The sequence below is a fragment of the Schistocerca nitens genome, chromosome 3 (assembly GCF_023898315.1).
Source record: "Schistocerca nitens isolate TAMUIC-IGC-003100 chromosome 3, iqSchNite1.1, whole genome shotgun sequence".
NCBI lineage: Eukaryota > Metazoa > Arthropoda > Insecta > Orthoptera > Acrididae > Schistocerca > Schistocerca nitens.
The window spans coordinates 851315547-851538131 of NC_064616.1; the positions used below are offsets into that span (position 1 = coordinate 851315547).

Genomic DNA, 222585 nt, shown 5'->3' on the forward strand with positions numbered 1-222585 from the left:
TGCACAATGTCGGCACTAGTACAGTGTATATCCACCTTTCGCAGCAATGCAGGCTGCTATTCTCCCATGGAGACGATCGTAGAGATGCTGGATGTAGTCCTGTGGAACGGCTTGCCATGCCATTTCCACCTGGCGCCTCAGTTGGACCAGCGTTCGTGCTGGACGTGCAGACCGCGTGAGACGACGCTTCATCCAGTCCCAAACATGCTCAATGGGGGACAGATCCGGAGATCTTGCTGGCCAGGGTAGTTGACTTACACCTTCTAGAGCACGTTGGGTGGCACGGGATACATGCGGACGTGCATTGTCCTGTTGGAACAGCAAGTTCCCTTGCCGGTCTAGGAATGGTAGAACGATGGGTTCGATGACGGTTTGGATGTACCGTGCACTATTCAGTGTCCCCTCGACGATCACCAGTGGTGTACGGCCAGGTTAGGAGATCGCTCCCCACACCATGATGCCGGGTGTTGGCCCTGTGTGCCTCGGTCGTATGCAGTCCTGATTGTGGCGCTCACCTGCACGGCGCCAAACACGCATACGACCATCATTGGCACCAAGGCAGAAGCGACTCTCATCGCTGAAGACGACACGTCTCCATTCGTCCCTCCATTCACGCCTGTCGCGACACCACTGGAGGCGGGCTGCACGATGTTGGGGCGTGAGCGGAAGACGGCCTAACGGTGTGCGGGACCGTAGCCCAGCTTCATGGAGACGGTTGCGAATGGTCCTCGCCGATACCCCAGGAGCAACAGTGTCCCTAATTTGCTGGGAAGTGGCGGTGCGGTCCCCTACGGCACTGCGTAGGATCCTACGGTCTTGGCGTGCATCCGTGCGTCGCTGCGGTCCGGTCCCAGGTCGACGGACACGTGCACCTTCCGCCGACCACTGGCGACAACATCGAAGTACTGTGGAGACCTCACGCCCCACGTGTTGAGCAATTCGGCGGTACGTCCACCCGGCCTCCCGCATACCCACTATACGCCCTCGCTCAAAGTCCGTCAACTGCACATACGGTTCACGTCCACGCTGTCGCGGCATGCTACCAGTGTTAAAGACTGCGATGGAGCTCCGTATGCCACGGCAAACTGGCTGACACTGACGGCGGCGGTGCACAAATGCTGCGCAGCTAGCGCCATTCGACGGCCAACACCGCGGGTCCTGGTGTGTCCGCTGTGCCGTGCGTGTGATCATTGCTTGTACAGCCCTCTCGCAGTGTCCGGAGCAAGTATGGTGGGTCTGACACACCGGTGTCAATGTGTTCTTTTTTCCATTTCCAGGAGTGTATTTAAAAAAAGAACATGATATAATGTGATAAATTAATAGCATCATAACATTCTCTGAATGGCCTATACAGGGTGAAAAGTATTTAAACCGACAAACTCTGTGTAGTTGTAGGGGACATCAAAACAAATATTTTTTCCTAATGTCATTTTTTCCTTTGAGGGTTATTTTAACCAGTAGAGACCATATTACGGTCTTCAGTTGTTAGAGGGCGTATTACGCTCTTCAGTTGTAGGCAATTGCTGTCCACCAGCGTAGTAGTGCATTGTCTCTGTTTACTAATGGAGCGATACACCTGAAGTGAGTACACTGATATGGTTGGTGCGTACTACGTAGCACACCACAATGGACGAGCTGCACTGTGGGTTTATCAACAACAATATCCTAATCTCCGTATCCCGCATCATACGACCTTTGCTTTTGTGTACCAACGTCTGCATGAGACCAGGTCATTTATCAGATTACCTGGACAGGGACGCCATCGCACGATAAGAACGCTGCAATTTGAGGAAGCTGTCTTGCGGCATGTGGAGCGGGATCCTTCAATCAGCACTTGTACAATTGGACGTAACATGGGGACGAATCAGACGAATGTAAGAACAGTCCTTCAAGAGCAATTGTTACGTCCATTTTACTTACAGCGTGTCCACAACCTGGAAGCAGTTGATTATCCACCCAGAGCACAGTTTTCACAGTGGTACCTGAACAGTGTGAAATGCATCCTACATTTCCATCATCTGTGTTGTTTACCGATGAAGCAACGTTCGGGCGTGATGGAGTGTTCAACATGCACGATTCGCATGTTGGGAGTGAGGATCACCCACATGCCACAGTTACTAGCGCTCATCAAGTGATGTTCTTCGTTAATGTGTGGATCAGTGTTATTGGGGACTGTTTAATTGGGCTGTATCTGCTACCTATGCCATTAAATGGCAGGCACTATTACAATTTTCTCGCCAGAGCATTGCCAGAATTGCTGTAAGATGTCCCCTGCCTACAAGACAACGCATGTGGTTCCAACATGATAGGGCGCCGGCACATTTCAGTCTTCATGTGCGTCGATTCCTGGACCGACGGTTCCCAGAAACGTGGGTAGGTAGAGGTGGTCCTGTACCATGGCCTACTCAATCCTTGGTCATAAAAATGGAAAAGTGTTTGTTGGTTTAATTAATTTGACACCAGATAAATCTTCCTCTACCGGTTTAAATAATCCACATAGGAAAAAATGACATTAGGGAAAAATATTTGTTGTCCACTACAACCCCCCCCCTCCCCAGAATTTGTCGGTTTAAATACTTTTCACCCTGTATATTTAATATGTTTATATTTAGGTTTTGTTGTTATTTCTGATGTCCCTGATCCAGTGCTGGCAGAGCCACAAAAGACTCCAGTAGTCCACACTGAATTTAGAGGTAATACAAGGGAGGTGAATAGTGGTCTGTACGCCATAAGATATATGCAATGGAATCTGATCGGCCACCATGCCATGGAGTACAACTAATATATGCTGGATGCGATTTGTGCAATATGTAGAAGATATAGGCACCTGGCAAGCAATTGCCTTGAATGCGCATGACCGGCTCATGGATGAAAGATGTAGGGAGCTGTAGGGAGCTTGCGATGTGTTTCTAATTTAGATGATGTTTGTGTATATGTATATAAATAAATCTATCACATAAAAATTGTTTTATTTTCAACGCTGTCAACAATAAGAGCACATACACTTGCAGTTTAAAAAGTACCAGCAGTAGTAGCTAGTTGAACTTGCAACAGAGTCTTGTAACTGTCATCTGTATCGCATTAACAGTGGATTTGTCCAGTCACATACATATCAAGTACGCACACTCTGGCCAGGTTCAAGCACAGAGTGTCTCTCCAATGACAGCACAGATGGTGTCATCAATTACATCATTGATGACTCATGGGATTTCTGCTCCCCCTCCCCATCTTATAAAGGCCAGTTATCCTATGTATAAAACGGTGGGAGAGTCAAATTTTGGTGTGGAAGTCAAAAAATAGCCCAATTGCTCTAGTGTGTTTCCTATGGAAGCACAGCTGTTGTCCTAAGCATAAACTGTCAGGAAATGCAAGATGTCATATTGTCATGCTGGCTGACTTGGAATACTGGGACAGGCTCTATGGTGTCACTATCCAGTTGAGACCTGTTAGGCTATTTACATCAGTGTAGAATTCTGGTATACTGCTCCAGAGCTGGAATACAGGCACTTGCTCTATATCGTCACAAGCCAGCTCAGAGTTGTCATGCTATTTATAACAGGGTGGAATTCTAGCCCAGACATGAGATACTGGGACAGGCTCTGTGACATCAGAGACAAAAGATGTTTGTGCAGGTCCAGGCCTGACTGCTAACCTACTTGTCATGTTACTATCCATTTTAGGTCATTGCATACTGCTTCTCCTAACCCTAAGTTTAGATGAATCTTTATTTAAACACACACTGGTGAAAGCAGGGGAAGGGCTCCATGTCTCCCTGCCACCCTCCCTGCACTAACACTGTGCCACCACCCCTGAGCATCCATGCCACCCCACCGTCTGCTCTGCTCTGTAACGTGCAGGGAGCACGACAGCCACACCACCTGGCCTGTTGCCATTATTGGGTAACAGCCCTGACTTAGTCCCCCAAGTTAAAGTCCAAACTGTATGCTGTATAGCAGGAACACTTGCACTTTATTTAAACAACCACCCTCCCAGGGAGAGCTCCCTATTCTGTGATAGCAAATTGCTGGTCACCAGACCAGTCGAGAGGTCTGCCACCAGCTCATCTGTGATACACTGCTAAGAGCCAAATCACCCTGGAGTTGCAACACTGTGCACTGGTGACAGATACATTCATAGACACCACACACATACTACCAATTTGATAAACTAATGCAGAATCGAGTATAGAAGTTCTGATTTCCAAAGCTTGTATGCTGTTGTGACAGCACTGCAGCCACAGCCTGCATGATTGGAGTCAAAATGGTGGAGAAAGTGAAAAATGTGGGAACCACACATGTACTTTAACCTGAATGACAGGCAGGCAAAATTAAAAATCCATTAACCCCAAGTTTAAAGTAGTGGCCGTCAAACAACAAAGCACTCATCCTAACTTTAAAACTGAATGGCACACTGATACAGCCTGGATGGTTGTCAGACACTCGTTGGGGAAGTGTGAGGGAGGGGGGGGGGGAATAGAAGAGGTATTCACCAGCAACTTTATTTGACCCTGCTGCCCCCCATGTCGCACCGTAACAAACATCAGTCAACTCACAGACGCTGGCTCGAATCAACCTCGCCGCACCTTGCTGTGCTGTGCTGTGCCAGGCTGGGATGCATGCCATGCTGGAGACATCCTCATAGGACGACAGACTGTCTAGGTACTTATATGAAACATCCAGCACTGGGCATATACCCTGCTAAGGTAGTACGTTTACACTGCAGTCCACATACTACCTGACTTATTCCTATCACTACAAAATTTTACACTTAAACACAGTCTAATTGTAAAACAGGACTGCATCCTGTTGTGATAAAGGAATGCAATGGAATGGTTCTGACATTTCTGGAGCAATCTACATGCTCTCTGCACACTGCTGCATCATATAGACACTACACATTTCCACAGGAGTCTCAAATAATTTCTGCTGAATGCCTCTGTGGTCCCTTCAACAAGGTCACTATTGATTTATACCATCATCTGTGTGAGCTAGCATTATGTCTATAACGATCTTGATGTGAACAGTCCACAGAGAATTTAAGGTAGCCAAGTTGACTGAATAAATTATTTCTCTCTACTGACATTTTTAAGCTTTACTATCAAGCAGAGTCACCACAAGTTAATAGCTGACTGAAATACAAGTCTTGTGTGTGCAATTTCCTGATATCAGTTCATGTCATTGTCAAGGTTTTTTCAGACCTTAGATATCACCATTTTGGGTTATTGTGTAAGGATGGGGCATTTGATTAAATTTTATATCAGGGGAATATTTTGAAAATGTGATTCTTGGCTCTCTTGGTTGACTAAGCTTGAGCTTCTAAGTGATTACTCTCACAACAGAGATGGGGCCACTTACAGGGAGCACATAACTTTAGCGAATACAAAATCTAGGACACTTTTGAATGAGATCTGTGTGAACTATTGATACAATGACATTAAAAATCTGCATGACACTTACAATCAAACCTTACTTTGTATCATAGGCAGTATAGGCCTCCTGAGGAATCTGAAGGTGTGGCTAATTAACATGCAGTCAAGATCAAAGTTCATACTTCGAGAGTATCAATTCTGCTGAACACTGATAAACCAAAAAGTTATAACCACCTACTTCATAGCATGTTGCTGCAACTTTTGTACCCAATACAGTGACAATTCTGTGTGACATGGAGTAGACAAGTCCTTGGTGGGTTTTTGGAGGTATGTTTACACAATTGCCATAAATTGCAGGCTCAGAGCCGACGTCCACTACCATTCCAAAGGGGTTCAGATCATGTGAATTTAACAGCCAAGACATCAGCATGGTTCCTGAATAGACCATTGTAGCATGATTTGGGCCTGACACAGTAGACAGTTATCCTGCCAGACATCAAGCTTAAAAGGGTGTGAACATCATGATGGAACAAAGGCATCGCCTATAGCGGTGACTCCAACTACTCAAAATGACACAAGACCAAGTGTCCGTACACAGTATAGTGCATACATACAGTGAATTTACTACAAATTTATGAAATTTTATTTTTTTCCCTATGTAATTGCAGTGGTATTGTACAGTCTTGCATAGAGAGCTCTCAAAACTGACTATTATGGATCTGTGTATGTATGGTCATGAAACGAAAGGTCTAAGAGATACATTTTCTAGTACAGCTTCTCCCAGTTTTATACAACAGTTGGCCATTGTTGAGCATCTTCACTTCTCCTCCCCACCTTATTCGTGATGTGACAATTGTGCAATATGAAGCATCATCAAATGGAGCAAAATTCCTATCTCGTATACTTTGTGACAAGACAGATTTGGAATTTAATCACTGAATCACCAAGTCAGGCACTGCAGAATTTATTCTTCAGATTGTCATGCATGTATGACCACCACCACCACCACCACCACCACCACCACCACCACCTCCGAACGCGATCCACTTCATCAGTATCCATTTTGTGTCCTTTTACAATTGAATAAATGTTCTGCGGTAACGACCTCACTATAGGCACATATAGAAAAAAAATCATTAATGAAATTAGTGGCTAGTTTCTCACAAGATATAATTCATTGTGTTCAGACAAAAGGAATGCACTTAAAAATTAATGCTACACTGCATCTGCCACACACTGTGTGAAAAACAAAGTACCATACTATTAATGTGGATGTAGAAATGATACCGCCTCAACCTCCGACCTGTTACAAAAGAGTGGATCAGAAATCAGTGGCGTTTGTGGTCTGAACTTAGAAATCTGTTGCAGATGTTGTACTAATGTTGCAGACAAGAGAAGGACACTTTCCCCTTCTGATCTCTCACAGCAAATGGCACACAAGCGGCTAGAGATATGTGCATAGAGCGCAGGCAAATCTCGTAATTTTTTTTCCACAGACTCTAAATCACTGCAGCTAGGAAACTGGAAATTCCACACACAGTTATATTGGTTGGATAAAGTAATAAGTGATATGAAAAATATCTCTTCTCTGGAGCATAATTTCTGATTACTTGTTAAGCACAGACAGCCCTGTGGCTCTCTGTAACTGTCAGTTTTCTGCTACCATTATGAAGATGTTAATAAGCCATAATATTGGACCTAACAGACTTTAATATAGGAAGTATAAGTAAATTCAATTATAGATATAGGCTGACATTAAAGAAAGATTGTGGACAATCTACGTCACGAAGGTGAGGGCTAGGCTTAAGATGTGTCTAGAGAACGATGTCAATGAAAACAGTGCGACAGGAACCGCAGGAGGCATCGGATACAAAGAAAATGATTCAGCAGTGCTAGAAGCATGAATTTTAGAGTGCCAACCAGTGAAAACATTTAATGTTGTCCAGCAACTGTTCCCTAACACAGGACAGGTTTAGATGCTGGTTTGGGCTATGGGTCAGTCATTGCCTCCAGTTTTCCCCCCTAAAGGAGATTCAATATTTTGCCTCACACGATTGAAAATATCTGAGACTGGTTTGACGATCCTGAGGTTGAAACAATATGTCTTCTCTGGCATGAAAAATGATCACGTTTGAAATAATAACAAATTATTAAGATGCGTAGTGTAACAGTAATAACTTGCCTAATACTCATCCCAACCATATCTTAAGTAACTGGGAGAGTTCTTCTGTGAGCAGTGATGAAGAAAAATCACATTTACATATGTCTAAGATGTGTATCAATCAATCTGCAGGACAATGTGGACCATTCTGCATGCCAAAGGAGGTTCTAGCGAATATTGCATAGGTGTTAATATTATCTTCTCCAATCACTGTATATGCACTTTGCCGTCGTTAAAATGCAAGCTTGCTATGTGTAATACACACATATTATAAAAATTGATGTGTGTGTGTAATGGTACGTACGTATGTATGTATGTATGTACATACATTTTTCCGCATCTCCCAAACCACTGGACTAATTTCAACCAAAGTTAGTACAAAATATCACTTACTGTCTGGAAAGAATGGCTGTGTGGAGCAGGGGGGTGGGGGGTGGGGTGGGGGGGATGTGGGAGGGAACAACTACTTATTAAAGAGGGGAGGGGGATGGGGTGAAAAAGAAGTGTAGCCAATGACACGCAAATGCCTGTATTTTATTCACCCAGCAACTGAGAATGAGGATATTTTATCATTTACTACATTTTTGCTGTTCATAACCTTGGTGCCGTTAGTGACAAACCTGGAGAATGGTTCCACCAGGATATTTCCAAAATGGAGAAGTGTTATCAGGGCAGCTGGAGTACTGCAATATTGTCCGACTACTGTTGCACCTTAATAAAGAAACATTACTGATGCAAAATATAGCAGGAAATTAGGAATAAATTATTATTAGGTATATTTATTCACTTTTGGTGCCGAAGGGGTGACCTATCAACAGGCATTTTCCCCTGGAACTTTGGTGTTCTGTAGCATCATTAGATAACATTTATGGACATGAGTTACTATCCTCAATTTTGTTTCTCCAATAGGCGTGTTTGAAAATGAAAACATGAATTCTAGCTTCTGAAACTATTTGTTTCTTCCTACAGTAAAAATATGGTACGTTGATTCAGTTCAGAAAGGAACAGCTGTTCATTCATAACTATTTCACTTATATACAAATGCTGATTTCATACACATTACATGAAAATCTCTAAGCTCTTATCATTTAAAAGCATTTTCAGGGGAACGGACTAGACAAGTGTTCAGAACAGCAATGGGATTACAAGTGGATGGTTGCCCATGAGAAACATAGGCTGAACCCATAGCCCTGACACACGTTAAAATCTCCACATAATAAAATTGGGTAAGAGTATGTAATTTGATGCACTATGAACAGAACTCCTTAAGTGCAGCTGGTAGAAATTCTTCTCTGAGCTATTTCCATATTACTGTATTCCATTGTAGGTCATGATTTCTCTGAATAGGTTTATCTAGAAAGCACTTTTTCTTTAATGTTTGCAATGCAAAAAGAAATCAGATCAGGTGTGGAACATCATAACACAAATAGATCTATTTTCTCCACTGACTTTGAATGAACCTAAATCTTTGCATAGTACACTGAGAATTCACTTATTTGGGGGATCCCAAAGTATGAAGCTGGACAAGCACTAAGCTCCCTTCATGTCCTTACTCAGATCAATCATTGAAATTAATAGTGTACATATATTATTAATGTAAAATATTTGTTAACAATATTAGAATAAACATTCCTGGCAATTTAAAACTGTGTGCCGGGCCGAGACTCGAACTCGGTCCAGTACACAGTTTTAAACTGTCAGGAAAGTTTAATACCAGCGCACACTCTGCTGCAGAGTGAAAATTTCATTCTGGGAATATTAGAAGAGTTTATAGCTTGCTCAACTCAGCCGTGTATAAAATTAGCCTGGGCCTAAAATGCGTCTAACAAGGGTACTGGCGTCTATCTTGTTTCAGGATATTAATATCTAAGGTATATGATGCATCAAGCTCTTTAACAATTTTGCTTACCACATATTGCAAATGGCTTGTTGGCAGCAGTGAAACACTCATTCAGAAATGTATGTCAATAAATAACCACATAATGAAAACGAGTCACTGAATATAAATGAGAACTTCTTTAGTTGCCTGTATGCATTATGTAGTGCACATCATTCCTTGGAAAGGAACCATTAGGTAACACTTTCAACAATTAACATAATGAAACTCAAATCATGCTGCACTTAACACAAGGAAACTTTATTCCAGCTTTAATTCCTTTGATACAGTTTGTATAACAACTTCTGAGACATACAACAATGATAATTAAAGTTTGAAAACTGCTAAACCAGATTCTTTGAAATAAAATGAAAAATATTATTCTTTATTATTTTTCAGACATGATAATCTAAGGGGTGTACTGATTTAAACACACTGTACTACATTTCTTTCAAAATTTTACATCAAATCTCAAATGACTGAAGTCTTTCATCTTTGATATTACACACATCGGTTACATGTATTGCACTATACTATTCTCTCTCTCTCTCTCTCTCTCTCTCTCTCTCTCTCTCTCTCTCACACACACACACACACACACACACACACACACACACACACAGGCACACAGGCACACAGTAGTCAACATAAGTAATTCTTTGGTCAAACACATGCAACAGCAATGCTTTAACAACCTTAAAAATTAATTCAGCAACAAGCATTGAGGAAACAGGACACATTTAAGTATCACAGTCTTATCACACATAGTTTCAGTTCATAATTGAACTGCCCCATTCTTGAGGCATCCTCCACACCAAACTTGTGTGGATATCTGTACACAAAGCTTTGATTTTTAACTAATTCATTAATGCACAATGATCATTCTACATACTAGATACAAAGTATTTATTTGGCTTTGCATTAAAAAATTCAGGTCTTCAGTAATACTGTATAGTAACAAAGGTTCAAATGGCTTTAAGGACTATGGGACTTAACATCTGAGGTCATCAGTCCCCAATATAGTAATACCATTCATTATTTCAATATAATTGGAAAGATCACACTAGCAGTACAGTGTATGGGTTTCTAGGCCCTTTTATGCACTGATGTATAAATAGCTGAACAAATAACTCTCAGTGGCATCATACAGAAACAAAATTGACACTCTAACATAAAGAGTATAAAATTATGTATATACGACAGCAGCTTTTGAGCTCAAATCAATGAGATTCATACTGTTGATGCTACTACAGGAACTTGATCCAAAGAGCAGCAGCAGCACTAGCACCTTGAAATTCTTTTTTGTGACTGACAGTTCTGAAAGTCGAACATGATTATGTCTCTGTTACAACTGCTGTTTTTCTGCACTGAGAAGCCAAGTATGTTTTTCTAAAAGCATGGTCACCTTGAATGCATTTGCTCTCTAAGAATGAGGAAAACTTGATTTTGTGATACACTAAGTCATCTCAGGTGAATGCCAAAATGACTCCTTTAATAAGGTAACAAGTGACTTCTTCCCTCATTCTTGCCCTCTCCAAACTAGTGTTCCATCTCTAATGTCATAGACATCAAAAGGGCACTAGGTTTGGAAAAGGACAACTTAAAAACATTATTCTAAAAAAAAGTACAAATCTGTATTCTTATTTTTCAAGCAACAGACATAATCATACCCATGTATACCAATGATATAGTGAATGATGTAATAAATAATGTATGTAAATCACACATAGCATCAAAATACTGCATTCTGCCATTATTCCCTATCAAACATGAAAAACAATCATTTGTGACAAAAATAAATTCTATAACAATAACCAATATTATTCTGAGTAGATCATATGTCTCCCTAAATAATATGCCTACTTTTGTCTTTACCAGTTACACCATCACATACATTGCATACACTCATGTCCATAAGTTGAGGCATCTTTGGGTTTTCTAAAAATTATAATTTAAAAAAAAAAAAGAAGAAGAAAAAAGCTTCATAGCAACACTGTGAGGACTAACCTGTTGGAGGACAACACTGAAAAACGTGGCATGTATGACATGTTGGTACAAGACTGTACAGTGTGCCTGCATTGCTCCATATTGATATTAGATTGTGCGTGGCCAGATCACTGGCGTTTTACCTGATGAGCATAATCAGCAAGAGGTGGGATGGGAATTGAATGCCACCTTAGCATCTTTTCACGTGTGTGGAGACGATTCTGGGAGAAAGGAAACATTCTGCAGCAGTACAGGCAGGGTCATAAATTTGCTACATGCTAGCACCAGGATAATCATCTTGCCTTCCATGCCCAAAGACAGCAGATCAAAATAGCAGCTACTCTGACTAGAGATCTCACATCAGTCTCTAGGGGTCACACATTTCCCTAAAATTATTTACCATCAACTTTGAGAAGATTCTGTGTATGCTTGGCAGTCTGCTCAGTACATTCCACCCACTGATACACATACACCACGTGGCTTGAAAATGTGGGGGCTATCTGTCAGTGAACTCTTGTACAATTCTTTGATTCCAGTTTCTGTGATTTGCTAAAAAAAATTATGTAATTTATACAAATTATTAATCTATTCTTTACACATGAGAGTACCTCGATGGCAATCCTTTCTTGTTTAATGAGTGCACATGGTAAAGCCTGAAGTTTAGCACAGTATTTCATTAAGATTTATCTTCATGTATAAAGGAACAAAAACTGATGCTTGTATTTCTGAAAATATTTCAACAGAAGTTTTGAAAACAGACCTCCACAAACATCAACACAATCACAACATTATTATTTGTGTCATCAATACATGTGCCCTTAGTTCAATGCCAGAACTATTGTCATTAAATCAATTTCTATTACATCTACTAAAATGATAATTTATAAACATAAACATCTCCAATTAACATTTCAGATCACAGTACTTGCAATCAACACTATTTCAAATACAGAGACATCAGAGGTTTGTGAATATTGACTCAGGGAACATACTTCCTCAACAGTATCAGACTACAAAACCCTAATCAATAAGAGAATATGTCAAAGTCGAATTCTTAACATAAAGATCTTCACAACTTCAGGCTATAAACTACATAAATCAAAGTTATATAACAAACAAAACAGTAACTTTAAACACAGTCTTCACATCCAGTTTTATCAGGTAAATGTTTATAGAAACTACGCATTTATGTTAATGTTCCACAACAAAAGTCATACCAACAGTTGTTATCAATATTTCTTCTCCAAATTGTATGTGACTGCATCTGAATTTCCCTGATTTAAGTAGAAGATATGTTGGTGATGTGCTGAACTCCTGGTTGTGGCACCTGCACAAACCAGGTGGCCAACACACACCACGAGAAAATGACTCAGAACAACTTACGACAATAGCACCTTGCAGTAATTGAATTCCTTTTGTGGGAACAAGCTTTATAGTATATCTTTACAGCAAATTTAAGACAGAATATAGTGATTAATAGCACAGCTGCAATGCTGTAGCTGTAGGAGAGTGTTAGAAGTAGATATAGAGACCAAGCTCAGCACAGCATGTAACAGCTGGACAGACAAAAGTTACAAGATATTTGTGCATCTACAGGGCCTGTCCCAAAAGTTCCCAAAACAATTTCTGCTAGTTGATAACACTGGCTGGTGGGGTGGAGCCTTCGACAGAGAAGTTGGTGGGGGATCTAAGCTTTGAAATGAGACCAGTGACAGTTGCCTGCAGGCAGTTGATGAGGCAGGGTCATGCTCCACGCAGAGGTATCAACTGCACCCTCATTGAGCAAAAAGTGGACCAATTTTTGGAGTAATGTTTGCAATCAAGTTCTTTGTGAAACAGAGGAAAAACAGCAGAGATGCTTGAAAAGCTTCAGAAAGCCTATGGTGTCAGGCGATGAAACAAAGCCAGACTTTCATGTGGCACAAGAGGTTCCAGGAAGGTCGGGAGGCCCTCAACAACAACGACCGCTCTGGATGCCCATCGGCATCACAAACGGACAACTCAGTGCAAAAAGTGCATCAAGTTGTTGACAAGGACCCATGATTTAGTGTTCAGATGACCGCAGAGGAGTGTGGAACACCCAAAACAATCATTCACTGCATTTTAACTGAGACTCTTCAAATGTGATTTTAACTGAGAATCTTCAAATGCGGAAAGTCTGTGCGAAAATGGTGCAAGTGAGATGAAGAAGCAGCGTTTGTTGAACCACCAGGAACTGCACGAGCACTACGAAACGGACCCAGAATTTTTGGACAGAGTAATTACAGGGGACAAGAAAAGTAATTTTCAGTATGATCCCAAAACAAAGCATAAGAGCAGCAACTGACACACCAAGGAGTCTCCTCGCCTGAAAAAAGAAAGGATGAACAAATCACAAACCAAGGAAATGTGCATTGTGGTTTTTGAAAGAAAAGGTGTGGTTCAAAGTGAATTCTTGCCAGAAGGGCAAACAGTCAACAAGGGGTTCTACTGTGAAGTGCCCAAATGGTTGCATAACAGGGTTCGATGCATCTGAAAAGAAATTTGCAATAACTGGATCATGCACCATGACAACGCATCAAGCCACACTGCACTCACTGTCTCTGAGTTGCTGGCCAAAGTGGGTATGGCAACACTTCCCCAGCCGCCGTACAGCCACAATCTGGCAACAGCAGACTTCTTTTTGTTCCCAAGAATCAAAAGAACCCTAAAAGGAAATCAGCATGGGATGCTGGAAGAGGTGAAAGCAGCTTCGATGGCCACACTGAAGGAGATTCCTGTTGACAACTTCCATGGCACCTTCAATGACTGGGTGAAGCTTTGGCAACAGTGGATTGAAGCAGGGGGAGAATACTTTGAAAAGTTCTGAGAAGACTGTAAACTGATACTGAATAAATGATTTTTTTTAATCATTCTGCGAACGTTTAGGACAGACCTTGTATAAGAAACTCCACTCTCATATATCTGTGAAAGACAGTATCGAAGTACAACTGTCTGCCAACTGCAAACACACTCAAAATAGATGATAGAAGTAAGGATCGCTGATGCAGAAAGCAACTGAGCCAACTGAAAATAAATAAGGCACTTGGCTCTGATGGAATTCTAATTAAGCTTTATGGAGAGTCTGCTCCAGAAATACCTCTTTCCTTAACTCATATTTATTGTCAATCACCCACATAAAACAGTCCCAAGTGACTGGCACAAATAGCAGGTGACTGTTCTATATAAGAAAGTATAAAGAACAGATGCATAAAATCATAGACCAATATCCTTTATGTTAGTCTGCAGGAATATGCATATGTAGATGTAAACTGTTTGTGATATGAGCACAAAGGTTTCTAAGAAGTGCACCTCAGTAGTATAAACTGTCCAGAAGCAGCTGGTGGTGGCGACAAGAGCAAAATTAATCGGGTTCCCCTTTAAGATTCAGGAAAAGACAACAGGAGCATGTACCATGAATGCAGTGACAGTGGTACATTTCCAACAAGTCACTGCGAAAATCAATAACAGATTCCATCAGATCATTAGAAAGCATTTCCAGCTGTGTGGACTCTACACTGATGTTGTTGCTGGCTTCATCTAGAGTGGCATGCACTGTTTATGTAAAAGCAGTGGGACAAGAACAAAGTATTTGCCTTTTTGAGCAGGCTGTTGTATGATACCACCCCCAAATAGTGCCCCTCACTGTAATCAGTTCTTTATTGATGAAGCAGGTGCTTCATAAACGTTAGTCTGCCACTATAAGAAATGCTCATATATTGATACCTCTTTCACTGTGCGCCCCTCCCCCCCCCACTCTCTCTCTCTCTCTCTCTCTCCCCCCTCCCTCACACAGGGGCACGGAGAGGGGGAGGCGGAGAGGGAGGGGGGAGAGGGAGGTGGGAGGGGGAGGGGGAGGGAGGGAGGGAGTGAGGGGAGGGGGAGAGGGAGGGGGTAGAGGGAGGGGGAGGGAGGGGAGGGGGAGAGGGTGGGAGAGAGGGGGAGAGGGAGGGGGAGGGGAGGGGAGAGAGGGGGAGAGAGGGAAGGAGGGGGAGAGAGGGAAGGAGAGGGAGGGAGAGAGAGAGGGAGGGAGAGAGAGGGAGGGAGGGAGGGAGGGGGGGGGGAGAGAGAGAGAGAGAGAGAGAGAGAGAGAGAGAGAGAGAGAGAGAGAGAGAGAATACTATCTGAAAGTTCAGCAAAGAGTCTTGTTTATGTGCCTGTCTACCACTCAATGCCTTCTTCCACTGTCTGTATGATAAATTGCTCATTCATTTAAATCCCACGTGCTGCAAAGCTGTTCAGCAAATGGGCACAGAGTTGGAATTTCATTTATTGTTATTTCTCAAGCATTGTTTCACTTGTTAGTATAAAATGTGGTATTGGCAAGTACCACTACGTCAACCATAGACAAATCTGCAAGTATGAATACAAAATCCCCATGCCTCTGCCCTTCCGATTACCACTTGTTTCAACTTTTCTGAGCTCCAAATTCAATAGGAACAGGAACTTAAGGTTTGTCAGTTTATGCAGTTTCAATGGAAAGGCATTAAGTATTTTCAAATTCCCAAATCCATAGATTAAGTTCATCAAATTGAATCAAATTTGTATCAAAGGCCAATAAATGTATGTACTTTTAGTAACATGACTTTTTATTCCAAGATTTTTTCCTGTCTTGTAAAGAGTGTTAATTTATAACTACATATATCCTCTGCAAGCCATTGTACAGTTCATAATGGATAGTACCTGGCACCAATATTATTAATGTTTGGTCCTATTCCATTCAGTTACTGAGTGTCCATGATTTTCTATATGCCTCCACGTGCACCCGAAGCTCTCTTATCTTATGCTCATCATTCCTGCATGAGATATGCAATGGTGACAAAAGAAATGTTGTGCAGTGCTCCTTGAATGGCAGTTCATTAAATTACCCACAATGATTTTGCAAGAATTATGTCAGAAATTCCCTATTTTATTTAAGTTTGAAAACAACTCTGTTACACCTTCATACAAAATATACTGACCTGTTACAATCTTCATAGTGCATCCCTGAATTTGTTTGATATCTGTTAAATATATCTGTATTTGATAAGGGCTCGACATGCTGGAGAACTAATCCACAGTTGACCACACTAGTGTCTTGCATGTGATTTAGTTTACAGATGCACAGTACTTTCTCAGAACTTTTCCAAAACATTTAACAAGGGGAGGCCATGACACTGGGATCTTATATTTACTTCAAACTTTGTACTCCTTTAGTAGCCAATTAAAACAAGATAACATGCAAGTAGTAAGGTCCAATACTCTAGCAATTCCAAGAAAATCGTAAGAGAAGTTTTACCCATCCATTATGTGGCATACATATCTATGCGTAGGGGCTAGAGGCTACAGTTCGTGATAGTCAAGTGGTTAGCATTCAAGCTTCGTACGACAAACATGTATGAGGCGATGGTTCTACTCCCGCTGAAACATAATTTTTAATCTATACTTTTTTCATCACTGGTCATATTATGTAATTTATATGACATTTTAGAGGTAATATGATTAAAAAATCAGGTGGAATTGTAATAAGTTTTAGTGGGGGGTTGGGTTGTTTGGGGAAGAAGACCAGACAGCGAGGTCATCGGCCTCATCGGATTAGGGAAGAACGGGGAAGGAAGTCGGCCGTGCCCTTTGAAAGGAACCATCCCGGCATTTGCCTGAAGTGATTTAGGGAAATCATGGAAAACCTAAGTCAGGATGGACGAACGTGGAATTGAACCGTCGTGCTCCCGAATGTAAGTCCAGTGTCTATAAGTTTTAGTGAATTTCATGTTATTTGACTATTTACTATTTTTAATCAAATTAGAACAACCATATTTATAACTATTGGCAGGCAAACAGAGAAATGCATAGAGTTTTGCTGAAAATGTATGCCTGTTGTGATTTGCGAAATGCCTTATGCAGTCTGCTAAGGTACTCAGAACTACTTTGCACCTTTATGCTCCGAGCTGCAGGAACAGAGGCAGGCCCCAATTGGCAGTTAACCTGCATAGCAGAGACATTGCTAATGTAACAAGAACAAATAATGTAGGTGTTAATTTTTATTGAATACCACAGAGTTTGCACTTGTGCTACAAAAATGAATGTAACTTCCTGTTCTTCGAAATCCGCAGATAATGAATATCATAATGATTCAAACTGTTGTCTCATCCTCAACACTCTTGCAAAGCGCGAATGCTAACCACTTGACCACACTGACTTCTTATGACCAGCAACTTCGCACAGATGCATCAGTTACATAATAGATGCTTAAAACTTCTCTTAAGATTTTCTCAGAACTGTCAGAGCAGTGCATCTTACTACTTGCACATTATGTTGTTTTAATGGCCTACTAAAGGTGCACAAAGTTTGAAGTAAGTTTGCGATCCCACCATCATGGCCTTCCCTTGTAAGTGTTCCATTCACCTTCCCTAATGCTTATTCTACATTATCATCTCATTTTGTATCGCTTCTTACTGCTAACTGCAAATACTTACATGATGTTCATTGCTACCTGTAATTGGATACTACTGGGCTCTTCCTCTTTGATATTATTTTACATTTATCTACATTTAAACAGAGTTGCCATTCATTACACCAAATGGAAATCTTTCCGAGACTTTCTGCATTTCCTTATGATCATCTGACAACAATACTGTCCTGCTGACAACAGCATCCTCAGTGAATAATCTACTGAGAACATTACAAGTCCTATCACACTCCCTTGGGGCACACCCAACATTAATTTTGTTTCTGTAGGAACCATCCAGTATAATATAGTGGGATAATGTGGTGGGTTCTATTAATGTAAGTTACATCAAGCCAATCACATATTTTCGGATATAATCTGTATGATTGTGTCTTGATTATTCACTGAAGATGTGCTACAATGTACCTGCTCACTAGCATCTGTTGCTTGCAAGCTTCCATGCACGAACAGAGTAAAATTTTTAAGGTAAGCTGTGTTTCACGAGTGGTTTCTGTCGACTCTATGCTGGTGCTCTGGCAGAAGCTTATTTGCCTCTGGGAATGTCATAATCTTTGAGTGTATAATATGCTCTAGGATCCTGCAAAAGATGGATGTCTGTGATATTGGCCTGTAATTCTGTGCATCTAATATTTTACCCTTTTTGAAAACAAGAGTGGCCTGCACTTTTTTCCAGTCATGCACAAGATTCTTCATAAATGCAAGCTACGTAAGGAGTCAATTCCACAGCATATTCAACACAAAATCAAACTGGTATTCTGTCAGGTGCCTTGTCTGTTTTCAGTAGTTAATTGTTTCCATATATAGAGGTGCCAACGTCAATATCTCTCATTTGTGAGTCTATGCAGCAAACAGACATTGTTACAGTAGTATCCTAAATAAAGTCTTAAATGTCCAAATCCATGAGAGACTGAATGATAGGTTTCGACCCCTCATTGACTTTACACATGACTAAAACTTCATAGGATTTTTCTAATAGATCTTTCACCAGGCTCTGGCTGAAAATTATTGGTGCAGAAGTTGATATTTAGTTTTCTCTATCAGTTTCCTTGCAATCTCTCTTGTAGCAAGAGTATATTAGATTCTGTTTTTGCAAAAAGTTCTAGATGGTACCATTAAACCATGACTTTTGGTATGGCCTTTGTATGTGAATAAATCATTATGCTTGTCACAACTAAACTTAGTAATAGGAAAATGCACTCCAAAAATAAATAAAACAAACTGGCTCACACTAGTTAAAACAATAACAACAACAAAACAATAACAAACAATAGCAACAATATCCTCTTCTGATGACTGAGTGTTTCAACTTAAATAGATATCGGTCAGAGGGAAAAATAATATACTGAAAGATATCTAACGTTGTGCTACACAAAATGTATACAGAAGGGATTGATCATGAAAATGATGAAGGTCATTTATATGCCTAATGACCCTACCCTGCAATAAATCAGTGGCATACTGCACAGCTTCCTGTCGGTCTCGTGCCAGACCAGCTTCTATCAACCACGTCACAAGTGCAGATCCCTTGAACACTTCTCGATATGTGCGGAAGTGCCATCTAGAATTAAAAGTAGAGGTATATCAATTTCTGCAATTAAATTTACAGGATGCTAAAACATAAATGAAAACAACAATTAAATAAATTGAAATATAACAACAACAGCTGTCCTTCACAAGATATTAGCTTCTTACTACAACTGTACTAAAAAGAAACAGGGAATGGAGACTATGTTGACTATGGTCTTCATCTCTGACAATCCATGTATCCACCTGAAATGACCTACAAGACCTGTGACAACACAAATGTCAATGAATGGACCCTGCATTAAGTCCAAATATTCATTGGGTGAACAAATGTTCCTGCAGCAACCAAAGCTGCAGACTGATATGTAGTAAATGAGTTGCTGATAAACTGCAGTGCAGCTACCAAAAGCAGAAGTACACTCATCAGTACCATGTTTGAATGTATGACACAAAGTATTGGACACTATTGTGAACAATAGTTAAGGATATGTGCTCTCGCATACACATTGTTTCCCTGTCGAAACACGACTGTATAGTTGTAACTGTCCCTTTTTAACAAGTGCATATTTTCAGTGGAAAACTGCAGATGTACTGGAATACTAGTCTAAAAATACCCAGCTTATTAAACACAGATGTGTATGGAGTTTTATGAATGAAGAACACACATGATCCTCACAACTCATTTTTTAACTAAAAATATATTTTGTGCCTCAAATGAGTTACCCAAAATATTATAATGTATAACTTCAAGAAATGAAAATATGGAAAGTACGAGGTGCATTCAAGTTCTAAGGCCTCCGATTTTTTTTCTCCGGACTGGAAAGAGATAGAAACATGCGCATTGTTTTAAAATGAGGCCGCGTTCATTGTCAATACGTCCCAGAGATGGCAACACCGTATGGCAGATGGAATTTTACCGCCAGCGGCGAGAATGAGAACTGTTTGAAATACTTAAAATGGCGATGTTTTCCTTACTTCAACAGCGTGCAATCATTCGTTTTCTGAATTTGCGTGGTGTGAAACCAATTGAAATTCATCGACAGTTGAAGGAGACATGTGGTGATGGAGTTATGGATGTGTCGAAATTGCGTTCGTGGGTGCGACAGTTTAATGAAGGCAGAACATTGTGTGACAACAAACCGAAACAACCTCCGGCTCGCACAAGCCGGTCTGACGACATGATCGAGAAAGTGGAGAGAATTGTTTTGGGGGATTGCCGAATGACTGTTGAACAGATCGCCTCCAGAGTTGGCATTTCTGTGGGTTCTGTGCACACAATCCTGCATGACGACCTGAAAATGCGAAAAGTGTCATCCAGGTGGGTGCCACGAATGCTGATGGACGACCACATGGCTGCCCGTGTGGCATGTTGCCAAGCAATGTTGACGCGCAACGACAGCATGAATGGGACTTTCTTTTCGTCGGTTGTGACAATGGATGAGACTTGGATGCCATTTTTCAATCCAGAAACAAAGCGCCAGTCAGCTCAATGGAAGCACACAGATTCACTGCCAGCAAAAAAATTTCGGGTAACCGTAAGTGCTGAAAAAATGATGGTGTCCATGTTCTGGGACAGCGAGGGCGTAATCCTTACCCATTGAGTTCCAAAGGGCACTATGGTAACAGGTGCATTCTACGAAAATGTTTTGAAGAACAAATTCCTTCCTGCACTGCAACAAAAACGTCCGGGAAGGGCTGTGCGTGTGCTGTTTCACCAAGACCACCCGCACATTGAGCTAACGTTACGCAACAGTTTCTTCGTGATAATAACTTTGAAGTGATTCCTCATGCTCCCTACTCACGTGACCTGGCTCCTAGTGACTTTTGGCTTTCTCCAACAATGAAAGACACTCTCCGTGGCCGCACATTCACCAGCCGTGCTGCTATTGCCTCAGTGATTTTCCAGTGGTCAAAACAGACTCCTAAAGAAGCCTTCACCGCTGCCATGGAATCATGGCGTCAGCGTTGTGAAAAATGTGTACGTCTGCAGGGCGATTATGTCGAGAAGTAACACCAGTTTCATCGATTTCGGGTGAGTAGTTAATTAGAAAAAAAAAATCGGAGGCCTTAGAACTTGAATGCACCTCGTACAACAACTCAAAAGTAAAACAGGAGCTGTTGATGGACACTGTTCTGATCATTAGAGTTGCTACATCCAATTGCTGCATATCATCATGAATATTTGCTTTCCACTAGGGCTTCCCATCTGCACACAATCATACTATCTAACATAGCAGAATGCAGTTCCAAGAGAACTGTGTATAAGGTACTCAATGTGTTAGGTTTTATTGTAAATGAAGTGTGCTTATTTTCTGTAAAATAAGGTAATGATGTAGATTAGATTATTTTAGAAAAGTCTTTTGACGATGTAGACTGCCTAAAATGTTATGCTCATAAAGCTGGATCATCAAGACACGAAAATAATCATGCAGCTTTACAGGAATCAGACAGCAATTGTCAAAATAAAAGATGGTCATTCAAAATTTGCAAGAGGAAATTAAGCTGTCCACATGGGATGCAGCCGTCTCTTCAAGATGTACAAAGAGGATATAATAAATGAATATAAAGATACTTATTATGAAAGGAGAACTACACTTGGAGAAAACATAAGGATGCTTAGATTTGCAGATGATATAGAACTGTTAGCTGTATTTGAAAACAGCCCTCAAAAGGCCATAGAAGGCATAAGCAAGGAATTTTTCAAAGATAGAATATGAAAATAAATAAGAAGAAACCTGAAATCCTTGTATGTAGTCAAGTTCCAATAGCAGCAAATCTACCTTTGGATAAAGAGATGGTGAAGTAACTCACCAGCTTTAAGTACATGGGTAGTACACTAACAGATGATGGTAGATCATGCCATAAGATTAAATACAGACCTGCATACTCAAACACCATTGAGGAGAGGGAGAGGGAGAGTGGGGGAGGGGTAGGGGGAGGGGGAGTGGGAGTGGGAGAGGGGGAGTGGGAGAGGGGGAGGGGGAGAGGGGGAGGGGGAGAGTGGGAGGGGGAGAGTGGGAGGGGGAGAGTGGGAGGGGGAGAGTGGGAGGGGGAGAGTGGGAGGGGGAGAGGGGGAGGTGGAGGGGGAGGAGAAGCTACTAATATCAAAAGTATTGATTTCAGCTCCAGGAAACAAAACATAAAAACTTTTGTTACGAGCTTTGCCCTATATAGCTTTGAGACGTTGACAATAGGGTAGCCAGAATGGAAAAGATTACAGGCTTTTGAGGCTTAGTGTTGGAGAAGAGTCCTAAAGAGAGAGAATGACCAATGAAGAAGTCTTCAACAACTTAGGAGACGAAAGACTGTTAAGGAGGACAATCACAGAACAGATGGACCGATGGATTGGACAACTATACTGAACATTGCACCTTCATTGTGAAATTAATAAAAGGAAGAATCCCTGCTAGGAATGCACAAGGAAGACCAAGACTACAGTAAATCAGGCAGATAAAATAAGATTTGAAATTGACAATGTACTCTGAACAGAAGAGAGTTTCTGAAGATAGGGAAAAATAAGGAACAAAAATTGTCACTAACCAAACTATGGACTGAGAACAAAAGAAAGATGTGATGTACTGCAATACATAGTTTGCTTTATTTTTCAGTCTGTGAGTTGAATCTGTAACAGTTGTAGTTTATCATCTGCAAATGAAAAAGCTTTGGAGCTTTATACTACACATATTGTTAAGTCATAGATGAATATAAAAAATATATGTGAGTAACTATTGAACTTTGAGTGAATACTTCAAGTTATAGTGCCAATGTCAGATTAAGTTCCTTTCCTGTAATGTAACAGTGTGTAATAATTTCCTGCTTCATACTATGTAAGTAAGAGCAAAACCAACTGCATGACTTTTCCCCAATTAAACAGTGCTCTTGATTTATTTAGCAATACACCACAATATAGAGATTTAAAATTTCATCTGCTGTCCCCTTCTTGTGCTGAGGCCCCACCAATAAGTATTTAAATATATGTTAAAAGACTTGCATGAAAAGAAATGTTACACATGTACGCTGCTAATTTAGGTTTCTCAAAAATTTACAAACCTACCTGTTACCTGACAATAACCACCCACTGTAGGCTTTCATGTGCAGCACTTACGTTTTTGATTATTTTAGTTTTATGGACATTAGGCCATGGTACAAGGCATACATTTGAGCTTAACTTTTGGTTTTCCAATGCTGGAGACATCATCACAGGCTACAAAAACTCATGACGCAGTTGCAATTTTTGAACAAGTTCAGTAAGCTTCCTGCGCTGGTTTGAGATTGTAATGCTTCCCGATAGCATCTGATGACGTATCCAGCATTGGAAGACAAAAAGTTAGACAGAGAAATATATGCCTCATACGATGGCCTAATGCCCAAAAACCAAACTCACTAAAATAACCACACAAGCCCTTACCCTTCAGTACCTTAGTAACAGTTTCAAATTTCTTAATATTTGTCTTCAATAGACCTATCTACTGCTGTTCCCTACTAATCCATTTTGTGAAAACTCTCCTAGTTTGTCTAGTGAAAGAAACTGCGGCTATCTGTGATTTACTTGCAATGGATGAGAAATGTCCATGGAAAATTCTGAAAATATCTGTAATAATATCATAAACATCTTCATTTTCACATGTTAATGATTTGATGACTGAACATTTCTATTGCTACAGCATTATAGTCCTCACATTATCCTACAATGTTTCAGTTTTATCCGATTTGTGCATCCTTTTGACATAGCTCAAATCTTTAATCCAATAACGTATCCTAAAACACTAAAATATTGCCCTTACTGAGATGCTACATCCGGATGTCGGACATACAGGCAGCTTCTATACAATTTTCACATTCTCCAGCTTTATATTCTGATGCACATTATTATCCAAATTGGTTGCCTATGTTTGTTTTCCTTAGTGTAAAATGGCTTTCACACAGAAATTTTAACTAACAGAAGGTACTATTTCAAAAATCCCTGATGACAAGACACATGCACCCCTTTGTCATTTGAAAAAGCAAACCAAGGTGGTAAAAGACACAACTAATTAACACAAGCTTTTTGTAACAAATCCATATCATCACCATAACCAAAACTGAAGCAAATACAAATTTATTAACTGGATTTAAAAAAATTAAATCACGTTCTTCTACTCCTTCTATGCACCACACAAATGTGTAAAAACAAAATATAAAAATAAACGTCACTGACTTCTGTATGGAGTGTGATGTAATATACAGCAAATTTCTCTTGACACCCCAGTGCAGCTTTTTATTTCAATTACACTCACCTTCTATCTTCAGAAATATCATTTCTACATTTCTCCAAATGATGCATAACAAACTGATCACACACATGTCGTGTCTCAAAATTCAGTTCTTCCCATTGTGGCAAACTTAAGGTAGATGTTCCATATCGCACCCTCCGCCATCTGAAATAAATTTCCTCATTAAGCTTTTACATTCAGGCATCATTTTAAGACATCAGCTAACTACAAAACTTTTTTTGTGTCTAAAACTTACAGTTTTATGAATGGTAAAATCGCTGCCTTAGGACTGAGACCAAAAATAGCAAATACAAATATGCTCTGGCCGAAGTTGAGACTGGCATCAAGAAATGACAGTTCGACATATATTCCTGACATAGCCTCCATAATTAAAGTCCACACTGAAAGAGCAATGCCCTAAAAAATAAATATACATAATTATTCCATATAAAGTCACACTTAATCACAATAAGATTTACTTCTAAGTCTAATTTCCTCTTTTACCTGGTGTTATAAATCAATAGCAATTATTATACACAAATCATTAAACACCTTATTAACCACAACAAAACCAACCACCACTTGCAGGAGTTCTGGACATCCTCTGAGTGTCAATATGCCAAGCTATTCTGCTTCAGTACATCTGTTTGTTGAGGATGTTTAATTTTCCATTTGTCTACTAAATTTTAAGGCCATAGTCAGAGGTTGCTGACTTTCTTCAAAGTAGCTGAGGACCACATGTTCGTTTCCATATTGCTAAAGAGGCAATGTAATAGTCAATAACAGACAGTTGAACTCTCAAAATTTCATGAATCAATCTATTTCCCATTAAAAAAAAATCTCTTCCACATTTGCATGAAACTGTTTTCTCTGTTCTACATTTCGCTAAACAACCACAAAATGAAACAAAATATTGGTACAAACAAACAACAAGAACACTTTACAACACACACATAAATCCAACTTATATGAATGTTTTAACCCCTCAAGTTGGAAATTCGATTATGTACTTGTGTGAAGTGAGCATCTGTGCTGAGAGTACCTTAATCATGCACTTAGCACCAGCAGTCTCTCGGGTAAAACTTCATTTCTCTGTGATCCATCAATGATGAGTGACACTATGTCAGCAGTTAAATCTATGGATATTTGTTGAACCCATTCAAATCTTTGTTGGGAAGTGAGCAAGTCAGAAGAAATCGGGAACAAAAACATTTTCACATGGAAAGGAAAGCAAAAGTGTGAAGTGATATGTGAAAATCTACACAAGAATAATAAATATTTCAGTACACTATGCATTTATTATTTGTCAAACCAGTGAGAAGACACGAAAAACAGCACTTGTAAATTTCAGACTGCTGCCAACAATAGAATTACTGAGAATTTGTGGGAAGAGAGTGTGGGGTCAGACTCAGTTTCAAAGACTGATTCAAAGTTTATTAGACCAAAAGTTCACTTTGAGTGGTCAAATATGTTTTAAATGCAATAAAGGCCTATTGTTTACAATTACTAAAAATTATTGATTTTGGAAAAAGGATTTCTGTGATAGAGCTATTTAAATAATATGCTGCAGTTCTTTACAAGCCAGCAAGCACAGAAATTACCGGCCTGAAGGTAGGTAGGTAGGTAGGTAGGTTGGTTGGTTGAAGGAGGGAACCAAATAGCGAGGTCATTGGTCCCATCACTTTAGTGAAGGATGGGGAAGGAAGTTGGCCATGCCCTTTCGAAGGAACCATCCCGGAATTTGCCTGAAGTGATCTAGGGAAATCATGGGAAACCTTAAATCAGGATGGCTGGACGTGGGTTGAACCATCGTCCTCCCGAATGCAAGTTGTCTGCTAACCACTGCGCCACATTGGGCTGAAGGATTAACTGGGTTACCATGTACAAGTATTAAATTGGAATTTCTCACACTCAAATTATTCTTGAGACAGTGCTGGCTGAAGCCTGAAGCAGGAAGCTCTCAGATATTTAGTGATTCATGAACCATACATCAAAAAGACAGATTAGTCACCATAGGAGGAGGAGGAGTGTTCATTGCAGTTGCAAAAATATTGTCCTATTGAGATAGAATTTGAGTGTGACAGTGAAGTTAGTACGTCGCATATAACAGGTCTAGGACCACCTGATTCCACTGTGACAGTTTTAGAGTTATTCAAAGATAGTCCGCAGTCAGTAGTGTGCAAAGACCCAGATCACGCAATGTTAGTTGGAGGTAACTTTAACTCACTGAGCACAGACTGGGGCATCTACGGATTCACTGTAGGGAGTACAGACAGGCAGTCTTGTGATGTACTTTTCAACATGTTTGCTGAAACATCCTACACGTAATGGAAATATTTTAGACTTTCTAGCTACAATAAAGCTTGATCTTATTTAAAAAATCATTATAGAGACAGGGATTAGTGGACATGATATTGTAGTGACTAGTTATTAAAATTAATAAATCAAACAAGAAGACTTGGAGAGTATTTCTGCTAGAAAGCAGTTGTTAGCATCCCACTTAGAAAATGAATTGACACCATTTAGTTCCAGTATCATGGACACCGAGGAATTATGTGCAAGCTTTACACAGATTGTAAATCTGTGCTCTGGAGACGTATGTGCTGAGTAAGTGTATTAAGGATGGAAAAGATGCACCATGGTTTGATAACAAAATTCAGAAAATTCTGAGGTAGTAAAGGCTGTTGCAGTCTTGGTTCAAAAGAGAATGCACACATGATGACAGACTATAGTTTTTAGAGATTTGTTTGTCTGTAAAAAGATCAATGCACAAACCATATAACTTCGGCCATCATACCTTAGCAAAAGATCTAGCCACAAACCCGAGAAAATTCTGGTCCTACATAAAATCAATACATGGGTCTAAGGCTTCTATCCAATTACTCGTTGACCAGTATGGTGTGGCAGCAGAAGATAGTAGAAGGAAAGCTTAAGTTTTAAAATTCACATTTGAGAAATCATTCACACAGGAAAATCGCACAAACATACCATCATTACAATATTGCACAGACTCCCCTATCGAGGACATAGTAAGAGGCATCCCTGGCATAGAGAAACAATTGAATGAGTTGAAAACAAATCAGTTACATGTTCCATATGGAATCCCAATTCAGTTTTACAGAGCACTCTATGGTATTGGCCCCTTAATTACCTTTTATTTATAATGAGGGTAGAAGAATGGACCCACAAAATTACAGACAAATATCCTTAATATCAGTCTGCTGCAGAATTCTTGAACATATTCTCAGTTTGAATATAATAAATTTCCTTGAGATGGAAATGATTCTGTCAGTGAATAAGCATGACTTTAGAAAGCATCACTTGTGAAACTCAGCTTGCTCTTTTCTCATATGATACCCTGCAAACTATGGATGAAAGGCATCAAGCAAATTCCATATTCCTAGGTTTCTGAAAAGCATTCAACACTGTACCCCACTGCAGACTTTAAACCAAGGTATGGACATATAGAATAGGTTCCCAGATATGTGACTGGCTCGAAGACTTTTTAAGTAACAGAACCCATTAAGTTATGCTCAATGGTGAGTGTTCATTAGAGACAAGGGTATCATCGGGAGTGCCCCAGGGAAGTGTGATAGGACCACTGTTATTTTCTGTATGCACAAATGATCTGGTGGACAGGGTGAGCAGCATGATGCTGTGGTGTACAGGAAGATGTCATCACGGTGTGACTGTAGGAGAATACAAGATGACTTAGACAATATTTCTAGTTGCTCTGATGAAGGGTAGCTAGCTCTAAATGTAAACAAAATAAAAAAAAGTAAGTAAATGAGTAAGTAAATGTGGATGAGTAGGGAAAAATAATCCTATTAAGTTCTAACACAACATTAGTAGTGTGCTGCTTGACAGAGTCACATCAATTAAATATCTAGGGGTTACATTGCAAAGTGATATTAATTAGAATGAGCATGTACAGATTGTAGTAGGAAAGACGAATGCTAGACACCAGTTTACTGGGAGTATTTTGGGAAAGTGTGGTTTATCTGTATAAGAGACTGCACACAGGGCACTAGTACGACCCTTTCTTGAGTACTGCTCAACTGTTTGGAATACACAGCAGTCGAACTAAAGGAAGACACTGAAGCAAGCTGCTATATTTGTTACTGGTAGGATCGAACAGCATGCCAGTATTGTGGAGATGCTTCAGAAACTCAAATGGGAATCCCTGGAGGGGAGGCGACATGCTTTTTGAGGAATACTATTGAAAAAAATTATGGAACCAGCATTTGAAGATGACCGCAGAATGATTCTACTGCCACCAACATACATTTTGCGTAAGGACTACGTTGTGACTCGCCGATCATTCAAAGCGCCGCCGCGCAATTACACGCGTCCTCTACGTGCGGCGCTGTCTGCCAGCCATGCAGCAGCTCCGCCACCTAAGCGGTCAGCCAAGCAGCGGCCGCTAGACTGGGACTCAGTGCTCACTCGAATGCTAATGTGCACACATGTCTTGCTTGTCAACTTACTCTGTGACTTCCAGAATGAGATTTTCACTCTGCAGCGGAGCACTTGCCCGCGAAAGGCAAAGGTCCCGAGTTCGAGTCTCGGTCGGGCACACAGTTTTAATCTGCCAGGAAGTTTTAATCTGCCAGGAAGTTACTCTGTGACTTATATGTGTTGTGTAGTTCTGAAATATATGTGTTAAACTTGACGTTATAACAGACTACAAAGATAAGATAAGAGAAATTAGGGCTCGAACAGAGGCATATAGACAGTCATATTTCCCTCGCTCTACCTGCGAGTGGAACAGGAAAGGAAATGACTAGTAACGATAGATCATACCATCAGCCATGCACTGTATGGTGGCTTGCAAAACATATATGTAGATGTAGACATGGACTATGTGATTAGGTACTGTTCAGAATAAAATAGGTGGTAAAAATAGACCTCTCATGGTATCTGGAACATTATGTTTTTATTACATTTAAGAAGTTTCTGTAAAAAAGTAGTAGTGTGTGTCACCTAGAAAATCAAAAGTATTCTCAGGAAATTATGTCAAATAGCCTTTGCACTATCTTTTTTCACATTACTATGATATGTAGCTTACATTTCCTATGCACATATAACTAACCAAATGGCTATCTGGTTGAATCAGTGCCAGGAAACAGTTAAAATAAGCATGCTTGTTTAAGTTTAATCTTTCTGCTATTACATGATGTTTGAATTCCTGTGTAATGTTACCGAGAAATATAATTGATAGTCTTCCATATAAAGAAGTTTGGAGGCCCATCAGTAATATCAAAGTAATTCCAAGTGAAAATTTTGATGAAAAAAATCATAGGCTGTTAATTGTAAATATGGCAATGACAAGACCTCAGAAGAAAGACAGAAAGAAAACGTGGGGGAAAAGAGAAGATAACTTTGTGAAAAGTGTGACAGAATAATTCAGAGATCAGTTTTGCATCTTGTTACAAAAGAAAAATTGAATTCTGCACATGATGAATGGAATACTTTAAAACTGGCCGTGACAGCAACACAAGAGATATTATTTGGGTGGCAAAATAATATCAGAAAACTAAAAGAAATAATATGGCTGAATGAAGATGTAAAAGCTGCCATTAGAAATCAAAATTGTGCAAGAAGAACTATGTATCAGTTGAAATAGAAGAAAAGCTTTCAATCTATGGAAATATCCACACAATAGTCACAGATGCAAATACAAATGCAAACAGAGCAGGTGTAGATAAAAATAAGAAAATAAAAAAAATTACAGATAGAGAAAGAGGAATTGTAGGAGGCTCATCAAATCAGTAGAACTTTCATATAGAGAGATTGCAAGAAATATCAAAAAAAGTATTACAGAAATTCAGATCATACTTTGACGAACAGTTGAACAGCAGAGAAAGCAAAGATCCACAGGACAGTGACCCTCAAATTTCTGGATGTAACACCATTAGTAATCTAACCAGGTTGGAAATGGAAATAGTAGTAAACAATTGCCAAGTAATATCTACTAGAGTAAATCAGCTCATTGTGGATGTGACTGAAGCTGTTGGTGGACCTCGAAAACAATGGACACACAGGGTAATGAATAAGATCTGGTAAGATAATGTAATATCAAATAAGAGGAGAGTGGGAATCATAATTACACTGTTTCAGAAAGGTGAGTGGCAAATTTGTGCAAAACAAATACTTCTATCCCATGGGTTTAGACTAAACAGGTCAACCAAAGAGTGGTTTTGCTATGAGAATACAGTTTGAAAATCCCTGGGAGAAAAACAAACCAGTCACTGTCATATTCTTAGATACTGATAAGGCATATCCCTATGTACCACAGAAGGCACATATACATAGGAATACTTCAGGCGCAAGCTTACATTCTGTACATGGAGAGCTGTCTGTAGTTCCACAGAAAAAGACCAAAATGGCTTAACATTAGAAAACACTTGTTTTGGCAATTTTGACTTATGGTATGTATTCAGGATGACGGTGGCTCCAATCTTCATTATCCATCCATCCCAATTTAGGTTTTTCTGTGATTTCCCTAAATTAATTCAGGCAAACGCCTGGATGGCTCCAACTATAAGGTCATGACCGACTACCCATCCCAGCCTTGTCAAACTTGACTTGTACATGTCTAAATGCCTGTATACATAATTTTTTGTTCTTAAACTGTAACACTATGACAAGCTCAATATCATAGTAAAAGTGCTTCACAGATGAATAAAAGTACTACAGAAAATATGTATGTCGAAAGCTACACGAAACAGTGGGAGAGAGGCTACAGTGGCAAGCATTATGAAATTTTATCCTTTGCCAGGCCACAGAAAATATCAAGCCGTGGCCTAGGCATCTGAATCCAGAAGATGAGGCAACAGCCTGAATAAAAATTTGAGTTATAATATTGGAAGTGGCCTGGACACACTGTGCATAGAAGCATGAGTAACTGTTGAGACTCTGCACTAACTGTTGTTAACACTGTACAGACACAATATCATAAGTAACATCAACCAAGTTTTATTTTGCTCCCACATGAAGAGATTCACAATAACACCAAATGAAGTATAGATCAGTACAAAGTCTAACTATATAACACATCAGCATACAGTCTCGAAGGTGAGCATAGAGTAAGCAAGTAAACAGGAAGTAAGGCCGAGGACCTGGCATATCAGGCTTATATTGGGCTGTTGTGCACACAGCACACCACTTGCTGTGCCACCTGTCCACACTGTGAGGTGACCTCACTAGGCCGTCTGTGGAGGCACTTATATCATGCACTGTTTGATTACGTGCACTCACACTATTGGGTTACAACATTATCATCATCATCAATCTTGGCTTAATAATGCTGGAAAGTGAGTTAATGGGAAATGAAAAAGTTACTGCTGACAACAAATATTTCACATTGGTACTATGCTAGTTGGTGCTAGTGGAACAGCTGAATATGAAAAAAGGTGGCATACACTCAAACAAAAAGGATAAAACACTTTAGCAGTTTTGTCAGTTGATATTGAGAAAATAAAGAGAGGGGGGGGGGGGGGAGAGTGTTTCTACAATCATATATGAAGAGTCCAGGAGGAAAACCAAAATTACTAAATTTCTGATTTTTTTTTTCATAATTTAGTAACTAAGCCAGTGTAGTTTTAGATGGTTTGATGCTTTTGCAGAACTGGACAACAATATGACATGTTGAGAGATTTAAAAAATCTTGAAAATGTGTGCAGGGGAAAAATCTTACAAGTCCATGCAAAAAAGGGAATTTCCTGACAAGCTAAGGGAATGTAATGGGAAAACTGTATGATGTAATGACTCCCGGCCAGAGCAGGTCTGTTACAGCTAACATTATCATCATCGTTACAGTCACTGTCACATTAAATTTGGTCATTTTAGTTTGTTTTATGGAGTTTATAAAGGAAGTTTGATCTAGCATTGTGTTGTGTCAAAGTAATATTAATAAAGAAGATTGCGACTCATCTATTCATAATGAAAAATAATGTATGTCTGCAGAGAAGCTGACTAAGAAAAGGAGGAAGTGTGGTAGCATTAGTGATGCTTCAACAAATTTAAGACTGCAATCACCTTAAACAGGAAAACCATGTAAGGGTAAAAATGATTGCTTTGGTATTGTCAGTTATGAAAACAAAAGGAATCTTATTAATAAAATAATTCAATTTGAAAATCATGCTGAAATAACCATCTGTTTAAGTGGTTTAATCCCAGTGGTCTCTGTACAGCACAGGTGTCCCAGAAGAGCAGAGTAGGAGGCACAGTTTCGAGATACCTCTTATAAATCCAGTGTTTGTATTACCTTTAAGGGAACTGTCCAAGAAATACATTTTTGTACTCTGGCATGTTTCTAAAATCTGTTTTGATAATACTGAAGCCCAAAATTTTCTGAATACAATGATGTTCTTAGATTATCCATATTTTGTATTTCAAGGGAAATATTTAAAATTTTAACATTTTTTAAATAAATTTTATATACAAGTTTTAAATGGTGGTTTTATGGGAAGCCAGGGAAGTTTTCTTGCACATGAAGATACAATACAAAATAGGTAGTGCCATGTGTTTCTGTAGAACAGAAGGATACAAATGATTTGGTACATGAAATAATTAGTTCTAAGAATCAGTCTGGTTAGTTTTATACTATTTTCTCTTTTGTATTATTAATTAATGTATCATTTCCTTGTAACTGATAGAAAATCACAAAGTTACAAGTTGTCACCAAAGTTTAAGGCTATGAATAGTTGGAATCAAGAGCAGAGGAGGCATTCAGGCAGTGTATTCATGAGAGCAGGAGCTATGTCAATTGTAAGCATGAAATCATAAGTAAATATTGTAAAGTGTATCAGATAGGTATACCAAAGAAGTTAAGGACTGTGTTAATGTACAGACAATGCTGTATAAGCAATTAAGCACTGAACCATTAGCACTGCTCTTGTATGTAACTGAGCAGTGAACAGCTATCATTGTGTGTGCATTCTGCGGCTTTATTTGTGAATCGTGTATGTCATCATCCATATTACATATGTTGTGGGAATAAAAACACACGAACACCATATGAACAGGCCTTGAAGGCCCAACAGTACCGACTGGCTGCTGTGTCACCTTCAGCCCTTAGGCGCCACCGGAAGCGAATACAGAGGGGCATGTGGCAGCACACTGTTCTCCAGGCCGTTGTCAGTTTTCATGACTTGTGTCACTATTTCTCAATCAAGTAGCTCCTCAGTTGGCCTCACAAGAACTGAGTGGACCCTGCATGACAACTGCACTCAGAAGACCCAGACAGTAACCCATACAAGTGCTAGCCAAGCCCAACAATGCTTAACATCGATGACCTGACGGGAACTGGTGTTACCACTGCGGAAAGGCAGTTGGCATGTTGTGGGAATAAACTGTCCATAAATAGTAATGCAGTGTGTCAGTGTTTTCAATTAATGCAATATAATTCCATATTCCTATGTACCACCACTGTTAAGATTTTAGATTTTCAGTTTGGAGTGGTAAATGGACAACATCCTTTGACATGGTAAGAAATGAAATATTTCACATTATACGGGACATCAGCAACTTAATAGTTAAAATTTTTGTATGTCAGCACATAGGTCAACATATTTTAGTGTTATTCAGTTTTACATGGGGTCTTAGACCATGACGGTCAATACCCACAACAGACAACTTACAAAGAGCTTGTTAAGAAAACTTGGAAAAGTTAATAATTTTGCAGCTTTAGAAGTAAGCTGTAGAATATTAGATGGAGTGAGGTATATTAGGTACAGGACACAAACTCTACATTTAATTCATGTATACATTGATTTCTTTCCACCTTTCATGGAACATTCCCCAATAAAATCTGTGCAATATGGCACCCATGATATATCAAAGAAACATTGGCTAACAAAATACATATAAGTATTGAGTAATAGAAACATAGAAGTATACAAAATTGCCACAATAAATACAGATGTGAAATTGCTTTCACACAGGATGGCCACAATAAAACTGAACTGAGAAGTATTTTCAGCATTTACGGCAATTTAATCTAAATAGCACATTATAAAACTATCGTGAGAGTTGATACCATAAAACATTTTTCAAGTTAAAATGGCCAGCAAAAAAGTTAGAAAAAATAAAAATGCTGGTTAGCTGTGCTACTGGGAGTCAAAAAGACTGCCAGAGAGAACAAAAACTTGCTTCTTTATCTGCACAGATCTTATGTTGACCATGAGGTAAAGCTCACAGACGAATCTGTGAGATTTTCAACTTTTCCATTTCTTCAGAGGAGACCTGATTCAGTCAGTCAAGGTACATGAACTCGCAGAAAATCTTTATCAATATTTTGAACAGTCTTTGATTAATGTTAGAATTGATGTTTAGTGCACAACTGACAGGTCAGTTTTACTTCCGACACAATGAATTACACACATAAAATTCACACCTTTAGATGTCAGTACGTATATCAGTTGATTAATCCTGAAACCTTTCACAGAATGTACTGTACTCACTACAAGCAAACAAAGGGCTTCCCTCCCTACTGCCATAATGCCTCACTGTGCATGTGGTTCCTCAGAACCAGTGCAAGTTTCTGACGTGCATTATTCTTATCCTGTTGATTCAATGGAGTAGAAGAATGGCAGTGACATTCTGGAAATGTCATATAATGAACTGGGATCTGAAGGTAACCTAATTACTCCGATTTGGGCCTTGAAAGAAATCAAAGCAGAATAGGAGGAGCAGGAGATTAGTCCCATCAACAATGAGGTCATTAGAGAGGAAGTACAAGCTCGGAGTAGGGAAGGATGGAGAAGGAAATTGGCCATGCTCTTTCAAAGGAACCATCCTGGCATTTGCCTGAAGTGATTTAGGCAAATCATGGGAAACCTAAATCAGGATGGCTGGACATGCGTTTGAACCATCATCCTCCCAAATGCGAGTCCAGTGTGCTAACCACTGTGCCACCTCACACGGTCCAAAGCAGAATAATGCAGCCCATTGATAAAGTGTATGTGGATTGCACCATTTTGTTTTGGTTCCTGTATTGGTGTGCAGTGATACTGCAGCACTAGGATTTCAGTGTGTACCAGGTCAATAGAGACATACCCGCAAATAAAAAAAATATTAATTCTGAGGTGATAATTAAAGCTTTATAGCTACCCCTCCTACAACCCACTCATTTAACATTTATGTGAACTAGGTCTTTTATAAATGGTACAAGGAATTATCTACACTGTTTAAAATTAATGACATTAAGCTGGGTAGCATGGCTTTCTCTTCAGATGGCCAGGTATATTAACTGAATAAGAGGACAATCTTTGACAAAAGCTGTACACCATGATATAAACACAGCACTGTAGTTTCTTTCATTGGGGCGAATGTAGTGGCGTGGGAAATGGGGACATAAATGAGGCTCACCAGTGGTATTGTAGGATCTGCAGTAGAGATAGGAAAATATTGGAACAGGAAGGGAAAATTGCAGCTCTTCAAGCTGACCTAGACAAGGCATGGGAGGATCTGGACAGGTTAAAGAGGGGGAAGGGTGAACAGAGGTGGGAAGTGGCAACAGGTAATAGGGGGAACAGGCAAAGGAGAGCATCAGACAGCTTTGTCATAAATCTTGAAAATAGATTTGACCTGTTGCCTCAGTCAAAATCGGATGAGCCTCATGTAGCTGAAGCTGTAGAAAGGGCACAACAAGCTTTCAAGGACTTGAAAAAGGTAGGGAAATTTGTAAAGAGAAAGAAAGTTCTGTTGTTAGGTAGTTCCCATGGTAGAGGTGTTGGCCAACTACTGCAGGAAAATCTAGGTCCAGAGTACCAGGTCACAAACTTTTTCAAGCCTAGTGCAGATCTTGGTCAGGTAACAGAGGATGTAGGTGCTTTATGCATGGATTTCACAAAGGAGGATGCCGTGGTTATAGTGGGTGGTCCGGGAAATAGGATTGGCAGAGACTCTGAATATTCCATAGAGAGTGACCTGGTGAAGATAGCGTCAGCAACGAAGCATACGAGTGTGGGATTTGTGTCTGTGTTGAGACGCCATGATCGGCCTCATTTGAACTCTTCCGTAGGGAGGGTGAACTTGGAGTTGGAGTGGCTGCTTAGGACAGATATAGGGGTCCCATATTGGTTTGATTCCTGTGGATGCTATTGATAGGTGGGACTACACTAGGCATGGCCTTCACCTCAATAGGAAAGGGAAGGGAAAACTGTCTGGGTTGATTGCAGAAAACTTAAGGGGGGACACTGGCACAAGTGGTAAAATACCAGTGGTCACAGGTGTCAGAGGGATGCCTTTTTTAGGACAGGGAAGGGGGAAAGAAAACGAGTTTTAAGAGAGATTGGCAGACACACACAGTTTGAGAAAACAGATGAACAGGAGTCAGATTTTATCATACAGCCTCCATTTAAACAGTGTTTAACAGGAAGTAATCAGAAACTGCCAGTTCATCTTCGTCAAAGCAGTTACAATCCCATTAGTATGCAGTATCAGTTATCTTTATTACACCAGAACATTCCGGGACTTAGAAACAAAGTTGATGAACTACTCATTTGTATCGATGAAATGAATTCATCTAACCAAATTGACATAATATGCCTCTCTGAACATCAAGTGACCACTGATATAGATATGTTAGACATTTCAGGATTTAAGCTAGCTTCCTACTTCTGCAGAGTAGATATGGATGGAGGAGGAGTTGCCACATTTATCAAAAACTGCCATAAATTCAAGAACATTGACATTAATAAATTCTGTTTAGAGCAGCATCTAGAAGCATGTGCAACAGAAGTAGAGTTCCATAACAGATCCTATATAATAATAACTATTTACCGAGCACCTGCAGGAAATTATAATCTATTCTTAGATCATCTAGAAGCTCTTTTGGGTTATTTAACAGGAAGAAACAAAGAAATTTTGATTGCTGGTGACTTTAATACAGATTTTCTAATGCAATCTTCCAGTAAACATTCACTGCAGTTAGTAATGTTGTCTTTCAATCTAACTCACACTGTAAACTTTCCAACTAGGATCACTAAATCCTCAAGGACAGCCACTGATAACATTTTATAGACAAATCAAAGCAACAAAATCATATCATAAAACCTGTTATAAATGGACTATCAGATCATGACATGCAGCTCCTTGTTTTAGATGTAAATTCTAAGCAGATTATCAATACTGCTAAATCTGAGTACAGGAGAGTAGTCAATCAACCAAAAATTGAGTGTTTTAGAAAACTGCTCAAAGATACGAACTGGAAAGATGTTTATAGTGCTCACGACATGAATGAAAAATATAACACATTCATGAACAATGTCAGTACCATGTTTGAAAACTGTTTTCCTCTAAAAGTTACTCAAATTAAACAGAAGTCTATAATAAAACCATGGATTACACAAGGAATAAAGATTTCCTGCAAGACAAAAAGGAAAATGTATCTGTCAACCAAGAATAGCTCCAATGCTGATGATTTAGCTAAATACAAGGAATACTGTAAAACATTAAAAAAAGGAATTCAGATGTCTAAACAAATGCACTACGAGAAGAAGATAGCAATGTCAGGGAACAAAATAAAAACAATATGGGATATAGTGAAAGAGCAGACTGGTAGAACCAGAAAGGAACATGAGCATATAGCACTAAGGGTAGATGACACATTAGTAACTGATGGGCATAGTGTGGCAAATCTATTTAACAAGTACTTTATATCCATTACTGATAGAATGGGACTTTCAGGATCAGTAAATAATGCCCTTGAATATCTGAAACTAGCCTTCAAAAATAGCTTCAAGTACATGAATATATCACTCACTTCACCAAAAGAAATAACGCCCATAATAAAATCTTTAAAAACAAAGCATTCTAGTGGGTACGATGAAATATCAACAAAGTTAATTAAGGCATGTTCTTGTGAGTTTAGTACAATTCTAAGTTACTTGTGTAACCAGTCAATTATAACTGGGACATTTCCTGACTGGCTAAAATATGCAGATGTTAAGCCTCTATTCAAGAAAGGGGATAAAGAGATACCATCAAACTACAGACCGATTTCACTTTTGCCAGCATTCTCAAAAAGTAATGTACAGGCAGCTGCTCAACCATCTGACCACAAATAACATATTATCAAGAACACAGTTTGGATTTCTGAAGGGTTCTGATATCGAGAAGGCTATTTACACCTACAGTGAAAATGTACTTAATTCATTAAATAACAAATTACAAGCAGCAGGTATTCTGTGATTTGTCAAAGGCATTTGATTGTGTGAACCACAACATCCTTTTAAGTAAATTAGAATTCTATGGTGTCACGGGCAGTGCTGCAAAATGGTTCAAGTCATACCTCACTAACAGGAAACAAAGGGTGTCAGTGCAAGGGACTAGTGAATTAAGTCATCAGTCATCATCAGAATGGGAAGAAATTACATGTGGTGTCCCACAAGGATCCATCTTAGGGCCATTGCTTTTTCTTGTATACATTAATGATCTCTCATCAGTTACACTGCCAGAAGCAGAGTTCGTTTTGTTTGCAGATGACACAAGTATTGCAATAAATAGTATGTCAAGTGTAGTTCTAGAAAGATCTGCTAATGATATTTTCATGGATATTAATAAATGGTTTAAAGCCAACTCAGTGACATTAAACTTCGAAAAGACTCCCTATATGCAATTTAGAACCTGTAAGAGGTTTCCACCCAGCATATGCATAAAATACGAAGAAGAGCAGATAGAAGAGGTTGACAGTCTTAAATTCCTGGGTAATACGTATTATTTGTGGAGTAAATTCACGGACGTCCTGTAGAAACCTCTTCAAAGAACTGGGTATACTAACTACTGCCTCTCAGTATATTTACTCATTAATGAAATTTGTCCTAAATAATATATCTCTTTTTCCAACAAACAGCTCAGTTCATACATACAATACCAGGAACAAAAATGATCTGCACAAGGACTTAAAAGCACTTACTTTAGTTCAAAAAGGGGTCCACTACTCAGGAACACTCATCTTCAATAATTTGCCAGTAAACATAAAAAATTTAGTTACAAATAAAGATCAGTTTAAAAGGAGCCTGAAAGACTTACTAGTGGCCAAATCCTTCTACTCCATTGACGAATTTTTTAATAGAAACAAATGATGTATTGTATATATTCATACTATTAGTATTGTTATTTCAGCTTAAAAAAAAAAAAAAAAAAAATTGACATGTTCCACATCCACGAGGATCTCCTCAGCACGGATCTATGGAACGTAAACTAATCTAATCTGAGTGACACAATCAGCAGAGTGTTCTGGAAACAGCAGACAGAAGACAATCCTCACTTTAGTAGTCCTGCTGGACATTGACATGGAAAATACATCACTGAGCTGTGTAACTGCTATGAAGTCTGTGGAAATGCTGCTTGCTGCTAGCTGTCTGTGTTAAGATCTGTGACAATCTACTACATAAGTCGGCCACTGAGGCTGATAAAATGCCAGTCACAGCTTGCCCTAAGCCACTTCAGTGTTTATTTATTTCAGTTTTTCTCAGTAATTTCAATGTGCTCTTTATAACAAAGAGAGTGATTTTGTTGCCTGTGTCTGGTTTGCTATTCTCACTTTGATTGTATCCACTGCTGTTTGACTCATGGTTGTACCTGAATTATTACAGCTTTTCTTCTCATGACCGGCCTGTCTTAATGGCTGATGAAATTACCTGTTTCTCAGTTTAAGGTGTCACATTTATTTCATATGCCGGTATTGAGTTTATTGTGAAATTAAATGTTGAGTGCTGTCTACAAAAATAATGATGAGTGACTTGTAATATCAGTTTTTCCAGCTTCAAATGTGTTAGGACACAGTCATGACATAAAAGCCTGGAAGTCATTCAGAAGTTACTGGACCACCACCACCACCAACAACAACAACAACAACAAATAATAATAATTGCACTTCCTGAAATCCAACTACTATTGTGACAAGTACATTGTGAATTAAGACAATGGTGAAAAAGTAAACAATTTAAATTTTACATACTCTTTTCTTTCTCATATCATATTTCTCACAATAAATGCTTGAAACTCCAACTCCAACAATTGCTTTTAAGTGTTTGCACACCCACAATGGCATCAAATTCCTAATGACAGCCCAACTCCACCCAGTCAGTATCCAATGGGACTATCAGGAGTTGTTTCAGGACTTTTAAAACTCAAATGCTTAAAGAAGATTGTTCAAATGGCTCTGAGCACTATGGGACTTACCATCTGAGGTCATCAGTCCCCTAGACTTAATACTACTTAAACCTAACTAACCTAAGGACATCACACACATCCATGCCATGACTGCAGCAGCAGCAGCACGGTTCCAAACTGAAGCGCCTAGAACTGCTCAGTCAGAGCAGCTGGCGCTTAAAGAAGAGCTTTTAATAGTTTTATAGCAACAAGCAGCTCATTACCCACCAACAGCTGCAGTCTGGCAAAGCTGCTTCACAGCTGCCCTTGTCAGACACTCCTCTGTTTGCTGTTCCCATTGGCTAAGTAAGTGAAAGGACAATGCCATACCACTCCAGGATAGCATTACAGTGTGAGCACACACTTTTGGGCTACACCACGATTGCTCTGAGGATCCGTCCTTATCACAGCTGACAGTTGGTGATGGTGACAGTGTCCCGATGACAATTGCATCCATACACATATCAGCTGCACTCGTGTCATTTGGGTCCCAGAGTTCATTCAAAGGACCACCACAACTGACATTTCAATTATGCCCCCAAGACAACCAGCAACCACTCATCAAAGACTTCTGGCTGGCTCTCCCAACATTCCAATTCGAGACAAAGTCCATACCAATAAAAATAGATCAGCTAGCACCACCAGCATCTTCACCGCCTTTCCCCTTCAAAGAATGATTCAAAGCACTAAGACAGTCAACCAGCTCCTACCAGCACTGTATATGCGCCACACAGCAATACCAGCAGTGTGTCATCACAAAGGAGACATCTCCCCTGCAACAGCTGTAACATTTTTGGTGTTGTGGACTGATTCAAGGGGGGGATTAATAGCTTTGCCAAATGTCAGTATGGAAAATGGAAAATACATTATTGGTCTGTTTAGCTACTATGACTTCCAGCAAGGATGCTGCTAACCATCAAGCATAAGATCTGTAGCAACAGAATAACACGACCCGATCGCTGGAGTTGATGAAAGGCCGGCTGCAACCTGCTGTAAGTCACTACAGTTAATGATGATGATGATGATATGATGATGATGATAATGATGATTATTGGTTTGTGGGATGCTCAACTGCACGGTCATCTGTACCCAGCCACTACAGTCTTCACCTACACTAGTGTTCCATTGTTATCTCTCTGTGTACTCTTTATAACAAACCATACAAATCTTTGTACTGTTTGGCTTACTGTTCAGGCTATTCCTGTATCTGCTGCCACTGGGCTTATGCTCAAACCTGGACAACGTTAGGTTTTCTTCTCATTATTTGCTTGCCTTAACTCCTGGTGAATTTATTCATTTCCCAGTTTATGATGCTACATTTATTTTAAGTGCAGATATCGAGTTTATTGTGAAAATAAATCTTGAGTGCAGTATATGCAGTATGTTAAGAACTTTGCTTTATTGATGCCAATGTTGAGAGCTAACTAAACAAAAGGAAATGGAACAAACCAAAACTCGTTTAATCATTGCTGCTGCTGCTGCTGCTGCTGCTGCTGCTGCTGATGATGATGATGAAATGTATAATGTGAGTTTTAGCTCTTCCAAGTGCAGGCACAAAGTGAGAGCGATGCAGCATGCACTCGCATTTTTAGTAGCTCAGTTTCTAAAAACAAGACACTGGCCAAGTCTGCACACTACCAGTCTGCTAGTGCTGAAGTAACCATGTTCAAAAGAGGAATGGCTGAGTCTCATTAACTGCCATCTTCTTGATTTTAATTAATTAATGATTAATGTCATCAAACTGAAACTTTATGTAAAGTGACTCCTGTACCTGGGGATGTTACCGACAGTTCTCCTTGTTGCTCAATACAATGAGATTAAACCTGTAAAATCTGGGCAAAGTTTCACTGAATCTAAACAAATACATATCAAAACTTAAACTACTGCATAATAGAAAAGGCAATCAGGACTAGAAGGAACAAGATACATATAAACTAAGAGTCTCAGCAATATCATCATTTAAACTCAGTGAAATTTTTCAGATTAAAATATAAAAGTACCCCCAATTCTCTTAGCTATATCAAAGTCCTAGGCAACAATCCTCTAACGTTATCTGCATATGAATGACAAACATCTGTGACAATAATAGTTTCCATATAGTGTGATTATTCAGTAGCACTAAGCTGCTGATAACTATACCAGAACACATGTTTAAGGCAAAACCCTATATAGTAACTGTGAAATTTGCTTTCACATTACATTATACTGTACTTACAGTGAACATTGAGGAGACAAGCAGAATGATAAGCACAACGTGTCTGAGGACCTGGTAGTCGCTATCCTCAATGTCATCTTGCTCTAAATAATAATCTTCCAGACGTTGCTGACACCGAGCTCGAGTATCTGAAGGGCAGCTGAATTGTGATGGGCATGTACGAACACCATTCTCATCCAAATTTTCTATGTCCATAATCTGTGAGCTTGTAGTGGCTAAGATACCCAGAGAGAGAAACAGGCTATTAAAATATATTCTATACAACAATAGAAAATATTAAAAATGTGACAGGCAGGTATGAAATTGTTCTACCACACAGTAATGGAAGACTCCATTAAAATCACACCATATACTTCCTCCAAAACATCTAATTACTTAAAAATCATGAAAACATGATGTGGCAGATGACTGCTATATTCATATATCTTCAGTCTCACTTATTTTCTCAGTACGTCTTAAATGAAATACATAACTACCTTCTTCTAAGTACAAGAACTAACTCTGAAATAACTGTTTCCATTGCTCCAGTTATGCAATTTCTGCATTTGGTAACTATGAACCTTATCTTGTAACTCATAGTTTTAATCACTAAATTTTACAGAAAGCACAACACACTGGATATTTGTTGTAACTACTTACCTCTCGGGCTGCTACTACATGGTCCTTCGGGTTCTGTTGTGTCTTTCATACAATTATTTATTCCTGGGAGTACACTGCAAGACATACTTCCTGAATGTCTGGGCTCTGATGTATTAATATCTTGGACCAAGGACAAGTAACGTGCATAGCGTCGCCAGTACCTCTGATGCAGGATCAAACAGCCTACTGTCACTATAAACAAAAGTATAATTACACAGTTTCCAACGCACACTCCCTCATAGACATACGGCGGAGAAAAATACTCTGAGAATAAGTTCAAAGCAGGATATGGGAGGTTGAATTGGGCAACAATTTCTGGATAACCATAGATCAGAAAAGCATCAATGTGGAGCCATGTTCATACAACGGCACGCAATCAGTGACAAGCACCCTGAAGCATGTGCATTTATTTAATTGACCCAGCTAACACTTGTTATGCTATAAATGTGATTACTAATTAAATTAGATGAAGATATGGTTTCAGCTGAACAGACAGTGCTAGGCAAACTGTAAATCCTTATCTATCATTAGCTACATAGACACAAATTTTCTGTGATGTTTACTGGGTAAAGCTTAACTACTAAATCAACTATGTTAAAAGGCACCTTAATGTAATTAATTTGTTCAGATAATAAGCTGTACTGTAGAAAGAGTATTGCATCAAGACAGTAGTACTATATGCTGTAATGTTATTTATAATAGAATCTAAAGGCCACATGTTTTAATTTTTGGAAATCTGCAAACAGCATGAATAAACTATTAGTTTGACAAGGACAGCATATCAGTAAGTGTGAACTAAGACAGTGGTGAAAAAGTAAACAATTTAAATTTTAAATACTCTTTTCTTTCTCATATCACATTTCTCGCAATAAATGCTTGGAACTCCTACCTCCAAGACTGCTACAAATTTGACACCATCAGAAAAATGACTCCCACATCCCATTCGATAACTCCTGCCATGTTGCAAATGGTTGTCATGAACTTAAACATTCTAGCAGCCAGCTTCGCATGGGTGTTGGTTGGTGCCTGGTAGATGCGGTCTTGCATAACCCAACACAAAGATGTCCAAAGGTGTTACACTGGGTGACCTAGAAGGCCAGTCTCAAGGACCACTGCACTCAACTCATCTGCACTTGAACACATTATTCAAATATCAACTGAATCCCAGAGTGGAATGCGGCAGAGCACCATCCTCTTCGAACAACATGTTTTGGCATATGTGGAGACAAATGCCTTCTAACAGTATGATCAATTCCACTTGCAAAAATTTAATTGAGGCGGTAGACTGGAAGGTCTAATTAAGTTGTGATTGACAATTCCTGACCAGACATATACCATAAATCTTTCCTTGTGATCTTGTTGTTGAATGTAATGGGGATTTTCATGCGCCCACTTGTGAGTTGTGGACATTAAATACTGCTTCCCTAGTACGAATAGCCTAAACAGTACACAGGATGAAGTAGGGAAAATTCTCATTATTTGGACACTAATGCTGCCTTAACACCAAGGTATAATCTTTGACTGTCAAAGCTTGAATCTTTTGCACATGGTAAGGATGTAAACTGTTTGCCTTTGCAACATTTCAAACAAGCCAATAAGTGACACTGAGTTGATGAGCTGTCACTCTGATGCTTATTGAAGGCATTGTTCCTAAATGTTGGAGTACCTATTCATCAATTTTTGGCATCCTCACTGTGCTTTGTCACCCTATATTGGTCTTTCTGGGTCCAAATATGGCTGTTTTACTCAAGCAATAATCCACGACCCTACAGGAGCTAAAAAAAAAAAAAAATTTTCTTCAGGCAGTTATCAACAGCAGTAATATATTCTGAAAATGCATGACACAGCGCTGCCTCTTTATGTCTCAATTTGTGTGACATGTGAATAGTAGTGTTCATTGTTTCATTAAGTATCACTGTATGTTTTATTATTTATATGACAATCTTTGTCTTTTGTTGTTTCTCTAGTTGGTCTCTTTCATTTCATTGCTACAAATACCAAGATGATGGTTTATGACCAAAACCAGTAGTAATAACAAATGAATACAATACAGCCCTGTGTCATGCATTTTTCAAAAGCTATAGATAGTGGCTGCTGGTAGCCTTCTGTCTGATGAATGTTCTGTATGCCATCATCTTGCAGCACTGCATCCCACTACTCATAAGCAATGTGAATGTCAGCTTGCTTGTTGTTCGTGTACCTGTTCATGGTGACTCCAGTGTGGTCTAGCACATGGTAACAAGTAAAGTGGTTTACAGCAACTACAGCATAACACAGCAGCAACTTAGTTGGACAAGACTGCACTGCTAAGCACATCCAAACATGTTCTCTTACTGGACAAACTTCCAAGCACTCATTGCTGAATGGCTGTCACTTCATCCCGATTTGTTTCACCTCAAGGGAGGGAAATGTGGATAGTCTATGGAACGTACTCAAAAGTATTAGAGGAAACATTCAAGATAAATTTATGTCATCAATATAGCACGCAACTTAGAGGTTCAACAACAATTCAATGACAATTTTAGGATGTTTCCACAAATCAGCAAAAGCTTCAACACAGATAAAAAGAAGATGAAGCAACATTGACAAACATAGTTGAAGTGAAAGTAAAGAAAGCTATGCAAGAAATGTTCAATGAATATGAAAGCAAAATGTTATCTTTAGAATTTTTAAAACCATAAACAATTTTGGATCTATATAAAAATCAGTCAACAGATTACAATCATCTGTTCAGTCACTCAGTCATACTGGTACTGAAATGCAATAACATAAAAGTGAAAGCTAAAATATTACAATCTCTCATCCAAAACTGTCTCCTGAAGATCGTGGTACTAGCCCTGCTATCATATGTTGTATGGACACATGTACAACAGTTCAGAAATAAGGAATTACAGAATCAAGAAGTAACTGAAGTCAGTCAGTTTTGAAAAGACTACTAGACCAAATATTAAATTATTATTATTTTTATTATTATTATTATTATTGTTGTTGTTGTTGTTGTGGTCTTCAGTACAAAGACTGGTTTGATGAAGCTCTCCATGCCATTCTATCCTGCGCAGGACTCTTCATCTGCACATATGTACTGCAACATACTTCCTCTTAAACATGCATACCTTATTCATCTCTTGGCTACCCTCTACAAGTTTTACTCCCCATACTTCCCTCCAATACTAGACTGGTGATCCCTTGGTGTCTCAGACAGTGTCCTATCAACCAATCCCTTCTTTTAGTCAAGTTATGCCTTAAATTTCTTTTCTTCTTAATTCTACTCAGCACTTCCTCACTGGTCACATGGTACAAGGTGCTACACAAAATATCCAAGAATTTCATTGTACCGGTCAAACCAATGGCATTACGGTATTCTGCCAGTAGACGTCTCGAGGTACACGTCTTAGCTACTGTGGCACAAAGTTGCATCAACTTTGACAAATGCAGTTGTGAGTTGTAGTGGTGTGCATCAGGACATGTTTCAGTGCTTCTGCAAATTGTGAAATGGATAACATGAAGGAGCAATGGATTTGCATCAAATTCAGTTTCAAATTGAAGAAAACTGCAAGCGAAACCCATCGCGTGCTGGCAGAGGCATTTGGTCAGAGTGCACTGAGTCAAGCATGAACATTTGATTGGTTCAAGCCCTTCAAGGAAGGCCAAGAAATGGCGGAAGATGAAAAAAGTCCTGGTTGATCATCAACATGCACACCACTGGAAGTAATCATGAAAGTGCTAGACATGATCCATGAAGATTGAAAGCAGACAATTCACTATGTTTGTAACAGACTTGGGCTTGTCATATGGTACATGTCAACAAATTATAGTCGATGAACTGAACACAAGACAAATTGCAGCGAAGTCTGTCCCTCACTTTCTCAGCTTGAACCAATGAAACCCCAGGATTCAGGCATGCACTGAGCTGCGACAAAGAGTTCGACAGTGTCTGCAGTTCTTATACAGAGTCATAACAGGTGATGAATCTTGGGTCTATGGTTTTGGCCCTGAAACAAATCAGCTAAAATCAAAACAGAAAATGCCATCTTCTCCAAGGCAGAAGAAAGCTCGACAAGTTCACAGCAACATAAAGTCAATGCTGATCATTTTATTCGGCATTGGGGAATAATGCATAAGGAGCATGTTCCATCTGGTCAGATTGTCAATGGGCAGTTTTATTGTGAGGTTTCAAGGTAAATGAGGGAAAATGTTCAGTGCAAATGGCCAGAGTTGCAGGAAAAGAATAAATTGTTGGTGCACCATGACAATGCACTCGCGCACACTTCGCTCGTTGGCCAAAAACCACATGGCAACAGTCCCCCACCATCCATACTCACCAGACCTAGCCCCATGTGATTTTTATCTGTTCCCAAAGATGAAAATTACATTGAAAGGGTGACATTTTGATTCGACTAAAGACATGCAAGTGGAATCGCAATGGGTCCTGAATACCTTTCAACCTGCGAATTTCCAGCAGTGTTTCCAAAACTGGGAACAACACTGGAATTGTTGTCTACATGCCCAAGCTGACTACTTTGAAGATGACAGAGGACATTGCGACATAAGTATAATTTTCTGATTTTTACAATGAACTTTTCAAATATTTTGAGTAGCACCTCGTGTACCCATGGAATCTTCAGCATTCTTCTGTAGCACCACATTTCACTTCCATACAAGCTACATTCAGGACACATCCTTCAGAAAACACTTTCTAACACTTAAATGTATATTCGATGTTAACAAATTTCTCTTCTTCAGAAATGCTTTTCTTGTGATTGCGAGTCTGCATTTTATATCCTCTCTACTTCTGCCATCTTCAGTTACTTTACTGTCCAAATAGCAAAACTTACCTACTATTGTTGGTGTCTTGTTTCCTAATCTAATTGCCTCAGCATCTTCTGATTTAATCAAACTACATTCCATTACCCTTGTTTTGCTTTCGTTGATGTTAATCTTACATCTTCCTTTGAAGACGATGTCTACTCCATTCAAATGTTTTTCCAAGTCCTTTGCTCTCTCTTACAGAATTACAATGTCATTGGCAAACCTCAAAGTTTTTATTTCTTCTCTCTGAACTTTTCATTCCTTCTAAAAAATTTTCTTTTGTTTCCTTTACTGCTTGTTCAATGTAATGACTGAAAAACATTAGGGATAGGCTACAATCTTTTCTCATTCCTTTTTCAATCACTGCTTTCTTTTCATGCCCCCTCCACTCTTATACACTCTTATAATAGCCATCTCGTTTCTGTACAAGTTGTATATAGCCTTTTGCTCCCTGTATTCTACCCATGCTCCCTTTAGAATTTCACAGAGTGTATTTCAGTTGACATTGTCAACAGCTTTCTCCTAATCTACAAAAGCTATAAATATAATTTTCTATGCTTCCATATCCTCACATTTGTCATCCAGCCTTTCCTGATTAGCCATTTTGCGTTGTGTGCCAATCTCATTTTTTAGACATTTGTATTCTCTTTCGCCTGCTTCGTTCGCTGAATTTTTATATTTTCTTCTTCATCAATTAAATTCAATATCTTCTGTGATATCCAAGGATTTCTACTAGGCTTTGCCTATTTACCTATCTTTATCTTCTGCTTTCTTCACTATTTCATCTATCAAAGCTACCCATTCATCTTCTATTGTATTCCTTTCTCCTGTTTCAGTCCTAATGCTCCCTCTGAAACTCTCAACAACCTCTGGGTCTTTCAACTTATCCACATCCCATCTCCTTAACTTCCAACCTCTTTGCAATTTCTTCAGTTTTAATCTACCGTTCATAACCAATAAACTGTGATCAGAATCCAAATCTGCCCTTGGAAACATCTTACATTTTAAAATCTGGCTCCAAAATCTCTGTCTTACCATTATATAACCAATCTGAATCCTTCCATTGTCTCCGGGTCTCTTCCACATACACAATCTTCTTTCATGATCTTTAAACTAAGAGTTAGTGATGATTGAATTATGCTCTGTGCAAAATTCTACCAGGCAGCTTCTCTGTGATTTCTTTCCTCTGGGGCACATTCAACTACATTTTTACTTCACTTCCTTTTCCTACTATCAAATTCCAGTCCTCCTTCACAATTAAATTTTCTTTTCCCTTAATTATATGATTTATCTTATCTCATCATACATTTTTTCAATCTCTTCATCATCTGAGGAGCTAGTTGGCATACAAACTTTTACTACTGTGGTGGGTGTGGTCTTCATGTCTATTTTAGGTACAATAATGCATTCACTTTGCTGTTTGTAATAGCTTACTCACATTCATATTTTCTTGTTCATTATCAGACCTACTCTTGAATTACGCCTGTTTGACTCTGCATTTATAACCCTGCACTCACATAACTAGAAGTCCTGCTCATTTCACTAATCCCCCACTATATCAAACTTAAATCTGTCTATTTCCCTTTTTAAATTTTCTAACCTACCTGTCTGATTAAGAGATCTAACACTCCACATTCCAATCCATTGACTACCAGTTTTGTTTTTCCTGATGATGAAATCTTTCTGGGTAGTCTCCACCTGGAGACCCAACTGGAGGACTATTTTAGATTATTTTACCTCTGTAATATTTTATCCAAGTGGATGCCATCATTATTTAACAATATAGTAGAACTGCAGGGCCTTGGGAAAAATAACAGCTGTAGTTTCCTCTTGCTTTCAGCTGTCTGATATACCAGCACAGCAAGGTCTTGTCGGTTGACATTAAAAGGCTAGATCAGTCTATCATCCAGACTGATGCCCCTACAACTACTGAAAAGGTTGCTGCCCCTCTTGAGGAACCTCGTGTTTGTCTGGGTTCTCTACAGATACCCCTCCATAGTGGTTGCACCTATGGTTACCTGTATCATTGAGGCATTCAAGCCTTTCCACCATGGGGCAAGGTCCATGGTTCATGGGGGGGGGGGGGGGGGAGGATATTATTATGTATCAATTATGGGAAAGAATTGTCCTCTCTTCTAACAAAAGTTTATCTTGGATGTTTGGAGCAATAGAGCATCACATATAGCTGTTAACAGTACAGGCCAATCAAGTTTTTAAGTCGGACTGGAGTACAAATGTGCTAAATACAGATCTATATCGGTCATGCCAATTTTGTCTTATTATTAATGAATATTTTTCATGATAACATATGATCATTTTTGGAGCACAAAATCAATGCTTATACATCCATTTATGTATTTATCAAATCAGTATGTGTAAGTTCGATTTATTAGAACAACTGAAATAAGTCTATTAACCTGTGTAACAGAAAGCAACTGGTATCAATTCATACCACTAAATACAAAGTTCATCAAACACAATAAAAAATTTTGCTCCGAAATAAAAATATGATTAGTCTAGATTACACACATACAAGTCACCTTTTACTTGTGCATGGGAGAAACAGCCCTAAAATATGAATTAAGTAATGTGATTGTCCTTTGTATCATCAAAAGTAAGATTTACCATGTACCACACTGACTTTACTATAAAACTAAAACAGGATTCACATTCATCCCTGATAAACTTCTTGAGAAGAAGTCTTACCTGTCAAACAAAGAACAAGCAAAATGACAGTTATTATAGCTTGTACCCCTCCAAACTGAAAGTTTGGGTTGCACTTTTCCACAGACATGTCCTCTTGCTTAACGAAGAGCACCAAAAATATTACAATCACCAGGGGAATTCTGCAACAAATAATGATACAACTATAAAATCCAGTCACAGACATTCACTTTACACAAATCAGAAAGTTTCAGTATACACTACTAATTACTAAAAGGCAAAACCTCAATGTTAATTATCAGAAACATCAGAATTTCTATAACCAACAACAACGAATCAAAGAAGTAAAGCTAACCATGTAGCTGATGTGTTAAGTGGCCAAAAGTTCACTATTTTTTTATGTACTTGATTGTTGCTCAACACCTCTCAACTACACTACTGGCCATTAAACTTGCTACACCACGAAGATAACGTGCTACAGATGCGAAATTTAACCAACAGGAAGAAGATGCTGTGATATGCAAATGATTAGCTTTTCAGAGCATTCACACAAGGTTGGCGCCAGTAGAGACACCTACAACTTGCTCACATGAGGAAAGTTTCCAACCAATTTCTCATACAAAAACAGCAGTTGACCGGCATTGCCTGGTGAAACGTTGTTGTGATGCCTCGTGTAAGGAGGAGAAATGCGTACCATCACGTTTACAACTTTGATAAAGGTCGGACTGTAGCCTCTCGCGATTGTGGTTTATCATATTGCGACATTGCTGCTCGCGTTGGTCGAGATCCAATGACTGTTAGCAGAATATGCAATTGGTGGGTTCAGGAGGGTAATACGGAACGCCGTGCTGGATCCCAATGGCCTCGTATCACTAGCAGTCGAGGTTACAGGCATCTTATCCGCATGGCTGTAACAGATCGTGCAGCCACGTCTCAATCCGAGTCAACACATGCAAGACAACAACCGTCAGCAGCATGGACTATCAGTCGGAGACCATGGCTGCGGTTTCCCTTGACGCTACATCACGAACAGGAGCACCTGCAATAGTGTACTCAACGGCGAACCTGGGTGCACGAATGGCAAAACGTCATTTTTTCGGATGAATCCAGGTTCTGTTTACAGCATCATGATGGTCGCATCCGTGTTTGGCGACATAGCGGTGAACGCACATTGGAAGCGTGTATTCGTCATCGCCATACAGGCGTATCACCCAGCGTGATGGTATGGGGTGCCATTGGTTACACGTCTCAGTCACCTCTTGTTCGCATTGATGGCACTTTGAACAGTGGACGTTACATTTCAGATGTGTTACGACCCGTGGCTCTACCCTTCATCATGCGAAACCCTACATTTCAGCAGGATAATTCACGACCGCATGTTGCAGGTCCTGTACGGGCCTTTCTGGGTACAGAAAATGTTCGACTGCTGCCCTGGCCAGGACATTCTCCAGATCTCTCACCAATTGAAAACGTCTGGTCAATGGTGGCCGAGCAACTGGCTCGTCAGAATACGCGTCACTACTCTTGATGAACTGTGGTATTGTGTTGAAGCTGCATGGGCAGCTGTACCTGTACACGCCATCCAAGCTCTTTTTGACTCAATGCCCAGGCATATCAAAGCCGTTATTACGGCCAGAGGTGGTTGTTCTGGGTACTGCTTTCTCAAGATCTATGCACCCAAATTGCGTGAAAATGTAATCGCATGTCAGTTCTAGTATAATATATTTGTCCAATGAATACCCGTTTACCATCTGCATTTCTTCTTGGTGTAGCAATTTTAATGGCCAGTAGTGTACACAGTAGTAGCTACTTTTGCTTCTTCTATTATATGTATTCCTCCATGATTTCCCCTTATTACAGTAGGCAACAGTAAATCATGACATGACAAAAAAACCTGATTAGAGTAAAAGTTGTGAAGCTCTGACTGCGACAATGAACAATCTTAATATTGCACAATGAACAATCTTAATATTCTAAAACTTTTTTTTTATTTTTGAGAAGTTTTTCCAAGGAAAAGATATTTTTCATATGCAGGAATTGTATTTTCCATCAATACAGCACAAACAAAAAGGATACACCTATAATAAATGGACTGCAGCATGTACACATGTGTGAACATATAAATGTCAGAATGTGTGTTGTTCTGCATTTTATTTCAATCATTAGACATATCCATATTGTAATTGTACCAATTAAAGCAATATTATTTATGCACTTAATACTAATTTCTCTTCACAAATATACTTACATGCTAACAATGCATCAGTTCCATCCACTATGACATAAACACTGCAAAGGGGTTATATATATATATATATATGAATACATAATAAATGATGTTTCAGAACAGAGCCTGTGCGTACCAGTGGTGTATGTTTGTCATTGCCTGTAAAAACTTTCCTTTCTTACACTAATGACTGGTAAGCATTAAAACTTGCAACTTACAATTTCAAAATTATGGTATGGAAAGTTCTGGCAGAATGTACAAAAATTGTTACCTTTAGACCTAAATTAATTCAGTTTCAAAATCAGCTTGTTTAAAAGTGAGTGTTGGTGAAGAAAAAGCTTTCAGTTAATTTCAAATTGAAAGATGGTGTATCTAGAATTTTTTCCAGTTTGTTGATGGATTGGTAAGTTTTTGTGACTCCAGCCAGATGTAGTCAGCTCTGTTCACTGACTTTGGATGAGTATGATATAGACATATTCTGAATGAATCAGAGTTAAAACTATTTTTCATACTTACAAATGGCAAGGCTCTGCAGACATCATTACATTACTATTATCTATCGAATATGTTGGAATGCACACTATAGTTGTTATGCAACACACTAAAGCCTACAGGTTTGGGGTGTTGCAGCTACAATACAAAGTTTTGTTTGGGAATACATTACACAAAATACAAGTTTTACCCAGATGAAAACTGCTCTCACAATTACTCAAACTGTCTGTTATTCCAATTTCTTCTTATCAGTCACATTTCCACAGATTTCTTTAAGCACTGAGCTGCACAGGAATATCATTTATACCAAGATTTTGTCGAATTATGTCCATTGTTTTCAACCACAGCAGATTTGTTGTGTTGTAAAATGCAGTTTATGTTTAATGCATTATTCCTCCTGTATTGTACATGTTATGTAGGCCATACCACATTGTCATAATAGTGTAAAAATGCCAACCTTATATATAAGCAGATCATCAATGACTGACTCAGAGCCTTCATTGCTGGACAGAGGATCACAACTATATTTTTTCTTCTTTTTTTATTTTTTCTTTATCTTCAGCTTAATTTAAAGACATATCTTCAAAATACAGAAAAAAGGCACATTTCTGTCTTGTGCTTCATCTATTAACTGGTCACGAGGGATCATTAACAAAGTGCTCTCAATCTGATGTGTGGATACCTATTTTTATTAGCACCCATCTCTAGATGTGCCAATTCAGCCAGAAAGCGTTGCCTCTGCTGCTACAATTGTGTCATGAAAGAAAACAGTACAAACACTTTTGAAAATAAAAACTGTCTAGGCTGAAGAATCCTAAAGTCTGGCTAAGTAATTTGGTAATCAAAACAGTTCTTGAGTCTAAATGCTAGCAAGTGTCTGATATAAAGAGAACATTTAAAAGCAGTGATGAAAATGAGCCTAAAAAATGAAACATATGATCTCCTGCAGTTTTCCTGAATTCAGATGAATGCTTGGATGGTCCCTTTGAACAGGACATGGGCACTCATCATCTCCATCACTGTCCTAGCTGAGCTCATATTCCATACCTAGTAACCCCATCATCAAATGACATTAAATTCTCACATTCCTCCCTTAACACTGACAAATGTTCCTTCTAGCAATCTTGTAAATATGCCACACACCTCCACAAATGAGAAGTAGTAGTGCATAAGGGCTCTGAAGAACAGAGACATAGCATTGCTACTGAATGTCAGCACATGGGACACATTAAATTGCAAATATGTTTGTCAGTTGTTACAAAGCACAGAAAGATAAAATATGTAGTTCCCATGAGGAGTCACTCCAATTTATCTCCAGGCATGGACCATATGCTCCATATCCACATGAATTTCAGAAAAAAAGGATCAAAGAGCTACATATGTGGACACATTTTATGATGCAGTGCACAGAACAATCTGAATACTATAGAAGCTATTTTAAATCAATGTCTACCTACAAAGCACTAGACATCAAGGCTTCTTGTGGAGAAAACATGCTCCGATGGAACCATAACCTATATCACTGCAGTAGTTCCAACATGATACTCTGCATCAGAGAAATGCCACGCCTTCATAAAATGTGTTTTGAATGGTTTATTGTCAATTGAAATACCTTCAAAGTTGGTAAAAGGTAAAGGAGTCTTGTGCTACATTTTCAACAGTTAAGAAGTAGGTAGCTAAATTCGAACAGGACCATACAGCTTTAGGAACCATTTATGTTAATAATATCAGAAAACCGCAAACACAAATTAAAATAATAATAAAGTGCACAATATGGCATTAGATGGTCTGCAGTTAACAGTATGTGAAGTAGTTGACACCATAGGCATACCAGAAGTGAGGGCATGGTACATTTTACATGAAGAATTAACCATGGTAAAGCCACATACCAGATGATCATAACTAGAGACTGGATGATATGCATCATAAAAATCTTAAAATACACATGGAAATAAGCATTAAAATGCTTAAAAAATGCATCAAAAGTTTTGAAATATGCAAGATGAAATGATGAAAAAACATGACACTTACCGCATGCATTATATCTCAAAGTCGAACCTGTGCATATCAATTACGAGGAAAAGCACTGTATATCAATTACAAGGAAAAGTGTCAGTCATGCAAAAAATCAGTACATTTAAAACACTGATATCATTTTCTGAATACTTTCTGGTAGTGGTTAGGAGAAGATTCTGGAAATATTTTTCTAATACCCTCATTCACAAATCTGGCGATTATAGAATGATTTACTTTTACAAGTTCTTTGCAGGCCGCTAAGTAGGAAGAGGTACGCTCTTCTTTTAAAGCACCAACAATTAAATTGGCAATGTAACTGCCACAAATGTCTATAATTTCATCACCTGAAATCCAGGTAATGCTGTCCTCGAGTTCATTGCGTATTTCTTCCAGAACATTTATGAAAATTGTCGGTATGTAATTTTTATGCAATGTTGATTCATGTGATATATTTTGATTTAAGCAATATTTGTGCAGGAAGCCTTTGAGAAGTGTTAGTAAGTTTGTGAAGAGGAAGATCGCTTGCAGTGAATGTTTCACATAGATCCATGTTAAACCAACTTTTTTGGTTACCTTTGGACAAATCCCTGCTACTGCAACTTGCTGTTGTCAGAAGTTGCTGTTGTGGTCCCTTCTTCTGCATTCCTACGATATGAAGACTCATCTTGACATGCTGGTCTATTTGACTTTTTTTTTGCACAAAAAGTTTCTCTCACAAACTTGACAATAGAAAACAATTCTGTCATATTTAAATGTTCCAGGATGGTCAGCTATCCACGAAATGATGTTTCTTTTTTTGGGCAGCATGACACACAACATGTTACACACTACACATTGTAAACACATTCAACTGTGTACAAGTAAATAGAAACAATGGACATGTGACTAAAAGCCTGTGTAGTTTAATTTAATTGTTGCTGATGCGTATGCTATGACAGTGGAGGGGGTTAACTGGGGGCACGGGTGCAGGAGTACTGACTCTGCCTGCCTGTTCCTGTTCTTCTTGTGTAATGATTTCACTAGGCAGTAGCCACTCGGTTAGTGATTGTATGCAGTTCTAGGTCGTGGTCAATCTGTGAGACATCAAAACTAAATCGAGCTAGAGACCGCCCGTCTAAATTTTAAAAATATTGTAAACAGAGCAAAAATATGCATTGTCACTAGTTTTTAGTTAAAATATGCAATAGCCAGTGAAAATGAGCCAAATATGCAAATGCATACGCAACATGGAAATGCATATAATCCAGTCTCTAGTCACAACCTTTCTGGAATATAAAATCACCTTCACCTGCTTTAGTGCATGACCATCAACTTTAGACTCTGCTTTGATTGTTGTTTCATTTCTGGAATGAACTGGTTGAGCCATATCTCAGCCACAGTAACAGGTACACAATAGATTTGAAAGGGAGGGGAGTGAGGGGAAAGAGGAGATTTGCACCCCTTCCTCCAATCCCCCTCCAATGCATTATGCACTACATGCAGTTTTCCTTTGCCTGTTGCAGGGCAAACTTGCCAGTTCCACATTCATATCCCATTCCCTTGCTGCCTATCCCTCTCCTACCCATCATTCCCCCTTTTATCCTGACACTCCATACGGCTACAGCTCCACACTCCATTTGAATAGTGCATGTACGTGTGTGTGTGTGTGTTTGTGTGTGTGTGTTGGGGTTGATTTTGGGGAAGAGACCAAACTGCGAGGTCAACGTCGGTCGCGCGTGTGTGTGTGTGTGTGTGTGTGTGTGTGTGTGTGTGTGTGTGTGTAGGGCAGTCTTCCCTCTACTGGCGCGATTGTAATACACTGGTCTCCAACAACCAGGGACTTTATTTATCTTCTGATTCCCAGTTTGTCAGAGAGATGGTCTGCCATTTTGTTCTTTGTCATTCAGACTTTTGTGATCACACCACATGCATCTGTGGCATACAATTCTGCATTGTTGCCATACACTTCCTTCAACTCAGCATGGATTGGTTCAATGCTGTCCCCCTAAAATGCAAAAACTGAACTGATTCTCCACTTTATCAATGGACTGCGCAATTTTGTTTTACTCCTCTAGTGGAGTGTTATGGTGCTACAGTACAGGGACTTAAATGTGTACCAGGACTGCAGAGACATACCTGCTAACAAAAAAATTCATGTAATAATTAAAATTTTAAACTAATCCTCACAAGTAGTCTCTGCTACACAACGTACAAACACTGGTATTATTAGCAGCCACCTTAGCAAAACAAAAGTATAAAATATAAATGATTATCTCACTTACCCCCAGCCTGTAAGCATAAAATATGGCTGCAATTTCAATGCGAAACACAGACTTCGACACTGGAAAAACAGCAGTGTGATAGCCAGGAATGCAGTCCACAATCGAGAGCTGTATACACCGACTGTGTAAAATGCAAACTGAAGGTATAAGGCCCAGGTTTTGGAGCGATCCAGCACTGACCACAATATAACACCAATACAGGCAATGAGCTGTGGAAAGATGCATGTTAAACTTGTATAAGAAGACAAATTATGTTATGAAACTTCATATGTTACAATTCATTTGACATTTAAGCTGCAATTCAGATTAATAATGAATCATTCAAATATGAAAAGATATTCAGTTCAAAGATTTTCATTTTGATGTGTGGTTATTTGATTGTGAATATTGCTAAATATTTCTCATTATTAACAATTGTAAGAGCAAAGATAATCACTAACTCATACTAGAGGCACCGAGTGGTAGACAGGCACATAAAAAAGCTTCGGAATTTTTGGCCACAGGCCCAACACTGCAGTCTCAATGCATTGATATGTTACAGCAGGTGAGAGAAAGCATCGGAAAGTTTCTCCCTCACAGACCAACAACCAGTCACAAAGGATTTACAGTGGTGAGCAATCTCTTGTCCAAGACTTTAAAGGTCTTGCTAAGTTTTCATCCATAATTAGACCTCTCATGTACTGCTGACATATGCACTTGAAACTGCAACCACTACCACTATCACCTGCAAAGTTGAATGCCTTTTACCTAATACCACTTGCTGAAATTGTAACAATTTAATCAAACCCTCAAGCAGAGCTTCAAATATCTTTCATCATGCACTGAAATGAGGAATATCTCCCTCCCTGCCCCCTCCCCCAAAAAAGAAGAAAGTTCCATTTATACCGAAGTAGTACACCTCTATTCATCATATCTGAAAAGTATTTTAGTCCTTCCCTATCCCATGCCTATACCCATTCCCTTGTCATACAGGTCATATTGGTGTAGAAGACCAGGAGCAAGACATATTCTGTGCACCCACCACAGCCCTGCCACATGCATATCCTGCTCCATCACAGGTGTTGGTCACCTGTGAAGGCAACCATGTTACACTCAACTCTTCTGTGCCATCTTCACAACATTTTGTACTGGCATGGTCACCAACCAGCTGTCCACTCAAATGAATAGCCACCAACAAACTATGACCAAGAACATCATCCAGTGGCAGAATTTGTCACTGAAAGCAACAGGCTTAATTTCAGTGGCTACTTAACAAACCTATGCTATCTGGATCCTCTCCTCTCCCGTCCCCCAACGCTAACTTCACCCAACTGTGGGTATGAAGTGTGCACAAAAAGTAATGGGCATTTTGTAATTTTGTGTTGCATTAGCCTGATTTATGTGATTTTTTCACATTTGTGTTGGTAAACTGTATTTAAAAATTATCTGTGTGGTGATATCCATATTGGCTATTTAGTCTTTTGTCAACTGTCAAAATGATTGTGCGTGTTTTGGTAGTATTGGTGATCAGTCATTTTGTATACAAATGGACCAGACAATTTGTATTAATGTAAGACCAGATTAAAGCGCAGTTAAATTTAAGAAGTGTTAAGTATTGCTTTTGGTGAGTCTGCTGTTAGTAAAACAATGATTTACCACCAACTGATGAAATCAGAGAAAAAGTAAAAGCAATGCATACAAACTAATGCTGAATCACAATCAGAGAAGTTGGTAACAATGTGGGCATATCAACTGTGTCATGTCGAGGGTGGTTTTTTATGCTTTGGGCATGAAATGTGTGACAGTAAAATGTAGTGAATTTCATACAAAAACAGTGACAAATGCAAGCTGCTCGGGAGTCAGTAGATGAAGTCAACAACAATGCAGAACTACTGAAACATGTCATAACAGATGATGAAACATGGATTTGCAGGTATGACAACAAAACTAAGCATCAATTGTCCCCATGGAAGTACTCTGGATCACCAAGGCCACAAGGAAGTTCAACAAGTGTGGTCTAATGTGAAGTTTATGTTCACTGTGTCTTCACCTTTAATAGCATCACAGGCTCCCACCACAAGGTCAAACAACCAACAAAGAGTACTAGTTACAAGTTCAACACTGTTTGCATGATGCAATTAAAAAAAAAAAAAAAATCTGTTTGTGGTGAAATAATTCACGGCTTTTAGACCCTGATAATGCAACTGTTACTACTTTGTTACTCGTTTGTAAATTTTTGGCTGAAAAACAATACTGTAATGATGCACCAGCTTCCATATTCATCAGATATGGTCCAATTTTACTTTTTTGTTCCCAAAAACAAAGAAAATCTTAAAGGATCATCGTTTCACAAGCGTATATGAGATTAAAACAAATTTCTATGAGAGCTAAAAGCTATCACAAAGATAAGAGTTCCAGAAGTGTTTTGGGGATTGGAAAAGATGCTGGCATACATCCATAATATCTAATGGAGAATATTTTGAAGGAGATAATGTTAATGTAGATAAATGTAATTCCCACTTTTTTTTATACTCTTTGTGTAAACATTGTCTCCAGAACATAACCTTCAATCCTGTAATTCCTATGGCTTCAATCTCTGTTCCACACTCACCACTTATTTCGTCACATGTTATGAGCACATGCTGGTGCCACAATCCTACCCCTTCCTTTGCTGCACCTCCACACTGTGTGTGTGTGTGTGTGTGTGTGTGTGTGTCAAATGCCTCAACTGTATGACAACAGGTCATCTTTACTCTTTCCCTTGCCTCCTCATTAATCATACACAGCCCCAAAATAAATGCAAATGGTATATTTTTCTACCCAAACCAGTAACCTGTATGTGGCACATCCCAAAACACCATCTACACTGCAGTATTGGTAGGATTTATCAGCAGAAGTTACTTTATGCATAAACTATCACAGGAAAGTACAAAAATTACAAAGAATTCTGACCTGTGAAATAATTAAGCAAAATGTTACTCTGTGGAGAATTTTCTTGTACTTCTTGTTACAGATATAAATAACCAGCAACCATACCTGTAAACAGAGAATTGTTTTGCTACAGATATCATTGGTGACCAACACATTTCAGCTTGACTAGTGTAAATATAAAACACCAAGAATTAAACTATACTTACACAAGCAACAATTCCAGCTACACTTATGTCAAATGCAAATGAATCTAGCTCTTGAAGATAACTTGAAGGTGCCATTTTGTCAACAGTAATCATTTTTGCTGACACAAACATGAGTGGAGCTGAGACAAAGGTACACGCAACCATTGAACTGGCAATCTGTACAAAAAGAAAGACATTACAGCTTACATAATGTGAAGCTTTGTGTCAATAAAGAGAAGGAGCAAATTTAGTCAACATACCAAGTCAATATCAACTGAGTACTGTGTTGCAAACACAAACACTCCTGGAGCTGATGGGAATGTCCCGTATAAAAATCCATACGTGCTAAGGTCTAAAGTGTCTGTTGAATTTTCACCAGCATGGAACAGGCTAACAACTTCACGAGTTATTAAGGGTAACACCAACCTATGATAAAAGACACAATTAAAAGTTGTATCACAAGGAAATTTTTGCATGTAAGAGACAGTGCTGAAAAGTTCTCAACCTCTCCTTGACAGAACTTAAGAATTATGTACTTACTGGTAGTATCTTGAGCAGACCATCATTCGGTAATTGGCAGAGACTGAACTTGTCCGCATGTAAGGAATTAGGTGATTTATGCATTGAAATGGAGGAGGAGGAGGAGGAGGAGGAGGAGGAGGAAGGCGGGCAAGCAAGAAGAGAGTGGGGGAGGGGGGAGGGAGGAATGGAGAAGGGAGAGGGAGTGGGGTGGGGAGAGGGAGAGGGAGTGGGGTGGGGAGGGGAGAGGGAGAGGGGGTGGGGTGGGGAGAGGGAGAGGGAGAGGGAGAGGGAGAGGGAGAGGGAGAGGGAGAGAGGGCTCCTGGTGTGTGGCAGAGGTTATATCTGTTGAATTATGCAGGAGGAAGTAATATGTTGCCTGACTCTTCCAAGAATGTACACACTAGCAATTTCAACAATAAACCCCTCTGTGATGCACAATGCCATCCTTGTAGTGTCTTCAACTGAAGATTGTTGAGCATCTCCATACCACTCTTGTGCCAACTAAATGATCCAGTGATGAAACATGGTACTGTTCATTGCATCTTCTCTCTCTCTTCTATTAATCCAACCTGGTAAGGTTCCCCAACTGATATGTAACACTTAAAAGACTGGTCAAACAGGTCTTCTGAAAGTCACTTCTTTTGTCAATGAATTACGTTATCTTAAGATTATCACAGTGAATCTCTGCCAGGCATGTGCTTTTCCTTTAATTTGTTTTACAACATCATTCCACATTATTCTACAATAATGTACAAAAGAATTGGATACAGCCTTCTTTTACAAAGCTGCACTCTGATATTTGCCTGAACTGATTTACAATAGCTACCGACAAACAAAATTATCAAGACAAGGGTTTAAATCCTGCTCCTATTTAAACCCATGTCCATTATCTTCACCATCCTAGCATTCATAAAGAATACCAGAAATGAAATTCATTGACACAATAAAATGCAGAGATTAAAAGGGTCCATTTACATTCCACTGTGAAGAGCTAATGTGTCAGCTTTGTACAGAGAGACTTTTGGAATGAAGGTGCACAACACTTTTGAGGCCATGAATTATGACAACCACTGAAACCACTGATTGTTTGCATGAACCAAAAAAAAAATAGCTTTTCTTTAAACGGATCGTAAATCACCCAGATGACACTCATCCATTGTTTGATCATGAGAGCCTTTAGCAACTTACAGCAAACTATAATACAATTTGAAACTTTTCGTATGTGAGAGTTCGATTCCTTAAAGTATCGGGGAGGAAGGGGGGGGGGGGGGGGGGTTAACTGGCTATTTAATGGTGTGGGAGATTTATGGGTTTTTGAAGGCGTGAAACTTTGTTCTGCCGTGACATTCAGCTCTGGGGATAAATGCTAGCAACGAACTTATATACTAATACCTGCAAAACTCTGCTGAAGAAATAGCTGAAATACTGTAGATACCATGAGAATGAATAAAATGCATGTTTGGTCAGAAATGCCAAAGTAAGTGTAAAGTTAACTGAAGGCTGCTGCAAAGCATATCAATTTATTTTGCAGAAGAAGATTACATAAAATACTGGTCATTTAGTGATGCCTATTGTTACCGGTGAAACATGGTTATATTAACAGAACTGTCAAAGGATGTAAGACTCAAGACTGAAATAACAGGCTAGGTCCCAGGAACAATATTTTGGGATAATGAAAACATTCTATATTTAAGCTGACAGGTTACCAGAAGAAAGTACTACAAACCAACAAAAACTGCCAATGAAGTACTGTTCAAGAAGCGAAAATGAAAAGATAAGCTTGAAAACTCATCAAATTTTGTACTATCATACTTTTTCCTCTTTCCAAATATCAACATATATTTGAAGGAAAAGGGTTTTCAGGTGTGGAGATAATGGAAGCAACAGACTAACATTTCAGTGATCAACAACAACAGGCAACTGCACAGTGTGAGGTACTAGCACCATTATTTTCCCGTCTGTTACACTCGAGAGTGATCAGCAGGAGAATAGCTGCTTATACATCTACACTTCTTGTGAATCTCTATGATCTGAGATGATGGTTTATTTGTGTACATCTGCACAAGCCTAATTTTTCTTATTTTACCTTATTAGAAATTTATGAAACTTTCCCACAAGTACATCGACTTGATTGAGATGAGAACTTTTCAGCATCTTCTTGTACCAATGAATAAAGTTAATAATTATCATGGATATTCAGTTGATTGCTCAGCAGCAGCTACTACACTCCTGGAAATGGAAAAAAGGACACATTGACACCGGTGTGTCAGACCCACCATACTTGCTCCGGACACTGCGAGAGGGCTGTACAAGCAATGATCACACCCACGGCACAGCGGACACACCAGGAACCGCAGTGTTGGCCGTCGAATGGCGCTAGCTGCGCAGCATTTGTGCACCGCCGCCGTCATTGTCAGCCAGTTTGCCGTGGCATACGGAGCTCCATCGCAGTCTTTAACACTGGTAGCATGCCGCAACAGCGTGGACGTGAACCGTATGTGCAGTTGACGGACTTTGAGCGAGGGCGTATAGTGGGCATGCGGGAGGCCGGGTGGACGTACCGCCGAATTGCTCAACACATGGGGCGTGAGGTCTCCACAGTACATCGATGTTGTCGCCAGTGGTCGGCGGAAGGTGCACGTGCCCGTCGACCTGGGACCGGACCGCAGCGACGCACGGATGCACGCCAAGACCATAGGATCCTACACAGTGCCGTAGGGGACCGCACCGCCACTTCCCAGCAAATTAGGGACACTGTTGCTCCTGGGGTATCGGCGAGGACCATTCGCAACCGTCTCCATGAAGCTGGGCTACGGTCCCGCACACCGTTAGGCCGTCTTCCGCTCACGCCCCAACATCGTGCAGCGCGCCTCCAGTGGTGTCGCGACAGGCGTGAATGGAGGGACGAATGGAGACGTGTCGTCTTCAGCCATGAGAGTCGCTTCTGCCTTGGTGCCAATGATGGTCGTATGCGTGTTTGGCGCCGTGCAGGTGAGCGCCACAATCCGGACTGCATATGACCGAGGCACACAGGGCCAACACCCGGCATCATGGTGTGGGGAGCGATCTCCTACACTGGCCGTACACCACTGGTGATCGTCGAGGGGACACTGAATAGTGCACGGTACATCCAAACCGTCATCGAACCCATCGTTCTACCATTCCTAGACCGGCAAGGGAACTTGCTGTTCCAACAGGACAATGCACGTCCGCATGTATCCCGTGCCACCCAACGTGCTCTAGAAGGTGTAAGTCAACTACCCTGGCCAGCAAGATCTCCGGATCTGTCCCCCATTGAGCATGTTTGGGACTGGATGAAGCGTCGTCTCACGCGGTCTGCACGTCCAGCACGAACGCTGGTCCAACTGAGGCGCCAGGTGGAAATGGCATGGCAAGCCGTTCCACAGGACTACATCCAGCATCTCTACGATCGTCTCCATGGGAGAACAGCAGCCTGCATTGCTGCGAAAGGTGGATATACACTGTACTAGTGCTGACATTGTGCATGCTCTGTTGCCTGTGTCTATGTGCCTGTGGTTCTGTCAGTGTGATCATGTGATGTATCTGACCCCAGGAGTGTGTCAATAAAGTTTCCCCTTCCTGGGACAATGAATTCACGGTGTTCTTATTTCAATTTCCAGGAGTGTATTTAAGCATATCAGATACACTATTCATGTTGAACTAAGATTAACTGCCACTACAAGTGCAGATTTTAAAATTCGTCAGGACTCTATAACATATAATTCACAAGAAAAGAATACCCCCCCCCCCCCACACACACACACACACACAAATCATGGCATTGTTAACTTTTTGTTACACTTTCCCCATACTGTGTGCACACTTAGCTGAAATAATCCTTGTTGGCAATAAATTCAGTATTCTTTATCAATGAATTAATATTAAGATAAAAGTTCACTTATCCTGAGTGTCATACCAAACACATGTTCTGATATCTGACTAGAATATCACACCAGGCAACACACTGTGTCTGGAGCCTACCTCACCATTTGGTGGTAATCGTGAGCCTTTGTAAATTCATGTGTCCTGCCCCACATTACTTGCTTAGTTTCAGCTAACAAAGGGGCATGCCACTGGCTCTGGATGCGAGAAAAGGGGTCACTAAGGGCTACAAACATCACTCTTGCTTTGTGATTAATCTGTTCTTTGAATGCTTAACACACTGTGCACATCACTGGATCTTTGCTTTGGACTTTTTGGTACAGTTTGTTTAATAGTTATCACTACTGCTTTTACAAGAGTACAGTCAAGACTGGGAAGACTGGCTGGTGTAACTTTAGCAGCTCTGACAGCATGTCTCCACCTTCCACCTAATTGATCCAGAGCAGCTGTGTGAATGTTTTCTTTGTGTCAGAATCTGGACTGTTACAGTTCCTCTATAAGATGTCACATCTGGTAAATGCCATAACTCTATCACTTGTGAAGAGTAATGGTTGGTTGGTTTGTGGGATTGAAGGGACCAGACTGCTATGGCTATCGGTCCCTTGAAGAGTAATGGGAGAACGTAGGTCTCCACTGTCATTTTGTTCCAGAGAGGCTTCAAATTCCATCACTGTCACAAGAAACAATCTCAAATGCGTGTCACTTGAATAGCTGATGTGCATGGATTAAGGAGAAAATGCACCTTTACACATGCCAATACCAAAAGCAGAGTCAGTTATATGCTGATTTTCTTATTAGAGACATTCTGATTCATCACACTCCAGTTTCATAAGAGGCATTAAAACTAGCCAATCCAAAACTCAACTAAATACTGTCAGTCACACACACTTCTGAAGTAGTCAAGCCTGCTGCTCTGTGTAGCTAAACTACCTAGCTTGGGTTATAACCTTGACATCAAATAAAAGGGCTTGAACCAAAACATCATATTAAAGATGTGAAACCACTTCTTCCACTTCAGTGTGACACACACAGTGTTTTTCCATTATGTAAAAACTGCTCTAGACTCTATGACCAAAGATACTGCTGATATCAGTAACGTGTGCAACAAGTGTGATATTAGTGGCTATATTGCAAATATTTGTTTCCTCACACTCCAGCTGACCTCACCTGTCCAGCAAATCCTAAGATATGGAAGTAAACAGCATTTCTGTTGGTTGCATGGATCTCAGCTTACGTCACAGTCTCTACACATGAATGTGGTAATGTACAAACAATGTGTATGCTTTGAGACAGATACAGGAGCCACGTCACCTAATTAATCATGATAGTTATGCATTATTAGACTAGCCATAAGTCAGTGAGACACTGTTGCCTACAAGAACATTCAGATTCCCATCTTACACAAACACTTTACAAATCCTTCTTGTTGAACTTATGGATACAGCATATATTTTCAGCCTTGAGGCATCTGTGTTTTCCATTCAAGGGGGCTGGTAATAACTCTATGTCAATACCTTTTTCATCACTGGAGACATTATATGGTGAATGTTCTGATATTTTCAGTTTTGGCCTGGGCTGAGTGGTGGATTGCCAGGCCAACGTCACATTAAAATAAGGAGCAATGTCACAATTATTGTGATCCTGAGTTATTCATATTTCACCAAAACTGAATGTATAAGCTCAATAAGACTAGTTATTATAACAAAGTGTGCTAGTATCCATATTACAGAGTGATTTTGCATCACCATTTGTTGTAATCTGAAAGCTAAATTCTAAACTGTTACTTTGCAGACACTATAAATCCACAATACTGTGTAGCTGTCTACCCAATTCCACAACCAGAATTGCTGGTGATTGATTTCTCAAAATTGACCTAGCTTAGTTGCAAATACTGTTGGATGTAGCATAATATATATGGCATTGACAGAGAAACTCTGTGGCACCCAGTTCCACCTTATTATGGATCATAAGTCCCTGGTAGCTATTCTTTGGCTAAAACACAAGCTTTCAGAGAGAACAGCAAAATGGCTTCAGACTTGGGTGTCACTTTTGAGTGCCTACAATTAGCTGATTCGTTACCGCATGATACATCAGTATAGTAATGCAGACCCAATGTCACAGTTACTCATGAGGCCCAACCCAGATTTTCAAAGGACAGCCAATGCATGTTTCTACATTGATACAGATGTCTGACAAGTGGTTATGATGTTTCCTGTCACAGCATCCCAAGCTGTGGAAGCTACTGATAGGGATCCTACCCAATAGTAGCTCAACTCCTACTACATCGGGATTTGCCTGCTTGCCCAAACATGTTGGCTCTCACACAACATTTTCACTGTGGCCTACGTCCATGAAACACTGTTAGTATATCAGTGTTGACTTTGCAGGGCTTTTCCTTTGCCCCATGTGGCTTATTACACTTGTTGCACTGTCTAATTATCCATATATCATATGTCTCTACTCCACAACAGCAGAAGCCACTGTTGAGGGTGCTCTCAAAGATCTTTGTCACTGAGGATTACAGTACAGTTTCTGGTAATGGTCCACAATTTGCATGCAAGTTACTCTAGGATTTCTGCCAGCAAAATGGGATTCAGCATCTGAGCCCTTGTCTTTCCATCTAGCCTAATGGAGAGGCAGAGAGGACACTACACACATTAAGATTTAGAAGCCTTAAGCCATGGGAGAAAAATTCACAAATATGGGATTAACCACATTTTTAGGCCTTTACACAATGATTTCTATGATGTATGGAATCCCGCTGAGAGTACTCACAGCCACCAGCCTCACACCATCCTCAACCCCACTGCCCCACAAAGCAGAAGCAGCATGAAGACCCAGCTGTCTTTATACATCATCAGCAGTATCCTGTTGGCATCCCCATCTGGACCTGATCGTATGAGTTCTGCCCTAGTTGGACTATGGCAGAAATTCACCAGCTTAAAGGTCACATTATGTATATAGAAGCTGAGGTGTCATTCACTGCTGTAACCAACTCCGCCCTCAGCAGGTGCCTTCTCTGCATGGACAGCCTCAACACATTTTTCCACTTCCATCAACAATTGCAACTGACACCACAAAATTACACCGTTCTGAGACCATTTGAGGGTGGTTGTTTGGCTTCTTCCTCTGCTAGAAATCATCTCCTGCTGACACTACTCATCCAGAGGCTGGTTCTCAGGACACGATTTTGCTGTCCACTTGGCAGCCACCATCATAAACAGAGGTCTTCCCGCACGGCACCTAATTGCAACTGGGTAAATTGTATGACACTGCAGTGGAATCATTCTCTTGAGACATGATGCTTGGGACACTGCCTGTCAGCAGAGAATCTCAGGTAATATTGAGATTCAACATTTACCAGTGGGCTGGACACCTATTGTGGTCTCTCTTCTCCCTCTTTGCAGCACATGGAACCCCTCAGGCGGTTTCACAGAATACTCTCTAGATACAACTGAAGAAATTGTGAAATTTTGATTCGTAAGGGACCTGTATATTTTCAAAACAAAGATTCCGACTTTTCTGAAGCATCCAGAACCTACAAAGATGGTAGTAAATCAGTAACTAGGTATTTCAACAAATCATTATTTACTCACAAATTAAAGAACAATGCCAGCATTGAAAGAAAGTGGTTGTTGTACTCGCCTTCCAAAAACTCTGTATGTTGCTTTTCATGCTGTTTATTTAACCCTTATGGCATAAATCTATGCTCTCCAACTGGATGTAATGATTGGAAGCACATTAATCACATAATTTTAACACATGAAACTAGCCCAGCACACAGGCAATCTATGATGACTTATCCGGCACAAAGTAAAGCGGTTGGTAGAACAGGTATACACTTATCTCAACATAAAAAAGAAGTGGATTACTGAAGAAATGTACTTAAATGGATTGGCATCGAGAGGGCTTCCATTTCATGGTGATAATGAAATCCTAGGATGGAAATTATTTGGGATGTGTGGAATTATTGAGTGAATTCGATCCATTTCTTGCAGATCATTTACAAAAATTTGATGAGGGTATTTTCTGCAAACATTGGTACAGGTGTGGACAGAAGGGAGGTTTACAGAGGAAGTGTTGCCAGCCACAAGAAACTAGAGGAAATGGAAGGTATCAGCAGCAGAATTTTGGTAATGGACATACGGTTGGACGAGGAGCTGGTAAGCAGTTGCTAAATGCAAGAGAGAACTCAAAGTCCATCTAAAGGCATTCCTGTTCAAATCAGATGCAACAAACATGTACGCAGAGCTGGAGTGTGCAATAATAGATGCTGTAAGAGGTAAGGAGTACAAATTCTTGTTAGACACAGGGGCATGTGTATAGATTTCCAGTGCAGATTTAGTAGACTGAAGGCAATGGAACCCACAATGCTATAGGTTACATGGCATCAGGAATACTGAAGTGAGACTGTTGGGGTTGACGGACATAGATTTTTGTATAAGGGCTGTTCGATTTAAGCAGTGTGTAGAGCCAATACTGCATGTAATTGAGGGCTACAGCATGATTTTGCGAGACTTTTTGTATCAACATTGCGCTAAAATTGACCTCTGACAAATTACTGTAAAACAGTGTAATAATATTCCAGGTAGGGGAACCTGTTGCCAGTGTAGAAAGGTCACAAGGAGAGTCTAACATACTGGACAAACCAGTTGTGCATACAACTGCACTAACATTTGATTTGCATGATTGTGTGCCAGGTGGCACTGGGAAGACACTTTGGGTGCATGTGGAGCTAGCTCTAACTGTGGGTATGTTATATAGTGCAGAGCCTCTGGAGGATAATGATCTACTGTAGCCTGAAAGTTGTTTTATTAAGACAAGTGTTGTACGCATACAAGTGAGATACAGCAGGAAAGTGGTTCCCATAAATATACATAATTTTTCTGCCAAGGAACTGAAGTTAAGGAAGGGGATGTTAATAGCAAGTTTAGACATTCCGGATGAGGATGAGTGTGCACGAGGAATGTGGACAAAAAGCAACTGCTAGACGCCAATAAGACTGCAATATGTAGGAAAGTGGAGCATCTGAAGGGAGTGGAGAGAGAGCAGATGGAAGAATTGCTGTTCGAATTTGATGATTTATTTTTTTCCATGGCACCTGTTGCCAGCAATGCCCATGACTCAACACCAAATACCAATAGGAAACGAAGCACCACTGTAGTGGAAAGCATATCACATTCCTAGGTATTTGCAGCCAATTATAGAAGATTTTATTAACCAGCAGTTAGTTGATGGGATAAAAGAAGAGTGTAGAGGTCCATGGGGCGCAGGAAGCAGAGTCATACTAAAAACAGTCTACAGGTAGTTCTAGACAATATAGATTCTGCGGTGATTACCGTCACTTGAATAGTAAGACCGTAACAGATGCATACCTCATCCTAACTAAGACTGCCGATATCTTGGGAACATGTTGACACTTTTTACCATGGGTCGGAGGAGTGGTTACCATCAATTGGAGGTTGTTCCCAAAGACTAGACTAAGACATTTTTGGTACCATGGGCACACCATCAGTTCAAGAAACGTTTCAAACTGTGTCAGTGTCTAGTTTACCTAGGTGATATTTTATTCTCAAAATACACAGAGCAGCATAGACAATGCATGCAGGAAGCGTTAAAGAGATTGAGGGTTGCACTTCTGACATGGAGCACAGAGAAGAGGCATACTGCATTAGAAGAGGTAGGGTATTTAGGGCACGTAATTATTTAAGACAGAGTAAGAACAGACCTGAGCCCAGTACAAGCTGTATGAGAGTTCCCAGTTCCTAAGTCAATTAAGGAACTGCAAAATATTTCAAGAACCCAAAACATTACAGAAATTAGTGAAAGGATTTGCTGACATAGTATGACCACTCATGCAATTCCTAAGGAAAGATGTGAATTTATATGAACAGAAGAGTGTCACAGTGTGTTTGAAGAACTGAAGAGAATTTTGACATTCATTGACGGTTCTAGTATTTCCAGCCTTTCAGAAGCAGTTTATCCTTTTGGGTGTGTTTTAAGCCAGGAGATTAACGGTGAAGGGCATCCCGTAGCCTATGCATTGAGACAGCTGAATACGTCGGACAACGATATAGAAGATATTGAGCCTAATTTATTGTGTCAAGTACTTTAGAGGTTATCTTTGCAGGAAAAATTTCAGGTAGTGGCTGACCACACTGCTTTGAAGTGATTATTGGGATTGAAGAACCTGTCTAGCAACCTGATAAAATGGGTCCAGAGACTTAACAAATTCAACTATGAAGTAATGCACAATCCAAGGAAGAAGCAGGGGAATGTAGACACATTAAGCAGGAAGGTTGCAATGTTGAAAGTTCTGGGTCATGGTCTTGCGAAGTGGCAGGCAGTGCAGAGTGCTCACAGTGACTGTAAACAGTACAGTACACAATTGCAGTTTTGTGTTTAGCACATGTGACAGTCTGTTGTCCACGGAAACTAGGCTAGGGCCATGGGTAGTGGTGCCAGCCAAGTTTAAAAGTGAGATTTTGAAGGACTCACATGACTACATGTCATCTTGTCATGGAGGGTGCAGAGCAACAAACTAGAGAGTGATTGAGAGTTAATGGTGCAGATAAAGGAAAGTGATTGTGGATCAATACACAAGGAAATTAATGCAGTGTGCACAGAAAGCTGACTTGAATCATGACTGAGTACCTTTGCACAAGTTACCAGAAGCATCAAAATCTTTTTTATATGTTTGCAATTGGTGTATTAGGATCACTGAATCATACACCAACAGGAAACCAATTCACATTAACAATAATATATCACTTTTCTTGGTACATAAAGATGGTTGTTATGTCAGAACAGGCAGTGACAGTCACACAAGCAATTGTTAATAACTGGATGGTGAACTTTGGAGTACTAGATATGATAATTACAGACCAGAGTACGAATATCATGTCAGACTTACTGAAGGAGATGCGTCGGTTATGTAATGTGAAGAAGTTGAGAAACTAGTGCTCTTTATCCACAGGCCGATGGTAGAATGGCACAAGTACAGAGAACAATCAGGAAAATGTTAAGTTACTATGCAAACTCGGTTACATATCTAAGGTATGTCATATCAGCATATAATTCAAAAGTACATGCAATACAGAGTTGTCCCCAAATGAGGTGGTGTATGGTTAGACAATGCCATCACTATTTGATTTGATAATAACAAAGAAAGGTAAAGCTGGAGAGTCAGTGTGTGAGTTTGCGAAAATAATACGAGAAGTACTGAAACGAGTACAGAAGGCAAACAAGAATGCATTACATAAACAGGAGGAATTAGTGAGACATATACAAGTTTACAACAGTATAAAATAGGACAGCGGGTGATGTTATCCAGTCCATACACGCTGAAAGGGAAGACAAAGAGGTTCATCACAAGGTATTAAGGACCCTATCAGGTGGTGGAGACTACCACGCAATGTGAAGCTTCGGTTACCAACAAGATCAACAATAGTACATGTTGGGCATCTACAACCTTTTTGGGGTGTCCAGAGTCGATTCCAGGAGTGTCAAAAGTGATGCCGGGGAAAATGCGAGGAGAAAGATATGGAGGAAGAGACATGAAGATGTGGTTGAGCCTGTACATGATGTGCCATATGCATTTAAGATCAAGAAGGTGAGGGATGTCTGTCACTAATTTTTTTGTTTATATGTTTGTGTATGTATAGGACTCAAGTGAATAAGTTATGTTAGTGTAGAGATTTTTCCTGTTATTTTTGTTGTTTGTGAATGGGATTGCTAGTGGCAACAGTCTTCTGAGGAGTGAGGAAGGGTGATATTTGTCCCTGTCCTCGTGTTGTGATACATCAAGGACAAGAATGGAAAGAATGTGAGTCATAGGAGTATCGCATTTTGCTGCCTGAACAGTAATTGAGGTTATAGAAAGCACAGAGTGACCTACCACCTGAGTTGAGCCTAAGTATGGAACCCAATAGACAAGACCTACCCTTCTACTACCGCATAGCATCAGTAGAAATGAAAACTGACCAACCCAATTTGCATATTTCAATTCAATTCCTGGTAACAGGAAGACATGCACAGTTTAAGTATTACACCATTCACGCATACAGACTGAAGTCAGAAGTTTTTGGAAAATCCATGCAGGTGAGGCTCCACAAGGTATTACTAATTTCGGAAAATGGTAGTAGGCATGCAGAAATGACAGAAGAGGAGATACAACACTGACAAAGGGAGAAGGTCTCAGAGTGTCCAAACAGAGTAACACAGATCAGCCAGTGCAGATGCACAGTACAACTGTTCTTAGCTACATAGAAGAGACTAGATTGTCTGAGGGATATTGTGGAACCCAGACTACATTTCCAGCAAGCAGGTTTTCATTAGATTCTCCATTTATCATGACGTAGTGGTAAGTTGTTACAAGCAGGGGATGCTCATGGACGCCAGATGGATTGAACTTAAGAGAAGTGGGTTATTAATCAATGGGACTACATCCGACATAATAGGGCCAACCTTCCGTCTACCAGCCACGATTAGTGGAATTAGGCAGCTGAAAATCTCACAACCACTAGTGTACTGGCCTGCTGTACCCTTGGAATTATTGCTAGCACCAAATATAACATTCCTAAATCAAACTTTAGAACCTGACCTAATTCAATCCCTGGACCGATTCATTTCCATGTTGGAAGGGCACACTTCAGCCGAACAGTTAATTTAGCATGTAGAGCAGTCTAGAGGAGGACACCAGTGCGTGAGAGTGATTTGGAGTGCAGTAATACCAAGTGCCACACTGTCTCTGCTACGCACAGCTTTTACTCTTTCGAGGCAGAGTGCTGACTATCAGCATAAACCAGTAAAAGTCCACTTTCCAGTAGACTGGATCACTAGAGCATAAGATAAGAGTGTAATCTTTTTGTAGATAAGAGGTTTAATCTCATGTTTTTGTAAGTGTAAATTCATTCAGTCTGTAGTGCAATAGTTGCTCACTGAAAAGCCAGCTATGGAGCTCATTAACAAATCAATGTCCATTGGTGACACATTAGGAAGGTAGCAACTTGCATATATAGGAGTGTCTGCTTTTATAGTTCACTTCTTCAGTTAGTCTTCATAAGATGTGTGGCTGCTGTGTCCGGATGCAGGGGGAGCTGGCCACAGTTCACGAACAGCTGAATGTGCTTCTGGCTTTGGACAGTCACCTTCAGGCTGCTGCCTAGGAGTGTAACAGTGGTGGAGAATCTGGCGCATCGCATGGGACATCTCAAGTGTCACCTGTTTTGCTCAAGGGCTCTGCTTCCGAGGCACCTCCCAGTGTACCTGACGTGGTGGATCTGCCCTTACAGCAGGGTGAGTGGCGGGTGGTAATGAATTCACATCACTTGAAGTGGAAGGCCAATGTGGAGACTGGCCTTGCCCATTCACCCTGTGAATGGACAGGGTCCACGCAGGTACACGGAGGGAGTACCAAAGTGCAGTGCCACACCTCTTCACACAGTATTCTTCTATTGCACATTGCTGTATTTCGGTCTGTGGAATTGAAATGTGTATATTTTGTAATGGATACCATCAAACTATATTCAGGACAGTGGAAATTAAAAATGTCTTATAGTGCCTCTCCTGCTTCCAGTCGGCCTGTTTGACATCCTGCCCCTCCTTTTCTTAAAAAAAAAAAACTCTTCAGAAAATTTTCACTCTTTATTCCCTATTAGCTAACAACTTGCTGCTTTGTGTGACATAAAATTAAGTATAGGATACATAAAACCAGTAAAGACAAGAGACAAGCAAGACAGTCCACATTTCTTCAATCCTTAGCTCCTATAATTTTTTTTCTCTCTAATTTTGGTACAGCTTTACATGGCATGCTTTTCTTTCTGTGAAAGAATCTGTTACCTCATCAAAGTTCACCAAACATTTTGCTACATGAAAAATCGAAATGTCACTGTCTAATACTGAAAAAGCCCTTAATACAAATAGGACCAAAGACTAGTGTGGTTTCTCGACCTGATTATGTGTATTTTGTCACTGTCTGCTAGATAAAACAAAATAGGTCTTTCTAATACTGCAGCAACTTTAACACACGCCAAATAAACGAGACTGTTTTCGAACGAATGGTCATTTTTATAACACGGCAGAATATAATTCACAAAGTACCAATATCAGTGATGTTCCCGTTTCTTCTCCTTCCTTGTTCTAACAAACAATCTTGTCATCACTAATTCTGTGTCCATCCCTGCCAATGTCAAAGCTTATTCGCCGGTTAACTTCACAAACTCTGCCAGAATCACCAGTTTAGTTATCACATGATTATTCTCTTGTTAGGCATTGTTACATGTTCGTACGACGCGTTTTCCGTGCTACTTCCAGGATAGACCTTAAAGCGGCTGCTAGCCGGAGACTGTACAACTGGCCCTTACTAGTATAGCGATCTGGCCAAAAATTTTCTGTCAAAATTTCAATTTCTTGGATAAACCGAGAAGATAATACTTAATCTTTCTTACCTGTTATTCCTGTTTGTCATTTATTCGCACTCTGGTAGTCTGAATCTATGGATTTTGCTGGTAATCATAACAACACTCATCATTCGCAAACCCAATCAACCACATAATCAGACAGTGGTTGGCTTTCTTTCGTTCGGCTATACTCTGCTCAGCTCGTATAGCCCCTTTTGTCTGCAGGAAAGTTTATTTCTAGATGTGATGTACACTATGCAAGCATTCACAAATCAACTTATAATGCATTCAGAAACCAACTTAGAATGTGTTCAACAATGTTCGAAAACCAACAGGGACACATTTCAAAGTCATACGAATAATCAATAGACCAACATGCGCTGGATGCTAGGCGCTTTGGGAAACAAGGTTTTTCCTCAAGAATATGAGTCCCCCCCCCCCCCACCACCCCACCCCCACTCCTAGGTCCAGGGTTGCTGTGCATGCATGAGTCTAGCATGCTTGTGTGCGCCAGTAAAATTTTTCCTGGTAGCACCTAGCTGCCCCCCCCCCTTCTTTTTTTTTGCTGCAACTGCTTACACAGTCAACAGCCACGTTTCTGTAGCGAGAAGCAGAAGAAATACTACTCAACTGCACATGCGCGTGATCCCACTCGTAACTGCTAAAACAAATCCAATGTTAACAGTTGTGACGTCATGCTCATCGGAGGCACTTTGTTGTTACAAAGCATTGCATAGTCTTCCTAAAGCCTTTGACACATTTTGCTGTTGGCAGACGCTTGTATGAGCACTGTGTTTTGTTGTTGTATATGGCGCATTTCCTTTGCAATTTAAGTTTTATTTTTGTTTTTTCTCTCTTACATGTTTTATTGCTGCAATATTATTCTGCAGTAGCAGGATACAGTAATATCCTTTGTTAGAGTATTGGTTCTTACCAGTCAAAATTACAAAAATTTAACTGAGAACAAAAACAATGAAAAATTCCTGGATTTCAAAAAAATTTCCGGGTTTTTCCTGATATTCTCCCGGATGAAAAAAATCCTGGGTTTTTCCTGGATCTCCTGGTTGTCCTGGGTCGTAGACACACTGTGTTATGGAGATACTTTGGGAACTCTAATGGAATTCCTGGAGGAAAGGCAACATTCTTTTCAAACACTATTGAGAAAATTTAGAGAATCGGCATCTGAAGGTGACTGCCAAATGATTCTACTGCCACCAACACACATTGGGCATAAGGAACATGAAGATAAGGTATGAGAAATTAGGCCTCATACGGAGGCATATAGTCAGTTATTTTTCTCTTGCTCTATTTGTGAGTGGAACAGGAAAAGAAATGACAAGTAATGGTACAGGGTACCCTCCATCAGGCACAGTACAGTGGTTTGCAGAGTATCTATGTAGAAGTGGATGTAGATGCAGATATAATAGAATTCCTCTTATAACCAGGATGACGGTGCTGTTCCAAAGGTTCGACACAGACCTGCCAACAGAAGTCATCAGTTTGGAGCCAAGGCAAAGCATCATCTCTATGCACTATTTCCCCTCTGTACTTAGGCTGTGGTCACAGTGGCTCCGATGTCGGTGGATTCAGCTGAAGACCGACATCAACCGGAGATGGCTGATCTTTTCAAATCAGTAAGCCACTACATGCGCGGTCATAATGTAGCCGATCTTATCACCCGAACATACAGATTTCGGATGACAATCGGTGAAAATCAAGTCAGTTTGTTTTCTTTGGTCAAATCGACTGACGTTCTCGCACACAAAATATGGAGCGTGAGAAACTGATAAGTTTAGTACAAGAAACAGTGAGTAGTGAGTTTGTGGCATGCTAATGATGAAAATATTATAATCGGGATATAGTTCGGGATCTATGGACTGAAATCTCAGGTTTATTCGAAACCTCAACTAAAAATCTTTATTGCAGATTTCAAGCATAGATTATAACCTCAAAAAATAATTTGTTCAACTGGAAAGGTGGCATATGTTATGCTTATAGCTACTGTATTGGATCTTTTTTTGTGGTAGGTTGTCATTAGTTGTCTACAAACTATTATTATTATTTCTTTCTTTTCTCAGACGTTATGTCTGGTCAAAAATGGAAAGTGACGCGGACCTTGATCAATCGTGACTTCCTTTTAACTGTACTGTATATGTTATATTGCATTTAGGAACTTTCAGGTAATTGAACATGTTTATGTTTATTATTATTATTATTATTATTATTATTATTATTATTATTATTATTATTATTGCTTACTGGCATTTTATGCCAGTAGGGTAGTGATTCTGTTAACATGAAATGGTTTGCATATGTGCCGTATGGTATGTATTTCCACTTTTAAGTGCTTTAGGTTTTCAGAGCATCTTATGATCCTCTTTATGCTTGTCTTTCACTTATGTGTTATATGACAGTCATTCAAGGTTAATTGACGTACATCTGCACAACTTTAAATAAATACAGTAAGACAGAGTGTTTATAACTTGCTTTTCAAAGTCACAATGAATTATCTCAGGCATGTAACAGAATGTCATCTCATACATTTGTAAAACTTGCCTTGTTATTCCGATAACTGAGGATAAGGTGTGTAGTACTCTTCATGTTCTTTACAATCCAGGAAAGCTCATTCACATGCATTTGGCATCTTTAATAGCATAAGCCGCTATGCAGCACTCATATCTGAGCACAGAAGCATCATGGTATCCACCCCACCCTAAGAGGTTAAAATCTAACCTACTTCATACATAGAATAGATTCCAACCTAACTTCCTTGACCCTGCCAAACCTAATGAAGGAGACCGGATGCACTATGACCACACTGTCGATCAATGTTATCAGGCGACCTCTGGCGACGGTGTCTGACAACCGCTGTGATGCCACTGTGAATGCAGTCTTAGTGCCACGGTGCAGCTGGCCATCCCAGGTCATCTCATGTAGCACAGATGACTCCTGCCCAGGTGGCAGCGGGTCACACACTGTGCACACCATCCGTCATCCGCTATCGTCAGAAGGGTGTGTCTACACAGTGGGCATCCACAGCTGTGATGCACCCGGGCATCGTCTGGGGCTGTAGCAGATATGCTACCATCAAGAACACACCACTGGTGCAGAAACCACAAGGCCAGCTTACGTAATGAGACTGCCAACAAAGTGAAGTACTGCGTCAGCACCGCAGAGTGTGCAGGCAAGGCAGCCAGCCAGTCAGCCATTGACCCAGCACTGCAGTTGTGTCAATAAAAGAAGTTGTTATATTTGCAATCGCCTTTCTCTGGAGCCTCTTGGGCTCCCATCTTGTATCCACCACCCATTCGCACCATCCTAGCTCACAGCTGCTCCACCCTGCACGGGGGAGGGGAGGGGGGGGGGCACTATAATTCCATTACCTTTGTTTTACTTTTGTCAATATTCAACTTACAACCTCTTTGCGAGACACTATCCATTCCATTCAACTGCTCTTTCGAGTCCTTTGCCATCTCTGACAGAATTACAATGGCACTGACAAAACTCAGTTTTAATTTCTTCTTCCTGTATTTTAATTTTTTCTCAAAATTTCTCCTTGGTTTCCTTACTGCTTGTTTAATGTACAGACTGAATAACATCAAGATTAGACTGTAGCCCTGTCTCAGTCCCTTTTCAATAACTGCCTCCCTTCCATGTCCTTCAGCTCTTATAACTGTATTCATGTTTCTGTACAAATTGTAGATAACATTTGTCTTGCTGTATTTTACCTCTGATACCTTAAGAATTTTGAAGACTGTATTCCAATCAACACGAACACCCTCTTCTAATTTATCTTTGATAAGGACAGAAGCTGAAGCAATGAATTAAAATTTGTGCTAAGGTCGCAACTTTAACCCAGATCTCCTGCTTATTAGGCAGATATGCTGTCCAATACACCACCCTGGTACTGTGGCTGACACAGCTGCAAGGACTACCCTAGACCAATGTTCTCCTTAAAACAAACTTCAACTCACACCTTAGCCACTCTTGATTTTCCGCTTCCTATACCGTCAGTATTGCCACAATGCCAGGGTGGTGTAGTGGATAGCACATCTGCCTAGTAAGCAGACCCAGGTTCAAGTCCCAGCCTTGGCACAAATTTCAATTCATTGCTTCATCTTCTATCCTTCCCAAAGATGGAGCTGAAACTCAGTATGTCTACAGAAAAATGTAATTTCATCAGATCAATACTCTTCTCTAAATCTGCAAATGCTATAAATGTCAGTTTGCCTTTCTTTGTGATATTAACTAAGATAAGATATAGGGTTAGTAAGTACCGACGTGTTCCTGCATTGTCTCTGGACCCAAGCTGATCTCCCCAAGGTCAGCTTCTACCAGTTTTTCCATTCTTTTGCAGATAATTCATGTCAGCATTTTTCAACCATGACTTATTACACTGATGACTCGATGATATCCACACCTGTCTGCACCTGTCTTATTTGGAATTGGAGTTATTACATTCTTCTTGAAGTCTTAGGGTATTTCACCTGCCAGACATATCTTGCATACTACGTGGAATAGTTCTGTCATCACTGACTCCCCCCAGTATCTCGATTATTCTGAGGGGATGTAATCATCTGCAGTGGCCTTGTTTCAACTGAGGTCTTTCAGTGCTCTGTCAACTTATTCATGCAATATCGTATCTGCCATCTCATCGTCATCTACTTCCTCTCCCCTTTCCGTAATATTGTCTTCAAGCTTCTTTTTTTTAATAGCCCTCCTAACTATTCCTTCTATCTTTCAGCCTTCCCTTCTTTGCTCAGTACGAGCTGCCATCTGACCTCTCGATATACACACAGCTACTTCTCTTTTCTCTTTCCCCCAGATATGCATGCTCCTCCATCCTTGCATTTCTCATCCTGCCATTCCTGCTTTGCCATTTTGCAATTCCTGTCAATCTCAGTTTTTAGATGTATGTATTCCCAGTTGCCTGTTTCATTTACTGTATTTTTATGTTATCTCCTTTCATCTATCTGATTCAGTACTGTGTGTATTATCCCAGGATTTCTACCAAGCTTTGTCTTTTTTCCCTATATGATCCTCTTGTGCCTTTATTATTTCATCTCTCATGTCTAATAGTTTGTTTCCTATTGTTTTCCTTACTCTCATTTCAGTCAATTGTTACCTAATGCTCTCTTTCAAACTCTCAACAACTCCTGGTTCTTCCAACCTATCCAGGTCATATTCCCTTAGTTTCCTGCCTTTTTCCAATTTCATAAGTTTTAACTTGCAGTTCATAGCCAATACATTATGGGCAGAGTCAATATCTGCCCCAGATATGTCTTACAGTTTAACATCTGGTTTTGAAATCTCTGCCTTGCCATTATATAATAATCTTAAATTTTTAGTATCTCTATATGTCTCTTCCACATAGACATTCTTCTTATATGATTCTTAAAACAAGTATTAGCAACAATTAAATTATGCTCTGCACAAAACTGTACCAAGCGGCTGCCTCTTTCATTGAATTCCCTCAGTCCATAATCTCCTACTATTATTCGTTCTCTTCCTTTTCCTACTTTTTTTTTCTTCTCTCCCTCCTATTATCAAATTCCAATCCCTCATTGCAATTAAATGAAACAATTGGATTTTGCATGAGAATAGCACTTTGAATGGCAGTTATTACTGGCTAAAAATTTTCTCACTAAGGCTTGTTACCACTCAGCTCATCTGATTTTACACCTCCAAATTTTTATTTATTAGTATAGCTAAAAAATGAAATGGAAGGGACATCAATTTACAAATTCTGAGGAATGGAGAACACGGTGTGTTTGCTGAAAGCAGCTAATGATAAGGGGTTTCAGGGGTGTTTTGAACAATCCGAACACTTGAGTAAGCCTGCAAATACAGGAAAGTAGTAGTTAGAAAAAATATAGATTTAACCATAAAAGTATATTGCTATGAGCTGTGGTGCATGCAGTGTGGTGTAGTGATCAGCATCACTGGCTGATGTGCTGCATGTGACAAGTTCAAACCCAACCACCAGCAATTATTTGTTACTTACCATTCATCATTTTTGGCAATCTTTTGAATTGTCTTATGTTTTTATATTCTGGAATATTCAATGTTTGTATAAATAACAGCAATCTAGAATATTTCATGTTTGTATAAATAGCTCCACTCTCCATGTAGGGGTAAATTCTGTTCCAACTGTATGTTTGTGTAAGTAATCAATATGTTTTCTGTACTAAGTGCAGGACTCCATTGATAATGCTGCCTTTTGATTTGGACTCGATGTGTTTTAGGCTACATTTACAGTGGAACCAACAACAGACATCAGATGCCCTCACCATAAGTCACCCGATAACATCCGCCAACAATGCATCCGATCTCCTTTGGCAGCTTTTGGTGAGGGGTGAGGTGGTGTGAGAGGAGAGGAGACGAGAGGGGTAAGGGGTGAGGGGAGGTTAGGTTAAATTAGACTCTATTCTACATATGAAGTAGATTAGATTTTAATCTCCTAGGGTGGGATGGATGTGACGATGACATTGTGCTTGAAGGTGAGTGTTGTATTGTGACTTTCACCATGAAAAAGATGCCAACTGCATGTGAGTGAGCTACACCTACCTAAAAAAAAAATGCTATGAGTACTGTACACTCTTTCCTCAGTCACTGGAATAACCAGAACATATGAGACAAAGAGAAACATTCTATTATACATGCAGTCTCGAGATGACTCACGAGGACAACTGAAAAGCACGATTACACACACTCTGCACAACTTCAAATAAATTCAGCAAGACAGACATACGCTAAGTCAATTACTCTTCAATGACTGTCATTCAGCATAATTTTGAAGGACAAACATAAATTTTAGAACAAGATACTCTGAACATCTAAAGTACTGAAAAGTGGAAAAACAAACTCCACATTTGCAAACCACCTCATATAACAGAATCACCACCCTGCTAACATAACAATGCCAGTAAGTAGTAGTAGTAGTAGTAGTAGTAGTAGTAGTAGTAGCAGTAGCAGTAGCAGTAGCAATAATAATAATAATAATAATAATAATTATTATTATTATTATTATTTCTTTCTTGTCTCAGACGTTATGTCTGGTTAAAAATGGAAGGTGACATGGACCTTGATCAAGCGTGACTTCCTTTTAACTGTACGGTATATGTTATATTGCATTTAGGAACTTTCGGGTAATTGAACAAGTGTCAATAATTACAGATTTCTGTAGTTGTATATATAAGTTTGGATGTAGCTGTATTGCATTGATGTACTGGTGGATATTGTGTGGTATGACTCCTGTAGTTGATAGTATAATTGGTATAATGTCAACTTTATCCTGATGCCACATGTCCTTGACTTCCTCAGCCAGTTGGATGTATTTTTCAATTTTTTCTCCTGTTTTCTTTTCTATATTTGTTGTATTGGGTATGGATATTTCGATTAGTTGTGTTAATTTCTTCTTTTTATTGGTGAGTATGATGTCAGGTTTGTTATGTGGTGTTGTTTTATCTGTTATAATGGTTCTGTTCCAGTATAATTTGTATTCCTCGTTCTCCAGTACATTTTGTGGTGCATACTTGTATGTGGGAACATGTTGTTTTATAAGTTTATGTTGTAAGGCAAGCTGTTGATGTATTATTTTTGCGACATTGTCATGTCTTCTGGGGTATTCTGTATTTGCTAGTATTGTACATCCACTTGTGATGTGATCTACTGTTTCTATTTGTTGTTTACAAAGTCTGCATTTATCTGTTGTGGTATTGGGATCTTTAATAATATGCTTGCTGTAATACCTGGTGTTTATTGTTTGATCCTGTATTGCAATCATGAATCCTTCTGTCTCACTGTATATATTGCCTTTTCTTAGCCATGTGTTGGATGCGTCTTGATCGATGTGTGGCTGTGTTAGATGATACGGATGCTTGCCATGAAGTGTTTACTTTCTTCGTATCTGTTGATGTTATGTGATCTAAAGGGTTGTAGAAGTGGTTATGAAATTTCAGTGGTGTAGCCGATGTATTTATATGAGTGATTGCTTTGTGTATTTTGCTAGTTTCTGCTCATTCTGGAAAGAATTTTCTTAAATTGTCTACCTGTCCATAATGTAGGTTTTTTATGTCGATAAATCCCCTTCCTCCTTCCTTTCTGCTTAATGTGAATCTTTCTGTTGCTGAATGTATGTGATGTATTCTATATTTGTGGCATTGTGATCGTGTAAGTGTATTGAGTGCTTCTAGGTCTGTGTTACTCCATTTCACTACTCCAAATGAGTAGGTCAATATTGGTATAGCGTAAGTATTTATAGCTTTTGTCTTGTTTCTTGCTGTCAATTCTGCTTTCAGTATTTTTGTTAGTCTTTGTCTATATTTTTCTTTTAGTTCTTCTTTAATATTTGTATTATCAATTCCTATTTTTTGTCTGTATCCTAGATATTTATAGGCATCCGTTTTTTCCATCGCTTCTGTGCAGTCGCTGTGGTTATCCAATATGTAATCGTCTTGTTTAGTGTGTTTTCCCTTGACTATGCTATTTTTCTTACATTTGTCTGTTCCAAAAGCCATACTTATATCATTGCTGAATACTTCTGTTATCTTTAGTAATTGGTTGAGTTGTTGATTTGTTGCTGCCAGTAGTTTTAGATCATCCATGTATAGCAAATGTGTGATTTTGTGTGGGTATGTTCCAGTAATATTGTATCCATAATTTGTATTATTTAGCATGTTGGATAGTGGGTTCAGAGCAAGGCAGAACCAGAAAGGACTTAATGAGTCTCCTTGGTATATTCCACGCTTAATCTGTATTGGCTGTGATGTGATATTATTTGAATTTGTTTGGATATTAAGTGTGGTTTTCCAATTTTTCATTACTATGTTTAGGAACTGTATCAATTTAGGATCTACTTTGTATATTTCCAATATTTGTAGTAACCATGAGTGGGGTACACTATCAAAAGCTTTTTGGTAATCAATTTATGCGTAGTGTAGCGACCTTTGTTTAGTTTTAGCTTGATATGTCACCTCTGCATCTATTATCAGTTGCTTTTTACATCCTCGTGCTCCTTTGCAACAGCCTTTTTGTTCTTCATTTATAATTTTGTTCTGTGTTGTATGTGTCATTAATTTCTGTTTAATGACTGAAGTTAATATTTTGTATATTGTTGGTAGGCATGTTATGGGGCGATATTTAGCTGGGTTCGCTGTGTCTGCTTGATCTTTAGGTTTCAGATAAGTTATTCCATGTGTAAGTGTATCAGGGAATGTGTATGGGTCTGCAATGTGACTGTTAAATAATTTAGTTAGATGTGAATGTGTTGAGGTGAACTTCTTTAACCAGAAATTTGCTATTTTATCATTTCCAGGGGCTTTCCAATTGTGAGTACAATTAATTGCTTGGGTGACTTCATGTTGCAAAATTATCCCTTCAGGCATTTGTGGTATCATCTTGTATGTGTCTGTTTCTGCTTGTATCCACCGTGCATGCCTGTTATGTTGTACCGGGTTTGACCATATGTTGCTCCAGAAGTGTTCCATGTCTGTTTATTATTATTATTATTATTATTATTATTATTCATAGGCAGGTAATGCCCACTTACTACAATCCAAAAATATCCACAACAGTAACTTTAAGCATAAGATACACCACCTTTCTCATGTCAAATTATTCTTTTTGAGGCTGTAAGTTACATCTAAAATTTCTGATAAAAGATTTTGGCTACTTGTGATTTCCAATAAATCTGTGATTTCAATTCATAGATTCCAAGCTCTATCCCGATTATGATATTTTTCATTTTCAAGAGTCCACAAACTCCTCCTTTCTTTAACTTAACTTACCGGCTTCTCACAGTCCATATTTTGTTTGTGAGAACGTTGGCCAATTCTACTGAAGAAAACAAACTGATTTGAATTTTACCAATTGTCTTCCAAAGTCTGCGCATTTCAAGAATAAGATTGGCTGCATTGTGACCACACATGCACTGGCATAGTGATTTGAAATGCTCGGCCATCTTCACTCGATCTTGGTTATCACTGGAATCAATCACAGCTGGTGCCACTGCAATCACAGCCTTTGACGTGACAGTATTAAACACTTTGCTCTGAAACAATTCTGGAAACTTATTGATTGCATCTCATATGTTACATGTCTTTTTCTCTACCCCCTGACAAGGACTTAAGATTTCCAAAATACTACACCTTTTCGTGGTCACTATTACAAAGCTCTGATTACCAGAAGGTTACATGTTTTGTTGTGTAATTTCTACTAGATGATACAATGCATTAGGTGATTATGAAATAACCTTTCAAGTTGGTAGTTTCTGACACTGTGCCTAGCCTACTGGTAATAGTTTACGTGGTAAACCGATACAGGGATGCAGCATAAATTTCTCTAGTGCAGGAATTATTTGTCAAAAATAAATGAAATTTTAGTTATTGTTAACAATAGATGTCTACCATGTTTAAAACAAACGTGAGCATTTTAAATGAACTTTCAGTGTGGTTTAGACTGTTCCTGTGTGTTTTCAGCACTTCTGTTAAGAGTCAAACCCGAAATTTACATCTATATCATCCTTTGCTTTTTCAGTGGCTTCACAAACTACAAACACACTGTCTACTGAAATATTCAGTAGCCTTCTAAATACCTTCATATATCACTTTATATATTTTTTCTTTCCACATGGACAGTACATAGTTCATGATTTCTGCAGGCTCACTCACTTCCCAACAAACAGATCTGAACAGAGGATCAATACATACGTCTCTACACTGGATGAAGTGGTGCTGCCCATCATCAATGGAAGGTAGAGAAATACAGTTTTACCTGCAAAACTGTAATGGGTAACTACCTTGGTCAGATTACCATCAGTGCAGACTCTCACAGCCCGAAATTACGTACTCACATTCTCAGCATGTGCATGTCACTGACACAAGACAATAAGACATAGGACGTTGGAAACTGTCCATCTCTCATGTCTTCTGCTCCTATTTATAACCAAATTTTTTCCTGATTTTTCATTCTATTTTTAATAGAGTTACACACAAAATATATAACAAATACATAAATATTTCAAATTACTATTTAGGCAAAGTTCCATTTAAATTTACTATTCATATGATTAATTTGGATTTACTGATTTCAGTAAGATATACAGTTTTCATTGGAACATAATTAATTAAAATTTATGGCTAACTGAAAGTTTTACTACAGTACATAATGGAAAAAAAATTGCGAGCTAATAAGCATATTTGGATAAAATGACATATACCATTATAAAGATTTCCATTCCAACTTTAAAGTAACACATTTTATTTTGCATGGAAATAATTAACCTCCAAGATAATTAACAATTAAGTTGCTAAGGAGCTACATCTTTCATGTCATATCTTGCTTACATGTCTGCTAGATTCTGAACTTTGACACTGCACTTTTGTTGCTCTCCCCCCCCCCACAAAATCAGATGACACCAATCACTAATTACGTAGGCTATCCATTAAGATTTTGGATAATTTAGCATAATGTAAAATTATTTTCAAGATGGATGTCATACTCTAATTAGGGTACTCCCAACATGCAAGCATAAGATGGCTCTATATACTTTTATAATTTATTACTCTTCAACATTTTTCATAAACCAGGAAACACCTAAGTCTTATAATCCATTCAAAGTAGCAAGGTCTAACCGAGCAGGTTTTAAAATGTTATGTAATTTCTGAGATTAAGAAAAATTTATATGGCACTCTTTAAACAGCCCACCCCACCCAAAATCGCCAGTCTGCTACTGGCAAGCAATCATGAAGCATCTTTATATCAGATTGAGTAAAGAATCTGTGTGAGATTAGCAACCACTTAACCCACTTAACATCTTTGTTTTACTCACTTGTAAAGATCTGTGATCATCAAATAACCATATAACATCTGTGTATCTTAAAATCTCAGGTGCAGTAGTAAACACACAATATCTAAATGTGACTGTTTCAGAAACATACATACTGGATATTTTAATTGTGTGTCAACTTTCTACATGACAATGTGTGCACTGCATCTGTTGTGTGGTATACTTTGTCAAGTTATCACTATGATGTTCACTGAATACTTTGTTACTGCATTAAAACGGAATTATTAAATAGTAGACAAGATTACAAAAAAAAATATTTGTGATTCTCTTTACCAGCAAAAAAAGTGTACTGTACAACTGGAACTGGCCATCAAAATCTTCAAAATGCGAATAAAGCAGAAAAGAACCCCTTAACTTCAAGTTTTGTGAGTTGTGAATCATTTGGCAGTAAAGTCAGTTTTCAGGATATTATTTCAAAGACTTCAAGATAACGAGACTTCAAGACATGTTGAACCAAGAGCAGAACAGGTGGGGGGAATGTCACAACTAACAGAGTAAACCACACACACACACACACACACACACACACACACACACACACACACACACAGTAGATACGACAATGAAAAAGGGGCACCACATTGTAGAGCATCTCAAAGAATTGATTTATTTATCATCAATACACCACTACATGTGAACCATTAGTAGTACGAAGAATATTGAGTCTATATTCAATTTCTTGCAAAGTTCATTGAAACATTTCCTCTGTCATTGTTGCAATCGCATTATGAGTTGATGTCACAATGTAGGAATATCGTCCACTTTGGTCACATACACGCACTCCTTCACGAATCCCCACATGAAGAAATCAAGCGGCGTAATGTTAGGTGAACATGTGACCAGGCAATGGGTCCTCCACGCGATTGGGAAATTTCCTATCCAGGAACTTGTGAACAACCATTGACCAATGTGGCAGAGCTCCATCTTGTTGAAAAATGATGTTGGGTTGCAAGACTTGTATCTGAGGGTAAACAAACTGCTCCAACATTCACTGCTTTTTCCACAAAGTAAGTCCAGCAATCCTGCCATGCATTAGCCCACACCAAATATTTAGTTTAGGACTATCACAAACATGTTCAATGACAAGGTGCGGATTTTGCGAACCCTAAATCCAACCATTATGCCTGTTAACCCTTCCTGATCTCATCTGAGAATAAACACCTTTCCAGGAAGCTGGCATCCATATCAATATGCTGCAACATATCCGCAGCAAATTGTTGCCAGCGTTGTTTGTCGTTTGGCATCAGATGTTGCCAAATTTGCACATCATAAGCACACGTACAAAGACGCTGGTGAACTACAAGATGCAATGTTGATCAAGGTAAATCAAGTTGCCTAGATGATTGACGAATTGACTTACGTGAGCTTCTGATAAACGTTTGTCTGATGTCCTCCACTGTCTCTGGAAAACTCTGTAGCATGCACCACCAGAATGTTTCAGAACACTTCCTGTTGCCAGAAACTTCCTATACCATTCCTTAAATGTTTTCACATCAGGTGGATCACATTCATACACATGACAATAATTTCTTTGCACAGTAATTGGCGATTTTGTTACTGCAAACTGCACTACTGCTTGCGCGCGTTGCTGTGGAGTCGCCATTTACACTTCATGCGACCATGCTGCAGTCTGGTGACGATACTTGGCACTTCTGACGTGGAAATATAAATTCTTTGAGATGCTCTACAATGTGTTGCATTTTTCATTGTCATATTTACTGTGGTTTTTCTCTCCTGGGTCCTTGAAATCAAGGAGGTTTGAGTGGAACCCCTGTATAATGTTAGGCTAGTCTACAACAGCTTACTTCCCTCGCTGAGGAAATGGACACATTCCGAGCACTGCATTATGCTTCCTTACAGAGACCTATGACAGTGTGTCCATTATAAATGGGTAATATAGTCTAACAAATAATGGTTGCACTGTTGAGCGAAATAGAAACAGGAAAATGGTGCAAAAGGTGTGGTCAGCATTTCATCTACATCTACATGACTACTCTGCAATTCACATTTAAGTGCTTGGCAGAGGGTTCGTCGAACCACAATCATACTATCTCTCTACCATTCCACTCCCGAACAGCGCGCGGGAAAAACGAACACCTAAACCTTTCTGTTCAAGCTCTGATTTCTCTTATTTTATTTTGATGATCATTCCTACCTATGTAGGTTGGGCTCAACAAAATATTTTCGCATTCGGAAGAGAAAGAGAACTATTTATTGAGTTATCAGTTATGGAGGAGATACATTACAAATTGCATCCAGTAAATTGTAATTTTTGGACAAAGTCTGGCATTATGAACAAAAAAACAAGACTTTTATTTCAATAACTGATGTTGGCAGCTTTCACTGTCTGGTAGTGCTGTGGGACCACATGAACCAAGTCTCCTCATCATAGAATGATTCACTACATACTTCACAGACTGATAAAACGCTATAAACTACTGTGAAAGGCATGTCAGACATCTCATGCATTACACAAGGGCTGTATCAAACTAAAACTTTTGCTCAGAAAGACCTTAATATACTGATAAAACAATGGAACTTCAGGACAGAATATCAACAGCATGAGGTAAAGGATCGATTGTTACTCACCACAAAGATGACACAGTGAGTTGCAGACAGGCACAACGAAAGAACTGTTACACATTTAGTTTTCAGCCAAAGTCTTCTTCAGAAAAGGAATCACATACACACATTCATTCAAATCAGCAAGCACACCTCACGCACACATGACTGCCATCTCCAGCAGTTCAGACATAGAGTAATAATATTCAACAATCCAAGCTATCCAAGTAGCCTATGGATGGATACAGTAATTATTCTATACCTTAAAAATATGTTAAATAAATATCCAAATAGCGGCCACAATATACTGATCATGGTTAAATGAAAAAATAACATTTGCATTTCAGAACTTCCTATATGAAGCTTCTACAATCTTCAAAATACACCACATTACACAGCAATAATCTGACTACTATGGTAATCAATGAGGTGGTTTTTTTTTTCCTTGAAATGAAAATTTAAAAAATAGTTTCATACTCAGTTGCTACCTACAATTTCACAGCAATAAGAACTCCAGGCACAAGAAGTGATGAACCATTTAAAGTATGCATTTTTCCAACCATCCGCAATCCAAGTGAAAACAATGCCACAGCAGTAAATGCAGAACCCAATACCTGTCAAACAATAACAGAAATCAGTATGAAAGCATAGCAAAAAAGGTAAATTATAGCTTTCAACTAGAAAATATGAAAACACTGACTTTGTGTCACAGGCTTTCTCCCATTGAAGATCCCAAAAGTACACAGCAGTAGCTACTAACTAGATACTTCATCAGGAGACTTAATGCCTTATAATTAAGTACTTCGTTTACCCAGCATTTCAGTGAACAAGCAATACCTATGTGGACTACTAGCCTTCAACCCTTCTCTTGTGCAAAATGCCTGATAGTTTGGCATGGATGGGTTTCATTTATGCACGTGTATGTACATGAGTGTGTGTGTACACATATCTCTCTGCTGCTCAGTGCGTCTTCTACAGAAGTTATCTAGTCACACATACATACTTATATTTTATCCCAGGCTTTTCACCACCACCATCAACAATATTTGACATGCCTCCCCAGACATTTCCAGGCATTATGATCTTCAGTTATACCCATCTATGTTGCTTCTGAATCTTTTCTAATGTCATCTGTCTTCTATTACACTGTCATCTTATAATTTTCTTATGTCTTGGAATCAAGAAGAGCACTTTGTTAGTCATGTACCATCATTTTGCGTAACTGTATGTCCCACTCATGCCCTTTTCATTGAAATTACAGTCATAATTATGAATTCCACTCACATATTTGGGATATGACACATTTGAGTCCTTGAATGTCTCCTGCCATTGTCCCCTACATGAATATCTAGACTTCTCACAACTCTCAGTTGTTGAATTGTTTTCACATTACAGTTCCATACCTCACTGCCATAAGTCAAAATCGGTAATTCATACCGATTGTGAGCTTTCCTTTTCAGACACATCAGAAGCTTCATTTTGAGTACCAATAATTTACCAAAAGCATACAAAGTCATTGTTATTCTTCTGTTCATTTCTTTTGATGTCCATCCACACATCTCGAACTACCATAAGTAAAGAAATTTGTCAACTGGTTCTATGACTTCACTGTTTACTTGCATAACTTTCTTTTCATTGTGTTCAGATTATATTACTATAATGCTCCTATAGTTGACTATCAGGCTTACTTTCAAACTGGCTGCATTAAGTCCTTCCATTTATTGTTGAAGTTTATCCGAACTTGGGGCAAATAGTACAATGTCATCACTAAAATGAAAGTGGTTCAGATACGTTCCATTAACATGTATTTTTCTTCACTCTCCCATTTCAAGGATCAGGAAACTACTTCTAGGATCACAGAGATTAGTTTTGGTATACAAAGTCTCCCCGACTGGGTCCTCTTCCAATTCCGAATTTCTTACACTCCTGATAAAGTCTAATGGATGCGCTATCATGGCCGCACAAATGAAGTATACTAACGTAAGTTGAATAAATATCCTGATCCTGGAGGGCTGTTAGTGCAGATTTAATTGAAACTGAAGCTAAAGCTTTCTCAAATTCTTCGAAACCACAACAAAGCAGTAATTCATATTCTTGACTCCAAAGCCAGCGTGTTCCTTGCCTCTTGTGATCAAAAATTTATGTAGGCAGTAGAACAATAGTAACTGTGGCTTTCATCACAGACCTCTTTCTTTAGAAGTTACTAGTACACACTTTAGAATGACTGTTTACAGAATGAATACAACACAGTATTTGAGTTGTACTGGTCATGTCAAAGATAAAGTGAAAATGCCACCTTAATTAATATTTTGAGTGGTTAAGCCATTCCAAAAGCTACTAGAAAAAAAGACAGATTCTACACGCTAAATTTTCACACATTTTAATACAATCTGGTCCAAAATACCACATGAACAGTTGGAATGTAAAAGAATGAATTTGCCATAGCTACCAATTATTATTCCATGATTTTGGAAGATTATAATGTTTATTATTTGTTATGCTGTTGTACTTGTTAACATTTAACAGTCTTTCTCAATGTTCACCTAATTTCATGAACAACAAGCATTAGAGTTTCACAAAATTTTCGTACAGAATCTAACTGCCGAAATTACAAATCTCATGACAAACTTAAGTAAATTCTAGATAATGGAAAACCAGACAAAAAGCAGGGAATAAATGCATTGGGAGGAGGGGGGATGGACACAAGCAACAATGGATTAACAAGAGATTACACTTGTGATAATGAAGTGAAGGCAATCAAGAGCTTGAAGAATGGGAACTAAACTTGAAATAAAACAGAGGATGGGGAGAAAAAGCATGTAACCCCCCTCCCCCCCCCCCCCCCACACACACACAATTTTTATTAAAGATGCAATTATTACAGCAATTAATAATAATGTAGTATCTGATACCTTTAATAAGCCAGATATAATTGATGGCAAATGGTGATCAAATATCAAGTTGCCAATGATTCCAAAGATGGTCATAAACACAATGGGGTTGCACATAATGCTCCTTGCAACAGACAGAATCAAATATATTTTACTATGCTGCTGAAATAGTTCAGACGATGTTGTGCTATTGTGTCTTCCAATTTCCATTAAGATAAATCCTATAGGATTTAAAATTGCTAAGGATATGGGTGCCATCAAATACAGGTAACTGGCATATTCAGGGTGTACATTCGAATACAGGGCTGCCACTGAAAAGATTAGAAATTAAAAATCAGCTAATGTACTTTTATAAGATGAAGTTAAACTGGTGAATGGGCTATTCAAACAACAGTATCACAATTACTTTTACGAGGGTCACTCCAAAAGAAATGCACACTATTTTTTTTTAAATCCATCTTTTATTCTACATGTTTGAAAGTTTTACAATGTGTAGATACATCCCTTAGGAATAACATTTTCATTTCTCCACAAAATTTCCATCCCTCTCAACTGCCTTACGCCACTTGGAACCAGCGCCTGTATACCCGCACGGTAAAATTCTGGACCAACCTGTTGGAGCCACTGTTTGGCAGTGAGCACAAGGGAGTCATCATCTTCAAACCTTGTTCACGAATAGAGTATTTCAGTTTCCCAAAGAGATGATAGTCACATGGAGCCAGGTCAGGACTGTAAGGCAGGTGTTTCAGTGTTGTCCATCCGAGTTTTGTGATCGCTTCCATGGTTTTTTAACTGACATGTGGCCATGCATTGTCATGCAACAGAAAAACATCCTGCTTTTGCCGATATGGTCGAACACAACTCAGTCGAGCTTGAAGTTTCTTCGTGTCGTCACATATGCATCAGAACTTATGGTGGTTCCACTTGGCATGATGTCCACAAGCAATAGGCCTTTGGAATCGAAAAACACCGTAGCCATTACTTTTCCAGCAGAAGGTGTGGTTTTGAATTTTTTTTTTTTTCTTGGGTGAATTTGCATGATGCCACTCCATTGGTTGCCTCTTCGACTGGTGAAAAATGATGGAGCCATGTTTCATCACCTGTCACAATTCTTCCAAGAAATTCATCCCCACCATTCTCATACTGCTCCAAAAGTTCGCATCATACCGTTTTCCTTGTTTCTTTGTGAGCCACTGTCAACATTCTGGGAACCCACCTGGCACAGACCTTTTTTGACGCCAACACTTTCAGTGTTCTGCAAACACTTCCTTCCCCTATCCCAGCGTAGTGTGACAATTCGTTCATTGTGATGCGTCTGTCAGCAGTCACCAATTCGTCAATTCTCTGCACATTGTCTGTAGTGTGTGCAGTATGAGGCCTGCCGCTGCGAGGACAATCACGTAACCTGCTTGCCCACCGACTAACTGTACTGTGATTGACAGCAGCATCTCCATACATGTTTTTCAATCTCTTGTGGATGTTGCCCACTGTCTCGTTTTCACAGCACAGGAATTCCATGAGAGCACATTGCTTCTGACGAACGTCAAGTGTAGCAGCCATTTGAAGACATGCTGTGACGGCACCACTCACAGGAACAGGTTGAACTAAGTTTGAAAACAAGTGGGAAGGATGTATCTACACACTGTAAAACTTTCACACATGCAGAATAAAAACTTTATTTTTACAAAAATAGTGTGCATTTCTTTTGGAGTGACCCTCGTACATATTTGACAATCATTACATTACTTAGGTGCATAATTACATTAGCTAACATATGTTCTGTAATTATGTCTGACATAATACGAAAAAAATTCTATCATTAGTCTTAATTGATTAGATATGCAAAATATAGAACTAAAATACACACTAAAATTCCCCTTATCTGAGTACTATTCTTAACATATTTTTGTTCAAACAAATAAATCTATCATCATAGATTTCAAACTGCAACATATAAATAAAAATGGCATGTGTAATTTTTTCTAAATAGTGCGGTGCATCCATAAAAGCATAAAATCATGAAAAAGTGATAATATAATGACTAATGTATTTCTAGTGATTAAGAAAGAGTATGTCCTTGGAAAACTTATCCATAATTACATGTTCACAATTTAGACATTCACAACATGAAAGGCAGAATCTGGTATTTGATGAAATATAAGAATGCAAATGAGACCCAATTTGGATTGGAAATTCTGAAAGATGAATGCAACTATTATCATAGTAATTATGAAATGCTGCAAGGTTGCTCAGAATTATTCACTGTTTTTGTGAATTTCTTTATCGTTTCTTGTCATGACGTGTTTCGGGATTATTCCATCATCCAATGACCTGATAAGCAAGCAAAATTTCTTTTTACATATGGTAGATGTTACAAGAGTCATTACAATAAAACACTTGACTGAAACTTGCTGGCAGATTAAAACTGTGTGCCGGACCGAGACTCGAACTCGGGACCTTTGCCTTTGCCTGGTAGAGCACTTGGCCGCGAGGAACTGGCGGAAGTAAAGCTGTGAGGGTGGGGCGTGAATCGTGCTTGGGGAGCTCAGTTGGTAGAGCACTTGCCCGCGAAAGGCAAAGGTCCCGAGTACGAGTCTCGGTGCGGCACACCGGTTTAATCTGCAAGGAAGTTTCATATCAGCGCACACTCCGCTGCAGAGTGAAAATCTCATTCTGGAAACACTTGACTGTTGTCTTATTGTAATTACCATTAGAGACACTCGTAACATCTACCATCTGTAAGAAAGAGATTTTGCTTACTTATCAGGTCATGAGATGATGGGATAATCCCAAAATGTGCCTTGACAAGAAACACTAAAGAAATTCACAAAAAAACCAATGAATAATTCTGAGTAATGTCACAGCATTTTTAAAGTCTATTTCATAGTTACAATTGAGATCCTGATTCAATAAAGTTATGAAGAATGATATAGATACATTTCATATTCAACATAATATGAGAGATGTCAGATATGAAGATTATCATTCAGCACCAAATCACGCATGAGGATCCTCCTTGTACTGTGAATCACACTTCAAAAAAAATCTTTCTTGATGCTAAACCTATAGTTGAGCAGTTACCACCCTGTACAATTATAAAATCTTTGATACCTTTATAGAATGAGTCACATGCTGCTAATTATTCATGACAACACTACCTTTTCCATAATATTCTGTGAGGGCCACTATGCTTTTCTGGAAGAATTTTCATTTGTTATTCTCAGATGACCCCATTCTCTGAATTGTGTAAGATCTCTACTTGTTCAACATGTATAGAGATACAAAGCAGTAGACAGTGTGACTTTTACTAAACCAATAGACTTTCATACCAATCTTCATACAGATATGAGGCTCACTGGCTATAGGCAGCGGAAGTTGGAGGGGTTTGTGTCTTGTTTTAGAAGACACCATTTCACACACAATACCCTCGCAAGAGCAATGGCTCGACAAGCTGAAATTTCTCTGGTTAAGAGTTGCTATCAATATTACTCCATGCACCAAAGAAATTTCATCAGCTTCCACTAAATTAGGATTCACCAAGTGGCACAGATCCAAATATCTACATGACATTGTATTCTCCTCCTCAACTCTACTTCAGTTGTTCTACTGCCTAGTAAACTCGTTGCTGACTCCTGCAAAAGCCTTTCTCAATTTCCACCTGAAATTTCTCCTAGCTACTGAACTTCTCTTTGCTTTTCTTGATCTCTTGCTGCACTGGATCACCAAACAAATGCAGACACTGTCCAAACATACAGCGTCAACCGATTTATTATATTTTGTAACTTGGTTAAATCCTTTCCAGCTATTTCATCAGCTAATGGATATCACACTCTGAAAACACTGGATGCCTGATATTCAATCAGCTCACAGAGGTTTTCATATCCCTGCCTAATGATTAAACAGACCAAAGTTCAAATGGTTCTCCCTTTTAACTCTCCACAAACTAAATGTAACACAGGGCTGACAACAGCATGCCAGATTTCATGTGTGCAGCGTGTGGAGGCCGTAGGCATGCTAAGGCCCAGTCTATCACTCACGTTTGCTTGGTCCTTCTCAGAAGTACCCAGAACAACACAACATTTCATTTAACATTGCGATGCGGCATTTTTTGGTTGGCACAACTCTACTAGTTCAGCAGAACTATGGTGGCAGTGCTGTTTAATTTTTGCTATTTGTTCATGGTATGAAGGACATTCACAGGTCTAGTGACTGTTTGCACAAAAAGAGGCAGTCTAGTGCTCTATTCTCATATTCTTTTAAAATGAATGGGAACTACACCGTAGGCAACGGCTACTGCTTATTTGCTATGAAATGACATTATAGTACCATGCAGAGAGAATTTAAACATTTAGATGACAATGAAAGAGCACAAATTTACAATGATCGACAGATGGGGTTCATTGTTCTGTACCACAAGAAGTACTTTGTGCTAAATTTGCAGGCATGGAGCATTTGGAGAAATTGGTGGTATGAATGGTAAAATTCCTTAAGTTTCGCCCATTATTCCATCATCAGTTGCAACAGCTTTTAATAGAAATACAAGAAGAGTATGGAAACTTCATATATTACTACAAAGTACATTTATTAAGTCAACAGGCATGCCTGTAATGATTTTTTGATTTCAAACTCACTATTGTTGAATTTATGAAGGAAAAAGGAGTGCAGGAACAAAAATTAAAATATCGGGAATGGATTGCAGACTTCGCATTTTAAGTACACTTGACCACATATTGCCCACAGTAAAACACTGCAAGTTTTCTTCTTTCTGACTGGATAGGGATGCATTTAAAAAGAAAGTCATATTGTAGAATACAGTCAAGTTCCCTAAACTCACTGGCATTACAGAAAGCGCGAGGTTTGAAAATTCACTGTGACCTTGCAAGATTTAAAAGGACACTTCTATGAAGGTTTTGAGGACACTGTCAGTCTTACACTTGTTTTTGAGACCATTTGTCATTTCAGGTGAAAGCACCCTGTGCACATGCAGATGTAACTGACTGACCTGTGAGGTAATTTCAGTTGCAATGACAAATCGTTTCACGTTAAAACTCTCCAGGACGTCTACACTGCTTTCCTCAAGTAGATTTTCCAAGTCTCCAAAATGAGGTGGCAAGAGTGCTATAATATTTTGACCAACATATTTGTGTGAAAGGCTGTTTTTCAATTATGAATCTAATAAATCACAATTATGTGGCAACTTGAGTGCAAAACTCTATGAAATTGTCTGTGTTTGTGTATGCTGATAGTTGGTACCAGGTAAAAATTATAATATGTCTTCAGTGTGCCAAAAGTAATTCATTAATACTGAAAACTTGTTTTGTTTGTGATCTATGTTGTTGAGAAATGTGAAATATAAAATCGACGGCACTGCCATTTAAATGTGGCACATTCGCTGTTTTCCCCTCTTCCCCCTCCTCACGCTCAGATGGCATGGTGTGGCAGCGGGGGGAAATGATAAGCATGGCTGTGAGCTCTGGCCTGTGCTCCAAAATCTTGGCCACCCCTGATGTAACATCCCAGAAAAATATGGAAGAAGACAGTGACATGGGTGGTTTGGAGGATGAGGTCTTAGAAATTTAGATGATGAGAACAGCTGAAAAGCGTGCATAAGAAATTTGAATTACAGACTGAGACAATCAGAATCACTAAAAGTGTCAGGTTTCCTCCCACACAATCTCTCTCTTCAGAGACTCAAAAATACATTTACAATAAGTTCACAAAAACTACTCATCACCTAATTCTGGTAGTACATTCTCAGTGACATATTGTCACCCTCACAACTCATTGTTGCAGACGATTCATACAGTGAACAACAGTCAAAAATCTACATTTATAATTAAAATATTAGCTTTCACTAAAAATAAAACTTACCTATCGGATAGCCAATTGCAAAGTCATTACTCTGTGTACAAAAGATGGCGAAGAGCCCTGCCCGAGCAGGGTTCACAGGACGACTAATAAGTAATGTGATGATAACTACTAATAAAAATACAATGCTCTTTGCCACCAGTATTGACAATAAAAACGTCCAGTTCACCGTACGGAGGTCAAGCTCTGCTAAAGACAGAAATATAAGAGCTGGCAAAGAGAAAACTCTTACAAACGCATCCAACCCTTTAGTTTCTGCCTGGGATAGCAAATTCTGCCGTCCTGCAATATACCTGGAACAACAAGATATGAAACAGATACAGAACAAGACCAAACTAATGAAACACAGGAAGCATTCAATGGAACATATACAACAATCAATTATCCACAGGTAGCAAAACATTAGGTATAAGGAGATTAACTGTCTTTGATTTGATGACTCTTCTTGAAGACTTGAAGGAGATGCACTTTTTTCTACTCACTAGGAACTCTTTGTCCCTCAAGCAACCTACAGTAGATTGCTAATAGAAGAGGATCAAGTACTTTCACATACTGTACGTAGAACTGCATAGGTATCCCATGTGGTCCAGATTTGCTGTTCTGTGGTCACTTACTTCAATATCTGTCATTCTGAAAGTCATACTATGATTGAAAGAAGGAATTTCAACATGATCTTTCTCAGTGTAACAGTTTCAGAAAAAGGAATTCAGTATTTTGGTCTTTCTCTGTCATCCTGTGCTTCGGTGCCACTATGGTCACTGAGACTCTTGACATACGGCTTTAATCCATTTACTGATTTAACGTACAACTAAAACTTTTCAGGAATTTGATAGATAGAATTTTACTTTTGAATTCATTAAACACTTCATGCGCAGTTCAACTTATGTTAATTTTTGCTTCATTAATTTTTCGTTTGTTTACAGGGTCTTGGCTACACAGGGTATACATAAAGTGTGGGAACACTTTCAATTATTTATTGCACAAGAACCAAAAATTGTACCGATATCATACATATGTCATTTTGAAGAGAAACCCTGAAAGTTTTTTTGCATGTATAGCACCACAGTGTAGTTTGGTAATTTGCCGATAGTCAGCGGTAGTCGCAAACATGCCGAGTACAGGTGCGGAGCGAGCTTTCCGTGTGTTGGAGTTTGACAAAAACACCGCATCTCACTCTGTGTGACTTTTTTCTGTGGGAACACGTTAAAGATCTCGTGTATGTACTGCCCCTACCACATGATGTAGCAGAGCTCTGAGAGAGGATACAGGAAGTGACTGCCACAGTCGACGATGCCATGTTGGGGCGGGTACGGCTAGAATTCGATTACTGTATTGACGTCTGCCGGGTTCGCATATCGTATGTTTGTAAAAAAAAAAAAAAAAAAAAAAAAAAAACTTTCAAAGTTTCTCTTCAAAATGCTATACGTATGACATCTGTACAATGTTTAGTTCTAGTGTAATAAATAATTGAAAGTGTTCCCGTACTTTATGTACACTCTGTACAGCCAAGACCAAAACTGGGACGAAGCTCTCATTGCATCTGAAACAGCTTTTTAACAAAGCTGTCAGAACACAGTGGGCATTTCCCAGGCCTCACAATTTTTGCTCAATACATACCTGCCTGAGATACTGTACAATAATCTTGATTCTGTACATTTATCTCAACAAAAAGATAAATGTTTGATGTTACTGATCAGGTAACCTGAAATCTGTTATACACTTACTGAGCCTCCTACATGTCTTTAAATTTCTATTTACAATGCAGCCAGTGATGCTATAATGGCATTACGATCATTGATTCCCTGTTCTGCATGAAATGAGTTGAAAAGTTTGAGCCTGTTTGTAACCAGCAGATCTAAGATGATACCCTCATGAGTCAGTTCTCTGACTAACTGCTTATGGTAATTTTCAGATAAGACATTAAAAAAGGAGGAGGAGGAGGAGGAGGAGGAGGAGGAGGTCACGCAATTCTCTGTCCCAAAGTGACTTGGTAATAGCAATGTCTTCATACGAAAATGGATTTAAATAATCTTCTTATGTTGAGTCACAGAAACTCATTGGGACATCTCTCATGCCTACATCATGGAGGTGACTGAGGAAGTTCCTATGAAGGCATCACATTCTTGTGACTGATATTAGGTGCAATTTAAAACATATCCAATCCATAAAACATGATCTGGAGAAAATTCGTTGCTGATTAAAGTACCAGCACACACTACACTGTAGTGTTTCCATCCACTCCTCTCTACACATGCCACATGCCCTTGATTTAAGTTTAGGGATGTGATCTGTTGAACTGCAGTAGGGCTTAAGCATGTGGCTTTCATGCAACAATATTAATGTACTCATTTTCTTAACTGCCTTGATGTTCTGGTACCCAGAGGAAATTCATCAAAGTTCCATACCACTGTAGTCCACTGCCTTCTGCATCATGTTGATCAAATGAAGAGTGTCATCTAACCTTTTTGCTGGAGTGCTGAAAGTCAATAGCACACTTAATGAGTCAGATATGATAAGCATATCATTTAGTTCCAGCAGCCCTGTAAATTGGAGAACTTGCAACGAAAGCCACTGCTTTTAGTGTAACCATTGACATATTCTAAGACAGAGAATAAAGCTGCATGCCCTTGGGAAAAATTACGGCTGTAGTTTCCCCTTGCTTTCAGCCATTTGCAGTACCAGCACAGCAAGGCCGTTTTGGTTAATGTTTCAAGGCAAGATCAGTCAATCATCCAGACTGTTGCCCTACAACTACTGAAAAGGCTGCTGCCCCTCTTCAGGAACCACACATTTGTCTGGCCTCTCAATCGATACCCCTCCGTTGTGGTTGCTCCTATGATACAGCTATCTGTATCGCTAAGGTACGCAAGCCTCCCCACCAACCGAAAGGTTCATGGTTCAGAAGAAAAATTTGGAGTAGGAATTAAAATCCATGGAGAAATAAAAACATTGATGTTTGCCGATTACATTGTAATTCTGTCAGAGACAGCAAAGGACCTGGAAGAGCAGTTGAACAGAATGGACAGTGTCTTGAAAGGATGATATAAGATGAACCTCAACAAAAGCACAATGAAGATAATGGAATGTAGTCAAATTAAATCAGGTGATGCTGAGGGAATTAGATTAGAAAATGATACACTTAAAGCAGTAGATTAGTTTTGCTGTTTGGAGAGCAAAATAACTGATGATGATGACGAAGTAGAGAGAATATAAAATGTAGACTGGCAATGGCAAGGAAAGTGTTTCTGAAGAAGAGAAATTTGTTAACATTGAGTACAGATTTAAGTGTCAGGAAGTCTTTTCTGAAAGTATTTGTATGGAGTGTAGCCATGTATGGAAGTGAAACATGGATAATAAATAGTTTAGACAAGAAGAGAGTAGAAGCTTTTGAAATGTGGTGCTACAGAAGAATGCTGAAGATTAGATGGGTAGATCACATGACTAATGAGGTGGTACTGAATAGAATAATGGGAGAAGAGGAATTTATGGCACAACTTGACTAGAACAGGGGATCGGTTGTTAGGACACGTTCTGAGGCATCAAGGGATCATCAATTTAGCATTGGAGGGAAGTCCAGAGGGTAAAAATCGCAGAGGGAGACAAAGGCATGAATACACTAAACAGATTCAAAAGGATGTAGGTTGCAGTAGTTACTCAGAGATGAAGCAGCTTGCACAGGATAGAGTAGCATGGAGATCTACATCAAACCAGTCTCTGGACAGAAGACCACAACAAAAACTAGGCAGATAGTATGAGGATTCTGCTTGGAGATCAGGGGAATATAAGGTGCTTCCAACATAATGTACATCATTTAATTTTCATCCATCAGTGAATGCTTTAGCCACATCTGGTCTAAGTATCCTCACAATTCTCATGATTATGTTGTTAATGTTTCATATTTCACATTTCGGGAGCAGATGGTTGCTGCAGGAAGCAAGTAGCTGAGAAAAAGGAATTTCAAAGCATTAGTTCATCAGGTGTACTGCGTAGTAGGGAACCATTCATGTTAAACAGCAATTACTATTCTACAGTATACTTTTTGTTTCAATATAGAAAGGATCTTTTTCTGAAGAAGCTCCTGTAGTCCTGTAGGTCCACTAATTTAGAATTGTTGGGGAATACTCTGCAATATAAATTTATCTGCCTGGTACTAGCACCAAATATGCAGAGAGGGTTTTGTTATTTTCAAGAACAGAGCATTGGTCAGTGTTGAATGGATTGCTCTTACGCAGATGCTATTGTAGTGGTACTGTACTTTGGCTAATTTAGAGAGTGGTAGCTTGATGCTACTGTGTTTGAACAGACTTTGTATATCTAGAAGAGCGGAAGGAGTCGATTGATCCCTTATGTAACTCCTTTTTATAATATATTTATATAAGTACTTGTTTTTGATATTGCTTTGGTTAACAGTCACTGTCTTGAATGATGATATACACGGTCACAATGGTTTCCACACTGGACAATTTGACATAACTTTTCAATCATATTTCATGTGCTGCTGTTGTTACTGAGCTCACCAGTTACTGTTTACTGTTTACTGTTCCTTTTCCTTTTTATTCCCTGTAACATGTATTTTCAATTATGTTGTGTCAGTGCAGTTTTGTTAATGAAGAGATTTTTGGTATTCTCAAGAAATCAGATAGTGAATCAGAAAGTGACTTAACGGGTTCACATGATGATTTCCCACCACAGACAACTGCAATGAAGAGAGAGAGAGAGAGAGAGAGAGAGAGAGAGAGAGAGAGAGAGACTAATAAAGAGTTACCATACGGAATGTCTATCCATTTCATTTCTTTCCACAACAGTCTCATGAGTCAACTGATATAACAGTGAAGATGGTAGCTAGGGATTGAACAGAATGAGGGTGGTCATTAACATTTCATCACCTGGAAGAAGGACTGCTTTGCATGTCCTACAGGAAAGAGGAGGGCCTACTGCATTTGTCTGCCACTGAGTGGATGATCGCATCATCACTGACTTCTGACTTCTTTTTGATGAATCAATGCTGCATATCATTAAAAAAAACACACAGAACCATATGCTCAAAATGAAATAAAAACACCATTTGGACTGTAATGTTGGAGAAATTGGAGACAATGATTGGTATCACTAATGCCAAGAGGTCCTTTTTATATTTAAGGCGTTTTCATGGATGACATTTGTCCACGTTCTTATAGGCCTAATTTTATCAGGGATAAAAATGATGAAAGACCATTTTCTATGAACTTATCATATTCCTTTGCCTCAATGAGAAGACATCCAGAGCTCAGTGCTTCCTGCTGACAAGTTCATGCTTATTTCTGAAATAGGGAACAGGTTCATGCAAAACTACTACTGTCCTGATGAAAAGATTGCAACTGATGAGCAATTACTTCCAAGCAAAGAAAGGAGTGGGGTTACTTAGTTCATGCCAAACATGGACTCATGTTCTGAATACCTGCAGAAGTGACATGTTTTGCCTTTTCACAGATTGGTGAGGAAGTAGGCTGACCAGACAACCAGCTATTGGGACAGTATGTCATTTTCCATCGAATGGAGCCATTTCTAAACCAAGGAGAGAACATGATAACAGACTGCTTCTTCGCATCCTTTCCCTTTGCTAAGTAACTTCACAATAAAGTCATTAAAGGAAACAATGAACAAGATTCATCCACAAATCCCCAACTGCAACAATTGTGACTTATGTTTTGCCATTGCTATAGAAAAATCTGATAAGCCAGAGTGCACCCTGACAGTGCACATACAGATTCATTAACAGAAACCTTACGTCTACTTCTAGTGTACAGGGATAGTGAGGAAGGTGAGGTATATACAGATTTTCCAAAGTCTTTATTAGCCACTTCTCCAATATGGTAGGTGCGGAAGGCGATGACATCACGATCGACGAAACTCTCCAGGCCACCAACTGCAGGGACACCAGATCCACCTCTTACGATGGCTACTGTTAGCCATCCATTGCCATGTGAAAACGTATCATTCAAGTCAATACTGAAATTGAGTCTGCAACCACGAAACACACAGGGTCCTTCGACGAGTTCACTGGCAGAAATGTTCTTCAACTTGTTACTCTTCTTGTCAGCAGCAGAAGTTGTCATTTCAATGTTCTCGATAGTTTTGTAGACAGTTTGACGGGAACGTCGACGGTATCTTCTGTAAGCGCGTGACCTTGATTCGGACTTAGCCGATTTCACAGTGCCAGCCGCGCGTTATCCCGGACGCGAGCACTAGTCACACTAGAGTGCTCGCGTCTCCTTAGAGCGTCGAGTCTGCGGCTGGCGCGCTGCCACGATTGCGTAAGCCAGCCTAGCGCGATAGGGTCAAAGGTCAAACTGATAAGAACTTTAACATGGAACATGCTGTTACATACTCTATGGCCGACAGGTTCTAGATGTACGTTTACAGGTTCTCAGCTACGCTACAGAATACAGGGCTACGCTAGCAATCAGTTTATTTATGGAAATATACAGTACAGTCTCCCACAAACTTTATATATTCACAACATCCTTTACCTTTAATCCAAATATATACAGATTCATTAACAGAAACCTTACGTCTACTTCTAGTGTACAGGGATAGTGAGGAAGGTGAGGTATATACAGATTTTCCAAAGTCTTTATTAGCCACTTCTCCAATATGGTAGGTGCGGAAGGCGATGACATCACGATCGACGAAACTCTCCAGGCCACCAACTGCAGGGACACCAGATCCACCTCTTACGATGGCTACTGTTAGCCATCCATTGCCATGTGAAAACGTATCATTCAAGTCAATACTGAAATTGAGTCTGCAACCACGAAACACACAGGGTCCTTCGACGAGTGTTTCGTGGTTGCAGACTCAATTTCAGTATTGACTTGAATGATACGTTTTCACATGGCAATGGATGGCTAACAGTAGCCATCGTAAGAGGTGGATCTGGTGTCCCTGCAGTTGGTGGCCTGGAGAGTTTCGTCGATCGTGATGTCATCGCCTTCCGCACCTACCATATTGGAGAAGTGGCTAATAAAGACTTTGGAAAATCTGTATATACCTCACCTTCCTCACTATCCCTGTACACTAGAAGTAGACGTAAGGTTTCTGTTAATGAATCTGTATATATTTGGATTAAAGGTAAAGGATGTTGTGAATATATAAAGTTTGTGGGAGACTGTACTGTATATTTCCATAAATAAACTGATTGCTAGCGTAGCTATCGAGAACATTGATATGACAACTTCTGCTGCTGACAAGAAGAGTAACAAGTTGAAGAACATTTCTGCCAGTGAACTCGTTGAAGGACCCTGTGTGTTTCGTGGTTGCAGACTCAATTTCAGTATTGACTTGAATGATACGTTTTCACATGGCAATGGATGGCTAACAGTAGCCATCGTAAGAGGTGGATCTGGTGTCCCTGCAGTTGGTGGCCTGGAGAGTTTCGTCGATCGTGATGTCATCGCCTTCCGCACCTACCATATTGGAGAAGTGGCTAATAAAGACTTTGGAAAATCTGTATATACCTGAAGTAATGTTGAATGGACAAGGAGAGAAGAAACCAGAAACTGTTACCTTATACAACATCACAGAGTATACTGTGGACACTGTTGATCAACAGATCCATCAATATTCAACTAGTGTTACTTGCAAGAGAGGCTAATGTGTATCTTTTACAACATCCTAGACATGGCAGCTCATGCAGCATTTATTGTGGGACCACTAGCAGAGATATCAAAGTCATCATCTGAGAGTAGTGTATTTCCAAATAGTCTAAAAATTCCAGAAGTAACACCTATGAATAAGAAGGGTGCAAAATGTCAAATTGCTAATTATAGGCCAGTTTCGGTTTTGTCAGGCTTCAGCAAAATTATGAAAAAATGTTCCTTTTAAGGTTAACAACCTTCCTAAATAAAGGACTCGCACTATGGATTCAGAGCTGAAAAGCCAACCCAGTCAGCAATTTTCACCATTTTAAATGACATGCTAATAGCAGTGGGTGATAAGCAATATATTTCTTGCTCTTGGTCAAGCCTTTGATGTTGCTGATTATGACATTCTCTTGTATAAGTTACGTAATTACAGAATTAGATGCCAGTCTGGAAGATGGATTCAGTTATATCTCAACCATTGTCAACAGATTACAAAAATAAAACACAAGTACAGTGAAATACAAAAAAATATAGTTGTTGCAGTAATGAGCAAAAACATCAAGTGTGGAATCCCACAAGGATTGGTTCTGGGACCTCTACTATTTCTGCTGTACTCTGGCCGATAAAATATATGATGGAACCACAGTACTCTTTGCAGGTGACACTAATATTCTAATTAAATCAAATAACAAAGTGCAACCAGTTGCATTAAATAAAATAAATCACATCAGGTGATGTCACATTTAAATGTTGTAGTCATCCAAGAAGATTTTAACTGAAATGATTGGTTTATCCATTCAGCAGCTCTCTGAAATAATTAGTGGTGGTGGTCCTATATAAATTATTTAAACAATTAACAAAAAATAAATCACACAGTGAAGCTTGCAATAGTACATTAATGTGAAAATGTATCACATTCCCCATGACTAATTGTTGATAAGAGCTAAACTCAACATTGCATCTCAACTGCTGAATTTTGGCTAAGTCCCACATCACACGAATATGTTCAGAGTCCCAACAATTTTTAAAGTACTGCATGCCACTCAGGTTAGACCATCACTTGAAAATTGTTCTTACGGCACCCTGAACATTACTGCTCCTTCACTTGCGTAACATGAACTAACTCTTCACGTCGTCTGGTGGCTACCAGTTGGCCTTCGGCATGTAGGTCCGCATCCAATGGGCTACAGTCTGCCTGCCTTCCAACTTAGTCTTTCTTAAAATGGAATGCTTAGTAAAATGAACCACCATGGTTTGCTTCATACTATTACAACAAGAGTAGTTACATTATATAAAAGTTCTGTTCTTTCTGGTTCGAACAGACAACATACAGTCTGTTAAGTAAGATCATGATTAGGTTAATTAGTAAAAAAAATGTATTCGACAACAAATTAAAACATATACATACATCATACATGAACAAAAAAAATGATTTTAATTAATAATGCATCCAGTCATCTGCAGCATCAATAATTTCTTGTCATTTCCGAGGCATGCTGGAAAACCAAGTTTTGTGTGTATTCACATGGAGCAGACCCCCAAATGCATCGAATTTGCATTGATATGTGTTTCAAACTGAAATTTGCTCGCGCTTGACGAAATGTTAAGAATAGGTTTCCCAAAAAGAAAAAAAAAAAAGGTCAATAATTATTTTTTCCACTTTTGGAGTCACTTTACCAACTGACACATGTTCTTCAAAGTCCTTTACATTTTTAACCAATTTACAGTGTGTTACCTACTTTTGTACAAATGACTCTGATTTCCCCATATATTTAGATGCCGTGGAATGACTCATTTTAGGATCTTTGTGGTAACTACAGAGAAAAACAACCACAAAACTTGATGCATAAGCTGCATTCATCTCTCTTGTGTATCTCAGTAAAGAATTCAAAGTAAACTAATGTATTATGGACACTGCATGAAGGACAAAGGTTCCCCCTATTGGGCTGTGAAAGAACTAATGCAATATCTTTTACCATCTGTGTGTAACGCCAACCATGCTCTTACTTAACAGATTGCATATTACATTCAATAATCTCATATGAGAAATTAATAATGTACTTCCACACAGTGCAGTATTAAAGAAATAATCAACAAGTAGGATGCATGGATGATTGATGATGGAAGTATCATACTGGATTGATAATCTGATCCTGGTATGCACTAAATCTATGTTATAACTTAATACTAGATTGAGTATGGCTATGTAGCATTCATGACAAACAGCTAGAGTGCAATGCTGTAGCCTGATACAACGTCTGCTGAGATCATGCACAGTGCTTACTCATTATTAAGCTTCAAATAATTCTCAACTGATTTGCTTGCATTCAAGATCTAACTTCAAAGTTATTAGAGATATCGCAGATATCAGTATTTCAATAGAAGCATCATGACTGCTTGATGATTCTGGCGTGCTCAGATTAGTTCGAGTCTGTAATACTTGAATATTCTTTCACTTTTAAAAGTAGTAGTAGTTTCAGTTCTTAGCACAGGTCAAGAATACTGACCACCAGTGTTCCCTAATGAACATGAAATTGCCTGCCTTGTACTTGTGCAAACCAGTCCTTTGCATCAACTAACTAACACCACTGGATTAGGAATTCTCTGGAGCTGCTCAAGCTGGTGGCCAGACCCTTGCCACCATGACCGAACAACAGTTTCGTGCTCTCAAGATTCTAAGATCTTAGCTGGCTGGGCTTTCTTCAACAAGTGTGTTATGTTACAGCCTTCTCCAGCATATGTGTTATGTTACAGTGCCAGCTGTTGGTTTTCATGACGAGTGCTGAATTCAGTATTGATTCAGAAGTTTTGATTTCGATGGTGGAGAAATGACCAATCCTGTGGGATACAACAACCAAAGAATATAAGTACAGATGACTAACTTTGCAAGTGTGGACGAATGTATGTGGACACCTACAAGGGTGCTAACATCTGTGTTGTCCATCCTACTGCTCTCTTGCTCAGAGCTCGACTACAGTACTTCCAGTGCATCTGCCGTTTGCATGGACAAGGCTACTACTTTTTTTACCTGCTGGCAGAAACGCCTGCCCTACAAAAATTCTTGTCATGGACAAGGGCCCTTAGGTGTTGTTGCGAGGATAAAAAAAAAAAAAGTATACATTGTTTTTGATAATACGGGAAAGTGAGGACAGGACCACAGCTTACTAGGTCCTTTAATAGCACAAGGTCTCCTCACAATTCAGGGGCCATAGAAACTCTATTCCCTTCTTTAACAGATGGGTAAGTGGTCTTGCTTTTTCCACAAACTTCAGCACAACTTTCTATATAGTTAGCCAAACCTGAAAAGGACTGAAGCACTTTTTCTGTAGAAGGAGTAGGGAATTTCCGCATGGCTTGTACAAGACGGGGTCCTGTTTATACACCATCCTGTCTGATATTAGGGCCCAAGTAATGAACTTACTTCAATACACAATGACACTTTTCCAAAGGCTTGCAATCAACTAAAGACACCTAAAATGCACCATGTGATCTATGAGGTCCTTATCAAATTCTATTGTCTAAGTACATCATACACTATTCTGGTTTGAGATCTCATAATACCCCATCCAACAGGTGTTGAAATGTTGCCAGTACATTTTTCAACCCAAATGGTATTTGGCTGTACTGGTAATGATTGGATAGAATCGTATATGCTGCCTCATGTTAGTTTTCCGGCACTACCTCCAACTGATTGCACCTGCTTCACAAACCTATGGTCATAAAATAATGGAATTGCCACATGTTATCCAAAGTTTCGTGACATTTGCAAGGGGTATGCAAATGTGACTGTACATTGACTCAAAACCAACAGTCACAACAGAATATATAGGCCCTACTGCCATATGCGTTCTTCTTTGGTACAATAATTACCAGTGTCACTCACAGGCTGGTATTCTCTTCAATTATTCCCTCATGGAGTTGTTTGTTTGTAAATTCCTCTATTGCTGATTGGAGGTGAAGTGAAAATAAGTACAGTTCCCTGTACACTGGCCATTAGTTACCACTGAGAATCTTATGCTGTGTTATTGGTGTAGCTGGCAATAGCCTGGAAGGGTTGAATAATCCTTTGTATTCCACTAACAACTTTTCCATTACCTGCCTATCACTTCCTTGCAAAGGTAGCACTTTTCCCCACAGTGAGGCTAAATTAGAATACTGTCCTGGCTTAGAACACTCTTTGCTGAAACCTTTATCCAACTCTTTTTCTTCCAAAACTTTCAGGGTGCCAATCAGTGCACCTCACCTGATGGCTATATTACCATTGGCCTAAAATTATCTACACTAAAGGGCACTACTAAACTTCCCTCAGCCTCGTGGATGTATGACAAACTGCACAGTATAAAGCACCACACCTTGTCCGGTTCCTCGTTTTCTGTCAAGGGTTCAACTATACACAACATATTAAATGGAAATTCTGCTCCTACATCTCCCCAGACTAGCTTCCCTGCATATTTTTGTCTTTTTCCCTGCATCTTTTGGTATTTTATCCCACAAGGCATGTCTAAGGGACCACGCACACAGTTCAGATAGCATCCCCGACATCTGGAGTGTGCCTTACAGCATTGCTGTTTTTCCAGCAGTAAAATCTAAACAGAATGATGGCCCACCAGCTCTACTAAAGGCCATTCCAGATCAACTTTGGCACAATGTTTACTCAGAACATTCAGTCCAAGTGTAACATCTTAGCTTATGCCAACTTAAGAAAGTACTTCCGTGCAAGCCCAGAGGTCTTTCTCTCTCACTCAGGAATTCACCTGTGACAAACGGACCAAATAAATACTACTTCCACCTGTGCCATTTAGTCTACAATGAGGCAAGTTTTTTACATTACATGAAATGTATCATATCAACAAGTACCTGCAAGCCCATATCCCAGTAAAGATTTACACACCCTTCCTCCTATGTAGCCAGTTAAACAAGACTCTGCTACTGATTCAGCACACAGGTATCCAGTGTTCACATTTACTGGGAATGTGTGACGAAGCAAGCTGGGGTATTTTTTACCCCCTCTCTTGTTTTGCCATTGCCTCCTTAACATTCTTTTTTTTCACTTTTAACTAATTACCATTAATCTACATGAGTATAATCTACATTATCATAAAAGATAAAGGTTGGCCCTCAGTTTTAAAGAGTATAGCACCAGGTCTAATTTTGGGCTTAGTTTTATGTATGTAATTGATTTTCTAATTTATTTTGACTATTCCTAGTTAGTATTTTTCATTATAGCATGAAATCAGTAATTGTTTCGTAACTTAAATTCTATTTTTGACTTATAAACAAACATAAATTCTGTACTAATTATAAACATTTGGGAGAAGAAACAATAGCATTCTTTAAGTGTTTATTTGACTCTATTCAAAAACATGTTAGCAAAGCCAGCCCTTAATTAATTCCCAAGTAATTTCCAGTTTCGTCAAAAGTATCACTATATCTGTTAATTTCATGATTTAAACAAATAATACGGCTTAACCCTTGAAGTAGAAGAAACTGTTTGAAAAACGCAATCTTTCGGTGTATGTAGTTAATTCAATGAGTTAGGTTTTAATTGTAATTTCTGTAAATTAAACATCAAACAATGTATAGTTTTAGTGCCTGTTATTGTGAGGATATACAGGGTGAAGCAAAATTCGTGCACTCGGGCTTCGCAGTGCGATTCCTCACATGCCAGCGATAAAAAAAAAAAAAAAAAAAAAAAAAAAATCTCTCAAAAAATTTCATCCAGCGAGCACATCCGGCAGAAAAACTATGTTAAAGAAGTTCAATCCGGCAACACTGTAACCACATGTATGGTAACTACCTCTGTCAACACACGTAAGCTGCGCTGTGTAGTTGGTGCAGTGGACTGATTCTTGGGTTAGCATGCAGGGGGTCAGTGGTTCGATCCTGGGTTGAGGTATATGTTTTTTATTTGGTAAATGGAGTCCAGGTAGTGTGGTATCTGGCATCTTAATCATCAAAAGCAATTGCAGTGGATCCTCTAGAAAACTTTTGCACTTACATACAATAATTGTAGAAATGGAAGAACGGTCAGAAAGAAGCCCTTTCCATGTCGTGGGTGTGAATTTACTCACGCCACTTCATCTACTATATGCGAAACCTGTTTTCTTTATACCCTCCTCCAATGGTCCCATAGATTAGTATCAACTATTATTCTTGCCTCGTTCGGGTCCATTACATTTCGTTAGGGCTTTGCTTTACCAGTAGGACTAGCAATGAGCTTTGCAAATAATGACCAAACTTAGTTACTGTTTGTATGTGTTATGACCGTGGTCCCACTAATTATGCTCCCAACATCGAGTCTGGTAACTGCATGCTGTTAAGTACATATCTCAATGAATTATTATTATTATTATTATTATTATTATTATTATTATTATCATCATCATCATCATTCTATCGATGGGATTGTGGAAAACATCACATCTATTACCGTTAGGGAAACAGTGTAATTCTAAACCGAACATTTCACTATTACCGTTATCAGGATGAATCATGCAGAACAGTATCTGTCAGAGGGGTAATGCGAGTTGTTTGGAACAGCGCTCAGGACTGGCGGCATGTTTATACTGTATGCGCTGTCCATCAGACAGGGACTAATTGCAAGAGGAGTAATGCGTCCATGACAGACTCCAACCTACAAGCGTACATGTATCGTATTTTATAACTGTAAACTCTAAACCAGTGTGGCAGACGTATGGCATACACAACCGATGAATATGTGGATATGCTTTTGGTCCTTGGTGCATCTGATAACTGGGCTGGTGTTGCCGCTCGTAAATATGCTGCTAGATATCCTCTTCGACACCATCCAGATAAAACTGTGTGTTTCGTCATCTGGAGCTGTGCCTTTGGAAGTCAGATTCTCTCCTTCCACCATCACGTGACAGAGGTCGTCCATGGACTTGCCGCACTCCAGCTACTAAGGAAGCTATTCTGGAGGTCATACACCAAGAACCTTGGCGAAGTACACGTAGCGTAGCAAGGCATCTGCATGTCTCGCTACACATGGTTGTTAATGTGCTGCACAAGGGTGGACTGCACCCCTGTCATTATGCAATTCTGTGAATGTTTCCAACAACAACAGGAAGGCAATGATGACTTCGTGAACACCACAATATGGTCAGATGAAGCAGCATTCACTCATGGGGTGTCTTCAATATGCACAATGCCCACCATTGGTGTGAGGTTAACACACCCATTATTCGAAACCATGGATATCAAGTTCACTTTGGCATCAACATCTCTGCCGGAATATTGGGTGACAGGTGTTATGGCCTCTACATGTTGCCCGACTGGTTGACTGCACGAAGGTATCATGCAATCCTCTCAAACTATCTCCATGATGCGCTGGAAGATGTTCCACTACATGCTCGGCAGAGTATATGGTTTCAACATGATGGTGTACCTCCACACTCTGGAATTAATGTGTGACAGTATTTGGACAGAACGTTTCCAGGTAAATGGCTTGGACATGGGGGTCCAGTTGTATGGCCACTGCGTTCACCTGACCTAAATCCCCTGGATTTCTTCCTTTGGGGACAATTGAAGGAGCATGTGTACTCTACTCCGCTGACGAACTGGTAGTGCGTGTTCATGCTGCTCTTGTTATTGTGGACACAGCTTTGCTGTGAAGGGTCCTGAGCTGTATGATCTGGCAGGTTGTGCAATGTTTGGACATGCAGGGAGGTCACTTTGAACATCTGTTATTCTGAGGACAACATATTCTGTTGTGAAGGTCATGTGTTTATTAATATGGACATTATTATTGTCACTGGTTGCTATTGTTTGACATCTGAGTGCTCATAATACATGTAGTATAAATGACTAGTAGATGTTGTGTTATTGTACTGTGCTGTCATCTTTAGCATCTCGAACTTGATATTGTTTTTGTAGTCATTCTGTCCTATGACATGTCATTTGTTTCAACTGTCTATTTCTTGTTTGTCTAACCATGTATTTGTTATGTTCAGCGTTAAAAAATGTTGTAAATTTAGGAGACATTTGACACAAGAAATGGTGTATATTACAGTATGAAACGTCTGAATGAAATTAGCTGGTAAAAAAATGCGCCTGAACCCAGGATCGAACCCTTGAATTCCTACATGCTAACCCAAATTTCTAGCCACTGCATCAACTGTACAGCACAACTAATACATGCTGACAGAGGCAGTTACCACACATGTTGTTACAGAGTTGCCAGATTGCCACTCTTTAACGTCCTTTTTCTGGCGGATGTACCCGCCGTACGAAATTTTGTGACAGACATTTTTTTACCGCTGGCACATGAGGAATTGTGTTGCGAAGCCCAAGTGCGCGAATTTCGCTTCACCCTGTATAAGGGCCTGATTTTTGATCCTGAGACAGTCAGTCCATGGCCAAGTTTCAGACAAGAAGCCTGTATTGATTAGAATAACAACAATGCATCAACTTAACCGTGAAATAAGTGTAACAAAAACAGGCTGTGTGTTAAAACAATGACAGTGTCTGTTAAATTTATTTGAAAGATTGTGAACTGTGTGGTTAGGTTATTACTGCTCGTAGATGTTCAACAGTAAACTATCGTAGCAGTATGTTGATGTTTGGCAGTATGTGGATGTTTGCCTGCAAACTATTAATGATGCTTATTGAAAGTTAAACAATAGAGCACTGGTCATATAACTGTGTATTATTGGGGGGGGGGGGGGGTGTTGTGAACAGTAAAAGTAAAGAACTGTGAAATGCAACAGTGCACCTGTCAGCTACATCATTCAAAGTAGTCAGTGTTGAACTTCACCCCCATTTTTCAGCCAGTATCACAACACAGTATGTCGACACAGAGAACAATCAACGATTAAATAAAGCAGGCAAGCTTCACATATGGTGCCCTTGCAGGTGAGGACTATTTTATGCGGGCACAATAAACTATGACTCGTGAACTTCGACAGTGAACTTGAGCGGTTTACATTGTTTTAAACAAAGGGAGTGCAACAGCCAATCAGCGTTTGGGTTTCCTAGACAGAGTAGGACAGCAGCCAATCAGCGAGCGGGTTGTATGGAAGCAGCCATTGAGTAACGGAGCAGCCAATCAGCACACAGGTGGACACAGCTGACAGGGGTAAACAAGATGCTTCACCAAGAGAATTACAACTTGCAGCAACTGTGCAGACGACAAAACAAGATGACAACCTCAGAAGAGCAGCAAGAGACGAGTGAATAAGAATAAGGTAATTTCATGACAAAATATTAAGTGATATATAATGAGTAGCCTTAATGAACATGACAGTGAGATGGAGGAGAATGGACGTCAGGGAAGTGATGTGAAAATTGATAATGAAGCTGTGGAGGTTAGTTTTTTAAGTGAACAGAAAGACTTAATGGGGACTGGTTCTGTAGACGATAGCAGTTATAAATCAGACATGAATGTAACTTTGAAGGATGGGGATGAAAGTCCTATTGTAAAGAGTGAAATGGCCAAAAACAGTACTGAAGTGGATGAGGTCATTAAGGTTGAGGAGGAGGAATCCAGTAGCAAGATCAAAAGTTTATGGCAGACGGAAAAGTGGAAGCGATGTCAAGGCAAATTATGAATAAATGAATAGTGTGTGTTCGAAAGAAGACATTAGTAGGGTGGAAAATAGTATGAAAGAAGACATTAATAGGGTGGAGGAGAAAACTGATAGCATTAGAACTGGCATTGTTAGCTCAAAGGAAGAACTGAAGAAAGAAATTAAAAAGGAGATTCAGGTAGTCAGCTCTAATCTTCCAGAATTCAATAACAAGGTTGAAGCAGTAGCTAAAGATTGTCATGAAAAGATAAAGAAAGTAGTACATAACATTAATGAGAAATTAACATTAATGAGCAGTAAATGTGCACAAAAGAAAAAGAAGCTTTGTGATGACTATAGGAGCAGGATGGAGGCTTCCGAGAAACAGTGTGCTGAAATTAGGGTTAAACTTGAGAACCAAATTGATCAGATTAAAAATGATTTAGAAACTGAGGTAGAAACCAAGTGAGCAGTAGTGGTAGAGGAAAAACCAGTAAAAGTGAATGAAAATGTAGATTCAAAATTGACTGAAATGGAGAAAAAGGTGGAAAAGGAACAAAATCTAAAGCATAGAGAAAGTGAACGTGGGTCTGATTCTGACAGCAGTTGTTATGATGATAGCAATGATGAATCCAGTAGTGATGGGGATGAGATATTTGAATTTATTATTGATAATGTTGGCAATGTGTTAAGCAAAGAAAGAATAAAGGAGGATAATATTAGGACTAATGAAGAGTTAGAGTTTGTAAGTGATAATGAGGAAGAGAACCATGGTATCAGTCATTTGACTGTGTCTGATAATCATTTTGGTAAGCATGATGATAGTTTTTCCAGGGAAAGGATTAATGAGGATTTGTTGTATGAAGAAGATCACATGGTAAGTAAAGAGGAAGTGTGGCACCCTATAATAACAGCAAGTGTACAAGGTATAAATGTTAAGTGTTTACTGGACAGTGGTAGTGATCTGAATGGCATTTCACAGGCATTTTTTTAATCTATTAAGAACACAGAGGGTATAGTAAAGATACATGTTTTCGGAATAAAAATTATTGGTGCTACTGGTAAGCTATCAAAGAGTGTCAAACAAGAGATACTATTAACTGTGGAATTGGCAGGACAGCTGTTGGGGTGCAATTTGTTGGTAATTCAAAGTCTCAGCAGTGATGTAATATTTGGGACTAATTTCTTGTGCAATTAGTAAGTAGGGGATTCAACATTCTGTGTTGGATTCATTATGTGGCGATAATCTTACCCCAGCTGTCTGTCTCATTTTTCGTGTTTCCTGAGGCAGTCAGACTCTTCTCCTATCCTATCTATAGTTTATAAGTGAATCAGAATTATTCTACCTTCTACTTTCATGTGATTTTGTGTTCAGTGCAATCAGTATATGGAGATAAATATCTACCCATAGAAGTTTGTCTACAGCCTTTTCTAACATTAAGGAATTACAACTTTAAACATAGTTGCCTGGAGTAATGTGTGTGGAAAGAGTAAGCAAGATTTGTATGTAAATCGCCCTTCAGGCTAGAATCTTAAGCAATTTGATGGAATACAGTAAAATAATTGTTTTTCCTAAGTGATAATTTTGTCTGATCAGTAGTGAGAGTTAAGTTTGCCTTGGAATAATGATCCATTACTGTGGAGTGTTTTTCAGTAGAATCAATTTTGCATTGGAGAAGCAGAACAGGTGTTTATTTATCAGTGAATGAAGCAATAAGGAAATAATAAAATAATGAATGATGTTGGGTTCTTAATGGTTAGGGAACCTGTCTCTGCAGTAGAGATATTTTTTGAGAATGCTCTCCACTAGCTAACAAGGTAAGAAAGATAAGTAAAATAATGGAGCCGAGAGGCATGGTGAGTAATGAAAAAGATGCACTGTATACAAACAAATGTGGTGTAACTGTATATTGATAATCTATTTTTGAACTAGACAACATTGGGTACTGTGTATATTGTGCAATTCATGACACTGCAGCTGGGAATGAGAGTTTAACAGAAAGAGCAATATTTTAGTGAGGTACAAGTCATATAATGCTGCTTTATCGGATCTATAGGTTTATCTGAAAACTTCTATTTGTGTTCTAAGGAATTATGAGCTTAAGGTGGTCATACTGAGATGAAGAACAAAAATTTTATTGATTAACCGATAACTGTGGTGCTAGACTGATGTGAATATATTGACAGGTCAACTATTTGGTAACATTTTGTGATTTTGAGAGGATTTAATTTTCTGGTTGAATGAGAGTAGTGCTCCGAGTTGAGTAGAGAAGTGGGGCAAGGATTGGGTACAATTTCCGTCCCCTTAATTTTGAGTTGAAGAGTAAGTAAGTTATGTGATGGTGACACTCTTCTTTTTTCACAATGTAACGATTAGTAAAGCTATGCTGCACTTCTTGAGTTTTTGTTATTTTGAAAATGGGAAAGAGATCCAAATCTTTCCAGTTTAACCAGTTTCAGACAGTTATGACTTAGAGTAATGTTTTGTAGTGTAATGTGCACTTGATTTTAAATTTTTACTATTCCACACCCTTTGTACTATATTCAATCTCAGTGCTAGTTATTCTGATGTTATGAGGACTGAGTAATGTATCTATCTATGAAGTAACAACTATTGTTTTTAATGTGAGTCATTTTTTCTTTATACTTAGTTTGATGTAAAAGAGAGTATACTAAAGTAGGGTATATTGTCTAATTTTTTCATGTACTGTGGCAGAGGAGAATCACCTCCAAGGGAACTGACAGCCGTGCATTTCCTTACTAACTGCCACTTGGACCTGTTGAAGGTGTGGACAATTTGGTGAGAAAATGTTTAAATGCTCATTAAAAGTGTGAAAGTGCTTGTGAAAAATACAAAACATTGAACAAGTGAAATTTTCTGTCTAAAAAGTGAACTGCAATGCACAGTGTAATTTAACTTTTTGCAACCCATGAGGATTTATTTTTTAAGCAAGATAGAACTTACATAAAATGATATGTAATTTTGAATGTATCCTTGTTTACCCAAAAAGGACATCACTTATGATGAAGATGCATAATTTTTGTTAAAAGTATAACTTGCAGATATTTTGTGACATTGTACAATACACTGTATGAAAATATTTGGTATAGAGATTTTCATATGGCCAGTTCATATAAGTATAAATTTGAAAAAAACATATGTACTGTATTTTTGATAAGATTTCGTATGTAACATTTTTTTTGTGTGTAGATTTTTAACCCACTGTCTGGAGTCACTTGTGGCCACTGAATTGCCCAGTTAGCTATTTGCAATATCTATCTGGTCAATCCAATGAGGGGGTATTGTGGTGAAGCAAGCTGGGATTTTTTTACTTCCCTTCTTGTTTTGCCATCTGTCTCCTTAAAATTCATTTTTTCACTTTTAACTAATTACCATTAACATACGTGAGTATAATCTGCATTTTCATAAAAGAGAAAGGTTGGCCATCAGCTTTAAAGAATGTAACACCAGGTCTAATTTTGTGCTTAGTTTTATGTATGTAATTGATTTTCTAATTTATTTTGTCTATTCCTAGTTAGTATCTTTCATTATAGGGTGAAATCTGTAATTGTTTTGTAACTTAGATTCTATTGTTGACTCACAAACAAATACAAATTCTGTACTGATTATAAAAATTTGGGAGATGAAACAATAGCATTCTTTAAGTGTTTATTTGGCTCTATTCAAAAACATGTTAGCCTAGCCAGCCCTTAATAAATTCTTCCAGTTTTGTCAAAAGTATCACTATATTTGTTAATTTCATGATTTAAACAAATAATATGGCTTAACCCTTGTAGTAGAAGAAACTATTACAAAGACGCAATTTTTTGATGTATGCAGTTAACTGAATGAGTTAAGTTTTAATTGTAATTTCTGTAAATTAAACATCAAACAATGTATAGCTTCAGTGCCCATTATTGTGAGAATATATAAGGGCCTGATTTTTGGTCCTGAGACAGTCAGTCGATGGCCGAGCTTCAGACAAGAAACCTGTGATGGTTAGAACAACAGCAATGCATCAACTTAACCATGAAATAAATGTAACAAAAATAGGTCAGTGTCTGTTAAATTTATTTGAAAGACTGTGAACAGTGTGGTTAGGTTGTTACTGCTTGTAGATGTTCAACAGTAAACCATCTTAGCAATATGTGGATGTTTGCCGGCAAACCATTAATGAGACTTATCGAATGTTAAACAATAGTGCACTGGCCATATAACTGTGTATTACTGGGGGGTTGTGAACTGTGAAACGCAACTGTGCACCTGTCATCTACATCATTCAAAGTAGTCAGTGTTGAACTTCACCCCCCATTTCTCAGCCTGTATCACAACACAGTACGTCGACACAGAGGACAATCAATGATGAAATAAAGCAGGTGAACGTCACAAATGCTGCACTGTGGCTGCATTGTTCCCTTTCCCTCTTAATGATGGTGTGTAGCAATAACCTGCAACGAACCTCCCTGTGTCTGTGGAAGCCTGGGCAGATGCTCCCATTCTGAGCTGTGGAGCAATGGGTAAACAGTCGAAATATGGTTGATGCTTTGTTATGTCCTTATGAAAAGACATTTAAATTGTCTGTGAGTGCTTTACATCTAACTTTGCCATTTACAAGAGCCTGAAAATTATTTTTGCAGTCAGCCAGAAAGTGACGGAGAACATGCTGCCCATAATTTCAATTCTGGAAATCCACATTACTCTATGTGCTCTCTGAAAAGAAAATGTTCCTGCTTGCTATTTACTCAGCGGTATCAGGGACTATAAATAACAGTTTTGAGTTTTAACTGATTGATATAGCCAATAAAAGTTCACAAGCACAAAATATAATACTATCCCTAATGACAATAATAATATCACTATCACAAACAGTACTATTAACAGTTCAAAGGCAACCTCTATGGGAAGTTCCAAGTAAAATGGTCTATCGCATTGACTTCTAAGCACCAGAAGTTAATTGCTGCACACAAACAGTTACTTCTGTGAAATCCAACTGATTCACAACAGTGTACAGTCCTCACAATTTAACTTCCTGCTTTTATGGTAAACACAGTCATGTCTGCCCAGCTGTGATATCACCTGATGTCCAATGCATGCAGACGTTTGACTGACGTGAACAGATTGATATCTTGGTGTGGAGCATATCTCTCCACTGGTTCTCTGTCCATATTTATATACTAGTGCAGAGGACCCCACATGGAACATCTGCTATCAACTGCCCTAGACACAAGTAGCGGTAACTAAATGGCTCCTTTCTCGGACACATATTACTTAATATGTCTATCGTTTAACAATTTACAATCTTCTTAATCTTTATATAAATAGAGTTAAGTTTGTTTTAGCTATTGAAAAGTTTTAGCTCAACTGCATTTAAACTTTGCCGGCTAGAATTTTTAGAACATGACCTCTGAACTGCCTCTTTAAGATTCCTTGTAAACACAGTTATTTACAATAAAGTCTTGTCCTGAGACTTGGTACAGCTGCATTATTGCATAATTATAACTGAGTGCTGCAATTAGAACTTCCTATTACAAATACAAATGATATCTACCATCAACAAGGATATTTTCATTTCAAATTTAGTTTTTAGTAAATAACTTGAAAACTAATAGAGGTAGCTTATTTAACGTTTTTGCATCAAACTGAAGTTACATATCTATTTTCTCCTTTCTGAAGCTAATATTTAGCACCTTCAATTTTTTGTAAAAATGTCGATTTGGACCAAAATATTGCTCTGATCAAGTTGAAACTTGTAATTTTTAATTGTGACATACATTTTCATATTCTGGCCAATTTTTAGCTTTGTAGATTTAGTATTTAGCACCACTTATTTTTTTCTTCAGATCATACATTTTGCATAAAATATTCATTTGATCATTTTGAGACTTTAGAATGTTAACATTAATATACTGAAGCATACACTGACGAAGTTTCACATAGTTATTTTAATTTTTAATTTCACTCTTAGATTATGGCGCAATCCTTTTGTATGTTAAGCACAGGCGTGTTATGACAGCGTGGTACTGATAGTAGTGAACTGGGGTAAGCCCCAGCACACTCGCTTGCCTCTGTACCTCTTACAATGACACAATGCTTGTTTCGTTTCATAGTCTCCAATTTATTTTTGTGAAAAAATTGAAAAACATTAAATATTGCAAACGAGTGAAGTTACTATAACTGACCTCTTTTAAATGAAACTTATTTTAGCTAAATTTTCCTTAATACTATGCTCATAAAATATACATACACATAGAAAAACATAACATAGTTGATTTTTACAAATCAGGTACACAAAATAACATAGAAACATGAAATAAAATGTTTGATTATTGCAAAATTAATTTTGTGATTTAGAATTTTCAGTCTTTATTTGAAAGAGAAAAAACACAAAAACATTACACTCATACAGAGCCTTTCTGTCCTCACTCGTTTAATCACAACTGTAGGCCCTGTGGTGTGTGTCCTTACAAACCACCTACACTAAAACATTTAAGGTAGAGAGTGGGGAAGTCACTATGGTTGATGTCCTTCTTGACACTCTGTTACAAAAGGGAAGGGGCAGGAGTCACTGTGGTATGTGTCCTCCTTGTTCCCTTCTCATTTTGGGCTAGTCTGAAATTTACTTCATTGCTTAAGATGTTGCTTTACACAGAAATTCAAGTAACCTTTGTATTCTCTATCTCCATAGGTCTCAATTATCATAAGGATTAGTGTTCTAAAGAAGTTATTTGTGAAACAGCAGTTACTTTGCGTTGTTTATACAACATACCAATACTCTACAGTCTGCATTTCTTAACACATTTGTTTATCCATTCTGTTGTCTGATTGTGTCAATATTTATCTGTTAACTGACCATCTGCCTCAAGCAAGATTACGAATTTCTCAACCCTTTTTGCAAGACGTGAGGGAATTACACACCAATTTTCCACCATTTTACATTATACGGGGTGTTACAAAAAGGTACGGCCAAACTTTCAGGAAACATTCCTCACACACAAATAAAGAAAATATGTTATGTGGACATGTGTCCGGAAACGCTTACTTTCCATGTTAGAGCTCATTTTATTACTTCTCTTCAAATCACATTAATCATGGAATGGAAACATACAGCAACAGAATGTACCAGCGTGACTTCAAACACTTTGTTACAGGAAATGTTCAAAATGTCCTCCGTTAGCGAGGATACATGCATCCACCCTCCGTCGTATGGAATCCCCGATGGGCTGATGCAGCCCTGGAGAATGGCGTATTGTATCACAGCCGTCCACAATACGAGCAGGAAGAGTCTCTACATTTGGTACCGGGGTTGCGTAGCCAAGAGCTTTCAAATGCCACCGTAAATGAAAGTCAAGAGGGTTGAGGTCAGGAGAGCATGGAGGCTATGGAATTGGTCCACCTCTACCAATCCATCAGTCACCGAATCTGTTGTTGAGAAGCGTACGAACACTTCGACTGAAATGTGCAGGAGCTCCATCATGGATGAACCACATGTATTGTACTTGTAAAGGCACATGTTCTAGCAGCACAAGGTAGAGAATCCCGTATGAAATCATGATAACGTGCTCCACTGAGGGCAGGTGGAAGAACATGGGGCCCAATCAAGACATCACCAACAATGCCTGCCCAAACGTTCACAGAAAATCTGTGTTGATGACCTGATTGCACAATCGCGTGCGGATTCTCGTCAGCCCACACATGTTGATTGTGAAAATTTACAGTACATACTGACGAAACTAAAAAGAGCTCTAACATGGAAATTAAGCATTTCTGGACACATGTCCACATAACATCTTTTCTTTATTTGTGTGTGAGGAATGTTTCCTGAAAGTTTGGCTGTACCTTTTTGTAACACCCTGTATGTCAGCCTACTGACTTCATTATTCCTGTTTCTCCTTATTTTCATTTATAAATATATTTCACTTTCCTACATATTTTATCACTTCTTTCTCCTCTTTATCTTTCTTTTATCCTCATCAGCCTACTGACCTCATTACTTATACTTTTTTTAGTCATCCTCATACCACTTTCACACATCTCCTTTCATTAATATCAAAACGCTTTGGCTTACCACTATTGGTACCATCCAACATGAAAATTACTAATTTATGCAGAGTTTATTCTTTCAAATTTTAGTAATTTTCAGCTTCAATTACTTCTCTTAATCCAAAGTATCAGTATTTTGACAAACTGCCTATTTGATTCAGTCTCGGGTTCTTTGGCCAACATTCATCTGATGATTTTACTGACGTTTTGCCAGCACAACTGGCTAGCATTGTCAAAGCTTCAACCTCCACTGCCGGTGGTGAACTGGAGCCAAGCTCGCGGCCGCATACTATATGTACCTGGCACACCAACGTCCGAGGGCTTCTCCGAGGTCATTTCCGGTGCGGTTATCCTCTTGCTACCTGCGGCGGTCGTTCGCTGCAGTACAGGAAGCCAAGATCCATTTACCTTAAGGCTTTCCTCTTTCTTGTTGAAGCTGTTCCCGTGTTTATGTATTTCTACAGCTTCTCTAAACAAGCAGATGTGATAGTGCTTCTCTACAGCCAGAACTTCCATGTCAGTGAATTTTACTACATGGTCGGTCTCACTCAGCGCATGCTCTGCCACAGCCGATTTCTCCACCTGCCCCAACCTGCAATGTTTCTTATGTTCTTTGATCCTGGTGTTGATTGATTGTCCAGTCATTCCGACATAAATTTTTCCAAATGTGCATGGTAAGCAGTATATTCCCAACATTGCAAGTGGGTCCCTTTTATCCTTTGCAGATCTAAGACATTCTCTGATCTTCCTTGTCAGTTTGAAAATTGTCTTTATGCTGTGTTTGTGCAATATATGGTTGATTCTGACCATTACTCTGGGAATGTATGGCAGAAAGGCTGTACCCGACATTTCTTTTCCTGATTTATTACTCGTCGAGTGTTTGGCTCTGTTACACTTCTAATATAATTTGTGGAGTACTCATTGCTCCTCAGAACACTTTCCAGATGTTGCATTTCGCATTTTAGGTGCTGTGGCTCACATATTCGTCCTGCTCACGTTACGAGCATATGAATCATGCCTCTTTTCTGGCTCAGGTGGTGGTTTGATAGTTTGTGCAGGTATCAGTCCATGTGTGTCAGTTTTCGGTACATGCTATGTCCCAGGTTTTCGGCGTCCCTTGTGACCAGCACATCTAGAAATGGTAAAAATGTCAGTAAAATCATCAGACGAATGTTGGCCAAAGAGCTCGAGACAGAAGCAAATAGGCAGTTTGTCAACAAGCGGCCACGAAAGCCTTAAAAATTTTGTATCTGTATTTTGTTGTTACTAATCCTATTTGTGGCTCTTATTTATTATTTGTTTACTTTTGCCATTGTTTTTCTATCACTGATGCTCATAAATTACCCATTGTCATTTTAACATTTAGAATTTATTATTGCAAATTACCTCTCAAATACTCTTTATAAGACATCATTTGGGTATAGTCACTTTTGGGAATCATTCTTACTTACTAGGAACATTTTACAAACTAACAGCATATGTACAACATGTAGGCATATATGCTATTCCTTACTACAGAGAGAACAGAAGAAGAGAATGAAACTTGAAAGGGAAATAAAGTTGCATCCAGCTGGGACTGCACAGTATGCCAAACTGTGTATCCACCAAACAGTGGCAGACTCCATACAGGATATAATTACTGCCAATTTTGCAAGGCTTCAGATGTTTCGTAGACTTAGTTCTCTGTTACTTTTTGGGTATTCCAATCTGTATGTGTTTGCAGCATTAGGCTGACCTATTATCCTGAATGGTCCTTGATAAACATACATAAACCTTTTTGTTTCTGCTGAAATTTTCTTAGTCTTCCTGCAAGTATCCCTTATTCCTCATTACTCTAAATGGCAGTTCCCATGTTTCTTTATAACTGCCAACATAATTTACAATGAAAGGCTTTGTAATCACTCAAAAACCTGGTAAAGTTAAGACTAAGTAGCTCTGATCAAAGTTAATCTTTCCTTGATATTTAGTTAAAAGATCTGTACCAATCAAAATTTCGACAATTCAACCAAACATGAATAAACAATGATTATCTACTACTATGTTACCTATACCAACTGGTAGCAAAGCTTCATGCTATACTGGTCTAGAAACTTTTCCAGTAGCACTTATTGTTCTTAAACCACTTACTTTCATGACAGTTAACTCATTCTTATTAGGAATAGAATCAAAGAATGCTTGGGAAAAAGCATTTGCTTCACTGCCACTATCAAGTAGACAAACACTGTTACCCCTGAGATGTTAAGTTTTTGTGATAGGGTGAGTTATTCTAGTTTGAACAGGTTCCTCATGAAAGTCATCTAATAAATCTTTTTCAATCTGTCTTCAAATAAAGCAATTTTGTTCAGTTGCAAGTAAATTTATGCTTAGATTCATGGGGTCATCAACCTCTACATCTCCAGCTGCCTTTTCCAACCTGTCAACCAATTTTAAATCAAAGCACTTGATGATGTCCTCTGCTTTCATTTGCTGCACATCAGCTACACTATTCTCTACCTCTGACCAACTGCGTCCCTACACAACATTGCTATTTTAATGCAGTCATCTGCTTTTACAGTTTTGGCAAGCAACACAACTAACAGATTGCCTGACCTCACTATTACTGCTACCATCTACATTTAACAACTCCTCCTCAAAACCTTGCAAAACTGACTCTACTTCCTCCATTGAAACCTTAGCGTTCAGACTGCTACTATTGTTAAATATGTTAGCTTTTGCTTCATCTTCATCCTCATCCAATTTAAACCAGTTAATTTGTTCTTCCCTACTATCTGTAGTGTTTTCTTTTTTACTTCTTGTCCCATTTTTCTAATGTGCCCAAAATGCTGTCATCTAGATAATGAGAATGGTTTAACACATTACTGTTAGTGTCTACTGCTATTTCTCCATCCCTGTTATCGGTTTGCATGTGCTGACTGACTGTGGTGGTGGTGGTGGTGGTTGTGGTGGTGGTGGTGGTGGTGAGGAAAAACAAGACCTCTTTAGTTACAGGAATAACACATGACAATATCACACTGAGTGAATGAACACCAGGCAGGCTGATAAAATTAATACAACATAACTGTTCAACTTTCAGAATTTCATGTAATAACTTTTCCTGCAAACAAATGATCTAACACAGAGTTATTTCCCTTCACAGCTCCACATCCCAGTCTCTTTAGAAACTATGTGAAGTGTGAAGACATCCACAGATAGCTAAATGTTAAGCCAACAAGGCAGTAAATATCCATAATATTTAGTATTAACTAAGTGACAGAATTTGTAAAGGTAAGTCAAGAAAGACATGGATGTTGGAACAATGCCTAATGCACAATCATATGAATAAAATTAAACGTAGGTTATGGAAGAATTGTTGTTGTGTCTAGACAAGACAGCCTAGACACAATGAGAGGAAGCCGAAAGGCACGCGCTTAAACTCACGCAGGCTGGCGTGAGGTCTGAAACAGGATACGTAATGAATGCTATAAAGAAAAGTACGTAGCTTCTGGAATACTTAACTTTAATCCACATCTGTAGAACATCGCTCTTGATGATAAATGCTTCACAATATTAATTATCAAAGCTATGGCGCCTTGCTAGGTCGTAGGCAATGACTTAGCTGAAGGCTATGCTAACTATCGTCTCGGCAAATGAGAGCGTATTGGTCAGTGAACTGTAGCTAGCTACGTCGGCTGTACAACTGGGGCGAGTGCTAGTACGTCTCTCTAGACCTGCCGTGTGGTGGCGCTCGGTCTGCTATCACTGACAGTGGCGACACGCGGGTCCGACGTATACTACCGGACGGCGGCCGATTTAAAGGCTACCACCTAGCAAGTGTGGTGTCTGGCGGTGACACCACAATTGTTATAAAAGTTTCTAAAACTAACTCCTAAACTGGGTGTTTATGACATAAAACAAATGCAGAAATTTGTTATACAATTCAACAACTATGGACAGGAAACTGAGGAAATCTCCCTCGAGTTTCTGTGTTAGCTCCCAACACTGTTTCTTGTACATATTAATGACCTACCATTTAATGCACCTAAAGCAAAATTAGTTATTTTTTTAATATGACAAGTACTATAACCAGTGTCAATAGACATACAGCAACAGAAGAAATGGTAAATAATGTGTTTCAAAGAATTACTGACTTTTTTTTCCAAATGGTCACTCTTTAATTAAAAAATATATCATATTCAACTATGCATATCAACAAACAATGACAGCTGCCTTGTAAATGCACAAGAGCAAGTGAACACCCTTACTTTCAACACCTTGCAGATTTATTGGTTTATTTTTCTTTGAATGCTGTTAAACACAACACAGATACTGCAATCTGAAAGATATGCCACTTAAATCTACCCCGCTACCACTCCTCTACACTCTGTGAAACTTGGCATAGGGTTGTGAGCACACCTGCGGTTGCACACATTTTAAGCAGGTTCTGCACAAGCACAACTCTCATGACGTAATTGCCTTATGGGCCAAATACATACGGATTTGATAAACAATGTGCACGGTTCACGATGTGCACAGCTAGCCCTTGTCACTCAACTAGTCATTTACGTAAGTGCCACCAAGTGGTAGCACACTGTGGCAAACTTTTATCCCCATTTGCTTGGCATAACTCCTGTTAGATGATAGCACACTCCTCAGATATGATAATTCACTCTATACTGTAGTAAAATTAGATCAGACATCAGTATATATTAAAGCTGTACTGACAGCAAACCTATTTTGTAGGTTTCTGAATGAGTTATAATATATTAAGCTATGAATTTTATCATACAGTAATTCATTTGAAGCACTGAGAATCATAACAGCCTAAAGCACATCATCATCAATTGTGAGACTGTAGCATTTATTCATGCTTCTGAAACGTGTTGACCTTACGGTGAGTCAGGTTTATCTGTGCTGTACGTCCACACTGCATATATGAACATTCATGAAAAGCTGTATCTCTGGTTTCGCTGATATTCATTTAGATGTGGGATTGATGGCTGTATGCTTTATAGGCCCTTATGGATCTCAGCACCTCATTTGTATTCTAGTCATGTGACATACTGGTAGACATTACTACTCGAGTTTAATCGTTTCCACAAATGGCACTTTGTGTTTGGAGTTGATTGTTTACTGTGCTGGTTCAAATGGCTCTGAGCACTATGGGACTTAACATCTGAGGCCATCAGTCCCCTAGAACTTAGAGCTACTTAAACCTAACTAACCTAAGGACATCACACACATCCATGCCCTAGGCAGGATTCAAACCTGCGACTGTAGCGAAAGCGCAGTTCCAGACTGAAGCACCTAGAACCGCTCGGCCACCAGTGGCCGGCTACTGAGCAGGAATCAGCTTTTGTGTGCAGTGTAACCATGAACTATGTTTAATCTGTTTTAACTGCTAACAGAAAAGTAAAGCTGTGAGTTCAACTCTCAGTCCAGAACACAGCTTTAATCTGCCAGGAAGTTTCATATCAGCACACACTCCACTGCAAAGTAAAAAAATCTCATTCTGGGAACAGAAAAGTAAATTGCTAGGAAAAGTTAGTTGCAAAGGAACTAGGGCCTCCAAGAACAGATGCTTTGATTGAGAGAGTGATGAAATCAATTAAGCATGTCTACAAGCAAACATTTAACAAGGAAATGTAGAGTTAGCACCAGTTGTTGTGCGGGTGCACCGTAAGAATATTTGACTCTAAAGATTTGTGAACACCCAGTATGTACACTCACGAGCTGCCACTGTCAACAAATCATAAATTTAAACCATGAATAAGACTAAACAATTAAGGTCAAAGTTACAAAATTTTGGGAATACATAGTAATGAGAATTTAAATTGGAAGAACTGCATCTTATGTGAAAGATGCTGAAACAATTCAGTGCTCAGATAGCATAATGATTAAGCACGAAATCCAGGATCAAGTCTCTATCTGGCACAAATTTTCAACTGTCACTATACATGCAAAAAATGTATTAATACTATAATACTGTAGTCTCTCATTAAATGGTGTTTCATATTAGGGGAACAATAATATAGATTATTGCCACAACCTGCACCTTAATCAATAAGTAAATTTACATTTTGAAATTAATAATGTTACAATTTATATACATGCAAGACTCTTACCCACACAAAATAACTGCAAAACACTCAAAAAGTGCTGGATATAAATCATCCATTGATATTGTAGCCACTGATGTGGTTGCATTATTGTTCATTTCCTCAGATAATTCCATCATATAGAACCTGTAAGCACACACAGAATCATAAAATCATTGCTGCTTAGCTCCACAACACATACTACAAATATTGCAATATAGATACCAAAAGGTCTCTGGAATATTGACTGAACCAAAATAATAATGAAGCATCTATCACATATCACATCTCCATCTCAGTGTTGAGGTGGATTCAAACTGAATATTTTGTGCTACTTGTATAAAAGACATTCTTAGATCAGGACTGAAGTACAAAGGTAGTGATGATGGGAGTCAGCTGCAGCATTTGGCCAAATGGTAATGCTGCAGAAGTACATAGGGTTTTGAAATAAGTACTGTAGTGACTGTGCTGCATGATAACAAAATATAGCATTAAGTTCGGACTTATAAATAGAAAATTTGCTGTGGAATGATTTGAACTTTTCACCAGCTCTCAGTTGAACAAGAGTTTCTGAATGTCTTGCATGGTAAAGTGCATGCACACAGTAGGTAGAAGATTTTGAAAATTTTGGGCAATCAAGTATACGCAAAATACCAAAATGTGAAACAAATTAACAAACTCCTCTGTGAAATAAATTTTCCATCAGCCTACAACCACATAAATGTCGTCATGAGTAGCTACAGAATTTGTCAGGAAATTGTAATGGTTCATTTAAATATATGGCTAATTCTTAAAAAAACTGTTGAATATTGATTAAAAAAATTATGACAAAGGGAAATTTGTTTCAAGTCTTGTGGTACGGCTTGCAATGGTTCCACTTTTCTCTCTAAAAGCATTGCAAATTATGAAAGTTTGATTTATTGCTCCAATATAACAACAAATCAGAAGGTATCATAGCTGCAGTGGTCACAACTGGTGGGAGCACAGAGAGTTAAACATTACAGAGTTGAACAACAAGTGTGCCCCTTGCCTTTTTCAAGGGATTTATTTTCTTGAATTAGTACCTGTATGAGGGGGGGGGGGGGGGGGGGAGGCAGGGTGGAAGAAAAGGGGTGGAGTGTGGGGGAGAGTACGAAGAGAGATGGAAAGAGGGGCGAAGAAAAAGAGGCAGCAGCTCAATAACTACCAATATTTAATCATGGAAAGGTAGCTTTTTAAATTCTTTGGACTAAAGACAGATGGGTAACAATCTATGGAATTTCAAATTTGAATCTGGGTAAAAATTAAGTGCTATCACACTGATACTACACTAGTTTGAACATCTGCCCATTCACACACCATACTTTTACTCCAAAAACAAAAACCATATTACTCTGGCATGTTATTTTATGAACCTCATGTATGGCCATAACATACTATAACTTCCAAAATATTCCACAATAGAACTTCCACATACAATACGCTGCCAAAAATGCCATTCACCTTAGAACTGCTATGCAATCTGTAAACACAGAACACAAAACTAATATCCACTCACATTATACATTTTTAATAACTGGGCACGTATCTGTGCATTATTCTTTAGGTTCAGTTTCATTATTTTCTGAGGAAGCATTAATTATCTTACACTTACATGAGGCACCAACTGCCAAGCTGAAATACATCCATCACAAATTAACCTCCACACAATGAACAAGTCAATGCCCTTGGAATAAATGCACTTTAGAACACAATTTTTTTCTGTGGCACAGAATGTGGAGCATACCAGTTGCTTTTACTCCCTACACATTTCACTAATGTCTGGAACTGGATGAAGACTGGTCTTTGATTCAGTCAGCATGGCAGTTCAAATATCAAGCACTCTACCGCTCCTACTACCCGTGCCCTCTATATGGAATTCAATGTACGTGAAGAGGCATCTCAGGAATTTAATCAATACAGCAATACGAGGACTGAAGTCAAGTGGGAATAAGATGCCGGTGCTTTAAAGAAAGACCAGGATGTGTGAGAATTCTGTGCAAAGAACTCAGTAACATATATATCAAAAGAGTTACACTAAAAGCAAATTGTTCTCAGCTACACGCCTAAGCAATACATATAGAAAAATCATCAATTTTCAAAGCAGTAACACCTCACTTTAATTAACTGCAAAGCAAATTCAAATACTGACTGAAACGCAGGGTTTCCAGCAAAACAATGGTTACTGACACTAAAGAAGACTCTAAAGAACGAAAAAATTGTGATGGGAAATGAACACACAGTTCTACAGATATTCAACCTGAAATGAGTGACACGTTTCTCATACAAGAGCTGCTGCACAAAGCCTTTGTAACTGTAATATAATGGTGGTCTGTGCAAAGTTAAAATATAAACAAGTGAATCTTCCAGTGGTTACACTGCATTTTAGTCACTGAAATTTAAATCAGTAACCACTCCTCATTGAAAAGTGTCAGTTTCTGAGGTGTCAGGTGTAGTTACCAGCAGCATCCTTTGCAGCAGCAGCAGTGTCCCTTGCTGGGGCAGCAACAGTACAAAGTTTAATTTTGTTTACAAACTTCTGTTTGGAAATAGGCAGCAATTACTTTTTAACTGTGTTTGGTATTTCTAGCGTCTTTACTATTTTGGTGTTTTTAAAAGCTGGGTTCACATGTTACTTTCACAAGTAGATTCCACTAAAGATTGTGCCCATTACTGTATCTTGATGGACGAATTCACTACTATCCACAAACAGCTGGAAACTGTGCTGACAGCAGTCAAATGGCACACCTATAGCCACTGTCAATTGCACCACTAGTGGAGTGGCACGACTAGCTCATGTCGCAACAAATTATTAGTGGAACTTGTCAATTACTGCTGCTTTTGATGTGGCCTGTAGCGAACCTTGAGACAACTGGCTTCTTATGGATAAGTTTGAGGCATTGCTGCCCACTGATAATGAGAAGAGAACTCATGGGCCTCATCTCTCCTGCTTCAGCAACATTCTCTTCTTTTTCAAAGTTTGGCAGCTAGAGAGGGTAAAAGAAGGGGGTGTTATCTTATGTAACTCAAATTTTAGGCATGTTATAGAAACAGCATCATGGGAGGAGAACGTAAAGAAAGTGCATTCAGTCTGTATCCTGGGAAGATTTGTCCACGAGATGGATGAGACCAGTCTAGAACACTTGATAGTCTGAAATGCAATTAACTGTAGACTTTGACAAGCATGGGTGTAGATTTCTCAACCCGTGCTAGAAGTTGGAGACTTGTAAAAAGTTACCCTAGATAGTCCAAGTGTAAAATTTTCATCAGAAATGGGCACTTGGGTGCGGAGTATGAGAACAAATGTTTATTCTTAACCAATGCTCTGATTTCCCAACATAAAAAACCACTGTCATGTAAGCTAATTATTAAAACTGATTGGATAAAAAATGAGAAAGTGAGAACGTTAAAATAGAACAGATAGTGGGCATTAAAGTACCAAAACTTCTGTATCTCTTACCGAGGAATGTAGAATAGCCATAAGACACTAGATTCTTATTTGAAAGAGCACTGGCTCAAATATGTACCTGGCTAACTAGATTTAGGTTTTTCTTAATTTCCTAAATCATTTAAGGCAAATGCCACGATGGTTCCTCTGAAAGGGCACAGCTGATCCCCTTCATTATCTTTCCCCAATCTATGTGCTCCATCTATAACGACCTTGTAGTTTATGGTACATGAAATCTTAGTCTTTCTTCCTTTTCTCCATTTCTCTCGTAGAAAGCAGTCACTCCCATCAGATTAGGAACCGAGAGTTGGTTGAAATTCAAAACAACAAGTAGGGAAATTTCCAGTAACTCATGGATTGTATATCAGAGAGATAGACAAAACTCCTATGAGATGGAGTGTTTACAGCAAAATTAGAAATATTTGGACCAGAGCATGGTCCAAAATGAATCTAACTGTGAACTCATATTGACAACAGTGTCTGGGATAGTGGATTTGGAGTGATATTTGGATGTTTCTTTCAGACCCACTGCTCATAGTTGCTCAAAGATAAATTAAGTTCAAAAGCATGGAAAAATGACAAGTATATGGTGGTAGTAGAGGGTGGCCAATTTTCCTGATATTAAATGGGAAAATTATGCATACATTACTATGAAAAGGCAAATAATAAGGAAATACTTATATATTGTATTTTTTTAATGATTTGTGTTTTGTATTTATGTGTTACTTTCTGCTTTCTGTAGTGTACTGATGCTGATTAAATAAATTTTTGAGCATGATGCCTTTGGAGTGATTTCTTAATATTCACCATGTTTACGGTAGCATATTGGAGCAACAAAATATTTTTTTCATAAAAATTGAAGACATGATGTTTTGAAATATTCAAGGCAGAAGGTTAAGGTCATTGACCTTGAATGTGAAATTTATAAGAAACCCACCATGTTGCACATCAATGTTCGTGATACAAATTTTATTGCTGCATCTGGATTAGAACTAGAATTACAGTCATTTATACTGATACAGGTACACATAAAGTTAACACAATTTCCACATATTGCAGACTTTTAACTCTCTTCACAATTGTCATACATCCCCCGAAAATTAATAGTTTTCAACCTCTTATCTGGATAATTGAATGTACCAAACTTGAAAGAAATCTGAGGTTGTCTGGTTGAAAATGTTACTTTTCTGCACTGAACTGACATGAAATTACCCCCCCCCCCCCCCTCCAGCCACTCTCATTGGCAGATCCAGGTGGTGGGGTGAAATGGGGTGGGACAAAGAGTCTTTGGATCCCCCCCCCCCCACACCACCCCCCACCTCTAGCAGTACAGAGATCAGTGCTGAGAAAACCCAAGTCCTTATTACTCAACGTAAAAATAATGTACTTTTTCAGTTTTTCCAACAATCCTAAATGTCCTAAATCTGGTTACTGGTAACAAAAAGCAACATAAACAATTTAATTAAGTGGTAATATACAACAGTTTTAGATCACTGCAAAAAATTTTCACCCTCCATACCACTCCAGAGTCCATCTTGGACATCCACCACTGAGGACCATAGAGCACCTTCTTTTAAGATCCACATTATACAGTTCTTTGAGTAAACAGATGGTTCTTTCAAAAAATTAGCACAGGTTTGGGAAAAATCCTCTGAGTGAAACACAGCTTGCTTTATTCACATACAATATTATGCAAAATGTAAATGAAGGTGAAATGGTAGAGTCTGTAAACTAAATTTCTGGAAGCTGTTCAATATTGTACCCATTGGCGAAGAGTTCTCGGGCATCCAGCCGGGTGGCGGTGTCATCAAACTGCGACGTTTCGACGAGTGATATACTCATCATCTTCTGGCGAAGTGCCAGACTTTGTGGATGCCGGTCCCTTTATACCTGCGGCGTGCCCCCCACCACCTGGCCACGGGAGGCTGGATCCAGAGGAGCCAGCGGGCGGGGTGGAGGGGGAAGCGGGTGCGCCGTTCGTGTCTCCATCAGAGCATTCTGGTCGCGTCTCGTGAGCTGGACGGTTCTTGGTGCGCTCCTGGCGTATTGCGGCTAATGCTGGATTCCAGGCCGCGCTCAGTTGATAACCTTCGTCCCTGTTCACAAGATTCTCGTGGACCCGTATTTCTATTGATTCTTTAATGACGCTGTCCCAATAGTTCCCGGCTCGGTACAGCACCCTGGTGTTCTCGAAATCAAAGGTGTGGTTTTCTTTGATGCTATGTTCAGGTATAGCAGATTTCTCTATCTGTCCAAGTCGGACATGCCTGGTGTGTTCCTCGCACCTTTTCGAGATGCAGCGCTGCGTTTGTCCAACGTACTGTACACCACATTTGCAGGCAATGCTGTATATACCAGGTGTGTTGAGTTTGAGAGGATCTTTAGCTGAGCCCAGAAGCTCTTTTGTCTTTGGCGGTGGTCGGAAGACTGTATTTATGTTTGATTTTCTCAGTAGCCTCCCGATTTTGGCTGATATGGGCCCCAAATATGGAAGAAAGGCGAGTCTCTTGTTAATTTCCTCTTCCTCTTCTTCCTCTTCCTGAATTTTGTCAGTCTGTCTCCTCTTGAAGGCCCTACCAATCTGTGTTTCACTGTACCCGTTTTTCCGAAATACCTCTCTTAGGTAGTGTAATTCGTCTGAGAGGCTTTCTTTGTCACAAATGACGCACGGCCTATGTACCAAGGTGTTCAGTACTGACTGGCATTGCGACGGATGGTGGCAGCTGGTTGCATGGAGGTACAGGTCTGTGTGTGTCTCCTTTTTATATACTGAATGGCCCAACGTGCCCTCTGCTTTCTTCCTGATCAGTATGTCCAGGAATGGAATACAGCCATTCTCTTCTTCTTCCATCGTGAAGGTGATATTCTCATGTATGCCGTTTAGGTGGTCCATAAACTCCTCCAGTGTCTGCCTGCCATGCTGCCAAATCATGAAAGTGTCGTCCACATAGCGGAAGAAGTGCCTGGGTTTACGGTGAGCAGTTTGTAGTGCCACCTCCTCAAAGTGTTCCATATAAAGATTTGCGATCCCTGGAGCAAGGGGAGATCCCATGGCCACTCCATCCACTTGTTCACTTGTTCATAACGCTCCCCATTGCACTTGAAGAAGGTGGTCATAAGTGCGTATTCAAAGAGCTTCACTGTTTCAGGCTCGAAGTGCTGATTAAGGAGTACCAAGGCGTCTTGTAGAGGTACTTTCGTGAACAAGGAGGTGACATCGTAGCTCACGAGAAGGTCATCTCTCTGTATTCGGGTGTCCTTCAGTATTCTTACGAAATCTGCAGAGTTTTTCACATGATGACTGCAGTGACCCACCAGTGGTTTTAATAGTGTTGCCAGGTATTTGGCCAGTCCATAACTGTGTGAGTTGATAGTGTCCAGAATCGGCCGTAGAGGCACCCCATCTTTGTGAATCTTGGGCAATCCATACAGGCGCTGTGTCGTTGGCACTCTGGGATACAGCTGTTTCTGCGCTGCCTCTGGCAGATCTGAGTCCTTCAGTAGCACCACGTTTTTCCTGGTCATCGTCGATGTAGGGTCCTTGTTGAGTTTCCTGTAGGCTGTGTCTTGCAGCAGAGAGCAGATTTCCTGTTGGTAGTTGACTGTGCGAATCAGCACCGTCGCATTTCCCTTGTCTGCTGGGAGGACCATGATGTCAGCATCATCCATCAGTGCACGGATAGCCTCTCGCTACGGCGCAGTAATGTTGGCTTTCAGGAGTCGTGACTTGTCGATGATCCTGCAGGTCTCCCTTTGAATCTGCTCAGCTTCCTCCTTGGGTAGGCCCCGGATTGCTTCCTCTATGCTGCTGATGATGTCCCATTTCAGTATGGTCCTTGATACAGGTGCAAAGTTCAACCCTTTCGTGAGGAAAGAAGTTGTGGCTGCATCTAGCACCTTATCTGTCAAATTTACAATAGCTCTGGTGCTATTTGTCACCTTCTGAGAAGATGACGAGTATTTCACTCGTCGAAACGTCGCAGTTTGAAGACACCGCCACCGGGCTGGAAGCCCGAGAACTCTTCGCCAGCTGTATACGCCGGGAAAGCATACATTCACATTGTACCCATTGTTGACTAAAGGAATCCAGTGTGTGAGAATAAGCAGTTATTTATGTGAAAAAGTGCATTTTTAAGGAGAGAATGCAGTTATAAAAAATGATGGCGATCTAGTGTTGAGATTTTTTAGCCTATGTAAAGTAATTATTTCAAGACCACAGGTGTCAAGTTTCTTTTATTCCCTGGCACAGACTGGGCAGTTCTTGCACCAAAATGGATGGTTAGCAGAAAAACTGACAATAGATTATGGTGATATGTAAGTTGTTCATGTGGATCCATGTGGCATTGTCAACATAATGGTTAACTTTCATAAAATAAGGCAATGAGTACAAACCGTTTAAGACAAAAATTATCCCAATTCTTAGCTTTTCACAGCAGATCTGACTGATCAGATCTTGTTGGTTGTTAAGCCACAACAGTTTTCTTGTTAATATTGGGCTCTAAGTTTTTTCTATTGTCACCATTATTGTAATCAGGTGCAAGGTCTCTCAGGCCACAATATTCTGTGTACTAAATTGTCCCCATAGAGCAACAGTATGTGACCTCTTAGCTTTGCATGGCAGAACTAACAGATAAAATCCTCAAAGTTGTTAAGATCAAAAAGATTTTATCCACCAATTATACTATTCAGCTGCTGATTTCTGTTAAACAATAACAGTCACTGTGTACTGTGTGAATGGACGTTCCTTTATAATGTACATTCTGTCGTACAGTGCTAACAGGCACTTGCATATCCAGATAACTTGTAAAAGGGGTGGCTAGCTGGCTGCACATTTCATACGGTTTTGAATTAATGGATATTCCCAATACCCTATCCCATCATTGTGTGGAACAGAATGAATAACTCAATTTCTTGTATCCTATATAGGGACATGATTTGTAATTGCAGACACAAAATATGACCCACATCATAACATTTATCACTAACACTGCCCTGAAAAATGTACATATAGTTCCAGAAGCTTGGAGTATTGATTTTTACTTTAAATGTTGCTACTGACAATAACAATTTCACCTTCCAAAAACATGAACTGGCCAGCCTTTTTGTTTCTTTGTAATTTTAATATTTTAAGATTTATCATAGATGACATACACAAAGTGAGTTTGCTACATGAGGACAACCAGCAGGAAATTATCCCTGAGAGTATAAGGAGCAAAATAGGTCCTATATACATATGGCCAGAAAGGCATTCCAAGAAAGGCACGCCCACTTGAAGGTGGATATAAAAGATCTTTTACGGACATAGAAGATCTTTGACAGAGCAAGTTTCAATGAATGAAAGCATGCATGAGAACATGCCAGATAAGTGAGAATGTTCTGTCTGTACAAGTGTTTTAGCCCTACACTCTACAGGTGGTCAACTATAATCCACACCCACACATTAAGGCTGAGCCGATGCCGATGGTTCGCTGCCACCATTCTGTGGGGATTGTGCAAAGCCTACATGTGAGTGTTGTGAAGGTTGATAATACCATCCCTAGAAAAGGTAGCCTCATCTATTAATAGGATGGATGACAGAACTCCCTGCAGCACAGTGGCCTGTATGACGAAAGAGTGACAAAATCATCACCAAGGAGGCAAGTCAGTAGATAATAAAGCCTGCTTGTGTTTTAAGTGATATGCATAGTGGCAGTGGTTATGGAGAATATTTCACACAGTCATCTGGCTTATCCCTTGCTAGTTGGCAACCTGCCTGGTGTTGACACTAAGATCATGTTCTACAGTGCACAACATCTTATATCTCCACCTTCAAGTGGATGTACCTTCCTTGGAATATATTTCCAGCCTTATGTCCCTACAACTGTTTTTGCTCCTTATTTTCTCTACGATCGTTTCCTGCAGTTTGTCACCATTTAGCAAAATCATCATGTATACAACATGTAACTAACCATCCTAGCATTACATAGATTAAGAAAAAGCAAACTAAATGAAAAATGTTTTCTTAGAGCTAATAAGGTTCAAAAGTAAAGTAATAATAACATGACAATACATTTCCTTCTTAACATCATTTGCATAATTGTCTAGGGCTTATTAAATTATGTTGCAGACATTTTTAAAGCAGTCACTCAAGGACACATTAGGGATGCAAGGCTGGGGCCTCGCAAGGGGGGAGGGTGGGGTAGGGGGTTATGACCTCCTAAATAACTTTTTACTTAAAGTTATTATATTTTTTACATACATCGAATTCAAAATTTTTTGCTAGCTTTCAGACAATAAAATAGCACAAACCTAAGTATCTCAAAAATAGCACGTAATTCTAGAAAATTACAAGCTATGTTTATCACAGGATACTTTTCAGTTGGTTGTCTGAGGGTTTGCCTACCTCAATGGGCTTGCAACTTGACTGGCAGCATAAAACATTCCAGCCACACAAAGGTAACCATTCACAACCCAAACATACTTGGTGCCAACAACAAATCTGACACATTTCATGAGTCCATGGGTAGTGCCATAAACCACAGGAAATCAAGTAAGCCAAGACAGAAGAGGAAAGACTTTCTACTTAGAAAAAATAACGAAAACTGCCTTTCCCAAAAGTAGATTGGAACAACTAAAATAAACAGTATTCCCCGGATTTATATACTTGCATAGCCGTGGTGTGGAGACCTGTGTTCACAACCTTAGTGTTTGTTGAAATACCTATAATTGTGTCTGCACAAATGGCTCTGAGCACTATGGGACTTAACCTCTGAGGTCATCAGTCCCCTAGAACTTAGAACAACTTAAACCTAACTAACCTAAGGACATCACACACATCCATGCCCGAGGCAGGATTCGAACCTGCGACCGTAGCGGTCGCGCGGTTCCTGCCTGTAGTGCCTAGAACCGCTTGGTCACTGCGGCCGGTGTGTCTGCACAGTTCAGTTTCATATCGTGTACATTATGACATTATCAAATATGTGAGAACGCGTTGCTGTTATCGTTCTTAAATCAACTTCATGACACACACACCTCTCAAATTTTCAGAGGAATTCTTTTAAAATAGTTTGTTTCTCTGAACTATGTTACAGCGACGTGATGATGTAAACAAATCATCATCATTATTATGACGACATATCAACAATGAACTAGAATTTAACTCGGACAGCTGTGACAGTGGATGGAAATGGGTGTGACCTTGACAGGATGTTGGTGGGTATGTTTGTAACAGCTCTGTGATGCCGCAGTTAGCATGATGTGACAGTTTGAGTCGGGCCACTGTGTGTGACCAAGAGTTACACAGGACTGTTTCACAGTGCATAGATGTGACACTGTTTACGGCTATGGTAAAGAGGGTAACATTTAAAAGAATGACCTGAGAAACACCATTCTCCTGCTCAAAATGATCTGACTGCACATCACCAACTTGGAACTAAAAATGCACTTAGACAGGAAGGACCATATGAAGACGGGGTGTTGCACAAGAATACTGTGTCTCCAAATAATGTTACTGTGTCCCCAAGTAGTATAATTCTAGCTTATTACATCAGCATAAACAGCTATTGGTTAAGAATTTTCAACAGTCAGCAGATATTTTAACTCTACCCGATTTTAACTCAGTCAATGTGAAATGTCAGCTATCTTTATTGCATCAAAATATTCGAGGACTGAGAAATAAAATTAATGAATTAACTATCTGCATAGATGAATTAGAGTCTTCAAACCCGGCTGACATAATCTGCCTCTCTGAACATCATGTGACCACTGGTATAGAACTTTTGTAGATCAGAAATGGAGAAAGGAGGAGTTGCCACATTCATCAGGAACTGTCATAAATTTAAGAACATAGACATTCATAAATTTTGCCTAGAACAGCATATGGAAGCATGTGCAACAGAAGTAGAATTTCATAAAAATCCTTCATATTATTAAGTGTATATCGAGCACCTGCGGGTAACTTTAATTTGTTTGTAAACCACCTTGAAGCTGTACTGGCCCATTTAACAACCAAAAATAAAGAAATAGTGGTTGCTGGTGATTTCAATGTGGATTTCCTTAAACACTCTCCCAATAAGAACTTATTTTATTTAGTAACACTATCATTCAACTTAATTCCCACTGCAAAGTTCCCCACTAGAGTAGCCAATTGCTCACAAACAACCATTGATAATATATTTATAGAAAAGTCCAATGAACAAAATTATATTACAAAACCAGTAGTCAATGGCCTCTCAGACCATGAGATGCAGTTTCTTCTGCTAAATGTTAATGCTGAACAGGATATAAAATCTGTTAAATCTGAGCTCAAGAGGGTAATCAATAAGCCAAAAATTGATTATTTTAGAACACTCCTCAGAGACATTCACTGGACTGATGTTTACAGTGCTCAGGGCATGCATGAAAAATATAACACTTTTGCTAATAAAGTGCTTACCTTATTCGAACATTGTTTTCCCCCAAAACTTACCTAGGTTAGAGCAAAGTCTACAAAGAAGCCATGGATTACTCAAGGAATAGAGGTATCTTGTAAAACAAAAAGAAAACTGTATCTGTCAATCCGAATCAGTCCCGATGTTGATGCTATAGCACATTACAAGAAATACTGCAAAATATTACAGACTGTAATACAGACGTCAAAGCAAATATATTTCAAGGAAAAGATAGTCATATCAGATAACAAAATAAAGACAATATGGGATATAGTGAAGGAGGAGACTGGTAGAACCAGACATAAAGAGGAACAAATAGCATTAAGAGTAAATGATACACTGGTGACAGATGTGTATAGTGTTGCAGAACTTTTTAACAAACATTTTATACCTGTTATTGAAAAGATGGGATTGTCAGGTTCAGTAGATGCTGCTATGGAATACCTCAGACCAGACATTTCAAGTAACTTCCATAATATGAATTTGACCCTCACTACCCCAACAGAAATAATGTCCATCATAAAATCTTTAAAATCAAAAACATCTAGTGGGTATGATGAAATATCAACCACGTTAATTAAAGAATGTGATTCTGAGCTAAGTAACATATTAAGCTATCTGTGTAACCAGTCTTTATCAGTGGAATATTTCCTGAATGGTTGAAATATGCTGAAGTTAAGCCACTGTTTAAGAAGGGAGATAAAGAAATAGCATCAAATTTCCGTCCAATTTCACTGTTTCCAGCATTCTCAAAAATTTTAGAAAATGTAATGTACAGTCGGCTTTATAACCATCTTATCTCAAATAACATACTGTCAAAGTCACAGTTTGGATTTCTAAAGGGTTCTGATACTGAGAAGGCTATCTACACTTACAGTGAAAATGTGCTTAATTCATTAGACAAAAAATTGCAGGCAGCTGGTATATTTTTTGATCTGTCAAAGTAAATTAGAATATTATAGTGTAACAGGAAATGCTGCAAAATGGTTCAAATCCTATATCTCTGGCATGAAACAAAGGGTGTTATTAGGAAAGAGACATCTATCAAGCTATCAGGCATCATCCAACTGGGAAATAATTACATGTGAGGTCCCTTACTTTCTCTTGTGTACATCAGTGACCTTTCATAAGTAACATTACCAGATGCCAAGTTCGTTTTGTTTGCCGATGATACAAACATTGCAATAAATAGCAAATCAAGTGTAGTCTTAGGAAGATCAGCTAATAAAATATTTGTGGACATTAATCACTGGTTCCTAGCCAATTCTTTGTCACTAAACTTTGAAAAAACACACTACATGCAGTGCAGAACTTGTAAGGAGTTTCCCACGAGTATATGTCTAACATACGATGACAAGAAGATAGAAGAAGTGGACAGTGTTAAATTCCTGGGATTACAGCTTGATAATAAATTCAACTGGGAGGAGCACACCACAGAACTGCTGAAGCGTCTTAACAAATCTCTATTTGCAATGTGAATTGTGTCAGACACAGGGGATATAAAAATGAAAAATCTGGCATACTATGCTTACTTTCATTCCATAATGTCATATGGGATTATTTTTTGGGGTAATTCATCAAGCCAAGCTAAAGTTTTCCGGGCACAAAAAAGTGCAGTAAGAGTTATATGTGGTGTGAACTCAAGAACATCCTGCAGAAGCCTGTTTAGGGAACTAGGGATACTAACTACTGCTTCCCAATATATTTATTCCTTAATGAAATTTGTCATTAAAAATATATCATTTTTTCAAACCAACAGCTCAATTCATGGAATCAATACTAGAAATAAGAATAATCTTCACAAGGATTTAAAGTCACTTAGTCTTGTACAAAAAGGTGCGCATTATTCAGAACACACATATTCAATAACTTGTCAGCAGCTATAAAAAGCTTAACAACCAATGAAATTCAGTTTAAGAGAAGCCTAAAGGATTTATTGGTGGCCAACTCCTCCTACTCCATTGATGAATTCCATGTGGGAAAAATATATCTAAAAACAAAGATGCTGTAACTTACCAAACGAAAGTATTGGTACGATGATAGAGACAAAAAACACACAGACACACATACAAATTACAAGCTTTCGCAACCCATGGTTGTTTCATCAGGAAAGAGTTGTGTTTGTGTGTTTTTTGTCTATATCAACATACCAACCCTTTCGTTTGGTAAGTTACAGCATATATATATATATATATATATATATATATATATATATATATATATATATATATATATATATATATATATATATATATACTTCTGCACAATTTCAGTGCAGTAATGTGTTCATTGTAAATAAGTATTATAGTAGTTGTATTACATGTTTATTACCTTATAAATAAATAAAAAAACTTTTTTATTTTAAATTCAGTGCATTAGTATTTGTAAAATGACTCTTTCAGATAGTGTTCATTAAAAAATTACGATCATTCCACTTGGGACCTGTGGAATGGTACATTAGCTTATTTGTTTTAGTTGTAAATAATTGTCATATATTGTTGTTTTTCTGACATGTTCTACATCCTGGAGGACCTCCTCACCATGGGTCAATTGGAATGAAAGTAAATCTAATCTTATCTAATCTAATCTGTTGTATGTCTTAGTCATATCACGTAATATACCAAGACAGTGATGTTTACGTAGAAAAGCCTATGAATAGTCACCTCTACTACAGTCAGACAGTCGACAGTGGAATGAAATCTCCGGAATCCACATTGAGAGCACCTAAGGACTTTCCTGGTATCTAACAACCCGACCAGATGATGGTTAAACATTCACTCCATGACCCTTGCTGCACAGTTCATTAAGGCAAGGGACTGCCTGTATTGAGGATGCACATCTCCTGAGACATTGCGAGGTTCTCTAAGAGTTGAGCCCTAGGCCAAGTACGCTCAAGTCCCATAGTACATTATGGACATTGAAATCGCCCAGTAGGAGAAATAGGCAGGAGAGTTGTTCAATAAGGTCTGTGAGAGCCTCGGTGACAAGGGACTGGTGATGCTTACCAGTTCCCAACTCAGGAACACTAGGGTCATCAAGCCCATACCCAGCAAAAAAATGCTGAGCCCCCAAGGGTGATAGTGATGAAACAAATAGGATCATTATACAGGAAGCAAAACACGGGATGTTACACAAATTTCTAAGAGAACGCCCACCCAATTTTTCAAGGACTTGGCTGATGCCATAGGCATAACTACAGCACAGTAACGAGAGTCCTTGATAGGTGAAGTGCCTTTTCTACTGACGTGAAGGGCTGTCATTGTGGAAGTTTGGGTTATGTATGAAGAGATTTTGACAACCACAATGTAAGAGATGTGGGAATGTGGGACACTGACACTGAGATTGCAGAATTAAAGGACATAATGGGAAAGGACAGAATGTAAATAACCAACCGTTAAACAACAATGGGAGCTCCAAGTCCACCAAGCAGTGCACCTAGTGAAATTAAATGCTACAAAAATGTATGCATAGGTGTGATGTGGTGTAGTAGACAGAAAGGAACACAGATTTGTTAGACACAGGTGCTCAAGTGTCTTGGCAAGTCTGGGCCTCATGTGAAAGAGGCAGTTCAACTCTCCTTGGTATAAATTATGTGGAGTTGGAGATAATGATATACAGTCACTGACTTACACAGAGTAGAGGTTTCAGGAGGGAAAAAAAGTGATTCCAGAAAAATAAGCATGTTTCCAACATACATCTACATCTACATCTACATTTATACTCCGCAAGCCAACCAACGGTGTGTGGTGGAGGGCACTTCACGTGCCACTGTCATTACCTCCCTTTCCTGTTGCAGTTGTGCATGGTTTGCGGGAAAAACAACTGCCGGAAAGCCTCCGTCGAATCTCTCTAATTTTACATTCGTGATCTCCTCGGGAGGTACAAGTAGGGGGAAGCAATATATTCAATACCTTATCCAAAAACTTACCCTCTCGAAACCTGGACAGCAAGCTACACCGCGATGCAGAATGCCTCTCTTACAGAGCCTGCCACTTGAGTTTGCTAAACATCTCCGTAATGCTTACCAAATAACAGTGTGACGAAACGCGCCGCTCTTCTTTGGATCTTCTCCATCTCCTCTGTCAAGCCGACCTTTTACGGATCCCACACTGATGAGTATAGGTCGAACGAGTGTTTTGTAAGCCACCTCCTTTGTTGATGGACTACATTTTCTAAGGACTCTCCCAATGAATCTCAACCTGGCACCCGCCTTACCAACAATTAATTTTATATGATCATTCCACTTCAAATCATTCCGTACGCATACTCCCAAATATTTTACAGAAGTAACTGCTACCAGTGTTTGTTCCACTATCATACAATCATACAATAAAGGATTCTTCTTTCTATTTATTCGTAATACGTTACATTTGTCTATGTTAAGGGTCAGTTGCCACTCCCTGCACGAAGTGCCTATCCGCTGCAGATCTTCATTGCATTTCGCTGCAATTTTCTAATGGTGCAACTTCTCTGTATACTACAGCATCATCTGTGAAATGTATGAATGCAGAGTCTCGCGGCGATAAAATTGAATAAAATGTTCTCAGGTTTCCAACCACGTCAATTGGTTAAAACTACACGAGCTTTCAGCCAAGCACTCCTTAGCCATTGTCAAGTGTTATGACTGCCAGTGGGCTGTTGGTGCGCCCTTATATACGCTAGCTGCCGGCTGTGACGTCACTGGTGCCCGTGACATTGCCATATATGGGCATGTTTTGAGTCGGCGTTCGATTTGCCCTCTTCAACCACGTGATCGCTGGATCCCATGCAGCACTGAGCTGTAAGCCACTGTCTCTATTCAGCGTGTTTGCGGTAACTTTTATTTTAATAGCTTCCTGTATTAAACTGTCCCAGAAGCCGTTAGTGCGAGCCACGACAGAGGTATCGTCAAATTTTATGTGGTGACCGTTTTCTAACGCATGCTCAGCTAACGCAGATTTCTCTGGATAGTGTAGGCGATAATACCTCTCATGTTCTTTCCTGCGTTGTTCCACAGTGCGCAGCTTGTGCTCTTTGCAACTCTGCAATGCTATGGCCTGCTACATGAACTACACCAATCTTTCTTCTACATCCACCCACACTAGTGTTTTTTATCAGGTTTCTGGACTACTTTGAAATCAAACTTACTCAATTTTAAAACCCACCATGTAAGTGTACTCAATGAATTCCTCAATACCAACAACCACTTCAAAGCTGTGTGATCTGCTAACACGTCAAATTTTTTGTAATACAAATAACAGCAAAAGTGTGTCCTGCCTTATAGCTTCTCTGTGGTTGCAGAATAGTTCCTCTCTGCTGTGTTCAATTACTGTGATGCTTAAGTGATTGGATGTTCACTAACCTGTACTTCTTGACTTAAAACACTACCTATTGCATGATTTCTAGTGTCACATGATAAAATGAATTCTTTCACATAATGTGGAAAGACCAAAACAGAACTATTCAATAATTCTTTTAATGGAAAACGCAGGATGGAATGTAACAATAGTATGAAAAGGAAAATTGCCACTCACCATATAGTGGAGATGCTGAGTCGCAGATAGGCACACCAAAATGACTGTCACAAATAAAGCTTTCGTCCAGTAAGGCCTTTGTCAAAAATAGACGACTGACACACACACACACACACACACACACACACACACACACACACACACACAAATGCTCAGTTTCCTGAGACTGCAGTCATGGGAGTAAGGTTGCATTTGTGTGTGTGTGTGTGTGTGTGTGTGTGTGTGTGTGTTTTTGACAAAGGCCATACTGGATGAAAGCTTTATCTTTGCCCAGACTTGGGAAGGTGACATATGGCACTCAATGGTCGAGATGTATCTCTCCCAACACTCCTGTTTCCGCCTTTTAGTAAGCTGGCGAACACGGCATGGAGCCATTTAAAGGCTATGAGGTGCTCCAGGGAAGGGTGCCGCTTATGCCCCTGTAGAGCTTGCCGACGCTCCTTAATTGCCTCAGGGACTTCTGGTGACCACCAATGGACTGTCTTTCACTGGGGGGCACCCTAAAGAACAAGGGATTGCATTTTCTGCCGCAGAAACGATCGTTGTAGGCAACTGCTCAACCACCACATCAATGTTATCATGTGCGGGAGATTCAACGGGGACAGCAGAGGTGAAGGCTACCCAGTCTCCCTTGTTTAAAGCCCATCTGGGCAGGCGTCTATGAGCCTGACGCAGGGGCAGTGACAGGAAGATGGGGAAGTGGTCACTAACACACACGCCGTCATGTGCTCTCCAATAGATAGGTGAGAGAAAGCCAGGACTGCAAACCGAGAGATCAATGGCCAAATGTGTGCTATGTGCCAAACCGCAATGTGTGGGGACACATGTATTTAAGAAGCAGAGGTCAATTTGTGACAGTAAATTTTCGACATCTCTGCCTCGGCCAGTAAGCATGGTGCCACCCCACAAGGAGTTATGAGTGTTAAAATCTCCCAAAAGTAGGAAAGGTTTAGAGAGTTGATGAATCAGTGCAGCCAATGCGTTCTGGGGTACTCCACCATCTGGAGGAAGATATACGTTGCAGACAGTTATTTTCTGCGACATGCTTATCCCGACAGCCACAGCTTCAAGAGGGGTTTGAAGGAATACTGTGTCACTGCATACTGAGTTCAGGACATAGACACAAACTCCACCTGACACTCTATTATAGTCACTACGGTTCTTGTAATATCCCCAATATCTGCGGAGGGCAGGGGTCCGCATTGCCGGGAACCAGGTTTCCTGGAGGGCAATGCACAAAACAGGTGTAAAACTTAAAGAGTTGCCGTAGCTCAGACAGGTGGTGGAAAAAAACGCCGCAATTCCACTGGAGCATCAACATTATCGTAAGGCTGGGAAGTCATGAAGCATGCAAGGAGGCAGGTTATGCCTCAGGGTCACCTACTGCCACCGATTCAGTATTTGTAGCCATTTGATATGGTGGATGAGGCATCAGTGAGATCCAGGTCCGTAGGGAACGCTAAGATCTCCACCGCATCCTCAGATGTGGAAATGGTAGGGAGTGGTGGTGTTGGGGCCACCAGAGGGTACTGTTTCTTAGCAGACTTCTTCTTAGTTTGCTTGCTCTCTCACTTCTCTTTAGGAGCTTGTTGGGAGGACTTCTCTGAAGCAGTTTCAGGCACAGAGGAAGACCATGAAGCTCTTGGTCCAGCAGCTTTTGGCTCCTTGAGCCACTAGCGAGTGTCCACCGTGGCATTAGTGGAGACCTTGGAAGAGAGGGCCCCAAGGGACCTCTTCCACACGAGAGGAGCCAGAAGAGGCTGTTGCTTCTCTGGCAAGGGGGAGGGGACCAATGTCCCCTGCATTTGGGGGGGGGGGGGGGGGCTTGCTCCCGAAGTAGGTCATTTGGGAGCAACGGAGGAAGATTTGCCCCCTGCCACCAAGGGGACAAATGTATTCTGGTGGCCCGGAGGGCACACTGTTCGTGGCACAGAGTGAGGAACCACTGGAACATGGGATAGCAATGGTGTCATAGCTCCAGCATATGCTGACATCAGCCGAATGGGGTGTAATCTTTCGAATTTACGTTTAGCCTCTGTGTAAGTCAACTGGTCCAGGGTCTTTTACTCCATGATTTTCCGCTCCTTTTGGAGTACTGGGCAGTCTGGTGAGCAGGGGAGGTGGTGTTCTCCACACTTGATGCAAGTGGGAGGTGGCGCACATGGAGTATCTGGGTGCAGTGGACATCCACAGTCTCGACATGTGGCACTGGAAGTGTCACAGGAAGACATGTGCCTGAACTTCCAGCACTTAAAGCACCGCATAGGGGGAGGGACGTATGGTTTAGCGTCACAGTGGTAAAACATCACCTTGACCTTTTCAGGCAATGAATCACCCTCAAAGGCAAAGATGAAGGAACCAGTAGCAACACTGCTGTCTTTGGATCCCCTGTAAATGCACTGGATGAAATGAACACCCCACCATTCTAAATTGGCGAGGAGCTCATTGTCAGACTGCAAGAGGAGGTCACGATGGAAAATAATCCCCTGGACCATGTTGAGGCTTTTATAGGGAGCAACAGAAACAGGAATATCACCCAGCTTGTCACAGGCGAGTAACTCTTGGCATTGGGCTGGGGACATTGTCTGAATCGAAACTGCGCAGTTTCGCATCTTGCACAGCGCTGTCACTTCTCCAAACTTATCCTCAAGGTGTTCAATGAAAAATTGAGGCTTCGTAGGTAGAAAGGAGTCCCCACCAGTTCTTCTGTAGACTAAAAACCAAGGCAAATATGGCTCTCTCTGTTTGGTAGCCCTACGTTCCTCCCATGGTGAAGCGGTGGAGGGAAACGATTTAGGGTCATACCTGCCGGCATTGTATTCGATCTTGCCCTTCTTAGAGACTGCTGGCGCCATACGGTCACCAGCAAGAGATGACTTAGTCTGCTTCATTGTGGGTCATCTGCCCTAATGCCACCTACTCCGATCAGGGGCTCTCCCCACAGGCGCCACCCAGCCACAGCAAAGGCCAACTGGCATTATGGCAGTTGCCGGGAGTCTTGATGCCCCAGGAAGACAGGCATCTACTCCTTGGCATACGTGGGGAGTTTACAGCTCAGGCATCAGCAGTGCGATCCCTGTGTTGTCAGGGGGCTACCACCAAATGGGTACATGATGGCTCCACCACAACGGACTGGGAAATCCAATATTGTCATGGGGGGAAAAGGGGACAGGAGACAAAAGAAGAAGATGACATACCCTGGAAAGTGTCCTCACTCAAATAGTTGAATCGCAGATGGAGATGCAAAGCCGTGACAAGAGATTCAGGAGATCGAATCTAAGGGTACTATGGATAACTCATGCACCACATAAGTTGTATCCTTCCCCACGTGGACCGCGCTTCTGTAGAATTTTGAAAGTGGCAGGTCAAACCATGGAATGGGACCTGAACTTATAGAGCCAAAAAGTGAGAGACTCCTTTAGTTGCCTCTTACGACAGGCAGGAATACCTCGGGCTAATTCTAACCCCTGGACCCGCAGGGGGTGGCCTGGTGTCATGGCGCATCATCATCCATACAAATTCCATCATTGTTTGGAAACACGGTGGGAGTTGGGGGGTGGGAGATCTTGCCCAGCGATCAGTGCTGAGGCCACTCCTGTTCTTTATTTATATAAATGATATGCCTTCTAGTATTACAGGTGATTCCAAATAGTTCTGTTTGCTGATGACACTAGCTCGGTAGTAAAGGATGTTGTGTGCAACATTGGCACTGTTTCAAATAGTGCAGTGGACATAAGTTTACGGCTTATAGAAAATAAACTAATGCTAAATCACAGTAAGACTCAGTTTTTTGCAGTTTCTAATATACAATTCAACAAAACTTGACACGCTAATTAGACAGAATGGCCATAAGACCAGTGAGACTGAACAACTCAAATTTCTAGGTGTTCAAACAGATAGCAAACTGTTGTGGAAAGTCCATGTTCAGAATCTTGTTCAAGGACTGAATGATGCCATTTTCACTATTTTGAGTAGTATCTGAAGTAAGTGATAGTTTGAAATAAAAAGTAGTCTACTTAGCTTATTTTCATTCGCTTATGATGTACGCTATTATATTTTGGGGTAACTCTTCCCGTTCTCAGAGGGTATTTTTGGCTCAGAAATGGGCAGTTCAGGCAAAAAGTGGTGTAAGTTAATGCTTTCAAATCTAAACAGAAAGTTTCCTCATGGGTCAACCCTCCTATTCTGTTGGGGAGTTCCTAGAAAAATTAAGCTAATTCCTATGTTACATTGTTGATCATGGTTATACAAACTTATAGTTTGTCATCTTTTTAGGATGCATAAACACTTTATTTCATCTATCATTACTCATCTGTTGTAATTTAATGTTCTGACATGTTCCACGAGCATGGAGATTTGCTCCCCAATTTGGTCCTATGGAATTAGAAGTGCAAAATAAAAAACAAACACAACATTCAAAAACCATAAACACACAGGCATATCGTCATACAAGGTGGTTTATGGTCACAGCCACTTTGCCACTTGAAGTAATCAAGTCAAAGTTAGGAATAACGATGAACCAGTGCAAAATTTCCAGAGAACATTGAAAGAAGTGTGGGAAGAACTAATACTAAGACTACTTAGGATCACAACAGAGTGGAACAACACAATGCTAAATTACCAGAATATCATGTCGGGCAGTGGGTGATTCCGACAGGACCATACACCCCAAAGAGTACAACAACAAAAATTGTCACTTGGTACCAAGGTCCATTACTGAGATGACCACACCAGTGAAGGTCAAACTGGAGTTACAAATGCGTACGACTCTCATGCATGTTGGTGGTATTCATTCTTTTCGGGTTGCACCAAGTTAGTTGCCACCAGTAACGGTCGCACTTTGTCAAAGTGGGGAGGGAGTTAGAAGAAAAGGGTGAAACCTGGCACACTTGCACAAACTGCAAACACAATTAAATATGCATTAAGATCACAAAAGAAGCAGTAGTATATTAAGATGTTCATGTTTCTATTTGTATCTATGGTGTCGTGATAATTTGGAGGTTGTTATGTTACAAAGGAAGTCAGCTGATACAAGTAGAGCTATTTTTTTTTATTTTGTGGAGAATATGATTATAGGTATCATTTGTAGACAACAGATTTGGATCGAGGAAGGGGGAATGATTAGATCTTCCTTCTTCCAGGTGACATCACCAGCTAGGATGAGAGTGAGTGGGTGGGGGGGGGGGGGGTGCATCATAGTCCTGGCACAGTGCTACATCTCTACAGCTGCAAGGGTATGAGCACATTGCAGGACCAATCAATGGAGGGAGGGGTACTTTCCTTCAGACATGAAGACATCATTCTAGCCAACATCTACATCTACATACATACTCCGCAAGTCACCATATGGTGCATGGTGGAGGGTACCTTGTACTACTACTAATCAATTCCTTTTCTGTTCCATTTGCATTTGCAAATAGAGTGACGGGAAAAATGGCTGCCTATATGCCTCATTATGAGCCCTAATTTCCATTATCTTCGTAGTCCTAATGCGAAATGTACATTGAAGGCAGTAGAATCGTTCTGAAGTAAACTCTAAATTCTGAATCTCCATATTTTCTCAATAGTGTTCCACAAAAAGAACAACATCTTCCCTCACAAAGCATCTCCATAATACTTGTAGGTTGATCAAATCTATCAGTAACAAATCTAGCAACCCGCCTCCTAATTGTTTTCATGTCTTCCTGTAATCTGACCAGGTGAGGATCCCAAACACTCAAGCAGTACAGAGGAATTGGTCCCATTAGTGTCCTATATGTGGTTTCTTTTACAGATGAACCACACTTTCCTAGAATTTTCCCAATAAACTGAAGTCTACCATTTGCCTATCCTACACAATTCTCACATACTTGTTCCACTTCATATAGCTTTGAAACATAATGCCCAGATATTTAAACAACGTAATTGTGTCAACTAGGACACTACTAATGCTGTATCCGAGCACTACGGGTTTGTTTTTCCTACTCATCCACAATAACTTATAATTTTCTACATTTAGAGCTAGCTGCCATTCATCACACCAACTAGAAATTTTGTCTAAATTATCTTGTATCCACCTACAGTCACTCAACTTCAACACTTCACAATACACAACAGCATTATCACCAAACAACTACAGATACCGTTATTATGGAAAAGGGCGTTAATTTCATGTCTGAGTTGAAATACTTTTGTAGACCCCTAAGGATTTATACATTATGAATCAATACATTCCATCCAAGTTATGTGGATAGCCAGCTCAATAACTGGGACAAGATGCTGCCCCACTTAGTAGCCACCTATAACTCAAACTTTTAAGTGTATATGAATGGAAAATTACACCCACTTTCGTACTGGAGCAACCTTCACGGAAGGAAGTGTTTCTTCAATGAGCACCTCTGTCAACTGACCCAAAGCTATCAGGAAGCAGGGGCAGAGAGATACGAGCAATTTAGAACTGTGCAGGTGGGAACTCTCCCTGCAATATATCATACATTCCCATAACCTCCAGCCTCAACCTTCACTAGTCCCTGTTGTTCACCTACTATCCCCTTTCCTGTTCCGACTACAGCACTACACGACCTTCTGTTCCACTGACGCACCCACCAATCTTTTTTCCCTTTCTCTACTTCTATCCTTTTCCACTCCTCTCCTCCTCCCCCCTAGATACCCGACTCCACCTCGCAGCCCTTTCCTGCACCCACCATGTCCCTGCATGCTCTCACAAGCAACACTACACCTACCCCTACCCCCATCCTGCTATCCCTCCACCTCCCTGCCCCACATGCCTTCTTACCCCCCCCCCCAATCACCACATACTCCAATGTGTGTGTGTGTGTGTGTGTGTGTGTGTGTGTTATTCATAGTATCCTTTTATGTTTGTTCGAAAGCTATGCATAATATGTTGGAGCTAGTGAGCTATCATAGCTGAGATGCATTTGGTAGCTTTATCATCTGCTACAATAGGATGGTTGCCTTTGCATAATTTAGATAGTAGATTAAAGTCAGAGTAGTATGTGTCAGGAGGGGTAAGGAGTTATACAGAGGCATTTGTTGGATCTTGTGGAGGTCCTAGTGTCTTCTCACATTTCTGTAGTTCAGTCTGAATGGAAGGAATGGAGTTTCTATGACTTCACAATACGCTCTGATTAATTTTTCTGAAAAATATTACCATTTTCATGACTGAAAACTGTCTATCATTTACGAATAGGCCTGGAGGTAAGATGATGTTCTTTTTGTGAAACACTACTGAAAAAGTTTAGAGAATGGGCATTGGCAACAGACTGCAGAACAATAAAATTCTATTACCACTAACATACATCTCGTATAAGAAGCATGAAGACAAGACAATAGAATATAGGTGCATGTCTGAAAGAACAGACACTGTTGATGATCCACAGCTGTACGAAATATTTCGGAATTAATTCACTGACTGTAAATTCCTTTACATCAGCTGTATTAGGTATACTATCCAATAATGACATGTGAAAATTTGTGTCAGAGCAGGACTCAAACCCACATTTCCATTTTTTGCGAGCAGCCGCCTAACTACGAACAAAAATATATGCTACCAATCACGTTATGATAGGATGTCAGAGAGTTAAAAAAAGGAAATATTAAACTTTTGTTCATTTTCACAACCATATGATATTGTTTCAAAGAAAAGTCAATTGCTGCTAAAAGAAATTTCTGTGCAAACAGCACTACTTAGTATTCCATTTCAGTGTATTACAGCACCATAACACAATTAAAATGACCTAAGGTATCCTACAGTGAATATATTCCCAATACAAACGAAACGATTTCTACTTCAATTTGAAAAACTGTTGTTAGCCATTAAACCCTCAATTTTTGTTGAAGTCTTAGTGATAATGTCAATTACAGGACAACTTTATAATCCTAATTAAGGGTGGGTTCACAAGACTCAGAGTGTTCCATTGCCTTGTGTTCCCTGAATGGGTGAATGGGTGCAGCTGTTAAACATCTTCATGTTCTCAACCCCAAGTCTCATACACAAGTAGATATACTGCAATGCTAGAGTACCAGTATTCTCCTCAGTGAATAGAGGCATACATGAGCTTCATAAATTAGTACCATGTATTGCATGGCTGGTTCACTTTTTGCCTTAAAAATTTTCTCTGTGCATGAAATGAAGGCAGACAAAGAAATAAGTTTCCATTATCACTGGTGCTACCTTTGAGCAATATTTTAATTGCTAAGATAAGCTTGTGCAAGATGTTACGATTATTCACTTTCACAAAAACTTACAATCTACCTCCAGTCCAATAAATCTGGTGTCTCCTTCTTAGTTAAACATAGCATCTTTTTATGAAAGCTGAGTGTTTGTGTGCAGAAACTCACGTGTAAAAAACATGAGGTACTGTTTTGGGTCAATAGAAGCATCAGATTCCATCTGTCTGCTTTGACCCATGACATAATGGTATTGTGGCATGTGATGACATTACGCCATGGAGTTTTTGAGTTGGTTGTGTTTGTAGATGTCGTGTTGTTGTATTGTTCGGTGCCCTCTGGTGGTGGATGTGGACGTGCTGAATTTAACATGTGGTACTGGGTTCATATGAGTTTTAGTTGTCATCGTGCTAATGTGGTTTTGAGTTTAGGTAGTTGGTATGGTAACATAGGTTGAGAAAGTGTTTTCAGTGAGCTAGTAAGGTTTTTTTTTTCTTTCTTTATGTGTTTGGCATTTTTGTTAGGTCTGATTAGTTTGATGTTTTTTGTGCAGAAAGAAGTCTGATTTCTTTAATCGCCTTTTTGTTAGGTACGTACATGACAGTAAAGTTCATGAGTGTATCATTATGTACGGAGATGCGTGATAATATGTCTGTCAAACAGTTTCTGCAAATGTTTGGACTTATTTCTGAATATGTTAGGTGTCACGTCCGTGGCAACAGCATAAGGTTGGCGAGACAGTTCCAGCGGCATGGGACAGAGACATATATATGTGGCATTGTCCATGTGAGTGAGAGAGAGAGAGAGAGAGAGAGAGAGAGAGAGAGAGAGAGAGAGAGAGAGAGAGAGAGAGTGTGTGTGTGTGTGTGTGTGTGTGTGTGTGTGTGTGTGTGCGCGCGCGCACTCGCTATGTTTTGGTTTTATTCTATAGTAATTGTGAAATTTTGTTGTTGTATATATTTATGGTAGGTCAGTTGTGGTTTAATTGGTGTAGTGAATATAGGGTATTTGGGCTTTTGAGTTGTTGGGGTTTTGGTTCCACTTTTCATAGTTGTAGATGTTGGTTTTTTGTTATCGATAGCTGTGGTTGAGTTATATAGGTCAAGGGAAATCTTTGATTCTACCTTTTGGGGTTGTAGATGCCAGTTTTTGGTATCTGTAGCTGTGGTTGAGTTATATAGGTCAAATAAAGTGTCCAATTCCTATGGTTTTGTTGGTGTAGCAGAATTCTGTAAATTATTATTTTTTTATATTATTTGTTTTGGGATGGGGCAGTGTTCTTTTATTCTTGTATATTTATCTTGTCCACACCCTAAACCCCAAATTTTTGATAGTTGTCCGGTTAGTTTTATTTTATTTTAGGAGTGAGGCATTATTGTGTCATTTTTATTTGTGTTCTTGTTTGTTGGCATGTTTATGTAGTGATGTCCATGTCGTCATTTTGTATACGCTGGAAGTAGCTGTTTCCGGCATACTGATGATGTCATGGGTCAAAGCACATGGGTGGAATCGGACACTGCAATTAAGAGTCAGCCTGTTAGTTGTGAGCAAAGTGTAGCTAATTCCCAGAACCACCATCAGTGGATTCACAGGGCTTATATGATATGGAAACTAGTTAAATGTCCTGGATCTAATTCCATATGTTCCAAATTACTGTAGGCCACACAGTAAAAAGATATCCAGTGTCCAAAGTACTTTATCAACACAGTCCACTATCTCGTGTTAGAAGGGGTACATGGCATGGTCAGCATCACTTCACTACAACTGTAAATAATGATCATGGATAACCTATGAGAGTTGCAAACAAATGCTAGATATCATGGTTACAATATATACAACTGTACAGCATTATATGTAGGAGGGCTAAAAAGGCTACAGAGAAATACATGCTAAACCAGAATCACAATTAACACCACATTGCCAGGCTGAATATAAGATTGAAAAAAAGAAACAAAATTTAAAGCTTATGTTTTACCTGTCGTTAGTAAGTTTTTGTAAACCAACTTGGTGCAGCAAGGAATATATATTAAAGTTTGTATGACTGAACACTGTCAAATGGAGGTGGTGTAAATGGAACCATTGAATAGTACAATATATGCCAAGAGATTTGACCAGTGACACATTCAATCAGTGAAGCAACCATGAGGTCATACAATCACATATATTATAACCATAAGAGTATTGGAACCCCACAAGGATACAGGTGTTTTGGGCAGGAATGTTTTTTCCACAGTGAGCAGGAATATTTATTGGGAATGTAAATATGGGTCAACTGAACCTACCAATATTAGATATCACTTTCATTCCATGACAATGATGATGGGGTGTGACGTCATATTTGCACAAACAGAAAGAGAACAGAACAATGACTGTATTTCTTTTGTGTCTATATTAGTGCTCGGAATATGGATTGTGGGAGCAGACGTATCTGTAGCATAGCTCACAACCTAAGTTATATTGGAAGGTGACAGTTTTGTTATGAGTTGGTGAAGCCAATGATCATGAATGCGAAATTTTAGAAATGAGGAGATATTCACCTGTAGCATAGCTCAAGGTCTAGGCTATGCAGGAAAGTAGCCTGACAGTAATTGGTAAAGCATGATCAAAAAAACAATTAATCCATATGCTATACCACAGATAACTCTGTCATAACAACAATCATTTTTAAAAAGTGCTTGTTTTTGTGACACATTTCTTGGCTTCATCAACACACAAACTGTCACATGCCCATCTCACCCAGACCTCATATAATGACATCACTGGCAAATGCAAGATGACTGTAATGTAAACTTCAATACATTTTAAAATACACAACACCTAGCGTGCATGTATATGGAATAGATTAATGCTGCATGAAGTTTTAAATAAATTGAGAATGTAATGTATTTGTGACAGAAGTTGTAAGCAGTAATTAATATTAATATTTTCTATGAGTACAATACCACAGTGCAAAATGACCACAGGAAAAACAAACAAACAAATGTAACTGTATAACAGGCAGATAGTGTGGGCATGGTCCATCAAACACACAAACAACACAATTATAAATTAAGATAGAACCATTAAGGCGTCAGAATGTAAGCTTCATATGGGTCACTGCTGTATCTACCTTTTAAAAAAACTATACTTACACTTGATTGGTGTAGTGAAAATAATGAGCATACATGCAACACAACACATAACTAGTATAAATAAGCAATTACTTTTGTTTGAAGAAATAGTACATCTTTACTAAAGGAATGGGAATCTGAGTTACTCAAATGTGTAAACACGGTCTGTCCCCAGGGTAGGGGGGGGGGGGGGGGGGGGGGAGAAAGAACAACCAAGTTTCAACTCACATGACACTTGCCCAGATGTTTCTCAAAAACCTATGCCTAGCCCGCTACCTTCCTTAAGAAGTAAGACCTCGAAGTCACTTAGTCTTCCGAATGTTTTCCTGACATGAGGCAGATATCAAGAACTCTGACGCTTTGTTGGTACACCAAAACACTTCATTGACATTAAAATATCTTAAATGCACCACTAACAACTGTGGTGTCACGAGGAATAAAATTCACCAATATATTTTTAATAGTAAACAATTCAATTTGCCTCACTACAGTTTTAATAACTTAGCGACCCCCCATACCTCAATACTGCAGCGTCAATCAAAACATTTGCATGTGACAGCTCGAACCAAAGATTCTCTTGACGACCCTAGAGCTGTACCTTGATCTAACCGTGTATGTTGGCGCCACTGGAGATGTATGATGTTTATAGTTACAGATAAAAAGGATAAGCCGGTGGATAACCGGTGTATGTTGTATGTGCGTAGTTGGTAGACGTCGAGTCAGAAGAGCAGTGTAGAAGGGGAAGCAAAATGTTTGCGGTTGTGTTTTACGTAGCTCTGTTATTTGCTACTACAGACTCTGCTGTTATATTTTTTGGTATGTTATTACTGAAGTTTTTCAGCGGCAAAGTTTAGCAAGTAATGAATTTTTGTATGGCGGGATGTGTAATTATACGGTAATCGTTATTGCCTTAGGAATAACTACACTTGTTTCATTATATGAAATTGCTCTGGCTGTCGCAGCTGTAAGTAATTTCTTATTACAGATTTGGTAACTTGGAGAGTAATTTGTAGTGAAGTAAGCAGCTTTGCAGTAGTGGTATTAAAACATCGCGGCTTTCCAATGTTGCACACTATAATTTCGAAGGGAGCCAGAGAGACATTGCCTCCATTGTGACCAGTAGTTATCAGTGAAAATTTGATGACTTCAGTTATGACTGTTGAGTACTTGTAGGCCTAGTTCCTATTATATAGTTTTCTATTGCGGTTATCACTCAGTTATTATTCTCTCGTCATCATTGTAAAATGACGGCGAGTCCGTAACCCCAACGAATCTTAAAAACAAAACAAAAAAATATTTAATCACTTGGCAATAAGTTATTTGTAAAGCAGCAGCTTTGGTATTATTTTGAAGTCTTTATTTGATCAGTAATATGCGTAATATGTTATGTCTGCAGAGTTTTTGGCCAGAGTATGGTGAAATTACCGCCCCTCCCAAATTCTAGAACATCTTGTAGAAACCTGTTCAAGGAACCACTGCTTCTCAGTATATTTATTCCTTAATGAAATTTGTTGCGAGTAATACATCTATATTTCCAACCAATAGCTCAGTACACTAGGTATCAATACTAGGTATAAGAAAAATCTACGTAAAGGCCTAAAATCACTTAGGCCTACCTTGGTCTTAAAAGGGCTCCAATAATCTGGAACACACATTTTTAATAAACCATTAAAAACTTGGTTTCAGATAAAGCACGGTTTAAACAGAGTTTGAAAGACTTTTTTTATATGCAACTCCTTCTACGCCATAGATGAATATCTTAACAGAGACTGTTAAATCAGCTCAAGTAAAAATATCTGTTAGATTTCAGTTTTGACAACGCTTGGTCACAACAGTCAAGATTAGGTATTCCGCGTATGATAAATTTATTAAAAGTGGGTAAAAGTGTTTCACTCTGACAGTGTGTTAATTCTGTAATATTAGCTGTCACAGTTTATTGCATTGTATTAACTTGTTTTCGAGTATCTGCTGACAAATGATCAGGGTAGCAAGTGTTATATGTATGTTGTTATTGATAAGTGTGTCAGTGGTATCCCAGTGTTTGAATAAGTGACATTTCAGCTGCCAAGAGCTGCTGGCAAAAAACATTCATTAACAACCAGTTCTGGTCTTCATATCATCTTCAGGAATCTGAAACATATTTACAACAGCCTACGTGGCAATACATACTCTATTGAGTCACTGTAAGTGAAAATTTTGGGCCTGATTATAAGAATAGACAAAGTTTGACAGTTGACACAGAATGGCATTTTATGTTATTTGCTGCCACAGTAATAATAATGTCATGTAGGCTGTTGGAAAGAACATTAGACACACACAGATCAAACTGGTCTTCAAATAAGTAATTTGTCAGCAGTTCTTGATGGCTGAAATGACATTTTTCAAATACATATAAGCTGTACAAAGTATCCCAGTGTGTTCAATATTCAGGTTAATTATGCACTGTGTTTATTTGCATCTCTGCCATTTATAAGTCTCTTCTGCTTTCAAAACACCATTTTTGTGTCACATTATTCACTTTCATGTTCTTATACTGAAGTTACAGATCCCATTGTCCTCAGTTTAATGAAACATGCTTAAAAACAAATAAGGATAAAATACACCTTATGTATATACCAGAAAATATGTAAATTAAAATTAATATGAAAGTAAGTGGTAATACATTCCATAAGAAACAAACTCCCCGAGTTAAAGATATTCATAGAGAAAAAAAAAATACAGTGTGAAAATACCATATCTCAATGAACACTTGCTTAAGGAAGAGGACTGTAACTTCTACACTCCAGCTGGCTATACAAGCTTAACTGGTACCTACGGGTTTCAGAAGATGAACGGAGTGGTGTGTAATTAGTTAAAGAATAGATGTCCTGTAAAGACAAGTGATTATAATATCTGTGTAACTGTCCATCCAAAACAGACTTTATGGAGTGCATGGAAAATCTGTTTTATTTATTTACATGTCTATTTCTGTAGGACCAAATTGAGAAGCAAATCTCAAAGGTCATGGAACGTGTCAGTACATGGAAATTACAACATAAAAGTAATAACAGATAAAATGTTTATGAACCCAAAAAAAGTCAATCCATAAGTTTAAGTAAACAATCTCCAATATAACGAAGAATCAGCTTAATTTTTCAAGGAACTTCTCGCCAGGAGTGACCCACGAGGAAACTCTTCAGTTTCAGTTTGAAAGTGTGTGGATTACTGCTAAGATTTTTGAATTCTTGTGGCAGCTTATTGAAAATGGATGCAGCAGTATACTGCACACCTTTCTGCACTAGAGTTCTGTTGAGTATTAACTGAGTGAAAGCTGCTTATTCATGGTTATAAGCTGATATTGTTAACAAGAAATGACAGTAAAGAATATGTTTATTGAGAGGCCAGTGTCAAAATATCCAGACAAGTGAACAGGGATCGACAAGAGGTTTGCGAACTTACACCACTTACTGCCCAAACTGCCCGTTTGTGCCAAAAATATCCTTTTAGAATAGGAAGAGTTATCCCAAAATTTAATACTGTATGACATAAGCGCATGAAAATAAGCACAGTAGACTAATTTTCGTGTCAAACAATCACTTACTGCGGACACTATTCTAATAGTAAAAATGGCAGCATTTAAGTCTATGAACAAGATCCTGGACATGGGCTTTCCATGACAGTTTACTATCTATCTGAACACCTAGAAATTTCAACTGTTCGGTTTCACTAACCATATGCCAATTCTGTGAAATTGAAAGATCGGGTTTTGTTGAACTGTGTGTTAGAAACTGTAAAAACTGAGTCTTTTTGTGATTTATTGTTTGTTCATTTTCTACAAGCCATGAACTGCACTATTTGAAACCGATCTGAGCCAGTGTTGCACACAATGTCCTTTACTACCAAGCTAGTGTCATCAGCAAACAAATATTTTAGAGTTATCCGTAATACTAGAGGGCACATCACTTATATAAATAAGGAGCAGGAGTGTCCGTAACACTGATCCCTCTCCATTTGACCGTACACCACTCGGACCCCACATCACCACCACTCTCAACACTGCGAATAATGACCTTTTGCTGTCTGTTGTTAAAGTATGAGGTAAACCAACTGTGATTTACTCCCAGTATTCCATAATGGTACAACTTGTGGAACAATGTTTTGTGATCAACACAAACGCCTTAGTTAAATCAAGAAATATGCCTAGTGTCGAAACCTTTTCTTTAATCCATCCAGTACCTCACAGAGAAAAGAAAATATAGTATTTTCAGTTGTTAAACGACTTCTAAAGCCGAACTGTACATTTGATAGTAAATCGTGTGATATAAAATGTTAAAGTTATCCTTACATACTCAGCCTTTTCAATCATGTTAGCAAACACTGATGGCATAGAAATAGGTCTAAAATTGTCTACATTATACCTTTCTCCCTTTTTATAATGCGGCTCTACTACTGAGCACTTTAATCATTCAGGAAACTGGCCATTCCTAAAGGAAAATTACAAATGTGGCTAAACACAGGGCTAACATGTGCAGCACAGTACTTTAATATTCTGCTAGGCACTCCATCATATCCACAAGAGTCCTAAGTCTTCAGTGATTTAATTATTGTCTATATCACAGAGGAGTATTTCAGACATCGGTCCCAGAAAGCCATTATCCATTAGAGTTATACAATTCCCTGTAGAAACTAATTTTTTTATTTAATTCACTAGCAATGCTCAGAAAATGATTGTTAAATACTGTACATATATCTGATTTATCAGTAACAGAAGTATTTTTATTGTGAACTGACTTTATGTCGTCAACCTTCTGCTGCTGACCAGACACTTCCTTCACAACTGTCCATATGGTTTTAATTTTACCCTGTGAATTATCTATTCTATTTGTGTAGCACATACTCTTTGCCTTCCTGATAACATTTCTAAGCACCTTACTATACTCTTTGTAATGGGCTACTGTAGCTTGATTGTGACTACTTCTAACATTGTGATGTAATTCCCACTTTGTTCTACATGATATCCTTATCCCACTAGTCAATAGTCAATAGTAAAATGAATGTTCTAATGGAAAGCAACTCTCAAAAAAAGAGCATGAGAAACATGTTAAGGAAAGCATTGTATTTATCATCTATGTTATCAGCACTGTAGACATCCTACCACTCTTGTTCTTTGACGAGGTTTAAAAAACTCTGTTGCTGTTGGATTACCTTTCTGAAATAGTTTGTGATTACATGTGACATTTGCTTGAGTGCAGAAACCTTTGAGTGTTAACATTTGTGCATAATGGTCTGATTCACCCTTCTACTAACAGAATGCCCATCTAGAAATGAAGAATAAATAAAAATATTGTCAATGGCTGTGCTACTGTTCCCCTTGTTGGAGAAAATACAGCCCGCATCAGATCGTATGAATTTTGGAGATCTAGCAACATCCTTTTTCTTTCACAATCATATACAAAATTAATATTGAAATCAACATATAACTAATTTCTGGTACTTGCTAAAAGGTTCGTTTAATTTAAAATCGCCCAAATTAAAGAAATCTCTTTGTCATCATGTCACAGGTATTTGTGAAAATTTGATGTAAGGAAGTACATAAATAGAAAGTGATAAAATAATTTTTTTTTAGATCAAAACTTTAGTCAGGGGGGCCATTTTGAAATGTCCGGCATTTTCTCCATCTGGTGTCAGTACAAATTGTAGGTTGAAAGTTTTTAACTACTATAACTCCCTTATTTATAAATCGATTTTATTCAATTTGGTGTCATTAGAAAAATAAAAGGACCAACTATATCACTAAACTATAAAAATCCTGCAACTGTGCTTATAAATATGTGCAAATCTGTAATTAAAGCCATTTTTCAAAAAAAAAAAAAATTACAAACTTCATGAATTTTTTTCATCAAAATCACAAGTTTCACCATTTTAAATTTTGTCTCAAAGAATTCCTGTTGTCATACATTTTAACATTTAAAAAATCAGAAGGGCGTTTATTTTGTTGAATCATTTAAAAGAGATAGAACATAAATAATAATATCCACGTTTCATTTTGTGACTCTTACCTAGTGGTCACAAATTATGATCAATTCTCATAAAACACATTCATAAAACTCTAAAAAGCATTCATTCTTTCAAACAAATTTTCAATCGACAATATTATGTCTGATTCAAAAGTATATAAATGACCAGTACTTGTGGTTGCACTAGGAGCAGGCAAAGTCATTAAAATGTTTTCATAAGGTATCCAGCAAACATCAGTGTGAAGTGGCCATGAATAACTTGAGGAAGGGCTACTTGGACTCATGAACTTGACTTTTGCGTCTGTGTGCTTCACTTATCTCTAGAATTTTTCCAAGCCACCACTGATTATCGTAGATAGCTGTGACAAATGTTTCTTCTTTAATTGTGTTAGAGGCAGTGTTTTGAATTCCAAAAGGAACTTTAATGAATTTATTAGATGATGAAACACACTTTATCAGCAACTTGTTTTCATTCAGTGGTTTGAAAAAGTGACAACCCAGGAATGGTAGAACCAGTCTCATATTGTTCGTCACATGGACGCTGTAAACTTGCTCTTGTTGCTAAACATTTAATAGTACCATCAACTCCATCACATGCATCTTTGTCATGAGTAGTGACAAAAAAAAATTCCATTCTGCAGTTACTCCATGATCTTGCTTGTGGTGGCACAAATTTAAACAGTTTAAGTTTTTATATTGTGCAGAACTGCCATCACTGAAGTACATAACACGCTGGGTGTGTGGTAATTGTTCCAATACATAAGTGAGAGCAGTCTTCTGGAATACATAGAATGTGTTTGTATCATTCTGCAAACAGTTACTTATACAACACAATTACATTGACTTAATGCAATCATCTGTTTTTAAAGTACACCACAAAAGGATGAACGGTGACTTGAATGTTCTGCCAGTGAAATCCTTGTGCAGCATCCTGAAGCAAACAGATATAGTTCTCTGCAAAATCCACTATGATGATGCATGTAGTATCCATGTAGTATCAGGTAGGGTTTCTTTGCTTGATTTGAAGTAGTGACTCTGAGATTTTCATACATATGATGATGTGTTAAGTTTTGAAGTTTTTGCATGAGATACTCAACAAATTCATCGGTTGTCTTCATTAATGTCTCCAGTGTAGGTCGATCAGTTTGCATCCATTGTTTGAATACAACATTTTTGTAATCTTGTAAGGATTCCAGCTCCATTAAAACATTCCACAGTTCATATTCGTCAGGACACTGAGAACAGCAATGCAGCATGCACTCCTCATTTCCCAGATTGCACACAAGTTTCTGTAGAGGTTCAGTGTACGATTCTTTCACATGTGCAGCATGCATTAACAGTTTTACATTTTGGTGTTACATGCATACACATACAGTTATGCAGTCCACAACTGTTTACAGTAACACATTCTTTTGGCCTATGTTCACAAAATTTTGTAAAGCCAATTTTATCTTCAGGGTATTTTTCTCTGAAAGCCAAGTATACATCTTTCAGATTATGCAAACTTAGTCTTTTTGTCTTATACACTCTTTTGCCATTTTCTGAAGGGACAGAAATGTGACTTATATCATCTTCACAGTAAAAATTCTGGACACGTTTGTTCACATCCGTACCTATTCTGTTTCCCACTTTATAACTCCCTTTTGACAAAATACCATCTTCTTTTAGCAATACCCTCGATTTCTTTACCATGTATTCGGTAGTGTTAAAAAACATTTGGATTTTTTCTTTACTCCATGAAGCTGGTGCTAAGGTAAGTATTTGTAGTTTTTGTTTAACAGAACTTCTGCTGAATTTCTCTTTAAGTTTTTGCATTAAAATATTAGTCTGTACATTCAGCACTGCCCGTTTCTTCACACACATTTTTTACTGGAACATGTAGCACTTCTGATGCTGTTTGCTGGATTTTTAAAGCTAAGTGACAAGACTTGGATCGAATGTATTCTGGACGCCTGTCTTGTGCTCTCTTGGTAACCTTAAATGGTGAAATTTCAAGTAATTCACAACTTTCATTAAGTTTTTGAAGAGCTGTAGATGGATCTGGTGTATATTCTTGATCTTCAACTTCACATTCATCCATCCCTGGAAGGTCATCCCCCATAGGAGATAAAATGTCCTTACGGCATGTTATGCACAGCTTGGTACCTGGGATAAGTCCAAGGGTTTTATATTTCCTTGCCATGGTTAAAGAAATAGGTTTCAAAGATTTCTTAGCAGTCTTTTCATCATCCTTCTTAAAAGGGTCACAGCAAATTCTTTGTCTGTCTTCAAATGTTCCCAAATAGAGCCTTTTGTGAGAAGAACAAACTCTCTCAGTATTTTCACAGGTGCTTCTTAGCTTCAATAATTCAATATCAGCTTGATTCAAGCTTAACATATCTTTATTTTTATTTATTTGTATATTGTTCTGTGGGACCAAATTAAGAAGTCTCCATGGTCATGGAACGAGTCAATACATGAAATTATAACACGATAGTAGAAACAGATAAAATGAAATATAAGAAACATATTCAGGCGACAATTCGTAAGTTTAAATAAAGAAAATCAACAATGTAAAACCGGAATTTGCTTAATTTTTCAGCTCTTCCAGGAGCTCCTCGACAGAATAGGAGGAGTGAGCCATGAGGAAACTCTTCAGTTTAGACTTAAGTGTTTGGGCTACTGGTGAGATTTTTGAGGTCTTGTGGTAGCTTATTGAAAATGGATACAGCAGAATACTGCACTGCTTTCTGCACAAGAGTCAAGGAAGTGCATTCCACATGCAGATTGGATTTCTGCCTAGTATTAACTGAGTGAAAGCTGCTAACTCTTGAGAATAAGCTAATATTGCTAACAACAAATGACATTAAAGAAAATATATACTGTGAGGGCAATGTCAGAATTCCCAGACTATTGAATAGGGGTCGACAAGAGGTTCTCGAACTTACACCACACATAGCCCGAACAGCCCGTTTTTGAGCCAAAAATACCCTTTTTGAATCTGAAGAATTACCCCAAAAAATAATACCATATGACATAAGCGTATGAAAATACGCGAAGTAGACTACTTTTTGTGTTGAACTGTCACTTATTTCAGATAGTGTTCTAATGGTAAATAAAGCAGCATTTAGTTTCTGAACAAGATCCTGAACATGGGCTTTCCACAACAGCTTACTATCTATCCGAACACCTAGGAACTTGAACTGTTCCGTCTCACTTACAAGATGCCCATTCTGTCTGATCAAAATATCGGTTCTTGTTGAATTGTGAGTTAGAAACTGTAAAAACTGAGTCTTACTGTGATTTAACATCAAATTATTTTCCACAGGCCACGAACTTATTTCATGAACTACATTATTTGATACTATTTCAATATTACACACAAGATCCTTCACTACCAAGCTGGTGTCATCAGCAAACAGAGATATTTTTGAATCACCTGTAATACTAAAAGGCATATCATTTATACAAATAAGAAACATCAGTGGCCCCAGTACCGACCCTTGGGAAACGCCCCTCTTAACAGTGCCCCATTGGGACTGAACATCACTACCACTCTCAATATTGCGGAGAATTACCTTCTGCTTTCTGTTCTTCAAGTAAGAGGCGAACCAATTGTAAGCTACTCCCCTTACTCCATAATGGTCAAACTTCTGCAGTAATATTTTGTGGTCAACACAGTCAAAAGCCTTCGTTAAATCAAAGAAAACACCTAGCGTTCACAACCTTTTATTTAATCTGTCCAAAACCTCACAGAGAAAAGAGAATATAGCATTTTCAGTTGTTAAACCATTTCTAAAACCAAATTGTACATTTGACGCAAATTATGTGAATTTTAATGCTCCAGTAACCTTGTATATACAACCCTCTCGATAACTTTAGCAAACACCGATGGCATAGAAATAGGTCTATAATTGTACACATATGGCTAAGTACTGCTAGATACCCTATTATATCCATGAGAGTTCTTGGTCTTTAGTGATTTAGTTATTAACCCAATCTCCCTCTTGTCAGTATCATAGAGGAGCATTTCAGGTAACAGTCTCGGAACACAAGAGTGCTATATGATTCCCTGTTGGGACTAGGTTTCTATTTAGTTCACCTGCTATATTCAGAAAGTGATTATTAAATACTGTACATATATGCGACTTATCAGTAACACGGACATTCCCACTACGCACTGATTCTATATCCTCATCCTGTCTCTGCAGACTTCCTTTATGACTGACCATATGGTTTTAATTTTAACCTGAGACTTAGCAATTCTATCTGCATACCACATACTTTTTGCCTTCCTAATAACTTTTTTAAGCACCTTACAATACTGTTTGTAATGGGCTGCTGCATTTAGATTTTGACTGTTTCTAATGTTTTGATATAATTGCCACTTTGTTCTACAATATATTCTTATCCCTCTAGTCAGCCACCCAGGCTGCCAGTTTGTGCTAGTACCCTGTTTTGAACGTTTTAACGGAAAGCAACTTTCAAAGAGCACGAGAAAAGTCTTGCGGAAAGCATTATATTTATCGTCTACTGAATCAGCACTATAAACATCTTGCCACTCTTGTTCCTTGATAAGGTTTACGAAGGTCTCTACAGCAACTGGATCAGCTTTCCTAAACAGCTGATAACTATATTTAACATGTGTTGTAGCACAAAAATCTTTTAGAGTTAAAATTTGTGCATCATGATCTGAAAAGCCATTCACCTTTTTGCTAACAGAATGCCCTTCTAGTAATGAGGAATGAACAAAAATGTTGTCTATGGTTGTTCTACTGTACCCTTGCATTCTCATTGGAAAGAATATGGTTTGCATAAGATTATATGAATTAAGGAGGTCTACCAGCATCCTTTTCCTTGCACAATCACTTATACAATTAATATTGAAGTCACCACATATAACTAACTTTTTGTATTTCCTATAAAGTGAAACAAGAACCTCCTCTAGCTTTAGCAAAAATGTTGTGAAAAAACCCCATGTCAGGTCACCCAGGCATTGACACCAACCATGTCAGATTTTGATGAAACTTTGTACAATTACTTCTTTTATCATCCTGAAAGCACTTGTAAAATTTTTTTGCTCTATCTCTTATAGTTTTTTTTATAAATTTTTAAAGTTTTTAGATTTGGCGTTGTTTCAGCAGTCGGAAATCGTAACTTAAATGTGTCCTCACAACTAAAAAAATTTGTATATTAAAGAATACTCGAGATATCAGTATGAAATTTTGGAATAAGTTTGTGTATTATATCTAAATGTTAAAACAAATTACCATAAAGATATATTAAAATCTTCCAAATTAAAAAAAAATTTACAAGGGTGGTTTTTTATTTATTTAGCTAACGGATGTTTAGTTTTACAAAAACTGAAATATCTAGAATCTCAGACCTGATAGAAAGCTCAAATTTGTTTTAAAATACACTTAATTGTATAGGCTATTAGATAAAAAAATTATGTTGGCTTTTAACCTGTTTAATAGTTATCTAATTTTTAAAATAATATTAATTATATTTTAAAAATAAAAAGTACCAAGTGACTTAGACACCGAAAATAAGTTTTTGTCTTCTTGGAGTAACAATGCTCGCTTGGATTTTGTTTTGTTACTCCTGTGTTTTAAAGTAAAAAAATTATTACAGTGTTAAATAGTGCTTGGATAGTATTTTATTAAGTTTATTCAAACTTTCAGTAAGTACTGTTACTTAGTTTACAGAGATTCTTTTCCAATATCCTATAAAAGTAACCAGAACAGTAATCAGACCAAAAGTGAAATCAGTATGTCAGATATTCAAACCTGTAGCGTAGGGTTATTTAAAAAATCTGACTGTTTCCAAACAACCTACACACCTTCAAAAAAGTTACAACCGGTATCTGAATTGAGTGAGGAAGAAAAAGATTTGATCCACTTACGATCTGGAATTAATCTGTGTGAATTTAAGAATATATGTTCACACCTCAGCTACTACTTTTTAAATGTTTTTGAAAAGTATCAAACAACATGTGTAGACCCACTAAAAAAACACAAAAAGCCCATCAAAAAATCGTTGAGAAGTGTAGGCTTGGATCTTTCTAAACAATTACCGACAAAAAATATTAGCATAAAACCTGGACAAAAGCTTTGCTCAACATACCATAACTTTTGTGGGGAAAAATTAAGAGTTGAAGTCATGGTTGAATTGGAATCATTGGAATCCAGAAATTAATCCCTCGTACAAACAAACATTGCTCTTGACAATTTAGATTTAACACCAATAAAGCTTCATGGCTTGTCAGAACAAAGTAAAGGGTCTTATTTTAAAAGGAAAGTTAGCATTATTGAAAAGTCTGCAAAAAAGGTGGTTTCAAAAGCATTGAAATATGATGCACCAAGTTCTGATGATGACGAAGAAGATAAAAGTGGGGTTGAGAAACCAAAGGATTTTGATTAATGATTTCTCTTATGAAAGAGAAGATTTCATCTATTGGGAGGTCTAGAAAAATCCAGATTCTGACCTTGGCTCCAGATTCTTGGAGTCGAAATAAAGTGATGAAAGAATTTAATGTGAGTACATGGTGCGACAAGCAAGGAAGCTAAAATCTGAAAAGCGTATTTTGGAAACTCCTGGTCCAAAAAAAAGGTAAAACTCATTCTGAAAATACAGTAAGACTTGTAACAGATTTTTATGAAAAGGATGAAAGTTCCAGAGTGCTACCTGGAACAAAAGACAAAGTAAGTGTTAAAAGAAAAGTTTACATGCAAAAAAGACTCATTTTGTGTAACTTGAGAGAACTCTATTATTCTTTGAAATGGGAGAATCCTGAGGTAGAAGTTAGATTTTCAAAATTTTGTTTCTTGAGACCTAAATGGTGTATCCTTCCTGGTGCTGCAGGTGCACATACACTGTATGTGTATGCAGTATCCACCAGAATGTTAAACTATTACTGGATGCTGTGAAAATTGAAGAATCTTATAAAGACCTAATTAAGACGCTTGTGTGCAACACGGAAAACCAAAACTGCATGCTACATCATTGCGACAGCTGTCCTGCAAATACTGCACTAACTGAGTACTTAACTGAAAAACTAAGTGAAGATTTTGCTTTAGAAGAAGAAATAGTAATCAGTCAGTGGGTTAACACAGACAGGGCAGAAATGATGACACAGTCTATCAGTGTTGAAGACTAAATTTCTTTATTGGTTAGGTCATTGGAAAAGCCCACCGCGTACTCGTTTATAGCAAAATCCCAATCAGCAGCCTTTAAAAGATTGAAAGAAGACCCACCACCCAAAACAGCAATTATTGTGATGGATTTCAGTGAAAATTATTCCTTTGTTATACAAAATGAGATCCAAAGTTACCACTGGAATAGAGGTGGTTGTACTCTACACCCAGTTGTAGTTTTTCTAAGAAATGAGGAAAACAAATGTTTTTGTTTCCAACCACTGTTTTATTAGTGATGACCAAGAACATGACACTGGTTTTGTTAACTTTGTACAAAAAGAAATTACAAAGTGGCTGTCATTACATCATACTGACATTGTTCACTACTTTACAGATTGTTGTGCTGGGCAGTACAAAAATAGAAACAGTTTTAAAAATTTGACTTAACACTTGAGAGACTTTAATTTGAAGGCCCAACACACTTTTTTTGAAACAAGTCATGGGAAGTCAATTTGCGATGGCCTAGGAGGAACTATTAAAAGAATTTTAAGAAAAGCCAGTCTACAGCTTTCAGACGAAGAACAAATGATGACAGCAATTGATGTGTACAAGTTTTGTGAAAAAAATATTGAAAACATTCTTTTCACTTTATTGACAAAAAAGAATTTGATTTGCTACGGTTAAAACTAGAAAAACGTTTTTCAGCAACCCGAACCATTCCTGGAACAAGAAGTTTTCATAACTTCAAACCACTTCCAACAAACAACCTTGAAATTAGAAGTACTACAGATAGTGTAAAACCCTCCTTAGTATTTTTCTTTCCATTCTTCTTCTGATTGGGTTTGTGTTGAACCATCCATAAAAACAATATTCAATGATGAAGAAGATGCAGAAATTCTATTTCTACATCCTTCAGGACCAGCTGCATTATTTTATTGGCCTGAAAGAGAATATTCTTGCATAGTGCCTTTGGAGCACATAGTCAGTGTAGTAGACGCACCTCAATCAAGTGGCACTGGAAGAATGTATTACTTCAAAAAAGACTGTATCAAAAGAACTGAAAGCTCTTGGATGAAGTGGAAAACAGTTTGAATCGGCATTAATATTTATTAAAAAAGACAAAATTACTCAAATTCAATGTTTCAAGCAATCAGTTGGGTTATACATAAGTGTCGTATGTACACAATCTTTGTACATAATTCTAATGTAATCTACTATAATTAATAAACGTGTTAAAAAGCCATCATTATTTTTGTTTTATCAAGTAGCCTATATGTTTAAGAGCAAATTAAAACAAATTTGAGCATTCTATCGGGTCTGAGACTCTTAGATATTGCAATTCTTATAAAACATTTTTTTTCATAGAAAATATTAATATATTTTAATAGTATCATTTTTATCTTCAAATATGTATAATAAATAAACTTGCTGCAAAATTTCATGATGTTATCTAAAAGAGTTTTTAAGAAAAGCAATTTTAAAGTTTTGAATACAAATTAAATTTACCATTTCCGAAGGTTCGGAAAACGCAAAACATAAAAACTTTAAAAATTTATAAAGAAAAACTATAAGAGATGCAGCAAAAAAAAAAAAAAATTGCAGGTGTTGTCAGGATGGTATTAGAACCATTTGAGCCAAATTTCATGAAAATCTAAGGAGGTGGGTGTAAAATTTATTTTTTATTGGGTGATTTGATATGGAATGACCCCCAAGTCTCATGTTATTACGCCTGACGGCTGTATTAAGATGAGAGGCCGATCGTGACGCTGAAACAGTTTCACAAAATGCACATTCGTGTTGCCAGTCGGAGTGGCTATCTTTTCCAGGTACCATCTATGTTATACTACCATCCCTATCAATATTATTACCAGCCCCACCCACAATCACTACCTGATCCTCTTTAGTAAAATCCCTACATAACCCCCCCCCCCCCCCCCCCCTATGTTAAGTCACCTGAGCCAATCCTGCATTAGGCTTCACAATGCTGGTGACCTGGTACTCACTCCCCAACACTTCCTGCAACTGCTGGCCTACACCTCTACCACGAGAACTACCTAACCGCAGAACCTTCTTCTTTCTCTTAGACTTTGCAACTGTCCTAGCCATCGTAACTGCTGAGGTCTGCTGCATACTTCCTATATCTACAGCTACTAGAGATTCCTCTCCACTAGACTCTGGCAGTTGGTCATATCTATTGCAAACACCAATAGTAAAACTATCTGAAAATCTCCTTCTCCTGACAGATCTCTTGCCAACAGCCAGCTCCCATTCCCCAACCCCCTTCTCCCTCCTCATCCTATCTAGCTGCTCATGTGCAGTTTTTCAACTGCACCTGAAGGGCACAAATCTTACTCTCCTGCTCCTCTATCAACTTACTCTTGCTACATAACCTGCAGTTCCAGGAGAGGATCTCACCAGAATGCCTACTGCAAACCCCCCCCCCCCCCCCCCCCTCCAGTGAAAATACTTCGAACAAGTCTCACACCGCAATCCAGTACTCCTGAACGTATGGCAAAGCCCACACTTTTCACTCGTGGTAAAATTTTACAAGTTATTGAAACAAGAAAACTAGTGTATCTAAGTTCCGCTACTACAATAAGATGATGATAAAAAACTGACTACAATAATCACAAACTTGCTCTACAAGGGAAGTAACTACTATTATTGACAGTATTAATCAACGGCAAATGAGAATATAACAAAAGACTAATACAGAAAGAAAATCAAACGTCTAATGACGCAGTAACGAAACTGAAAGCAGTTCTCAAAAATTTCTTCTGAAATTATTTCACCAGAAAACACCAAGAACACCGGTTGAAGAGTACTAAAGTTCCTAAATAAACCACTACACAAACAATTAATTAGTACTTAGCTTTCGATGCACCGCTACAGCTGCAACTGGTCAGTGCGGAATGTAAACACAGGTAAGAGGTTAAGTTGCTCGATACGAAACTCACAAATATCAGGTCACAACACAAGAAAGGCAGAGGTGAATGAAGAAACCACTAATTAGTCACTTATATAGTAAATCTTATCACAAAAACTGTTAAAATATATAACTGAAACCTAAAAAATATATGGAAACTTACAGAGCGATCTCACACGCAGTCACGCGCTTATGATGTCGCACCAAGCTCTTCACTGCTTCTACTTTTCTTCTGACACACAAATTACCAGACATTGGCTGCTTATGTAAGCAGCACAAAATCAAGACAAAAAGGTCCTTCTGGTATATAAAGTGCGCGCGCGCACACAGCCTTTGTTGCATGTGAGTGTTGCTGCTAGACTGAATTTTTAATTGTTGTTTCGTGTATTGTTGATTAGCTATTTGAAACAATTATTACAGCATTATTGAAAAAGTATAAGATCTAACAATAGAGGACAAACATCCTTCTGATTTAATTTTTTTTTATGTTGAAAAGTATGACAGTAGGAATAAACTAAAATTTAGATGGTGAAACTTGAGATTCTGCTAAAACCCTGAAATTTGCAAAAAAAAAAAGAAGTGAGAAATTACATTAATTACAAATTTTCAAACATTTGTTGCTTAGACACAGCACTTTAAAAGAATAGAGCTATAATATAAAAATTGTTACTTTCCAGTGACACCAAATTGAATAAAATTGATTCATAAATAAAAAAGTTATAGTAGTTACAAACTTACAAGGCACTTGGTTTCTCAACACCAGTTGGTAGAAGGGGCCCACATTTCAAAATTGTCTCCTAATTACAATTTTGGTCAAAACAATCCAGAAAAAAATATTTTAACCTTAACTCATTATGTACATGTGTACACCAAATTTTCAGAAAAATCTGTGACATAAGGGCAATGGCCACTAGGTGATTTTGCATGAAATTACCCATAAAGTGAATCAAGAACCCTCTCTAGCTTAAGCAGAAATACTCTGAAGTCAGAGTTAGGGGACCTATAAACAACAAAAATTAGATGTTTAGTTTCACTAAACTCAACTGCCCCTGCACAACATTCAGATATCTGTTCAGCAGAATACTCCCCCCCCCCCCCCCCCGCCCCCCATACATGGCCACTCCTCCACTTTGTAAGGAACTACTTGAAAAACAACCAGCTAATCTGGCAAAGGAAGCCTCTGAATTGTCAGTGTTGCTCCAATATGTATAAGCAGCTCTGGTTTTGAACACAAGTAATTTCCAAATGAAATTACTCAAACCTAAACAAATAGAATATTAATCATTGGTGGCACAAATTTTGTAGACACTTGGATGCAATTCTTATAGTGCCTTAACAAAACACCTGCCAGACATAATGACTGCATAGATAATGGCACTTCAAAAACAGGTAAACATGACTCACTTGAATATCATTAAGCCATTGCTATTTGACCAAAATAGCCCACTTCTGAGACTATTTGGAGTTGTAAATAGTCACATGAGGCTGAACCCAGGATAGTGATGTATACATTACATATCACAGATGCTATCTGCACATTATTGACTGGAACTCCATTTTCAGCAGGTATCACTCCTCATGTGAAGCAAATAAAAAAATTCTTCTGTAGTAGTAGCCACCTATAATAAATGCTGTCCTACCACAAATACGAAGAGCCCATGACAAAAGAATTGCAATCTTAAGTCTGTTGCTTTTAGTCTTCTTCCTCTGCTGCTTAATTATGAATGAGAACTTATATGTAACTGGTATCATTCTGTGAATCCATTATGGCGAGTCCTTGTGTAGCACAAGGCATTTGAGTATCTTCAAGTAACTAGAAACTGTCAAGCACAATGTGCTAATGTTGTCATAGTTCATGAGTGTCTCGATGTACAGACACACACGTATGTTCTTTTCCATCACTGAGAGAAAATACATACCAATATTGACTTCAGCTGGATTTCCCCAAAGGACTTCCTTCGAAATTTTATAACAAAATGTATTCAATATTGTACTACAAAAATATAAATAAATGCATTATACAGTGGGCTATTAGTAAACAAGATAGAATCATTCCAGTACCTGGTTGATGTGTATCAATAAGAACATAAACTGGAAAAATTGTGCTTTCGATCTTAGTAGATATATCTAATTAGCAGTTAAAAGAATAGCACATTTTGGTGATAAAGAAAATTTCTATTCTGCTGCGGATTGTGCACTCTTTTGAAACCTTGTAGCCAATTAAAACTATGTGCTTGACTGGGGTTCAAAACACAGGACCTTGACTTTTGTGCGCCATGCTTTTACTAGCTGAGCTATCCAGACATGACTCATGACTTTCTAAGATGTTTGGAAAGTAGAAGAGAGGTACTAGGTGAAGTAAAGTGGGATGGCTTATTCGGTTAGAGGGCAAGGTACCAGTTTAGAATCACAGTACAGTACACAGCTTTAATCTGTTGGGAAGTTTCAGTAAGCTACCATATCAAACATGACAGTGTTGTAATATTTCTGGATAACAGTCTACTGACACATGGCTTTTTGCTCTGGCACAATGGCCACATAGTCAATGAACTTTCGCTCATACTTTTCTGGGCTTGCTAGTGTGGAGAAGCTAGTTTTGCTTATGGTTCCTGAAGAGAGGGAACAGAATTTACAGTTGTTATAGGGGCAACAGTCTGGATGATTGACTGATCATACCTTGTAAGATTAGACAACATTGCTTTACCACATCGTTATTGCAGATGGTTAAAAGCAAGAGGAAACCACAGCTGGTATATTTTCTAAGGATATAAAGCTTTGTTGTTTGGTTTAATCATGCTGGGTTAAATATTCTGGGGGTAAAATAGTCCCCCAGATGATGTTATCATAAAAAAAAAAAAAAATTGCCATTCTAAGAGTCAAACTATAGAATGTTGTTGTTGTGGTATTCAGTCCTGAGACTGGTTTGATGCAGCTCTTCACGCCACTCTATCCTGTGCAAGCCTCTTCATCTCCCAGTACCTACTGCAACCCACATCCTGCTGAATCTGCTTAGTGTATTCATCTCTTGGTCTCCCTCTGTTTTTTACCCTCCACGCTGCCCTCCAATACTACATTGGTGATCCCTTGATGCCTCAGAACATGTCCTACCAACCGATCCCTTCTTCTGGTCAAGTTGTGCCACAAACTTCTTTTCTCCCCAATCCTATTCAATACTTCATCATTAGTTATGTGATCTACCCATCTAATCTTCAGCATTCTTCTGTAGCACCACATTTCGAAAGCTTCTATTCTCTTCTTGTCTAAACTATTTATTGTCCATGTTTCACTTCCATACCTGGCTACACTCCGAACAAATACTTTCAGAAATGAGTCCCTGACACTTAAATCTATACTGGATATTAACAAATTTCTCTTCTTCAGAAACGCTTTCCTTGCCATTGCCAGTCTACATTTTATATCCTCTCTACTTCGTCCATCAGTTACTTTGCTCCCCAAATAGCAAAACTCCTTTACTACTTTCAGTGTCTCATTTCCTAATCTAATTCCCTCAGCATCACCCGACTTAATTCGACTACAATCCATTATCCTCGTTTTTCTTTTATTGATGTTCATCTTATATCCTCCTTTCAAGACACTGTCCATTCCATTCAACTGCTCTTCCAAGTCCTTTGCTGTCTCTGACAGAATTACAATGTCATCGGCAAACCTCAAATTTGTTGTTTCTTCCTCATCGATTTTCATTCCTACTCCGAATTTTTCTTTTGTTTCCTTTACTGCTTGCTCAATATACAAATTGAATAACATCGGGGAGAGGCTACAACCCTGTCTCACTCCCTTCCCAACCACTGCTTCCCTTTCATGTCCCTCGATTCTTATAACTGCCATCTGGTTTCTGTACAAATTGTAAATAGCCTTTTGCTCCCTGTATTTTACCCCTGCCACCTTTAGAATTTGAAAGAGAGTGTTCCATTCAACACTGTCAAAAGCTTTCTCTAAGTCTACAAATGCTAGATACGTAGGTTTGCCTTTCCTTAATCTTTCTTCTAAGATAAGTCGTAAGGTCAGTATTGCCTCACGTGTTCCAGTATTTCTACAGAATCCAAACTGATCTTCCCTGAGGTCGGCTTCTACTAGTTTTTGCATTCGTCTGTAAAGAATTCGTGTTCGTATTTTGCAGCTGTGACTTATTAAACTGATAGTTCGGTAATTTTCACATCTGTCAACACCTGTTTTCTTTGGGATTGGAATTATTATATTCTTCTTGAAGTCTGAGGGTATTTCGCCTGTTTCATACATCTTGCTCACCAGATGGTAGAGTTTTGTCAGGACTTGCTCTCCCAAGGCCGTCAGTAGTTCCAATGGAATGTTGTCTACTCCGGGGGCCTTGTTTCGACTCAGGTCTTTCAGTGCTCTGTGAAATTCTTCACCCAGTATCGTATCTCCCATTTCATCTTGATCTACATCCTCTCTTATTTCCATAATACTGTCCTCAAGTACATCACCCTTGTATAGACTCTCTATATACTCCTTCCACCTTTCTGCTTTCCCTTCTTTGCTTAGAACTGGGTTTTCCTCTGAGCTCTTGATATTCATACAAGTGGTTCTCTTCTCTCCAAAGGTCCCTTTAATTTTCCTGTAGGCAGTATCTATCTTACCCCTAGTGAGACAAACCTCTACATCCTTACATTTGTCCTCTAACCATGCCTGCTTAGCCATTTTGCACTTCCTGTCGATCTCATTTTTGAGACGTTTGTATTCCTTTTTGCCTGCTTCATTTACTGCATTTTTATATTTTCTCTTTTCATCAACTAAATTCAATATTTCTTCTGTTACCCAAGGATTTCTAATAGCCCTCGTCTTTTTACCTACTTGATCCTCTGCTGCCTTCACTACTTCATCTCTCAAAGCTACCCATTCTTCTTCTACTGTATTTCTTTCCCCCATTCCTGTCAATTGTTCCATTATGCTCTCCCTGAAACTCTCTACAACCTCTGGTTCTTTCAGTTTATCCAGGTCCCATCTCCTTAAATTCCCACCTTTTTGCAGTTTCTTCAGTTTTAATCTACAGGTCATAACCAATAGATTGTGGTCAGAGTCCACATCTGCCCCTGGAAATGTCTTACAATTTGAAACCTGGTTCTTAAATCTCTGTCTTACCATTATATAATCTATCTGATACCTTTTAGTATCTCCAGGGTTCTTCCATGTATACAACCTTCTTTCATGATTCTTAAACCAAGTGTTAGCTATGATTATTTTGTGCTATGTGCAAAATTCTACCAGGCGGCTTCCTCTTTCATTTCTTAGACCCAATCCATATTCACCTACTACGTTTCCTTCTCTCCCTTTTCCTACTGTCGAATTCCAGTCACCCATGACTATTAAATTTTCGTCTCCCTTCACTACCTGAATAATTTCTTTTATCTCATCATACATTTCTTCAATTTCTTCGTCATCTTCAGAGCTGGTTGGCATGTAAACTTGTACTACTGTAGTAGGTGTGGGCTTCGTATCTATCTTGGCCACAATAATGCGTTCACTATGCTGTTTGTAGTAGCTTACCCGCATTCCTATTTTCCTATTCATTATTAAACCTGCTCCTGCATTACCCCTATTTGATTTTGTGTTTATAACCCTGTAGTCACCTGACCAGAAGTCTTGTTCCTCCTGCCACCGAACTTCACTAATTCCCACTATATCTAACTTTAACCTATCCATTTCCCTTTTTAAATTTTCTAACCTACCTGCGTGATTAAGGGATCCGACATTCCACGCTCCGATCCGTAGAACGCCACGTTTCTTTCTCCTGATGACGACGCCCTCCTGAGTAGTCCCCGCCCGGAGATCCGAATGGGGGACTATTTTACCTCCGGAATATTTTACCCAAGAGGACGGCATCATCACTTAATCATACAGTAAAGCTGCATGCCCTCGGGAAAAATTACAGCCGTAGTTTCCCCTTGCTTTCAGCCGTTCGCAGTACCAGCACAGCAAGGCCATTTTGGTTATTGTTACAAGGCCAGATCAGTCAATCATCCAGGCTGTGGCCCTTGCAACTACTGAAAAGGCTGCTGCCCCTCTTCAGGAACCACACGTTTGTCTGGCCTCTCAACAGATAACCCTCCGTTGTGGTTGCACCTACGGTACGGCTATCTGTATTGCTGAGGCACGCAAGCCTCCCCACCAACGGCAATTCCATGGTTCGTGGGGGGGGAACTATAGAATATCAGATCCTTTATTGTAGTAGGTAAGTGGTTAGAGAAGTTGTAAATAGAAATGGATAGGTTGAAATTAGATATAGTAGGGATTAATGAACAGGAAAATCAAGATTTCTGTTGAGGTGAGTACAAGGTTATTAATGTAAAATCATAAAGGGGAAAAATCAGGATAAGGTTGGGTGGTGGTGGTGGTGGTGGTGGTGGTGGTGGTGGTGGTGGTAAATTTATAGCCAAGGTAGACACCAAGCCACAACTCACTGTACTAGTAAAAAACTGTTCAGACCTAATAGTTCTGCAGATGAAGTAATTGGGGGAAAAATATGATATAAAAGAAATTTATTAGTTTAGTAAGGAAGATGAAAATTTAATTGTAATGGGTATCTGGAATTTGATAGCAGGTAAGATAGAGAAGAAAGAATAGTAACAGAAAATAGACTTGGGGAAATAAATGAAAGGGGAAACCACATAGTGTGATTGTACACGGAACGCAATTTAATCATACAGTTGGTTTAAGAATCACTGAAGAAGGTTGTGGAAGTACAAGGGTAATCTCAAAAGTAAGATCTCCTTTTTTATATATATAAGTACAGAACTCTGTGTGGCAGTTGGTCACACGGTTATGAAGAGTGCTACATGTGCACTGCCGTGCTGAGGCATTCGGTCTTGTCTTGGCGGCCGTTGAGAATGGAGCTCCCGTTGGATGTTACCACCAAGTGTGAGTTGCGCGCAGTTATTCGGTTTTTGAATGCAAAGGGCACTGCGCCAATTGAAATCCATTGCCAATTGACGGAAGTATATGATGAGTCGTGCAAGGATGTCAAAAATGTTCATAAGTGGTGTAGAGTTTGCAGCTGGTTGGACCAAAGTTCACGACGAACAAAGGAGCAGGAGACTGTCAATTTCTGAGAAGACAGTGTTGAAGGTTGAGCAGCAAAGCATGCGTGAAGATCGGCGGATCAACCTGGATGATCTTTGCACATTGGTTCCGGAGGTTTCCCGAAGCATCGCTCATAGAATTTTAACGGAAACATTGAACTACTGGAAGGTGTGCGCAAGACGGGTGCTACCCATGCTGACTGAGGACCACATGCAGCAACAAGCTGATGCTTCCCACGCATTTCTTCACCACTTTACAGCCAAACAGGACAACTTTCTGGACTCAGTTGTCACGGGTGACAAAACATGGGCATACCACTTTACACCCGAGACCAAGCAACAATAACGCCAGTGGCGACATCCTTCTTCACCAAAGCCGCGGAAATTCGAACAAACACAGTCTGCCGGTAAAGTCCTGACAATCGTTTTTTGGGATTGGAAAGGGGTATTATTGGTCAACTTTATGCCCACTGGGACCACAGTTAATGCTGACAGGTATTGTGAGACTCTGAAAAAACTCAAACAGGCAGTTCAGAACCGAAGAAGAGGAATGTTGAGCATGGTCATACATATTCTCCATGAGAACATTTGCCCACACATCGCTCGGCAAACCATTGCTCTCCTGCAACAGTTTCAGTGGAACATAATCACCCACCCACCCTATAGTCCTGACTTGCCCAGTGACTATTACCTGTTCCCTACGTTAAAAGAACATTTGGCCGGAAAGCGATTCAACTCCGATGACGAGGTGAAAGAAGAGGTTCGTAACTTTCTGAACAGCATGGCAGCGAGCTGGTATGACATGGGCATACAAAAACTGCCACAGCGTCCACAAAAATGCATCAACAGAAATGGTGATTATGTCAAAAAACAGCTAAATGTTCAAGCTGTACACTGATGTAAACCGTTGTAGAGGGGGGGAAAAAACAGGTCTATGTACTTATAAAAAAAAATAGGAGACTCTACTTTTGGGATTACCCTTGTAACTTGGAGACACCAGAGGCATTCAGATCCATTGTATAATGGTAAGACAGAGATTTTTGTATCAGATTTTAACCTGCCAATTGTTTCAGTGGCAGATGTGGACTCTGAACATATATAATTAGTAATGAAATGAAATGTAGATTAATGCTGCAGAAATGTAGGAAATTAAGGAGGCGAATTCTGTATAGGTTGAAATAGTGGTTTAAAGAGTTACAAAGAGAGCATTATGCAACACCCGACTGAAATAGGCAAAGTAAATACATCAGAGGATAATTAGGTAGTTTTGAGAGATGAAGTAGTGAAGGTGACAAAGGATAAACCAGGCAGAAAGATGAGGCTCAGTAGGAGTCCTTGAGTAATATATGAGATGTTAAATTTAAGTGACCAAAGGATAAAATATAGAACTGCAGCTACTGAAGTTGGCAAAAAGAACACGTGCATCAATAAATGAGATTGATAGAAAATGTGAAATTGCAAAGCAGGAATGCCTCAAGAAAAAATACTAAACTATAGGAACAGGCATGACTGTGGGAAAGACATATACTTCATACAAGAAAATTAGAAACCTTTGAAAACAGGAGTTGAATGTGAAGAGCTCACACAGCAAGCCAGTACTAAGCAAAGAAGGTGAGCCTGAAAGTTTGAATGCATATGTAGAAAAGAAACAAACTGAAAGAAAGTATTATGGAAAGAGAAAAAGATGAAGATGGGTTGGGAAATGTGGCACTAAGGAAAAAATCTGATAGAACACTAAAACCTAAGCTGAAACAAGGCCCTTGGAATAGATCGTATTATTCACATCCTTGGGAAAACCATCCATGACAAAACTGTTCAATCAGGTATGTGGACTTAATGACTGAGTTGCAATACCCTCAGACGTGAAGAAAATGTGTGACAGGTGTGTTACTGAGCCGACAGTTCATTACTTCATGGTTGCAAAATAATAAAAATTATAACAGAAAAGTTTGAATGACTAACACAAGTTGACTTTGAGAAGATTGTTTTGTATTCCAAAGAAGTATAGGAACATGGGAGGCTGTACTTACACTACGTTTGAAGTCAGAAGGTAGGTTGAAGAAATTCAAACTCGCATATAATGTACTATTCGTACATTTACGAAAAGTTGTAACAGTGATCATTGCAATACACTATTTGAAATTCGGAACTTGTCAGGAGTAAAATACATAGCTTTCTCCTATCTTCAACTTGTACCGAGGTCAGACTGCAGTCGTAAGTCAAGACGCGAAAGGTAGGTAGTAAATGAGAAGGAATTGAGACATGATTGCTCTGTGTGCCTCTTGCTGTTCAGTATGTACGTAGAGCAAGCAGTATCCCATTTCAATCTTCAAAATGTGTGGGCTCGGAATGACAGTAATTATCAAAACCTCAGATGGAAAAAAGGTGGTTACAAATATGACTAAACTGAAACAGAATAACATCTCTGGTAGACGCCATGCCCATGAAGCTCTCGCTAAGTTAAGTGATTAATATTGAAATAAGAGCTAATGTAGTTAATATTACACTTTAGACTGGTGCATTTACTTATTCACTAGGCTATATATATTGAAGGTTTCGCTTTTTTGAACACATGTAGATTGGAAAGAAAGTATTTTGTAAAGGCCAATAGTCATTAGGTTTGTTTACATTTTAGGTGTAAATTTCGTGAAGGTGTAGATCTTTATTTTTTTGACTGGACTTAGTGGTTCAGAGTTAAATTAATGTGTGTCTGTCATAAGAAGTTTCAGTAGTTAATTAAAACTTTCAAAAATAAGTTTAAAAGTTTCTTTACATTAGCATTAAGTTACTATAAGCTACGAAACTTCAGTGCTGTTGTGCCTAGTTATTCTCTGCTTTTATGTAAATTTTTCTGTCAAACCATGTGTGACAAATATGTTGGTTGCTGTAGAAATCTAAAGGAGGATGTTCTGTGAAGACTGTAGGTTATGGTCTCATTGGGGCGAATGTAGCGGTAAGGAAACAGGGATAGATAATGAGGCTCTTCCATGGCTATGTAGATTATGCAGAAAGGATAGAAAAATTGCTGAACAGGAGGAAAAAATTGTGCCCTTAAGGCTGAATTAGAAAATGTGAATTTGGAATTATGGAGGGCACGGGAGGAAAAAGAGGTGGTGTGTTGGGGAAAGGTAGCAAGCAAAGTGTGAAAAAGGGAAGTTGTTGAAAAAACTTTAGAAATTCAGTTAGTAAATCAGATTGGCTTGTTATCTGAAGTAGTGGAGTAAGGGCCTCATCCAGATGTAGTTGAATGTAGGCTGGAGCAGAATATTAGCTTAAAGAAAAAAGACAGGTTGGGCTCAAATCAGAGTAGGAAAAGAAGAATTCTGCTTGTAGGTAGCAGCTTCAGAAGAAATTAGGTGCATCATACCAAGTTGCAAGTTTTGTGAAACCAAGTGCTAGCTTTAGCCAGTTGACAGAAAACTTAGGTGCGCTATGAGGGGACTTTGAGAAGGAAGATAAGGCAATTATAGTTGGGGGAGCAGGAAATAGCCTGGCTATGAAACCAAAATGTACTACGAGTGACCTGGACAAAATAGGTGCAGAAACTGGCCACACACATGTGGGATTTGTGGAGGTCTTTCAGCACTGGGCAAACACTGCTGTAAGACATGTTAACACTGAGCTGAACAGAATGCTCCAGACACTAGCAATATCTCACATAACTATTGTTCCAGTTGATGCTATTGGTAGGTGGGGATACACTACACATGGCCTGCACCTAAATAGGAAGGGGAAAGATAAGCTGCGTATCTATTAGCAGGAACTGTAAGGGGGGTCCACAGTCACACAAGGGGTGATCCATGTGGTTAATGGGTCCAGGCAGTCAGGTTTTTTAGGCTAAAGCCAAAGTCCGGACAGATGACACTCAAAATAAATAGAATAAAAGTAACTTCATGCACAGTAAATAGGTGTAAAGCTAAGGGCAGTATCAACTTACTTCATCAAAATATCAGGGGAATAAAAAATAAAGTAGATAAGCTATTAGTGTGTTTAGATGATCTCAAAAGAATGTGATTAATATACTCTGTCTGTCTGAGCACCATGTAACTGTAGGCATGGATAGTGTAAGTATAAGTAGGTATAATTTAGCATCTTACACTTGCAGATCTAGGATGGATAAAGGAGTTGCCGTTTTCATAAAACAAGGTATGCAAAACTGTAGAAGTAAGCAAATTTTGTGTTGATCAGAACTTTGAGGTTTGTGCATGTGAATGTCAGCTTGCTAAAGTAGTATTGATATTAGCAACAGTGTACAGGTCCCCATTAGGAGACCAGGAGCTATTCATAAAAAGACTTTACTCCCTATTATGCTGTCTGCCAAACAACAAGAAGTTATTAATCTGTGGTGATTTCAATGTAAACATTCTAAGTAATTCTTATAGGAAAAGTGAACTAGAAGTGTTAATAACAACATATAACTTAGAATCTGTGATCAGTAGGATATAAAACACACACATGCTTTCCCTGTGATAAATAGATTGTCCGACCATGATGCATAACTGATTAACTTACAAAACCTAACAGGGTGTACAGTTCAGAAACCTACACTCAAATGAGCATTGATCCATGCTGTGTTACGGTTCGTTCTTGTGATCGCTACATGTCAGTATAAGTTAAGTCAATATAGCTTGTAAAGTTTTTCTTGGCTGCTTCACCCCTCCCTGCCCCTCTTGTCAATAGAAATCTGAAGCTGTTGTGACATTTGTGTTCTGTTTATGGTCACTGCATTACAAAAGGCCTAATTTATTTTCTTATTCATTATACAAATAAGCAACACATTTGAAAATGGATGTCTCTATAACGTGCTTTCTTGAAACATTGTTACCTCCATGCACCATTTATGGTAGACTACTCAAAGTTTACACTTGAGCATGTGCTCGATAACAGAGTAACAAGTGAAAAATGAACATGAACCCCAGTGCTGTCTGAACCAAAATTAGTACAGAATAGCAAAATAAGCTGGCCATGATACTACAATTATTGTGATGCTGTCTTCCAAGTATACAAATGAGGTGTTCTGATGTGCACTGTATACAGAAGTGCTCCACTGTGTTAGTGGATGGGAACAGAATTAAAACTTTCAGTGCTTATGGTGTAATATTAATGCATATCTTTCGCAAAAAAGCTAACCGTAGTAAGTTGTAAATACAGGCCTTATTAACCGAATTGGAACTTCCTAGTGGTAATGAAAAACTCGCAGCTATTGTGTAATGGAAACTGTTGTATCGCAACTACAGTGAAGCCTACGAAATGCTAGATCAGGATCTGTAAAGTGCAAACTTTGAACGTGTCAGGTATATTATGGGAATACATTGGTATGACGGGTGAAGGTGCCAGCATTAATGTCTTTCCATACACCTCTCCTTACCTTTCATTACTATTGTGCTCTTTATACTACTGTGTGTTTCCATTGTTGAAAGGCAAAACTCGTTAGAAAACTACAAGCTATTTTCCATTGTTGAAAGGCAAAACTCGTTAGAAAACTACAAGCTATACACTCTGTCAAGTGGATTAAGATCACAACTGCTGCCGACCTCAATGTCACAAGTACTGCCAACGATGCAGCAGTTGTAGCAATATAGTACAGTGATGGCCCTATTGTTTTGTATTGAGTATCAACTCAACTCGGAATAAACATTATGAGCGACGAAGCCACCCCTGTTCTCTTTAGTGCGGTTTCACTACATCTCGTTATTCCCATGTGTAGTTCATACCATACCTGCTGCAGTTCATCAGCAAGCATACACACCTGAGATGGCAGACTGCTAAACATTTCCCCTCTTGCATCCCTATTATTCTTCTTCTTTTCCCCGTGCTTCTAAGACACTGAAGCTCAACTTAGCGTCGACAAGTAGCATATTGGCCCAATCCTTAAGAGATTTTTTTTTAATGTATGAAATTAATTTTTTTCAGGTAATAAGTCAGATCTTACTGGAACACAATATGTGTAAAAAGACGGTAGTAGTGGTTACAGACAACGCTGCAGTTATGAAAAAAAAAAAAAAACTGACGAAACCTTAAGGATTCGACAGTCACCCTGTTCTGCCCACTGCATCAACTTAACAGTACGAGGCTGTTTCAAAGTAGAAATATTTTACAAACAAATGCTATTGTGACATTTTTTTCGTGACTGTGCAATAGCCAGTGCCAAACTGAGCAATGTTAAAAAAAAAACTGAAACTGATACAAAAGGTGCTGAATCGATGGAACAGCTAAAAATACTAGATGCTGAAAAGCATATTAGAAGTACGAAGTGAGCATGCGATTGCGGTCAATGAAAGTTCAAAAGCACTGCCTTCCACACAGTAGAAAATTGTACAAGAGGTAATAGGTCTTCTTGAACCTTTTGAAGTAGCAACGACAATAATCTCAGGGGATTCATTATTATTAATAATTATACCTCTTATACGGGCTATTTCTGTAAAGTTGTCAGACTTGGAAAGCACCTTAATAAGTAATGAAACACAAAGTGTTCTGGATTGCTTTATTAAATCAATGAAAGACTGATAACCTTTAACAAGTGGACTGTTAATAAGCTTGTGACGTTATTAGGTCCTAGGTTTAAAAAACTTGGTTTCAGGACATTTCAAAAGGCAGACAACACTGCACAATTACTTGAGAAAGAGTATGCAGTTATCATTGCATCAACACCAAGAAAATAATCGAAACAGAAGCATCCACAAGCAGTGCTAATACGTCTGATGATACTTCTGCCAGTTTGAAATTAGATGATCTACTTTTTCTGCCCAGTCAGCAACAGCGTAACGTCGATGTCGTTACACCAGCCAGTGATTCCATAAGTGACCCACATCAGTATTTTGAAATGGCTTGTAATAGACAAGCATGCTTGCGTATTAGAATATTGGGCAAAATCTAATAGTATGTTGCATGTAATGGCTACCAAATGTTTGTGCTTCCCAGCGATTTCAGTTCCTGCAGAGAGCATTTTCGTCAAGGCATGAGAAACAATTAATGATAAATGCAACAGGCGAAATGAGAATAATTTAAATACCTTACTTTTTGCAAAAGAAATTTGCATATGTTATATTTTTGTATTTTAAACAACAAAAACTCCTAGAAAGTTATTTTTCACTTGGAATATATGCACATAACAATTGATATTTAATCGATTTATCGATAGCTTTTAAAATTACTATCGATAATATTGGATATATCAACTATCGATCTTAAAGTAACACTAACTTGGATAGTTCAGTCAGTAAAGAATTTGCCTGCAAATGGCAAAGGTCCTAGGTTCTAGTCCCAGTCCAGCACACTGTTTAAACTGCCAGGAAGTAGTCTCAAATTGGTGCACACTCTGCTGAGAGTGAAAATTCGTTTTGGAGAAGGTTAAATTGTCTCACAATCATTACTATCTTGTCCATATTATACCCACAACGAATATTCCTCTATCTCCCATATGTCCGTCATCTCAGAAAATCATTTCAGTGATAATTGGTAAGAATCAATCAGGCACACACAATTTTGGTCACCTGAAATGTCTAGCACTGTCCCGTGCCACAGGTAGGGGCTAATCTGTCGAACTGCCAACTCTAGCAAGCCTCCTTTCAGCATGCGTTGGACCTGTTAGTTATGCATTTGTAACAATCATTCAATGTTTATCTACACATTTTGAAGAACCGTGCCTCTTCTTCCACCAGCTAAACTTTCATGTAATCCTCCTGTCCAAATAGTTGCCAAAATCACCTGTCTATTCATATCCCAGTATATACATTTCTTAGGGAGCACAGGCCAAACAGTGCAGTGCAGTGCAGTGGGAGTGAGTGAGTGAGTGAGTACAATCTGATCCCAAACCCAGTCTTAAACATGTTATGTGTAGAATCCTGCTGGCTGAGTTTATGTTCACTTAAGTGAGTGTACAGACAGAAGTGCTCATTTGGTGTCAGACACAAGCTGTCAAAAATCAGCTCAATTAACTTGCCTTGTCAAAATTACATTCAGTTCAGTGAAGATATGAGCATCTCATAATGGGAGATGTAAACATAGACTTGCTGAAAGACACTCCCTCCACAATAACCCTAAGAAGACCGTTTAGTTGCAGCAACCAAACATTCTTCCATTACAACCCACACACCATATGGTGCACAGTCACTGTCTTATAGATGTAGTCACTGTGAAAAAGATTGACAAAGTAAGAGATATAGGTTAAGCTTCAGCTCCAGGACTCTCACCATAGGAGATTCCTTGATCTGCTCCTTGTAGACCACAATGCTCAAACCCTGTCACATAACTTGTAGGAACAGTAGACACTCGGGTTATGATGTTGTATCAGCTAATTTCTCAGAAATCTCATGGCAGCAAATAATCTGAGATCCTACAATTGATAGCAAAATTGATGAACTTACTAATAAACTCGTGGCCACCAAATGTTGCAAGCATTAAATAATAATATACCACCATTTAGTGTTTCCTGTGACCTATTTAAGGCACTTGACTATGGGAATCATAGTATTCTCCCAGATAAATTGAAGTTTTAAGGGGTTGATGGTATAGCCAACTAACTGATAATGCCATATCTAACCAAAATAATTCAACCAATGTAGTCCAGTGACATTATTCTGATGGGAGAAGTCACATATGGGGCTCTCAAGGCTCAATCTTAGGTCTAACATTCCTCATATATGTCTACATCTCGACATCTACATCTGTACTATGCAAACCACTGTGAGATGCATGGCAGAGGGTACTTCCAATTGTAACACTTATTATGGTTTCTTCCTCTTCCATTCATGTTTGGAGCATGGGAAGCAAGATTGCTTTGAATACTTCTGTGTGTGCAGTAATTATTCTAATCTTATCTTCACTATCCCTGTGTATCAATATGTAAGAGGTTGTAGTATATTCCTAAAATAATCATTTAAAGCTGGTTCTTGAAACTTTGTTAATAGACTCTTGTGATAGTTTACATCTATCTTCAAGAATCTCCTAGTTCAGTTCCTTCAGTATCTCGGTGACCATTTGTGCTGCCCTTTTCTGTATACATTCAATATCACGTGTTAGGGCTATCTGTTACGGGTCCCACACACTTAAGCAATATTCTAGAACTGGCCGTACAAGTGATTTGTAAGCAATCTCCTTTGAAGATTGATTGCAGTTCCCCAGTGTTTTACCAATAAACCAAAGTCTACCACCTGCTTTACCCGTGACTGAGCTTGTGTGACCATTCCATTTCATATTCCTACGAAGTGCTACACCTATGAATTTGTACGAGTTGGCAGATTCCAGCAGTGAGTAATTGATATTATAGTCATAGGATACTATGTTTTTTCCCTTTCGTGAAGTACAAAACTTTACATTTCTGAACATTTAAAGCAAGTTGCCAATATCTACACAACTTTGAAACCTTATCAAGATCTGACTGAATATTTATGCAGCTACTTTCAGATAGTACTTCATTATAGATAACTGCATCATCTGCAAAAAGACTGATAGTACTATTAATATTGTGTGCAAGGCCATTAAGATACAAATGAACAGGAAAGACCCTAACACACTATTGTCGGGCACACCAAAAGTTACTCTGACATCTAATGATGACTCTCCATCAAAGATAACACGTTGCGTCCTCCCTACCAGAAAATCCTGTCCAGTAACGAATTTCATTTGATACCCCCATACGATCATACTTTTAACAAGCGTAAGTGTGGTACTGGGTCAAATGCTTTTCGGAAATCAAGAAATTCAGTGTCTACCTGATTGCCTTAATCCAAAGCATTCAGCATGTCATGTGAGAAAAGTGCAACTTGGGTTACACAAGATCGACGTTTTCAAAATCATGCTGGTTGGCATTGAGGAGGAGGTCATTCTGTTAAAGATACATTATGTGATCAAAAGTATCCGGACATTCCAAAAAACCTAAATTTTTCATATTAGGTGCATTGTGCTGCCACGTACAGCCAGACACTCCATATAAGCGACCTCGGTAGTCATTAGATATTGTGAGAGAGCAGAATGGGGCACTCTGCATTTCAGTGTGGCATATGGCACATATTCAACCATTGATCTTGGTCTGCAGTCGTTTCCTTCTCCCATCTATCCGCTGGAGAGCTCATGACGACGTGTGGTAGTGACCATTTCCCCATCTTCCTGTCACTACCCCAGTGCCATGCCCACGGACGCCTACCTAGATGGGCTTTAAACAAGGCAGACTGCGTAGCCTTCACCTCTGTTGTCACCGTTGAATCTCCCCCACATGTGACATTGATGTTGTGGTTGAGCATGTCTCTAAAACGATCGTTCCTGCAGCGGAAAATGTGATCCCTCGTTCTTTAGGGTGCCCACGGTGAAAGACAGTTCTTGGTGGTCGCCAGAAGTCGCTGCGGCAATTAAAGAGTGTCGACGAGCTCTAGAGCGACATAAGCGGCACCCTTCCCTAGAGCACCTAATAGCCTTTAAGTGGCTCCATGCTCGTGTTCGCCAGCTTATAAAACGGCAGAAACAGGAGTGTTGGAAGAGGTACGTGTCGACCATTGGGTGCCATACGTCAACTTCCAAAGTCTGGATTAAGATCAGACGTCTTTTTGGGAACCAGACCCCAACAGGTGTCCCTGGCGTTAACATCAATGGAGTGTTATGTACCGATGCAAACGTGATTGACGAGCACTTTGCTGAGCACTATGCTCAAGCCTCTGCGTCGGAGAATTATCCCCCAGCTTTCTGCACCCTCAAACAGCGGATGGAAAGGAAAGTCCTCTTGTTCACTACACGCCACAGTGAACCCTATAATGTCCCGTTCACAGAGTGGAAGCTCCTCGGCACCCTTGCACGTTGCCCAGACACAGCTCCTGGGCTGGATTGTAGCCACAGTCAGATGATTAAACATCTTTTGTCTGACTACAAGCGACATCATCTCCTCGTCTTCAACCGGATCGGGTGCGATGGCACCTTTCCATCACAGTGGTGTGAGAGCACCATCATTCCGGTGCTGAAACCTGGTAAGAACCCGCTTGATGTGGGTAGCTATCGGCCTATCACCCTCACCAATGTTCTTAGTAAGCTGCTAGAACGTATGGTGTGTCAGCGGTTGGGTTGAACCCTGGAGTCACATGGCCTACTGGCTCCATGTCAGAGCGGCTTCCGCCAGGGTCGCTCTACCACGGATAATCTTGTGTCCCTCGAGTCTGTCATCCAAACAGCCTTTTCCAGGCGCCAACACCTGGTTTCCGTCTTCTTTGACTTGCATAAAGCATACGACACAACCTGGCGACATCATATTCTTGGCACATTGTACGAATGGGATCTCCGGGGCCCACTCCAGATCTACATCTACGTGATTACTCAGCAATTCACATTTAAGTGCTTGGCAGAGGGTTCATCGAACCACAATCATACTATCTCTCTACCATTCCACTCCCGAACAGCGTGCGGGAAAAACGAACACCTAAACCTTTCTGTTCGAGCTCTGATTTCTCTTATTTTATTTTGATGATCATTCCTACCTATTGTAGGTTGGGCTCAACAAAATATTTTCGCATTCGGAAGAGAAAGTTGGTGACTGAAATTTCGTAAATAGATCTCGCCGTGACAAAGTCTTTGCTTTAATGACGTCCATCCCAACTTGCGTATCATATCTGTCCACACTCTCTCCCCTATTACGTGATAACACAAAACGAACTGCCCTTTTTTGCACCCTTTCGATGTCCTCAGTCAGTCCCACCTGGTAAGAATCCCACACTGCGCAGCAATATTCTAACAGAGGACGAACGAGTGTAGTGTAAGCTATCTCTTTAGTGGACTTGTTGCATCTTCTAAGTGTCCTGCCGATGAAACGCAACCTTTGGCTCGCCTTCCCCACAATATTATCTATGTGGTCTTTCCAACTGAAGTTGTTCCTAATTTTAGCACCCAGGTACTTAGTTGAATTGAGAGCCTTGAGAATTGTACTATTTATCGAGTAATCGAATTCCAACGGATTTCTTTTGGAACTCATGTGGATCATCTCACACTTTTCGTTATTTAGTGTCAACTGCCACCTGCCACACCATACAGCAATCTTTTCTAAATTGCTTTGCAACTGATACTGGTCTTCAGATGACCGTACTAGACGGTAAATTACAGCATCATCTGTGAACAACCTTAGAGAACTGCTCAGATTGTCACCCAGATCAGGAACATTGAAGTCCGTGCCAAATTTCGAGCGTCTGTAAATTTTAGCCAATCTTCGGGATTTCGTGTTCTTCTGAACTTCGCATGCTATTTCCGTTGCCTCTGCAACAGCGTTCGGACCTGTTTTGTGTACCATGGGGGATCAGTTCCATCTCTTACCAATTTATGAGGTATGAATCTCTCAATTGCTGTTGCTACTATATCTTTGAATTTGAGCCACATCTCCTCTACATTTGCATAGTCAGTTCAGAAGGAATGGAGATTGTCTCTTAGGAAGGCTTCTAGTGACATTTTATCCGCTTTTTTAAATAAAATTATTTTGCATTTGTTTCTAGTGGATTTGGAAGAAACGGTATTGAGCCTAGCTACAACAATCTTGTGTTCACTAATCCCTGTATCAGTCATGATGCTCTGTTAGCTCTGGATTGTTTGTGGCTAAGAGGTCAAGTGTGTTTTCGCACCCATTTACAATTCGCGTGGGTTCGTGGACTAACCGCTCAAAATAATTTTCGGAGAAAGCATTTAGAACAGTCTCGGAAGATGTTTTCTGCCTACCACCGGTTTTGAACAAGTATTTTTGCCAACATATCGAGGGAAGGTTGAAGTCCCCACCAACTATAACCGTATGAGTGGGGTATTTATTTGTTACGAGACTCAAATTTTCTCTGAACTCTTCCACAACTATATCATCGGAGTCTGGGGGTCGGTAGAAGGAGCCAATTATTAACTTAGTTCGGCTGTTAAGTATAACCTCCACCCATACCAATTCGCACGGAGTATCTACTTCGACTTCACTACAAGATAAACCACTACTGACAGACACAAACACTCCACCACCAATTCTGCCTAATCTATCTTCCCTGAACACTGTCTGAGACTTCGTAAAAATTTCTGCAGAACTTATTTCAGGCTTTAGCCAGCTTTCTGTACCTACTTCCTGTTGCTCCGTACTTTGTGTCGGAGTTGGTGCCTACCATAGTTCTCCCCGTATTCAGGAGAAAGGTGTTCCGCAGGGCTCCGTATTGAGTGTGTGTCTATTTTTAGTGGCTATTAACGGCCTAGCAGCAGCTGTAGGGCTGTCGGTTTCACCTTCTCTGTATGCGGACAACTTCTCCATTTTGTATTGCTCCTCCAATACTGGTGTTGCTGAGCACTGCTTACAGGGAGCCATTCCCAATGCACGGTCATTGGCTCCAGCCCACGGCTTCCTGTTTTCAGCCACAAAGTCGTGTGTTATGCACTTCTGTCGGTATTGTACCGTTCATCCGGAACAAGCTTAATGATGGTCCACTCACTGTAGTGGAGACATATCGTTTCTTAGGACTTGTTTTGGTGCCTGATTGACTTTGTTACCTCACCTTCATCAACTTAAGTGGAAGTGCTGGCAGCACCTCAATGCCATCTGCTGCCTGAGCAACACCAACTGGGGGTGCAGATTGCTCTACACTGCTGCAGCTCTACACAGGCCTTGTTCAATCCTGCCTTAACTATGGGAGTCTGGTTTACAGTTTGGCGGTGTCCTTATTGTTGAATTTACTCAACCCATTGCACCCCTGCGGCGTTCGCCTAGTGACGGGAGCTTTTAGAAAGAGTCTGGTGCCCAGTGTCCTGGTGGAGGCCGGAGCCCTTTCATTGCAGATCCGACGTGCACACTGCTCGCCAGTTATGTTGCACACATTTTGAGTTCTCATGCACATCCGAATTATTGTCTCCTTTTTCCCCACCCACAGCAGTTCATCTCCTGCGTCTGCGGCCCAAGTCGGGGCTCGTGATTGTGGTTTGCTTCCGGTCCCATCTCTCTGAACTGGAGTCCTTCCCTTTCCCACCTCTCCTCGAGGTCCATTCACATACACTTCCATGGTGTAAACCTAGACCGAAGCTTCGCCTGGACCTTTCACATGGCCCTAAGGACTCCGTTAACCCTGCGGCTCTCCACTGTCACTTCTCTCAATTCTCGACATGTACCAGGCCATGAAGTGGTTTACACCGATGGCTCGGTGGCTGATGGTCATGTTGGCTTTGCGTATGTTCATGGAGGACATATTGAACAGCACTCCTTGCCAGATGGCTGCAGTGGTATCACTGCAGAGCTGGTGGCCATATCTCGTGCTCTTGAGCACATCTGCTCATGCCCTGCCAAGTCATTTCTCTTGTTTACTGTCTCCTTGAGCAGCCTACAAGCTATCGACTAGTGCTACCCTCGACATCCTTTGGTAGTGACCATCCAGGAGCCCCTATGTGCTCTGGAACGGTCCGGTTGTTCCATCCATGGTGTTTGTGTGGACCCCAGGCCATGTCGGAATCCTAGGAAATGAACTTGCCGACAGGTTGGGTGAAACAGGGTACATGGAAACCACTTCTGGGGATCAGCATCCCCGTAACTGACCTGCAATCATTATTATGCTACAAGGTTTGTCGTCTTTGGGAGACGGAATGGCATAATCTTGGTATGCACAACAAACTGCGTGCCGTTAGGGGGACTACGAATGTGCGGAAGTCCTCCATTGGGTCCTCTCTCAGGGATTCTGTGATTCTGTCGGCTCCGCATTGGCCACACTTGGGTGACCCACGGCTACCTCCTTCGCCGAAGGACCCACCTCAGTGTCGGTGCAGCGCCCGGTTGATAGTGGTCCATATTCTGGCACGCTGTCCTACTTTGACTGCCCTGCGACAAAATCTTAGGTTATCGGATTCGTTGCCGCTAATTTTATCTGACAATGCCTCATCAGCTGATTTAGTTTTACATTTTATTCGTGAGGGTGGGTTTTATCATTTGATCTAAGTTTTAGCACATGTCCTTTGCCCCTGTGTGTCCCCCACCCTAGAGCTTCCAGGGTGGAGGTTTTAATGTGTTGTAGAGTGGCTGGTTGACTTCTTCTTATTCTTACGGTCAGCCACCCATGTAACCTGCTTTTTTGTTTTAATCTCCTTCCGTCTCTGTGGTTTTAGTGTCCCATTTTGTCCATTTGAGTGTTTGTTGCCCTTTCATCGTTCTTGTGGTTTTTCTTCTTTTGTTTTGTGTTTTAATTTTCATTTGTTTTCTTCTCACCGTTGTGGCATTGGTTTATTCAGAACAAGGGCCGATGATCTAGCAGTTTAGGTCCCCCCTCCCCTTTTAAACCAACCAATCCATTCAGTTTAAAAATTGTCAGCTTTCACAAATACAATATTAGGCAGCAAAGTACTTTCACTGCCCCCTGTTTGATCTGCCTTTGTCTTGGTTATAATATTGAGTGGTCTTTCCAAAGACATTCAAATGTTGACACACAGTGAAAATAACTTTTCACAGTAGATTTAAGAGGTATCATAGCTATCCTTGATGTATGTAAAAATCATGAAATGAAGGAACTGTTTAAGGTAATATATATAAAAGGCAAACACACTGTTCGTCAAGTGTGTGCAAATATTTGTACATAAGATATATTCTACAATGTAACATCTATTGTGAATGTGGGCAATAGAACCTAAGCAAAATTTTGCCTCAAAGAAAAACTAATTATTTGTTTTGCCCATTATAGTAACCTGCAATTATGTTTTAAACTAGGTTTTTCAGTAACCTTCCCGATACTTATATTTATTTGTTCAACTTCCATGATTATACTTTTGAGAGACGTTAATTTATTTTTAGCTGGACTGCATACTGTGGTATTATACCACTTACAATAAACAGTACCTGCATTTTCATAGCTGCAACCCCTTCCATCCTATAAATTCCCTCTCATACAGTCTGGCCACCCATGGACGGTGCATCTGCTGTGACAAGCAATCCCATGCCCATTATATTGCAGGCCTTCATGGACAATACTAATCTCCCCCCCCCCCCCCCAAAAAAAAAAAATCCCTTGCACAGAAACAGATTTTCTGCACCACATCCTCACATGCCCCTAAACCTTCAACCATCCTTGTGATCCAGCTGCCAAAGGACATCCCACCATCACATATCATTGTATAGACACGCTCAATTTGACCATATCCTTTACTAGGGCTTCAACTACTTGCCATGCCCGGAAATGGGGAACACCCTCCCCCCCTCCTTCCCAAATCCTTCCCATCCCTCCCAGACTAATATTCAGCCAACCATCCAATCTACAAAACGTCTTTGTCAATCCTTGTGCTACATCTGCTCCCAACACCTGTATGATGGAAGACATAGGAGCAAGACCTGTCCAGTGCACACACCAAGCATATTCTACTGGAGTCTCATCACAGATATATCCTATTATATCAGAGGCAGTGCCACATGTGAAAGCAGGCAAGTCAAATACCATCTCCACTGCAACTTGTGCGACATTTTATGTAGACATGACTAACCAGCTGTCCACTCAAATGAAAGGCAAGCACCAAACTGTGGCCAAGAAAAGAGTTGACCAGCCAGTGATGAGACACGCTGCTGAGCACAGCCAGCTTGACTTAAGAAGCTCCTTCATGACCTTGCCACCTGGATTCTTCCCACCCCCACAACCCACTACCAGTTTTTCTGAAATACATAAATGGAAATTCTCCTTACAAAACATCCTTCAATCATGTGATACTTCTGACCTCATTTCTGCTAGGCCCTGTCTCACGCGTACCCCCACCTCTATTCCCAAGACTCCCACATCACTCATTCCGCTCTCGCACCCTCATCTGCACAGCCCCCCCCCCCCTCTTCCTGTGTTCTGTTCCCCTTCCCAGTCAACTGTGTGTTATAGTGTGCTATGTACATCTCCCCATCTGGGGCTGTGGCTGTGCCAGAGCAAACTCAAAAATTTCACATTAATAAGCCCTGCCCTTGCTGATGCAAGGCCTCAGCTGCATAGCAATTTGTTACCTTTACTCCTTCCATTATTTATATTCTATCAGAGACTATCTGTTATTATATTTATATACACTCATTCTGTATTATTATTGTTGTTGGGTTGTTTTTTTACAATAACAATTTGATCTTATTTCAGTAAAATACAGAAGGCCAACTACAGCTGTAAACTTGCCTGTGTATGAAGACTAACAATAAAGTCATTTTAATATTAGTTGAGTGACATTTTATTTCTTATTTTTCAGATTTTCCTTTTAACTTTATCATTCAATTTGTATGTCTTTTTAAGTATTAAGTGCTCTTAATAATTATTATTTATATGCATTTACTTCACTAAATGTTTCTCTTTTCCACATCTGTCTAGGAAACTTTGAAAATGAAGTGAACAGAATTGAAGATTGGGCAAGAGAAAATGCTCATGAAACAGAAGAATGGGTGCAAAATGAAGACAAATTGATAGAAAAATGGGCAAAAGAAAATTCTAATGAAACTGTAGAGTGGGTTCAAGATGAGACAAAAATGGGAGAAAAATGGGCAAAAGAAAAGTTGGATGGAGCTGAAGAGTGGATACAGAATGAGGCAAAGACTGTAGAAAAATGGACCAAAGAAAACTACAATGAAGCTGAAAAATGGGTAAAGAATGAGAAAGAGATTGGAGAAAAATGGGCAAAAGAAACATCAAATGAGGTTGATGGTTGGGCGCAGAGTAAACTAGTGGAGACTCAGGAAGTTGTGAAAGCTCTAATGCCCAAGTTTAGTAGTGACAAATGTGTGTGTTACCATCAGACCTGTGGATGTTGTGCCCATGCAGAAGAACCAGAAATACATTTGAATAGCACAGGTACATAATCCATTATGGCTCTCTCCAAGTGAAACTTTACATGTTTACTTTTTATTGACATTTAGTTTTTTGTAATTTAACACTCATGTAAGTACAACCTTCTTCTTTTTTTCAGTTTGTGTAAATGTAACGTACCTGTCAGAAGATTATGGCATTTCTTTCACTGTTACACTAAACAACCACACACTTTACAATGAAACTGTATCAGGTAAATCACTTTTGTGTATCTAGAAATTTTTGTTTGTAGAAGTAAAAATTTTGAGTAGTGTCATTTGTTGCTGTTGGAGACACGTGCGTACATCCATTTGCATTCTGTTACTCTAAAATTACACACATTCATTTTGAGGGAGAATACTGAACCATTCACGTTGTTTTAAATGTTTATTAGATTTAAACAGTGCTCTGGCAATGCTTTGTGTTTGTGGTAAAGGAAGTGTTGCCCTGTGGTTGGTATCTCACATTAAGTTGTAGATCCTTGTATGACAGTCAGTCAGTTAACATGATAACCACCTCTGGTCAGCTCACACTTGGTAGTACTTACAAGAAAGGGGAAAAAAAAAAAAAAGAGTTCAAACAGTGGGCTTTAATGCCGGTTTCTACATCTACAATAATACTCCACAAGCCGTGTGACGGTGTGTGGCAGAAGGTACTTCTGATACCACTAACTGATCCCCCCCACCCAACATTCCCCTTCCATTTGCAAATGGTGTGTGGGAAGAATGATTGTCTGTAGGCTTACGTATTAGCTGTATTTTCTCGAATATTCTTGTGGTCATTTCGTAAGATGGATGAAGAGGAAGTAATACATTGGCCAGCTCTTCCAGAAAGTACTCTCTTGAAATTTCAACCGTAAACCCCTCCATGATGAACAATGCCTCTTTTGTAGGGCCTGTCACTGGAGTGTGCTGATTATCACTGTAACTCTTTCGCACAGACTAAACGATCCCTTGACAAAACACAGCACTCTTTGTTGGGGCTTCTCTCTCTCTCCTATCAGTTTCACCTGGTAAAGGTCCCAGATTGAGGAACAGTACTTGAGAATCGGTTGAAAAAGTGCCTTTTAAGCCACTTCTTTAGTGGATGAATTACATTTCCTTAAGATTTTTCCTATGGATCTCAGTCTGGCAGCTGCTGTTCTTGCTGTGTGTTTTATGTGGCCGTTCCACTTAAGATTGCTCTGGATATATACTCCTTGATATTTTACAGTAGTTGCTGTTTCTAGCAATTTGTCATAAATAGTGTAGTTGTACAGTAGTTGATTTCTTTTCCTATGTATATGTAATATGCTGCACTTATTTATTATGTTCATGGTCAGCTGCTTATTCCTGCGCTTCTAATCAATCCTCTATAGGTCCTTCTGCAAATAGTTACTGCTTTCTGTCATTGCATCATAAGCAAACAACAGTAAAAAGCCTCTAACTCATTGTGCTACATCATTTAAATTGAAGTGAGAAAGGTTGTGGGATACCTCCTAATATTGTGTCGGATCTACTTTCGCCCAATGTAGTGTGGCAGCTTAATGTGGCATGGACTCAACAAGTCGTCAGAAATCCCCTGCAGAATATTAAGCTATGGTGTCTGTATAGCCATCCGTAATTGCGAAAGTGTTGCCAGTGCAGGATTTTGTGCACAAACTAGCCTTTCGATTATGTCCCATAAATGTTTTATCATGTCAGGTGATTTGGGTGGGCAAATCATTCGCTTTAATTGTCCAGAATGATCTTCAAACCAATTGCAAACAATTGTGACTGTTTGATATGGTCAAAGACAAAGTAGTGGAAAGATTATGTTGGCAACACTGCAAAACACAACACATACTGAGAAGTACAAAAACAAATGGAATACAGATGTATGTTGTGAAAAACAGAATAAATGTGTAGTGCTGCAGAGCAACTCAAAATTAGACCAAAGTTATCACTGTCTAATGCAGAAAAACAACAACGTGATAGCAGACGGCGTTTCCCAATGTAAGCAAGAAATCAAGTAAAGATCACTGTAAGTACAAATCAACATATTCTTAATGAACTGTTTTTTAATCTAAAGTCAAATCAAAATGTAAACTTAATTACAGACCACTGATGATGCTTTACTTCAATAAAGCCAAATGCGTCTGGTGAAAAAAACACGCATTTTTGTAGTTGGAACGACAGAACAAAAATACCCTCAAGATTGAATTTGTTGCTTCGCCTCCATTTCCACAAGAGTGCCTGTGTAATGTACATTTATAACATCCCATGTTAGCTGGAAACAACTACTTCATGGCTTCATCTGCGTCTAGGCATTGTTGTTGCTGACGGAGATGCTGTTGCTGGCGGACTTGCCCTTTGGCTATGGGGCTATCACTTCTGTTTTCGTACGGGGGATCACAATGATATGTGTCAATGCATCCTGCCTCCATAACATCAATGGTAGATAGATTCTTCTCAATCTGGGATTGGTGAGGCTCATGCACTTTTGGACCATCAAGAAGAGATGTGTTCAGCTTTCTTATGGCCTGTGGGTGTGCTTCTGCATTCCTGATGCACTCACAGCCACAACCTGACAGAAGAGCTTGTTGAGCCATAGAGTTATGCTCTCTATTGTGTCCTTACATAATTTTGTGCTCGTGATAAACAACTGTTACGCTAAAACTTCTGAATTTTTGTCAGTGGTTTCTGCAAGCAAGGCTGTTCGACAGGATATTGAGTGGTAAGAAAACCACATACTGTGCCCTTTTATAGGCTGGAGAATTCTCATTAAGAACTGTGAATTATCATTCTCTCAATTTCATTAAACAAAACCAAGCAGTAAAACAAAAAATAACTGTTGAAACTGGGACTTGGGCCATCGCACTGTTGTGTATGTGTGTTGACTACACCACCAAACTACGTAATCACTATACTAAGTGTTGCAGTATACGGGTATTTCTTACTGTTGATGTGTCCGTGACTCCATCTCTTAACATAGTGGGTTTTTTTTTTCCATTTATGAGGTCTTAGGAATAGAGTGGAGCAGATTTTCTAATGTGAGATAATAGATTTTAATGTGTTTACAGGATGGCTGTCCCATTGTTACATCTGCCTCTGCATGCAACCTGATCTCTTCTTATTCTCATGACCCTTGTGTGATACATCAATGGAAAAAATTACTGTTTGTCTGCCTCCATATAAGCCCTAATTTCTGTTTTTGTGGTCTGCACGCAAAATGTACATTGGTGACAGTGGAATCGTTCTGCAGTCAACTTCAAATGCTGGTTCTTAAATTTTCTCTGTAGTGTTCCTTGAAAAGAAAGTCGCCTTCCCTCCAAGAATTCCCATTTGAGTTCCCAAAGCACCTCTTTAATACTTGCATATTGTTTGAACATGCCAGTAACAAATCCAACAGGCCACATCTGAATTGCTTCGATGTCTTCCTTTAACACAACTTGGTGTAGATTCCAAATACTCAAGCAGTTCTCAAGAATGTGTTTTGCTGTAGTGTCCTACACATGGTCTCCTTTATGGGTGAATCACACTTTCTTAAAACTCTCCCAATAAACCAAAGTCAATCATTCACTTTCCCAACTACAACCTTTATATGCTCATTTCACTACACTTTCAAAGGTTTTCATTACAAACATGTTAAGATCTAAGTGTGCTTCTGTTACAAATTTTAGATCAGATAAAGTTGATCAAGATAGCAAACACTGACAGTTGTTAATTGGTTCATAATTAAATTGTCCCTCCTTCCCTTCCTCTCCCCTCTTCCCTCCATGCTCCCTCGCTGCTCACCCTCTGCCCGTGTGTGTGTGTGTGTGTGTGTGTGTGTGTGTGTGTGTGTGTGTGTGTGTTATTTACTGTAATAATCTATAACATATAAATTTGTAATCTGAATGATTTGTTTCTTTTTTTTATTTGTTTTAGTAAGAAATCCTCCTCCGGTATGTGTGGGATTCCCTTACGTGAAGGAATTGGCAGATATATGTATACGGCTGTATGACATAGACGCAAAGAGTCGTACATTTCACGCTTGTGCACGTCTAGAAGCTCGTATGAAATTTATCATTATTGCACATTATGATCTTGGATGTTTTACTATTGGATCATCATCTGTTGAGGATTCAAAAAAAAAGAATGGCTTAGGCACCCACCACCCATCTGTAATTCTGATTTAATGCATAATAACTTTTCTTTTAGATGCATGTAGTGGATTTTTGTTACTGAAAATATCATGACCTGTTCGTATTGTCAAAGGATTGTAGTTTTAGATAATGTTTACATGTTTAAGTGACGGTTGTTTTGAAATTTTGAAGTTAATTTTATATTAATACATGAGAGCTTTAGTTTTGTTGGTGCTAAATGATTTGTTACGAAATGTTTGATTATTGATGTTACCATTTTGAGTAAATTTCTATTAAGCCAAAGAGAATGAATTATTGCTTCTCGTGAGACTAATATATAATTTTATTGCGTGACTAGATGAGCCAGTATTTGCTACTATGTCTTGAACTGTAAATGCAAGTGAGGGAGGGAGGGATGATTCAAGCGAAATATTAAAGTTTATTTGTAGCATAGAAAATTAAATTTTTTTTCATGTTTGATACAGCAGTTGCTTAACGCATTGAGAATAAATAACAGATATTTATGTTTTCACATATTTTGAAAGAAATTAATATAGAAGTCACCAAAATTTCAGATTGTTTTACGACTAATTATTACGAAACCTTAATCATTTACCCTCCATGGCAAGACAAATGTCCCAGTTTTACAATATTAAGAATACATTAAATTAATGAGGTACATGTGTAACACAAGAACTCTACAAATAAAAATTTAATGATTTACATGTTAAAATGCTATATCTTGAAGTACGGAATATTTGAAATAGTCAATACTTGATAACAATATCGGATTTATTTACACACTCATTCAACTTCAGAATGATGAAATTCACAAATTTTATACAATGATGTAAGATGGTAATCTCTGTAAGTTTTTGCTCTGAACATATCCAGTACCAAAACTGCATTATAGAGTTGAGCACATGAGGAAATTGTTGCATATTTTAAATAATCAATAGGTTGGGGTGTTTGTCTACTTTCATATTAGTATTGTAACAGGTGACTTCATTCTCAATATTAAAGGTATTCTGGTTTTCATTCACAAAATTCCTACATATTGACTGAGAACTTTCATTATTCCTAGTCAAGTAAGGACAGGTATGCAGCGGCCCAGCTTTTTACGTAATGTTATAATTGTAATTGGTTTCTTCTGGAGCAAGATGACACACTCTTTTGTAGCCTGATGCTTGCCCCCCCCCCCCCCCCCCCAGTTGTAAGCCATTGCTAACGTGACTTCAAAAGAGTGCATAGGCACTCTTAAAAGATACTGTCAGTCATGGAGTAGAGAAGTTTCACAGAAAATTTGCTGTTTTTAACTTGATTTATTTTAATTTTTTATAGTGTTAATAGGACTTTGTCATACTGAATAGTACATCTGCTTCAGTAATTACCCAAGTTGAATCTTTCCCACTAATGATACAGGTTGTTTTAAAACTCTACAGTAAAACAAGAAGAAGAAAAAGTCTGGTGAACATGGGCTCTAAAATACATACCTTAAGAGACAGCACTTGTTTGTATTCAGTACTGTGAAACATCTCTCTTCAATTGAAAAAGTGCTCATCGGCCTTAAGGTATGCATTTTGGAGTCGATGCTTAATAGACATTTTTCTTCCTTCTTGCTATGAGGTATCCATTCATGAAGTTTTACCATCAAGTTTTGAAACACCCTGTATTACATCATCTGCAGACATTTTTGCTGTAACTGTTTGTGCTCTATCTTTTATGTACTCACAGAGTGTATTGTAGTGTGAGGGTTGTGTTGCTAAAGAACTAAACACCTTTCAAGCCACTTTCACCCATATAATATTGACTGTTGTTAAGTCTTTGAGAAACAAAGGTTGTGAACAATAGTTTTAGGAGGTTGTTCATTCTGACCTAGTAGTTCAACTATGGAGTTTCCAGTGAATCCAGTCTTAATGTTCACTGAATAGCATTCCATGTTCATCATGTGCTCCTCTAACAGGGGATAACACAGTGACTGAATCTTATGTTTTTATTCTGTATAGGCATTTTATCTGCATCCACATGCAGTCTGTAGTTTATTTATTTTATGTAAATAATCCTGTTGTGTGTATCACTAGAATTGTTACGCTTTCTGCTTGTGATGTATTGATTCCGTGGTGCCATTATCATTCTGAGATAGATTTCTTTTTGTGATAATGCTGTATGATACTACTTAGAAATGTTTGCACAGAACATTATTGATGTAACTGAATTGTAAACTGCTATGATGCATGGTTATGTAGACTGTGAAAAGTTATATTTACTATTATTCTACACAAGAATACACCTTAAAAAAATGTACCTTACATTCGTGTGCTGTATCAGAACAATTTAAATTTTGGTGCAGTTGTCTCGAGCTGCGCCATATTTATGATGTCTATTAAAATTGCATAAAGACACTCCTTTCATAGTCTTTGTTGTATGGAGATTTTTCACCCCTCTGTTTTGATAAGATGTTGAGAATTCATTTGTAGCAAGGAAGACACATTTGTTACTTAATTGAAAAATAAGGATCAGTCTAAAAATATTTCACATGAAACATTTTTTAATGTAAATTTTTTCGTAAAATTTGTGTAAACTATTCCATTGTTCTAAATGTGCATCCTTATTTTATTCCAGTTTTTTAAACTACTTATGTTGTGAATGAATTATGACTTTGTTTACACACATTTTATGTAATTCGGGAAATATTTCCAGCAAAGTGTAATAAAATATTAAAATATTATGGACTTATTTATTTTCAGTTATAAATTAACCATACACACACATGCACACTAGCATGACAGGCCACACTTAAAATTGTGTACCTTTAAGTGACTAATAATAACTAGTGCAGTATTAAAATCTACTTGTGTAATTTTTTTCTATATATTATTTTACACACACAGGACATTTAAACCTACTTTAGGGTAAGGCAGTGTGTATCATAAATGTCTGCAATTAATATTCTAATCATATTTCCAACTATCTGTGGTTCTATTAGAATATTATCGTATTTCATTTTCCAGAAAAAAACTTTCTTTTCTAGGCTCACTTCAGAAGCTTATGGTGCTTAGTGGACAGACTTCAATAAGGTATGCAGGAGAGCTCATATGTTAATGGCAGGGTGTGAGTTGCGATTGGAAGAAAGGAAGATTAGGTTTAATGTCGCGTTGATATTCAGATCATTAGAGGCAGAGCACAAGCTCGGATTGTCAAGGATGAGGAAGGAAATCAGCCATGTAGTTTCAAAGGAACCATTCTGGCATTTGCCTGGAGTGATTTAGGGAAATCATGGAAAACCTAAATATGGATGGCAGGATGTGAGTTTGAACTGCCGTTATGCCAAACGAGAGCCCAGTGTGCTAACCACTGTGCCACTTTGCTTAGTAATTGTGACTTGAGAACTCCATTAGTAACAGTGTTGCTCATCAGAAGCAATGATTTGGATTAGAGTCCAGATACCATGCACAGTTTAAATCTGGCAGGAAGTTAAAAAGCCATACATCAACTGTTGCAAAGTGAACGATTCAGTCCATTCTACGTACAATTTGTTTGCCGCCATAGTGGAATAGTCAGTGATGATGACTGCTGTGAAAGGGACCTGGGTTTGATTCCTGGTACTACCAGGGATTTTTCTTTGGTGGGAGGACTGGTATAGTGCGTACTCAGCCTCAAAAGACCAACTGAGGAGCTAATGGGCAGATTACTGGTGGTTACAAGGTCAAGAAACCCGATGATGTTAGATAGAGTGGTATACTAACCACATGCCCCTCTGTGCCACATCCAGTGATGCCTTGGCAGAGGGCGACACCTGCAGTCAGTCAGGCCTTATTGGCTGTGTAGGGCCAGAATGTGGAACTTCACTTCGCATATTTTATTTATGAACAGCTCAAAAGTTGATCATGTAGATATTTTATGAATAAAAGTCTAGATTGCTTAATATGGTACTTTGTTTATATTGTCAATTTGGATACTGTCGTGACATCAGAAGTTAAAACTTGTCAAACAACATTCAGTGTCAATCAATAAAACCTATGCCTATGTGGGCCAACAGTTGATGCTCCAAGCCAAGGAACATAAAATGTATCTGTCTGCTAAGAAGCTAAGCATTCTTTTAAACTCCCTAAGTAAATTTTTTTAAAGTGTATCGGTACATTACCTATCTCCTCCAGTGTACAAAGTTCTTTGTGTTTCATTTTGCAAGAATATTGTAAGTTAAAAAGGCATCCAGTACACTTTTGTAAGTTAAACATGCTTATCAAAACAAGACATGGTTGTCTCACTGGGAGGTCCGCGATCGTTCATTAAGTAAAATATGGCGTTTCAGTCTTCGATCGCTATTCTTTATTCTCAATAACCGGTTTCGGGCTAGCTGCCCATCTTCAGATCTGTTAGACAATGTTAAAAATGTAATTAATAAGAGAGATACAGTTAGCGATAAAAATATCTTAGTTTACAAAAAGAAATTATGGAACGTATTAAATGCCAACATACCATATGTTGTAGTTACAGAGTAACTTGTCCGTACAGAACATACAGTTCACTGTCATAAGTAAAGTAAATTTCAATCTGTTAAAACATTATATCGCAGTATTTAAGAGTAACCTGATTGGTAACAGTAAAAAGTGCCCTCTACCTATAACAATTGTGCATCTGTCATTATTTCGCCGTATATATTAATGGCGAATATTCTTTTTAATAAAACAATTTTTAAGGTAATAACATATGAATAATCATTCTGAGTGGACTATAAAACGGAAAAAAAAATTTTTTTTTTATTTTTTATTTTAGTTAAACATGCTGTGTTGTGGGGCGAATGGCATGGTGGGATATGAAGTACACATTTGGTATGTTGCGGTCATAGTGTAGACACTTTTATTGTTCCAACAGTTTTCTACTGCCACCATCTGATCTTATGGAACTTGTTATAAAATTGTAACCCGTAAGATCAGATGGTGACACCGTAAGACTGCTGAAACATAATTTTAAAACAGTAAATGTGTACAAAGTGTATTCTTCATTTCGTACTACACTGTTTCTTTAACTTGACTGATAGGTGTCTGCATAAAGCAAATATAAAAATGGCATGCAAATTTCATGTGGCTACATTTTCATAGCACACTTGGGTCAATAGGTTACCCAAATGCCACAAGGCATCTGTATAAAATTGTGGTGGTTCAGCAGATCAAAGATAAAGATGTTGCCCTGTACTGCATATATTTTGTAGTGTTGTATCTCACGTTTTAGTTAGTGTTTGTGCTTTGAGACTGATTTATACTGTAGGGTAGTATTTGTCTAGGAACCACCAGTGTGTATCTTTCATGCAACTGATCCGGCATTGATGCCTACAGTTACTGAAGCCGACTCTGCATAGCACTCTGATTTGTAACTAACAAAATTCCAAAGTGCATCTGCTGTATATTGGTAACAATATGACCAGTTGCGTCTCATTAATTCTGTCTTTGGCCCGTACGTACTCTGTGGGATTTAAGTAAGATGCCTTCTGCAATGTAGTGGTAGTGGTAGTAGTAGGAGGAGGAGAGTAGTGTTTAACATCCCGTCGACAACGAGGTCATTGAAGATAGAGCACAAGCTCAGATCTCAGATTAGGGAAGGAAATTGGCTGTGCCCTTGCAAAGGACCCATCCTGGCAGTTGTCTGAAGTGATTTAGGGAAATCGCAGAAAACCTAACTCAGGACAGGGTTTGAACAGTCATCCTCTTGAATGCGAGTCCAGTGTGCTAACCCCTGCACAATCTTGCTCAGTGGGAATAAAGTTAGTTAAGGGTTAGGATCACGTTAATGAGGAGACCATTAGAAACTGAAAGTAATCTGGTTGGGGAAGGAAAGTAATCCCTGCCACTTTCAAAGAACCCAGTCCAGCATTTGCCCTAAGCAGTTTACAAAAACCACAGATTACATAAATTTGAATGGCTGGACAGGGTTTGAACCTTGGTCCTCCCAAATGTGTGACCAGTGTCTTCATAAGTGTGCCACTGGCAGCCACTGCAGAGCTTCACTTACACCCGATACTGTCTGCTCGCTGATCCGGCGGTGAAACATTCATCACTATGTGTGCGGCTGTAAACATGTTAAAAAGCCAGATCATAATCCATTCAGTTCTAAGCAAAGAAGGGAAGGCAGAAAGGTGGAAGGAGTATATAGAGGGTTTATACAAGGGCGATGTACTTGAGGACAGTATTATGGAAATGGAAGAGGATGTAGATGAAGATGAAATGGGAGATAAGATACTGCGTGAAGAGTTTGACAGAGCACTGAAAGACCTGAGTCGAAACAAGGCCCCGGGAGTAGACAACATTCCATTAGAACTACTGATGGCCTTGGGAGAGCCAGTCATGACAAAACTCTACCATCTGGTGAGCAAGATGTATGAGACAGGCGAAATACCCACAGACTTCAAGAAGAATATAATAATTCCAATACCAAAGAAAGCGGGTGTTGACAGATGTGAAAATTACCGAACTATCAGTTTAATAAGTCACAGCTGCAAAATACTAACGCGAATTCTTTACAGACGAATGGAAAAACTGGTAGAAGCGGACCTCGGGGAAGATCAGTTTGGATTCCGTAGAAATGTTGGAACACGTGAGGCAATACTAGCCTTACGACTTACCTTAGAAGAAAGATTAAGAAAAGGCAAACGTACGTTTCTAGGATTTGTAGACTTAGAGAAAGCTTTTGACGACGTTAACTGGAATACTCTCTTTCAAATTCTGAAGGTGGCAGGGGTAAAATACAGGGAGCAAAAGGCTATTTACAATTTGTACAGAAAGCAGATGGCAGTTACAAGAGTTGAGGGGCATGAAAGGGAAGCAGTGGTTGGGAAAGGAGTGAGACAGGGTTGTAGCCTCTCCCCGATGTTATTCAATCTGTATATTGAGCAAGCAGTAAAGGAAACAAAAGAAAAATTCGGAGTGGGTATTAAAATTCATGGAGAAGAAGTAAAAACTTTGAGGTTCGCCGATGACATTGTAATTCTGTCAGAGACAGCAAAGGACTTGGAAGAGCAGTTGAAAGGAATGGACAGTGTCTTGAAAGGAGGATATAAGATGAACATCAACAAAAGCAAAACGAGGATAATGGAATGTAGTCAAATTAAATCGGGTGATGCTGAGGGGATTAGATTAAGAAATGAGACACTTAAAGTAGTAAAGGAGTTTTGCTATTTAGGGAGTAAAATAACTGATGATGGTCGAAGTAGAGAGGATATAAAATGTAGACTGGCAATGGCAAGGAAAGCGTTTCTGAAGAAGAGTAATTTGTTAACATCGAGTATAGATTTAAGTGTCAGGAAGTCGTTTCTGAAAGTATTTGTATGAAGTGTAGCCATGTATGGATGTGAAACATGGACGATAACCAGTTTGGACAAGAAGAGAATAGAAGCTTTCAAAATGTGGTGCTACAGAAGAATGCTGAAGATTAGATGGGTAGATCACATAACTAATGATGAAGTATTGAATAGGATTGGGGAGAAAAGAAGTTTGTGGCACAACTTGACTAGAAGAAGGGATCGGTTGGTAGGACATGTTTTGAGGCATCAAGGGATCACAAATTTAGCATTGGAGGGCAGCGTGGAGGGTAAAAATCGTAGAGGGAGACCAAGAGATGAATACACTAAGCAGATTCAGAAGGATGTAGGTTGCAGTAGGTACTGGGAGATGAAGCAGCTTGCACAGGATAGAGTAGCGTGGAGAGCTGCATCAAACCAGTCTCAGGACTGAAGACCACAACAACAACAACAACAACAACAACAACAATCCATTCACTGGTGTAAATGTACAATCGTGCTGAAATTAAATGCACACTGCTAACTTCTTATCCATTAGATGTTAATTTCAATGGTAGTTGTCAGTTGTGGTTTTAATATCTCCCTTCACTCTCAACCACATCATAGGTCAAAATAGCCAAATTTATTTTTGTAGTTTGATTTCTTATGAGCTGGCTATAAGCTCTCTTCATGTCCCTGTCAACTCCACAATAGCTGGAAATGTTCATTTGATATTTTGTGCAATATTAATATCAAGAAGTTTAGCAAAAGTGCCACATTTTCGGATTGTCGACTTCCTCAGTATAATTCAAATCCAGCTAGAGTGGCCATGCAGGAGGATTTTGGGTGCTGGTGGGTAAACAGTTGGTGCACAGGCAGTTGGGGAGCCAGCTGTAACCTATGCAGCTATGTGCCATAGCCGAGTGCTCACTGCAGAAGGCTGCCTCTCAGGTGGCCTTTACTACCTGCACCTGCCAGTGGGCAAGCTGATGGCTGCTCCCAAGTGCCCATGCCCCATGGGACAGCTTTGGAACAGTCTGCCATACACGTACAACAATCTTGAAGAAAACACCATATAGGATGATGAATCTGTACGGTCTTGTGGTATGAGTATGCTCATGTCACAATCAGTAAATTTGTCTTGGAGCTATAAACTGTCTGTAGGTAGCAGTTACTGGAACTGGATGCTAAAAATAGGATGAATCACTGGTGCTTGACAGAGGGGCACTGTGGAGATGTTGAAGATCTGCTGTAGTTAAAAGTATATTGAGACTTGCATATTTAAGTTGACACCAAACCATGGTTATGGAGGAAAGAAAAAGTTTATTAGTTATAGAAAGTGCTGCATTGGATGACAGACATTTCGAGGGGGTTCTAGGCCCATTTTTGTCAAAAGGACTAGGACAGCAGGGTTCCATTATGTCTGAGTCTAAGGGTAATGAAATGAATCTAGGATCAGCTGGCATTTAACCTGGGGACCAAATGAGGTGATAGGTGAAGACAATTTTCTCATAGAATTTTTGGGCTTTTTGATAAACAATGGTATGGATTTTCGGAATTTCAGCAGTCAGAACTATAGCATGACAAATAATTTCACACAAGAGATCAATTAAACACATCCCAGATGACCATGTGTTGTATACTTACTTGTACGGGCTATTCCAAGAAATGCCCAAGGTCACCTGCACCTCGTACTACTTCATAGGTCAAAATGACTTGTCTGGTCCAGCAAATAACGCCAAAATGAGTAAAAGATCTGTCTGTTCCATCATTTTTAGTCTACACCAGAATGCTGGAATGCTATAGAAAAAATATGTAAGTCTAAAAATTCTCTGGTTTATACATTTGTTCTTGTAACCAACACTTCAAAAAAGGACAAACAAGTGAAAGGCACCTGACATCAGAATTCTTGTCCCATAGTCAAACTATTTATTACCATTTTTAAGGGTAGTTCCCAGCATGTAAAAAGAGCATAATGTTACAAACAAACAGCCAGAAGATAAGCATCTTGAACCCCCAAAAATCATACTGGCCAGCTGCGTGATATAGGAATTGGATATGACAATGAAGAAACTGTTTGACAGGATGAAACTATGATCAGTTTGTGTTCGGATAAAGAAAATTATCGGAAGGTACAATGCAGTGCCTCAGTGCTCAGCAGGATACCATTTGGTTTCTTTGGCAACAGAAGAGCTGTTGCAACAAACGAAAATGGTTTCAAGCATGATACATTTTACTAGCTACATAATATGGAATTCATTTTGTCTGCAACTCCTCCTGGCCTTCAGATAAAATGGTGATGTTTCCATATTGTTGATACTTCATAAACAGCACATTGAGTTACAGATGTAAGGCCTCACCTTGAGGAAAATGAAATCTTCCACGGATTGGTTGGATAAGATTTATGAATTAAACGTGCCTGTTTTAGAGGTGCACTGGTGGCACCAGCAGTGGAAACAACCGCAAAGCAGGAAGGTTTTGGGAGTAAGTGTTTCGTGTGCAAAGCGAGTCGACTGGGGGTGCAAGAGGTTTGGAGTTCTGGATGGTGCACAAGATAACGAATCGCCCTCTGTGCAGATGCTGAGCCTGGTTTTGACTGTTGGTTATCGCCTGCCCTCCAAAGCGGTTTAAGTGTGGGCATGATATTTTGGCTGGTTCAACACTAGTGATGGCGATCTGGTCTTGTGCAGGCTTAAGGAGTGGAAGGATGGTGGCATAACTTCCTTGTATGTCCTTGCCTCTCCACTACCACTGAGAATTATGCAACCACCATTTATAATCAATAGCAGCTGTTTAAAAATCATTTGCTTAAAATCTGTTCAGTGAACTTTGGCAAAGTGTAGCTGCTTATTCGATGACTGTTTTTCTGTATTTTTGCTGTGTGCTGAATGACAAGGGGTTCATAATTAATGGCAGCTGTTTAAAGGTGTTTTAGTTTTCAAAAAAAAAAAAAGTCTTGAGTTTTCCTAATGTAGTTAATTGTTTTTAAAATTATGCTTTTGGTGTTTGGCTAATGGCTGGTAACCCATAACTCATTTGTCTAAAATAAAGCCAAATTATGTATTAAAGATGACGGGTGCTGAAGCAGATGGGGGGGGGGGGGGGGCGGCCGGCCATCCCTCCATTAGGGTGACCGGATCCCAAATCTTTCCACTCGAATTCCTAGTTATGAACTGGTAAACCCGAGTGTGGTTATGTTCCTTTTTTCACAAAAGTCGATGAATGATGTTTCTATAATGTTGGTACTTTATAAACAGCACATTGAATTAGGGATGTAAGGTCTCACCTTGAGGCAAATGAAAGCTCAATAGGTTGGGTAAGATCTATGAATTCTAAATGTGTTCATTTTCTAAGAGTTTATTTAGCCTGTGTATAATATTCCCCACTTATGTGAAGACTTCCCATTCATTCCTAAACTTTGATCTCAATGAGCATTAGGTCTCTCTACAATATCATGTGGCTACAGTTATAAGATAGCCAGTTTCTGTCTACGTAGTCATCTTCAGCTCTGAGGATTTCAAATGTTATATTACAATAGCCAAGCAAATAAACTTATTAAGCATGAAAAGTGTCCGATCTCTCTGGAAAACAGTCCAATCACCAGTGCAGTTGTTCTCGCAGTGTGAAAATGGAGTGATTTATCTGACATCCAGAAGGGCATGATCACTGGCTTATGGGCAAAGTGTGCTGCCGTGGTTAAGTATAATGTGCATGGCAAAATAACATTATCTAAAAGCAGCACAGGGGCAACTGTGACCACTACAGCCCATAGATGAAAGATGTGAGCAACAGCTGCAGAAATGTGTACGGGCAAATAGATATTCAGGTGTTGAGTACCTGACCACCCAGATGAACCAAGAGGCTACAGTTTCTCCTCAATGACTGACTGGCAAACTTGGCTGTGTATGGGCCTGCACAGCAGGTGCCTGGTTCATGCGCCCATGCCGATTGCTGTTCTTTGGCAACAAAGGCAGGAATTTGCATGCAATTACAACTACTGTATGTCCATCAAGTGGAGACAGGTGGCCTTTTCAGATTAATCACATTTTATGCTCCATCGGCTGTTGGTATGTATGGCACCATCTCTCAGCGTATATGCGTGGTTTGAAGAACACCAGGATGAGTAAAACGAACTCCCCTGGCCACCAAACTCCCCCCATTTAAACCCAGTCAAGACTCTGGGACCATCTCAGTCGAGCTGTACTTGCCATGGATCCTTAACTGAGAAATCTAGCACAGTTGGCCATGGCACTGGATTCAGAATGGCTCCAGATCCCTGTCAGTACGTTCCAGAGCCTCACTGACACACTTCCTGCAGCACCCCATGCTGAAAAAGGTGGTTATCAGGCTGTCGACAGGTAGCCACATTGATGTGACTGGACAGTGTATTTACAGTGTGATAGTAACTGTCTCTACAAACTCTTCCATTTCTGGATGTTCTGCCAATTCCAAAAGTGCGTTTTATGGACTAGACCTTTTTGCATACAGATGACATACACTTTCTTTATTTACCCTCCTAATTATGAAGACAATACTCACAATATATAGGAGGTAACACTTTTCTTATTTGACACTGTAAGCTGTTTAAAGGTGTCCTTGCTGAATGAATGGTATTATTGTTGGTTTACCATACACCATGCTGTAGATAGTGTATTTTTTGTTATGAAAAAGTGGATATCAGTGCTCCCACAGGTAACTAGAAGAATAAATGTTCTTGACTGAGCTGTGTTATCTGGAGAGGTCTACCTGAGGTACCCTAGACTTTTGTCTGCTAATGACTGTTTTAGTTCCACAGCCACACACCCCACTGACACAAAGTACACGTCAATGCAAATGGCTTTTTATAGAAGTATGTGCCATTCTCACAACCTGGGCAATCATGGCAAGATCCTATTGAATGTTGAAGGATTGCCCAGAACTTCACAGTATTTTTGAGGACTAGTGAATCTTGTCAACTCAAGAACTACAGATTTGGCAAACCTATATCCAGTGTAGATTGGTGGGATTTCACAAGATTTTTGCAGCACCCAGATGGGCATGGGTGGCTCACCAAAAGGAATGGATGCAGTAAGCATCCCCACCTGCCATCCCCCCAATAAATAATTCAGCTACAAAAACTCTTTGCCACAAGCTGATATTGGCTATATTCACAAATGCTGGTTTCAAATGGTAATTAATTAACGTAGCATAATTAACCGAAACAGGGTACCTTTGGAAATATTTCTCTCCTGTGCACAAAAATCACTCCAGCTAATATATATATAAGCACTGAGCAAAATGCAATTTCTTTAATCTCATATGGATCCAAAGACTGGATAACTTCTTTGCTAAACTTCTGGTTTAGATTACCTTATCTATAGCCTCAAAGAAATTTGGTATGTTCTAAAATAAATGAAGAAAGAAAAATGTAACATTGTTGCAAGAAATGTCACAGCATTTACATAAGTGATTTAATAAAACAATGGAAAATATTAATCAGAACAGTGGAATTCGGGAAGTTTTTGTAACATACTAGATTTTACACTCGCTGGTCTAATCAATAACATTTAATTACTTGTACGTGCTTACGGACACATGCGATAGACGAGATTGTACATGCTTGGCAAAAAGGTTCACCAGGGAAGCTGCCTTACCACCAAGTCCATCTGACAATCTGGTGATTTGCAGTGCCGTAAGTTATCAACCATAATGTCACTATAGAGAGATGTGAAATTTAAATTGGGTTAGTCAGGAAGTTTACTCAATCATCTCTCCCACGTTATCCATGTAGTGCCTATAAACTGTTGCCCTTCAGGATTTAAACCATCTACCTCCTGGTCAAGCCACACTGCATAGAAGTGACCTCACAAATGGAACTGAGTACTTCCAACAGCTGCCAGCATGGATACTACAAGAAGCAGTTATTTGGCCTTTCCAGTAATGAGACTTCAAACAAGCTTCAGATAACACATGAAAGGTGAAATGGAAAACCCATTGTATTATAAAACAACAATTTTGTGCTCATTTTCAGCAAAAGCACTACCAGAATTTCAGTGAGTAGGGAAAATTGTATCATAATTCATGACATTCTCCGAGGGACTATGGACTGCACTTGGCATGCTGCAGCACCAAAAATGGATTTCTTGCAGGAGAAGGCATTAAGCTACATAGTTTGGTCATTGTCTACCAGTTTTCCTTCTTCAAACCGAAAACATGTAAGTGTATCACATAATATTGGACTATTCCCTAGCATGTTATGGTTACACTTTCCAGGCTCTATTTATGGCATGTGAGTGCACTCTTTCATAAAATGAAAGCATTCAACTGAACAGCTCTGCAAGGAGTTGCTGTGGCAGCTGAAAGCCAGTGTGGATTGTTCCTAAACAACTAAATCGCTGTTCCTCAGACTGCAGAAAATGTTATGAGTTAGTGGAAAGTTTCAATAGAAGGTAAACGCTATTTCAACAGCAGAGTGCCTACTTACACTATAGTGACACCATAACAGCTTCACAAATAATTTTTCCTTTTGTGTTCAGTCATTTATGCCAATAAATGCATCATACAATAGCACGAGGATTACTGAAGCAACACATCTGATGTGCAGTTCTAATGAGATCATGGTACCAGGTTTCGCTGAGATACCACTGGTGTTAAAACTACGCAAGGACTTCTGAATTAGGTAAATTGAGATACCCCACTGAATCTGCGGTAAGATATTTCCCCTTTACAAGCGCTCAGTAATGCACAAGCAGATAGATAGGAAATTTATTTCACCATTAGTCTGACATACGTCTAGAACAACACACAACACAGATATCCCTATAATGGTTAGTTCATCTTGAGAATGGATGTAGCTAACCAAGAAGTAATTCAGATGTATGCTTGTTAATTTGTAAAAGAATTAAGAAAAGTGATAGTAATTTCATGTCATTTACAGACACACAGAAAGCATCTGACAATCAAAAGTGGCACGATGCAATTGAAAACCAAAGGGGGACATCGATACCGATGCATGTACAAGTAATACACAAAAGCTTTAAAAGACAAGTGGAAAGGCAAGAAGAAGCAGCACACAATCAGAAAAGTTTTTAACAGGGCTGCAGTTGATTTCGCCTGGTTTTTAACTTACATTGGAAATGTGATTAAGGAACTGATAAAATTTTGATTCACAGTGGTTGTGGCTCTTATGGCTGGGAATGAGATAGGATTATTGTAACTTAAGTGGAATGGGTTGGCTGCTCAATAGAGGATTCCAGTCTATGAAAAAAAAAAAAAAAAAGTAAAGAGAGGCCTAAATGATAGTAAACAGTTAAAACACCAGAATCAGGAACGATTCAATTTAACAGGTATAAGTACAATATTTTGAATGCAAAATGACGATAAACGAAGGGAAACAAAGAAGATATAATGAACAGATTTGGTAAATTCAAAGCAAGCACTGCACATATCCCATCAGTCCATACAGTTTGCAGATGGAATTAATAAAAAAACAAAGAAATATTAAGATGGTGACTTTAATGCTTTTTGTGTTCTAAGAGTCCACACCTACACGAGTACAATGCACAGAATGTTCACAGTCATGAGAAACTGTCCGGAAGTTTCCTTTCTTTCAGGAGTGCTAGTTCTGCAAGGTTTGCAGGAGAGCTTCTGTAAAGTTTGGAAGGTAGGAGGCAAGGTACTGGTGAAAGTAAAGCTGCGAGAACGGGGCGTGAGTCATGCTTGGGTAGCTCAGTTGGTAGAGCTGCCCGCGAAAGGCAAAGGTCCCGAGTTCGAGTCTCAGTCCGGCACACAGTTTTAATCTGCCAGGAAGTTTCATGTCAGGAAGTTCTTTGGGATGATTTTCAGCTCTTATCACATTGGCTTGAATGTCTGTTATGTCATCAAATTGTTGACCTTTCATGTGAATTTCTGCACTTTGCCATTTTGTGTTAGGGTCATACTGATATCAACTTTTGCCACGTGATGATTTTGGCACAGAAAAGAATTGTCCACATTTTGCATTTCAATAAATTTGCATCAGGTGTCTCTAGCATTGTCGTTTTTCTTTGGGAGTCAAAGCATGCAGGCAAACTTTGCACACACTTTCTCTGCTGAATGTCTTGAATATGTGATTTAGATATGTTCAGTTCATTGTTGCTCCACTGCAATTTGTGGAAAAACTAGTCGCACGTCCAGTACTTAACAATGCCTGCTCATAACTGACTGGTCAAACACACACCAGTTTTTTTACAGTTGTTAGTACAAAATACCACTCTTGTTACTGTGCTGTCACTGCTTATGTGCAATGAACAAAATCAGTCTCTGAACTTTTTGGATGGACAGTGTATTCTTACTCAAACTATCTGCTATTTGAACAGTTCTCGGGTATCCGACCGGGTAGCATCGTAATTTCTCCACAATATTTCAGCAGACGTACACGCTGCCATCTTCAGGTGGTTCCTGACGAATGGCGTGCTGTTCCTCTCTGCGCCCTATATATACTAGCTGTTACCCCCTCCACCGTTCCTCTCCTGGTGTCTTCAGTGTGGCCGGCGCGGCGGCTACTGGAGGTGGTGGGGAAGCAGCGCCTGGGTCTGAACTGGGGTCTGCAGTCTCCCTGCTACCACCGTCGGGGGCAGTCCTCGATCTCTGGGACCGCATCTTTCTCTCCAGGCTGAGTGCAGGGTTCCAAGCCTGACTAAGTTGAAGGCCACTGTCTCTACGAATTAGATCACCTTGTAGTCGGATGGCCTCTTTAGTAACGCAGCCCCAGAAGTAGGAAGATTGACAGAGTAGAAGATGCGGTCCAGAGATCGAGGACCACCCCCGACAGAGGCAGCAGGGAGACTGCAGACCCCAGTTCAGACCCAGGCGCCGCTTCCCCCACCACCTCCAGTAGCCACCGCACCGGCCGCACCAAAGACACCAGGAGAGGAACGGTGGAGGGAAAACGGCTAGTATATATAGGGCGCCGAGAGGAACAGCACAGCATTCGTCTGGAACCACCTGAAGATGGCAGCGTGTACGTCTGCCGAAATATTGTGGAGAAACTACGACGCTATCCAGTCGGATACCCGAGAACTGTTCAAATTGGAAATACACCAGGAGAACTTCAGGTCACATATCTGCTATTTACCAGACAGTATTTTGGGAATACACAAAACAACCAGGATGGGCAGAAAGGGGTATGAACCTCCTCATGTTCAGCATATTAGTCTTGTATCTTAATCTGGTGTGATTCACTCAAATCCAGATGTCCAGGATTCAATGTTCAGTCAGTGACTCATGAGGACTGGAGTCCACATTAAACTGTAACAGTAAGGGTGGTCAAAATCAGGATTTGCAAAGCAATACCCTAACAATGGAATCTACCTCCGCTGATAAAGAAATGACAACACACTAGAGACCAAAACATGGTGCGAACAACTTTATTAGAAGTGAGAGAAAAGGCTAGATTGACCTCAGTGGACCGAGACAAGAAAACACACATGAAACATTAAAAGGTAAAACAAATAACAGACAGTGTGCATTGTGCTCTAGATGCATTAAATGTTACTAAGATTAGTAATTGAATATAGGATGTGGGACCTGTATTAACTAAGCAGAGGGGAAAATGGAACCAACTAGTCCCCAAAGAAAAAGAGGTAGAAAATCACCAAGGGTGAAGAGGATCAAACTATGTATCACTTTGACCATAAAGGCTTATCCCTCTTCACAGAAGGGATGAACATTCATTTAAAAATTCAGGAGACTGAACAAAAGTACAATATTACAACTAATATGAGACACTATCATTTAACAACTTAATGAAAAATTATAGCCTACCACAATGAGTTAGAATATACAAGAAGTGTCAAAATTTCGGTAATTAGAATACATTTTTCAAATTAAAAAAAAAAAAAAAAAAAATTATGGCTACAGGGTCACTGGCAGTTTCTGTAATATAGCTTTGGTCTGGTAGACTGGACCCAACAAGACATCTGCTCATCATAACACACAAAAGTTGCTTGCAATGTACGTAGTTCACTCAACAGCTGACACTGCAGACTATATACGACATGTCAGGAAGGAAGGCGAAGTCCAAGACCTATAAAGGCAACATATCATAATGCCATAGTTGGATTTGGTAGGTATGTGATCCAGAGCATGAATGATACACTAATGCATGAAAGAAACAGCAAATGGAAACTAGAAATTATTGCCCCCAACTAAGGTCATTAAAGCAAGACTGGAGATAGAAAACTCTGCATGATCAGTACACAAACTACCGGAGAACTGAAATATTGACAGAGATCACCCACATCTGTGGCTTAAAAGAGGAAGAATGAGAGCAGAGTCAGAATCTCTAACAGCTGCTGCACAAGATCAGGCCTTGAAATTGAAGAACTATAACAAAAGTTACAATGCAACTGTTGTGGATTGGCAAGACAGCCAACCCACTAGGAGGAAGCCGAAAGGCACGCGTTTAAGCTCACGCAGGCTGGCGTGAGGTCTGGAACAGGACATGGAAATGAGACTAGTAAAAAACGTATGCAGCTTCTGGAATACTTAACTTTAATCCATAATTGGTGAACATCGCTCTTGACGGTACATGTTTTACAGCATCAATAGTGACTGGTAATGGCGCCTTGCTAGGTCGTAGCAAATGACGTAGCTGAAGGCTAAGCTAACTATCGTCTCGGCAAATGAGAGCGTAATTTGTCAGTGAACCATCGCTAGCCAAGTTGGCTGTACAACTGGGGCGAGTGCTAGGAAGTCTCTCTAGACCTGCCGTGTGGCGGCGCTCGGTCTGCAATCACTGACAGTGGCGACACGCGGGTCCGACGTATACTAACGGACCACGGCCGATTTAAAGGCTACCACCTAGCAAGTGTGGTGTCTGGCGGTGACACCACAGAAACAACTCACGATGATTCATGTCAATTTTGTAGACCACATTCTGAAACTATGGACTACACAATAATCAGACACTCCTATCTTGGCAAATAATGAATACTTCAATGGCACGAAGTGTACTCATAAGTTCATTGGTGAATGCAGAGCTTTACAAGTACCAGCACTATCCAATAAATGGTGACCAAACAACTATGTGGTCATGACAGCTGGCCTCCACACTATCAAGAGATACATACCAACAGAATGGTTGTAGTTAGTAAGCCTGATACTGTTGATCATCATCCCAAAAAACAATCATACCTTTCGATCAACACCTCAGTCCTCTGTAACGGGAACATTAACGAAAAGCAAGCTCAAAAGAAATTGAAGTATATGGATCTGATGTGTAAT

At 39.2% G+C, this 222585-nt stretch overlaps 2 protein-coding genes across 2 annotated transcripts; one reads left to right on the plus strand and one right to left on the minus strand.

The window, feature by feature from the left end:
• Positions 1 to 19210: 19210 nt before the first annotated feature.
• On the minus strand, positions 19211 to 159680 carry LOC126249448 (integral membrane protein GPR155). The gene is made up of 15 exons (XM_049951101.1): positions 159655 to 159680; positions 130498 to 130617; positions 99213 to 99502; positions 93363 to 93652; positions 90943 to 91064; positions 61476 to 61641; positions 61237 to 61392; positions 61052 to 61135; positions 58121 to 58329; positions 51167 to 51306; positions 43652 to 43843; positions 43013 to 43227; positions 24890 to 25050; positions 24658 to 24798; positions 19211 to 19415 (listed from the first exon to the last, which is right to left on the minus strand). Exons 2-15 carry the CDS (start codon positions 130608 to 130610, stop codon positions 19211 to 19213), a joined length of 2484 nt encoding a protein of 827 aa, XP_049807058.1. The 5' UTR covers positions 130611 to 130617; positions 159655 to 159680.
• A 106-nt stretch (positions 159681 to 159786) lies between these two features.
• LOC126248878 (uncharacterized) lies at positions 159787 to 205275 on the plus strand. The gene is made up of 4 exons (XM_049950326.1): positions 159787 to 159952; positions 199514 to 199990; positions 200106 to 200198; positions 203872 to 205275. Exons 1-4 carry the CDS (start codon positions 159886 to 159888, stop codon positions 204120 to 204122), a joined length of 888 nt encoding a protein of 295 aa, XP_049806283.1. The 5' UTR covers positions 159787 to 159885; the 3' UTR covers positions 204123 to 205275.
• Positions 205276 to 222585: the final 17310 nt, after the last annotated feature.

Coding starts and splice junctions, on each gene's coding strand:
- LOC126248878 (XM_049950326.1), top strand. CDS start 159,886: ATGTTTGCGGTTGTGTTTTACGTAGCTCTGTTATTTGCTACTACAGAC. Junction 199,991..200,105: donor AATACATTTGAATAGCACAG/GTACATAATCCA, acceptor TCTTTTTTTCAG/TTTGTGTAAATGTAACGTAC. Junction 200,199..203,871: donor TTACAATGAAACTGTATCAG/GTAAATCACTTT, acceptor TATTTGTTTTAG/TAAGAAATCCTCCTCCGGTA.
- LOC126249448 (XM_049951101.1), bottom strand. CDS start 130,610: ATGATGGAATTATCTGAGGAAATGAACAATAATGCAACCACATCAGTG. Junction 61,136..61,236: donor TAGCTGGAATTGTTGCTTGT/GTAAGTATAGTT, acceptor CTCTGTTTACAG/GTATGGTTGCTGGTTATTTA. Junction 24,799..24,889: donor ATTTTACCATTCATAAAACT/GTAAGTTTTAGA, acceptor AATTTATTTCAG/ATGGCGGAGGGTGCGATATG.